Here is a 219,435-nt window from a genome sequence, read left to right as displayed (position 1 = left end):
CTACTAACTTTCTTCTTTCTCGGTTGAGTTTGATATATTTTCAGACTAAACTCCATATGTGTGCTTATTATTCCTTTGCGTCAGATAATAGTGTTATCTGGCATTCACTCCACTCCACCCCTGCCTTGCTCCACATTTATATAGTCTTCTTTCTTGCCCACCTCAAATATGGGAAATAGTGACTTCTATTCCCTTCTTCCTTCTTTTTACAGTTTTATCTTCCTCCTTCTATCCTTCCCTCAGCTTCCTCTCTTCAAGACCTCAGAACAAAGCCAATTCTCTCCTGTCTCCTGTTTTATTTAACATTTTCAGCTATTTCATTTCTTTTAAACATTAATATATGAAAAATTAGATATTCATGATGGAAAAATCATTTTTTTCTTTTGAGTCTCTGCTTGCAATTGTAAAAGTTCTACTGACTTCTTCTAGGCTGGAGTTTTGGCCATTCCTAGGTTTACACTAAATTTTTACAGTGGTCAGTACCCTCTACACAGTTTAAGTTCCTGAGTTGGGAGTTTATGCCCGGGTCAGGCTCTGCCTCCTGTTGCATTTTGGGAGTGGTGGTCAGTTCTTCTTTGTGTGACCTGGAAATCACCTCGATTTCTGTACTGACCTTAACTTCTCTGGGTTACTTCTCCCTGAATCTTTGGAGTTCAGAGCATTTAGGATCCAACTTGGAGCACAGAGCATTTAGGATCCACCTGGAGCACCTAGGTGTCTAGGTTGTTCTGGTTTAAGTGATTCTGCCCCAAACCAGTCACTGGCATCCCACTGGGGCTTTCACAATCCAGTTTCCAACCTCTATGAAGCTTTTTGGGGAGAGCCCTCCACTCTCTCGCCTTTGGACACAAAGTCCTGACTCATCCATTCCTGGACTTTTGGTGGCTTCTTTGTCTGTCTTTGCTGAGGGCTCCCTTCTTGTTGCCTTTCAGCTTCTGGTTGGCTTTTTGTGTTGTTCTGGGGTGAAAAAAAGTCACTAGAGTTTCTCACTGGATTTCTTTTGATCATTATTCAGTCTGGGGCAAATTTCAGATTTTTGCTTGGAAAAAAAGTGGGAAACCTGGGAAGCCCAAGTCTGTTTAGTCAGCCATCACAGTCAGAAGTCCTTAGCTGATCATTAACCTGAGGAACAAGCAGCACTGTGTGAGACAGGCAGAGAGGTAAGAATAGGCATCACCTCCCCTAATCCTTCTCCAAGAGAGACAGACTTTCATTACTACCAGGAGAGGAAGCCAGAGACTTGGCCATTCTGCTTTCCTCAGTAGACTAGAGGAAATAATTACTTTAAGATTCAAGTTAAACTCCTGATCACTATTAATGGAGAAAAGGCACTCACTTTATTTTTCTTGCCTTTTTTGGAAACATGACTAATAGAGAAATATGTTTTGCATGATTTCATATGTATACTTGGTATCATATTTTTGCTTTCTCAATGGCTGAGGGGGGGCGCAAAAGAAAAATGAGAATTTGGAACTCAAAATTTAAAAAAAAATGTTAAAAATAAATAATATTTTAAATTTGAAAAAAGAGGACAGTGTCAGATATACCCAGTGGGTTGTTGCTTGTTTTGTTTTGTTTTGGTTTTTTTTTTACTTAACTGTTTTTCAGTGATAGAATGAAGATTCAATTTGGGGAAAATTTTGGAAATGAATGTGATATGGAAACAAAAAAGCATTAATAAAAACTTGTCTTTGTAAAAAGATGAGAAATTAGAAAACACCAAGACATAATGAACAACTTTGAAAACTGTAAGTAATATAATCAATACAATGCCCATTCATGATTCTAATGGACAAATGATGGAATGTACTATCCATTATAGAGAGGTAATGGATTTAGTTACAGAATGAGACACATACATTTTTGTAAACAGCTATTGAGGGAAATTATTTTGCTTAATAAGGCATATTTGTTATACAAAATTTGTTTTTCTTTTCTTTTTTTCGAAGTGGAATGAGGAGTAGAAGAAACAGAAAAAAGATCTGTTGTTTTCAGAGGAGGAGGGGATGTTATGGGTGGGAAACGTTACATGGACTTTCAAATGTGATTATTGTTTTGTTTGGTTTAGTTGTTTCAATTTGTTCAAAAAGACTTCTTGTGAAGTAAAAGTAATCAGTAAGTGTAAAGTAAAAGCAAGTATACTTAGAAAACCCTAGACATTCTACTAAAAAGCTATTAGAAATAATCCACAAAAGGGACTTGTATGTGGAAGAATGTTTGTGGCAGCCCTCTTTGTAGTGGCCAGAAACTGGAAACTGAGTGGATGCCCATCAATTGGAGAATGGATGAATAAATGGTGGTATATGAATGTGATGGAATATTATTGTTCTGTAAGAAATGACCAACAGGACGATTTCAGAGGACTGGAGAGACTTACATGATGTGATGCTGAGTGAAATGAGCAGAACTAGGAGATCATTATATGCTTCAACAACAATACTGTATGATGATCAATTCTGATGGACATGGCCCTCTTCAACAATGAGATGAACCAAATCCATTCCAATAGAGCAGCAATGAACTGAACCAGCTACACCCAGTGAAAGAACTCTGGGAGATGACTATGAACCTCTACATAGAATTCCCAATCCCTCTGTTTTTGTCCACCTGCATTTTGGATTTCCTTCACAGGCTAATGGTACACTATTTCAAAGTCTGATTCTTTTTGTACAGCAAACAACTGTTGGGTCATGTATACATATATTGTATTTAACTTATACTTTAACATATTCAATATGTATTAGTCAATCTGCCATCTGGGGGAAGGGGTGGGGGGAAGGAGGGGAAAAGTTGGAACAAAAGGTTTTGCAATTATCAATGCTGCAAACTTACCTATGCATAAAATTTTTGTAAAAAAAATTAATAAATTATTTTTTTAAAAAAGAAAAAAAATAATCCACAACTTTAGCAAAGTTAAAGGACACAAAATAAATCCACATAAATCATCAGCATTTTTATATATTGCTAACAAAATCCAACAGCAAGAGATACAAAGAGAAATTCCACTTAAAATAACTGTCAATAGTATAAAATATTTGGGAAAAATAAAAAGTCAGGAACTATATGAGCAAAACTACAAAACACTTTCCACACAAATAAAGTCAGATCTAAACAACTGGAAAAAAATTAAGTGCTCTTGGATAGGCCGAGCGAATATAATAAAGATGACAATACTCCCCAAACTAATCTATTTATTTAGTGCTATACCAATCAGACTCCCAAGAAACTATTTTACTGACCTAGGAAAAATAACAACAAAATTCATCTGGAAGAACAAAAGGTCGAGAATTTCAAGGGAATTAATGAAAAAAAAAATTAAGTGAAGGTGGCCTAGCTGTACCTGATCTAGAACTATATTATAAAGCAACAGTCACCAAAACCATTTGGTATTGGCTAAGAAATAGACTAGTTGATCAGGGGAATAGGTTAGGTTCACAGGGCAAGATAGTGAATAAAAATAGCAATCTAGTGTTTGATAAATCCTAAGACCCCAGCTTTGGGGATAAGAATTCATTATTTGACAAAAATTGCTGGGAAAATTGGAAACTAGGATGGCAGAAACTAGGTATTGACCCACACAACACCATATACCAAGATAAGCTCAAAATGGGTTCATGATCTAGGCATAAAGAATAAGATTATAAATAAATTAGAGGAACATAGGATAGTTTACCTCTCAGATTTGTGGAGGAGGAAGGAATTTGTGACCAAAGAAGAACTAGAGATCATTATTGATCACAAAATAGAGGATTTTGATTATGTTAAGTTAAAAAGCTTTTGTACAAACAAAACTAATGTGGACAAGATTACAAGGGAAACAATAAAGGGAATTTTTTTTAATTAATAATTTTTATTTTCCAGATATATGCCTGGATAATTTTACAACATTGACAATTGCCAAACCTTTTGTTCTAATTTTTCCCCTCCTCCCCCCCAGATGGCAGGTTGACCACTACATGTCAAATATACTAGAATATAAATTAAATACAATATATGTATACATGACCCAACAGTTGTTTGCTGTACAAAAAGAGTCGGACTTTGAAATAGTGTACAATTAGCTTGTGAAGGAAATCCAAAATGCAGGTGGACAAAATTAGAGGGATTGGGAATTCTATGTAGTGGTTCATAGTCATCTCCCAGAGTTCTTTCCCTGAATGTAGCTGGTTCAATTCATTACTGCTCTATTGGAACTGATTTGGTTGTTGGAGAAGGCCATGTCCATCAGAATTGATCATCGTATAGTATTGTTGTAGAAGCATATAATGACCTCCTGGTCCTGCTCATTTCACTCAGCATCAGTTCATATGAGTCTCTCCAGGCCTTTCTAAAATCATCCTGTTGGTCATTTCTTACAGAACAATAATATTCCATAATATTCATATACGACAGTTTATTCAGGCAATCTCCAATCGATGGGCATCCATATAGCTTCCAGTTTCTGGCCACCAGAAAGAGGGCTGCCACAAACATTCTTGCACATACAGGTCTGTTTCCCTTCTTTAAGATCTCTTTGGGATATAAGCCCAGTAGTAACACTGCTGGATCAAAGGGTATGCACAGTTTGATAACTTTTTGAGCGTAGTTCCAAATTGCTCAACCGAAAATATTTTTACAGCTAAAGGTTCTGATAAAGGCCTCATCTCCAAAATATACAGAGAACTGACTCAAATTTATAAGAAATCAAGCCATTCTCCAATTGATAAATGGTCAAAGGATATGAACAGACAATTTTCAGATGATGAAATTGAAACTATTTCTGCTCATATGAAAGAGTGTTCAAAATCATTATTGATCAGAGAAATGCAAATTTAGACAACTCTGAGATATCACTATACACCTCTTAAATTGTCTAAGATGACAGGAAAAGATAATGACGAATGTTGGAGGGGACATGGGAAAACTGGGACACTGATGCATTGTTGGTGGTATTATGAATACATCCAGCCCTTCTGGAGAATGCTTTGGAACTATGCTCAAAAAGTTATCAAACTGTGCATACCCTTTGATCCAGCAGTGTTACTCCAGAGATTTTAAAGAAGGGAAAGGGACCCGTATGTGCAAGAATGTTTGTGGCAGCCCTCTTTCTGGTGGCCAGAAACTGGAAGCTACGTGGATGTCCATCAACTGGAGAATATCTGGGTAAATTGTGGTATATGAATGTTATGGAATATTATTGTTCTATAAGAAATGACCAGCAGGATGATTTTAGAAAAGCCTGGAGAGACTTATATGAACTGATGCTGAGTGAAATGAGCAGAACCAGGAGATCATTTCAACACTTCAACAACAATACTACATGATGATTAATTCTGATGGACATGGATCTCTTCAACAATGAGAGAATTCAAATCACTTCCAAATGATCTGTAATGAACAGAACCAGCTACACCCAGAGAAAGAACACTGGAAATGAGTATGGATCACAACATAACATTTTCACTCTTTCTGTTGTTTGCTTGCATTTTTGTTTTTCCTTCTCAGGTTATTTTTACCTTCTTTATAAATCAGATCTTTCTTGTGCAACAAGATAATTGTATAAATATATTGTATTTAACATATACTAAAGTATGAGGACAGGATTAGAAAGGAAACAATAAACTTGGAGAACATATTTAACATGTATGGGACTACCTACCATTTAGGGGAGGGGGTGGGGGGAAGGAGGGGAAAAGTTGAAACAGAAGTTTTTGCAAAGATCAATGTTGAAAAATTACCCATGCATTTGTTTTATATATAAAAAGCTATAATAAAAAAGTTAAAACAAAACAATCAATTTTTTTAATTAATAAGAGGAAAAAAGCAAGGTATCCAAGCTTTTTATCCAAGGCTTGATGTCTTTCCCACTAATGAACAAGTTCCACAATGAACACATATAGCAAAAAGAAACTTATTTATGCAGATCAATATCAAAACAGGAATCAGAGAAAGCATATATATATATATATATATATATATATATATATATATATGTGTGTGTGTGTGTGTGTGTGTGTGTGTGTGTATATACATATATATTAAGATATACCATACAATACAGATTGAATGAGTTCTCACTTTGAGAGTAACCTCAAATGAGAGAGACAGAGTCTATAATTTCACCCAAAGAGAAAAATTCCCTGAAATCTTTAATGTGGCAAGCTAAGATTAAGGATATGATCAACATTCTTTTTTGCATTTCTTTATTTTTTACATAAAGCTTTTTATTTTCAAAATATATGCATGGATCATTTTCAGCATTAACTCTTACAAAATCTTGTGTTCTCAATTTTTTCCCTCCCTTCTCCCCATTTCCTCCCCTAGATGCCAAATAATTCAATATATGTTAAACCTTTGCAATTCTTCCCTACATATTTCCACAAATATCATGCTGCACAAGAAAAATAGACAATCAACATTCTAAATGTCAGCTTCTTTCCAGAGTCTTTCTTCCTTCATGTGCTTGAAGAGAGATTGGAATAGTTCATCTTCTCTCTAAAAGATGAAAGTCAGAAGAACCTGCCTTTTTTTTTCTCTCCCTCCCCCAACTCTACTCTACCCCCTCACATAAATGCAGGACATTAAATAATCTATTTCCATCAAAGAGGAGAGAGTCCCCTAACCAATGGGTTTTGGGTGTTGGCCACCAGGGAGGCACACTGATGAGCCACCACATCTAACTATAGGGTTATGAGTGTAATCCCATAGGCTTAATAAAACATCTAGATAGGAAACTATCTCTGAGGACCCAATCTGTAACTACAAGTTTGGGAAGTATTCTGGTGAGACTGTTAAACAAGATAATTTTGGGGGGGATCTTGAGAGTCTGTTTTTAAAAAATTATTTAATATTTTCCCCAGTTAGATTTAAAACAGGTTTTTATATTTACCTTTAAAATTTTGAGTAACAGATTCTCTCTCTTATTCCCACCTCCAGCCCCCATTAAGAAACCACCTTTGATGTTATGCAAAACATTTCCATAAAGGTCATGTTGTGAAAGAAAACATACAGCTCCCATCCTAAAAAACCAAAAAACCCTCAAATTGACTCAAATTTATAAGAATTCAAGTCATTTTCCAATGGATAAATGGTCAGAGGATATGAACAATTTTGAGATGATGAAATTGAAACTCATATGAAAGAGTGTTCCAAATCACTATTGATCAGAGAAATGCAAATTAAGACAACTCTGAGATACCACTACACACCTGTCAGATTGGCTAAGATGACAGGAAAAGATAACGATGAATGTTGGAGGGGATGTGGGAAAACTAGGACACTGATGCATTGTTGGGGGAGTTGTGAAAGAATCCAACCATTCTGGAGAGCAATTTTGAACTATGCCCAAAAAGTTATCAAACTGTGCATCCCTTTGATCCAGCAGTTCTACTACTGGGCTTATATCCCAAGGAAATACTAAAGAAGGGAAAGGGACCTGTATGTGCCAAAATGTTTGTGGCAGCCCTTTTCGTAGTAGCTAGAAACTAGAAAATGAATGGATGCCCATCCATTGGAGAATGGTTGGGTAAATTATGGTATATGAAGGTTATGGAATCTTATTGTTGTCTAAGACACAGCCAGCAGCATGATTTCAGAGAGGCCTGGAGAGACTTCTATGAACTGGTGCTAAGTGAAATGAGCAGAACTAGGAGATCATTATACACAGCAACAAGATTATGCAATGATCAACTCTGATATATATACTCTATTCTAATTACATTATCATAGGCGTGAATCTTGTGGAGCTATATTAAGTACTAAGTACATGTACTGAATTAGAGAACTATTAATCACCGTGCTAAACTAGATAACCATTGTCTTTATCAATTCCACTGAGTAATTCCACCTTGTAAGAATCCTAGTTTTAAGTACAGAGTTCAGTCCCATAACATCTCCTGCTTTCTTTTGTTTTAGAACATAGGTGGTCACACCCTCCCTGACTTCTCAGAAAAGGGGGTAAGAACACTAAAAAATGAGGTGATCATGCCCTCCCTGACATCTCAGGAAGGGAGATGAAAACGCCAAAGTTAAATGGGGAATCAAACCAGATTAGTGGGATTCTGAAGGGTCATACTCAAAACAGGTATACATAAATCCATCAACATGGCAGGTATAACATAACAAACAACATATATCATCAACATGAAGAATTATACATGTCCATAAGTCCTAGAAATAGTCCAAAACCGATCTATTGTCCATTACTTCATGTGTCAGGGAATCCAATGATTCCTACAGATTTTTGAAGTCCTGTATCAGTCTTATCAACAATTTTTCATCTCAGGGAATCCCATGATTCCTGCAGATTTTGAAGTCCTGTATCACTCTTAATCACATCTCAGGGAATCCAATCATTCCTGATGGATTTACAGTCCTACAACAGTCTCATTATCAGCCATGCTCTTTTAGTATGAGATGTTTCTTAGGTTTTCTCCCTTGTTTCAAGATTTCTCTCTTTTTCTTTCTCTCTCAAGGTGCTAGTAGGTGCCCATCTGATTTCTTCTGAAAAACAGTTAAGTAAAAAAACAACAACAACAACAAAAAACCCTGGGGGCTGGCCTCCTGCACTTCCCCCTCTGAGACCAAGGCTGGTCTGAAAGGCTCTCCAGGAAGCTGTATAGCCCCAGGCAAGGAGAAAATAAAGAATTTGGATTTTAACACCTATTGAAAAGAAGGCTGCTTCAAGACCTCCAGAAAACCAACAAGAACTTTTCCTTTTTAAAATGTAAATCTCTTTTGATGTTCATACCTAGTAGTGGCACTGTTAGGTTAAACAATATTCATGAATTTATAGCCCTTTGGACATAGACCATATTTTTCGATTATCAATTGGGACATGACTTATTTTTTTATAAATTTGACTCATTTCCCTCTATGTTTAAGAAATAAGGCCTTATCAGAGAAATTTGCTTCAAAATTCTTTTTTACAATTACTATTGCTAAATGTATTTCCCTCCATTTATTCTATTCTCTCTCCTTTCACCCTGTTCATCCTCAAAAATGTTTTTCTACTGACCACTCCCTATCCCAATATGTCCTCTCTTTCCTATATTCCATCTCTCTCCTATTTTCCTTCAAGATAAGATAGATTTCTATACCCAGAGTGAGTGTGTGTTATTTCCTTTGAACCAATTCTGATGAGAGTTAAGTTCACTCACTCTTCCTTTCCTCCCTCTCTTCCCCTTCACTGTAAAAGTTTTTTCTTGCCTCTTTTTTTTGTGGCAGATAATTTACACTATTCAACTTCACTGTTTCATTTTTTCCCAGTACATTCCTGTCTCACTCCTTAATTTCATTATTTTTTCAATATTACCCTTCATATTCAACTCATACCTATGCCTTCTGTCCATATATATTCCTTCAAGCTGCCATAATAATGAGAAAGTTCTAAAGATCATCCTCCCATGTAGGAATGTAAACAGAAAAACCTTATTAAGTCCTTTATGACATCATTTTCCTGATTACTTCCTTATGCTTCTCTTGAGGAATGTATTTAAAAATCAAATATCATCATGAATGCTTGAAAATGCTCTACTTCATTGAATATCCACTTTTCCATGATTTCAGAGAGGCTCGGAGAGACATACATGAACTGATGCTAAGCGAAGTAAGTAGAACCAAGAGAACATTGTACATGGCAACGAGATTATATGATGATCAATTTTGAAGGACATGACTCTTTTCAACAGTGAGATGATTCAGGCCAGTTCTAACGATCTTATGATGAAGACAGCCAACTACACCCAGAGAGAGGACTGTGGGAACTGAATGTGTATCACAACCTAGTATTTTCACCTTTTTGTTGTTGTTTGCTTGCCTTTTGTTTACTTTGTCATTTTTTCCCGTTTTGATCTGATTTTTCTTGTGCATCATGATAAAAGCAGAAATATGTACAGAAGAATTGCACATGTTTAACATATATTAGATTACTTGTCATTTAGGGGAAAGGATGGGGGAAGGGAGGGGGAAAATTGGAGCACAAAGTTTTGTAAAAGGTGAGTGTTGAAAATTATCTAAGCATATGTTTTGAAAATAAAAAGCTTTAATAAAAAATGTCCACTTTTTCCCCTGAAGAATTCTACTCTGTTTTGCTGGGTAGGTGATTCTTGGTTGTCATTCAAGCTCCATTGCTTTCTGGAATATATTCCAAGTGCGAGGAGGAACACTGGGAACTGAATGTAAACTATTAGCACTACTGTCTTTCTACCCAGTTTACTTATACCTTCGGAATCCAATTCTTAACATGCAACAAGAAAATTGGATTTACACACATATATTGTACCTAGGTTATACTGTAACACATTTAATATGTATGGGATTGCCTGTCATCTAGGGGAGGGAGTAGAGGGAGGGAGGGAGGGGAAAATTTGGAAAAATGAATACAAGGGATAATGTTATAAAAAAAAATTACTCATGCATGTGTACTGTCAAAAAATTTGTAATTATGAAATTAATAAAAAAAGAACTAAGGACAAAAGAAAATTACTAACTCTATTTCCTGTCATCTTATTTTGCCCAAGTTATACTTTTCTCTTTCCTTTCCCTCTTTCCCTCCTCACCAGTGTTTTACTTCAAACCACCACCTCCTTCAATTTGCCATCCCCTTTCACAACCCACTTTTTCTTTTCATTTCTTCCTTCCTTCCTTCCTTCCTTCCTTCCTTCCTTCCTTCCTTCCTTCCTTCCTTCCTTCCTTCCTTCCTTCCTTCCTTTCTTTCTTTCTTTCTTTCTTTCTTTCTTTCTTTCTTTCTTTCTTTCTTTCTTTCTTTCTTTCTTTCTTTCTTTCTTTCTTTCTTTCTTTCTTTCTTTCTTTCTGTCGCATTTGGGGTTAAGTGGCTTGCCCAGGGTCACACAGTTACGAAGTATTAAATGTCTGAGACCAGATTTGAACTCAGGTCCTCCTGACTTCAGGGCTGGTGCTCTATCCACTGCTCTACCTAACTGCCCCTAGCCCACCTTTTCTTATCTCTTTTCCCTTCTATTTCTGTTCTCCCTTCTATTACCTCCCCTTTTCCTTTTCCCTTTCTCTTCCTACTTCCCTATATGATGAGACAAGATTCTTTATTAAACTAAACATGTCTGATATTCTCTCTTTGCGCCAAATCCGATGAGACTGAGGTTTATACAATGCTCATCCCCTTCCCTTCTTTCCCTCAACTGTAATAGGTTATTTTTTGCCTCTTCTTGTGATGTAATTTACCCCATTTTACCTCTCCTCTTCTTCCAGTTCAATCCCTTTCCCACTCTCAGTTTCTTTTTTATATCATCATAGTAATGTCAAATCACCTTCTTAACAAAGATAGTTCTCAAGCGTTAAACATGTCATCTTCCCATATGGGGATGCAAACATTTTAATCTTTAAAAAACATAGGTTTTTTTTCTTTCCCTTTTACCTTTTTATGCTTGAGTTCTGTATTTGAAGATCAAATTTTCTGTTCAGCTCTGGTCTTTTCATCAAAAATAGATGAAAATCTCCTACTTCATTGAATATTCATCTTTTTCCCTGAAAGATAATGCTTAATTTTGCTGGCTAGTTGATTCTTGGCTGCAATCCAAGCTCCTTTGAACTCTCAAATATCATATTCTGGGCCCTTCCATCCTTTAATGTGGAAGCTGCTAGATCCTGGGTAATCCTGATTGTGGCTCCTCAATATTTGAATTGTTTCTTTCTATATGTTTGTAGAATTTTCTCCTTGATCTAATAATTATGTAATTTAGCTACAATATTCCTTGGAATTACATTTTAGGCTCTCTTTCAGGAGATGATCAGTGGATTCCTTCAATGGCTATTTTACCCTTTGGTTCTTAGGACTGCAGGGAAGGTTTTTTGATGACTTCTTGAAAGATGTTCTCTAGGCTTTTTTTTCATAATGGCTTTCAGATACTCCAATAATTCATTGATTGTTTCTCTATTGAATCTATTTTCCAGGTCAGTTGTTTTTCTAATGAAGTGTTTTACATTTACATTTTCTTCCCTTTTTTTCTTTTTCTTTTTTTCTTTCTTTCTTTCTTTCTTTCTTTCTTTCTTTCTTTCTTTCTTTCTTTCTTTCTTTCTTTCTTTCTTTCTTTCTCTTTCTTTCTTTCTTTCTTTCTTTCTTTCTTTCTTTCTTTCTTTCTTTCTTTCTTTCTTTCTTTCTTTCTTTCTTTCTTTCTTTCTTTCTTTCTTTTTGGTTTTGTTTGACTGAATCTTGAAGTCTAATTGAGTTATTCACTTCCATTTGTTCAATTCTAATTTTTAGTGAATTATTTTCTTCAGTTAGATTTTTTTTATCTTCTTTTGCATTTGGCCAATTCAACTTTTGAATAAGTTATTTTGTTCATTGGATTTTTTCCTATTTCACAAATTCTGCTTTTCAAGAAGTTATTTTCTTTTTCCATTTTGCCAAAACTATTCTTTAAGGAGTGATTTTCTTGAGACAATTTCTGTTTCCTTTTCTAGAGTTCTCATTTCCTTTCCTCATTTTCCTTCTAATTCTCTTGTAAGACACTTTTTGAATTCTTCCAAGAGAGCTTTGTGATATGGAGAACAATTTATATCACCCTTTGAGACTTCATCTGGAGATGTTTTGCCTTTATTATTATCAGAGTTTGAATTCTGTTCCCTGTCTCTATAAAAGCTATCTATGGTCAGAACTCTTTTTGCTTTTTTGCTCATTTTTAAAAATTGATGTCTGCTCCTAGGGCATGGGGTAGAATGTCCCAAGCTTCCTTTACAGGCAACAATGGCTTCATGCTGCCCTGGGGTCAGTGCTGCTGGCTTCCTTCACATGCTGGGTGGGTGTAGCCAAGTATTATTATGAGGTTCAGGGGCTCACTATCTGCCTTCTTTAATTGGTTGAAGGTCTCACAACTAGTCTCCTGATCCATTGGCTTCTGAACAAAGACAGAGTAGCAAATGCTGGTGTATTTTGGCTATGAGCCTCCCACTAGATTCCCCCAGCATAGGGAAGGTTCTCCACCCTAGGTCTTCCTGCACTGTGTTAGGTCATCTCTCACATCTCTGCCTAGTTGAGACAGACCTTTCCTGAAGATCTTACAAAATATCTTCTGCTGAAAATTTTTTATACTCCAAATATTTGTGAGTTCTGTCATTCTGAAATCTGTTCAGAGGCTTTATCTGGTTTTGATCTGAGGAAAGCCAGGAAGTGCTCAAAGAACCTGTCTATTTGTTGCCATCTTGACTTTCCCCCTCCCCCAATCAGCTTTTTGTATTTCCTTTTGCACCAGTCTCAATTCTTTTCCTCATTTTTCTTCTATCTCTGTTACTTCATTTTCAAAATCCCTTTTGAGCTCTTCCATGACCTGAGACCAATTCTTTTTTTTTTTTTTTTCTGGAGGCTTTGGACATAGGAACTTTGATTTAGGTATTATCTTCTGAGTGTGTGTTTTGATCTTCCTTGTTATTATAACTTTCTATGATCAGAATCTTTTTCTGGGCTAAGGAACTTGGTATGCAGCCAAGAATAACTTACCCAGCAAAAATGAGCATCATTTTCCAGGGAAAAAGATGGACATTTAATGAAATAAATGAATTCCATCTATTCTTGATGAAAAAACCAGACCTACATAAAATGTTTGATCTTCAAATACAGAACTCAAGAGATTTCTAAAAAGGTAAAAAGAAATCTTGAGAACTATACTTCTGTTATAAAAATATGGAAAGAACATATGTATACTTTGTCCTGGAAATTAGAGGTGGAAAGGAAATTATATCATAAAAAAGTGTAAAGTAATGGTACTACATCTCATGAAGAGGCAAAGGTAACCTATTATATCTGAGAGAAAGAAAGGAGGGAGATGAACATAGTGTGTATCAATAGACATAGTCGATTTATGGTGAAACTTCTTCCACTTCATTGAAAAGTGAGAGGGAAGGAGTAATCTAAGGGGAAGGGAATACAGAAATTGTGAGGAAAAGGGGTAAAATAAGGGAAGTAACTTTAAGGTGGGGGAGGGATACTAAAAAGGGAGGGCTGTGAAAAACAAGTGGTGTTCACAAGTTTAATACTGGGTAGAGGGGTAAGAGGGAAGGAAAGGAGAAAAGCATAAGCAGGGGTTAACAGGATGGCAAGCAATATAGAATTAGTCATTCTAACCATAAATGTGAATGGGGTAAACTCCCTCATAAAGAGGAAGCAGTTAGCAGATTGGATCAAAAGTCAGAATCCTACTCTATGTTGTTTACAGGAAACACACCTGAAACAGGGTGATACATTCAAACTAAAAGTAAAAGGGTGGAGCAGAATCTACTATGCTTCAGGCAAAGCCAAAAAAGCAGGGGTAGCCATCCTCATCTCAGATCAAGCAAAAACAAAAAGTGATCTAATTAAAAGAGATAAGGAAGGGCATTATATCCTGCTAAAGGGTAGCATCAATAATGAAGCAGTATCAATATTAAACATATATGCACCAAGTGGTGCAGCATCTAAATTCTTAAAAGAGAAATTAAGAGAGCTGCAAGAAGAAATAGACAGCAAAACTATAATAGTGGGAGATCTCAACCTTGCACTCTCAGAATTAGATAAATCAAACCACAAAATAAATAAGAAAGAAGTCAAAGAGGTAAATAGAATACTAGAAAAGTTTGATATGATAGATCTTTGGCGAAAGCTAAATGGAGACAGAAAGGAGTATACTTTCTTCTCAACAGTTCATGGAACCTATACAAAAATTGACCATATACTAGGACATAAAAGCCTCAAAATCAAATGCAGTAAGGCAGAAATAGTAAATGCACCCTTTTCAGACCACAATGAAATTAAAATTACATTTAATAAAAAGCCAGGTGAAAATAGACCAAAAATAATTGGAAACTAAATAATCTTATACTAAAGAATGATTGGGTAAAACAGCAAATCATAGCCATAATTAATAACTTCACCCAAGAAAATGACAATAATGAGACATCATACCAAAATGTGTGGGATACAGCCAAAGTAGTAATGAGGGGAAGTTTTATATCTCTACAAGCCTACTTGCATAAAATAGAGAAAGAGAGGGTCAATGAATTGGGCTTACAACTAAAATTGCTAGAAAAGGAACAAATTAAAAACCCGCAGACAAACACAAAACTTGAAATTCAAAAAATAAAAGGTGAGATTAATAAAATTGAAAGTAAAAAACTATTGAATTAATTAATAAAACTAAGAGTTGGTTCTATGAAAAAAAACAACAAAATAGACAAACCCTTAGTAAACCTGATTAAAAAAAGGAAAGAGAAAAAGCAAATTGTTAGTCTCGAAAATGAAAAGGGAGAACTCACCACTAATGAAGAGGAAATTAGAACAATAGTTAGGAATTACTTGCTCAACTTTATGCCAATAAATTCGATAACTTAAATGAAATGGAAGAATACCTTCAAAAATATAGCTTGCCCAGATTAACAGAGGAAGAAGTAAGTAGTCTAAATAGTCCCATCTCAGAAAAAAAAATAGAACAAGCTATTAACCAACTTCCTAAGAAAAAGTCCCCAGGACCAGATGGATTTACATGTGAATTCTACCAAACATTTAAAGAACAACTAACTCCAATGCTATATAAACTATTTGAAAAAATAGGGATTGAAGGAGTCCTACCAAATTCCTTTTATGACACAGACATGGTACTGATACCTAAACCAGGTAGATCGAAAACTGAGAAAGAAAACTATAGACCAATCTCCTTAATGAATATTGATGCTAAAATCTTAAATAAGATAATAGCAAAAAGACTTCAGAAAATCATCCCCAGGATAATATGCTATGACCAAGTGGGATTTATACCAGTAATGCAGGGCTGGTTTAATATTAGAAAAACTATTAGTATAATTGACCATATTAATAATCAAATTAATAAAAACCATATGATCATATCAATAGATGCAGAAAAAGCATTTGATAAAATCCAACATCCATTCCTACTAAAAACACTTGAGAGTATAGGAATAAATGGACTATTCCTTAAAATAATAACGAGCACCTTTCCCTGTAAGATCAGGAGTGAAACAAGGTTGCCCACTATCACCATTACTATTCAATATAGTACTAGAAACACTAGCGTCAGCAATAAGAGCCGAGAAAGAGATTCAAGGAATTAGAGTAGGAAATGAGGAAATCAAACTATCACTCTTTGCAGATGACATGATGGTATATTTAGAGAACCCCGAAGACTCTGCTAAAAAGCTATTAGAAATAATTCATAATTTTGGCAAAGTTGCAGGATACAAAATAAATCCACATAAATCCTCAGCATTTTTATACATTACCAACACAATCCAACAGCAAGAGATACAAAGAGAAATTCCATTCCAAACAAATGTTGAGAGTATAAAGTATTTGGGAATCCATCTACCAAAGAATAGTCAGGAATTATATGAGAAAAATTACAAAACACTTGCCACAAAAATAAAGTCACATTTAAATAATTGGAAAGACATTCAGTGCTCTTGGATAGGCCGAGCGAATATAATAAAGATGACAATACTCCCCAAACTAATTTATTTATTTAGTGCTATACCAATCAGACTCCCAAGAAACTATTTTAATGACCTAGAAAAAATAACAACAAAATTCATATGGAAGAATAAAAGGTCGAGAATTGCAAGGGAACTAATGGAAAAAAAAACTCAGAGGAAGGTGGTCTAAATGTACCTGATCTAAAGCTATATTATATAACAGCAGTCACCAAAACCATTTGGTACTGGCTAAGAAATAGAACGGTAGATCAGTGGAACAGATTAGACACAAAGGACAAAAAAGGGTACATCTATAGCAATCTAATCTTTGACAAACCCAAAGATACCAACATTAGGGATAAAAATTCATTATTTGGTAGAAACTGTTGGGAAAACTGGAAATTAGTATGGCAGAAATTAGATATGGATCCACATTTAACACCATATACCAAGATAAGATCAAAATGGGTCCATGACTTAGGCATAAAGAATGAGATAATAAATAGATTAGAGGAAGAGAGAATAGTCTATCTCTCAGACCTGTGGAGGAGGAAGGAATTTATGACCAGAGGAGAACTAGAGATCATTATTGATCACAAAATAGAAGATTTTGATTACATCAAACTAAAAAGTTTCTGTACAAACAATACTAATGCAAACAAGATTAGAAGGGAAGTAACAAATTGGGAAAATATTTTTAAAGTTAAAGGTTCTGACAAAGGTCTCATTTCCAAAATATATAGAGAACTGACCCTGATTTATAAGAAATCAAACCATTCTCCAATTGATAAATGGTCAAAGGATATGAACAGACAATTCTCAGATGATGAAATTGAAACTATATCCACTTATATGAAAGAGTGTTCCAAATCACTACTGATCAGAGAAATGCAAATTAAGACAACTCTGAGATACCACTACACACCTGTCAGATTGGCTAAGATGACAGGAACAAATAATGATGAATGTTAGAGGGGATGCGGGAAAACTGGGACACTGATACATTGTTGGTGGAGTTGTGAAAGAATCCAGCCATTCTGAATAGCAATTTGGAACTATGCCCCAAAAGTTATCAAACTGTGCATACCCTTTGACCCAGCATTGCTGCTATTGGGCTTATATCCCAAAGAAATACTAAAGAGCGGAAAGGGACCTGTATGTGCCAAGATGTTTGTGGCAGCTCTTTTTGTTGTAGCTAGAAACTGGAAGATGAATGGATGTCCATCCATTGGAGAATGGTTGTAAATTATGGTATATGAAGGTTATGGAATATTATTGCTCTGTAAGAAATGACCAGCAGGACGAATACCGAGAGGCTTGGAGAGACTTACATCAACTGATGCTGAGTGAAATGAATAGAACCAGAAGATCGCTGTCAGGATAAATTAAAGTCCTTGATCTTTAGGCACAGACAAACTGCCAAGAGGCTCCTGGATTCTAGAGTCCAAAGTCACCAACTCCTCATCCTGCTGCAAACTGATTCTGGCCTCTGTCCCTCTGGCCTCTAATCCTTGCCTATGATTATCTTAACACCAAATATTCAGTAAGTATCAACTGTGAGAAGGGCCATTTATCCAAACATATACTAATAGAGTCATTGTCTCACACCAAATAGGTAGTTAGCCTTAAGTACTCAGTGTTGTATTGTATTGTATTGTAGTTGTATTGTATGTGTGTATTTATTGTATTGTATTGTATTGTATTGTATTGTAGTTGTATTGTATGTGTGTATTGTATTGTATTGTATTGTAGTTGTATTGTATGTGTGATTCAAACACACCTTTTTCATAGTTTCAGCCCTTTATGCCCAGGGTCACACAGCTAGTAAGTGTTAAGTGGCTGAGGCTAGATTTGAATTCAGGGCCTCCTGAATTCAGGATTAGTACTCTATCCACTGCGTCACCTAGCTACCCCCTGGAGAATATTCTACTCTGTCAAAAGTGTTCTGACACTCTAAAATTTGTATACAGTCATTATTTAAAGGAATTTGGAGAAGTTTGGGGGAGGGTTTGGGTGAGTTTCTGCCTTTACTCCACCATCTTGGCTCTGCCTTCCCAATATCGAAATTTGAGATTCTAAAGTTAGAAGTAGTACCTTCTGGGAAAGGGAGGCAGTCTGTAAAAAGACATAGAGCAAGAGTGCTGTGCTTTGGTAGAAGGCCTGTTTGGCATGGATGAACAGGAGAAATGTATAATACATCTGGAAAGGTAGATTGAAATCAGAATATTCTTTGTCTTCATGAGGAAGGTTGCAAAACAGAAAAAGGCTATAAATCTAGAGTTGAAAGAGACCGCAGAAATTATCTAGTATAATTTTATTATTTCACAAATGAGGAAACTGAAGTCCAGAGAAAGGAAGTGACTAGCCCAAGGTCCTATATAGGATCCCAGATCTAGAGCTGGAAGGACATTCAGAGGCCATTAAGCCCATTTTTTTCCCATTTTACAGAGTGAGAAACTGAGGCCCAGGTAGAGAAATTGACTTGACAAAATCACACAGGTAGTACACATCAAAGCCAGAATTTGAATTCAGATACTCTGACAAGATAACTGCTGAGGTCTCTAGAGACCACAAGAACAATTGAACACTAGTTTCCTGGCTCCCCTTTCAATATGCCATTTAATAGCTAGAATTTCCTCCCTTTATTAGAAAGGGACCAAACTCCAAAGTTAAATTTTAAAATAGCTTCTATTAAAAGAGGGAAATAATTCTGCTTTTTTATCCAAATATGTTTGATTTTAAATGCAACATTACTCATGAGATCATAGATAAAGGAGGGACCTTGGAGACCATGAAGTTCATTAGACAGGAAAAATGAAAACAAGTGACTTGTTCAGTCACACAACTTGCTAAATAGTAGAGCCAAGATTTCAATCTAGATCTTAATCAAGCATCTTTTTACACCATCTAAATTGCTTCTCAAAGGGTTCGGGAATCATAAGTTGCCTTACCTCTGAATTTTAGGAAAACCAATGAACAGATCACTTTTCTCTTAAAATGTCAACGATTTTAAATATATCTCTCCCTCACTGGAACATAATATCAGATTCAGAGCAGCTAAGGGGTGCAATGGTCTGGAGTCAGGAGGACTTGAGTTCAAATCCAGCCTTAGACACTTACTAGATGTGTGACCCTGGGCAAGTCATCTAAGTTCCTTATCTACAAAATGGGATGACACCACAGAAGGAAATGTAAACCGCTCTAGTATCTTTGTAAGGAAAACTCTAAATGGGGTCATGAAGAGTTGGACATGAATGAGAACAACTGAAGAATAACAACAGAGCTGGAAAGGGACCTCAGAGGTCCTTTCTGAAGATAACTCCCTTCATTTTGCAGAAAGGGAAACTGAGAAGTGAAATGATTTGCCCAAAATCACAGGATTTGGAGGCCAAAATTATTCTTCCATGTTGAATTTTTGCAATTTTTTTTGGGGGGGCTAGTGCCCTAAAGAGATATGTGTATATATGTGTATACACACACACACACACACACACACACACACACACACACACACACTCACGCACACACATATATATATATCACATATATACCATATGGTATCCACTTATACATAAAGAAGAATGCTCATCTGCAAAATAAAATCAAACTGGAGAAGCATCGAGTTTCTAGGTTAGTCCAGATTTGTTTTAGTTGCATTAATCACATTTCTCCCCCTTTGAAACCTTTTACACATCTCTGATGGTTGAGCAGTTTTTGTTTTTTTTCAGTTATCACAGATATAGGCAGATCCAAAAAAATGAATTTTTAAAACTTGGGAATCTTATACCTTTAGACTCTCTTCTTCCCCAGTGACATTTCATACTTTAATTATAAAGATGGGTTATTTTCAATATTTCTTATTCTGGTTAAAATAGACTTGGATCTTGGTCTGAATTCTGGTTCTGCCACTTACCAATAACAGCTAACATATATATCGTGCTTGAAGAAACCTACCTCAAATCTCTCCCCACTCCAATCTTTCCTCCAGTTGACTACTCCAGTTACCCCTTTTACATTGCTGGGATTATAGACACAGCACCCATGATTTGGAAAATCCACATAAAAAGCATTTTACAAATATTATTTCATCTCATTCTCACAACTCTGTGAGGGAGGTGCTATTAATGTCCTCCATTTTACAGATGAGAAAACTGAGGCAGACAGAGGTTAAAAGATGTGTCTAGAGTCACAGACCTAGTAAGTGTCTGAAGCTGGGGATTTGAACACAGGTTTCTAATTCAGTTTCAGTGCTCTATCTGCTGCAACACCACTTAGCTACATTTAGGACCTTAATGATCTTTTTTTTTTTTTTGATAGTTTTTATTTCCCAGATATATGCATGGGTAATTTTACAACATTGACAATTGTCAAACCCCTTGTTCCAATTTTTTCCCCTTCCTCCCCCCCCCAAGGTGGCAGGTTGACCAATACATGTTGGTATACAATATGCTAGAGTATAAATTAAATACAATATATGTATACATGACCTAACAGTTGTTTTGCTGTACAAAAAGAATCGGACTTTGAAATAATGATCTTAGAGAAGTCATTGGCATTTGTCTGCCTCAATTTCCTCTTCTATCAAGGGAGGGAGTATGACTTCTCAGTCCCTTTAGGCCCTTAGATATAGGCTTGTATATAATGCTGCTGCTCCCAAGGAGAAAAGAAAGTTTTGGCAATTGGAGGAATGCCTCGGTCTCTGAAAAATGGTACCTTCCTAATTTGATTCAACAATTATTTATTAAACACTGACTTCATACTAGGTGCTGAGATTCTTTTTTTTTTCTTTTTTTAAAATTAATTTTATAATTATAAATTTTTGGACAGTATATATGCATGAGTAATTTTTTTATAACATTATCTCTTATATTCATTTTTCCAAATTTTCCCCTCCCTCCCTCTACTCCCTCCCCTTGATGACAGGCAATCCCATACACTTTACATGTGTTACAGTATAACCTAGATACAATATATGTGTGTAAATACCTTTTTCTTGTTGCACAGTAATTATTAGCTTCCAAAGGTATAAGTAACCTGGGTAGATAGGCAGTAGTGCTAACAATTTACATTCACTTCCCAGTGTTCCTTCTCTGGGTGTGGCTACCTCTGTCCATCATTGATCAACTGGAAGTGAGTTGGATCTTCTTTATGTTGAAGATTTCCACTTCCATCAGAATACATCCTCATACAGTATTGTTGTTGTAGTGTATAGTGATCTTCTGGTTCTGCTCATTTCACTCAGCAACAGTTGATTTAGGTCTCTCCAGGCCTCTCTATATTCCTCCTGCTGGTCATTTCTTACAGAACAATAATATTCCATAACCTTCATATACCATAATTTACCCAACCATTCTCCAACTGATGGACATCCATTCATCTTCCAGTTTCTAGGTGCTGAAATTCTAAAGGCAAAAATGAAACAGACCCTGCCTTCAAAGGAGTTTATATTCAATGGGGGGCGGGCGGAATCTAAATGAAAAGTAGACACAAGTTTAATATCAATATAGTTTATTAACAATAACATTGGTGAATTTCAAAAGGTACAATGAACAGTAGGGTAGAGAGTGACAGGGATATAAGAAGAAAGGAAATGACATGGGGCGGTGAGAGCGTGTCTGAGGAAAGGAGTTTGGGCCTGGCCAACCAATGTTACAATGATAGTGTAACTGCAGTCCCCAAGCCCATTGGCATAGGACTCTTTTCTCATTGATAGCGATCCATCCCCTGTTGGGTGAGCTTGAGGGGTGAGGTGGAGTTGGGAAAGATCTTCACTTCTCTTTAAGTTCTGCAGTCACTTCTGGTGCTTTTGGTTTGTACCCCCATGAGAGAAGATGGACAGGACCTACCACACTTCAGGATGCTGAAGGAAAAGACTTCAGGAAGACAGGAGAGGAGCTGGCAATCTCTATCATGTCCCTATCCCTCTCTTGTTACACTAAAGACTTGGGGGAGTTTCTCATTTGGTGAGATTCGAGACTCTCTTGGTTGAACTGAGTTACTTTCCTCTCCATAGGAGAGCTCTTTCACCCTTTTTTTAAAAAATAGGTTTTCATTTACAAGATGTATGGGTAATTTTCCAGCATTGACAATTGCAAAACCTTTTGTTCCACTTTTTCCCCTCCCCCCTCCCTTAGATGTCAGGTTGACCAATACATGTTAAATATGCTAGAGTATAAATTAAATACAATAAATGTCTACATGTCCAAACAGTTATTTTGCTGCACAAAAAGAATTGGACTTGAAACAGTGAACAGTTAGCCTGTGAAGGAAATCCAAAATGCAGGCGGACAAAAATAGAGGGATTGGGAATTCTATGTAGTGTTTCATAGTCATCTCCCAGAGTTCTTTGTCTGAGTATAGCTGGTTCAGTTCATTACTGCTCTATTGGAACTGATTTGGTAAAGAGTTTCTTTATAAGCTATTTCAACCATATGGAAGAAAAAATTTGCTTTCATTTGGAGTCTGTTGTGACAGCTAAGAGGGAACAATAGAAACCTTGTCCCAAATTGGAGACCTCATTTTCATTTTCTTGTGTTTTTGTAACCTTTTCTCGTCATATGATGCATTTATGAAAAACTTGCTTGAAAGATAAAAGGTTCTCATAAATACACACAGACTTACAGCAATGATAGCAAAAAGGAAAAAAAAAGGGGAAGCAAAATAGGTATCCATCCACTGAGGAATGACCGAACCAATTGAGGTATATAGATACAGGAGTTAAGATAGGGACTGGATATAGGATTTCACTGGTACAGGGAATTCCCAAATGAGGAAACTCCTTCAACAATGCAAATCAGCATCTTTTCTGGACCTCCTTGCCCCGGACATTAAGAGCCTATGGTCCTTGCCCAGGATCATGTAGCTAATATGTCAGACGTAAAACCAGGTCTTCCTGACTCCAAAGCCAAGTTGTTATTTATGATGCTGTGCTGCACTGTGAATAACAAAATATTATGATAATGCAAGAAATGATGACTCTGAGGACTTCAAAGAAACTTGGGAAGACTTGTATCAACTGAACCAAGATAGCAACAATCACAAAGACCATTCCAGCTGAAAGGCTGGAATTCTTATGTAATAATAAGTTTTATTTAAAAAAAAATTTTGTAAAGCATTTGGGGTTAAGTGACTTGCCTAGGGTCACACAGCCAGTAAGTGTTAAGTGTCTGAGGCTGGATTTGAACTCAGGTTCTCCTGATTTCAGGCCCAGTGCTCTATCCACTGCAGTGCCATCTAGTTGCCCTAAGAATAAATATATACAAGTGAAATAGTTTGCTAGTGGAGCTGCCTGCCTCAAGTTTCTCCTCAATCCAATCCTTCCTCCAGTTGACTATTCCAGTTATTCCTTTTACATTTTGGGGGTTATAGACACAGTACCCATGATCTGGGAAATCCACATAAGAAATTCTGGCTCGGGGCAGCTAGGCGGTGCAGTGGATAGAGCACCAGCCTTGAATTCAGGAGGACCCGAGTTCAAATCTGGTCTCAGACACTTAACACTTCCTAGCTGTGTGACCCTGGGCAAGTCACTTAACTTAACACTTAACTTTTCCCTCAAGGGGGGAAAAAAAATTCTGGCTCTCCTTTCATATCAGAGAAAAAGTCTGATTATAAGACAAAATATGTTGTATTATACAATGCTATGCATATATTTTGCACATTTCTGAGTTTCTAAAGTTTTTTCTATGTAATCTGCTGGCTTTTTTGTATGTCATCTGTGACTTGTGCAAAACTCTCCTCAAAATTCCCATTTAATTAATTCTGCCAACCCATGTATATATATTGTTTCTTTCTTTCTTTTCTTTTTTTTTTTTAATAGTTTTTATTTACCAGATATATGCATGGGTAATTTTACAACATTGGCAATTGCCAAACCTTTTATTCTAATTTCCTCCCCCCTTTCCCCCCTCCAGATGGCAGGCTGACCAATACATGTTCAATATGTTAAAGTATAAATTAAATACAATATACGTATGCATGTCCAAACAGTTGTTTTGCTGTACAAAAAGAATCAGACTTTGAAATAGTGTACAATTAGCCTGTGAAGAAAATCCAAAATGCAGGTGGACAAAATTAGAGGGATTGGGAATTGCATAGTCATCTCCTAGAGTTCTTTTGCTGCAACCCATGTATATTAAAGCCACAATGGGAAGTCACAATCTGGAAAAGAAAACTATAAAGTGCAAGTCAAATCATGCAACCCCTCTCCTCCATAAACTTCAGTGGCTTCCTATTACCCCCAGAATCAAATACAAAATCCTCTGCTTGGCATTCAAAGCCTGTAGAAGGCCGGAACTCTGGAGAAGTATATTTGAAACAAGGTGTTAAGTCAGTGGAATTGATGAGATGATGGTTCTCTAGTTCACATATACTTAGTTCTTTTTTTTTTTTAAATAGTATTTATTTACCAGATATATTCATGGGTAATTTTACAGCATCGACAATTGCCAAACCTTTCGTACTAATTTTCCCCCCTCCTTCCCCTCCCCCCCATGGCAGGTTGACCAATACATGTTCAATATGTTAGATATACTTGGTTCTTAGCACGGTGATGTAAAGGTTCTCTAGTTCACACATCCTCAGTATACTGTAATGATGTAACTGTAATGGAGTATTTAAACTGGGGCCAAAGTCAGACTCAGGGGGAGACTGGTTGAGACTGGCAGAGTGGCAGGCAATCTGGAGGAGACTGGGTCAGACTATGAAAGAAAGCTAGCCCGAACATTACAAAAGCCCCTTCTAATTGAACCCGCTCTTACCTTTCCAGCCTCCTCTATCCTTATTCCTCCCCACGTGCTCTTCAATCCAGTGACACTGGCCTTCTGGCTGTTCTATGAACAAAACATTCCATCTTTCAGGTTTGGCCATTTTCTTTCTTTCTTTTTTTTATATTTATTTTTTTTATAATATTATCCCTTGTATTCATTTTTCCAAATTTTCCCCTCCCTCCCTCTACTCCCTCCCCCCGATGACAGGCAATCCCATACATTTTACATGTGTTACAATAAAACCTAGATACAATATATGTGTGTAAATCCCATTTTCTTGTTGCACATTAAGTATTGGATTCCAAAGGTGTAAGTAACCTGGGTAGATAGACAGTAGTGCTAACAACTTACATTCACTTCCCAGTGTTCCTTCTCTGGTGTACTTGTTTCTGTCCATCATTGATCAGCTGGAAGTGAGTTGGATCTTCTTTGCGTTGAAGATTTCCACTTCCATCAGCATACATCTTCATACAGTATTGAAGTGTACAGCGATCTTCTGGTTCTGCTCATTTCACTCAGCATCAGTTGATGTAAGTCCCTCCAAGCCTCTCTGTATTCCTCCTGCTGGTCATTTCTTACAGAACAATAATAGGTTTGGCCATTTCTCTGGCCATATCTCTTGTTTGGAATACCTTCCCATCTCCTATCTGCCTATTGGCTTCCCTGGATTCCTTTAGTCCTAAGGAAAATTTTGTCTTCTATAAGAAGACTTTCCTGACTCCTTGTAAACGCCAGTGTCTTCTCTTTTTAAAATGATTTCCTATTTATCTTGTATATAGTTTGTTTGGATGTATCCCTTTGCTTCTTTCATTCCCATTAGGTTGTAAGTTTCCGGAGGGTAAGGGTAGGGACAATCTTCTGCTCCTTTTTGTATTCCCAGCACTTAGCACAGCGCCTGGCACATGGCAAGTACTTAATGAATGTTTATTGACTGGCCACCTTAATAAGATCAGAGTAATAGATTTGCCAATTTAGCATAACTAATTCCATTTTGTTTTAAGCCTCTATTTTGGGATTAAGTTGTTATGGGTAAGTTGTTTTTCAGTAATGATAATTACTCGTATGGCATATTATAAACAATATTGTAATCCCTCGGATAGCACAGACCACTAATAGAAAAATAGCTTCATCAATAGCTTATGAAATAAGTACCAATCAAATCATGTGATAAAAATGATGAATGCCCATGGCTAAAAACTACAAGAAATCAACCAAAGGTCCCAGCCTGCTCCTGGGCTGAGACTAGGACAGACTTCGAAATTGTGTCTTAAGACTCTTCCCCTCTTCACTTGAGTGCTAAATTGGACAGAGACATGACAGAGAACCATAGAGACAGTATTTGCTTGAGCAGATGAAGAACCTTGTCATGAGCATCAGTAGGAAAGATACTTCTCCTGGGACCTCAAAGACTCAGATTGATGGTTTGTTCTTAGAGGGGGCCAATGTTGATGTTGTTTGCATATTATTATTCAGTTATTTCTGACTCTTCATGATCCCATTTTAGGTTTTCTCAGCAAAGATACTATGTGGTTTACTATTTCCTTCTCTATTTTACAGATGAAGAAAATAAAGCAAACAGGGTTAAGTGACTTGTCCAAGGTCATATAACTAGTAAAAGGCTGAGCCCTGGATTTGAACTCAGGTCTTCCTGACTCCAGGCATAGCACTTTATCCACTGCAGCAGCATTTTATCCACTGCAGCGCTATCTAGCTGCTTGCAAGCACTGAGAAGCACAACTCTAATTGGCATTTTCATGGCACCAGTTAGCATAAAATTGATAAATTGCTGCTGGTAAATTGGTAAACAAAATTGGTAAATTGGCTATAACTTTGCACTGTGCATTACATTTTGACTGCAGCAAAGACCAGAGGACTAGGGATGAAACGGACTTTCCTCTTTTTCTGATAGATTATGGTTGTCAAATATAATTAATATGTTGGTTTGTCATGACCTCTTCCCCTAGTAGACATCCTGAAGAAGATCAGGGCCATTTCAACTCTGTAGGCCCAGGCTCAGTTGCCAACTAGATCCTTTTCAGTGGAGGACCACCAACCTCCTCCTTTCCCAATGCTTTACCACCTAATGCCTCCCCCAAGCCTGACCTCCCTTTGTCAGCCTTTCAAGTGAAGGAACAGCCCTCAGGTGTGGCCCAGTTCTTTCTTCAATACCCTTGGAGTCTTTGAGCTTCTCTCTGCACCTGCCATTCACAATTACCATTATGGCTTTTCTTATTTCTCTTCCTGTGCCTCTAATAATTAATCAGTTGTTAGGAGAAAAATATCCCTTACCTGTAGAGGGCCGAACTCTGGACAAGTATACTTGAAACAAGGTGTTAACTCAATGAATTAATGAGATAATGGTTTTCTAGTTCACATATGTCTAGTATGATATAATGATATAATCACTCTAGATTGGCTTATACTCAGTATACTGTAATGATGTAATTGTAGTAGGGTATATAAGGGCTGAGAGAACTGGGGACAAAGTCAGACTCAGACTGAGACTGGCAGACTGCTGGAGGAGACTGGCACTGGGTCAGACTATGCCACAGACTGTGACAATAAAGACTCCAGACTCCATCCTTGACCTTGATCCTGCCTTCATCACTTCTCCACCTAAGAACAAAGCCTGTCCAGAGATCCTCCAGAAAGCTAGTCTGGACATTACACTTACTCCTTCGTCATGTTCTCTTACCTCCATGTCCTAAAATCCTACCTCTACTTTCCACTGTGCCCTCTAGAATTCCTGTTCCATAGTGAACAAGACTCCCCTTCATCCTAAACCTCTTTCTTTTGCCACTTTTTCAAAAACCTACTTAGCCCTTACTTAGATCCAGCTCCCCTCTGAAGATACTATATCCTTAGCTATCTTCTCTGGCATCGGCTGTACCTTTTCTCATATTTCCCCCTACCATACACAACACTGATTTTGGAGAGAGAGAATCCCAATGAATACTCCTTGCTCCCACATTGTCGATTCCAGAATCTCCCCTTGTCTCTTTCACTCAGTACTTCTCCTTCTTTTGCAATCCAGTCAATCCAAACTTTCCATCCAATCACTACAGTAGCTGTAGTATTCCATCCCCACCTTTTTCAAGGAAGTCAGTATTGGCTCACCATCTTTCTCTCCTCCTCAATTCCTGTCCTTGTACTTGGGCACTTTAATATCCATATAGATGATCCCTCAAACTCCATACTCCTCAATTCCTCAACCTTCTTAAATCTTATGATCTTCATTCTATCTCTGCCACATATAGGAATGGTCACGCATTACATCTTGTAGTTGTCCATAGGTCTCTTTTTATTGCATTTTTTGCAAATTTAATTTGCATTTATATTAATTTATTTGTATTTTAAATTAAAAAGTATATTAAAATAAGCTCTCTTTTCTACTACACCCATCCCCCAACTGAGCAAATAAAAAACAAGGAAATTCATAAAACAAATCTCTCACTACACAGCTGTGTAATCCGGAAAACAAATTCCCACCTCAACAGTGTCCAAAAATGTAACTCTCCATTTTCATTTTAAATTTGTCACCTCTTTGAGAAGAAGTGGGTGGTATATTTCACCTTTATCCTTATGGACTCATGGTTCATCCTTATAATGATCAAAGTTCTTAAGTCTTTCAGGTTGTTTTTCTCTATAAGTTGTATAGAAAGTATAAATTCTTTTTCTACCACTGCTATATTTGTACCCCAAAGAGATCAAAGGAAAAGGGAAAGGAACTTGTACAAAAATATTTATGGCAGCTCTTTTTTGTGGGGATAAAGAACTAGAGCTTGAGAGAATGCCCATCAATTGGGAAATGGCTAAACAAGTCAAGTATAGGGTTGTGATAGAATACTATTATGCTACAAGAAATGATGAAGAAGATGGTTTCAAAAAATGTGGGAAGACTTATGTGAACTGTTGCAAAGTGAAGTGAAGAGAACCGGGAGAACATTGTATGAGGTAATCGCAATATTGTAATGATGATAACTGGGAAAGATTTACCTACTCTGATCAACACAATGATCCAATACAATCCCAAAGGACTCATGATGTAAAATGTTATCCACTTCCAGGGAGAGAACTGATGAACTCGAGGATATATTGAAGGATATTGTTTTTCACTTTTTCTTGTCATTTTTTGCAACATGATTAGTCAATATAAAAATGTTTTGCATGACTTCATACGGATACTGGGGATCATATTGCTTGCCTTCTCAAACAATGGGGAGAAAGGAAGGAGACAACACATATTTTGGGTCACTGTGACTGACCTGATCGTGGGTTACAGCAACCTCAGCATGTTCAGGGTCTCATGTTTGTCAGGGGAACTGCACATAATACTTCCCTGTACTCAAATCAGCACAAACTTCAGAATGGGGCCCTAGATCTCTGGGCCCCCAAAATCTCCCCCTTCTTTTTTTTGTCTCATACATAGTATTTTTTTAATTATAGCTTTTTATTTGCAAGATATATGCATGGGTAATTTTTCAGCATTGACCCTTGCAAAACTTTCTGTTCCAACTTTTCCCCTCCTCCCCCCCAACCCCCTCCCCCAGATGGCAGATTGGCCAATACATGTTAAATATGTCAAAGCATATGTTAAATACAATTTATGTATACATATCCATGCAGTTATTTTGTGGCACAAGAAGAATTGGACTTTGAAATAAGGTAAAATTAACCTGAGAAGGAAATCAAAAATGCAGGGGAACAAAAATAGAGGGATTGGGAATTCTAAGTAATGGTTCATACTCATCTTCCAGAGTTCTTTCCCTGGGTATAGCTGGTTCAGTTCATTACTGCTCTCTTGGAACTGTTTTGGTTCATCTCATTGTTAAAGATGGCCACTTCCATCAGAATTGATCATCATATAGTATTGTTGTTGAAGTATATAATGATCTCTTGGTCCTGCTCATTTCACGCAGCATCAGTTCGTGTAAGTCTCTCCAGGCCTGTCTGAAATCCTCCTGCTGGTCATTTTTTACAGAACAATAATATTCCATAACATTCATATATCACAGTTTACCCAACCATTATCCAATTGATGGGTATCCCTTCAATTTCCAGTTTCTAGCAACTACAAAAAGGGCTGCCACAAACATTTTGGCACACACAGGTCCCTTTCCCTTCTTTAATATCTCTTTGGGATATCAGTAGTAACACTGCTGCATCAAAGGGTATGCACAGTTTGATAACTTTTGAGCATAGTTCCAAATCGTTCTCCAGAATGGCTGCATGTATTCATAATACCACCAACAATGTACCAGGGTCCCAGTTTTCCCACTTCCCCTCCAATATTCAGCATTATTTTTTCTTCTTATCCTAGCCAATCTGTGAGGTGTGTAGTGGTATCCTCAGAGTTGTCTTAATTTGCATTTCTCTGATTACTAATGACTTGGAGCATCTTTTCATATGGGTAGAAATAGTTTCCATTTCTTCATCTGAAAATTATCTGTTCATATCCTTTGACCATTTATGAATTGGAGATTGGCTTGATTTCTTATAAATTAGAGTCAATTCTCTATGTATTTTGGAAATGAAGCCTTTATCAGAACCTTTGATGGTAATGATGTTTTCTCAGTTTATTGTTTCCCTTCTAATCTTGTTTGTATTAGTTTTGTTTCTACAAAAGCTTTTCAATTTGATATAATCAAAATTTTCTATTTTGTGATCAATAATGATCTCTAGTTCTTCTTTGGTCACAAATTCCTTCCTCCTCCACATGTCTAAGAGGTAAACTAGCCTATGTTCTTCTAATTTATTTATAATCTCATTCTATATGCCTAGGTCATGAACCCATTTTGACCTTATCTTGGTGTACAGTGTTAAGTGTGGGTCCATGACTGGTTTCTGCCACACTAATTTTCAATTTTCCCACCAATTTTTGTCAAACAGTGAATTCTTATCCCAAAAGCTGGAGTCTTTTGGTTTGTCAAACACTAGATTGCTATAGTCCTTGATTATTTTGTCCTGTGAACCTAACCTATTCTACTGACCAACTAGTCTATTTCTTAGACAATACCAAATGGTTTTGGTAATTGCTGCTTTATAGTATAGTTTTAGATCTGGTACAGTTAGGCCACCTTCATTTGATTTTTTTTTATTAGTTCCCTTGAAAGTCTTGACCTTTTGTTTTTCCAAATGAATTTTGTTATTTTTTTCTAGGTCATTAAAATAGTTTTTTGGGAGTCTGATTGGTATAGCACTAAATAAATAGATTAGTTTAGGGAGTATTGTCATCTTTATTATATTTGCTCGACCTATCCAAGAGCACTTAATATTTTCCAGTTGTTTAGATCTGACTTTATTTGTGTGGAAAGTGTTTTGTAGTTTTGCTCATATACTTCTTAACTTTCCCTTTGCAGATAGATTCCCAAATATTTTATACTATCACTAGTTACTTTAAATGGAATTTCTCTTTGTAACTCTAACTGTTGGATTTTCTGAGTGATATATAAGAATGCTGATCATTCCAGCAGGAGGAATACAGAGAGGCTTGGAGAGACTTCCATCAACTGATGCTGAGTGAAATGAGCAGAACCAGAAGATCACTGTACACTTCAACAACAATACTGTATGAGGATGTATTCTGATGGAAGTGGAAATCTTCAACATAAAGAAGATCCAACTCACTTCCAGTTGATCAATGATGGACAGAAATAACTACACCCAGAGAAGGAACACTGGGAAGTGAATGTAAATTGTTAGCACTACTGTCTATCTACCCAGGTTACTTATACCTTCAGAATCTAATACTTAACGTGCAACAAGAAAATGGGATTTGCACACATGTATTGTATCTAGGTTATACTGTAACACATGTGAAATGTATGGGATTGCCTGTCATCGGGGGGAGGGAGTGGAGGGAAGGAGGGGATAATTTGGAAAAATGAATAAAAAGAAAAAGAATGCTGATCATTTATATGGGTTTATTTTGTATCCTGCAACTTTGCTAAAGGTGGGGATTATTTCCAATAGCTTTTTAGTAGAATCTCTGGCGTTTTCTAAGTATACCATCATATCATGACAGTTGGATTTCCCCATTACCTACTCTAATTCCTTTAATCTCTTTCTCAACACCAATTTATCCCCATTACATATGATGTTTATTGATGGTTTTAAATAGATGCTACTGACTATTTTAAGGAACAGTCCATTTATTCCTCTACTCTCAAGTGTTTTTAATAGGAATGGATGTTGGATTTCATCAAGTGCTTTTTATGCATCTATTGAGATGATCATATGGTTTTTGTTCTACCTCCAGCCTACACCGGCCTCTTCCCGCCAGATCTGACAAACCTTTTCTGGTGATCTTCCAGATTATCTTTGGCTGGTAATTTGTTGTACTTCCAATATTTATGGATTTTACCAGTCAAGCACTATTTCTGAGGCTGAATTTGGTAATTAGTAGTGAGGGTAGAAGGGGAGCTTAGAATGACACATGTGTCCTCTCCTCCATCGTGGCTTTGCCCCCTACACCATCTCCCCTTTCTTGTTTGGTGTGCAATGCTTACAGATTTGGGGGGAACAGGTGATGAGGGGATGAGATATACATAGCATGGAGCAGGTATATGAAAGCTTTTATGAGGGCAGGTGCTAAGCATAGCACCAAAAGCAGTACAGCAAAATATACAATTATATATATAAGCATAATTGTTGTTTTTCTTCCCAGATTATTTTTATCTTTCTAAATCTGATTTTTCTTGTGCAACAAGAGAACTGTATAAATATGTACACATATATTGTATTTAAGATATACTTTAACATGGTTGACATGTATGAGACTGCCTGCCATCTAGGGGAGGGAATAGAGGGAAGGAAGGGAAAAGTTGGAACAGAAGTGATTGCAAGGGTCAGTGTTGAAAAATTACCCATGCATATGTTCTGTCAATAAAAAGCTATTTTATATATACATATATATATATATGTGTGTATATATATATATATATATATATATATATATATATGCATATGCTGAATCTGATGCCTAAGGGGATTGTCATGAAAATACTTAAAAATGTTCTGGATTGTCTTATTATTGCTCCTGAAACATGTCTGATTGTCCTGATGACAACGTCCCATAGGTGGAATAGGTCCCCAAGATAGATATAGCACGGGACACGGAGATTCATCAACAAAGTGGATTAGCATGTGATCTGGGCATGGCACAATATTTGGGCTTAATATCTGAACAACTTCCTCAATGGAAGAAGGTCTCAACTTAAACCAATGTCTGAGGGTGCTATTAACCAAAAGCACACAGTACCCCAAATCATGTGATGCTTTGGTGACACAAAAAAGAATCCCAGCAGACAGGGGCAGCTAGGTGGCACAGTGGATAGAGCACCAGCCCTGAATTCAGGAGGACCGGAGTTCAAATCTGGTCTCAGACACTTAACACTTCCTAGCTGTGTGACCCTGGGCAAGTCACTTAACCCCAGCCTCAGGAAAAAAAAAAAAAAAAAGAATCTTAGCAGACAACCCAGAAAAATTAAAATTCTGTACTGATGCTTTTCCAATTTGCCTGGGTGGTGTCACAAGAAAGTCATTTTTTAGCCATGCAGACATATTGCCCTGTGTGTATAGGGATGGGAGGGCTACACCCCAGTCCACAAGGTCAGGCCAGGGAGGATTATGGAGTAATGCTCAGTGCTGGCCACTCCCTATGGCAGAAGTAGGGTTAGGCTCATCAGCAGTCTCAGGAGTGTTGTCAGGCTTCCTTTCAACTTGGGGTTGCCTCATCCCACCAACCACGCCTTCTCCTTCTCTTTCCTGTTATCGGACACTTTCCGGGTGCGTTTGGTTGGCACCTGCTGGTCTCTGGTTTCTGTAGAGATACAAAGGAAACCTGGACTCCACATTAGTATTCTGAATGGACCTGACCAAACCCTTCAGGATTCTTATATATGACCCAGCATGATCTGTTAGGGTCACCTATGTTCTTGCCTTGCAGCATGTGTAGGATGTATTGAACTGACACAAAGTGTCTCATGGCAGGGGACACAAGTCATCCACAGGGGAGAGCTGAAGAAAATTGCATGTGTATAGGGCCCTGTCCAGATACCCTTGAGTTAATCTGCCCCCTCCCCTCTCTTGTTTTGCAAGGATCTCCTTCAAAGTGCAGTTAACAGGGTTCCACAATGGTTTGCCCAATGGGATATCAGTAATATGCACAATCCCAATCTCTTTCATCCAGCCCTGTAATGTTTGGGAAATATAAACCCAACCATTATCAGTTTTAATTTCTAAAAGGGTCTCAGCTATAGAAAAACAATGATATAAGTGATTTTTGACATGGCGGACTTGTTCGCCATCTTGTACAGTGGCCATTAAGATCTTTGAGTAAGTGTCAATACATACATAAATATGGCTGCCATTAACGTGCATAACATCCATTTGCTGTATTTCATCGGGTGAGGATCCTCAGGGATTCACTCCAGAACTGGGGGAAGGTGTGAAGGAAGTACAATGCAAGCATTATTTGACTATTTGTCTAGCTTGTTCTTGAGTAGCCATACAGGCAGCATAAGGAGTGAACTGAGAGATGTAATGAGGAGTGAGCTGCCTTAGCTTGTTCTTCCAGAGAACAAAGGTTCCAGAGAGGCTGTTAGAAGGGGAGACAGCGGCCTGAGCTAACCTGTTACTGTCAAATGGGGGCCAAGTCCATCTGTAAGAGAGCAGACATACAAAAAGTAAACTGGTTCTGCCCATGCAGAGAGGGTTTGTTGAGCACGTAAGAGTAACATGCCTATAGTGGACTTTTAATCTAGAATGCTAGCATTCTCCAGCTTGTGCATAGCTTGGACAGCATAGGCGCTATCAGAGATGACATGAATAGCCTGGGGATATAATAAGAGAGCATGAACTATAGAATAGAGCTCTTTTTTATGTACTGTCATAGTGGGTGTCTAAGATGGTGACTTCTTGGATATCTTCGACAAAGAGAAGAGCTAATTCAGTTCCAATTGATCAATGATGGACAGAATCAGCTACACCCAGAGAAGGAACACTGGGAATTGAGTGTAAACTGTTTATATTTTTTGTTTTTCTTCCCAGGTTATTTTTCCTTCCAAATCCAATTCTTCGGGTGCAAGAAATTCGGTTCTACACACATATATTGTGTCTAGGATATACTATAACACATTTAATTGTATGGGACTGCCTGCCATCTAGGGGAGGGGGTGGAGGGAAGTAGGGAAAATTCGAAACAGAAGGGAGTACAAGGGATAATGTTGTAAAAAATTACCCATATATATGTCAAAAAATTTTATAATTATAAAATTAATAATAATAATAATAAAGTCAATGTACACACACACACACGCACACACGCACACACACACACACACACACACTCACACAAAGATGGTGACTTCTTTAGACTCACCATGGACTACGGCTGCTCTATGTTTCTTAGTTGCATCTGTAAATGTTAGGCCCTCAGAATGGTTGCAGTTGTACTATCTTTTGTGGGGTTATAGCCCAATTTTCCCCACACAATTTTAGTTAATAACAGAAGGACGCCTTGCGCCACCTGTACCCATTGAGTTACAGTGGCCCATGTGAAGTCTTGTTGAGCTCACTCATTTTCTTCTTCTTTTGTTAAATCCACACAAGCAATGAGCAAGCAGCCAAACACCATGGCTGTTCTCTTTGCTGCCTCAAGGAATATTCTGCCTGCTTTCTGCAAATATGGGATGATGATTTGAGACGTTCTGGTCCCATATATCCATTCAAGGACTCTAAATCCTTGATGTATGGCAACAAACGGTGTTTCATTTTTTTTTTTTATCAAAGTAAGGGCATTCTGATCTACCCTGTATGTTGACAGGCTGGTACATAAGGACAATATATCTTGGCATCCCTTTTTAGCCTCAGGTATCCATATCTAAGGGGAGGTCAAGGAAGAATTCCCCTTCAGTAATTCATAGAGTGGTTTCATTAAAATAGTAGGCATAGGGGTAAGTGCTCTGATCCATTGGATAGAACCTACCAATTTCTGAAAATCATTTAATCATTTAACTTTATCCCATTGAATTGTCAGTGGTTGTTGGGTTACTTTAATATCAGTCAGCGTAAGCCCTAGGTGCAATATGCAACCCTAATTGCTGTAATTCGGTTATAACAGCTTTGCTTATTTCTCCTCAAAGTGACTTAAGAAGAATGAGCTACTAAAATGTCATCCATATAATGGCAGATATAGGCTTCTGGCCATTTACTTCGTGGGCCTTGTAATGCCTGTGAGAAATATCATTGACATAATGTGGGACTGTTGGCCATGCCTTGTGGGAGGACTGTCCACTGATATCCTAACATGGGGGCTTTATTATTGACCTGGGGCACTGAAAAAGCAAATTTCTCCCTATCTTGTTCATGCAACAAGAAACAATCTTGAATATCTACTATCCATATTGCATATCCTTGAGGAATAGCATTAGGTGATAGGAAGCCAGGTTGTAAGGCACCCATAGACACCCTTCTTAGATCTGTCAGCATTCTCCATATTCCTGATTTTTTTTTTTTTTAATAACAAACACAGGGGAGTTCCAAGGGGAAAAGGTCGGCTCCATGTGACCACAGGCTAACTGTTCACAGACTAGATCATGTAAAGCAATGAGCTTCTCGGGGGTCAGGGACCACTGTTCCCTCCAGACAAGTGTATTGGTTTTCTGGGTCAGAGGAGGGCATGTGCTCCTCAGCTTTTCAGTGGCCCCCACTAAAAACACTCATTTGTAAGCCCCAAATTGAAATGTTTCATTATATCTCTGCCCCATAAGTTTACTGTAAGGCCAGGTACCCCCAGGGGTTTCAGTCGGCCAATTCTATCATCCAACTTCCATTCTACCAATTTTATTGATTGCCCGGCACTTTGTGTCCCACCTATGCCATATATATGGGTTGACTCTGGTTCTAGGGGCCAGTCAGGGGGCCAACAGGAAGCAGTGATCACTGTTCCATCAAACCCGGTGTCTAATAAGTCTCAGAAAGGTTGTCCATTCAATAAGACTGTAGCAAGGGCTTTCCTGGTTCAATTACTTGACTCAGTGCCACACCAGGTTGGTCTGGGATTGAGGATAGAGGGACAGCTACTGCAATAGAGTAGTTGTTATTTATATAAGCAAATTCATCATGGCGGTTGGTAAATATGATGGAGGACGACCCTGCCAGGAGAATGCAAGGATGGACTATGCCAGGAACATAATCAACTTGACACAGAATCAAGGCAGAGGAAGGAAGAGGGTTAATGAGGACTTCTACTCTAGCATGAGGAGGCCCCTGATATTTGCCCAGATTGTGTATGGGTTCTGTAGGGTTTTTCGATTCCATAATTACTTGTATTCTCCTTCCAGGGTCTGGGCTGGATAAACCTGAGGCTTTTGTCCTATTTTGTGTATATACAGGGGCCACAAGGAACCCTTCATCCTGTTTCCCTGTTTCCTATTGGTTCTGCACTGTTTGGCATAAGGTCCGTTCTTACCACATTTGAAACAAGTGACGGCAGGTCGTGTTTGCTTACAATCCCTTTTTTATATGTCCTGGCTGGCCACACTCATAACATCTCTCATCCTCATTTTTATTAGCATGAATTGCTCCCACAAGCAGCTCAGCTTAATAAACATCAGACCCTACCTTTTCACATCTGTTTAACATATCCTCTAGCCCCGCATTTGCAGGAAGGCCAATCATAGCCATCTTACAATCATGATCGGCATTTTCCCCCAGCATCATCTTGAGTACCCTTTCTGCGCCTTCTACTGGTCCCATACATCTGGCCACAGCTTCTTGCATGCGGGCAACAAAATCTGGGAAAGGCTCTTTTGGATTTTGCTTTACCTGTGCCATAATTTTCCTATCACCCTGCTCTCCTATCACTTTAGTCCATGGGGGCCAGTTCACTGTCCCTCACAGTGTTGGAGGGCCGGACTATAGTAAAAACAAAACCTCACGCTCTGTCTCCGCCCCTCAGCCCATTTGCCATAACCTGGCTGGCTGCATAAATGTCCTCAGTGGGCCCCATCTGGCCCGCAGGCCGTAGTTTGAGAACCCCTGGTCCATGCCCTTCTGGCACAATCGGCTAGCAGTCCATATTCTGCAGGCAAATACTGCAGTTGGGCATCAGTGGTTTCATATTGCCCTGCCCCTGTCAGTGCCATATATATTCATGGAGCTCTGTTCCCATGTCTCATTGCTTCCTGTTTAGCTTGCTCTGCAAATTCAGCTCACCATACAACAGCTTGTCCAGGAGTCAAGCAGGCATGAGCGATAGTCTTCCAATCATTAGGGCAGAGAATAAACATCAGGGACAATTGCTCAATTTGAGTTAGCACAAAAAGAGCAGTAGGGCCATATTGAGCTACAGCAGCCTTTAGGTCTTTAATATGTTTCCATGGTATAGGGATATGCTCTCTCCGTACCCCACCAGGTATTTGTGGATCCGCAGTTTCTATGACTTGGCAAATTCCCCAAATTTCTACATCTTCCCCATTCTCATGGGGTTGTTCTATAGCTTTCTCTGATCCTGATTTTTCCTTAACATTAGCAGATTCCACTTTTGCTGTTATATTAGTGAGTTGTGGGCTAGGAAGAGCTTTCTTTTATCCCATTTGGCAAAGTATTGGGTCTTTCTTCTAATTCTCTCAAGTTTGGGTATAAGTGTTTATACGAGGGTGCCCTGGGCGGTAGGGGAGGTCAGAGTTCCTCATTTTCTTCTGAGGCTATTTCATGGAAGCTCGTTTTACTTTTAGTTTGGCTTTCCGTGGTAAAGCTGTGCTGTGGGCGGCTAGCCTCTTCAAATGCACTCTTACAAGACTGAACATTATAAAGTCCTTATACTCCAACAACCCGGGGGTGTCTTTCTCATAACTAGTCATTTGGTCCCCTATAATTTTCCATTTTGTCTTTCCAGCTGTGTCAGTGAGCCATGGGGAGATGGTCTGAATTTTTAGAATGAACACCTGTAGATCCCTCAATGGCAATGTAACTCCCTGTTTTTTAATAGCCTTACATAATTGTCTAGCCCACATCTCATTTTCCTCTGCCTTGATCACAGGTATTGAATTTCCCATCTTCCCTCCTGACAATGTCAGTGAGGAACTCTCCTTGTCTTCTTGTACTCCCTGCAGATTTCCTGGTCCCTTCCTGCCCAATACACCTCAAGCCCCATGTTGGGCGCCACTTGTGAGGTGCTACACCTGGAGGCAGCCAGGTCTTACCTTCCCACGGTCTTCAGTGCACATCTGGACATGACCAGCATGTTCCCCAAACAGAGTCACAAGCCAGAAGAGATGAAATAAAGATGCTTTTTATTATGGTGCATTTGGTCATAGCACATCCCTACCTCCCTCCCCTCTTCTCCAGCTCCCTCTTTTAATGCCCGAGTCCTGCACACCAAACCTGAGGAAGTACTTTATGTTGGTGTGAGTCAAACAGGAAAGTCCCAGAGTTCACTCCCTGATAACAGAGTCAATTCTTAGAACATACATATTTTGGGTCACTGTGATTGTTTGACCCGATCATGGGTTACAGCAACCTTAGCATGTTCCGGGTCTCATGTTTGTCAGGGGAACTGCATGTATTACTTCCCTGTTCTCAAGTCAGCACAAACTTCAGAATGGGGCCCCAGACCTCTGGGCCCTAACAGGTGACAAACTTGTTTTCATCTTAAATCTTTTCTTTTCCCACTCCTTTTGTCTTCTAATGAGATCTGGCTACCTCCTAATGACACAGCCTCCTTGGTCTGTCTTCATTTTAAGAATTTTCATTCATTCTGGTGACACTGGAATGTTCTTTACTCCCCATTGTCACAAACTCAACCTCTATCTCTATCACACAGTAACCTCTCCTCCTTTGAGGTTCACTCAATCCACAGCAACCACCCAATCAAAATTCTGGTAATTTTTGTTTACAGTCCTCCAGAACACTGCTCTTCTTTTCTTAAAGTGTTTGGTGTTTGGCTCACAGTTTCTTATCCCCAACTTTTGTCCTTCTATTAGGGGATTTTAACATACATATTGCTTCTTTCTCAAATGCCCTAATCTCCCAACTCCTCAACTTACATCCCATGATTGACTCTTCCTACCTCACTTCAGCTATACAGAGATGATATACTCTTGATCTTGCCATCACCCACAAGTGTTCCATTTCCATATTCATTAATTCTGAAATTCCCTTATATGATCATAATTTATTGGCTTTCCATCTCCCCCTCTTCCTCACAATCCCAAACCCTGCTCTTTGTCCCTATCATGACTTCCAGTATCTCCATGCCTCAGTCCTTTCCCAGGCCATCACCCCTGCACTGACTCCACTCTCCTCCTTTCTCCATCTTGACCCCTTGGCGAACCAATTTGACTCTACACTATCCTCTTGAATCCCTTGCCCCCTTATTGTATTGCTGATCTTATCCTCCCAAGTCTCAGATTTGGATCACTCCTATTATCTGCTGCCTTTGCTCCTACAAATATACTGAACGAAGCTAGAGAAAATCAGGAAGCTTACAAAATACTCCAAGCTTCTTCCTGAAATGAAGGTCTATAGTTTTTATACCAATATTTTTTTCAGTGTTATTGTGTAACTATGAGGCATTAAATACTAGTCTCCAAATAATTGAAAGTGAAAATTTCCCGAGGGAAATGGAGAGGTTCATGATGGGTATGAGTAAGCTGTAACACATTATAAACAAGGAATTACGAAGAAGATATCATTGAAGAAATGTGAATGAGAAAGGAAATGGGTCTGTCATGTGGGAAGTTCAAGGGATCTGTGTACTCCATTGTTACCCTCAAAATGTCAAGAGAAAATGAGAAAGGCTCTCAACATGTTGGGTGGACTCCCCGTGACAAACTTGTGGGAGGATATGGACAGAGGTATCCAGGATAGGCAGGCAGGCACGGGTTGGGATCTGCATTGCTAGGGGGAAATGCCCACATTGATGAGGAGATAGCTAGATGGCTCAGCAGATGGAGCCCTTAACTTGGAATCAGGAAACCCCAAATTCCAATCCTGCCTAAGACACTGTTTGACCTTGGGCAGGTAATTTCATTTCTATGGATCTGTTTCCTCATCTGTAAAGTGAAAGGGTTGGATCAGGTAGCTTCTAAGATCCTCTCCAGTTCTAAATCTACGAGATGGGCGTCATTGGAATAAAGGGACAGATTGTGATCAGTACCGTGCTTGAGTAACCCCGTGAGATCATGGGCTCATTCAAATATTGAAGTATTAATAATCACCATGTGATAATACCTGCCTATTTTAAGCAATTAGGTGAAAATGCAGCTTTATAGGAAAAAGCCAAATGTGGTGTTATTAATAGGTTTCCCTAGTCAATTTAAACCTATTTGACCGTTTTAAAAGATGATTTACATATGAAAAAATTCACTGATTTCATTTGTACTTGTGAATCGTCCAAAGAGTTTCTGGCCATATAATCACGAAGCTCACAGAAACAGTTGTGAAAAAAATCACTATCACTTCAGAATTCTCAGTAACAATCTGGAGGGTTTATCCCCACTTGTCCTAATTTTTTGTGTGTTTTACTCTAAAAAAGAGCACTTCATGTGGGGGGTAATGCCAGATGGAAATGGGTTCCCACCCTTACCCCACCTCCGATCCCTGATTCTTTGTTCTCCCCACCACTCTTAAGTGTTGGCAGTTCATGTTTCTGATTTTGGGGTGGGATGATTTCCTGAGATGTACAAGCTTTTCTTGGGGAATGTGGTTCCTTAAAGTGTAAATCCCCTAACAAAATCCATTAGGAGATTCTCCTTCTTTTTGGGGAGGGGAAGGCAATTGGGGTTAAATGATTCGTCCAGTGTCACTCAAGTAGTGTTACATGTCCGTGACTGGATTTGAACTCAGGTCCTCCTGCCTCCAGGGTTCTATCCACTGCAGTGCCAGCTAGATGCCCCCATTAGAGATTCTTGTCTCTTACCACAAACACATACCTAGGACCCTCTAGGATGCTAGGGTTGGAGTCAGATAATCTGGTTTTGAATTCCTGTTCTACCATGTATATCTGTGTCACCTTGCATAAGTCATTTCCCATCCTGGGCCTCTGTTTCCGCCATTGTTGGACTAAATGGCCTCTGAGGTCTCTTTCAAATTTAGATCTCTGATTCCATTTTAATTATCTCCAGGGATTTCAATAGAAATTAAAATCTCATATCTTGTGATGTATAGAGAGATCTGACATCTTCCAACCCCACATGATTAATATAATGTGAATTTTACGACAGGATTACGTGTTCCAATGAAAGCACAAACACTTAATATGCTATGACTTTTATTATCTTATTTACATTAGTATCCAAGAAAGTGAATACAAATCATGAATGTATTTACAGTACTTCAATCACAATATCAAGTTAGAATGTGATGATTTCATTAATATCAAACACATTGAACAAAATACGTTAGTCGGTGAAATTCTGCAAGCGTCAGTACTGGGGTTAAAAAACAAGCGGAACATTCTAAAGTAAAAGTTAAGCCACAGAGAATAAAAATAAAGTGCATTTTAAAGTCTCACTAGTTAGCTTTGGTGGATGAAGCAAACTTTATATTAAGGCACCTGGCATCCTCTCCATTCTCCCTCAAACTCCAAGAAAATGTATCTAACAAGCTTATAGCTACACTAAAGAATTTTGGTTTCAATCTTGCAACTCCGTGAAGTCAAATTGAATGTCACCACCTCCAAGAATCACTCTCTCCACAAGCCATCTTGTAGACTCGTTCTTGCGGACTAAAATTATTCTGCCAGCTGGACTGTCTTACTCTCCCACATTCATATTTAACATTTTGTGCCAATTTATGTAGTGTGCTTTTAAGAGATCTCCTAAGTCAGGTTTGGGATGGGGACACAGTATGTGAATTGAATGCTTGTAAAATTGGATTAGATTTTTTTCTGAAGAGACTTTTAGTCAGATTTTTGACTAGTAAATAATATGCCAGATTCTTCCAGATTCGATCACTGAGTTCATCTCTATCTGATAACAGATAACTTTTGAATTTCTGTTTATCCTGCTTTCGAGAACCAGGAATCACTAAATGGGGATCGAACTTGAATTTGAAAGTTAATCAATTTCCGTGGCTATGAATTTAATGTGGCCAAAGCAGGCATTTCATTAAGTAGTTATTTATCTAATGCTTGTAATGATTTTAAGATCAGATCAATAGGATCATTTGGAGAAACATTGATGTCTTTATAGTCTCCGATGGATTGTTTTTAAAATTTAAGGGGCTACCGTGAGCTATGTATGTAATTTTAGCTGCTCCATAGTGAAACGCCAACTTTCCCCCTAAGAAAATTGTCACTGATGCAAAAACAATCCTTTACAAAGCTCTCCTGAACACCGAAAAATCTCCATCACAAACTGTTGAGAGGAATCTTACCTATGAAGTGTTAACATGAGCTGGTGGAAAATGAGATAGCTTAATAGGTTAAATATTATGAGCCATTTAAGCGTGATCTATTAAATAATCTTAACATTTCCAGTATCCCTGCTGTTATGTTAAACCAGGTCATTCATAGCAAAATGTACTCTGGTTGGCAATTCTATCTTTAACCAAAGGTTCCAATTTTCCACTGATATACATTTCAGAACTTAATTTGATGAATGGAAGCCTCACGAACAGAAGGCTCATCTGCTTCAAATGCGGGGTTGTCAAGCTGGGGAAGGACATCCACTGCCACAGAACTTGCGTCGTGGTTGACTAGACGCAGATGATCATCTTTGAAAAGAAATAGAAAGTTTAGGACTGTGTCATAGTTAGATGCAGCCAAGAAATACCCCACAGGTTAAGTAGTTCCTTTTCCCAAATTCAACTCAAATGTTGAGCAAAGCATTGCGCATAGAACCAAAAAAAGGAAGCAGGCCATGCCCTCAAAGACCTTACATGGTACCTGGAGGCCATGTCCTCAAAGTCCTTACGTGGTATCCAGACCTAACGTAGGTACCTGAAGATCCAGCCAATACTCACAGAGGCAAGTAAATAGTCTTCTGAGGAAAGTTTCTTAACAACTAGGGGTGGGCTAAAGGGTTGTAAAGGGATCTGGGAAGACCCAGTGGAGGAAGTGGCACCTGAGGTGAGCCTTGAAGGATGCTAAAAGGTATATCTGAGAAGAGAATGGATTCAGGCCTAAGATAAAACTTGCGTGAAGGCACCAAGATATGAGTGGCATAAATATCTGAGAAACAGCTGGGAGTTTCAGGACATTTAAAGTAACCTAACTTCTTCCTACCCTTTCTTTCCCTCCATGGATGGATCTCATGATCTAGCCTCATCAGCCTACTTGCTGCTCCTCACACATGAAATTCCATCCCCCACCTCTGGGCATTTGCATGTCAGAAATGCTCTCCCTCCTCATCTCTGACTCCTAACTTCCTTGACTTCCTTTAAAATCCAGCCCATCTCACCTTCTACAGGAGGCCATTACTGGTTCTCCCCACTGCTAGAGCTCAGAGAATACCGTCCATTTCCACAGTATGTACGTCATTATTTGTATTCTGTCTCCCCCGTGAGAATGTAAGATCCTTGAGGGCAGACACCATATTTTTGCCTTTTTTTTCGTATCCCAAGTGCTTAGCACAGAGCCTGGCCCATAGTAAGTGCTTAATCAATACTTGTTGATTTAATTGACTGGAGACTGTACCAAATTAAATCAAGAATAATAAGAAATAAGATTGGAAAAATTAGGTGGGGATCAGATTTGAGGATGGCTTTAGATGCCAGGCCCAGTTTGAATTTTATGCTAGAGACTGGCTCTGGGCAATCCGATGCCATACTCTAGCAAGGCGTTCCCCCCCTTTTCCTTCTTTCCTGATCTAAGCTCAAATAGAACAAGCACTTTTAAGAAGCTTTACATGAATAATCTACCTCATTCTGATCATTCCCTTACTCACCGAATCCCAATCTTAAGAGGTGGCAGTTTAAGGGTGAGCTCAAAGGCTTTGCTGGCCTGGCTGGCAGTAACTACATTTGAAGGGCTAGGAGGGTGATAAGGCAGGTGGAAGAGACCACGATCTTGCCCCATGGGCTTAGTTTTGTCTCTTGGGACCTTTTTCCCTCCGACTCATCTACATATTCAAATGGATCTTGTGATCCCTTCATGATCACAAGCCACCCATGCCTGCCCATCCTGAGAGACTCGGTCCAGGTACTCCCAAAAGTTCGCCACAAGGGGTCCACCCAACGCTGGAGGCCTTCCTCGCTTTCTCCTCACATCATGAGGGTACCATGAAACATCTACATGGAAGACAATAAATAGATGATAACAAATAAATGCTTGTTGATTGATGGGGAAGGGGAGCTTGGAGTTAGAAAGCTGGGCAGCCAGGAACCCCAGAGCTTGTTTGTTAATTATTAGGTTAATACCCTTTATGTGGATAAAGAACAGGGATAGAGCCTAGCCTTCGGAGATGAAAATGAAGAAAAACACAACATGCTAAACACCAGCTACAACAAAGCCTTAGCAAGGGTAAAGTTCATCTGAAGATATACTTGAGTCTGAGGGCAATAGCTCCTTAGTTAGAACTATCTCATTCTTTGTTCTAAAGAGCTGGGTACCAGGATCTGAGATCTGGAAAGGAAAAAGAGGTAAGAAAGGTATTTTTTCCCCTTAGGACTTCTGCTGATCTAAGACCCAACTGGCTACTTTACTAAAAGAGGTATATATATATATACACACATATACACATATATATATATATTTTATACATGTAATACATATTTATATTTATATTTTATACATGTTATATATATTTATATTTTATACACATAATATATATATATATTTATATTTTATACGTGTCATATATATATATATATATATATATATATATATATATATATATATATATATATATATATATATATATATTTATTTATATATATATATGTGTGTGTGTAAGTATGTGTGTGTATACATATTTCCCCTGGCTTTCAATTAAGAGAGCACAGCAAAGAGAAGCCTATCGTAAAAAACTTGAACTGAAGCTCGAAGCAAAAAAGCAGCACAGCCACATGCTGGCAGAATCCAGGCAGAAGAAGATTTATTAGAGGCTACATATCCAGCAGAGATCAATAAGAAGCAGGACCAAGGGAAGCCCCTGGATTTTAATCCCCAGCCCTGAAGCATGAGAGATCTGCATTACCCTTCTGCCAGTGCTGAGCCCCTCCACGCATATGCCGCCCTTCTCCCTGAGGTTGTATGTATATTGTGGGAGGTATGTCACTGCTATATTTCTTACTATGCCATTTCATGATGTGTCTTTGCGTTGAACTACTTGTGTTCTCTAGAAGACTATTCGAAGTAAATAAGTGGGTGGGAGCTCATGGAGTTGAAGAACCTTGACCCTGGGAGAGCTAGAACCTGTACTGAGAGGAAGATGATGCCCTAGGTGCTATATAAGGAAATTCAGAGATCATTTAGTCTGACCTGTACTTTAAAAAAAAGAGTTCTGGTTATAAAAGTACCAAAAAAGAACACCAAATTTGAAGCCCTGAATTCAAATTTTGACTTATTTATTGACTATTCACTTATTATTACTTATTTCTCTTTACTTCATTTACTTATTAAGACAAGTGTCTTCCTCTCCCTGGGCCTCTTCTATAAAATAGGATTTTGAACTAGTTGACTTCTGGAGTCCTTCCAGCTCTAGATTTAGGATTCTGTGGAACTTAGGCCTTCCCCATTCCACTTTTGGATGGCTCTAAATGATTAGCAAATTTTTCTTCCTAGATTAGTTTAGCCTAGATTTGCCTCTACAACTCACCCAAATACTTGAAGTCAGCCATTGTTCCTCTTATCCTCTCCCTCCCCATCATAGGTCTCCTCTTTTCCATGTTAAATCGTCCTAGTTCCTCCACCTGATGCATATGGCATCAAACTTGAGGCCCTTTCCCATCCTGGTTGCCCCACTCAAGACGCTCTCCATATTCTCCATGCCCTTCTCAAAATGGCATGGCTTAGGACTGAACCTACTGTTCGAGATGTGGTCTGATCAGGCCACACAGCAGGGAGACTACTAATTACCTCCCCTCATCCTGAATCGTATCCCTCTTCTGGTGGTCCATGATTACACTAAACCTCCAGATCTTTCTCGGAGGAATGGCTGTATAGCCATGCCTTCTTTGACGTCAGATCAATCAACAAACATTTATTAAGATCTACTGTGTGTTAGACACTGTGCTAAGCGCTGGAGATACACATTAAAAAATGAAACAATCCCTGCCCCCTTTGGAGCTTTCATACTAGAAGGGGAAACAACACACACACACATATGTAAATATAGACACAATGAATATATGCAAAATAAATTCAAGGGACTTAGGGGAAGGTGAGTCACAGCAGTTGGAAGGGATCAGGAAAAGCTTCAGGTAGAGGGTGGGTATGAACTGGGTCACGAAGGCCTAGAAGATTTTATAAGACAACAGTGAGGAGACTGTGTGGTTGTGTATCACAAGCGTGGATAATGGTCATTGCAAAGCATGGAGATGGGAGACAGAATGTCTGGAGTGAGGAACAGAAAGAAGGCTAATTTGGCTAGTTCATGGGAAGTGGGCAGGGAAGAGGAGCAATATAGCAAGGTTGGAAAAGAGTCTGGGGCCAGCTCGCAGAGGGCTTTTTAAAAACAAAATGACAAAGTATTTTAGATTCGTGGCAACAGAGTGTCGTGGGAATTTACAGAGTAAGGATATGACGTGGTCAGATTTATGCTTAAAAATATCATTCTGCTGTCCGTATATTATGCTCATACAATTGTTTTGTTTTTTAAATCCAAGATTAAGAAATTTCATCTCATTCAATTTCCTGTCATGATCATTTTGGATTCTGACTTTGATCTAGCCTTTCATCTAAGTCCTTAATAAAAATATAAAGAACTCAGGCTTGAGCCCAGATCTCGGGATACTCTACTCAAGAGCTCATCGCCAAGTCGATATCAAGTCAGTGACAACTGCTCTTTGGGTGGAGCCAAATGCCCACCTGTATCCCGTGGAAGTATATACTAGCCAGGTCTTTGTTGTGTTATAAAATATTTGTTAAAAAATAGGATGGCAGTGCCCTGGATCCTTGGACTCACCTCAGAGACCCGATTAGTCTTTCTGGAATAGAAGACTTTCCCTGAAATAAATCTTATTAGTCTTGTGGCTCAACTAAGAGTGAAAATGGCTCCTGCTTTATTCCAACTAAGAGAGTCATCGCTTTCTATACCTTTGACCAGATTGAGAGAGTAGTTAAAATAATTGGTCGGGGAGATAAAAACCTCTCCAAACTAAATACTCTTGTTATGGTATGATTTTATGTTTTCTTTCATGATTGTAAAATATAAGTGGCCACGGCTTGGGTCAGAGAGCACTCCAATTAGCAAGAGGAAATCTTCCAAAAAGGGATCACCCTCTAAGAAGACAGACACGTGACAAATTGTCTCTGAGAAGCTTTGGCTAAAATATAGAGTACAGAATTTTTCTTCTCCGCTCTCTCCTTTGTGTTCATGAGATCATAATGAGACACTTTGCTAAAATCTAGGTAAATGAAGTTGATAGCAGGGGTTCCTAACTTGGGGTTCATGAACTTGTAGATTTTTTTCAATTAGAATTTGATGACTGTTATTTCAGTGTAATTGGTTTTCTTGGCAAATCTTTGTATTTTATTCTAGGCATTTTAAAACTTGATTCTAAAAAGGAGTGCATAGGCTTGGTAAAGGGGCCTGGGACCCCCAAAAGTTAAGAAACCCTCGGTCCATAGCATTCCACTGACTTTCCAGTCTTATAGTAACCCTGTTAAAAAAGGAAATATGGTTAGTCTTGCAAGACCTGTTCTGGATAAAGTCATTTTGACTCTCCATGATCACAATTTTCTTTTTCTAGACATTCAAAAACCATTTCTTAAGTATGTTCTAGAACTTTGCCAGGAACCAAAGTCAATCTCCCTGGGCTCTTACCTTTATTCTGAAGACTGAGGCATTTGTTTTCCAGTCCTATAGTACCTCTTTGGTTCTCCATGCTCTTTCAAAGATCACTGAACCCAGGACCTCAGACAACAGATCATATCAACCAGTTCTTTCAGTATTTTGGGCAGTGCTAGATTCAGAGCCAAGGTCCTGGGTTCAAACCCCACTTGGGCCACCCTTGTGGCCTTGATCATGTCACTACACATCTCTTGACTGCAGTTTCCTCATCTCTAAATTGAGGATCTAGATGACCTTCCAAGTCCAAATCAATAACCTGATGTAGTCTGACTGGACCTTGTGACTTGAACTCATCCATGGCAACTGGGTACTCTCTCAATAACTGGGTCTTAACCCAGGATGCGCCATCTTGTTCTGTCAAGTCTAGTCTGAGTATTCTTGGTCAAAAACATAGAAGTAAGGCCAGGTTTGGGCGGTTTTGCTTTCTTTCTGCCATCATCTCTCTCCCTTAGCAGAGGTCCTAACAGAGAGGTAATTCTCTTCTTTTTTTCCTGAGAGTTTTAAAGTCTCGACATCTTAAGCATTTCCTGCAGTTGAGATCACTTTGAGCTCAACTAATTTTGACACAGTTCTTACAGGTACCAGGCCTTGACCTTTTCCTTTCATCTTTTGTATCCGCCCTTGTTTCCATATACAGCCTTTTCAAACTCAAAATTTGGCCAAGGAGTCCCCAGTGCATTTAGACAATTTCCTGAAAACTAACTCCCTATTTTCAGAATCATATTCTTGTGAGCGGCTCATCACTCCACTCTAGCCACAGGTTTCTATCTAGCTCTCCTGGAAATCTAGTGTCCCCCAAAACAGGGCATGTCACACTGTGCCTTGCTTCCCTCTTCCATATTGCCGCAGTAGCAATGTGTATGATCTTTTGGTTTGGGTTTTTGTTCTTCTCTTATTTTGCAAATGCTTTTCTGCCTAGACCGTAACTTTGCAAAGTCAAAGGCTGTACCATTTTTTTCTGTATTCTCTCAAGAGGCCAACTACTATGGCTCACAGCAGGGGCAACTACTTGTTGAATGACCATCCATGAGACCAATAGCATATGGAAAGCAAATTCCACAAACTGGATGACCACAACAGGAGTAGATTAGATGCCAGGCCCCCAAACTGGAGATTCAGAAGGCCAACAACTGTTTATACCAAATCTACACCAAGCAGATGTTCCTCCCCACTCCTTTGCTCTCTGCATCTCCTTCATGTAAATCTGATCTTCTCTATAAGACAGTCAAAATGAAATAACAATGATGAAAGAAGTGGAGGCAAAACAATTCATTACCATCCGCTGGAAAAAAAAAATCTCAATTAGAGTTTCAGTGAGAGACAAGATGGCATAGTAGACAGAGAGAGAATCTCAGAGTCCAGAAACATGGGTTCAAGTGACTCTGGACAAGTTCACTCAGTATCCTGGAAAATCTCCAAGACTGTAAATTGCTCACAGGGCGCCAACCTGCATTGGTAAAAGGAGTTACCTCATCATATGTTTGTATGCCAATGAAATCACAGGTCCAGTCCCAGACATTTCCATCCCCTCTCTTAGTTTCAATGAAAACATATTTTAAAAATATATATTGACTGATTAAATAGCATTTTGAGCTTATAAAATATCAATCAATGGAATCGCCCAGCCTTGACCAATTTTGTTTCTCTGTGTCCTCTTTTTTATGTCAGCCACGCTCCCAAGTTGGGAAATCAAACAATCCTTGGGGGTGCGCAATTTCCTTTGGTGGGAAACACCACTTCTTTTATCAGAATTCTCCAGAGCAATCATCAAAACTTTTCTCGTGCTGGGACAGAGTTAGATGGAGTAGAAATGCACTCTCTCCCAGGATAGTATTTCCAAACAAAATATCAATAGATTCCAAGCCAATTTCTCTATGGCCCTTCGAAGAAGCTACCGATACTTATAGGAGGGCCAAAGATTTATATTAGTGGGAAAGCTCATGGTCTTATAACGCTTGTTGTTTTGTTTTTTAAATCCAAGATTAAGAAATGTCATCTTATTCAATTTCCAGTAGCTATTTTGTCTCAGAATTCCAAGAGACGACCAGGTTAATTTGAATAATTCGAGGCTTTTGGTAAAGACCTACACAATCCATTATTATGGCCTACTGAAGGTTCTGACAGCAGAGTCCTACCTCCAGAAGGTCCTCTTGAGCTGGTCAGGCTTTTAGTAGAGGCCCAATGAAGGGCCAGTTTGTTTGATAACATGCCTGCCCATTAGGGCGTAAGTTCTTGAAAGTAGGAATGATTATATTCATTGTCCTTGCATCTCCAACACCTAGTAAAGTGCCTGGAACATAGTAGGTACTTAATAAATGCTTGTTGACTGATTGGAGACGTGGACTGGATCTGATTTCATCTTTGTACTCTCAGCGTCAAACACAGTGCCTGGAAAATGGAAGGCACTTAATAAATGTTTCCCGATTGATTAACTGAGAGCATGGACAGCGTCTGATTTCATCTTTGTATCTCCAGCATCAAACACAGTGCCTGGCACCTAACAGCTGCTTAATAAATGCCTGTAAGTTAATGTTAAAGTTTCTCTGTACAAGTTTCTCTTGCACACAGTTAATGACTTGTAAACCAACATTTAAACACATCAAAAGGCAGGTCTTCTCATATAGAGCAACCTCATAATAAATAATTCCTTTGGCATTTCAATGCAAGAGAAACAACATTTTACTTAAGAGTCAAAAGACCAGGGTTCGAGACTGCCACCGAGGAGCTGTCGGACCAAGAGCAAGTCACTTAGCTTCCCTGGGCCGCTGTTGTCTCATTTTGAAAAAGGAGATAATAATCCTTGTTTCCACAGATTTTTTTTTTTTTTTGGAAGGTCCAAATTAGGGAGAGAGTACTGTGAAAGCCTAATTTATCACCATGGAAATAAACCCAAGATATTGCAGTGATGGCGGAAATACTGATCTTTCAATTGTCTTCAATTAATTTCATATAGTTCTAGATTGGGGGTGTCTGTGTGTGTCTGTGTGTGAATGTGGGAAAGTGTGTATGTGTGCAAGTTGTGTACATGTGTGTAGAGATGGCTGGAAGTGGGTGGTTTACATTAGGCCACTCTCTAATAAAAAAAAAATTATGGCATGCGCCCATAAAGCAGGGGTTAGTGGGCAGCATATGCAGTAAAGAGTGAGTTGCTTTGGGGGAAGGGGGTTCTCTGATGCTTGAGAAGGAACCCGAATTAATACTTGCTCTGGGACTGAGCACGCTCCTCCATGGGTGGCTCATCTGCACCTTGGACCGAAGCATACCCAGAAGAGGCTGTCTCGCTGTGGCTATCCTCTTCATGAGGGGAATAAGATTCTGGTGATCCATTGATGTTAGGGTTAGATCCAGCGGTTTGGAACGACACAGTTCCCGCTTCTACATCAGCCTTCAGAGAGCATGCAAACATTAGAGAAAAAAAAAAACTTAGACTTCATGTAGTTGGGTACAAATGATCATCATTATCTTTTCTTTATTCTTTGAATGACAGACTTCTAAACACACTATAATCAACCAGAAAATTGAATCCACAGAGGGGAAGAAAGAAGACATAAAATTGGATTGGATGGTAAATTAGCCAAGCTGGTTTGTGAGAGAGTAATGGTTAGAACCTTGCTTCAGATCTTTCTGCAAGCTGGGGGCCCACCTACTTGGCTGCCCCCACTCTCTCAGGTCGCCAAGAAAATGCTACACATTTTCACTAAAGCACATGTTCCCTGAGGGAGGGAGGAGAAAAAGTGAGCAGGGATTTTTTTTTTCTTTATGCTTTCAAGATTTTTACCGTTTGCTCGAAGATAAACAGCCTAAATCGAATATTCAAAACAGGCAAAGAATACAGACAGTATTTTCTTTGCAGTCCAAGTACATTTGTGGCAAATGTCTTCACTTCCTTGGCATGCAAAATAGAAGATTCACTTACCTCAACCCCCAAAGCTTTAAGGATATCACATTTGCACATGGGGCAAGTTCGGTGTTCCAAGAGCCAAGGGTCAATACAGGTCTTGTGGAAAAGATGGCTACACGATAAAAAGAAACAGCTCATCATTGAATTGCCATTTGCCCAAACTCAGAAGCACCTGGCCTCTATCTGTCACTAAATATCCAAACTAACTTGCATTAGAATTTTCTTTGTTGTGTAGTCCCCTACCCCGCCATTTTCTCCTTTTATATAAAATCTCTAATGCAAGAATGTGATCTGTCATTGCATTATTATCTACAGAGAAGTACATGTGGGGGCAACTAGGTGGCTCAGAGGATAGAGCAGCAGCCCTGAAGTCAGGAGGACCTGAGTTCAAATGTGGCCTCAGACACTTAACACTTCCTAGCTGTGTGACCCTGGGCAAGTCACTTAACCCCAGCCTCAGGAAAAAAAAAAGAAAAAGAAAAAAAAAAAGAGAAGTACATGTAAACTGGGGAAATTTCCTCTAAATTCTGCATTAAAAATCTCTTCACTATAGTTTTACAAGGAGTTGTTCACCCCCAATTAAGCCAAAAGGGTAACCCTGAGCTACTTTGTTCAAGGTAACTGGGCCCAACATTCCCTAGTTGTAAAGTAGAGCATCATCACACCTCTTAGATAATAAAACCTTTAAGGGCCTATGCTTTTGGCAACTGTTTATTTTAGCTTGCTTTTCTAATCCTATTCAGAAAAGTAAGCTAAAATAAAGTGTCCTCAAAGCTATCAAGAAGTACAAATCTTTCCTTGATAATGCCAAGTCAGTTCAGAGTATATTATATGAATAATAGAAGTGGCTAGATGGCACCATAGAGTGCTGGATCTGTAGTCATGAAGACTGTAACCCAGATCCTGCCTCTGGCTGTGTGAGCTTAGCCAACTCACTTTACCTGTCTGCCTCAGTTTCTTCATCTGTGAAACAGGGACAATAGTAGCACCTACCTCACAGGGTTATTGTGAGGATCAAATAAGTGAATAGTTGTAAAGTGCTTTGCAAACCTAAGAGTGCTATATATTATCATACTGACGTTTGTACTTAGAATTTTTTTTCTGCTTATTAGCATATTTTCCAAGGTAGAAAAGTTAGGCTAACTTGGGGTCTGTGAACTTTAATTAATATATATTCCAAAAGATTCATGATGGAAAATGCCATCCATAGCCAGAGGAAAAACGATAGAGTCTGAATGCAGATTGAAGCAGATTCACTTTCTTTTTGTTTTGTGTGTGTGTGCGTGTGTATGATTTCCCCCTTTTGTTCTTTTTCTTCTTTCACAACATGACCAATATAATAATGTTTAACGTAATTGTGCATGTATGGCCTATAGCAGATTGCTTGCCATCTAGGAGAAGGGGGAGGGAGAAAAATCTGGAATTCAAAGTCTTATAAAAATGAATGTTGCAAACTGTCCTTAAAAATAGAATATAATTTATAATACAGATAGAGAGTAGTATTTCAATATGTTTAGTCTCCTTTTTCATCTGCTGTATCTTATGCATTTAAAATCATCATTTTGATAAGGGATCCTTAGGTTTCCCCGTGGCTGCCAAAGGGATACAAGACACACAAAAAAGGTTAATAACTCCTAGGTTAAAGAAATTTTTTTTTCCTCTCTGAGGCTGGGGTTAAGTGACTTGCCCAGGGTCACATAGCTAGGAAGTGTTAAGTGTCTGAGACCAGATTTGAACTCGGGTTCTCCTGAATTCAAGGCTGATGCTCTATCCATTGCGCCACCTAGCTGCCCCCAGAAATATTTTTTTAATGACAGAATTATAAATGGAGGAGAGGGGCAACTAACCAGAGACTCTGATTTTGTTAAACATGGCACTCTTAGGTGAATGAAACTATATAAAAGTGATGACAAACATGAAGAAAATTTAACATATTTACATTTAAAGAATAATAGAGACTTTAACATATGTAACATGGATTGGTCAACCTGCCATCTGGGTGGGGGGGGAAGGAGGGGGAAAATTAGAACCAAAGGTTTGGCAATTGTCAATGCTATAAAATTACCCATGCATATGTCTGGTAAATAAAAACTATTAAATAAAAAAGAATTAAAAAAAAGAATAATAGAAAAACACAATGTTTTGAATATTTATATTTCCTGAAAGCCTTGATAAAAGTTTTTCCCCCAATTCCAATTATTCTTTTTCTTTAAAAATCCCCTTGTGTTTCATTAAAAAAAAAAAAACACATTATTTTATTGATGACTTTTTTTTTTTGGTATCACAGACACCTTACCTTCCCCCATATTGAACCCTCTCTTGTAATAAAGCCAAACAAGTAAGCCCTAACACACTTGACTCCATTCTGACCCTGCCTCTCTGCCACAAGGAGGCAAACTTCCATCTGATTCTCTGCTAAGCTTTTATTGACCTTTTAATTACTCAGAGTCCAACTTCCCCTTAGGGATCTTTTCCTGTCCATTACTGTAGTCATCATGTATATGGTAATAATTCTGCTTACTTCCCTACACATTGGCTTATCCAACTAATCCCACAAATCAGAATTTCTCATATTTGCCATTTCTTACTGCATAAAAATATTCTGGTCCATTTGTATATCATAGAATTGCTTGGTTTTCTCCCAGTAATTCTCCAACTGAAGGGCATTCCCTTGGTAGTTTTTGTTAACTAGAATGCTGCTCTGGGGGTGCATTTTATATAAGTACCCTTTCTTCTTCTTCCTCCCCTCATCCACCCTTTGAGTATATGTAGAGTCCAAGAATCATTATCCAGGATACAAAAGAAAATCAGACTTACTTGCATGTTAATATGCGCACGATATCATTGGGTCTAAATATTTCAATGCACACAGCACAGCTGTCTCCATCAGGTCCAGTTTCCTAGAGCGAATGTAGAGATATTCATTATCTTTAAAAATGTTTTTTTTCCTTTGAAAAATCATCACTATATTTCCTACATCTACTCATCCCCCAAATGACACACTGACCAGGTATGTCTTTGGAGTCTCTCACCTCTCCAGCCAGAAAGAACACTGTTCATCATCAGTCCTCCAGGGTCAGTATTGGGTTAGTGATCACACTGATCTGAATTCTGAAGTCCCAGTTGTTTTTCTCTCCATTATTATGGTCAGTGTGCTTATTGTTCTCAGAGTTTTGCTTACTTTCCTTTGCCTTAATTCAAACAAAGCTTCCCAAAGTTTCTTTGAATTTTGTCATTTCTTACAACACAAATACCAGAGTTTGTTAATTCATTCCTCAAATAATGAATACCCACTTTTTTTGACTGCTACAAAAAAAGGTTAGCATGACTCTGTGTGTGTGTGTGTGTGTGTGTGTGTGTGTGTGTGTGTGTGTGTGTGCATGTATAATATGCCTTTCACTCTGTTTTTTGGAGGTAATCAAGGTTAAGCTCAGAGTCACATAGTGTTTGAAGCTGGATTTGAACTTAGGTCCTCCTGATTCCAGGATTGGTGTGCTATCCACTGCAGCACCACCCAAGTGTCCCCTTCCCTCTGTTTTTGACCTCCTTCGAGTGTAGGATCCAATAGTGTATGAACAATCTAGTTACTTCTTTATCACAGCTCCCAACAGTTTTCTATTGTTTTTCTTATTAGTGATCTGTAGCATTTTTTTTTAATATGCTAGCTGGTAGTTTGCATTTCTTCTGTTAAACTGTTTATCTCTTTTGATGACCAATAGGGAATATATTATCTATTTATAAATTATATTATATTAAATATATTTATACATTTATTATATTTATAAATTATATTATATATTTATCTACTTATATATTTGCATCAATATTTTATGATAGTGGATTTTTATCAGAAGTTTGATGCAAAGGTGTTTTCCCCAAGAAGTAATGATTTTGTTTTTGCTACAGCTTTTTGGGGTATGTAATAAAAATTGTCTAATTTTCTTTTTATGATCAACTACATATCTTTTGCTTTGTTAATAATTTTTCCCTAATCATAGTTTTAAAAGATATCTTTTAATATTGTTTATGACATGAACTTGGATACTGAGATCACATGTCTATTTAGAGCATTCTGGGGATATTATATGAGATGCTGACTGGACCAAATTTTCGGATAAACTGCTTTACAGATTTCCTGAGAGTTCTTTCCCAAGTAAACTACTTGTATTCTTGGGTTTACTGGACATTGGATTACTTTGGTAGTTTCTGGGTCTTATTTGTCTATTAACCTGCATTTGTACTTTTTAATCAAGGTCAGACATACCAAACCCTCTTCATTCCTACTTTTACTCCTTTTTCTTGCTTAAAAATTTGGACCTTTTGTTTCTTCAAATGAATTTTTATTATTTTCTTTATTCTAGGACTTTGATTTTTAAAAATCCAAATTATATGATAAAATAAGAATATAACCTGTATAACAGATTTCCTCTGGGAAAGGGAAACACAATAGAAAAAAATATTCCCAAGGGACTGTCTAATTTACAAGTCCTTTTTTCTTTTTCTTTTTTCACTTTTAATTTCAGGGGCAGCTAGGTGGCACAGTGGATAGAGCACCAGCCTTGAATTCAGGAGGACCCGAGTTCAAATCTGGTCTCAGAGACACTTAACACTTCCTAGCTGTGTGACCCTGGGCAAGTCACTTAACCCCAGCCTCAGGGGGAAAAAAAAAAAAGAAATAGAAGCCACTTTTAATTTCAACTTTAAATTCCTTCCCTCCTTCCACTATTTTCCCTCCTATTGAGAAGGCAGGAAGTATGATATCCATTTTTATATCTCTATATCTATATCTATCTAGTCGATTTTCAAAAGGCATGACCATTTGGTCAAAGAGATAACAACGAAAGCAAAATTTGGCACTGATTTTAAAACTTCCCTTGATCTTTTAGTATGAATTGTACTCCATAAAATATCTTTTTATAGATATTCTACCTAAATTTCTAATGGGGAACTTTTTTGTTAATCAGTCCTAGCTTAAGATTTGCTAGTTTTCCCCCTGAGAAGTTGCCATCCAAGTTCTACCACTTAGACATCAGGAAATGAGGATATATTTTTGTTTTGGAGTTCACTGTTGTGATTTCATGGATGTAGGGAACTCCTGGTATGGTAACTCCTTCTACCAATAAAAACCAATGACTAAAAGAAGAGCTAGAAACACTGAGAAGTTAAGTGATTTCCCCATGATTATACAATTAGTACCCATACAAGGGATAGAACTTAAACCTAGGATTTCCTAACTTCTGCATTGGCTCTATCCATTACTCTAGGTGGTTTCCCAGGAAACATGAAGGACATAAAAGTCAAAACATAAAACATAAAAGTCAAAGTCAAAGATGCTTTGGTAGAAAATGTAACTTGTTTCAGTGCTTTAAACAACAGTGGCAATTCAGAGTATTCCAAGTACCTTGTCTCCATGTTTCAGAGCTCGCAGCTGAAGTTTCCCAATAGCTCTTTTAGCATCCGCTTTTAGTTGTCTCTGTTACAAAACATATTATATAAAAATGAGGAAAACAGACTATTTTTTAAAAGAAATTAGATGTAAGATGAATGATAATACTAGTGAAGACTCATTAAAGAAAGGTAATTTATTTCTTAGGTAAAAGATCTCAGTTAGCCAAAGAAAGGTTTCATTTATATCCATTACCTTTGGGAAGTGATATTGTTGAATCCAGTAAATTTCCAAGCTAAATTAAAAAACTAAAATTTACAGTTCCTTTTCTTTTCTTTTTTGGGGGGGAAGGGAATTTCTTCATTGTGGAAAGACTCCCTCCACTGACACAAATGAAAGCAAGTCTAGCCTAAGATAGGGCTTCTTAAACTCTTTCCACTCATGACACATTTTTACCCCAGAAATTTTTACATAAGTATATAGGTATATAAAATACATGAGAATATAGGTATATAAATAGGTATTTAAATCAAACATTTACTGATAATAAATCATAATTTTGAAACCCCCACATTAAGAAGCGTCTCGAGGCACTCAGAGACTAAGTAACTAAGTCACTATGTGTCACAGGCAAGACTCAAAATCAGGTCTTTCTGGCTCCTAAGGCCATTGTGCATCTTATTTAAAAAAATAAATAAATAATAAACAAATAATAGAATAAATAAAATAATAAATAATAAATAAATACATCTTATTTAAATGGATTTTTTTTTACTTTTTCTATGGAAATCTTTTAGAAATATGCTTCCCTGTTTTAAAATATGGCAGCTATTAAAAATATTTTTTTAGTTCAGCTACCATATTTTAAAAGAAGGAAGCATATTTGTTTTGAAATTTGAAAGTTAAAAATTGTTTTTACATGTAACTGGGAAAAAATAAAATATTAAATTTAAAAAAAGAAAAAATAAATAGTAGCAGTTGCTGGAGGGTCTCTAAACTCTACTCAATGGTGGCTTTTCTGACTCTCCCTGGTCATGTGGGGAGCCAGCACTTTCCCTTATATTTGGCATCATTCCAACCTAACAAAGGTTTTGAAGACTTTCAGTATGCTAGGATAGTAGTTGTTCAAATTTACCACCTGAAATGTGGAAGTTAACAAATAAAATGCATTTCAGTACCCTCGAGCTAAAGTTATTTAGCGAATGATCAACTTTTAATACATCTCACTAGGCAGGTTTCATTTTACTAAAACATTTTTTCTGTAAAGTAGTCTATATCACATGTGATTTGACTGTCTTTTGACACAAAAACAAAGTTCAAACTCAGATGTTACTCCCTGTAGTGTCTTCATATATGATTAACTGTCCATGCAATCCACTGAGCTGTAACAGAGTTAAGTTTAAACAAAGCTACAAAGAAGAGACTTCAATAACTCACTGACTTGAAATATACCCATTTCCAAGTGAGATAAATGCAAATATGAAGTGTTCCACTTTGCTTTGTGTTGAGGGAGATGCAAAGGAGACATAAGATATGGTTTGTGTATTTAAAGAGAATTAGTCTTAGGGAGAAAAGATATCAAGAGAGAGCTATACCAGATATTAAATGTTAAGTACATCACCAAGTTACATAATCAAATTCTGTGGGATATCTGATGGAAGGAGAAGCCTAACTTTCTAAGCTTCTTATGCCTTCAGGCTCACTAACTGCCAGCCAAACTGATCTACTTGCTACTCCTCCTCATGTGTGATATTCACCTCCCATTTTCATACTTTTGTACGGCTGTCCTCCGTGCCTGGAATTTACTTGGTTTCTTTCATCCCTTAGAAACCCTGGTTTCCTTTGATGCTTGGCTCAAGGGTTCTGGAGGAGAAAACGAGGCCGACTGACTTTTCCCATCTTTGCCTCACTGAAATCCAATTCACATGTACATCAAGACATCAACCCGTAATGTCATTGATCTTCTTTGAGAATGATGGATTAAAAACAACAAGTAGCACTTCCTACTATCTTCCGATTTTAAGACTATATTTATCTTCCATGCTTTTGGAGCTCTTTCCTTAGAAAATCACTTTGTATATATTTCATATTTATCTGCATACCTGTTGTTTTCTACTTATTTGAAGTCAGGGACTTGTTTTTGACTTTGCATCTCAATGAGTAGCATAGATCCTGGCACAGAATAAATCCTCAATAAATATTTGGGGAATGAGTAAGAAAATGAAAAAAAAAAAAAAAGGCCATCACCAATTAGGAAGAGGGAACTAGGGTTCAAATCCATTTTCCCTTTGTTCCTAAAAGCTAAGGGGACCCGACTGATTGTGGCAAAAAGGATATTAGGCTCAGGGCAGTCGGAAGACCTAATTTCTGTGGCAAATTTACCCATTAACTCGTGACCTTGAGCAAGTTGCTAGGTCTCATTTCCCTTGCTTGGACAACTGTGGATGATCTCTAAGGTTCCTTTTTGCTCTATAATTATATGACTCAGTGATTTCTTCCGTCAATAACTTCATCTAGAGCCAACGTAATAGATTTCTCCTAGTCTCATGAGCTTCGTGGATATAGTTTATGTGGCGGCAAATATCAATCTTCTGTTTAGGTACATGAATTTTTCCCAATTACCCAAACATCTGCCTTAGTGAGTTTTAAATTGTTTTATTTAGATGCCAGGAACTCAATGATGAACTGAGTCATACAAGGTAGCATGGGACCACAGCCTAACAAATATAATTTCCCACACTGTAAATTCCTTGCATGTTTTCGTTAGGTTTTCATTAAAAATTTAGATCAAACATTGGCAAGTGTAAACAGGACTAAAATTGACACAATCCGCATCTATCCCCTTTTGGGCTTCAATTCTCCTATGATATGCCCAACAGATGTAGGGCGGCATCAAAATTACCAAGCTTAAATGACCTTCAGGTAACTATCTTCCTTCCTGCTGTTTTTCTTCCTCAAATGCTACCAAACAGAAGGGGAAAACCACAGGCTTGTGATACAAGCATTTGAAGCTGGGCATGGGAGTTATGTTATTTATGGGGGTAGGGTATCCCCGACTGGCACAAACAACAAGAATAAAAGAAAAAAAAGAAAAAAGTTCACTTTCATGTACAATTATGCTACATTTCACTAGCTTTCACGTACAGCAGTGGTGGGAAACATCCAGCCCATGGGCCATATAAAGCCCGTGAAATCATTTACTAAGGCAACCACAGGCAATGATGAGGTGAAAGCTAAGTACAACAACCTCACACTGATTTAAGTTAAGTCGATAATTTTGTATAAACCGTCAATGATGCTACTAATATCCAAATGGCCCTTGGCAGAAAAAAGGTTCCCTACATCTGATATACCAAGTGGTCCAAAATCCTTAAGATTTGACAGGTTATTAAACTTATCAAGCTTAAGGCTGCACTAAGACTTTGGGGACATGTTATATGCAAATATATAACTCAATTTTTGCATCTAATTAAGCAATGTAGAAGAAGTATAGCAGAATAGAAAGAGTCCTGGGCCTGGCAGAAAGAGCTGCTTAAATCTGATATTTAACACTGAGTAATCATGGGCAAGTCATCTAACTTTAACTTATAACAGCCAGCATTTCTACGACATACACTGTCTTGTTTGATCCTTACAACTCTCCTGGAGGTATTTATTATGATGATGATGATGATGATGATTGCTAAGGCAATTGGAGTTAAGTGACTTGCCCGGAGTCACTTAAAGTGTTAAATGTCTGAGGCCAGATTTGAACTCAGGTCCTCCTGACTTTAAGCTGGTGCTCTATCCCCTGCACCAACTAGCTGCCCTGGTATATATTATTATCCCCATTATTCCCGTATGAGTAAGATGAGGCTAAGAGCAGGGATGTAAATTTGCCTAAGGATACATGACATGTGTGTGTGTGTGTGTGTGTGTGTGTGTGTGTGTGTGTGTGTGTGAAGTAGGCTTTGAACTCCTAACTCCAATCTATGGATTCTATCTGCTTCACCACAAAAGGGTATAATCATAGTAGGACCTATTTCATAATGTGGTGAAGAGCAAATGAGAAAATGAATATCAAGGTGTTCTTTAAACTTTTAAAAAACACTATTCCCATACATGTTGGCTAATTATTTTAAAGAGAAACTTATGTTACTCTTGTGGAAATGATAGAACTTTAGATATAGGCTAGGTGAATTTAAGATCATTTAATTAGTCGGACCTAAAGAATAGTCATTAATGACTTGGTGTCCAACTGGAAAGAGGTCTTTAGTAAAGCGATCCAAGGATCTGTACTTAGTCTTGTGCTAGTCAATATTTCTACCAATGACTGAGATGAAGGTATTAATGGATTAGCAAGCATTTTTTTTTAAAAGAACCTTCTAGATGCTAAGCTCAAACAATCCAAAGCTAGAAGGGAGAGCTGATATGTCAGAGGACAGAAAGAATCAAAAATTCTCCAAAGGCTAGAGCAGGGGTCATTAAATGATGGCCAAAAGCCCAAAGCCCAACCTCTTGCCTATTTTTGTACAGCCCGGAAGCTAGGAATGATTTTGAAATTTCTAGATTCAATAAAATCTTAGTTTCAAATATTTTAGAAATTATTTTCAGCTTGCCAGCCCCCTGGGGTAGTGTTGGATCAAAGTGAATAAGATGAACTTCAGTAAGGATTCAATAGGAAGTTTTATATCTCAATTCAAAAAAATTGACTTCCTAAATTAGAAGTATAAAATGTGGAGACATGGCTAGCTATGTTGATACCTGTTGAAAAGGTAAACGCAATGAATTGAGACAGTGATACAGTGCCTGACATAAAGCAATAAAGGTTAATAAGTACACGTTGGCTCACTGATCACTGTGGTGTCTCCATCATTTCACTAATTGGCAGAGATCACAATCCATCAAAACTTCCTCATCCCAGACAAGTCTTGTTGGATCTTCCCAGAATCCTCCCCACAGGGGGTCCACTTGACAAGCTGAGGTCTTTTGTCCAAATTTCAACCTGGGATAGATACCAATCGAGCACTGCCAGCTAGCCATTGGTTAACCCTTGCTCTCACATGACTGGCCCTCCTGTTCTTTCAGTTGTACCTTGTTCTCTTGATATCTTATCACTTCTTCTACACAGCTGCTAGTAAAATGCCAGTAATCATGTCTGCTATGTCTATTACCTTTTGGGTAACCAGAAATATTTCCTTCTTTGGAGACTTGTGGTAAAATGAAATAGGACTTTGAAATGGAAGAGGAACTCCCTACAGCTGATAAGGTGCTTGAGATGTTGTTTGTGAATGACACTGTGCTGATTACATCAAGCCTTAGAATATTTCAGAGTCTTATGAAGGTCTATAATAGCTTGTAAAAGTTGAGCCTAACTATCCACACAGGAAAAACCAAGTGGATAAAAAATGTCTGTAGTTCAGCCTAGGTCCAGAATGGAAAAAGGAGGGAAAAAAAATTGGTTATATTTTTATTTGTGCTTTTACCAACCCTAACCTTTTCCCTGAAACAAAGGCTATCTTCCTAATACTGATATTCTTCTACTAGAGGCAATTTTGTACAGTGAATGAGTTGGGGATTGAGTCAAGAAGACTTGGGTTCAAGCCTTATCTCTGACACTACCTGTTTAACCTTAGGCAAGTCATTGGACCCATACTTAGCTCAAGTAACTCTCTAGGATTGAATAGAAAAAAAATCACTGTTTTGTTATTCCCATGCTGGAAGGTTTCCATGCTAAGGAAATTATAGATCCTTCACAAGAAAATCCTGGAGTATTCATCCAGTGAAAACTGTGGAGAGTTGTCTTCAAGCATTTAGTAGACAGTTGCAAGGAAAAGGGTTTAGCTGTTCTGCTTGGCCATGGAGGGCAGAACTAAGAGTGGAAGTAGCAGGGACAGTATACTTGGGCTGACTCAGGGAAAGCTTCCAAACAATTCAATTTGGAGCCAGTAGCACTGAAGCACTGAAGCAGAATGGTGATTCTCTGGTAACTCAAGGTATCTTAAGACGCTAAAGAGATCAAACAGTAGTTCAAGATCAAAGTATGTGTGTGAAGAGAGAGAGAGAGTGAGAGAGAAAGAGAGAGAGAGAGAGAGAGAGAGGCGCAGAGAGAGAGATTGAGAGAGACAGAGAGAGAGAAGATAGAGAGAGAGACAGAGAGAGACACAGAGAGAGACAGAGAGAGTGAGAGAGAGAAGAGAGAGAGAAGAGAGAGAGCGAGAGAGAGAGAGAGAGAGAGAGAGAGAGAAATCAAACCAAGGTCAGAGCTTTCCTAACAATTAGGATGGGCTGGTTTTGGAAGTATTAAGTTCCTTCTCTCTGGAAGTCTTCAAGCAAAGCTTGGATAAAAGCTCATCAGGTATATGGTAGAAAGGATCCTTGTCATGCTGGGGGTTCACTTAGGGCTTCTGACTTCCTTTGCAGCTGAGGTTTGGTGAAAGAGTATACCTTAGGGCAGAGATGAATGGGAGCAAGCCACCTCAAAGATCAATTACCAGAGCTGATCCCATTCCTTCTTTTTTTTTCACTGTTCCATTCATTGTAAAGAGGGAAGGGAAGCAAAGAAAGGAACTTTTGGATCATTTCTTTGACTTCAGACCAGGTATCAAGAAAATCTTATCAGTATCATTTTTAATTCTTCATAAAGCAAGTTGTCCTTACCATATGAAAGGAGATCTGAAAATTCAGTCCTGCTTAGTAACAAATACCTACTATAATTTGTTCCAATTCCTGTCAAAACACTCCCTTCTGCTACACAAGTTAAAGGTAATTTTTTATACAACTAGTCATTAATAGTAAAAATGCTTTCTCTACCAAAAATGTAGAAATAAAACTCATGGACTCCTGAACCTTGGTCTCTTTTAACTCAATAAAATTATCTGGGAAATATCATAGAATTTTAGAGTTGGAGGGGACCTCAGAAATAAGGCTGAATTTCCTGATTTTCTAAATCAGGAAACTGAGGCACTGAGGAAAATCACCAAAGAGATTTTATTTTCACAGAAGTTCCACAGTGATAGAGCTGGGACACTGCCAGCCCAAGGCTGAATGGGTTAGAGGTCAGATTGTTTAGAAGCAGAATTGTCTGATTGTCCCACTGTGCCCTAAACTTCTAGAAATCACACACTGAAGGCTCGTTGGACCTGGGCCCTGTGCAAGGCAGGGTGAACTTCTGTCAACTTGGCTGCCCAACTAAGAAGCCGGAACTTGGTGGAATTGAATGTGCAAAGGTAAAAATGTAAACGAGGAAAACATGCCTGACAACATGCAAAGGGGAGGAGACAGAGATTAAACTGCCTGTTTACTCATTATGTACATTTCCCAACCAGTTGGGAGTTTTACCTTTACAGGGCACCTGATTTCGGTTTAAGGGAAATGTGCCACCTTTTCCCTTTAGTCCAAGCTTGGGGGAAAACAACAGAGAAGGAAGTATTTTTTTTTAAATTTTCATTTCTTTTCATTAAAAAACAAACATCATTCCATATTTTTATGGGGGAGATAGCAGGAAATCAGTCCTCACTGGAGAAAAATGAGGATCAAGTAATGGAAGTACTATCGGAGGGGGAATGTTGAAGGTTGTCACTAATTAGTCTGAGTACCTTCAATACTTCTTCAAACTTCTGGTTACTAGGCTTTGAAAGTGGCTGTTTATACAAGTTACATTCTATTTACTCACTGGCCTCACCTATTTGTTTGGGTAAATTTTCCTGGGGCTGTGGGTACTAAAAGATTAAAGTAGGTTAAGTGACTGCATTACTGGAAAGTTATGAAACTGTATTTCTTTTCAAACATTCTTCAGTCTCTGAGAAAACATTTTTACAGTCAAAGGTTCTGATAAAGGCCTCATTTCTAAAATACATAGAGAATTGACTCTAATTTATAAAAAACCAAGCCATTCTCCAATTGATAAACAGTCAAAGGATATGAACAGACAATTTTCAGATGAAGAAATTGAAATTATTTGTAGCCACATGAAAAGGTGCTTCAAATCACTATTGGTCAGAGAAATGCAAATTAAGACAACTCTGAGATACCACTACACACCTGTCAGATTGGCTAAGAGGACAGGAAAAGATCATGACAAATGTTGGAGGGGATGTGGGAAAACTGGGACACTGATACATTGTTGGTGGAGTTGTGAACGGATCCAACCATTCTGGAGAAGATTTGGAACTATGCACAAAAAGTTATCAAACTGTGATCCCTTTGATCCAGCAGTGTTTCTACTGGGCTTATATCCCAAAGAGATCTTAAAGTATATGCAAGAATGTTTATGGCATCCCTCTTTGTAGTAGCTAGAAACTGGAAAATGAATGGATGCCCATCCATTGGAGAATGGTTGGGGAAATTGTGGTATATGAATGCTATGGAATATTATTGTTCTGTAAGAAATGACCAACAGGAAGAATACAGAGAGGCTTGGAGAGACTGACATCAACTGATGCTGAGTGAAATGAGCAGGACCAGGAGATCATTATACACTTGAACAACAACACTATATGATGATCAATTCTGATGGACGTGGCCCTCTTCAACAATGAGATGAACCAAATCAGTTCCATTTGTTCATTGATGAAGAGAACCACCTACACCCAGAGAGAGAACCCTGGGAACAGAGTGTGGAACCCAACATAGTATTCTCACTCTCTCTGTTATTATTTGTTTGCATTTTTTCTTTCTCAGTTTTTCTTTTCCTTCCTTCATAATCCGATTTTTCTTGTTCAACAAGATAACTATATAAATATGGATACATATATTGGATCTAACATGTATTTCAACATATTTAACATGTATTAGACTACTCGCCAGCTAGGGGAAGGGGTGGGGAGAAGGAGGGGAAATTTTGGAACAGAAGACTTTGCAAGGGTCAATGTTCAAAAAATTACCCAAGCATATGCTTTGTAAATAAAAAGTTTTAATAATAAAAAAAAAAAACCAAACATTCTTCAGTTTCTAAAAAAAAAAAAAACAAAACCTATAGGCCAGGACCTGATTGCATTTACAATGAGTTCAGAGCAAGAGCCCTGAATGAGAAGGCACAGTAAGAAAAGTATCAACAAAATATTTCCCCTATAAACCTGGGGCAAATTATTATACAAATACAGCACCAGTGGGAAGAGAAGACACATGGAGAGAATACATATAGAAAGGCACCCAGACTGGGAATACATCTAGCCAAAGGCCACGTATGGAGGGGCAACTTGTGATGCTGACAGTGCTGCGCCATGATATCACTGCATAACTTCTGTTGGATGGGTCTCAGGTCTCCACCAGATGGTACTTGGCAGAACAGGTCTCTTTGGGACACTACTTGCTACCCACTGCTAAAGCCTCCCCAGAGGAGGAGTTTTCCTCTGTGGTTGCTTTAGAGTCTTGATTATGAGGTCCCTCCCTGCCAAGCAGGAGATTCTAACTTCAGGTGCCAAGCTCTTTAAAAGAAAATATCAGCTACTCCCAGAAAGCTAATAACGCCCTCAGACTTAAGTCTTTGCCTCGTTTTCCTGGTCCAAGGTCTTGGGTCTCTCTGTTAGAACTTCCATTCAAGCTTATGATAAGCATTCCATACACATTTCAATTTTTATCTCTCAGTGAAACTATAAGCCAGGTGGTGGTTTTGCCCCAGAGATACCAGTTTCAGAATTTCTGGTTCTCCAGTTTTTAAACTCTAAACTCTCTTCTCTCTTCCTTTGTGATGAATAGATAGAATAAAAACATAATGGCAAAGGAAGACAAGGACATTGTCTTCTACCTGCTAAATCAAGTGTTCTTTCTCCTTTTCAACACAAATATAACCAGCCAGAAGCATCAGGGAGCTTTCAGTCAGGACTTCTCATAAAGATTTGGTAAAGTAAAGGTGTATAATCTAGATATTCATAGATTTAGGTGAACAGGTTTCATTTTTCATTTTAATCAAGAGCTCTTTTTTGTGTATTGGTCTTGACCATTTATAAAGCAAATCCTTTTCACCTAAGCCCTAGCTCTAATCTCCTCTGGTTAAAGTGGCCACTTGGACCTTGATTCAACGGCATCCCACAGATTCTGTTGCCACTAACATCCCCATTTTCCCTTCTTAGAAGAAAGTCATTTTCTTTCTTTCTTTTTTTTTTTTTTGGAAGTAATTTTCCATTGCTATTTCTCTAGTCCATTGGTTCTTCAACTTTTTTGCTTTGTTTTTTTGTTCAGTGTTATTCTTTATATGAAGAATGGAGGAACACTATGGGAGAGTCAGAAAGCTTAAGCAGGAACATATGATTGCCCATTTAAGTTCTGTATAATTGTAGACCTCTGAGGACTGCTGCTCTGGTCTAGCTAGCTTATCCAATCTGTCTAGCTTGATTTCTTATTTCCAATATTCAGGGCAAGCCATATTGCCTGTGAGCCAACACTGACCCTCACAAATTTGATCAAATCTGTCTAGCCTGATTTCTTTTCTTGTTTCCAATATTCAGGGCCTGTGAGCTAACACTGACCTTCACAAATTTGAACAGTGCTAAAGAGATAGCCTTTTTTAAACACAGTCCAAATTATAATGCTAATAAACTTAATTTAAAAAGAGAACACCTACATGTAAATCTTTGCATCTACACTTTTAATAATAATATTTAGCCTACATTGTGGCCAATGGAAAGGAGTTGGGATGAAAAAAACCTGTGGGGTATAAGCCTCCCCCCAAAGCCAAACAAACAAACCAAACAACTTAAGACAAGAAGAATGAATGGAAGTGGCTGTGGCGAGTATATAGGGCTCTGAAAAAGGTAGAGACTTGAATCAATAGTCTACTTTTATCTTGGCAGGGTGGGCATTATCTCTTATTTCAGATGAGGCAACAAGCACAAAGAAGAGTGACTCATTAAGGTCATTCTTATGGTTCCAAGACCCAGGTGCCCAAATTCTCTTAGTATACAGTAGACACTTAAGAAATGCCCCAGAAAATTAGACATTATCATTATGGTTTAAATGTCATGTCACAAACACACAACATCAGGTTAGATAAAGGAAGCTTTTTAAAGCTTGTAGCTTTTAAACTTCTTCATTACAGCTGTCACCTAGTTTCACAGAGCTCTAATCTAATTTCTTCAGTAAAAAACATAATTTGGAAAACCTTCCTTATTAGATTTCTTGTCAAGAAGAGAAAGAAAGGTCTTTTATCTCTCTCAGTCTCTCCCTAATTCTTTTTTTTCTCTCCTCTCCATCATTTATTCATTCATTCTCTCTTTTTCATAGACAGATAGATATAGAAGCATTCTTTGTGGTAGCAAAAAAGTAGAAGCAAAGTTGTGCTCCTCAACTGGGAAATGGCTGAACCAATTGTGAAATTTCAATGTAATCGAATATTACTATGCTGGGAAGAAATGAATGAGTGTGTGTGTGTGTGTGTGTGTGTGTGTGTGTGTGTGTGTGTGTGTTTTGGACAGATTATAAATGGATCCTGAGCTGGCTCTAGAATTGAAGAGGAGGAGAGGTGAGGGCTCAGTTGTCTTTGGGAAATTTCAATATTCTTTAAACAAGTCCAAATGATGGGATTTAATAAAGGAATTAGAGAGCTTCAGAGCAGGATGGGATTTTAATAGGCATTTAATCAAAAGGTATATCTGAAAAAGAATGCCCACTCCAACACTAGTGCCAAAGGGTTATCAGGCTAGAACCCTGCCTCTCCACTCCCTACTCCCCCATCCACATTTTTAGAGAGCTCAAATTTCAATCCTCAATTTACTTCTTTGCAACTTTTACCCATTGTTTATAGTTCTTCCCTTTGGGATCTAAGTAAAACAAAACAAATCCCTCTAATTGCAGGCAGCTCAGATGCTCTCCAAGCCTTCTCCTCTTCAGCCTAACTCCCTGGTTCCTTTAACCCATCCTCATGTGATATAGACTGGAGTTCTTCTGGATGCTCTAACCAATTAAGAAGTTTCCTTCTTTAAAACAAAGATCATGTAAGATCTTGGGTCACAGTGCAACAATGAACCTCGGAGATCTAATCCAAAGGTTCTTAAACTGAGGTCCACACATTCCAAGGGGGCAGAATTCAGGATGTGAACTATGAACTTTGATGGGGAGGAGTGCATCGTTATTTTCTAACAGAAAGACAGAATTTCTTTCAATTATGAATGTAGGCAATAAGACATGATTCTAAAAAGAGACCCATCACCTTTGCTGGTCCACACAACAGATTCCACCACACAAAAAAGACTGATGTAATCCAATCGCCTTGTTTTTCAGATGAAGAAACTGAGTCCCAGCAAGGAGGAAGCGACAAGGTCCCAGAGACATTGGCTAACAGAGTTAGGATTTAATTCCAAGTTTTAACTTCAAATTCAGAGTTCATTCCTCTATGCCACAAGTTCCTGCTAATCACTTTGTTTTTTGTTCTGTAAACCCTTTTAAAAAACCCCCAAAAATATAATGCAAACCCCTGGAGAAATTTAATACACTACACATAATATTCTGCAATTATTTACTACTTAAGGAGCCATTTAAGAAGTTTTAGTGTGAACCTTTTGGACCACTATTGTGAACCCCTACAGGTTCCTGAGTTACTAAATGGGAACCACTGCCGTAAGTGGTCCTTCAAGAGCTTTGGAATAATAAGGGAAGAAAATGGTTTCAAATATTAGCCAAACACCTGATGTTACCTTCAGGGGGTTAAACAAGGACTGCTGGCTTTCATGATTTGACTAGGGAAAATAAAGTTTACCTGACTCCACTTACAAAATTTTATGTGCCTCCAACCTAGCATTTTCACTCTTTTTGTTGTTTTCTTGCATTTCGTTTCCTTTCTCCTTTTTGATCTGATTTTTCTTGTTGCACAATAATTGTATGAATATGTATACATATATGGGATTTAGCATATTTTTTAAACATGTTTAACAAATATTAGATTATTTGCCATCTAGGGGAGGGGGATGGAGAGAAGTGGGGGGGGGAAATTTGGAACACAAGGTTTTGCAAGGGTCAATGTTGAAAAATTAGCAATGCATATGTTTTGAAAATAAAATCTTTAATTAAAAAGTAAAAGCAATTCACAGTTGTTCATTAAAAAAAAAAAGATTTTATGCTCTTGCTTTCAAAGACTTGTCTTTGTTACAATAAAATTGGTAGTATTGGGGAACTGGTTCTGTCCCAAACAGGGACTGATCTGGCCTAGAAAGTGGTCTGAGAAAGGGATTCTCAACTTTTTTGTGTGTGTCATGGACACTTCTTCTTCTCTGGTAGTCTGGAAAAGCCTGGGGGCCCCTTCTCCAAATCATGCTTTTAAATTCATAAAATAATATACAGAGACTTACAAAGAAAACCAATTATTTTGAAATACAGTTCTCAAAGTATTTTTAAAAACCAAGTTCATGAGCTCTCAGATTAAGGTTAGATCTCAGGAGTCAGAAGCACAATACATTGAAGAGGAAAGGACTCCTCTATCTGCTCGCCATTATCACAACCAATTACCTATTGCTGGTTTTTAAAAATGTGTTGAAATTCAAAGCTCCAATGGTATGTGTGTGCCCAAGAGTTCACATTCATCCATAAAGGAGTATATTGTGTCTGTTCTAACTCTTGTGCTAACAGGGAACAAGAGAGTAAATACTCAGGATCCCTCTTCTCAGCTTAAACACACATCATTTAGAGGTGCTAACAGCCACCATTTAATAAAATCATTAAATTGAGAAGTCCCAGATATGCACGATCTTACATCTTTGTTAGTGGCTAATGAGCACCAGCCAGGTGGTGGATGCTCAGCCATAATGAAGACTCTTTCTTAGCTATTTCTGTCTTGCCATTGGGCTTTTTTTTTCTATTACTTCTGGACTCAATATACGCCCAGCGGCCCCTCCTCATGCACACCCATTGACGTTCTTGGTAAAGTTGTCCCAAGACGGACTATCAAGCCCCAAATCCAAGACTTACCTCTTTACAGTATCAGTTTCCTCATTCACAGAACAAGGTCATGACTATTCCTGCTGATATTGTAATGAAAATGAAAAAAAGTAACAATAAAACCCAGCAACTTAGGGGTGTTCCAATACCACACAAGCCTTAGAAAAGTCACTCAATTTCTTAATTAGCTAGCTCTTGTTTTTTGCATAATTCAATAGACCTGGTATACTGATATGGGGCCTCAATCCATCAATAAGCATTTCTTCAGGGGCTCCTGTGTGCCAAACCCTGAGCTAAGTCCTGGGGATACAGAGACAAAAAAATAGTGTCGGCCCCTCGAGGAACTTCCCTTTCTGAGGAAGGAGAGAATGTGTCCATATATGTACAAAATATAAAGATGAGGTCATTTTGATGGGGATGGCAAACCAGGAGAGGGAAATTAGGCAAGGCTTTATTTGGGAGAGAGGGAGTGATTGATCTGTGCTTTGAAGGGAAATAGGGGTTCTAAGAGACAGAAGTAAGGAGAGAGTACATTCCAAACATGGAGAAGAACCTATATAAAGGGAAGGAGGTGGGAAATGGACCGTGCAAGGAACAGCAAGGCAGCCAGTTTGGCTGATCCAGAGAGACCATGAAGGGGAGTGATACATAATAAATCTGGAAAGGTAAGTTGGAATTAGATTGTGAAGGGCTTTACATTCTAACCAGAGAAATAAATTAGTATCTGATCCTAGAGCTAGTAGGGAGCCAGTGGAGGTTATTGAACAAGGGAATAACATGGTCAAACCTGCACTTCAGAAAATTATTGTGGCAGCTGTGTGGAAGATGAATTGGAGTGAAGGGACACAAAGCAGGAAACCAATTACCATACAGGTAGAATGACTATCTGGGTTGAGGGAGAAAAAAAGGAGGGAGGGACAGGAAATGGCTTCCATTTTGTCAGCAAAGTATGAGTCAAGGTCCTCTGGCTGAGTGGGTGGAGAAAGGGTTGCTGTGGCAGATGTGAGAGAAAAGAAGGTTTGAAACAGATTTTATGAGAAATCTGCTTCCGAATTAATTAATTACGAAGGAGAAAGGACTGTTTTGCTGCAGTGAGGCCCCAATTAATATCTGAGTGGACCCAGTTGCCAAGTCTACATGAATTCTATTACCACAGCACTTTAAAGGAAATAGAGGCAGATGGTGGGAGAAATCCAGGAGTTGTGGTTTGGCAAATTTTGTAGACCTAGAAGGAAAGGGCTTGAGGAAGAGCAACTACTGGCATACTGAACGAGTTAAATATAAGGTCAAAATGGGACTATTTTTCCTACCAGTGTTGTTTATGGCTGTTTATGGATGCACATTTGGAGTATCTCCTGTCTTTGATCTCCTTGGGGTTTATGTCCTACAGTGTTGGGCCTGCTGGCTCACAGTTTATTGATTTTCCTCACCCGATTCCAAGATGTCATCCTCCACTATTGCCCCAATTCAAAACTTTGGTGTATCTCATTAGCATGCTTGCCTTCCCACAGTCTTTCCAGCACTATTTCTGTCTGTTATCCTCTCGGCCAAAAATGATTCTATCGTCCTGAAATGATAACTGTACAGCATGAGATTTTACAAAATATAATTGAAAAGGTGTGCCCCCAATGATTTATATTTGTCTTTGAAATGCAGTCACACAATCAGTGGGAGTCCTTGCTCTAACAGTCACAGAGCCACCCACAATTTAGTATAGCTTGTGAGCTGAGAGAGTGGCAAGGAGAATAAATATGAAATGAGAAAGACAATGTTTTAAATAATCTGCAAATCAATAATCTACCCACATATACCCCCCCAAGCACTTTTTTAAAAAAATCAGACCTGTGATTTCATTAGTACAGGCAGGCAACAGCCAATGAGAGAAAATTCTCTCAAACACAGCAGGTGCTCCATAACTTATCCCCTTAGGAGAGTTACCTGGGGCCCAGAACTGTTAGGTGACTTGTCCATAGTCACACAGTAATTATTACTCTTATTATCTCAATTTTATGGATGAGTAAAGTGAGCCTCTTGGAGCTTAAGTAACTTACTAATCACCATCCAGTTAAATAAGGGTCTGAGGCTAGACTTTAATAAGCATGGGTCTGTCTGCTTCTCAGCACAGTGAATAGAAAGGCAGGCTCTCTATCCATTATGCTCTGCTGGAAAGGGTGCTAACTATTCTCTCTAAATGAGGTCTTACAGAATTTGGTCAAGGATTAATTTCTTGACAATTTACAGAAAGAAGATTTCAGGAGAAGAGGATGGCAATCGATGTACTGAGAGGTACAGAGGTTAGCAGATAGAGCTCTGACCTTAGAGACGAGGGATGTGGGTTCATATTCTATCTTGACCCTTTTGTAGCTATGTGATATCACACGGTTATTTATAACTTGGAAAAACCAGGCTTCCTCACCTTTAAAGTGGGAATTGTGGATTATGGTGTAAGTATTTTACACCACCATATATCTATATCTATAGCTAGCTAGCTATATCACAGGGCCATCTTGCAAAATTTAGAATGCCATGGGAAAGCATGGTGTTAGCATTATCCAAGCTGGAGATCACTTGATGCGCCACGGAAGTATATAACAAAGCCCACAAGTACACTGAAATGTGCAACATTCAAACTACTGGTAAACAGCCCAATGGAATCATAAAAAAGGCTCAGCAAAGAACCATTACGAACCTGTTTCCGGTTTTGAGCCCTGGCATTCCTCAGTCTTCGAGCAGAATAGAAGATAAAGTAGCCCACCGTTGCAGCCGTCACGATGAAGAAGGACACAGAGACAAAGAAGATCGAATAATGATTCATCCAGGGGCCGTGTTTTTTCCCTACTTCAATGACCATGGTTACTTGGATGCCTCGTTGAATAGACTGCAAAATTTTGGTGCCTTTCAGATTGCCGATCATGATTGACACAATGTCTCCTGCACCTGTTAAAAAATGGGACAGTTTAGTTTAATAAAATGTTCACATGAAAATCTAGGTGGAAGAGACTCCCGTCAAGAATAAAACAAAGCCATATTGAACATGTATGGGTCAGCCTGCCATCCGGGGGGAGGGAAGGAGGGGAAAAATGAGAACAAAAGGTTTGGCAATTGTCAACATTGTAAAATTACCCATGCATATATTTGGTAAATAAAAACTATTAAAATATATATTAAAAAAAAGAATAAAACAAAGCTTCCCGACAAAGTTAAGATTACAGAAAAGGAAGTTAATACAGCATGTCTCAAAAGTCAGCTCCGATGGCTTAACCCCGGCCTAAGGCTTTGGCTACTAAGGACTTTTTTGCTATTACATGGGCTTCAAGCCATTAAAGCTGAAGCCTGCACTAAGACTTTTTGGGACACCCTGTATTCATACAGTGTATAAACAACCATATTCTAGCAAGCTAGAGTAAGCCGGTCAGTCGTCTTAGGGCACAAGGAAGCAATATAGGTTATCGGAGTGAAGAGCACAGGCTGTGCTACCCTATATACTCACATCTGGACTACAAACATCATTAAATTGAGCATTTATCAAAACTACATAGAACTGAAGAGCATTGGAGGGAGTATGAACTGAGAACCAAGATGTAAGAGAGACACTCAAATAACCTATTTGGAGTTGGATTCCATTAAGGCTCTTTTGCTGTATAGGTTTATATAAAGCTTGATTGAGGACAAATGAAAATTGCATACTACCTTGATGGTACAAACCAGTCTATTATGGGATAGAAGCAATTTCACATTTTACTAGTGACCCATTCAAACACCTAGACAATAGCAGAAACAGAACATAAGGTTCTTTGATGCTGTACATAAGCATATATTTAGTGTGTGTGTAAATATGTATAAAATATATATGTATATACATGTATAAAATGTATATGTCTATATGTATAAAAGCATCTGCATATATGCAGATATAGATAAACATGGATTAAATCACATGGAAGTCTAAATTATTTAAAGCTAAATGTAGCTTATAGTAATATGAACTTACAATATAAATAAATTGAGTTTTACATAATCAAATTATTCACAGGAAGAAAAAAATCCTCCTAAACCCAAAGGGAATAAATCTACATTTATTTTCAAGATTTTAATACCTCTCTAAATATTCTTCAAAGGTAGTAGTCTTTTAAAGAATCCTTATTCTCCAGTATGGTCAAAGGCTACAAATAGGCTATATTCAAAGTAAGAAATCTAACAACCATATGAAAAATTGCTCGCAATCACTAAGAATCTTAAAAAAAAAAATGCAAATGAATGTAACTCAGAAATTCCACCTTATTCACATCCTTTAGATGGCAAAGATGACGAATAAAATTACGAAAACAGGCACACTAATGCACCATTGATGGAGCTGTGAATTGTTCCAAGTCATCGTAGAAAGCAATTTCGAACTATATCTAAGAAATCAGTAAGCTGTGCATGTTCCCTTTGTTTGAGCTACACCACCCCCAAGTCTATAACCCAAAGAGATCAAAGAAAGAGGAAATGGACCCATATGTGCAAAAGGATTTTATAGTAGTTCTTTTCACAGTAGCCGAAGCTGTAACTAAAACAGTGCTTCCCACCTATTGGGGAATGACTAAACCATTTATGTTACATTTTAACATGTATAACATATACTGGATTGCTTGCCATCCAGGGGGTGGGGGAAGGAGGAGAAAATTCGGAACACAAGGCTACGCAAGGGTCAGTGTTGTCAAATTATCCATGCATGTGTTTTAAAAATAAAAAGCTTTAAAAAAATTTTAAAAACACCAATTTATGTTATACGAACATAATGGAACATTATTGTTCGGTTAGAAATGACAAAATGGACAATTTCGGAGGCAACCAGCAAGGAAGGTCTCTGTGACTGATGCATGATGACGCGAGTGGAATTAGGAGAACAATTTATACAATGGTAACACTAGAAAGAAAAAACAACTTTAAAGGTCTTAAGAACTCTGATTTGGTGATTAAATCAGTAGGCCAGAAAACTGACAATGAAACATGTTGCCTACCTCTTGCTAGAGAAGGAGTGGATTTAAAATATAAAAGAAGACATCCGTTTTGGGCCACGATCAATCCATTATTCAAAAAAACATTTATTAAGCACCTACCATTTGCTAGGCACCGTGCTGAGCACTGGGAATTTCTTTTGCTGGACTGGGCATATGCGTAATGAGGCTGATTTTTCACTTTTTTATTATTCAATTGGGGAGGCAGTAGGGAGAAATAATAAATACATCTAAAAATAAAACCAACAAAAGTCTAGCAAACTGCCAAAATGGAATAGGTCAGTCCATTAGTGAAAATAGCCAGAAGTAGATGGGGAAAAAAGTTAGAAGAAAAGCTCATATTGAACACAGCTTTAAAAAACCAAACTAGGCAGATGATAGCTATTGCTAGGACAAATCCGTCTCCTTGCTCCTTGCCTCGTTCTAGGCTTAAGCCCCCAGAAGACTAAACCTCTCTGCTTACTCTAACATTTCTAATTCAACAAAGGATATTGACCAAGCACCATCAGAAACCCCAAGGATTCTATAGGACACTGAATATAGTTTATCCTATAGGCAATCTAAGAGTTCCTTAGCCTGGCACTTAACTTAAGGCCCTTCACAATCAGTGTCTCCTTCCCCTACCTCCCCCTGCCCCTGACGCCCAAACCTGGCTTATCCAACTTTATTTTACTTTAAATTTCCTTCATTATTGTTTCAGATAAATTGGACCCATCATTTTTCTCCAGGAGTGACCTGAATATCTTGATGCAAACCTCCCCCTCTTATTCTCGTTCTTTGGTCTATGTTTCCTTAGCTACTGATACGGGGCCTACAATAGAGTATATATTTTTTGTACTTATATTGTATTCCAGGTTCCATATTAATAGCTAAGGATAGATACATAGGCCAAAGCGTGAGAAGTACAGAAAAAAATGCTTGCTGGTGGGGAATATTTTTGCTTTTTTGTCATTGTCTGGGGCAGCTAGGTGATGCTACAGGGGATAGAGCCCTGGGCTGGGAATCAGGAAGACTCATCTTCCTCAGTTCAAATCTGGCCTCACACATTTTCTAGCTGAGTGACCCTGGATAAGTCACTTTCCTCTGCTTCAGTTTCCTCATCTGTAAAATAAGCAGGAGAAGGAAATGCCAAACTACTCTTTGCCAAGAAAAACCTCAAATGGGGTCACAAAGAATCAGACATAACTGAAGCAACTCAACAACAACAAACCATTGTTTATGTAGTGCTCTTGGCACTGCTTACATAGTAATTCATGAAGTCATTTGCTTCCATTTGCTCAATTCCAATTTTTAAGGAATTCTTTTCCTCAGTGAGCTTTTGTCTCTCCTTTCCCAATCATCTAATTTTGTTTTTTAAAGCATTCTTCTCATTAGCTCTTTGTATTTCCTTTTGCACCCCTCTCCATTCTTTTCCTAATTTTTCCTCTACCTCTGTTACTTGATTTTCAAAATCCCTTTTGACCTCTTCCACGACCTGAACCCAATTCTTATTTTTCTTGGAGGTTTTGGATGTAGGAGATTTGACTTTGTTATCATCTTCTGAGTATATGTTTTGATCTTCCTTGTTACCATAGTAACTTTTAATGGTCAGAAACTTTTTCTGTTGTCTGCTCATTTTCCTAGCCTATTTCTTGACTTTTAACTCTGTTAAAGTAGGGTTCTCTTTCCAGAGTGAGGGTGCACTGTCCTAAGCTTCAGGGATTTTGTGCAGCTGTTTTCACAGATGCTTCTAGGAACCTAACCACAAGCCCTCTTTTTAGCTCTCGAGCTGGTAGGAGTGTCCCAGTCCCACTGTAGCTGTAATACCTAGTGTGTTAAAGCAGCAGAATCCCGCTTTGTTTAAAGTCATTATTTAAAGGGATTTGGAGCAGTTTGGGGGAGAGTTTGGGTAAATTCCTGTCTTTACTACACCATCTTGACTGCCATCTTAGCTCTATCTCCCTTTACACAGTAATTCAAAGAAGTATTCCCAAATTTTTCTTAATTCTTCCTATTTGTCAGTACATAGCAGGGTAGTATCAGAGGAGTAACATCTATCCTATGCAGACTAAGTCTCTTTCCCCCTAAAAAGCAATATAAACCATTCTCAGGACTGTCCTCCCTATTGCTTATGTCATTTCTTGCCTACTGTTATTTAGAGCTCTTCTTTGACTTGCTCTTGGCTACCTTTCTGGGCTTATTTCATACTACTATTCCTTAGGAATATGCCAGACAAATTTGACTACCAACCATTGTCCTAACTCAGATATTTTCCCTTCTGTGCACAAGCCAACCCCTATACTTGGAATATATTCCTTCCTCAGCTCAATATCCTTGTCTTCTTTTAAGATTAAACTTGACTGCTGTCTGTCCAAGAAGCCTTCCCTGACACCTCAGGCAATTAATGGTTTTTTTCCCCGTCTCAATTTTTTTTTTTTGATTCTTGTGCATGTCTTACATGTGGATTTGTGCCTATTTTCCCCTAGCAGAATGTAAGGAGCTTGAAGGTATGGGCTGTTTCTTTTTTGTCTTGGCATCACCAGTGTCTGGCCCATAATAAACATTTAATAAGTGTCTGTTGATTGAGAATTGATAGTATCAATTTTGATATCTAATAGATCTGTGTTTTCATTGTACTAAGTTATAATAGAACCAAATGAATCCTTGAATCTCCTGAAGGGTGTTTGTTATAATCTGATTTTTTCCCTATCATCACTACACCTAAAACAATGTTGTCAGGAGACAGATTAAATGAACAAGAATAGGCAAAATACAGCTCGAGGGCTTCATTGGAAAGATGTCCCCTATTTGCAACATAAATGTCCTCACCTCTAATTTCAAAGCAACAAGAATTATGCCAAACTGAGTCATTAAAATAATAGCCAGAAGATAAGAAGCATCTCTGCACAATGTGAGGCCTTCTGAAATAACAGCAGATCTGCCTGAAGGGCACATTCATTCTAACCTTCCTCACTCTAGAGGACCGGAGCCCAGCAAGAACAACCTTACATTTCAAGCTTCCATTTGCTCTCTTGTTCCCTCACGGCACTTAAATGCCCCCCCCCCCATCTCTATATTCCAACAGATGGAAAATCCAGAAGTGCCCAGATCTTAATGGAAAGGGGGCAAGACCATTGAGGGGTGCAAATACTGGTGAGGAGAAAACTCAAAAGTGCTGAGGAGCCAGAGGGGAAGAGGCTTCTGTGACCAAATTAAAGGAAAACATATTGTTAATGTTGTTGTTCATTCTTTATAGTGAGAGGACCAATGATATCACTGTGTTAGGGTCAAGATCCAGTGTGTTCGACTGCGGTTGATCAGTCCAATACAAATTTGGAAGGCTCTACTACAGGTTGGGCACAAGCTGTCCATTTGAACATGTGAATATCAATTAGAGCAAATGGAGAAATTTTGAATTCTCTGGATAAGTTCTCTTACCTTGGCAGTATACTTTTCAGGGATGTACTCGTAGATGATGAGGTTGATGTACACATTTGCCTGTAAGGAAGGTTGATAACCCCAAAAGGCAATCAAAAAAAGTCAAGCCTATTCTCCCAAGCAGATAAGCCAAGTGGGAGAGTTGGGAAAATAAGCAACCAAGCCAGAAAGGTCACAATACAATGAATAATGATATGCTATTATAGAAGATCACCAATGATCACCAATAAAAAAGAAAACAAGAAAACCAATTAAACAAGATTCTTAGACATAATGGAACAGCAATAATTACCTGATGTTGTAAGGTTCAAAAGAGTCTGAGAGGGAACATTAATATAGCATCATAAGGTTTTCAAAGCACTTTGCTAATATTATCGCACTTGGTCCTCACTAGAACTCAGTAAGGTAGGTGCTATTAATAATTATCCTCATTTTACAGATAAGGAAACTTATCTAAGTCTGAGAGAGGTTAAATGATTTGCCCAGGATTATGTAGTTAATAAGTATTTGAGACTGGATCTGAATTTAGATCTTTCTTACGTCAAAATCCAATGTTCTATATACTACATCATTTAATTGCCTCCTGTAAAATTATGAAAAAATAGGAAATTAGAGTGAAAATAAGGACACAAAGAAGAAATCACTAAGACAAATGAGAGTAAATAATGTAGAAAATACAAGAGTATCTTTTTTGAAAATGTAAAGTCTCTGAAGAAGAAAGTGATAAATTTAGAACTTAAAATACAGATGTGATAGAAGATCTGACAAAAAAACAAAAGCAAAGAATGGCAACAATGGAAAAACACAAGACTTGATCTATACAAACCAAAGTAACTGATTAGAATCTAAGAATTATTGGTTTTTCTCTCCACCTGGAAAAGAACTAAAAAGTAAAAAGCCTGAATATCAAACTACAGGAAATAATAAAAGAAAATTTCCCAGAAGTACTGAAAACAGAGGGCAAAGAAGTGAGAATTCCCAGGTAAACAGCCTTAATGCTTTATACCAATCCTTATGTGGCATGGATTCAAGGCCTGTTTTCATTTTCTGGGTACTCCTGAGCTTAACAGCATCCTTCCTAAAGCACTCAGAATGGCCCAGAGAATGCTTTAGGCGAGGCCTGAATGGGCAAACACTTTTTCTTGTTGTTCAGATGTATTTATATCTTTGTGACCCCATTGGGGTTGTCCTGACAGAGATACTAAAATAGCTTGTCATTTCCTTCTCCAGCTCATTTTACAGATGAGGAAACTGAGGCACACAACAATTATGTGATTTGCCCAGGGTCATACAGCTAATAAATGTGTGAGGTCACATTTGGACTCAGGTTTTCCCAACTCCAGAACCAGTACTCTATCTACTGTAGTGTCACCTAGTTGCCCTCAAAGGACACTAGTAACCTCCTTATTCCTGGAAATTATGTCCCTCATGACATAGCCCAAGATCACACATTTGCTTTTTAGATTGTAGTAAAAATCCCAGATTTTTGTTTAGATAAATCATCTCTCTACCATCTTTTACTTGTCAAGTTGATTTTTTTGAACCTAAATATATGACTTTACATCTACCTCTAGTGAATTTCATCTTAGTCATTCTAAAGGTCTAACCCAATGGTACGGAACCTTTCTTATCTTTGGCAATCTGGATTCATAATTGAAAGAGAAGCTAAATTTCAGGCAGAGGTTAGTGAAAAACAAAGATGCAATTTTTCTCCATTCGAGTTCACCAATTCCCTTAATTAATTAGAATTAATTGTGTTATCTGCAAATGTGATGAGAATGCCAATCTTCAACTTTTATCCAAGTCCTTGATAAGAATGATCAAATTCATAGGACCAAGGAGAGATCTTTGGAACAGAGCATTGGAGACTTCCTCCTGGCAAGATGTCATGGAACCATTAATGACCACTCTTTTGGGTCTGGCCATTCAGCTGCTCCTGAATCCAGTTAGTTCTAGTACTGTCTAGTCCATATCTCTCCATCATCTTTTCCACAAGAACAGTGGGAGATATTGATCAAATGCTTGGGAAAAAAATTAGGTAAATTATATTGTCAGCATTCCCATCATTTATTAGTTTGGTAATTCTGTTGGAGAACAGGGAAGGGAATAAAAAAAGGATAATGATGGAACTCATCATACCAAAATTGGGAGAAGGCAGGGAAATCAGTTTTCAGAGGCAAATTATCTGTCTGAAAACATGTATTAACAAAATAGAGAAAAAGATTAATGAAATGAGTATATAACTTTAAAAAACAGAAAAGCAGCAAGTTATCAAATTGAAAATAAGTACAAAAGAAGAAACCTTGAAAATTAGAAGAAAAAACAATAGAAAACAAAAGATTACAGACATTCTAAATTAAACCCCAGGTTTTTTTTTAATGGACAAAACTTTATCTAACTTGATTTTTAAAAGGGAGGGAAAAAATCAAGGAACCAAAATTTTTTTAAAAATGAATAAAGTAAATGTCAATTCACAACAGAGGAAATTATCAGAAACTACTATACTCATATATATGTCAACAAATCTGAGAACACTGAGGGAAATGATTACTCAGAAAAATGTAAAATATCCAAGAACTCTTAAATAATTCATTCTCAGAAAGACAAATTGAACAAATAATAAATAAACTACCCAAGGGTGAAAACACTCCAGTCCAGGCAGATTTACAGGTAAATTCTATCAACTGTTTTAAAAGTAATATAGCAACTTATGCAACAAAAATTATTCTTAATAACTGAGAAAGGAGTCATGCCAACAAACTCATTTTTGGAGACTAATATGGAACTAATGGCCAAACCAGAGAAATAGAATCATAAATCAATCTCATTAATGAATACAGATGAAAATATTTAAAATGAAATCCTACTTTAAGAGACTACAAGAATACAAGTAAAAATTACTGACTGTGGCCAAGATGGATTTATCTCATGGATAAAAACATAATTCACCATTAGAGAAACAATCAGCATCATCATATAAACAACAAAAACAAAATAGTTATATTCTAAGACTAAGAAAAAGCCCGATATAAAATGCAGCACTGATTTCCACAGCAATTCTAAAAAGCCTGGACTTGAGAGAGCTCTTGAATATAATAAATAACAAATACATAAATATTCTATATAAAACCGAAACCTATCATTATTTGCAATGGAAAAATACTAGATTAAAAAAAGAGCACCAATGAAACATAACAACATACAGAAGGGAACAGAATGAAATTCAGAGAGGGCATGATAGAGTCACAGTTTCAGATGCAATCCTTTTTCTGTTCTTTTTATATAGAAATGTTCATGTCTGCTGATGACTGTTAAGTTCATAAAATTACGTTAGAATTCAAAAAGAAAAAATATGTCACTTTCTCAAGAACAAGGATAATATCAGCTGACATTCATATAGTTCTTTATCTGGTTTATTTCATTTGGTCTTTATACCACCTTTTAGTACCCTCATTTTATAGAAACTATGACTCAGAAGGGTTAAATGATTTGCCCAGAGTCACACAACTAGTGTCTAAAACAGGATTCAAATATAGATCTCTCTAATTTCAAACCCAATGTTCTATTCAATTTGTGCCTAAAATATAGAAGTAAAGCAATGATGCCTCATTTTACCCACTATTATTTGACATTATATTTTACCCACCATTATTTGACATTATATGACATAAATTACACCAATAGCCATTAAGACAAGAGAAAAAAAAAAGAAACATAAGCATCATAAATATTTGTATTGGCCAATGAAACCATGGTTTGCTTAGTAAATCCCCCAAAGCCAGCAATGAAATTGAGAGTATGGACAGCTTCAGGCAAATAGCAAGAAACAAACCAAAAAAATCCATAGAAATCATCAACATGTCTCCATAATATTAACAACAACAACCAGGAGAAAATGGGAGGAGATATCTGATTCAAAATACTTACAAATCACCAACTATCTGGAAGCTAATCTATCAAGACAAACTCAAGAATTAAATCGATGCAGTTATAAAATACTCTTTCACAGTAACAAAGGAATACAAGTAATTGAGCCATGACAATAAAATAAAAATGATACTTAGACTAGTTTACCAATTTAGTGTTATACCACGCTCTTATTGAGACATAGAAAATATAAAAATTAAATAATACAAAATAAAATATACAATAAAGAACAAAATGTAATTGAAAAAAAAAAACAAAACAAACAAAAAAAAAACATGGCTTCTCAAGGGAAATAGTGGGGGGAAAGGTAGGAATGAAAGGGGAATAATGCCTCCATACCTCAAACTATGTTATAATAAAACAGAAATCTTGGAAACAATATGATACTGGTTAAAAGATCAGTGGAACAGACTAGATAAGCAAGACCTCAATGGACTACTAAAGAAAAGGTTCCTGTCTGATAATAACTGGTAGGACACAAATTAGGTTGAAAGCAGTATTTTATGCCCTAAGACATAATAAGTTCCAACTGAAAAATAAGTCCAACTATAAAATCATATTACTAAAAATAATTAGAAAATGGAAGGAAGTATCTTTTGCAGTTGGGAGAGAGGGAGAATCCTTAACTAAACATGGGATAGAGGGGATGAAAAAGGGAAACTATCTACTATATGATTTTTATTCTTTTTCAACTAGTACCATATAGTTTAGAAGATTTCTGTTTTATGCTATAGTTTGATGTCAGGAGATAATATTCCCCCTTCATTCTTTTTTTAAAATTTTATTTAATATTTTTCCCAGTTAAATTCAAAACAATTTTTTAAAACATTTTAAGATTTTTGAGTTCTAGGTTCTTTCCCTTATCCTCACACACAATTAAGAAAGCACATGTAATTTTCCATAAAAATCAAGCTCTGAAAGAAAACAGCTCTCCCCCTTCATGTTTACTTTTTTAAAAAGTACAAGAGTATGTCAAATGGGAAAATATTTGACTCATATGTATGTATGTATGTAAAAGACCAAGAACCATTTCCCAGGAGATAGATAAGTAGTGAAAAGGGAGTCAGAAAGACCTAAGTTCAAATTTGGACCCACTTAGTAGCTGTCTTACTTTGAAAAAGTCACTCAGTCGCTCTCGGCCTCAGTTTTCTCATCTGTAAAATGGTGATGACAGCACCTACCACCTTCCAGGGTTGTTGGGAGGATAAAATGAGACAATATAATTTGTAAAGAGTTTTACAAATCTCAAACCACTTTATAAATGCTAACTATTATTATTACAGTTTCCAACTGAACAACAAAGTTATCTGTAACCATGTGAATGATAATTCCAAATCACTAATAAAAGCTACATACAGACATACACAGATACAAATTACACCAACTCTGATGTTTGACCTCATGTCTAAATTGGCAAAGAAGATAACAGGATGATAGTAAGTTGAAGGGCTATGGGAAGACAAGCATACTAATACTGCTGATGGTACGGTAAATCATTTCACCCATTTTGGAAATGAGTTTATATTCTTACCCTCTAACCCAGCAATCCCACTGCCAATCATATCCCTCAAGAAGGCCAAAGCCAGAAGGAAGGGTCTCCATCTATGCCAAAGAATCACCGTGGAACTATGGTTGCAAAAATCTGGAAATGTAGTGGGTTCTGGGTGACTGGACAAATTGGGCTATGTAAATGTACTGGAATATTATTGGGCTGTAAGAAACAATGAATGAATGAGGAGTAAGGACGGACAAGGAGAACAGCCTACACTACACAGTAATAAAATAAAGTAAACAAAATAATGCTAATGATAAATTCTCTGTCTTGGGGAATAGAGGATAAAATGCATTTCTTGCTTTTCAGGGAAGGAAGTGGGGAAGAAGGGTCTACAATGTTACATGCACTGTCAGGTATGACTTTGGTGTCAGTTTTGCTAAACTGGCTTTTCTTTGTTTATTAATAGCATTTATTAAGAGCCTATAATGTGTCGGACACTATGATAGGAAATAGGAGTACAAAGACCAAAAAAAAAAAAAAAAATCAAAGAAAGCTTGCCTTCAAGGAGGTTATAGGAGGGAAGATAGATAAATAAATACCAAGTAGATTGGTGGGATAGCCTACATCCAAGAGAAAGAATTGATGGAGTCTGAATGTAGATCAAAGCATAATATTTTTCATTTCCTTTTTTTCATGTTTTCCCTCTTTGTTTTGTTTCTTCTTTCACAACATGACTAATATGAAAACAAATTTTATATGATTGTACATATATAACCTCTATCAAATTGCTTATCATCTTAGGGAGGGAGGGAGAAAATTTGGAATTCTAAATTTTATTTAAAAAGAATTGTTTTGCCACGACTCAGTCTGTATCCCAAGGAAATCACAAAGAAGGGAAAAGGACCCGCATGTGCAAAACTATTTGTAGCAGCTCTTTTTGTAGCAAAAAAACTGGAAAATGGGTAGATGCCCATCAAGTGGGGAACAGCTGAATAAGTTGTGGTATATGAAAGTAATAGAATATTATTGTTCTATAAAAAAACAATGAACAGGCTGATTTTAGAAAGACCTGGAAAGATTTACATGAACTGATACTGAGTAAAATAGAACCAGGAATACATTGTGCACAATAACAGCAAGAATGTGTGATGATCAACTCTGAAAGACTCGGTTCTTCTCAGTGGTTCAGTGATGCAAAGCAATCCCAGTAGACTTTGGCCAGAAAATGCCCTCTGCATCCAGAAAAAGATCTAAGGAGACTGAATGTAAATCAACACATACTATGTTCACTTCTTTTTTCTGGATTTTTAAAATGTCTTCCATGATTTTTCCCCTTTGCTCTCATTTTTCTCTCCCAACATGATTCATAAAGCAATGTGTATAAAAATGAACGTACATGTAGAATCAGAAAAAACATAAAACATTAATACATTTTTTAAAAGAATTGTTAAAATGTGTCTTTATATGTGACTGGAAAAATTATTTAAAAGTTTTTAAAAAGATAGAAAATAATTGGTGAGGGGAAGGTCCTTGCAGCTGACAAAAGGCCTCATGAGAGGCAGTAGTTGCCCCAAGCTTTGAAGGAAGCTAGTTCTTATGCAGAGCCAAGAGAAAGCTTTCCAATGAAAGGAAGGGGATAAGCATTTACTAAGCACCTAACACATGCCAAGTACTGTGTTTTATAAATATCTCATTTTTGTCCTCACAACAACCCTATGAGGTAGGTAAGTGCTATATTATCTCCATTTTACAATTGAGGAAACTGAGGCACAGAAGTTCAGTACATCACCCAGGGTCACTTCAGCTAAAAGATCAAATGTTTTAGGATGGGTGTAATCCAAATGTCCAACTTTGCAACAATTTCCTTTTTGCCCCCCCCCAAAAAAAAGCAAATCCAAAGCTTAAGTGACACAAAGTGGAAGGGAAAGAGTGGGTAGAAATCACTGCAGCATGCCCCCAAGAGGGACTATGCTATATGAAACAGGTAGGGGAAAAGCCAGCCTTCAAGTGATTTATTTCTACTTGGAAAGGAAGGTAGGCCTCCAGGAGATACAGGGCAAAACTGCTTGGTACATTCGAGAAAGTGAAATGAGCCAGGACTGTCTCCAGTACATTGAGGCAATGCTCTGGGTACGGAGCAGAAAGGGTGTTTTATCTGGGGCCCATGGAATCATTTTCCAAAAAAACTTGGTTTTTTTGTTTTGTTTTGTTTTGTTTTTTTAAATAACAATATATCAGTATAATGGACTTCCTCTGCAATCCTATGTATTTGAATCGATGGAGTTAACAACATCACATTGAGGTGTCCTTTAGTTTCATACAACCTCAGCCAACAGGATCCGGGACAGCCACAAAAAGCTATAAACTGGTGCTTTTCACATCTATATAAACAAATGGATAAGAGTTGGCCAGGTGAAGCAGATATGGAGGCATTGTGATCTGCTCGGCTGGCTATGTCTCGCAAACGATGACACTTCAATAGATTAGATGGGGAAGGTGGGCTTGAGCAGGAGGGGTGGAGAGGTTTCCGTTGTGGCTTCAGAGGTCCAGGCTCCCCAAAAGGCTTGCCTGGCACAGGAGGCTGGCTTGTCAGAAAGGTTAAAAGCTCAAGAAGAGAAGTGTGAGGGAGGGAAAAGGCTTGGCTAAGGGCTCTGAGGACGAGGTTCCTGCTCTGGAAGAGAAAGGTAGGGGGGTAGAGGTAGAAATTATATGATTCTCTTTTGTTTCCAACATGGTGGTGGTGAGGGCGCAGCCACCACCCTAACTTTAGCCATCACTTAGGAGATTTCTCCAAACCTCCGAACTGGTCCCTCAGCCTCCAATCTCCTTTCCATCACCTGAAAAGCTGCTAAAGCATTGTTGTTGTTTGTCCTTCATTTTTGAAGAGAACCAATGACATCACGGGTGACATCTTGTCTTGAGGGGAGGTGGATTTAAGTGAAACAGAACTGCACAGGCCTCAAACCTCTTGGTGAATGAGGGGTATGACAATTGGATGAGGGCTTGGTTTCCAGAGTTTTGGAACTTAGAGAAATGAAATGGAAGCCTAAGAAATGAAATCTAAAGAGGGAAGCCATAAATGAAAACAAGAAACACTAAGAGAAGTAACCAGGGATGGGAACTCAGACTCATATGGGAGAATGTGGCTCTCTAGATAGGCCATAACCTTAACCCAGCCAATGGGGAGGGAATCAGGAGAGGGATTGAACTGTGTCCAAATAAGGCAAACGTAACTAGGGGTGGAGACTTGTGTGAGGGAATTAGGCACTTGGGACAGACTTGTAATCTCAGTAGTCCCTAGCCACTTCAGGACGTAGAGGAGGGACTTGCATTTGGGGATAGGAATACCAGGCTGTGCTTTTGGGCTCTTGCAAGAATGTAAACAAAATCTTTTCCTGGCTTCAGCAGCGGCTCTGTAAAGTTCTTGGTAAGAAGCTTGATTTTTTTAGGAGGGATATCTACCCAAGCTGTGTAGACTTTCCCTGGAGGAATGGGTAGAGGAGTCTGGTCAGACATGGAAGATGTCAAGGTCAAGGTCATCCACTGTGGCCATCACCGTGGCCTTTACTTCTGTCCTGTCACTGGACTTGGGTGATTCAGGGAGAGAGAGTGAGGCTGATATCTTTGCACAAAGTAATATTCCTAAAGCATAGACTGACCGGATCATCCCCTGCTCCAGAAGCCTTAATTCCCAGTTTAGTACTCTTCGGTACTCTTCAATCCAGTCTAGGTGTTCTACTGGGGCTACTCTCCCTTCCACCTCAATACCTTTGCCCAAGTGATCTACCAGACCTAGAAGGTCCTCCATTTTCACCTTGGCCTTTATAGAAGCTTTAGCTTCCTTCAAGGCCAAACTCCAGTATCACTTCAGGAGAGGCAGACTGCAGCCCCTCCATAACTCATCCAGGCCCCGGGTAATTCTGTCCCCCACAAAGTACATGTGGGTCTTGGAGCGGTCTTGACAGACAAGAAAACTTTCCAGAGCTCTGCTACCTGGGCCTCAACCGACTCTCTCCCCATCCCCCCTGGGTCACTTCAGTAACAGAAACTTCCAGAAAGAAAAAAAACTACTTCAAGCCAATTGCATTTAATCTCAGTTATGCTAATGTTTAACCACACCTTTGATAGCCTACATAACAAAACGCTTTATTATTCAATTGTAAGGTAGTATGTAAATCATCCAGTCATTCAAAGTACAAGGGCACGATTATAGCTCCCTGGCATTCAAATGCAAGATCAAGGAAGTCAGTTTCTTCAATGACCTCTTTAACCACGTCATAACGTCAGCACCAGGAAAGAGGGCCAATAAAGCTAGCCAGAGGCCAGGGAGCCAACACAGCAGAAATGGGCTTGTTTTTGAACTCGGGAGAACCCGGGTTCAAGTCCTGGCTCCATTTATCACTTGTGTGATCTTGGGCAAGGTGTTTTTCCCCCTCAGGGCCCCAACTTCCTTATCTGTAAAACGAGAGTAAAATTGGACTAGATCTAATTTCCCATTTGGACTTAGTTCCTTTACTTTGGTGTTTGGGAGAGTCTGCAAATGCACCTGACTTGATGTTTTGGCCTTTCAGAAACTCAGCTAACACTGTGATACAATCCAACAGCCTGTTAAAATCATATTGTCAGCTAGCTGAAGTTTTACTTATATCTCACCCGAACAAGATTTCTAGGTGGGAATTTCACAATCTGTATTACTCAGACATTTCTTCCATTAGAAAACCTGTGACAGGTTCAAATGGATTTCTAGAGTTTGCTATCCCAGGGTATGGTTCTTCTCAAAGGTCACAGTTGTTTAAGAATTGAGTGGGGAAAAGAAAGCCAGGGAGAACAAATTCTCCCAGACTTTTTTATATGAAAAAAAAAAAAGCACTTAGATTTTGTGCAAAAGAAGAGGTTATTTCTTTCAAAGTCCCAGTTTATGACCTAGTATTAAAAAAAAAAAAAAAATTGGTCCCTTTTATTAACTGCAACTTATTTCTGAGGGAGGGAGGGTCTGAAAGGAATCTTTTGGGGAAGGATGATTCAGGGGTCTGAAACCATCCTGACTTCTGGGAGGGACACACCCCGCCTGTCCTTAAGGGAAATTCCCAAGATAAATAATCTCATTCAATTTTGAATTGAATTGAATTGAAAATCAGTCTCTCAGATACAGAGATTGGCCCCAGGCTCAGGATCAAAGATCAAAGAAACCCTAGCCTCAGAAGGCTAATAAAAGATGACTATGAACCCTGAAACTTTGCTAAATGCCTTTCTGGACTTGGCCCACTGAGGAAGATATTTTCTTCTCAATGTAGATTCATCTTTGCTAAATCCCTAATCAGAAATTTGTCCACTAAGAAAGCTGTCTTCTTGATGAGATTAGGTTCCTGGTGGTCAGAGAGTTAAATGATGAGGTTAGTGGCAGGTTTGGGGTTCAGGGAACCAAATGAAGAGGTTTGGCTCCCCTCAATCCCCTTAGGATTCCGCACATGGCAGGGAGTTGGGGGAACTCCGTTCTGGCAACACAGAGGTCCTTCATAAAGGAATTTACAAACCCGAAAAGCTAGACTGGTAAAAAGAAGTTTATTATTAGCATTGGGAAGTCAGCCTTTGCTATGCATGAAGAGAAAGACTGAACTCCTTAGCGGCAAGATCCCGGCAGAAAAGTAAAGTTTCTCGTAGAGAAATCCGCACACAGGTATAAAGTCTTAGATGAGAGAGTTAAGAGAGGGTAACGCTGAAAGAAAATATCATTTCAGCGAGCAGAGGTTGCTGCTCTGCCAGAGATGGCATATTGGGTCCTCTGCAAGGACTGAGCTTAAAATTGCCATTTTTATAAGGAAATCTGAGACAGAAGTTTCAACTGAATGAAATTCCCTCAATCCAGTCACTGCCCTCAGGCCTAGATGAGACCACTTAGTGATTTTGAGCCAACAATAGGGGTCAATAGAAATCTAGCTGTTCAGCTAAATGAGATCGCTTCAACTAATCCCACCAACATAAACCACTTTCTCTTGGTTCCCTGGGGCAGGTCTCACAAAGGCAGGGTTCAAGGAGAATTTCTCCTTGAAGGAGTTTTCAGAGAGTTTCAGGGTACCCCCTTCAGTTTCAGCTCCCCTCGTCATTCTTAGTGTACTGTTTTCTTAGCATAAATTAACCCATTTTGGCCACAAACCTCGTGCCTATATTTACTTGGGTTTGCAAATTCTTTTGCAAAACCTGCCACCGGCCAAAGGGGATCCCATTGCTGTTAGGGGATCTCTTAATTCTCACACCTCATCGTAACCATGGAAAAATGAATTACATGGAAAAGGAAGAAAATTTTTATCATTATGCCTCACGGTAAGAAATAATCGTACTAATTAAATATACTAAATACATTGTCATATAATACTAAATATCTTATCATATATGTACTCTATATACATATATTTAAAACTTAATATACTAATATTCTCTTCCCCAATCATTATCACTTCCAAACTTCCTATTTCTAGTCATCATCTCAGCTTCTTACTCTTCTTCATCTCCTCTATCCAGTCAGAATTTTTTGCCATTTCTACCTTCACAACATCTCTCTAATCAAACCCCTTCTCTTCCATTACCATTTTAGTTCAAACATTCATCCCTTCTTGCCTGGATTCTTACAAAGGCCTCCTAATTGGCCAGCCTTTCTCAAATCTCTGCTCATTCCAATTCATCCTCCCCAGAACTGGTCAATATGACTTTCCCGAAGTGTGGATCTGACCATGAGATTCCCTGTCCAAAGTACCTTGTACCTACCTACTTTGCACATATTTGCATTTATTCACTTTATATCTATGCTGTATATTTATGTGTCCTGTTATCTCTCTCAGTAGAATGTGAGTTCCCCATGAATAAGGGAACTTTTTTCATTCATTGTCACTGTATCCCCACAGACTAATGAGCACATAGTAGGGTCTTCCCATCTTGGATGGCTCATGCCCCCCACAGGCCATCCTCCCAACATACAGGGAGTCTTCCTCTAAATCTCTGGACCTGGAACACACAGGCTGCTCGCTGATTATCCCTCACTTCCGATGGATGTTCAGTCTATCTAATGGCCATATACTTCTCTAATAAAAATCCTTCTTTGTCTACTGTTGGGCATTCCTCTGTAGGTAATATGTTGCAATCACTTGTGTGTGCCCATGTGTCTTTGCAGTGACCTATGACTTTAATTCTTCAGAAATTGTGCTATTACATGATTCACTGACAGCAAATAGCACAATTGGAAGAAAATAGGTGTTAAAAATATGGACTTGTGATTCAGAGATTAGCCCTTGGAGTTGAACTCAAAGTCATTTCCATCCATTTGGTTTTTCCTGCATGGAGAGTCAAGTCAACCTTCTTTGAGTAATTATAGGCTCTTAGGGGGCTCAAAAAGAAACTTTCCAGGGCTTGCTGACATCTACAAAGAGAATCATCTGGAGGATCTTATCAAAAAATCTCGCTTCCATTTAGACTGCACTAGTCATCCTTGACAAAAATGGCAAACCCCTTTGGCAAACATACAGCTTTTTGCTGTACGTCTCAAGTGGCATTCGTAATCAGAGGGTCATTGAACCACCTTACTCGGGTGTTACATCTTTCAAGGAAGCCCAATGGGACAAGTGCCCAGGAGATACTTTGTTGGAGAATGGCCCTTGAGTAGGGATTTTATTTTACTAAATCAAATTCTTTTTACATAGTCAAATAATAAAGCATAATGAGGCCTCATCTTCACATCTTTCAGGAACTGCAATTGTAAAGTTGTAGCCTGCCATTGAGAATATCACTCAAATGGGCTCGTTTGTTTATTCCATTCTTATATATTTATCAAGAATAGCCCTTGAAGTAGACTTGTGGGTTATTCTCAAAGACTTTGCAGAGATGGGAAAAACAGGCCAGGAGTTCACTGATTGCTTGCCTTTGGGGTGTGTGTGGGTGTGTGTGTGTGGGTGTGTGGGTGTGTAATAATAAGGCAACTAGGGAGTACAGTGGATAATATCAGGACTTGGAGTTAAAAAGATGAATTCAAATCCAGTCTCAGCTACTTACTTGCCATTGTGACCCTTGACAAGTAACTTAATCTCTGTTTGCCTTAGGATAAGCACAGCACTTACCTTATGGGGTTGATGTGAGGACCAAGACAATATATATGTACAATGCTTTGCGAACCTTACATGATAACATGATATAACTAGAGAAATGCAACCTAAAGTCACTTAAGCATCTTTGCCTGTCTCAATTTCCTCAATTGTCAAAAGGGGATAATAACAGCACCTCCATGGGTGGTTGTAAAGATCAGATGAGATCATACTTGGAAAGTACTTGGCATAGTACCTGGCACATAGTAGGCGCTTGATAAATTCTTGTTCTCTTCTCTCCCCTTGCCTCCAAAGTCTACTGCAAGAAATGCTAAACCCAGTAGAACACTATTGGACAGCAGCTATATTTGCCTCTGAATAAGCTTGAAAGGCCTCCAATCCCTAGTGACTCCTGTCTGATGGTCACATATTCATGGCTTGGGTTTGACTTAAGTTTCTTTTTTTCAAGCCCTGATGGCAAAGAATTTTTTCTTAGCTGAGAACTTTCTCTTCTGAGACTGGGCAGAGATGTGGAGCTTCACCACATCCCCATCTTCCCCTTTTCAAGATACCAATTAGCTGAAGTCCCTGCCGTGTGCCAGGCACTATCCTAGGAACTAGGAAAGACTGTAAAATGCTTGGTACACAGTAAGTGCTTAATAAATTCTTGTTGACTGACTGAGAATAAAGAATGAAATAATCTCTATTCCCAAGGAGCTCACATTCTAATGCTTCTACCTAGTCCCTGAGAGATAGAAAACCCTCTCCCACATCAATGAATGTGGAGTGATTCAGTATTTCAGGCAGTGCTTCCAATTGGTGGCCCTGAATTGCAGGCTACATATTAAAAGGACCTGAATTGTCCCCAGGAAATGAGAATCTGGGGTCCTGAGTGATGCATGGTTATTCAGGCCAACGGTTGTCTGTCAACTGCTCCTGTGTCTCCAAGCTGCAATAAACCTTGCTTTACTTCTGTGTCTCTGTATAGTCATTTCTTGTATCCTGAACACTGATCCTTTAGACCAACACAAATACCTTCTTTCACCTAAGTAGCCCTGGGTCAATAACATTAGCTTTCTTTTGACAACACACAACAAACAGCTCAAGACAAATCTGTTTCCCAGCTTTTAGCTTAGCTGGGGAAAAGAAGATCAAAGAAGAGAGAGAAGCCCTATTCGGTGAATGAAATGATATTTGATGACCAAGAGATGACACAGCTACTCAATTCCTATTTTGTTTTAATTTTCTTTAGCAAGGAGGATGGCCATTGCACAGGAAAATGACAGAACGAACAACAGCAATAACAAAATGGCTGACAGGGATTGTGTACTTGAGATGAGAGAATGTAAGAAAGTGCCCATGATGAATTCAAGCTACCTGGCTCACACGAACAACATCCTTGGTTATCAAAGGAACTGACTGAGGGGATGGATGGTAGAGCTATTGTCAGAGATGGACCATGGGAAATGGGAGAAGTACCACAGAACCAGTGAAGGGCAAATGTCCCAAATTTTTAAAAAAGAGGAAAAGAACAGAGGGCAATTCTAACTCCATGCATTTGATAGCTAGTCCTAGCAGCATTTTAAATCAGACCATTAAATAAATGGCTAGTGCACATGTAGCAAAAGAAACAGGAATCCTAAGAGAATCAGCATGGCTTCATCAAAAACTAGTCATGACAGACTAACATCGTTTCCCTTTCTGATAGCGTCACTGAACAGACTGATCAGGGGAATGCTATAGATATTACTTCGATATTAGAAAAGGATTTGATAAAGTAATCCAAACGATTCTTGTTGAAAAGATGGAAAGGTCTGAACTAAAAGATACTACAAGTTAATGGCTGGACCCCCAAAATATTCATTAATGGTCAGCTTGCCAGAAGATCTCCAGTGGTGTGACCTGGGGATTTATACTTGGCCCTGTGATGGTTGAAATGATCAGTCACTTGGGTAGAAACACAGATGACATGTTCATCAAATATGAAGATGACACAAAGATGGGAGAGACATGTAATGCACTAGGGCAAAGCTTCTTCAACTGTGGGTCGCAACCCCACATGGGGTCACGTAACTGAATGCGGGGGTCATGAAATTATGATTTATTGTCAGTAAATGTACCTATGTTATATCCCTACATTCCCAAATTCTTGGGCAAAAAGGCGTTGTAAGTGGAAAAAGTTGAGGAAGCCCCGGCCTACAGGATAGGGTCTGGAACCAAAACAGTCCTGACAGGCTAGAGATGAGAAGATTAGACTAGATTTAATAAGAAAAAATTCAATAGAGATAAATGTATGTACTTATACTTACTTAGTATATTATATTAATGTATATTATGTTATATTTTAACATAATTACTTAGTATATTATACTAGTAATATTATTAGATTATATATTATTATATTAATATATTATATTATATATACTAATACGTGATTAGACAGCAGTGGTTTGTCTGATGTGGCCATCCAAATCTGGGCTACGTTAAGACAGGTAATGGCTTCGAGGGTAAGTCTTCCTCTGGAGTATCGGCACTACAGTTTAAGGAGGAGATTGGAAACCTTGAGTATCTAGAGAAGGAAAATTAAGATGGTGAAGGACTTCAAGTACACAGCACATGAGGGTTAACTGAAGAGAAATGGGAATGTTTAGTTGAGAAGACTCATGATAGCGATGTTTAAGTATTGGAACATTAGAGGGATCAGACTTGTTCTGGACCAGAAGCCATGGTGCAGAGAGGCAAACTGAAACTTCCTAAAAAGTACAGCTCTCCCAAAAGGGGATGGCTTTTCTCAGGAGGAGGTAAACTCCTCCTCAACAGAAGAGCAAAGGCTACTTGGTAATGAGGATTTTTTTTTTGGGGGGGGGGAAGGATATGAATTAAACTTGATGTCCACTGAGGTCTCTAACATCTCTGAAATTCTGCCTTTGAAGTGTTTTTCATCACATCTTCCAAGCTAAAATGTATGAGAATCTGTCAGTACTTTCTTTTAAAAAATAGAGGTTCCTGGGAAATGATTAGATTTTGAAAATTTTGCTTTAAAGCCCATGTCTTAGAAACATATGGATTCTGGAAAGTCAAGTATACACATAAAAAATAGGCCTACTTAGCAGGATTCAATGTTCATATTTCACAGATGTAACAAATCGAGATTATATATAAATAAATAACTGCTTTATAGATATACAATTTTATTCAGAAGTCGAGGACAAATATTTTTCCAGCCTTGGAATACAATTAGGAAATAGTCACAATAGGACAGTATAGATGGTGGCACTGAGCTAAGGGCTAGGCTAAATCCTAGTTTTAAACACACATATTGAAGGCAAGCACAAAGAGAGCATCATCCTAAAGTGGAACTAGCCCTTGGCCAGTAGTATTCCCATAAGCCATCAGCTCTTCTTTTCTCTAATATCATTACCACTTGGCTATGTTCCTAACCTAGAAATTTTGTCCAGTAACAGGAGGGAGCTGGCCTAGGACACAAGGACTTGAGTGCCGTGCCTTAAACCTTGCCAAACTCCGGGAACCAGTGTCAGTTTTTAAAAATTAGCCAAGAGTCTACTATTAAGTCAGTACTTATAGTTGGGGCCTGTGAGTTGGCAGGTTGAGGGAATCCCCCACTCCCCATCCCAATGAGGAAAACTTCTCTATCCCTGCAGAGGTCCAACTGGTCTGCACTTTACTGGTCCTGTGGAGAGATGCCTGGGCCACCGCCTCAGTGGTTGGGACTTGCCCTGAGGTCTGTCTGCTTCCGAGAGCTGCTCTCCATAAGCTATTCCACATTCCCTTTCCACAGGGCACATAGCCTGAGCTACAAGGACAATTTCAGCAGAAGCTGAAATCTCATTTCTATACGCATTCTCTCTTTAGTTTACCCTCTCTAGGAAGGTAAACAAAGTACAGGAGTCAGTGGCTACAGCATCATGCCGAGGATAATGAACAGCGCCACTGCTAACCTTGCCAGCAGCCCAATGATGAAAAAGCTTCCAAAGATCAAATTTGTTATAGACACAGATGTGGTTTGGTATCAGCAGTATTTACATACATTGTTTTACAATTCATAAATAAACATGGGTAGCCTAGTGTTCTGATCCTTTTAAAGCCGATTCTTTGAAAAAGATTAACGAAATTGATAAACTGTCAGCCAATCTGATTAAAAAAGATGAGAGGCACACAGTGTGAAATTTAGGTGATGGGAAGATAAAAAGATATCCATAAAAATGTCCTTTTTTTAAACAGACCATTGAACAGACTTTGAAGAAAAAGTTTCGGGTGAGTGATGACACTAGACCGCAAGGGGAGGAAATGAAGGCAAAGATTCTAAGAGATAGCTTTTTTTGAAGGGCTGTTCTCTTTTCCCTACAAGAAATGGACAGGAGCTTGAGGGAATGGTAGAGACAGGGGAAAGCCTACTAGCTTTCAGGAGAGACTAAGGATTAAGGAGGAAGGGATGATCTGGGAGACAATCTGCTGGACAGGTTAGAGGATGATTCAAAACTACCAAGAGGGGACTGGCCTTGGTGGGAAGAGTACTAACTACCTGTTCCACAGTCTAAAGTCAAGGAGATAACAGGAGATGGATGTCAAGGGGCTGTGCAATGTAGAGAAGAGAGAGATCACACCAAATGGTCTTGGTTTTCTCAATAAAGCATGAGCAGAGGTGTTCTACTGAAAGACAAAAGGAAGGAGTATTTGGGGAGCCTTAGAAGAGAAGGCTTAGAAAGGCTCCGACAGGGAATAAATACTACGGAGAGTTCATTAGGAAGAAGAAAAAAGGATTGTCATCCAGTGGTGAGCCTCTTCAGTTGGTTTTCCTTTGTAATCCTCATTTTATTTTATGCATTTAAAATGTGTTTCTGAAAAAGGGCTCCATAGGCTTTCCCAGACTGCCCAGTGTGTCTATCTAGGACAGAAAATAAAGGTTACGAGCCCCTGGTTTTAGAGGAGTAGGGCTTAGGGGAAGAGATGGGAGGTTGGGGTCAGACCGAAGAATCTCCCAGTTCTTGATTGTTGTTGACCAGGATGTGTTTGCCCCTATGGCTGTGATGGTGCGGGGGCAGAGAGCCAAGATTGAGGACGCTTATGTCAGAGGAAATCTCACTGTATATATTGAAGTATCCTGTTAGAGAGGCAAGCCGTGGGGTCAGAGAAGGCTGTTGGTCAAATTTTTGTATTTCTATAACAGGCTTTTTTAAAAAAAAATAAAAGTCAGTAAATATCACAAAAGGGATAAGCCTGAAATACTGCAATTTGGAGCTGTGTCAAGGTCCTATCCAGGCAACTGCAGTGGATAGAGTACTGGGCCTAGAATCAAGAAGACTCATCTTCCTGAGTTCAAATGTGGCCTCAGACATTTCCTAGCTGTGTGACCTTGGCAAGTGCCTTAACTCTGCCTCAGTTTCCTCATCTGTAAGAGGATCTGGAGAAGGAAATGGCAAACCAAGAAAACCCCAGAGTCATGAAGACTCAAGACATGACTGAAATGAGGGGCAGCTAGGTGGCGCAGTGGATAGAGCACCAGCCTTGAATTCAGGAGGACCCGAGTTTAAATCTGCTCTCAGACACTTAATACTTCCTAGCTGTGTGACCCTGTGCAAGTCATTTAACCCCAGCCTCAAAAAAAAAAAAAATAAAAAAAAAAAAAAAAAAAAAAAGACATGACTAAAAAAAAAGACATTTGAAATTTTTTTTTTAAAAATACACACGTGTGTGTGTGTGTGTGTGTGTGTGTGTGTGTGAATAACTAAAAATTTCTCATCCTAGTTGAACACCATGTCCCCATTAGAAAAGGGCAGGGATTTTCTTTTATACCTACATGTAAATGAAGGATGTGAGATTTCCCTGGGGGTGGAGTATTGGAAGAAGAGGAAAAAATAATGAGGGCACCAGGTGAAGAAGAGAGTTGCTCCCTTCCTCCATCTATCTATCCTCGGCAATGAGCAAAGTGAATTTTCCCTAAGTGAAGACCTGACCGTGCCTCAATAAATCCCTGAGTCCCTTCTGCCTCAAGAAGTGGGGCTCCTTCCTTGGGAGGGCCAAGCTGTAAGATTGTTTTAAAAATAGTTTGGCTACTAATTTCCTTTGTTATTTATGTGTTTTATTTTATGCATTTCAAAACCTGATTCTGAGCAGGATTCCATGGATTTCACCGGCCTCTCCAAGGGGAAGGTTAAGAGATCCTGGTCTCCATGCAGCCTTTCTAAATCCTCCCAAGTCCTGCGGCCCTCCATCTCAAAGCTGCCCTGTATTTATTCTGGATATAATTGTATTATGGGAGGCAGCAGGCTGTAGTGGGAGAGCTGGGCTAGAGGCTAGAAGAGCGGGGTTCAAGTTCTGCCCCTGCCACAGACCGGCTGGGTGACCTCAGACAAAATCCTTTAATCTCTCCCTGCTGGGGACAACAAGATCCCAAGTGCAAATTGCAGAGAAGCTATCATCCTTCATCGCTACCAGTGAAATCACAGCTGCAGGGCATAGCCTTCCCTCCCTTACTAGACTGTGTGCTCCCTGAGGCTCGGACTGGGCCATTTGGGGGGTTGCCTTTGGATCCCTAGCAGCCAGGACAGATTGAGCACCTACTATGTGTTTTAATATAAGCTTGTTGACTGGCTGCTCCTACGAAATGGCTGAACTTAGGGGACACTCCAGAGGAGAGGTGCCAGTCCCAAGGCCTAGGCTTCTGCTTTCCCAAGGCTGGCAAGGCACAATGCTGAAGGCTGACACAGCAGCTGCTTTGCCAGCCAAGAGAGCTGCACAGGAACCAAGGACAAAAGCAGGCAGAAGGAGGTCAGAGGGAGCGCCCAGGCCCCGCTCCCTTTAGCTGACACATACCCAGCTGAAGCCTCTTCTCTCACCTCTCCGGCCCTGGATTGTTTCCTCCATTGCCAGCTTCTTAAACTGTTGTTCATGACCCCACAGGCGGTCTCCCAACGGAAGTGGGAGTCACAAAGTTAGGGTTTCTTTTCAGCAAATGTTTGATCTGCATCCTATTGCATCTACCTACGGACCCAAGGGCATGGAAACATTTCTCTGATAAAAAAAAAGGGTCACGAATAGAAAAAGTTACCTTTTAAGAAGCTCTGCTCTAGGGTGTTTGGTGGTAAATCCTCATTTAAATTACCTGAGGGGAGTGTGCCATTCTGTAAGTGAAAGTGGAGAGGTGAGATCCTGAGCTCATCTTCCTGGAAGGGAACTGGCCACGTGGGACCCTCCCCCCCCCAAAAAAAAAAAAACTAGGGAAAGTGGCAGTTGTTTGTCCTTTGTTCTCAGCTCTTTGAGAACAAAGGACAAACAACTACCACTTTTTTTTTTTAAACTTTGAGGTGCAGGTGAATTGGATTTAAGTGAAGTAGGCAAAGTGTGTAAAGCCACCAGCCTCACTTTCTCCTCCGAGCCAGGATCAGGATGACTAGAGGTGGTCCTGGCTATGGAGAAAAGGAGACCAGTGGCCTTTTTAAGCTTAGGTCTTCAACAAGTCTCATTCTGATGAAGGCAAAGCCCAATCAGTAATTGAGGCTAGGTAAGAAATGAGGCAGAACTATTGTCTTTCTACCCAGGTGACTTTTACCTTCAGAATCCAATACTTAACGTGCAACAAGAAATTTGGTTTTACACACATACATTGTATCTAGGTTATACTGTAACATATGTAAAATTTATGGGATTGCCTGTCATCTAGCGGAGGGAGGGGAAAATTTGGAAAAATGAATACAAGGGATAATGTTGTAAAAAAAAAAATTACTCATGCATATGTACTGTCAAAAATTATAATTATAAAATTAATTAAAAAAAGAAAGAAAGAAATGAGGCAGAGAATGGCTTCTTTTTATCTATTCAAAAAAAAAATCCATCTGGAAGGGGAAGCCCCTCAGGATTTTCAGAAACAATTGCTGTTTACATTCACCCTTCAGTCCAATCAGGGCCCAAACAATGACCAAGTGGGTCGATTTTTTCCTATTGTTGATCAATCAATGAGAGCCAGAGTGGACTTCTTTCTACAAGAAAAACATAAATAGTGCCACTAGGCTTAGTCACAGCATTAGAGAGATTAAGGGAAGTAACATAACCCCGTTACAGCTCTAGCAGGTGGAGAGCAGGGGTGGAGACCTGACAATCCTAAACTATCCCAAAGGGCCCATTGGTTGTTCAGGATGATTTAGTTCACTGCCCCCAAAAAGGAGGGGAATATTTTTCTGCTGTAATTGGATAAGATAGAAGGGGAAAAAGGAAGGGGCTTAAAAGAGAAAGTGTGTGTGTGTGTGTGTGTGTGTGTGGTGGAATGAACTACTCACATTTGTTCAGTATTTTTAAGGTCCTTTTGCAAAGTACTTTTTCTTACAACGACTCTGAGAAATAGGTGGCGTAAGTATGGGAAGGGCAGAGGGGAAGGAGTTCCAGGCAAACTGCCCCCGGCATGTAGGCTGGCAACTAATGGTTTCTCCTCAGTTTTTGAAGAGCACCAGCACCAGGAGGTGATGTCATGACATGCCAGTAAGCTGGACTGAAGTGAGGGAGGGCTGCCTCACTTTCCCTCCAGAGCCATCTGGGGCCAGTGGCCAGATATAGATCAGAAGGACTGGAGTTGGGGTTAAATGGCATGGGAGACCTTGGCCTTTTAGGCCCAACAGAGTACCTTTGACCACTGACCTTTGCAGTGTCAACTCTACCCGGCTCGCCTCCTCTGAGGCCTTTAAAGGTCTCTGGCCGTGATTTCTTGAATCTATAGTTTAATCACTGGTAGCACACTCAAGAACAGCCACGTGTAATCTTAAATGCCTTTATTATACCTACTCACATAATGCCCTGACTTGATGGTTCCCTAGTGAACACCTGCTCAGAAGACCCACGTGTTCACAACAACAGGTCTGGGGCAACACCCATTCAGTGTTAGTAACCCAGTGTTAGGAAAGCCTGGGGCACTGGACTTTTAGGCAACTTGTCCATGGCTGGTAGGATTATAACTAGGTGCTAAGTCGGTTGTCTGGTACTTAACAGTTGTCTAGTTCAGATGGCCATCAGGTCAGAGTGGGCCAGATGCTGGATTTAAACTCTGGTCTTTCTGAGTCAGTGTTCATTTGTGCATGATCATACAAACTTAAAGGATTGGAAGTACCATTTGATTGAAGATACAAACTTAAAGGATTGGAAGTACCATTTGATTGAAGATGGAAATTGAGTATACATCCTAGAATAACACAACAAGGTAGACATCTGAGGCTAGCTTCAAATCTGGGTCTTGCCTATATATGTAGGGTGTCCCAAAATTCTCAGGGCCATTTTAGGCTTTGAAAACAAGCCTTTCCAGTTTAAAACAATCCCAAGATTTTTGACAGACCCTTGTCTAAGTTTAGGTTATTTTCCTTTAGGATGCAAGTTCCTGTCACGCAAAGAAAATGACTAAAACATCCCAGAGATTGCACTGCTGGGCATCTACCCCAAGATGGTCAAAACCAGAAAGCTACTAGATACAAACAAATATTCATAGCTACTTGGGCAGTAGCAAAGAAGGAGAAACAATATTTACCATCAGTCAGGAAATGATGCATTGTAGCATATAAATTTAATGGTATGTTATTGCCCAATTTGAAATTATGAAGATGATGGTTGCAGGGAAGGATGGAAAGACATATGAACTGATAAAAAGTGAAGCGAATAGTTAGGAAAAGAGTATAGTTATTGACCACCACAGTGCAAATTGAAATGGACACTAACAAAACAATGTCCTCTGAATCCTTCTGCATCATAATAACCAAGGCGAGACCTAAAAAATATGAGAAGACAACTCTCTATGCAGAAGTAGGGGAACAGAAGTAAGAGATGCTGAAGATAATGTCAGATTTTTTGGATATGTTGTTGAGTTTCATGGAAATTTTGCCTTTTTGTCCCCTTTATTGCAAGAGGTAGGAGGGCATAGGGAGAGGATTACATGGAGAAGGCCAGTTGATATAAAGACAAAGGTTCTCAATAAAATTTTATTTTAAGAAAGAATTTAAGTGCCACCCACATCTTAGCAGAGAGATGATAAGATTTAAAATCCAGCATGAGACACTCTTGGACTTGGCCACTCTGGGAATTTGGTTGGCTGGACCACTCATATTTAGTTTGGGGATTATAAATTGTTCCACGAGGGGAAGTAGTAATGATGAGATTGGCATAGACCCACCAAACACTGGAGATGAGGAGAAGCACTGGCACCAAATGTTGGGGTTCGGCACCAAATAATGGGGTTCAGTAGCAAATCACATATGGAGAACTCACTAGGGCCTTTCCCCTTGCCAAAAGATATATTTATTTATGAGAAGAGGTTAAAGGTAAAATAGGCACCGGGAGGGGTAAATATGAAATAGATTTGGGAGAGCATACATTTAGCAAGGAAAGAGGTTTTAACAATTAACAATGGAAAAGGCAAGTTCTTGGGTGGGGGAGAGACTCACAATTAACCAAGAGAAAGGGAACACTTCATGGGGTGGGAGTATGGCCTTAACTGGCAGGCTAAATCCATAGAGGAGTTTAGCACCCTAAAAGACTTGGCTAGCTACAATAAGGAGAAAGGTACCATGAGGCTTGAAGCTGGGGCTCAGGCTGTCCTAATTCCTGCCATGTTTTCCCTCATCTCTCTGTCCTCTTAGAATCTCTACCTTTTTTCCAAGATAAATTTAAGTGCCACCTCCTACAAGAAGTCTTCCCTGAAGCCCCACTTGTTAGTAATTCTCCCCTTAAAAGTTATATTTATTCATCTCTGAATATGATATTCTCTGCCCCCCAAAGAAAATAATGAAAGCTCCACCTATCTATAGTTTTAAGGTTTACAGAGCACTTCACAAAACGTCGAAGCTTCGAAGGCTGTCATTGCCCTCATTTTACAGATGAGGAAATTGAGGCTCACTGTCACACAGCGAATAAGAGCCTGAGGCTGCTTAGTAACTTCAACATGTCAGTTTTATAGGGATAAGGACCAGGGCTTTTGGATTCCTAGAATTTTAGCACCATAACTTCTCCCTCCTGACTTTCCCCATTCCAGTTTCGATACACTGCCATTTGGCATAAGAAATTAAATGGGAATTTGGGGGTTGAAGTTTTGTGGAAGCTGCAGATGGCCACAGAGCCTAGGACCAGATCCTTACCCCCAATTTTACAATAAGATACTGTAGACACCCCATAAGAGAAAAAGAAAAAAATCAGGCTTCTCTAGTACAAAGGGAAGGCCAACAAATTTTCAGTGGGTTTTCTAGCTGGATAGGGGTGTGCCCCTAAACCCTGCAGTGTGGAAGGGCTAACTCTTACTATGTGTTTGTTGAATGGAACTGACTTAAAAGCCAAACAGTCAAAAGAATCTTTACTCTATTAGGTGGTTGTTTCTACTCTCAGAAAGACCAAAGCAATGCTTTCAGTGCTGCCCCACCCCTCATTTAGTGCTCCTTTCTTCAGAGTTCATCAATAGTAGCCAAAGATTCTGTTTTTCTCAGACTAAGACTTGTTCAGACATTGTCTGAAAACATAAATCACTGCAGAACTTCCTCTGGCAACAGATCAGTTATACTCCAACGCTGCTTTCCGTTGAAAACCCATCAAACTGAACAGAGTTAACTCCAAATTATTCATTGGTACCTGATCTTAGCCCTCACACATTAAAAGTAAATCTTATCAAGGTAGACTATCAGACCCGGTGATCTCAAGCAAGAATTGGTCCCCCACAGCTTCACATGGATCACCCAAACTGTTTTCTCATAAAGAGAGGCTGAAAGGGAGAGAGGAGTGGAACAGGATCTCCAAAGGGAGCGAAAGTAACTGGTATTAACAGCTAAGTGACATGATTCTGGGTGGCTCTGTCAAAAAAATCACATATGCCCTCTGCCTGGTAACAAGAACAATCCCCTAACCATGTATCAGGGATCACCATAGCAACAAGCTCCAGGGCTGTGGAGGAAAGAGCTTCTGTGAGGGGTGGAGGTTGAGGGGAAGGGGTGGCAGATCATCCCCTAAAGATGCAAAACTCACCACTCTAGCATCAAAAAAAACCAAACAAACAAACAAAAAAAAAAACACAACCCCCCCCCAAAAAAACACAAAAAACTCTCTTCAGTCTTTACAGGCTGAGCTAAGTTCCTCCCCAAAACAAGTTCTAAATGGATCTTGGCTAAATTCACAGGGACTCAAAACATTTTGGGTGGGGGCACAGAAGTCAAGACAGAACTTTACACTGCTTTAAAAACATAAAACAAACAAAGAAAAACAGCACAGTTCTTTTTCTGGAACAAGTCTCAGCTAACAAAGTTCCATGGTGGAAAGAAAGTTGGATCTAGAATGAGATCCTACCTCTAATCCTTAAATATTTGTGTGACTTTTGACTAAGCTATCTAACTTCTCCCAGCTTTCATTTCCTTCCGGTGAAGGCACTGTTTGGCTTTGTAAAATGTGTCCTTCAGGCTCTAGATCCAGGATCCTAGAGGTAAGACTTTAGGCAAATCACTTAATGTCTCTCTGGGCCTTAGTTTCCTCCCTTGTACAAAGGAGAGGGCTGACTATAAAAATAAAGGCCTATTAAAAATGACTGTAAAAATGAGAGCCTCTCAGGTCCCTCCCAGCTTTGGAACTATGAGTCTATGCGTGACCTGGCTCAAGTTAACTTCTCCTTAAAAGCCTCAGTTTCTTCCTCTGTAAAATGAGAGAGTGGGGCCCAATGACTTCAAGAGCACTACAGCTAATTTTCTGGCTACTCAGATCCTTTTGACCACTATAAACCTTAGATTGGTCAAAGGTGGGATAACACTTTCTACCCTTCTCCTTAAGCACATGCTTTTTTTTCCACATTTTTAAAATTATTATTAATTTAATAATTATTATTTTTTGACAGTACATATGCATGGGTAATTTTTTTATAACATTATCCCTTGTATTCATTTTCCCAAATTTTCCCCTCCCTTCCTCTACCCCCTCCCCTAGATGACAGGCAATCCCATACATGTTAAATGTATTACAGTATATCCTAGATACCCTATATGCAGCACTGATTAAGATTGTTGTTTGTCCTTCATTCTCACTGAGGACTGATGACATCAGGAAGGTGATGTCTTGACTTGCAAGTGAACTGGGTTTAAGTGAATCAGGGCTGTGCAAAGTCATCAGCCTCACTCCATCCTCCAGGATGTCCAGGCTGACTGTCAATGGCCTCCAATTCGGTGAGACCTTTTTAAGATCAGGCAACACCCATTCAGTGAAAGACTAATGTGACTTCCCCAAAGCAGTGCTGATTGTGGCATTCCTATTAGAAGGATTTTGCTCAGTTCTACCTCACTTAAGTTCAATTTACCCTCAAGGCAAGATTTCACCTTCCAAAGTCAGTTAGTTGTCCACTTGGAGGAGGAACATCAAGAAGCCAAGAGGGTTATTCTAAGCATTTAGGAGGATACCAGATGAGGACTGGAGAACAACACAAAACAAAACAAAACTTTTTTTTTTTTTTTAAAGTATTCATCACACCCATCCACCAGCAAATCGAACTTTGTAGTTCTCCAGGGGGGATTCCTTAGGTGCAAGCCATCAAGATGATGTGTTCCAATTAGTTAAAGTATGGGTCCAAATGTGAGCTGTGGTGGTGGGGCACAAGGTGGACGACTCCAGAAGAACAGCACAAAAGGTCACCAATGACTTTGCCACTAGTCGTGGCTCTTAAATCATAGTGACATTAATTATTAAATGAATCCACATTTCAGTTCCAGTTCCCTCTCCCTACCCTGTGATTTAGACTGTCATTTTAATTCTGCAGTGGTCTTATGCCAGGTAAGAGATTATAAATGCAAACCTGGCAGTTTACTGTGAAGCACCATAAAGTACTTTGCAAATTGGATTATGCAAATGCTCACCAAAGCCAACATTGGTGAATGAAATGCAAATTAAATTTTCCCTGGGTCAGAAAGAAGTTTCCCCAAATGGTCAATGTAGAAATGAGATTTCAAATCTCAAATAATCAGAATCAGAGAATTTGAGAGCTGGACAGGGTTCTTATCATTTAGCATATGTTGTCCAAACTTTTTTTTGATAGTTAAAAAAAAAAAAGACAACAACCTTTTAATACAGATCCCAATAAATGACTATTCATTTGTAATTTATATACTTGTACCTCTGAACCATTATGTACATTATAAAACACACAAAAAGAAATTGAAAAAGATGGGATCAAGATGAAATATTTTGAAAATAATATTTTATTAATGGGGACCAAAACTCATTTTGCTCTCACTAAAAATATTGTAATGGTATTTTTAGTGAGAGAAATGTGAAATAGGGTTCATTATTTTTTCAAAGCTTGGTCTGATGCTGTGATACAGCCATGCAAAAGTTGGGTTCTGAGTCCCTTTTACTAAGATCCTTGACCTTGGCTTTAATGGATTGAATAGTCATAAAAATCCACAGATACCTAGATCCAAGTGGAAGAAGGGAACCCTTGCCTATGCTCACTAAATCATAACACTCATTTTTCTATCCTGATGATACAAAGGTTTTTGCTGAAACTCTGTTTAAAAATGTCTAGCTTTTCTTGCAAGGGTTGTTAGATGGCTTAGTGGATAGAGTGGTGGGTCTGGAATAGAGAAGACCTGAATTCAAATCCAGCCTCACACACTCACTGGGCAAGTCACTTAAGCCTTTTGCCTCAGTTTTCCCCTTTGTAAAATGAGCCAGAGAAGAAAACCACATCTTTGCCAAGAAAATCCAGAAAAGGGGTTTCAGAATCAGACATAACTGGAAAGGATCAAACGGTATTCTTGCAAGCTAATTGGAAGGTGTTGCATTTTTTCTATTAGTACCAAATGGGTTCAAAACTGACCTCAACTCTTTGTTTTCAAGATTAAAAATAACAACAGAAAAAAAAATTAAAAAAAAAATAACTGGTTGGAAAAATCTGTTTCTACGTTGTTGTTGTTGTTTTTGTTTTTTTTAATAATATGATTTGTATATCATAGGAAGACAGGTCAAAAGTGTCAAAGACTGCAGAGAAAAGTCAATGAGGATGAGAATTTAAAAAAAGGCATCAGTATTATCAAGTAAGAGACTATTAGTCACTTTCCAAAGAGCAGTTTCAGTTGAATGAGAAGTCAAGGATATGAGGAAGGAGAGAACCTGAATGGCTAGAAGGATGGTGTTACCTTAATAGAAATAGGAGAAAAAGTTTGGAAAAGAGGTGGCTTTGGGGAGAGAGAGAAGCTAGCCTAATGGGATGCTTAGCTCAATCCATAAGCTTATTCTTTCTTATGCTACTCATTTTTCCCACTAGCACTTTTCCCAATTTTCCCAGAGCATAACTAGGCAACTGAGGCAGCTAGAAATGATCTGCAGGGTAGGAGGGATACTGTGAGATTGTCTGCTTTAGCTACTAGGGCTCAGTCCCCAGTTGGGTTTTAACAGCCCAATATGGGGCTGGGGCTGAGGCCAGAGAGAGAGGCACTGTTGAGCTACATTGGTAGAAAGGGTTTTGGTTGTTTTGTTGGAAAGGAAGACAAAGCTTCTCAAAAGTAATAAACCCATTTTTTTCCACTCCCTAGTGGTTGATCATATCACCTAGAGGATATAAACACTTCCTTCCTCCACTGTGGAGACCATAGACCTCGTAACAATCCCTTCATTTTGGAGATAAGCGAAGCAGACCAAGAACACTGAAGTGATTTATCCAAAGCCACATGGCTAGCGTGGCCAGGCTGGTACTAGAATTGAGACTCCTGATCCCCTTGCCCAAATCTTTCATTTTAATGCAATGCCTCTTATGTTTCATCCTATATGGCTAGACAGTCTGGGAGCAAATCATCGTTATCATAATTATCAACAAGAATAGAAAGGGTCTATGGCCAACATTTCTTCCCCTAAAGCAGCTCAAGGCTGGACATGCTTGTCACTGGGCTTTAGCTAATCATTTAAACCCATTTCCTCCCTCCCAAAGTGTCATTTGTCATTGGGAATAATAATGACAGCTTTATTCCTCCAGGGCGTCTTGCTGTGGAAGCAAAGGTCAGATCTCTTCCCAATATGAAAGCCACCCAATAAAAGTTGCAGGCTATTTACAAAAGTTAGAGATACATTTGATGTAACATATTAATAGGTTGAGATTATTACAGCTACAGTATCCAGAGCATCTTGGCATAGGGAATTGAGATCTGGTGTTTCCTGGATTTGGGAGTGATCCTAGGCTAGTGACTGTGGCCTCTTGTTGCTTCCAAGTAACACTAAGTGGTAGAACAGATGCAGATCTGTGTAGCAGAGAATTCTTTGTTTATTTGCTTCTTTTTCAAGCAAAGGGGGTTAAGTGACTTGCCCAAGGTCACACAGCTAGTAAGTATTAAATGTCTGAGATTGGATTTGAACTTCAGAGCCTGTGCTCTAACCACTGTGTCATCTAGCTGCCCCATAGAGGAGAATTTTCAAAAGCAATGAAATCTCCAGGTTCAGTACCATCCTGGGAAGTGAAAACTTACCTCAGGTCTGTGTGGAGAAAGTGACCCTGAGTTCAAGTTTGGAGCTCAAATTCTGCTAGTTCTCAGCAACTTTGAAAAGGTGTCAGGTATTTGCCAGGAAACAGCCTACCTGTCTATTGTGTAGAGGGGTTCATGAGCAGGCTGGTTTACAGAAGGATTTTTTTCAGCACAGCAAATCCTTAAGACTGTCTACTAAATCAGAGAGGCTTATGATGTATCAGGGGAAGTCAAAACTTAAACCCCTGGAATAATTCAAAAGTCACTAAAAATGCCAAGAACCACGGAAATAACTGTCTTACTTGATCCAGGGTGAAATAAGCAGAACTTGGAGAACAGGATATATAACGACCACAGCAATTGTTGGGGATAGAGGATGGGGAAGGAACCTGAGATTTCATGGATATGGGGAACTCCCTCTTCCAATGCAAGTCAGCAAGTTCTATTCTTAGAGAATTTGCCTGGATCATAGAGAGGTTGACTAGTCCAAGTTCGCATAGCTTGTATGTGCCAGAAGTGGGACTTGAGCTCAGGGCTTCCTGGGAAACTGAACAGATGACAAAAGGGAGGCTGAATTTAGAGTAATTAAAAAAACCCATAATGGTTGCCAGAATAGATACTGAAATATAGCTCTCTCCCCTGGAGGAGAGAGAGAGGAAGAGATTATGAGGACAAAATGTGCTATGAATTCTCAGACTGGGTCATTAAAGCTATATATTTGCTTAAATGATTTTCTTTGTCCCAAAGAAAGTTCAGTGGGGTAGAAGGGTAGGAATCCAGAAACTGTAAACAAAAGACATCTAATACAGTTTTAAAATTATTGCTTTACAACTCTCTTGATGTCTTTAGTTTTTACTTTACTCTCATTTCAAATCCTTCTTCTCCAGTCTCATTTCTATCCTTCTATCAATTGGGTCATCCTTTGTTCATTTTCATCTGTTCTTTTATAGTTTTTTTTTCCCCTCTAAATGTTCACGTCTGTGATTCAGGTGGAATTCAAGTGGTGAGAAATGAAGGTCTAAATACTTTTCCTGCCAGATTTCAAACCAATGTTCCCGAGTACATCTGTTAAACTATAAATTCTTTCTTGACTTTTTATTTTCTACAGGATTATTTAACACAAAAGCTTTGGTTTACACTTGGTTTGTTGTCTCACTCTGTTCCACTGATTGAATTCTCTATTGAAAAATAGACAGAATTTTGAGGATAACCACTTTATAACATCTATAAGTCTAGCAGGGCAAGGCCCCATTCGTGATCTTTTCTTATCAGTGTGTCCAGGACATTTTTCCTTATTTCTTATTCCATGTAAATTTCATTATGATTTTGTCAAGTTTGGGGGTTTTGTTTTATTTTAATCATCATAAAGATGAAAGAGACAGAGTCTAGAATGAAAATAGAAAGAAAAAAGGGGGGGAAATGAAACCTCACTACCTGACAAATTAAAAAAAAAACCTCAACTACTTTTTCTAAAATCTGAGCTATGGTTGTCCCCTATATATAAACTACTGCTTCTTCAATAACAGTAACCACTCATTTTGCAGCCCAAATCAGATTCTAAGCAAGAAAATATCTGATACAAAGGCCACTCTGAGTAAGGTACTAAGCAAAAGAACTAAGTAGAATGTTCAGGTTTGCAGGGAGGCTAACTTTGAATAACTGAGCAGCTAGGGAATCTGGGTAGGAAAAGCAGAGAGGAGGAAAAATCTTTCGCAGGTCAGAAGTGGTAGGCTATCTTTTTAATCTGATTAAAAAGCAATGCCTAATTCAGCTGGTGAAAAGCACCAACAATGAAGACTCAATTATGAAAGGGCAATTTGGAGGAGTCAGCAACAACTTGTCTCCATCATGTGCCTCAAACAGAAAAAAGTTGTGGATGGAATGGCTTGGAGTCAGGAAACTTAGGGTTCAAATCCTACAACCCCAGCTCCAATAGGAGCCTCAGTTTCCTCATCTGTAATATAGGGGATAATAATCCCTGCAGCATCTTCCTGGCTGGGTTTTGATGAGCACTAAATTATGTAAAGTGCTTTGTAAAACCTCAATGCAAATGTCGGAGATTATTAAAACAAGACACCCAGATAGATCTATAGCAGAATTTCCAAACATACTCCTGGTCAGCTCTGCACCTGTGGGCAGTGGGGAGGAGAGCAATTCACTCAGGATGGCTTTCCTGACAATCTCAAGCACCGAATAGGGAGGCAGAGGAAAAGAAAGAGAGAGGAGGGGAGAGGCAGAGAAGAAGGGGAAAAAAAGAAGAAGGAGAAGGCAGGAAAGGAGTTAGATAGACGAGAGGGAGAGAGGAGGAAGGAGAAAGGAGAGGGAAAGAAGTAGGAGAGTGGGAGGGGGAGAGAAGACGGAGAAGGAAGAAGAGAAGGAAGAAAAGTGGTGGGAAAAAAGGGAAAAAGAGAGGAGTGGGGGGAGAGGAGGAGGGAGACAGAAGAGTATGAAGGGGGAAGAGAGGAGGGGGGAGACAGGGGGAAAGAGATGAGGGGGAGGCAGAGGGGGGAGAGAGGAGGGGGGAAAAGACAGAGGGGGGATAGAGAGGAGGGGGAAACAGAGGGGGAAGAGAGGAGGGGGGAGAGGCAGATGGGGGAAAAGACAGAGGGGGGATAGAGAGGAGGGGGAAACAGAGGGGGAAAGAGGGGAGGGTGGAGAGACAGAGGGAGGATAGAGAGGAGGGGGAGAGTCAGAGGGGGGAAAGAGAAGTGGGGAGACAGGAGGGGAAGAAAGAGGGCAGAGGAGGGGAGAGTGGAAGGGGGAATAGAAAGGGAATTGAGAGGAGGAGGGAGAGATAGAGGGGGATAGAGAGGAGGGGTAGAGAGGAGAGGAGTAGAGGGGGAAAGAGGGGGGAAATAGAAGAGGAAGAGAGGAAGAGGAGAAAGAGGGGGGATTGAAAGGAGGGGGAGAGATAGAAGGGGAGAAAGAGGAAAGGGAAGAAAAAGAGGAGGGAAAAGAGAGGAGGGGGAGACGGGGGGGGGAGGAAGAGGAAGAAGAGAGGAGGAAAAAGAAAAGAGGGAGACAGAGGGTGAAAGAGAGGATGGGGAGACTGAGGGAGGAGACAAGGCAGAAGAGAGGGGGATGGGGAGATGAGGGGAAAGAGAGGAGGGAGAGACAAAGAGGGGAAAGAAAGAAGATCTAAAGGACAGAGAGGAGGGAGAGAAAAGGGGAGAGAGAAGAGAGGGAGAGAACGGAGGGAGAAATGAGGAAGGAGAGAGAAAGAGGAACAGAGAAGAGGAAGGAGAAAGAAAAAGGGAGAGAGCAGAGGACAACGGGGAGGGAGAAGAGGGGAGGAGAGAGAAGAGGAAATAGAAGGGGGAGGAGAGAACAGAGTGAGGGAAAAGAGGAAAAGGAGAGAAGAGAGAGGGGGAGAAAGAGGGGGGAAGAAGAGAGGGAGAGGATGGGGGAAGGAGAAGAGGGAGAGAGGGGAGAAAGAGGGAGAGCGGGGCAGAAGAAAAGGGGAAGGGAGCGAGGGGAGAGAGGCAAGGGGGAGGGGAGGCAGAGCCCAAGGAGAGGGGGTCCTCCGGGCGCCCCTGCACTCACCGGGGTGGGACATGGGGAAGACGTCGTTGCGAGTGCCCGCGAAGTTGTAGATGACGGCCCCGGCGGCCCCCCTGTCAAAGGCCAGGTTGATCTTGTCGGCGAACGTGCAGCCACCGCCCCGCTGGATGAGCGCCAGCCACGGCACGCCGGCGGCGGGCACGGTGAAGTTGGTGTGCGGGCTGCAGGCGTTGAGCGCCCCGGGCCCGTCGGGGGGCAACACGAGGCCGGCGGCGGGCTCGAGCGGCGAGTCCTGCCCGTACACGCCCTCCTCGCTCAGCTCCCAGCCCGTGCTATTGAGCCCGGGGGCCCGCGCCCGCCACGACACGTTCAGGTAGGCGGTCCACACCGCGGCCGCCTCGGCGCCCCGGGAGGCCGGCGGCGGCGGCCCGAGCGCCAGGGCGATGGCCAGCGCCCACAGGGCCCCCGGGGGGCCGAGGCGGCGGCCGTGGCGGGGCTGGGCGGCCGACCCGGGCCGGGCGCGGGCGCGGGCGCGGAGCGGCCGCAGCATGGCGCGCGCGCTGGCTCGGCTGCCCGTCTGGCTGCCCGCTGCGAGGCTGCCCGCTGCTGCAGAGCCGCCCGGCTGCCCGCCGGCGTGCGTGCCCCTGCGCCACAGAGCGTGCGTGCGTCGCGCCCTCCTCGGCCCGCGACCCCGGCCCAGGTGAGCCCGAGCCGGCGGAAGGGAGAGGGCGGGAGACGGGGCGGGATCGCGGCCGCCCGAGCCTCGGCCCCCCGCACCCCGAGGGGCTCTCGCTGCCGCAGCGCTGTCCCCGTGGCCGCCGCCGCAGCCGCCGCCGCCACCTCCGCCGCCACCGCCACCGCCGCGGAGCGGGCTCTGGGACCTGGACGCCTGACTCCGCCCCCGGGGCGAGGCGGGGGGGAGGGGGGGCCGTGGGCCCGCCCCGCGCGCCCCGCCCCCCGGCCCGGGCCCGCCCCCCGGGGCCACCCGGGCACCCGACCCGGCCCGCCCGGGGAGAAGTGACCCTCGACCACAGCCCGGGAGGCAGGGCCTGTCGGCGGGGCGGATGACCCGGGAGGTTAAGGGCCGGGAGCCCGACCCACCCGCCCGCGGCGGGAGCCAACTCCCGTTGGGCTTCCGGTCCTTTCCCTTCCATTCTAGGCGCTTGCCACTTTTCATTTGTCTCCGTCTCCTAGGCACTCGAGAGGAGAGGCAGTGCGGCGGCATGGCTAGGGAGCTGGCCCCGAGAACCTGCGTTCGAGTCTTGCTGGTGACGGGCTCTGGCTGCGGGCCCCTCAGCCCGTCGCTCGGCCCGCTCCCGGCGTTCCACACAGCTCTCCAAGCAGCTGCTGCTTGCCCTGAGGCAAAGTTTCTCCCGGCTGGAGCCCTAACTCCCAGCCCGATCCAAGCAGTTTGTTCACCACCCCGTCCCACTTGGACAGGCGGAAGCCCGAAGAAGAAAGGGCCTGTCTCTTATGCCCCTAGGGCTAAAACTGGAAGGGACAGCCGTTCCCAAAGGAGGAGAGAGATTTTGACAGAGGGGGAAACTGAGGTCCGAGGAGGAGAGGTGCAAGGAGACACACGCGGAGGCGAGGGCGCCATGCCACGGTCCTCTGCTTCCTAAGGATCCAATGGAAAGAAAAGCTCTGGAGTCTCCAAAAGGAGTCCGGGTACCTGTGCGTGTGTGTCCTTGGCCAAAGCACAATCTTCCTGGATTTCTTTCCTCATCTGTAAAAATGAGAAAGTTGAACTAGACGGTACCTCGTGTCCCTTCCGGGACTAAGTCTCTGATCCTGTGACTCCCCCCTCCCCCCCCCCCGCCCTATTTTACTCAACCTCTTCCAACAGACTTCTTAAAACCAAAGAACTTTCACTAGCCTACGATCCATCCCCTCAAGCTACCGTTCTATAGCTCCCAAATCCTCCTTTTCTCAGCCAAATGCCTCGGGAAAAATCTGTGTGTTAAATGGTAATCTCCCTGGGACTACCCAGCCGTCTCTCCCCAGGGTTCCCCACGCGGGATCCGAATCTTCCCAGATCCTTCCCGACCTGCTCCAAGAAGCTGGGTCCCCATTTCTCCAGGAGAGCCCTTCCTCTGTCCCCTCTGACTTGTTCCTTCTTTCTCAATGTCCTCCCACGCTCCTGCCTTCAGTGGCACTGCACATATCAAGCCCTTGTACTTTTTCTCTCACTACATTCTTTTTTGGTGCTTTCCTCATTGACCATTATATTATCATAGTTATCATTATTCCTCAAGGCCCATTATCAGTTCTATGCGGACAGCTCTGAGACACCTATAGTTCTAGAGATGCGGCAGTCCCAGTTAATTTCCTGAACTCCAACTGCCTCTGGATGGATAGCCCCTAGACACTCAAGCAGCACTGACCAAATACATATTCCATTCATTGTGCTGAGCCCTGGAAATACAAAGAAAGGCAAAAGCCGGTCATTTTTCTCCAAGAGCTCATGTGCTAATGAGGGAGACAACCTGCAAACACCTATGTCCCCAAAAGATTCTAGGCGTGCTAACCTCCGAGGGGAGGCACTCAAATCAAGGAGGGCTGGGGAAAGCTTCTTGCAGAATAGCGGGCACTTGAAAGAAACCAGGAAAATCAGTCAAGAGGATGAGGAGGAGAGTATTCCAGGCGTGGGGGACAATCTGAGAAAAGGCCTAGAGCAGAAAGATGAGAAGACCTGCTCAAGGAATAGCCAGGAGGCCAGTGTCACTCGGTCACAGAGTACTTGGAAAAGAGTAAACTGTTTAAAAAGAAAAAAGACTGGAAAGAAAAAGTAAGCAAGGGTCAGATTATGAAAAATTTAAAAAGTCAAACAAGATTTTATATTTGAAGGGAATAGGGAGTCACCAGAATTCTGTGCGGGAAGAGGGGGGGAAAGGGTGTCATGGTTTTAGGAAGATCCCTCTGGTGACTGAATGGAGGATGTGTGGAGGACTGAAGTGGGGAGAGACTTGAGGCAGGTGATGAGGGTGGCTGGCAGTATCAGCGGACAGCCAGGGATAGATACCATCCAAGATGGCAACTGATTAGGAGCCAGGGAGGAGTCATGGATGACCCCTAAGTTGTGAACCATCGGGATTGGGAGGATAGCGGTAACCTGGACCACGGGCAAGTTAGGAAGAAGGGAGGGTTTGGAGGAAAGAGTTTCCTTTTGGACGTGGGGATACACTACTGAGCATCCAGTTCGAGATGTCCAATAAGCAATTAAAGATGCAGGATTGAAGATCAGGAGAGAGACATGTCTCAAATACAATATGTCTAAAAGGGAAGTCCTGTTCTTTTCCCTCAAAGGACTCCTTTTCCTAATTTCCGTTCAGGCCACCACCATCCTCACGGGCACCAAAGCTCCCCACCAGAATCAGTCTGGATTCTTCTCTCTCCATCATCCCCCTATTCAGTAAGTGGCCACATTTTGTCCTCTGACAATTCTTACTTCCACCCCTTTCCCTTCACTCACATAACCATTAACCTAGTTGAGGCCCTCCTCACCTCTCCCCTGGACTATTGCAATAGCTCTAATTGGTGTCCGGGCCTCAAACCTCCCCCCACTCCAATCCTCCACACAAATGTCAAAGTGATATTTCTAAAGCACACTCTGCTAGGAAACTCCACTGGCTTCCTCTTGTCTTTAGAATAAAATGCAAATGTCTCTATCTAACTCTAACTTACTTTTCCAGGCTTATAGCACATTATTCCTTGTTTCAGTGTAAGTGGCCTGGATTTCCTTTCTCTGTTCTGTGGAACAGCCCATACTTCAAATATAATCCTCCTTAGAATAGCCTCAGAGAAACTCGACCTTCCTTAAGGGTCAAATCAACTGCAACCTCCTAAAGGAAGGCTATCCTGACCCCCTCCTCCCAGTTGCTAGAGCTCCTCTCATTTGCATATATTTTATATTGAATTTTCTGTGTACTTATTCCATCTCCCGGTGGTACCACAGCACCTAGCACAGCACTGTGTAAATAGACACAAAACATTTGTATTGACAAAGCCAATGCATGGATTTGTTTTGCTTGACTATGCATATCTATTACAAGTTTTTTGTTTATTTGCTTGGGTTTGTTGTTTATTTTGTTTTATTTTTCTAATGGACTAGAGGATTTGGCAAGTAAAGGATGATCAGCAATGCCTAAAAAGAAAAAAGAGGGGAAAAGAGGGTTATTGTAGCATTTGAAAGAGATACATAGAAGACCGAAAGATACAAGAGACGGGAAGGAGATTCAGAAGGAGATACAGACAAGAAAGATAGCTTTGAAAGTAACATGTTGAATTTATTACATAATAGATTCAGGGGTTTTTACGACAAACCTTTTTCTTTTGCTTTTATGGAAATGCTCATGTTTCTCAGTTCATAATAAAAGAAAATAAAAATGCAAATGAAACACGAAAAGATGCACTGAGGTGACTTCTGGTTCTAAAGTTATTATAAAACAAAAACTCCATCCAATACAATAAATTTGATGATTTTTTAAAAATCCAGCCCTGAAGATGAATGGATGTCCATCAATTGGAGAATGGTTGGGTAAACTATGGTATATGAATGTTATGGAATATTACTGTTCTATAAGAAATGACCAACAGGAGAAATACAGAGAGGCTTGGAGAGACTTACATCAACTGATGCTGAGTGAAACGAGCAGAACCAGAAGATCATTATACACTTCAACAATGATACTGTACGAGGATGTATGCTGATGGAAGTGGATTTCTTCAACATAGAGAAGAGCTAATCCAATTCCAATTGATTAATGATGGACAGAACCAGCTACATCCAGAAAAGGACTGGGAAATGAATGTAAACTGTTATTTTTACCTTCTGAATCCAATTCTTCCTGTGCAACAAAAAATTCGGTTCTACACACATATATTGTATCTAAATTATACTGTAATATATTTAACATATATAAGACTGCTTGCCATCTGGGGGAGGGGGTTGGGGGAGGAAGGGAAAAAAATCTGAATAGAAGTAAGTGCAAGGGATAATGTTGTAAAAAAAATTACCCATGCATATGTACTGTCAAAAAATGTTATAATTATAAAATAAAATAAAAAAATTTAAAATTAAAAAAAAAAAGGAATAAAAAGATTTCACACACAAAAAAAAAATAAAAATAAAAAAAAAAAATAAAAATCCAGCCCTACTGTCATTCTATGTGCTAGTCTTAAATATTGCTCAAAGGTAGACTTCCAAGTTCTCAGTACTCTCCTCAGGAAAAAAAAAAAAAAAAAAAAAAAACTATCAACAATCAGTCAACAAACTGCTCAGGAACCTCCTCTTCTCCATCTAGAAGGCTGACTCAAACTTGACATTGTCCAGAAAATCTTCTCCCTCTTCTATCCTAGAAGCTGGATCCTAGAATGCTGCTGGATCCTAGAATGCAGCAGGAACTCAACCGTGGGTCAGGAAATCCCACCTCCAAAAAGCTAGGTATGTCATTGTCTCCTTTCCAGGAGTTGAAAGCATGGGCAAATCCATCCCCACTTTCTGAGGTTTCAGATGTTCATAATCTTCTCAACATTGTTGGAATCTACAAACTCCAAACTCACGTCCTAGTAAATTCAAACTGAGCAGATGGCCCTGATGGTCTCCTCCCGGATCCACAAATTAGAGGATTTAGTTCCAGGCACTCAAAGACAAAAGTGTAAATTAACCCCTCTACCCAGTAGCCTCTGGAACTTTTCACCTAAGGGGAAACCTCAAGGCTATCCCCAGACAAAAACTGGGAAGGGAGGGGTTTGTCTTTGTTCTTCCACAACTACTAGCATCCAGGATTTTCTTTAGAAGCCCAGGTTGCACTCGGTGGCTCACTAATTCCATCCTCCCCCATACCTGGGTTTGTTGTCTGGGCAAAACTTTCACCCATTTCTATCAACAATGTAAATGAACCAGCCCGGTTTCCTGCAGTCTTCCCTAGGGCTAATCTGTTAAATTTATCAGTGCTAAAGTGTTAAAGGATTGTTTTCCCTTCTTCCAGATTTTAGGTGCCTTTTAATGGTACATGTGAAAGCTTGACCATAAGCAAAGAGAGGCGGTCATAGAAAAGAGAGCTGAATTTGGAAGCAAGTCCTGTGGGTATGAATCTCAGGTTTAGTATTCTACCTTTACAACCTAGGGAAAAGCCCTGCCCTTTTCTGAGCCTCAGTTTTCCCCTCAGTAAATTGAGGAGGTTGGACTGGATAGTCTCTAAGGCTCTAGAGCTAGGAGCCTTATGTGTGACTTCAGGTAAGGCATTAACCTTCTGGGGCCTCAGTTTCCCTTCTGGTAAAATAAAGGGAGGTTCATGACTTTTGAGGTCCCTTTCAGTTCTAGATCCATTGCCATGATATTCACACTTTGATTTAACTAAAGGCATTGCCTCAGGATGGCAATTTTTCTGGAAAAACTCTGGAACTCTGCTATTTCCCTTGCACATCCTATACGGAATCACCCTGTTGTAAACATTGCAGAAAAGAATATGACCAATGTCTTGGCTCCTCTGGAATTTAAGAGTGCATTTCTTAATGGAGAGACTGCTGTTTCAGCACAAAGATCACTTGGAGAACTCTCAGAAACTGAAATGCCTCCATCTCAGAATTAATGTGTCAAAGCCTTGAGAAAAGTTGGCTAGGTGCTTCAGGAAGAACGCTAGTATTAAACCCCACTGCTTCTTCTGGACATATTATATATATATATATATATATATATATATATATATATATATATATATATATATATATATATATATATATATATATATATATATATATATATATATATATATATATATATATATATAAAACATTTATTATATATAATAAAAACACCATAAGAATTTTTCCTTATCATGTAAGCATAAGTGTGTCTGTGTGTGTGTGTGTGTGTGTGTGTGTGTGTGTGTGTGTGTGTGTGAAATAACCAAAGACAATCTTTTAGGAGGGAATTTTCTCCAAAATGTACCCTTGGTACACAGGTTTATAAGCAGAAAAAGGCACTTTCAGAAGCAACAAAGATTTAAGGACACAATTCACTCCCACTCCCTAACTCTCCCTTCCTGCTAAATATTTTCATTAGTAATCCAGAATTGAAAGCTGTCCTGAGCAGGAAGGGGAGAGAGAGACAGAGAAAGGGACAAATAAGGACACACAGAGAGAGACAGGAGACAGAGAAACAGAGACAGAGAGACAAAGAACAGGAGAGAAAGACAGAGACAGACAAATAAGGACAGACAGAAAAACAAAGACAGGCGAGAGAGACAGAAAGAGAGAGGGAGAGAGACAAAGAGACACAGAGAGAGAGCAGGAAAATCACATCCTGGGGGTGTCTAGGAGCCGTACAGGTCACCATTAACAAGGTGGATCCAGTCCCAGACCACACCCAGTGTCTGCAGTGTACAGTGTAGCAATCTGTCTACTACATTAGGAGCAATGGTCTTTATTTCCAACTTTCCTTGTGTATTCAAGGCAAAAAAAAAAAAAAAAAAAGCAAAGAGATAACATTTGGCAACATTATATCATGGACAGAGGATTTTGAACCAGGAAGACCAAGCAGTCAAATCCCTACCATGGTTCACTTACTAACAATGTGATTCTGGACCAGTCACTTAACATCTGTTTCTCATCAATCAAATGATCTCAAGGATTCTTTCAAGACCCAAATATTCGATCCTTTGATTCTTACTAGGGCAAGGCAATATGGACTTCTTTGAATGTAAGCTCTTTAAGGACAGGGGCTATTTTGTGTCAAACTGTAGGCGCTAAATAAATGCTTGGTGATTGACATGTTCTTTCTTCACAGAATGTGGTCACAAGGAGTGTATCATTTTTATAATTGTGGCCCCAGAATCTCAAACCATGCCTGGTACACAGTAAGCACCTACTAAATGTTGGTGGATTGGCATGGGATCTACAGAACTAGATCCTAAACTGCTAGTCCCCTAGCATAAGGGCAGTTGAGGCCATCTAGGTAAATGGAATATCCATAGAATAAGCATTGCTTGATGAGCTGAAATAGAGACCCAAGTCAAACCAATCCAACATAAATCTTAAGGTGACAAGACAGTAGATTTAAGCACTGAACTTTGACTTGGGAGTACTCGAATTTCAATCCTGCCTCAGTCCCTTAACTGTGTGACCCTGGGCTACAGGCTTAACCTCTGTTTGCTTCAGCTCCCTCATCTATAAAACAGGGAGAATAGCACCTGCCTCTCAGGATTTTGGTGAGGATCAAACGAGATAACATGTAGAGAACTTTGAACAACTTAAAGCACTCTACCCTCTCTCATAAGGTCAAGTTGAAGTCTACTCTCAAAGAGTGTGGTAGCTGCAAAACCAATCTAAACCTACCTTCCATGCTTATTCCATCTCTGTCTTTGTATCCCCAGCATGTGCTTTATATATATAATGGATCAATTAAATTGATTCGAAAAGTTTGAAGAAGTTTCTGGTTAGCATAATAAATCTCCAAAAGGAGATGAAGAAAATGTCAGTAACTATCTTCTTATTTCTAAAAAGATCTTTGAAAAAATTGCCCACATGTCTTAGCCTACACCATGGCTGGCAAATGAATGTTTAATGGACTGAACGAGGTTGGCCAAGAGAGAGGCAGTGTGGTTAGACTTAGATTGGGGACGGGTTCGAATCTTGTCTGATTCCAGCAGTGTCACTCCTGACAAGTGACAAGCTCTCCGAGCCTCAGGCAATTTTTTTAAGACTTTGAAATTAGGTTATAGATGGCTTCTGCTTAAGTGGATACATTCCCAAAGCATCAAACTCATAGATGCTTGACTTATTGATGTAGGGACTCAAACCAGAGGGGAATCTTCCCTTAGTGATAGGGGAATAGAATTGCTCTAAGACGTCTTTTACCTCCCAAAGTTTGGGGCTTTTCTGCCTCCTGATTAACACAGAATTTTCTAGGCATACAGAAAATATTCATAGAACAGCCTAGTTGCTATTCCCTGACATATTCCTGGGTAGCTCTTGGAATCACATGGTTACAGGCAGAGGCCTCAGAATTTCATTCAGTCAAGTGATTTCTCATTTTTTTCCCATTCCTGCAATCTGTAGATTTCCGAATCTTTGCGGCACATATTTATATGTGTGTATAAGTGGGGTCTTAGGGTTGGGTAGGGAGGAACAAAGCCAAGCCATGCCAGTTGATGAAAATCATAGTGGGAAAGAGGTGTGTTGGAAGAGAAAATTAGGGACTGTTAGAACTAGGCTATACTGGCTATTTACTGGGCCTCAAATTATAGTCTAAACATTGATTGTTACCCGTTACAGAGCTATTTTCCTACATAACAGAGTAAAAGGAGGAATGTGGCCTTATGAAGAGGGACTATTAAATGGAGAAGGATCCAGGCAATGTGTATAGGAGTGGACTTGGTAGGGACAGAGCCAGAGCTAGGTTCTGCTGGGCCCTGTCACTGGGGAGTTTGGATTGTGACACACCAGTTGGGACTCAGACACATAGACTCCTACTCTCATCTGATCTCCCAGCTTTGTTTTCAAGTTTTTAGGAGAAAGAAGAATCCAAGAGAGGCAAACCTGTGACCCAAGAAGGGTACGGTTGTTCTCCAAATGTCGGTGGATTATGCTTTACAAATGCTGACATTTGTAACTGGCAGATTAAATTAGAGAATTATATTTTAGAGAAGTGATGGACTCAAGGTGCCGATTGAAAAAAATATATTTTTGGATATAGCCAATGCAAAACTGTGTTTTGTTTGAACACACACACACACACACACACACACACACACACACACACACATATATATGAAAAAAAAACCTGATAAATATATATATATATATATATATATATATATATATATATATATATATATATATATATATATATATATATAAAATTATCAGGTTTTTTTTCAATGAGGAACTTGGGGAAGAAAAATACATTTTTAATCATTGAAAAAATTAAATTAGATTAAAAGGATATTGTCAAAGAAGTCAGATCAACACCACATTCTTAGTTTTAGTGTGTTATTCACCGGACTAAAAACACAGGAGTGTCCCCACTGCAATCTTCATTCTTATTCTTAGCTTTTAACTTGATTGGTTCCCCAACTCTGGGAAGGCTTTGCGGTAGGATAGGAAACGTTCTGCTGTCAGAGGTCCTGGGTTGAATCCTGCCTCTGACACTTACCACCTGTGTGGCCTTGAGTCACTTCACATCCCTATGCCTCAGTTTCCTCCCTCTATAAAATAAAGTGGTTGGCTTAAATGGCTTCTGTGATTCCTTCCAGTTCTACATCTAGGAGCCTATGAGACGAGTGGCTGTGTCTTGTAGGGATAACATTAATAATCATCTGGGATTTGAAACCATCTCAAACTATGTTAGAAATGATAATACTAATTGTCTAGCCTTTGAATCATCTAAATTTATAATAGTCCTAGGTTGGACAAAAAGCAGACACTTAGCCTAAAATAAAAATTTTAAGAGCTGTTTAGTAAGGTTTTCACAGACATTTTTGTATGTGGGGGAACTCTGATTGCATTTGCTTTGAGCAAATGAAAAAGGAACAGTAGAATGGGACAGCCCTGGTAGGGATAGATAGGATTATTTTAGAAAATGAGAGCTTAACCAATGCACATTTTCCAGGCAATTTTTTAAAACATCCTTCCAAAGTGGGATTCATTTGCAATAGGGACATGTTTTCATAATTTCAGGTGAAGCGTGCAAATATGGCAACAACAGGAGATTTGAAAGGTAAATGTATTTCAAGTCTGGGCATCTTTGGGGACCAGGACTTGCCCGCAGGAGCTGAAGTCAGCATTCCTGTAGGCACAGCCAGTCTTTCTGTTCTCAGGAGCAAAGTCAAAGATGCCCAGCTGCCAGTTCTATGCAGTAGAATCAGCTGTAGATGTTCAGGGTACAACATTGACCAACAAGTCGAAATAACTCGTACCCACCAATAACTGGCCAGGTGTTAGCATACAGGTGAGACAACTCAAATTAGTGGGCTTGTTACTCATGATTCATACTGCAATGAAGCGCAGAATTAGATCAGTCATGACCTTCACTAAGAAGGTAGAGCTTTATATTGTTCCCGTTCAGAGATTCATTAACTGGTTGGAACAAGCCAACACTTGGCAGAGAGGAGGCTCTTTGGAAATCACTGCCTCATCTATATTGTGGTCAGCACTTCAAGGACTTGCAATTTGTCTGACACAGATAGCACCATCCATAACTCATTGTCTTAGAGAGTTGCCTGAGACTCTGAGGGAGGGACTTAAGTGACTTGCAGGAGCAAGTCAAATAACTAGTAATCAGGCAGTAACATTTGAATACAGGTCTTCCTAACTCCAAATCCAACATTTAATCTCCTAAATTATACTGTTTCTCTTTTTAGGGACCATTCGAATAATTAATAGAAAGGACAGTAAAACTTTCTTTTCTTGTGAGGAAAAGACTTTTATTATTATTCTGAAACTGACAAGTGTCCACAAATATGAACATGTCATAAATGGAAAAAAAAAAGAGAAATTACCTACAGATTGTATATTAAAAGCATATAATAAATTAAACACGTTCGTTTCAGAGCTGTCTTGCTTGTTTGTGTTTCCCTCTGAACTTAAAAAAAATGCTTCAATGATTCTCTTTTCTTTCTTTTTTTTGGGGGGGAAGGAGAAAGATAGTTACCTGTCCCTCTTCCCTTAATCATTCTCCTCCCATTTAACAAAAAAGCGCATCACTACCACCCTCTTTTGTAACAGACAATTTATCCACTGGCATTATCTAAAAATAAATATCTCATTTTGCACCTTTTTTTTTGTAGAATAGTAAATGAGTCCCCATTCCAGTGCTTGGAGTGTTTGGTTTTATTGAACATAAAATCACCATGTATGTTTGCTTCTCTAATTATGTTTTAGGGATCAACTTTTCTATTTGTTAACCAATATTCCATAGTTTCTTTTGAGGATTACTGCTGTATAGTATTAGTTTCAAATCTGGTTTTGCTAAGCTCCCTTTCCATTTTTTTTTCATTATTCCCTTTGAAATTATTGATATTCTGTTCTTCCAGATATATTTTGTTATTTTTTTCTGGATTTAAAAAATAATTCTTTGGTAGTTTGATATGGCACTGAAGTTAATTGAGGTAAAATTGTTCTTTTTTTTTTTTATTATTATATTGGCACAGCCCAGCCATGACCAATTAATATCTCTCTAATTATTTAGAATTTGTATTTTTGTAAAGAGCATTTTATAGTCATTTATATAGTTCCTCTGTGTCTTTATAGGTAGATTCTCATATATTTTATATATTTTGTAGTTATTCTGAATGGAAGCTCTCTCTTTTTTCTTCCTATTGTGTTTTGTCGGTATATGCAAAAATGTTAATGATTTATATGGATTTATTTAAATCATAGAGTAGGTAGTTGGAACAGCAGAGAGAGTGCCAGGTTTAGAGTCAGGGAAACCTCAGTTCAAATCTGGCCTCAGACCCTTACTATCTGTGTGACCCTGGGCAAATCACTTTACTTTGTTTGCCTCAGTTTCCTCTTCTGTCAAATGACAAACCATTCTTGTATCCTTGCCCAAAAAGATCCCAAAAGGAGTCAAGAAGACGAAACAACATTTTATAACCTGCAGCTTTGCTGAATTTATTGTTTCAATTAATTTTGAGTTGACTGTTTAGTTTTAGAGATCATCATATTATCGAACAAAACCCAATAATTTTGTTTCCTCTTTGCCTATGCTTATTCCCTCAATTTCTCCTTCTGGCCTTACTGCTATAGCTAGAGTTTAAGGCAAGAAAATTTCAATTATATATGCTGAAGGAAAGCAGTGCCACGAATTAATTCAGAACTCATTTAAATTTGGCATTGAAATGCATTACATTTGAGGGGCTGGTGGCATATTTACTCTTCAGATAAATCGTCAAGGCTTTTGAGCCATCTAAAGTTATGTTAGTTCAATAATCCATTTGGTCTAAAATGAATTTCTGTGACCTCCTTGCGAAATTTTCATGGACATTTTTGTAGGTGGAGAGAACTTAGATTGCATATGGCTTTGGGGAATCAAGAAAGAAGTAGGTGGGATGGGCCCAGAAACCTAATTAATCTAATATTTCTTCCCCAAAGTATTCCTCTAGCTCTTCATATAACATAGAGATGTTAGATTCTCAATGGCTGTGATAGCAGAGTTCAAGCTTTGGCTTGCTCCCCCAAGCTCAAAAGGCTTAGGAGGACAATCCATCAGTTCAACAAAGTATGGAGGGCCTCTTCACCAGAAGGTAGGCTTCTAGGCCACACATTTTTCCAGCCATCACAATTATGAATGAATGCACACAAAAAAAATTGTTCATTGCTTACTATGTACAAATCTTGGTATATGAAAACAAAATCAAAGACAGTTTGGGGCATCAAGGAAGTTAGATTATAATGGGGGGGGGCAAGAAATACAACATGGTAGGCAGAGCTGGGGATGAACACAGTCTACTAAGGCAGAGAGAAACTGAAATCTGTGGAAGGAGATATAGTCCATGGTGGAAGAATACATATCAATGAAATCAGGACTCTTTAAAAGTATTGAATATTAATATAAATTTCTGTTTTCCAAAGAGACTCCAGGTAGGCAATTAGAGGAATCAACCGGGAGAATACTAGATGACAGAATGAGCAATTTCCAGAGGAAGCCCACTGGACTTAGCATCTGGCTTGGAATCCTGGCTGTACTACTAACTAGCTGTGTGTGACTTTGGGCAAGTTAAGTCATCTCTCTCTCTCTCTCTTTCTTCATTTATCTGTCTATCTATCTATCTATCTATCTATCTATCTATCTATCTATCTATCTATCTATCTGTTTGTTTATTTACTTATTTATTTATTTATTTGTTTGTTTATTTGTTTGTTTGTTTGTTTGTTTATTTATTTTCTTTTTCTGAGGCTAGGGTTAAGTGACTTGTCCAGGGTCACACAGCTAGGAAGTGTTAAGTGTCTGAGACCAAATTTGAACTCGGGTCCTCCTGAATTCAGGGCTGGTGCTCTATCCACCTAGCTGCCCCAAGTCATCTCTTTAAAACCTTAGTAAAGGAAGGGGTAAGATTAACAGGGTGTCTGCTCTTTGACATAGGGATATTTGGTTCAAATAAGAGCCAACTAATGTATGAGGCATTAGCTGTTTTCAGGTACAGTACATGTTGTTTTGCGGGAGATACTGACCAGTATTTTGTTATTCAGATAAACTAGGGAGGTTATGTGGGAAAATGTTCAGAAAGGGGAAAGGCTCCAAGGTCCTTCTATAGGATGATCAGTTGAATGAACTGGAGACATTTAGTCTGGAGATAAGATTATCGAAGACCATATCTGAATCAAAGAATACTTAAAGAATAAGAGGTTAGGTAGATGAAAGCACTTCAAGTATTGAGGGATTGCTATCTTCAAGTATTGGAGGGATTCTCAAGTACCCTAGAATCGACTTGACATTCTGTTCCTGCACTGCTAATCCTCCACCCAGAGCAGCCACCATCACCTGCCTCCTCTGCCCCCTCTTCTACAGCTGCTGAGCATCATGGAGAAGGCCAGGAAACCACTCACTACACATTCATGTTGTATAACCTCAGCTGGGCCCTTGCTACCCTTCTCTCCAACACTTTCTGATTCTCCAGCTCATTCCCCACTGTGACCATCCCAAACCCTTCCCTCTCTCCTCAAGCTCTCACCAACTCCATTCAGTGACAGCTGATCCCTGGGGATCATGGGATCATCCCATGTCCCTGGGGAGTGGGTAATGCTATCTCTGAATGAATGATCCCTCAATTCCCCTTCTCCACTCCTCAGAATTCCAAGAATTATCACCCCTTCTCTCAAGTCTCAGAAGAAGTATCCCCATTCCTTTGCTAAGCTAAGCCCTAGACCTATAGTCTTCATTTCTTTTTTTTTTTTTTTTTGGTCTCCTCCAGGAGACCCCCGAGGCCCCTCCAGGGCCTTGATCTCCTTATCTTTGTATACTTATCTACTTCACAGCACCATAGAAACAAGGAACTCTGCAAAAGAATCCCTGGGACTTCGTGTTTTCCTTCTTGGAATTTATTCAGCTCTTCAAGGTGCCCGTTTTTTAATTAATCAATTAGACTGATTTTTTAACTGTTATTTTATTCAGACATACTGGGCCAACCTTGGCTAAAATAGTGTTTTGTTAAGTGGAATGTTTGCCATCTGATTTCAGAAGGCATTGGAGACAGGCCTCTCGATGCCAGCATAGCAACATGTCATTTAACTATTTCAGAGATAAATAAGAAGGTATTTGGGTCAAAATAAGCCCTGAGCCCTGGGCTGGACCTTTCATTTACAGAAGCTGAACATGTCCTGTTATTCTGTTCTTATGTGATGAAATAAGGCCTAAGAATAAATACAGAAATGATCACAATGTTTTCAGCAAAAATCAAGATTAGATCTCCAAGATCTGCCATTCTTATCATTTAACTGATTTAATTGGGGGAACAAACTGATAATGCTGAATCCCTGTTGTGCCAAAAGTAGCTTAAGATTGTGTTAACTGTTTAGGAATGGCCTTGTGTTAAGGTTATTGTCAGATAATATCAGTGTCTATGTCCTTACCACCAAGTGAGTGATTCTCAAGAGGATCTTGACATGGGTCTATGTCAAGCAAATGAAGCTTAGTTTCAATGGGTACTACATAGTTGGATTCCCTGGAAGGGTAATTAGAGGCAGTATCTTTTTTTTAATGAGACAGGAGTTGTATTTTCAGATGAGCATGCTGATCCCAACTTTCTCTGATGGCTCGGTTGACCAAATGGCCAAATGTTTAGCAGGCAGCCTCTCTCCAACCGCCTTCCATTGAGTATGGTACGTACAACTGAGCTTGCCCACGTACAGTAACAGCCATCACATCCCCCTTCCTTTAGACAGGCAAAAGATGGACTTGTTCAGACTGGGTAGCCCACCATTTTCTTTGCAAATTTTCTCCTCAACCACCTAGCCTAAGTATTTTATCCTCCTCATGTTGAGAAGTTTTTTTTTCCTGATTACATCCATTAAAATCTCTCCTGGATTCCCAAACTCATTTCCACAAGTAACTAGTTAAATGACCTAATCTTATTCCAAGCTGTATATGCCATTTGGATTGAGCAACTGCTCACTGGGACAAAATTAGAGTTGAAAATGTGCTTGCTGGTGAGTATGTCAGGTTTTCACATTTTTCTGATCATTCTAAATATTAGGGGCATGTGAGTGACAAGAAGGAAAATTGTCTAAGGTCCAGAAATAGCATCTTTGAGTATAGGTGAAAGGATTAGATATTATCCATATTTTCATGATAAGATAATGAACTGAAAAAAAGGTCAGCCCAGAATATATATATGGAATCAGGATCTGGAGCTGGAAGGGCCTTGGAAGTATTGGGTGCAATTGATAGGTTTATTCAATATAGATTATAAAATATTTGTGAGGCTATATGATGTAATGGGAACTCAAGAGTTTTGCTGGTGATACTGCAGTGGATAGAGCACTAGGCCTGGAGTCAAGAAGCCCCGAGTTCAAATGTGGCCTCAGATACTCACCAGCTGTGTGATCCTGGCCAAGTCATTTGACCTCTGTTTGCTTTAGTTCACTAGAGAAGGAAACGAGCAAATCACTCCAGTATCTTTGTCAAGCAGTAGGGTTCACAGGATCAAGAGAAATCAGAAACAAATGAACAACAACAATGATGTAATAGATTTGGAATCAGGAAGAGCCATGTTCAAATCCTGCCTCTGAGATATGTTAGTTGTGTGACCCTGGGTAATGCAGCTAAAGTCTCAGTGACCCAGGCAACTGCCTCTTTAATAAGGAGGATGCAAACCAGGGGAGGATTGGGAGGAATTTTCCCATGGGTCTGCTAAAAAAGTAATGTTCCATTTGGGTAGTGGCCTTTATGATTTTTTAACTGAAGAAATCTCAAAGCTCTTCCTGGCTAGGGGGCCCTACAGGTACGGAACACTGCATATAATGTTGGACTCGCTTGATAGGTTGGTAGCTAGCCATGCTGACCTGTTTTTCCTTTTTCTTCTTTGTTACAACGGATGGACGCTTCTCTGGGCATGGGAATGAAGAAGGGATCTATGAGGAAATGAAGATGAAGTAAAAGCCAAAAAAAAATCAATAACATTTTAAAAATTCTAGATTTGCCCTTCAATTTATTTGAGCTGTAATTTTCCCACCAAAATGTAGTTGAGGTGGCAAGGATTAGGGTTTTTTAATATGGTAATCTCCAGATCTCTGGGCCTCAGTCTCCTCATCTGTAAAATGGAGAAACTGGACTTCTACAAGCCTTTCCAGCTCTAAATAACAGAGTCTATGATCTCACTGAAGGGAAAGGGAGACATTTTCCTAAGAAGTCATGTCAAGAAAGATTCCGAATAAGTGTCAATGAGAAACGAATACATTTTTATATTCAGACTGTCCTTAAAGTCTTAGGGCAGGTTTTAGCTTACTAAACTTACTAAACCTGCCCTAAGACTTTAGGGACACTCTGTATTAAAATACAATTACAGGGGTACTGCCCAGCTTAATGGAAGCCTAATATTGGTAGATTTATAAGGCATTAGGCCTGAAGGAGATTAGTTTTATGGGTATTTAAAGTTTTAACTACTAATATTTTAAGCTTTCATAGAATGAGGTTTAATGGATTACAAAAGTACTTGAGGAAAACATGCCCAATTTAACCAGTAATTTCAACTATTTCTCCAAATGAATGATATTCTTCTGGTTAATCCAATATACAAGTCCTTCTGGATGCTAGACCCTGGAGGACAGAGATAATGGGATCCAGTCCCTGTCCTTTCTGAGAGGACTTGAGATAGACTCTTATACACAGGCCTGCGATACAAAACAGAATGTGGCCCAAGCCCAGGTGAGCTCAGCCAGAGCCCCCAGGTGTGCTCCCGGACAGATAAAGGATGGAAATTCACAGAAAACCGAAGGATCTTCTCAGGGCTGCTCCTTACATCACAAACTTGAGTTGTATTCTGAGCCTATTGGGAAAAAACCTCCCCACCTGGGAGAAACCACAGTCTTCATTCAGGAAAGCAGCAAAAGAGCACTGAATTCAACAGGAACTGAGTTTATCCCCTCCCTTATAAGAAAAGGTTTTCCTAAGCAAATTAATGATGGAAATTAGCCTGAAAGAGGGGTACCATCTCTAAATAGGAGAGCAAACTATCATTAAGCTGCTTAGAAGGGTTTATTTACATCTGGGCAATTGGTATACTAAATTATTAGAAGGGTTTATTTATATCTGGGCAATTGGGTATACTAAATTACAAATCATTTCTATCTTTTTCTTTAAGTAGATTGCCTAAAGAAATCCTGCTTAAGCCATCTCCTAGACTTAAGGCCATCTCCTGGAAAAAATACTCTTCCTCCTCTACTCCACTTCTTCACCTCTCCGGCTTTCTTTAAATCCCAAGTAAAATGCCTTCTTTTACTGGAAGAATCCTTCTTAATTCTAGCGCTTTCCCTTTGTTAATTATTTCCTATTTCTATTGCATGTTTTGCACATGTCTTCCCCACCCATTAGATTGTGAGCTCCTAGAAGGCAGGGATTAGGTTTTTCCTCTTTTTGTATCCCCAGTGCTTAGCATAGTCCCTCTCACAATGGTAGATACTTACTCAATATTTATTGATTGACTGACAATCCATCCACTCTCATATTCCCTTCCTCGAACCCTCACCTATACCTATTGAAAATCGTTCAAATACCAGTACAAATGATACTTTCTACATGAAATTTTGCCTGATTTCCCAAACAACCACCTGGCCCTTTGCTGAGGGGGGATCCTCCAGCCAAGGTAATTTCTTCCTCTGGAGATTTTTCAGTCACAGGATGCTAGATCTCAAGCTAGAAGGGAAATCATCTAATTTAACATAAAAGGAAACTGAGGCTGAGGGAGGGGAAGGGACTTGCCTAAGGTCACACAAAGGATCAGCTATCTAGAGCTGGAAGGCCAACTTCATTTTATAGACGAGGAGATGAAATCCAAAAGAACAAGTCAAAGTGGTAAAAATGGGAATTGAACTCAAGTCCCCTTATTTCAAATTCCATGCACTGACCCACAATCCCTTGCAGTGCTGCTCATACTATTGATCTGCATTGTAGATATCACATACCCTTTTCTAGATAGTAAAAACGCAGCCCTGTCATGGTCTAAGTGATCATGAGCTTTGAATGGGATTTGTATCCACTGTCATCCTGCCCTGATATCCAGGGATCCATAATCTAGGGAAACCAACAGTGAAGCCAGAAATCTGAACTTAAGGCTGGTTCTTATCAAGTCCAGCCACCTCGGTATGTGGATGACAAAAATTACTGGCTTGAATCCAATGATGGGATTCAAAGGGCAGCTACCTGAGCTTTTACATAGGAAGACCCAAAAGAAGCCTGCCCCCCCGGGGTTTAATCTTGGTTCTCCTCTTCTCACCCATTGGACTCATTGGAACCTCTCTGGGGTCTTAATTTCTTTATCTGCAAAGTGATGTCATTAGTCCAGCCCCAAAGTTCTTTTTTTTTTTTTCCCCCCTGAGGCTGGGGTTAAGTGACTTGCCCAGGGTCACACAGCTAGGAAGTGTTAAGTGTCTGAGACCAGATTTGAACTCAGGTCCTCCTGAATTCAAGGCTGGTGCTCTACCCACTGAGCCACCTAGCTGCCCCCACCCCAAAGTTCTTAACCTTTTGTGTGTGTGTGTGTGTGTGTGATATGAATGGACTCCTCTGGTGATCTGGTGAAACCCATGTCCCCTGCTCAGAATAATGTTTTTAAACAATCTAAGGAAATGAGAAATTTCACTAAGAGGTCAGTTAAAATAAAAATATAATGTTTTCCCAGCCAACTTAACACATCCCTTGAATTCTTTTCACAAACCCCTTTGAGGTAGGCTAAGTCTATAAACATTTATTAAGCTCTGATTGTATATGTGCTAGAGGCAGCTAAGTGGTGCTGCAGTAAATAGAGTGCCAGGCCTGAAGTCAAGAAGACTCATCCTCCTGAGTCCAATACCAGCTGTATGATGCTGGACAAGTCACTTCACCCTGTTTGCCTCAGTTTCCTCATCTCTGAAATGGGCTAGAGGAAGAAATGGCAAACCACTCGAGTAGCTCTGCCAAGAAAACTCATAGAGAATCAGACACAACTGAAGTGATTGAATAAAGCAACAAAATCTATGTTCCACATCACTAGGTGGCACTGCAGTGCATGAGTGCCAGGCCTGGAGTCTGTAAGCTTTATCATCCTAAGTTCAAATCTCACTTCAGACACTCACTAGCTGTGTGACTCTGGGCAAGTCACTTCATCCTGTTTGCCTCAGTGTCTTCATCTGTAAAATGAGCTGAAAAAGGAAGTGGCAAACCACTCCAGCATCTCTGCTAAGAAAACCCCAAAGGGGGTCACAAGAGAGTTGGAAATGACTGAATATATGTGCTAAGCAATGAGCTTGGATACAAAGAAAGATGAAGACAGTCCCTGCACAATTTAAAGGGGGAGGCAATATGCAAACAATTATGCACAAGCAAGTTCCATACAGAATAAATTGGAAATAATCACCAGAGGGAAGACATTGGAATTGAGGGATTGGCCAAGGCTTGCTGTAGAATGTAAGAGTTTAGCTGGGATTTGAAGGAATCAGAACTGCATGTGGAGAGAGTTTCAGACATGGGGGAAAGCCAGGAAAATCTCTGAACTGTTGGTTACTTCCACTCTACTTAAGAACCTCTGCTGTAGATGGGCCTTTGCTCTGGGAGCTGAGGAAGCCACAGGTTTAGTCTGCTTCTAGCTTTAAAATTCTATGGTTTTTTGCTCTGTGATCTAATAATCCAGTCTAGGGAGCTATAGTAGTTGATAAAGTTGGAGGTACTGCCCTTCCCAGTGGGGATTTGCACACCATTAGGAGACTTTTTAAGATTCAAAACTTTGGAGACCCAAAGGAATGACTCTGATGGATGAGTTTCAGGTGCCATGCTAGAGGAGAGAGCTTTGGGGCAGGCCTGTCCTTCCTGAAAGCTCATGGATCCCCCTATGCCTTACTCATAAGAACCCCGCCTGCCATCTTTCCTTTTTTAAGTGCGTTGGGTCATTTTATTTTGAAATGAAATACAATTATTTTTTTCTATCTAAACACTTTCTATCATATGTCCCCTTCTCCCCAGCCATAGGGCCACTACCTTAGTTCAGTCCTCCATCACCTTTCATCTGGATTATTGCAATAGCTTCCTAAGTAGCTTCCCTGCCTCCAGTCTTTCCCCACTCAATCTATTCTCCACCCAGCTTCCAAAGATGGTTTCCTAAAGCCCAGGTTCAATGGTGTCACTTCCCTGTTCAAGAAGCTCCTTCTAGCTTATACAATAAAACTTTAACTCCTCTGTTTGGCATTTAAAGCCCTTTATAAACAAGCTCAAACAAACCCATCAGGCTCATTGTACATTGCTGCCTTTCATAAATCCCACTTTTCAGACAAATTAGCTTATTTCTTATTCCTTCTATGTGCTGTTCCATCTCCCATTTCCATCTCTTTGCACAGGCTGTTCTCCTCCCCATCCTGTCCCTGGAATGCCCTAACCTCTATGGTACAGGACACCTAGCTTTCTTCAAAGCTCAGTTCAAGGGCCACCTCCTACATAATCAGCTTCTTCATATTCCCTCCAGTTGCTAGTGCTCTCTTGCCCCTACTCTGAAATTCCTTTGTGTCTACTCGGTATCAATATTGCATTTCTCTTTCTGTGTATCTGCTGTTTCCCCATAAAATATTAGCTTCTTGGGGCAGAGATTTGCCTTTGTATCTCTATCCCCAGGAACAGTGCCTGGCACATAGCAGACATTTAATAAATATTAGCTGAATCAGTGGAATTAACTCAAAAATGGTTCCCAGAAATACCCATGGGCTGTTACAGAACCAGGATTGGGAAGCAATATGACCGATTAGTTAAGTTAGCAAAGGAAAGTGTAAAAAGGAGATTCTCCTTCAGTGGTCTTCAAATATCCCATTAGGGAAGTTGAGGTGAATTAATCAGAATTGGCCAATACCATTGATTGAGCACTGACTGTATACAGAATGCTATACCAGGTCAAATACAGGTGAAACAGATGAAAAGAATTAGGAACAAAATATAGAATAATAACAACTATATTTAGACAGCCCCTTAATTTTATTTTGTGATTTGACTCTGTAACAAATGACCCTGGAAGAGAGTGTAATAATGATTCTCTCTCTTTTTTATAGGGAAACTGAGGCTCTGAGATGATGCCTATCATTCTACGAATAGGATGTCTCCTGACCCCAAGCTCAGCCTTCTACTGTGATGCTCTCACAGCATAGTAATGATGAGGCAAATTTCAGTGGGCTGTAAGTTAGATTTTCCCCCACAATTTGAGCCATACTCTGAGCTCACTAGCCATGTGAGTTTTCTGTCACTGAAGGTTGATGAGAAGGGACTGGATGGTCACCCATCAGCTTTGCTATAAAAAGAGATTCATGCCCCAATTACTGGCTCATAGCACCTCAGAATTAGAAGGGACCTAGTTGGATTTAGTCCAACCTACAGGTATATAGGGTATACCCCCCCAAAAAAAATTCCCAATTACAACATACTCGACATACTCTTGTAAGAGGGAAATCACATTTAGAGAGCTGTCCATGGTACAGTTCAGGATCTAAGACCTTCCCAGGAAGCCCACTGTACTCTAGGACAGTTGCAACTATAAGGAAATTTTTTTCCTGACATCAAGTCTTAATTTAGCGATTTGTGTCTTGCCCCCCATGGCTTCTTAAGGGCCAAGCAGAATAAGTCTGACCCCTCCCTTTCATATATTTCAAATACTTGAAGACCACTGTTTTGTCTTCCCTAAACCTTTCCTTTTCCCCATGTCAGGACCTCAAGTTCATATTGCTTATTGGACTCAGTACCCTTTGAGATCCCTTCCAACTCTAACATTCTTTAGTCATGGCGGGGGGTATGGGAGCCAAGCATAAAAAGACTGGTCCTGAAACCCACCCTCCAAATACAGGGCAAAATAATGGGGCAAACTGGGCATGTGAGTGGTGGAAAGATGTAGAGGAAAGAAATGGTTCCCAATCCAAATGAATTGGGGTAGGCTTTCTAGAAGAGGGGGATTTGGGAAGGCAACAAGGGACAGGAACTGGTGAAGGGGTAAAGATGGAGACCACTGGAGATGGACCTACGCCACACATGAAGGCCCCAAGATAAGATAAAGGACAAGAGACGTGGGAGGAAAATCATTCTGGAGCTTTCAAAAGCACAGGGTTTTTTTTTCCTCTCTCCCTCTCTCTCCTTTTTCATCCCAAGGTAATAAAAAGCACAATTGTCAGCCACAGCTTGTCCTCAGGGGAGACCTGGCTGAACTGCTGGTGACTCAGCCTACAGGATGTACAAACAAGACTGAGCACAACTCCAGGGCCTTTGAGCCCCTGGGGTTTTCTCTCCACCCCTCTCTCTCCCAGGCTCATGGCGTTTGCATCATGCCTGAGCCTTCAAAGTTCTCTTTAGGCTTGCCTGGTTGCCGGGCAGCAACAGGCAAGGATAGATTCCTTGCGAAAAAAACAAAATTCAAAGGAACAAATTTAATACAGTCCTAATAATCAGAAGTGTCTAGCAGTGCCTTCTACTTCATCACTGTTATTTCTCAAATGCAAGTTGAATGACCTTTTGTTCAGGTCACTCAAGTTGGGATTCAAGTTCTGAGTAAAACTTGTATAACATGACAGGGTAGCCTAGTAGAAAGACCACTAGCTCTGGAATCAGAGGGTTTATGTCCACATCTCCTCTCTGATTTAAAATATCTTGGCAAAAATGACTGGGGAAAACCATTCCTTGGGTCTCAGTTTCCCTCTCTGCAAATTAAAGGGGTGGGCCTAGCTGATTTTGGGGGGTCTTGCCAGCTTTAGACCTAGGAAGTTAAGATCTCATGACTTCTTAGTTTCCTTCCCAATTGGGAAATGTTACAATTCTTTGACCTTCTCTAATCTCACCTATGGCTTTTTCCTTTTTCCTACCAGTTGTGTGAATTTTAATTCCAAAGCCTTCTTTGTAAAATGTGTCACTTTACATCCCTTTTTTTTCCCTGCCTGATTGTTTGCAAAGAGGATTTGCTTCTGGTATTAAACAGAACCTAATTTCTTCAGCAGCAACCAATGTGGTCTGTGATTGCAGCCAGCTTATGCTGTCTACATAAAGTTACCTTTCAACTGTGGCTAGGTTCTACTCTGGGCCAAAAGAAGGGAATAAAAAGAGGGAAGATGTTAGCTGGCCAAGTGCTTCTATTCCCTGAACTCATTCATTAGACAGGCATTTATGAAAGTATGGGTAGGTAAAGAGGAAGATCAAAGGATGACTAAGATGGGGTCTTTAAGCTCAACAAGCTTAGATTGGTGATCTCTACAGAAGTAACTACAAAGCTTATTTTTTTCCCATCAAATTGGTATTTTCTTATTATGTTTGTACACAGCCATTGAACTTTCTCCATTTTAAATTATATGAGATTCATTCAGCTCATTGCTATAGATGCTTGATATTTATATGAACTGACCTTACTATCTCACATTGGTCCATTTCTCTCTCTTCAACTGCAATCTCAGGTCATCACTTTCACCCAGATGATTCCAATGACCTCCTAGACCTGGTCTACCTAGGCCTTCCAGCTCTTCTTCACATGGCTACCAAAGTGATTCTTCTAAAGTACACATCTGATTTTATTACTGTCCTGTCCAATAAACTCCAGGGGTCACTAATCATTTCTCCAATCATGCATGAAGCCCTCTTTTTCTCATTTAAGCTCTTTACAAGCTGGCTTTGACCTATCTTTTCACATTCTCTTTCACATACAGTGTTGTTCAGCCAAAGTCGGCTTCTTAAGGTTCTTCACACATGATTCCCATCTCCTACACAGTTACTATCCAATCATTTTTCAGTCCTAACTGACTCTTCTTGACTCCATTTGGGATTTTCTTGGCAAAGATATTAGAGTGGTTTACCATGTCCTTCTCCAGTTCATTTTACAGATGAGGAAATTGAGGCAAATAGAGTTAAGTGACTTGCTCAAAGTCACACAGTTCAGGGTCAGTGCTCTATCCACCACAGTGCCCCTTAGCTGCCCCTTATTCCCTTCAATGCTCCTCCTTCTCAAATTTCCTTTGTATTGATTATCTTTGTAATTATTCAACATATATGTACACACACACACACACACACACATTTATGTCTTATTAGAATACGAGCACTTCACAGGGGATTGTTTCATTCAATGTATCTGAATCCCTAAGTTCCTTCAAAGCAATACAACCTCCTCCATAAAACCTTCCTCGTTCAACAAGTGCTAGTCTCTCTCCCCATTAACTGGCTTTTTTTTTTGTTTCATTACATTGGATAACTAGGTAAAGCATTTATTAAGCAATTATTGTGTACCATATACTTTTTAAAAAATTTTTAAAATTAATTTTATAATTATAACATTTTTGACAGTACATACGCATAGGTAATTTTTTACAACATTATCCCTTGCACTCCCTTCTGTTCCGAGTTTTTCCCCTCCTTCCCTCCACCCCCTCCCCTAGAGGCAGCCATTCCCATACATATTAAATATGCATCAACTGGCTTTTGCTATACGTCTATATCTATGTTTTGTTTCCTCCAGAGAATCTAAGTTCATTTGAGTCTGGTACTCTTTCACTTCAGTCTTTATATCTCCTGTCACTTAGTAATGACCTGCCTGTCACTTAGTAGGTACTAAACAATGTCTGTTGATTGAGCTAAATTAAATGGCTGCAGTTTAACACGGATAAATGTTTAGAAACCCCGACAAACCACACAAATACAATAAAGGCAAATAAATACAATTAGCAAGAAGAGATAACCTAATGAAATCAAGTCTCTCATGTTTTTAAGTTGCTGCTTTGAAAGATATTGATTTGAAAAGAAGAGAACAGAGAGGGAATGTTAGGGGACAAAAAGGACCCCAGGGGCTAAAGATTTAAGGGAAATGTAAAGAATCAGGAGAAGGAAAAAGGGCAAACTATCTGAATGAACACTCTATGGACTAAATCCTGTGATTCCCTATAAATGAATCAATATCTTTTATAAGATCAATATGATCCTAGTGGGAAGCTATGAATGCAAACAGGAGAGAGGAGGTAAGAGACAGGAGAGCTGGAGAGTCATTCCTGAGCAGTTCATAGGTGAAGAGAAAAGTGATAAGAAGGCCTCTAATCTCTCAATAAGACCCCAGTCTTATAGTCTCTCTTCAAGAGAATAGAATCCAAGCAGTGGAGGGAAGATACTGGGATGGGGGAAGTATCTTATTCAGCAAGGGGAGAAAAGAGGCCATTAAGAATATTCCCATGGTAGGAAAGAAGGGGAGGTGTAAGGCTGTGCTGAGAGACAGGAAATGGATGATGGCTTTGAAGCAGGAGAGTTTATATATTAGGAGAACACCTCAAGAAAGGATTGTGTCTCCCAGGACTATATTCTTCTCTGGGAAAAAGAGCTTATAAATCTCCACGGGTAACCAGAACCCAGAGTGGTAAGGGGAATAGAGAACCAGAGATAGGGAGTGGTGAGTGATCAGGTAAGGGCAAGAATAAGAGGGCCTCATGACTCAGGACTAGATTAATTTCCATTAAATGATACTGCTCCTTTCATGAACAGAGTGAGGCACAGAAGAAATAAAAGGAGGATGGCATAAGTCTACAGTTGCAATAAGAAATAGGATGGAGGAGGGGGTTCAAATTGGATACCCCAGAAATCCTTATAAGGTACTCACACAGAGAAAAAAAGAAGTAATAAATATGGAACATCAAGAAGAGAGGAATGCTTGGAACAGACTAGCAGGGAAGAGAAATTAGAAGGGAAATGAAAAGGAGAACTTATTGGAAAAGGGCATCGCAAGAGAATATGATTTAGAAATTAAGATATCGGGGGGCAGTGGATAGAGCACCAGTCCTGAATTCAGGAGGACCCCGAGTTCAAATCTGGTCTCACACACTTAACACTTCCTAGCTGTGTGACCCTGGGCAAGTCACTGAACCCCAGCCTCAGGGGGAAAAAAAAAAGAAAAGAAAAGAAAAAAGAAATTAAGACATTGGAGAGGATTGATTTTGAATCACCAACTATTTGGTCAAAGAAGAGAAAATGACCAATAAGCTAAAAGAAAAAAAAAAGAGAGAAATAAACAGATTTAATAAAGTCATGATGTGTAATAGAGCATGGAAGGCACAAATGGGTGCTTGCAGATGAGGACATGCATTGTTTGATATTAAGGAAGTTAGGGACAGAGGGCTGGTTTCAAAAAGGGAGGAGATAAATATCTCCAAAAGAAACACGTGCTGGAAAACACAAGGGTAACAATCACAAATTTAAAAGTGAGGGGATTAAATCATTCAATAAAACGAGAGTGGCAAAAGTGAATAAGAAAATAAAACCTAAGTTTGCTGTGTAAGAGGAAAACTGAGAAAAAAAATAAGACCCACAAAAAATGAAAAAGAGGCCGAGAACAAAATTTACTATGTATCAAGTGATGGCAAAAACAAACCAAAAAAAAGCACCCCAAAACCTTGAGTTTGCAACTGTGCTAGCAGAAAAGACAAAAATGAAAATTTATAATGTCGAGAGGGCTCATACAAGGGAAGCTACAGTTTGCTTAAAAACAGCTCAATACTAAACTCATATGTAGCAAGTAGCAGAGCATCTAAATTTATAAAGGAAAAGTTAACTGAATGGCAAAAACAAAGAAACAAACAAGCCCTAAATAAAATACCCAGATAGCTACATGATAAATGAAGAATAACATTGAATTCTCAGAGCTTAAGGAAATAGAAACAAGAAGAATAATAACAAAGTGAACAAACTTGGAGAAATTAGATCATAAACACTTATGGTATCTCCTGAGTGGGAACATTAAAGAATATACATGTTTCTTAGTATCAAATGGTATCTTTACCCAGAATTCACCTTGTGCTGTGACACAGAGAAATTACAAATGAATGTTAAAAAAGAAGAAATATTAAACACATCATTTACAGACCATCACACAATACAATTAGTACTGAATACAGGAATCACAAACAAGAGAAAGAAAAGAAAAAAAAAACCTGAAAGGAGACTTAATAATGAAATCCCGAATAACAAATAAATCAAATAACAACCCTTAGAAGCAATTAATACATATGCAAAAGAGAACAATGAGAAGACAAAATACAAGATTTTTGAGACGAAGCTACAGCAGTCCTCAGAGGAAAAAAAAAAAAGTTAATGAACTGAATATGAATTTTAAAAAACCAAATAAACAATCAAATAAACAAACCCCATAATTTGCACAAAAAAAGAAAATCTTGAAGAGGAGAAATGCATAAAAAGGAAAAGAAAAAGAACTGCAGAAATGACCAAACTGAAAGCTGGTTCTTTGAAGAGACTAACAGGTTGACAAATCTATCTAGATTAAAAAGAAAATGGAGGAAAAGTAAAAATTTTGAAATGAATCACATAAAATCACTTTTGGAGTATATTTCCAATTTATTTTGCAGAATTTAGAGCTCCAGCAGCAGTGTGTTAGTGTAACCGTGTAGCTGCAATCCCTTCAACATTTACAGTTTGTTATGATATTAACAACTACCCGAATGAATGAACTATTTTCTAGACCAAGAGGAGACAGAAAGGGTGAAGAAATAAAGGCTACAGGTCTAGGGCTTAGCTTAACAAAGGAGTAGGAATACTTCTGAGACTTGAGAGAAGGGGTTCTTGGAATTCTGGGGAGTGGAGAAGGGGAATTGAGGGATCATTCATTCAGAGATAGCATTACCCACTCCCCAGGGACATGGGATGATCCCATGATCCCCAGGGATCAGCTGTCACTGAATGGAGTTGGTGAGAGCTTGAGGAGAGAGGGAAGGGTTTGGGATGGTCACAGTAGGGAATGAGCTGGAGAATCAGAAAGTGTTGGAGAGAAGGGTTTTGAAACAGTAGCAAGGGCCCAGCTGAGGTTATACAACATGAATGTGTAGTGAGTGGTTTCCTGACCTTCTCCATGATGCTCGGCAGCTGTAGAAGAGGGGGCAGAGGAGGCAGGTGGTGCTGGCTGCTCTGGGTGGAGGATTAGCAGTGCAGGAACAGGAGAATGTCAAGGAGATTCTAGGGCAGTGGTTCATGAATCACCAAAGAGACAGAGCCTAAGGTAGATCAACACTGAGCATGGGGGCAAGGGAAAGCAGAACACTGTGGATCACAAGGGAGGCTCTGAGACCGGAGGGCAACGAGTAGGTTTAGTGAGGTGAAGAGGAATTGGAGAAGGAAAGGCGAGGAGGAGTATTGTCAGAGGAGTATTTTTGAGTTGAGGGTGCAAGGGATGGTATAATTTTGAAAGCTGGTGAGGTCTTGGGAGCGACTATGCTGCTGTGTAGCTGAAGTGAGATGGAGAAGGAAGGAAGAGAACAAGCATTTATTAAGCACCTATTATGTTCCAGGCACTACTGCTTTCTTATAATTGGATATATATATATATATATACATACATATATATATTATATTATATATATAATATACATTATTATATATATAATTATATATATAATTATAATATAATACTGCTCTTATAATTGGAGAAAGAGGTAAAAGAATGTGTTGCGAGCTGTCGTCTCTAGAAGCTGCCGGATCGCTCTCTGGGAAGAGATCTGCTGTGTCTACTCAAATCTTAAGACAGATTCTTCTTCCTGTAGTGAACCGTTGTCTCAGGCAGTTGCTGTTAAACTCTTGTCCTTAGAAGTGACTTCCCTTCCTGCAGAGAGCCCCGTCAGGCCTGATGTAATGCAGAGAGTCTTCTTCTTTCTCTGAGAGTCCTCTCTTTTATTCTCCCAGAGAATGGGCGTGGGATAATGCAAGGGCTTCTGGGAAGAACCACCCCAGCCAATGAGCCTTGCCCCCTCTATCAAGTCAACCTGAGTTCTCACCTTGTAATTGTCCAGAAAACCTGAATTCTCACCTTGTCACTGTCCAGACAACCTCAGTTCTCACTTAGTAATCCTAACAAGAATGGAATGAGGTTGTTGGAGGCTGTTTATACAATGATGTTTCCCAGGAATAGGGTAGAGAGGAAGACCATGTTTTATTCCTTGGTCTTCTCTTTGCTTAACTATGTTTCTTTATTATAAGGTAGAGTTCAGTTGGGGAGAGGATCTTTAGGAAATCACATTTCTATTTTTTAATTTTTTATTAAAGCTTTTAATTTGTAAAACATATGCCTATGAAAAACAATTTTTCAACATTGACCCTTGCAAAATCTTGTGTTCCAAATTCTCCCCTTCTTCCCCCCACCCCTCCCCTAGATGGCATGTAATCGAATGCATGTTAAATATGTTAAAATATATGTTAAATCCAATATATGTTTAGACAGTTACCTCACTGCACAAGAAAAATCTGATCAAGAAGGAAAAAATACTGAGAAAGAAAACAAAATGCAAGCAAACAACAGAGAGAGTGAGAATGCCATGTTGTTGGTCCACACTCAGTTTCCACAGTCCTTTCTCTGGGTGTAGATGGCTCTTTTCATCACAAGATTATTGGAACTGGTCTGAATCATCTCGTTGTTGGAAAGAGCCACGTCCATCCGAATTGATCATCATATAGTCTTGTTGCCATGTACAATGATCTCCTGGTTCTGCTCATTTCACTCAGCATCAGTTCATGTAAGTCTCCCCAGGGCTCACTAAAAATCATCTTACTGATCGTTTTTTACAAAACAATAATATTCCATAACATTCATAGACCACAACTTATTCAGCCATCCTCCAATTGAGGGACATCCACTCAGTTTCCAGTTCCTTGCCACTACAAAGAGGGCTGCCACAAATATTTTGGCACATACGGGTCCCTTTCCCTTCTTTAAGATCTCTTTGGGATATAAGCCAGTAGTAGCACTGCTGGATCAAAGGGTATGCACAGTTTGATAAGTTTTTGAGCATAGTTCCAAATCATTCTCCAGAATGGCTGCATGTATTCACAATTCCACCAACAATGTATCAATGTCCCTGTTTTTCCACATTTTCCACATCCCCTCCAATATTGATCATTATCTGTGAAATGACATTTAAAAATATTGATAGCAATGATATAACAAAATAGCAATTATTTATTAATTTTATTAAAAAAAAAAAAAAAAGACTTTTGGGAGAATCATCCACTATCTCTCCAAGCAGCCTATTTCATTTTTGGATCATTCTAATTAGATAACTTGAATCACCTATGCAAATCACTCTCAGATCTGTGTGTCAAGTTCTCCTGACCTTCCATTCCTTCATTTCCAATTGGACATCCTGAACTGGGTCCAAAAGGAACCCATTATCTTCCTCACTTAAACCCTTTCCCTTTTCCTACCTTCCCTGTTATTGTTGAGGGCATTCCTATCCTCCTAGTCACTCAGGCTCACAACCTAAGTGTTGTCCCCACCTCCTAAATTCTCTCATCTTCCAGATCCAATCTGTTGTCACATCTTGTCAATTTTACCTTCACAACACTTCTCTCTGTGCCTCATCCATCGGTGCAAAGCCTCAGCTCACAATTGAACTATTTCAATAACCTTCCAGTTGGTCTTCCTACCTCAATTCTCTCCCCACACAAATCCATGTTCTACTCATTTGCTAAAATAATCTTCCCAAACTACAAGTCTGATCATGTCAGCATCCCTAGTCTATAAACACCAGTGGCTGTCTGTTACCTCCAGAATCAAATAGAAAAATCTTCTGTTTGGCTTTTAAAACCCTTCCTGCCCTTCCAGTCTTCTTACAATTTACTTCTCTCCAAGGGCCCTGTGGTCCAGTACATTTGCTTCCTAGCTGTTTCTCAAACATGACTCCATTTCTTTTCTTTTCTTTTCTTTTTTTAAATTTTCTGAGGCTGGGGTTAAGTGACTTGCCCAGGGTCACACAGCTAGGAAGTGTTAAGTGTCTGAGACCAGATTTGAACTCCGGTCCTCCTGAATTCAGGGCTGATGCTCTATCCACTGCACCACCTGGCTGCCCCCATGACTCCATTTCTTGACTCCAGGCATTTTCACTGTCTCTACCTCTCTGCCTGGAATTCTCTCTTTCCTCTTCTCTGCATCCTATAATCCTCAACTTCCTTCAAGTCTCAAAGTTTCACCTTCTACAAAAAGACTTTCTCTGTCCTTAATCTTAGTGCCTTCCTTCTGAATTTATTTCCAGTTTATTCTGTGTCTATCTTGCTTTTTACACGTGTTTGTAAAATGTATCCCTCATCAAACTGTGAATTTCTTTTCTTAAGTCTCTCTTTGTATCCCTGGTGCTCAGTACATAGAGAAGCTTAAAACCTGTTTATTAATTGTTAACTTGACTATCCTGACCTCAAGTCTAGATTTGCCTCTCTGCAACTCCTAGTCATTGTCTTTATACTCTTTGGAGACAACTAAGATAAAGCAAATACTTGAAGTCAGCTACCATGACCTCTCTAAGTCTTCTCTTTTCTAAGTTAAATAATGACCCCAAGTACATCACTACCCTCCTGTGGACACTCTTGAGCTCATCAGTGCTCTTCCTCAATCATGTTACCTAGGATGTATTAACAATACTCATGATCTGCGTTGCCCAGGGCATTGTGGGAGTATCACTTCTTTATTCCTGGTTGCTGTGCTCTGGCTCTCTTCATGTAGCCTAACTTAGCTTTTTTTTGCTGCTATGTCACGCTACTGGCTCAAACAGCTTGCAGTCAGTCTGTTAAAACCCCCCAATGTTTTTCAGACGCACTGATGTCTAACCAGACTTCTTCCATACTCTACTTGAGGCACTGACTTTTTGAAGATGAGTAGAGGACTTTTTTTATTTATCCCTTTTAAGTTCCATCTTATTAGATTCAGTCCCATGACTGTCCAAACTTTTTGCATGCTGTCATCTGGTTTGTTAGTAATAGTCGTGTGGATGCTTTTTTGTTGACTAAAGTGAGAGCCTAATTTATGCGCTATGGACCAGACATCAACAGAGATTTTCTTTTCTAATTCCAGTCATGTTGGCAGCTGACGTGGTCAAGTGGATGGAGTGCTGGATTGTAAATCAGGAAAACCTGAGCCCTAATCCTACCCCAGACACTTACTAGCTGTGTCTGAGAAAATGAGCTGGAGCAACTCATTTTCCCTCTTAGCCTCAGTTTCTTCATCTGTAAAATGTAAACAAATAATACCCACAGTGTGGGAATCAAATAAGATATGCAATGTAATTCAAGATTTATAGTATGTAATAAAGATATGTAAACTCTAAAGATATATGATGGGGGCAGCTAGGTGGCACAGTGGATAGAGAACCAGCCTTGAATTCAGGAGGACCCGAGTTCAAATCTGGTCTCAGACACTTAACACTTCCTAGCTGTGTGACCCTGGGCAAGTCACTTAACCCCAGCCTCAGGGGGAAAAAAAAGATATATGATGAAATTAATGTAATTACAGACAATATATGTAAAGCTCCCCACAATCCAAGATCTAGGGCTAGAAGGGACTACAGAGACTCTCCAATCCAACCTCACTTTATGAAGTAGGATACTGAGGTCAAGAAAGGAGGAAACATCCTGCCTAAAGTAGTACAGACAGTAAGTAGAGGTACTATTTGAACCCAAGTCTATAACTCCAAATACATTGCTTTGAAAGGTATAATCATCAGACTATCTCTTTCATTACAGCAGACCCAATGGCATGATTTTAAATTCTAGGCTCCTATATAAAACAGGAAAAAACCTCTCTTTGTTTATGAGGCAGGTTTGGTATATAATGGAGAAATTGCTACTTACCTTAGACACTTCTTAGTTATGCGACCCTGATATATCTCTTAACTTTTCTGAGCCTCAGTTTCCTTTTTTGTGGAATGAGATAGGACGGGACTTAGAATTTCATTTTATCAATACAGCTTATCTCCCTCCCCCCCCACCTAAAAAAAGGAAAAGGAGTAAATCTGGGTTAAGTGATTTGTCCAAGGTCATACAGCCAGTAAGTGTCTGAGGCTGGATTTGAACTTAGGTCTGGTGCTCTATCCACTGGGCCACCTAGCTGCCTCTTTTTTTTTCCTTCTGGATTTTTCCCCCTTTTCCTTAACTGAACATTTTAGTGAGTTGCCTGGGGACATTGAGATGGAAGTGACTTGCCCATGGTCATATACTTATTTTTCAGAAGTAGAACTTGAACCCAGGTCTTCCTTTCTCCCTATGATGACATTCTGCCTTCTTTTCCTCATCTGTAAAGTGGAGATGATAACAGGACTGACCTCACAGCATTGTTGTGATCAAATGAGATAATATAAACCACTTTGCAAGCCTTCAAGTGCTATTTACATTTTATTTTGATGTTAAATTTCAGATGGGTAAGATGTCCCTCAGAGAATGTGCATAAATGGAAGAACCTCTCCAATAGTACTTATGAGAATAATCTGCCTTTCATAGAAACTGAATCACCGGATATACTATAAGATGTTTAATATGTATGGGAATGCCCGCCATCCAGGGGAGGGGGTGGAAGAAAGGAGGGGAAAAACTCAGAACAGAAGGGAGTACAAGGGATAATGTTGTAAAAAAAAATTACCTATGCATATGCACTGCCAAAGAAAATGTTATAATTATAAAAATTAATAAGAAATTTAAAAATAAAAAAAAAAGAAAAAAGAAAAGCAAAAAAAAAAAAAAAAAAAGAAAGAAAGAAAAGAAAAGAAACTGAATTACCAAATCTCAGCCTTGGAGTTTAAACTAGATTGATTCCACAGCAGACTCACAATTGTGGTACCTCTTTTCTGGCTAGGGAAGGGAAGGCAGCTTTGGGGAATTTATGCCAGTCTTGGAGTCCAAAGATCTTGGGGTTCAAGTCTCAGCTCTGCCACCACTAACTTTGTGATCTTGATCTAATTCTCCCTCTCTGGGCCTCAGTTTTCTGATTTAAAAAATAAAGACAATGATATGTATACTCCTTACCTCCTGGGGTTGTTCTGGGGGAAGATTTTTGAAAACTATAAAATTTTACAGAGACAGGACAGACTTTTCTTGGGCTGCCAACTTCTTCTTGAAAAAGTCTAGTGATGGACTGAATTGTGGCCTGCTTTAGGCCATCTGATGTATATATATATATATATATATATATATATATACATATATATATATATATATATATATATATATATATATATATATATATATATATATAAATTTCCTAACTCCATGTGTACTTTCTAAGCCTGTATTACTTTTTAAAAAATTATTACAACATATAATATGCAATAATAAATGCACATATCAGATTGTTTACCTTCTCAAGGAGGGAGGAGGTAAGGATAAAATCTGGAACTCAGAACTTAAAAAAAAAACCCTTAATGTGAAAAATTTTATATGTAGTTGGGAGAGGAAATAAAATATTATTTTAAATAAAAATACTATAATAAAATAATCACATCTTTTAATAAGCATCACAGCAAACCTGACTGTCATGCAGGTATAATGTCCAAGTTTGGTCCAGAAGAAATGATGAGAAATGATACCTTCCTCTCCCCTTTACAGAGATTTAAAAGACTATGGATGTGGAACATTGCATATATTATCAGATTTCAGTTGATATATTGGTCAATTTTGCTGAACTACTCTTCTTTCTCTTTCTTTTTTGTTAGAGGGAATGACTTGATGGGGAAGGGAAGGGGGCTATATTAGGAAATAAATGTGTTATAAAAGTAAAAAATGCCAATAATGTTTTTTTTTTTTTTAAGGCTGGGGTTAAGTGACTTGCCCAGGGTCACACAGCTAGGAAGTGTTAAGTGTCTGAGACCAGATTTGAACTCAGGTCCTCCTGAGTTCAAGGCTGGTGCTCTATCCACTGCGCCACCTAGCTGCCCTCATCAATAATGTTTTAAAAGTGAAAAGAAAAACAAAAAGAAAGTCTCTTTTTTAAATTGATTATGCACTTAATAAATATCATCAAATATCACCATTTCCCTATATAAAGAGCAGAAGCTTGTATATGAAATTGCAAATCTTCATTCGATCGAGTTTTTATATGCTGTAAAGTATATATTAAGTCAACAAAGTAGTATCCACACTGTCTGGCTTGTACTGTGTCTCCTGAATTTCCTTGGCTCCCATCTGTGCCTTTTAAAAATATGAGAATCGTTTCATTCTTTTCTTCTTTCTATGTTGACATCACTATTACTTTTTTCCCTACATCCTCAATAACTTCTACTTCCCTCTCGTAAATGAAAGCTCTCTATTGTAACAATTAAGTCAAATTTACACAGTGGCCATGTCTAAAAGTAAGTTGGGTCAGGCAGGGCTGTTAATGGGTATTGGTCAGCTGCCTATCCTTTGGGCCTGCAAGTTAAATTTGTTGAAGGCAGACCTTGGGCGCTAGGTGGCGCTGTAGTGGATTAGAGAGCTAGGCCTAGAGTCAGAAAGAACTGGGTTCAAAGGTGGTTTCAAATACTTAGTAGCTGTGGGACCCTAAGCAAGTCACTTAACCTCAGGATTTGCCTCAGTTTCCTCATCTGTAAAATGAGCTGAAGAAGGAAAGCCAGATCACTCTAGTATCTCTGCCAAGAAAACTCCAAATGAGTCAAACATGACTGGAAAATATCTGAAAAACAAACCTGCCAGGGTTGTTGTAAGGATCAAATGAGGTAGTAATTGTAAAGTGGTTAGTACTACTATGTGCATGGCACACAGTGGGCACTTTTAATAAATGCCTGTGTCCTTCCTTCTGAGAAATGATAGTGCTTTGCAGAGTGAAATTAGAGTCTAGTCTCAATTAGGTAACAGATGGCAGGTAAGGAACCAGGAAGACTTAGGTTTGAGTGTTAACTTCTGATATTCCAGGCAAGTCACTTCTCCATTCTCTAGACAAGTAACAGAGAAGGTGCTGACCTTCACTGGTAGAGAGAATTTCCTCACCTGGGAGTTCCATAAACCAGTGAAATCACAGCTTCTACATCTATGCAGATTCTCTGCTCTTTAATCCTTAAACAGTTTCCTCTACCACTCAATCCAGGGAATTGGGCAAATGCCCTGGTTGGGCTTTGTAGGAAGCCTGAACTAATCCAGCATTAACCAAGCTTTGAGACAGGGGCTAGGGCCAAAAGAATATAGGAGTTGTTTTCACAAGTCCATGCTTAAGTGGAATTGAGGTCCATAGGTATACATTAATGAGTCTCTCCACTTTCAGTCCTATTCCTCCTTCCTCAGCTTCCAATGAGTCTTCAAGACTTCCCTAGATGTTTATTTTTAGCTTGATTGACCATACATCAAAATGTCTGGAAGGACCGAGGTGTTGTGGTAATTTCCTGACAACCACGATGGACAATGGGATAGCTATGTTTTTGGAGCCTCCATTTTTTCCAAAAGAATGAAAATGTTGTGTTGCCTCCAGATCTCCCTTCCAGGCTCAGCTCATGAAGAGCTTTGGGGCACCCAAAGGAACACTAATCTAGGAGGACTTTTCTATTCGTTCTCCTTTTACCTGTCCTGGCTAGCACCTTCTGTGAGAAGATTTGGCCTCAGAGGGCTCTTGGCCAAGGTTAATACAGCTCTTCACAAACTAAACCAGGCCCAGATGCTGTTGGGCCCAGTGTTCCTTCCCATAGTACACATAGAAACTGAATTCTTCCAGTTTTCTGTTTAGATCTCAATTTCCAGCCTTGTAAAGATTTGTGTTTGCATCCTCTGAACTCTCTCTGGTCTCTTTACACATTTATCTGAACATGCAGAAGCCAGAATTTGATAAGCTGGGAAGTGAGGCAGGAGAAGAGGGAGGCCTGTTCCACAGCTATGCTTCTAAAGCTGCCACAGACCTACTGATGCAGTCCCAAACTAAGCAACGTGACCCCTGACAAACTACTCTCAGTTGAAGTAGAGGAGATGCTGATGTGAATTGGTAGAAGAAAATTTGCCTGTCTGCCAAGGAAAACACAAGTCTAATTATTAGGCTCGGCCCCTGGTATATAACACGATATAATTTCCAATTCCAATAAAATCACGCGTCCAGTTCCTATCTCTATCTCTATATACAAACACCTCGCCACCCCCATTTCCCTCTGCGAATGACAGATCCCCTTGTTCATGCTGATGGTTATGCTTGGAATTTTCTTTTTACACATTTATATTTGCTAAAATCCTACTGATCTTGGAACTCAAAATCTCATAAAAATGAATGTTGAGACCTATATTTTGCATGGAATTAGAAAAAAATAAGTATTTACAAAAAAGCAAATCAAATCAAATCTTCTTGATCCTTCAAATCTCACAGCAAGGTATCCTTTCTTTTCTTTTTTTTTCCCCCCCTGAGGCTGGGGTTAAGTGACTTGGCCAGGATCACACAGCTAGGAAGTGTTAAGTGTCTGAGAGCAGATTTGAACTCGGGTCCTCCTGAATTCAGGGCTGGTGCTCTATCCACTGCACCACCTAGCTGCCCCAAGGTATCCTTTCTTTATGAAACCTTCCTCTTCCTTTCCTCCTCCTCCCCTCCAGAAGCGAGCTTTCCCTCCCCTGAGCTCTCCATACATCCCTTTCATAGCTCTGAAATTTGTGGCTACCTTTATTTGTATCCTCATTACCTGTGCCTGTATGACACCTTCCTAGGACACTGGGAGCAACCTGTAGACCCAGTTAATTGCCAATAGTATCCCAAGTGGCTCAAGGAGTACCTCACTGGACCCTACAGTTTCCTTTCAACAGCACTTTCAACAATTTTCATCTTGATTCAAGGCTACTTTGCCAAGTATCTCCTATGTTCTATGCTGCATGTGTTACTAGAGATACCTGAAAGACTAATAAATGCATCCATTTCCAATTCACTTGGTTAAGCAAATTGTTTTCACCTGAACTCCCCTTCACCGTCAATGTCAGAGATCCTCCCAAAGAAATCTTTCAATTAATCATGACAACTTTGCTTCTAGTCCATTATTTGAACAACTAATATCCCTGACTCTCCAGAAGAAATGACACAAGTCTCCACACATGATTTAGTGAAGAAAATAAATGAAGAGACCTATGAGTTAGCTTGCTCTTAAAAGCACAGTGAGAAGTGCATTTCAGTGTCATATATAAGTGATTTTTTAATTTTATTTTTATTATAGCTTTTTATATAGAAAGCATATGCATGGGCAATTTTTCAACACTGGCCCTTGCAAAACCTTCTGTTCCACCTTTTCCCCTCCTTCCCTCCTTTCCCCTTGCCTAGATGGCAGGTAGACCAATACATGTTAAATATGTTAAAGTAGATGTTCAATATAATATATGTATACATATTTATACAGTTATCTAAACAGGTTATTTTTAAGCTGTTTTTTAAAACCAATTTCAACTACCAAGTGAGGGAACTGAACTAGGTGGTCTCGGAAGACCCTTCCAGCTCTGAATGGATGAATCTGTCTATTCTTGGACAAAGCACTTTAATCCCCCCAGGCTTTCCTCGATTTCCTCATCTGTAAAAGGAGGGAGGATGGCCAATGAGGTCCCCTCCAGGTCTAGAACCTAGTAATTTGATTTCCAAATTTGACAATGGTTTGGCCTAGAAAATCTGGATTGGGGAGTCTTTTTCCTCATGGGCTATCCTTCAAACAAAGGAGGAAAACAAAATTTAATGCATTCATCGCCCTAATCATACGGCATTTAATAACAGTCCCTATAATAAGTCTGAAAGGAATTGTGTCTATTTTTCCAATATTTAGTACTCAGTTTCTTCCTAATGACCCTCCTAGAAATAGGTATTTTAGACCACAGTACTAGGCCTGTTTGAATCCTGCTTTAGATCCTCAGTAGCTTTGAAATCCTAGGCAAGTCACAATCATCCTCTTAAGCCTCATCTGCAAAATGGGGATAATCATCACAGCTGTCTTCCAGGGTTGTTGTGAAGATTCAATGAGATAACATCTGTAAAGTGCTTTGCAAATCTCAAAGTGTTTAAAATATGTTACCTATTGCTATTATTTCCAAGCTTACTATTCCTGCCCTTCTATTTGATCTGATATACAAGGGAAATAGTGAGACTGGGGGAATAAGGAGGAGGTCAAGAGAGAATGAAATGTTATGTCCTTATAAGAATTCAAAAATCTCATTTATGTTATTCTAACATTCAGCATTTCTTCCTTTTTAAGAAAAGTGTAATTGGATTTTACCACGTATATTTGGCATCAAAATCCCATACTATCAAACTACTTTTAGCTTGGGATACAAAATAGCAATGGTCTACAGGAAGATGATAACATTTGCAGAATCACTCTGCCCTGACTTGCTATTTTGTTTGCTTCTGAAAGTAAGTTAATTTCACTAATTCCCAGCATCTTCACTGAGGGAAATTTCAGGGAAAGAAGGAAAAGAAGGTGCAATCGCTGCTTGTAGTGTTGGATATTTCCTTCCTTCTGACTCTATCGACCTAGAAATCTGGAACCTGTAGGATGTTCAGTTGAGAGAAATCAATGGCAAAGAAGAAAATCATACTGTTGTCTGCCATCGTTTTTTTTTTGGTATGGTGCAAAATGGCAGTCTTGTGTCTGTGTCGAATTTGTGATCAGGTTTTCTTGTCAATTGGAGATAAATCTGTGAGATTCATCATTTTTTTCTGAGCTGTTCTGAACCACATAAGATTCTTGTCAACTCCCCCCTCCCATCCCCAGTTGACCATTCCTTGAGTCTAGATCTACTGTATCCTTTTTTTCCCCTGAGGCTGGGGTTAAATGACTTGCCCAGGGTCACACAGCTAGGAAGTGTTAAGTGTCTGAGGCCAAATTTGAACTCGGGTCCTCCTGAATTCAAGGCTGGTGCTCTATCCACTGAGCCACCTAGCTGCCCCTCTACTGTATCCTTTAAGAAATCTTTGAAATTAGGTGCTAGTCCTTACTGTAGATTCAGAGGCAACTTTGAGAACAGGACTTTTAGCTTTATTTGTTTTTTGAAGCTCATAAAATGAAGTGGAGAGCTCAAATTTCAGCTCAATACAACCAGAATTTTTAAAGCCCCTCCTTAGGTGGTGAGGAAACAAAGTCAAAAATGAAAGAACCCCTGCCTTCAACGAGTTTATTTTCTACTATTTACATACATAATGAGGTCAGTAACCTTAGAGTCTCCAAATTAAATATGAAGCACATAGGCATCTCGGAGCAAGAAAAAAGGAACTCAGTGAGCTTTCTTCCTTACCCAGAACTCCTTACCTTCCTTATTAGCCCTTCAGAAACAGAACCTCATTTGAAAAAAATCATGAAAGTCAAATAATATTTATAAAATAGATCATATCTCTAGATCTGGGAAGGTCCTGAAAGTCCATCTAATCCAACTTCCACTTTTTACAGATGATGAAACTGAGGCTCAGGGAGGTTAGCATCTTACCATCCTTGATCTACAGCTAGAAGGAACCTGAGAGGTCACTTAGTCTAACGCCCTCTTTTTACAGATGAGAAAACTGAGGCCCACAGAGGAATAGTGAGTTACCTGAGGTCACATAAAAGAGTAGTAGTAATAAGAATAGTTCTGCTTTATCTAACACTTTACATTTGTTATTTCATTTGGTCATCAAGATAACCCTGGGATCAGAGGAGCATAGATTTCTAAGTAGAAGAGACCTTAGAGGTCATTGTGTCTAGCCCTCTCATTTTACAGATAAGGACATGGAAGCCCACTAGGTTGAAGCTACTTGCCGCCTCCCCCTCCCCTCCAGTCACACAAATAGGAAGTGGCAGAGATGAGTTTTGAGCCCATTTCCTATTCAGTAATTTTTCCATCATACCCTGCTGCCTCCCTGTGCTTTTTGTTTGAAATAAAACCAGGATTTCTGAATTCAAAATGACTCTTGGCACTCTCCGAGATGCATTACAAGAAGGGAAGAATGGGGATTTGAATGTGGAAAAGAGGTACTCGAGAGGGTTATTGTGTGTGAGCTCTGTTGGTACCCCTCAGACTACATTCAGAGGGTCCAGACTACTGGAAGAGTTGGTTTGGCTTGAACACATCTTGCCTTTAGCGCCTTGCCACCAATTGGGAAATCTGGCAGGTTACTCACATTTGTACTAATTAGTCTCCTTGGAAAGCCAGTTTGAGGATTTCAAACAAAACAAACAAACCCAAAGCTTTCAAAATAACATATTCATTCCCTACCAGCTTCTACCTGGCTTGAAATTGTCCCAATGTCCTCACTTTCCCCCTCTCCCCTTTCTTACCTCCCTTTCCCCCTCCCCACCTCTGTTTCTCTCTTCAGAAGGGTGTGCAAAAACTAGAACACACAATTCAGGGCGGTTGGGTCTGAAACTCCATTTCACTGTGAAAGTTGACAGGGACCCCAAAAATCATCCAAACTCTACTTGGACTCAGGTCCCCCTTTACAATACTTCTAACCAGGAGGCTCAGTTTGGATACCTACAGTGAAGGAGAACTTAAATGTCTCAGGAACTGGACCACTCCATCAAAGTAATCTTTTAAGTTCCTACCATGTGCCAAATACTGTATTAAGTGTTGGGGAAACAAGGCCCAAAGTGAAACAGTCTCTAGTACTGTTCACAAGTTTAGTACATTTCTGTAATGGAATATTATTGTTCTCTAAGAAATGATGAAAGGCAGCTAGGTGGCACAGTGGATAGAGCTCTAGCCCTGAAGTCAGGAGGACCTGAGTTCAAATTTAATTTCAGACACTTAACATTGCTTAGCTGTGTGACCGTGGGCAAGTCACTTAACCCCAATTGCCTCAGGGAGAAAAAGAAAGAAAGAAAGAAAGAAAGAAAGAAAGAAAGAAAGAAAGAAAGAAAGAAAGAAAGAAAGAAAGAAAGAAAGAAAGAAAGAAAGAAAGAAAGAAAGAAAGAAAGAAAGAAAGAAAGAAAGAAAGAAAGAGAAAGAGAGAGAAATAAAAAAAGAAAGAGAGAAAGAAAGAAAGAGAGAGAGAGAAAGAAAGAAAGAAAAAAAAGAAACAAACAAACAAACTAGGGGAATACTGTACACAGTAACAATAAGATAATGTGATGATCAACTATGATGTACTTTGCTCTTCTCAACAATGTGGTGATTCAAGGCAATTCCAATAGACTTGGGATGGAAAATGGCATTCACATCCAGAGAGAGAAGTATGGATACTGAATGTGGATTGAAGCATGGTATTTTCACCTTTTTTGGTCTGTTTTTTTTTCTTTCTTGTGGTTTTTCTGTTTTGATCTGTTTTTTCCTTGCACAACATGACAAATATGGAAATATATTTAAAAGGATCACATATATTTAATCTATATCAAATTGCTTGCGGTCTTAGGGATGAGGGAGGTAAGAAAGGGAGGGAGAAAAATTTCAAACACAAAGTCTTACAAAAATGAATGTTGAAACCTATTTAACATGTATTTGGAAAAATAAAATACTATTGAGAAAAAAAAGGTTAGTATGTGCTAACCTTCCACTATGTTGGGAAATTCTAGATGTGGAACTCATCTCCCTCTCCACAGTTTCCAAATGTGGCTCCTCATTCTGCCTCCTACCATTAAGAAAAAATAAGTCTAATCCCTTTACCACAGACAACTCTTTAAATTCTTGAAAGCAGTTGATCTAATGCCCCTAAATCTTTTGTCCAGCTTGAGTACCCCCAATTCCCTCTAGCATTTCTCATATGACATGGTTTCTATAAATTCTATTTACTTGTATCCCAGTCTAGCCACTTGCTACCTGAATAACCTTGGATAAAGGATTTTTCCTCCCTAGATTTTAGTTTCCTTATTTTGGACTAGCTGACCTCTGGAGGAGGTCCCATCCAGCTTTAGATCTATGGTCCTATGGCTTTAACCATTACCTTTGCTTTTAGCGCATATTTTTTTAAAATATTATTTTATTTTCCCCAGTTACACGTAAAACTTTTTTTACATTTGTTTTTAAAACTTCAGTTCCACATAGGATAGTTTACCTCTCAGACCTGTGGAAGAGGAATGGATTTATGTCCAAAGAAGAACTAGAGATCATTATTGATCACAAAATAGAAAACTTTGATTATATTAAATTGAAAAGTTTTTGTATAAACAAAACTAATACAGATAAGATTAGAAGGGAAACCATAAACTGGGAAACATTTTTATAGTCAAAGGTTCTGATAAAGGCCTCATCTCCAAAATATATAGAGAATTGACTCTAATTTATAAGAAATCAAGCCATTCTCAATTGATAAATGGTCAAAGGATATGAACAGACAATTCTCAGATGAAGAAATTGAAACTATTTCCAGTCATATGAAAAGATGCTCCAAGTCATTATTAATCAGAGAAATGTAAATAAAGACAACTCTGAGATACCACTACACATCTGTCAGATTGGCTAGAATGACAGGGAAAGCTAATGGCAAATGTTGGAGGGGATGTGGGAAAGCTGGGATACTGATACATTGTTGGTGGAATTGTGAATACATCCAGCCATTCTGGAGAGCAATTTGGAACTATGCTCAAAAAGTTATCAAACTGTGCATACCCTTTGATCCAGCAGTGCTACTACTGGGCTTATATCCCAAAGAGATCTTAAAGAAGGGCAAGGGACCCATATGTGCAAGAATGTTTGACTGTAGTGGCCAGAAACTGGAAACTGAGTAGATGCCCATCAATTGCAGAATGGCTGAATAAATTGTGGTATATGAATATTATGGAATATTATTGTTCTGTAAGAAATGACCAACAGGATGATTTCAGAAAGGCCGGGAGTCACTTACATGAACTGATGCTGAGTGAAATGAGCAGGACCAGAAGATCATTATATACTTCAACAACGATACTGTATGATGATCAATTCTGATGGATGTGGCCATTTTCAACAATGAGATGAACCAAATCAGTTCCAATAGAGCAGTAATGAATGCTACATAGAATTCCCAATTCTATTTTGTCTACATTGTTTAATTGTCTGCCTGCATTTTGGATTTCCTTCACAGGCTAATTGTACACCGTTTCAAAGTCTGATTCTTTTTGTACAGCAAAACAACTGTTTGGACATGTATACATATATTGTATTAAATTTATACTTTAACATATTTAACATGTATTGGTCAACCTGCCATGGGGGGGGGGAGGAGGGGAAAAATTAAAACAAAAGGTTTGGCAATTGTCAATGTTGTAAAATTACCCGTGCATATATCTGGTAAATAAAAACTATAAAAACAAAACAACAAAAACTTCAGTTCCAGTTTCTCTTTCTTCCTTCCTAACCCCATATCCCATGAGGAAGGCCAAACATTTCCATAAAAGTCATGTTTAAGCACATATTTCTTTCTTTCTTTTTTTTTTTTTGAGTTAAAGGTAAATATTTTAATCATTTCTCCAAATGAAGGTAAAGGTAAGAAGGATATTTAACATGAAAACTGACCAAATAGCAGAAAGTTAAATGCCTTCTAATAGTGATAATTTTGTTTTTGTAGTTTCTTGATTCTCCAGAAGGTTATTATAAGCACATATTTCTAAGGGAAAATTCTACCCATTTCATTTCAAATGTGAGAGGGTCCCTTGATTCAAATCATCAAGCATTTTTGAGGCCTTTTCCCAGTCTCTCCTTTCTAATCTAACCTCCACAGGACTGCCAAATTGTTTTCCTAAAAACACAGGTCTGATGACCACATTACTCCTTTGCTCAAACATCTTCAGTCCTTCTTTATTGCTTTAGGCTAAAACATCAACTTTTCTGTTTGATGTTTAAAGCCTCTTACAACCTATAGATTCCAACCTATCTTCCTAGACTTATTTCCTAATGATTCATCACTCCAGCCAGTCTGACCTTCTTGAGACTTCCTATATGTGGCATATCATGCCCTGGCTTCTGCTCTTTGGCTGTATCCATTCAATAGAAGTCCCTTCATATGTTTGGACCAGAGCTGTACTTTTATTGGTATATATTGGTATAAAATCGGTATTCATACCAATTCAAATCAGCACCTAGAGTCGGGGAGAGTTACCTTCCACTTAGAGATTGACTTTGTCTTAAGTCACATCATATATGTGTCAGGAGTGGGATTTAAACCCATGCTATCCTACCCAAGGTAGGCACTTACTAGGTGCTTGCTGAACTAAACTGAATTGCTGTATGCTTTGGGGATACAAAGATGGTTTTTTTAATTGTTTTTGTTGTTTTTACATTTTAAAAATTAATTTTATAATTATAACTTTTTATTGACAGTACATATGCATGGGTAATTTTTTACAACATTATCCCTTGCACTCCCTTCTATTCTGAATTTTCCCCTCCTTCCCTCCACTCCTTCCCCTAGATGGCAGGCAGTCCCATCCATGTTAAATGTGCTATAGTATAAGTCGTGTATAGAACTGTCTTTGCCCTGGAGAACTCACACTCAAGAAGGTGAGAATCAATAGACACACAAATGACCATTATCATAATTAGAACATAAGCTGACAGAAGAATTACAAAATGCTATGTTAAGTCAAGGAAGGTAAATTTATTTTCATGTGTGTAGATTCACAGAGAAATTGGGATGAGTCTTAAAAGGGTAGCCAGGTAATTTTCCCCCAATATATTTTAATTGGCATCTTTTGTTTGTATATAAAGTAGGTTTTTCCCTAGCAGCTAGGTGGCACTAGACCTGGAGTCAGAAATACCAGAATTCAAATTCAGCCTCAGGTATGTGACTTGGGCAAGTCACTTCATCTCTGTTAAGTGCCTCAGTTTCTTCAACTGTAAAACAGGGATAATAATAGTATCTATTTCACTATTGAGAGGATCAAATGAGATAATATTTGTAAAGTGCTTATTGTAAAGCACAATGCCTGGCACACAGTAGGCAGCATATTTTTGGGGGGAAGGAGCAGACAAGTCACCTAGCTAACCCTTTCTCCTTTTCTCTTTTTCCTCCAAGACAGCCATCTCTTATAATAAAGAATTTTTTTAATAAGAGAAAGAAATTTCAGCAAAAATGATCAATAGATGGAAAAATCTAACATTATATGTAATTTTCCATCTTTGGGGCCTCCCCACCCCCATCCCACCCCATGGCACCCCACCCCATACATACCTTTGCAAAGGAGTGAGAAATGTCCACACATCTTTTCTTCTTTGGGTCCCAGCTTGTTGTTCTTGTTGTTTTTTTAATCATCTTGAAACATTTATTTTCAATTATTTTGAGATTGTTCTATTCATTTACCTTATTCTAGACACTAGATTATATTGTCTAATGTCTCTGTTTACCATAATCTATATCCGTTAATGCTTCTCTGTATTCATTATATTTGGTATTTCACATAACACAGTAATATTCCATTACTTTCATGAACCATGATTTATTTAACCATTCCCCGATCTATAGGCATCTCCTTTGTTTCCGTTATTTGCTGCCACAAAAATAAACTACTCTGGATATTTCAATGTCTACGGAACCTTTATTTCTGTCTATATCTTCTTTAGAAGATATAGATTCCAGCAATGGAATCTCTGGGTCAAAGGATATTGATATTTTAGCCACTTTATTTGCCTAATTCCCAATTGCTTTCCAGAAGGGTTGTGCTATTTCACGGCTTCCCTAACAATGTATTATTGTGTCTGTCTTTCCCACAGCTCCTCCTACATGGACAAGTCCAGTCTTTTGTCATCTTTGCCAATTTGTCGGATCTGAGGTAAAACCTCAGAGATTTTCATTGTTCTTATAATTAATGATCTGGAGCATTCTTTAATATAAATGTTAACAGTTTACAATTCTTTCAAAAACTGTTTGCTTATATCCTTTGACCACTTGTAACAACAGCAACAACAACAACAATAGTAAAACTTTTATGTAGCACCTACTATGTGCCAGGAACCGTGCTAAGGGTTTTCCAATTATTATTTCACTTGATCGTCATAACAACCCCATTATGATCACCATTTTACAGATGGGAAAATTGGGACAAATTGGCTAAGTGACTTATCCAGGGTCACATAGTTAATGTCAGCTGTCTGAGGTTGGATTGTAATTCAGATATTCCTGACTCCGGGCCCATTGCTCTATCTACCGAGCTACTTAGCTGCCTCTATTAACTTGTCTACCAGGAAATGAATCATGGTCATATAGTTCTGTTGGTTTACTATATATCTTAGATACCGAATGGTGAATAGGAGGAGTTTAATGGACAGAGGTGGAGAAAAGCAGGAGTCTGTAGATCAGTGAGGAATCCAGTTTGCATGGAGTATAGAATATAAGAATAACAATAACAAGAGAAGGCTGGAAAGGTAGATTGGAACTACATTATGTAGAACCTTGAATGTCAAGTTGAAAGGCTGGACTTTATTGTTTATTCATGGGGAACCATTGAAAGGTAAGTGCCCCCATTTGACTGATTAATAAACTGAGGCTGAGAAGGGTTATGTCACATAGCTGGTATATGTCTGAGGCAGGATTTGAATTTACTTCTTCCAGATTCTAAGTCCAGCAGCAAACAGTAGGAAATGGGACTCAGCATTGATGTTACTGCTAGAAATACATATCTGGGAATCATTTATATATATGGGAATATGGAAGCCAAGGGATAATCTCACCATGAGAAATATAAGAGAAAAGGACTGAGGATGGATCCTTGGGAGATGCCCTCATTCACGGAACAGAAAAGGGGAGAAAAAAAAACAGAGAAATATATGGAAAATGAACAAAGTAGGGATTTCGTGTTGCAAAAAATCAAAGGAGGAAACCGGACAAGGAATAGCAAGATGAGATGAGGAAAGGCAGGAATTTGGGGAACAGTGAGCAGGGAGTAGAAGAGGTGCTGGGCAGGCAGCTTAGAATCAAGAAAGAGGGATGGCTCTATAGTGTCAAATACTGCCGAGATCAAAAAGGAGAAATGGCCATTAGTTTGGGGAAATAATCATCATGTCTTTAAAAAATAGTTTTAGTTGGGTAGTAGAGAGAGAAGCTTTGAGTGTCGACAGCTGAAGATGGATGGGGAGGAGGATGGGGATGGATGGAGAAATCCCAAGTGGGGCCATTTGAGAAATCCCTAGCTTAAGGCATTGGTAGGAGGATCAGGGAAAGATGGAGACAAGGCCAAAATCAGAGGTCATCTGCTTCTCCCTCAATTTGTCCAATGACTCCCTGAGTTAATGAGAGCTAGGGAGATGTGAGTTCAAGCTTCTAACATAAACTAAGCAAGTCACTTAATTTCTCAGTGCCCCCAGCAACACTGAGAACAGGTGCTTGCATGCCTTGGTTAAGGGGATTTGTTTCCTGTACCAGACTGACAAAGACAAGGAGGCCATTTGCTAGGAGCTCTCCCTTCTCCCTCTCTTCATCTCAAAACTCGTTGACATCATCTCTCACTATCTCTTCTCTCCTTTTCCCCAGGCCTTCCTCTTAGCCAAGGTTAACCCCTTGAATTCATCTTCCCCAGCAGATCAGTCCCTGAACCATCCTCACTTCAATTTCTCCCTATCCACTGGCTCCTTCCCTGTTACCTCCAGACATACCCAAGTCTCCCTCATCTTGAAAATACTGATCCCAAATCCTGAGTTCCCTTTAAGAATTTACCCTTTAAGGAAATCACATCTCCGTTTGCTGCCTCCATTTTCTCTTTCCCTCATTCCTCACCCTTTTGCAATCTGACTTCCAACGTCTCCACACAACTGAAACTGTCATCTCTAAACCTTCATGATCTGATGCAATGAGATAATACGAGTAAAGCCTTGAGCACATAACAGACGATGCTTATTCCTTTTCTCTTCTCCCTCAATCTCCATCCTTCTTGATATCTAGGCTGTATTTTATGTTGTTGACCACCCTTCTCCTTTTGTATTCTTTTTCTTCTCTAGGTTTCTGAAGCATCTCTCTCTCTCCTGGTTTCCCCCCAAATGTCTAGCCTCCCCTTTTTGGTCTCTTTTTCGGATTTGTCGCCAATATCACACCCACTAATTGGGGGTTTTAGCCCCCAGCTCTGTCCTGGGTCCTCTTCTCTTCTCTCCCTGTATACACACAGTCTCTCTCGGTGGGTGGCTTCCTCAGTTCCCATGGATCCAATTATCATCTCTGCACTGACAATTCCTGTATTCATATATCTATCCAGAGGCAGTTCCCTGAACTCCCTTCTTGCTTCACCCACCATCCCTTGGACATTTCAAACTGGACATCCTAGGGACATCTCTAATTCGTCATTCCAAATTGGAACCAATGTCCCCTCCCCCCATGTACATTCTCTCCCCCATTGAAAAGCCCCTCTGTCAAAACCAGTCTCCCAGGCTCCTCATCAGCCTTCTCCTGGACTCCCCGCTCTCCTTTGTTCCCCAGATCTAATTCAATTCTGAACTTTGCCATTGCTATGTCCAAAACATCTTTCAAATATGAGCCCTTCTCTGCAGTCACAGACACCACCTTAGCCCAGATCATCATTACATCTAGCTTAGACTCCTGCAATAGACTCTTAGTTAGTCTTGTCATATTTTCACTCCAATCAATTTTCCTTTCAGCTGCTAAAGAAATTTTCCATCAGTGCAGGTCTGATCCCCCCTCCCCACCTCCCAGTATATTCCAGCCGCTTCCCATTGCCTCCAAGACAAATACCAACTTAAATGTGCTATTTAAATGCTTTAACAATATAGCTCCAACCAATGTTCCCAGCCTCATTATATGTTCTTCTTCTTCCAGAACTCTCTGAGCCAAACTGGCCTTTTCTCTGCCCCCCCTCCCTTTTCTTAAACACGGAATGCTCCATCTTGTCTTCATGCATTTGCACTAGCTGTCCCCAATAACAGAATGCATTGCCTCCATCTCCCAGAATCACTTCATTTAAGAAACAACTCAAGGACCATATTTTGGTAGGAAATCTCTTCCTGATTCCTCCCAATTGCTCATACCTGCTTTCCCTAACTCCTCTGGATTCCTTCTGCTAGATAGAGCCTTTTCTACAAAGGCAGTATAGAGTATTGGAAAGCCAGCTCGCCCCCCCCCCAAACCACAAAGATCTGAGGCAGACTGGCTGTGTGGTCCTGGATAAATCATTTCACCTTTTAGTACTCTAGAGCAGCTCTCCAAGAATCGTGAAATAGGTGCCAGAACTGTATCAGGGCAGAGAATTTCCTCCTTCAGCAGCTCTCTCCATCCCAATGAAATCACAGAACTTGTCCCTATAGCATCCCCCTTAATAGAAGGGAAATTCATTGTAAGCACTGTCTTTCCCCCCCGCATCCCGAGCATTTCCCCAGCACGGCGTCTGGCACATAGTCCGTGTTTAATAAACGCTTGCAGATGGGAGGCCAACGACCCCACCTCGGAATTAACCCCCCCACCTTTTTTTTTTTTTTTTTGTTTTTGGTTTTTTTGTTTGTTTGTTTGTTTGTTTGTTTGTTTGTTTTTGTATGCATTTTTTTGACCCAGCTCGAACAGAGACTGGCTGAGCGATGCTGGGCAAAATCCCTTTCCCTGTCGGCGGCCCACGGTAAGTCTTTCTTCGACTGGGGATCGCCGGGCGAGTACCGAACTGCTTCGGCAGAGCGGGTTTCTTCAGCGCTCATTCCCCACCACAGCAAGCGAGGAAAACCCAAATCTAGCCGGTCCAAGAGCAAACCCAAGCCAAATTACATAATGAATGCCACCCCACAACGCTCGCCAGAGCCACTTTCTATCCTCACGTCCCGACGATGGACAACGAGACTCGGGAGAGCGGAAGCCGCCGGGCGTCGCGAAAAGCGGGGTTCGAGCCCCGAAGCCGCCGTGGGAGCCTGGCCACCTCTGAAGACAACCAGTTGCGCTGCGGATTTGCACTAGTACAAGGAGTTTTCTACACCCGGGGGGAGGGGGGGGGAGAGAAAATTCAGCTCTGATCTGGGAAAACCTTAAGAGTGGTTACCCATTGGGACTTGGCGACAGCCTTTTCACCTACACGCTTCCGACAAGTTCCTCCCCGCCGCCTTCCCCAAAAGAACAAACCTCGGCGCTGAGTCTTAAGTCATTTTTGCCAACATTGTCACTTCAATAAGCTATTTTTAGCCGGGTCAACAGATCAATTCACGCCCCGACGCGGTTAGCTCTGGACAGGAGCAGCTTAAAGGGAGTGAAAAATACAAGGAGACCCCGAACTTAAAGAAGCTGCGGGCTTCTCGGGAATAGCGTTCCTTTCATTCCTGTTTACAGGGAAAGGCACAGTTGATGTTTAAAAAAAAAAAAAAAATTATGTAACACTATCAGCAAACCAAAGCGGTCCTGGGGGGGGGGAATTAAAAAAGGAAAATGCAACAATCCCCCCCCCTCGCGGGCCGCCCGTTCCATCCCCGTATCCCCGCTCTTTCAAAATAATCATGGGAAAAGAGCACCCCCCCCCCCCAGCCCAGTCTCTCAAGTTGAAGGTGAACTCCTCCCGGTGGCCCCCACCCTCCCGCCTCCCGCCAGCTCCCTCGGGTGGGTCGGGAGGCGGCCGCGACCGGGCGGACGTCGGCGCCGCGTTGGGGAGCCGCCGCGGGGGCGCGGCTCCCGACTCACCGAAATTGGCCATCTGGAGGGTCTCGTTGCCGGACTCCGGGACGTTGTAGATGACCGCGGCCTCCGCCCCCCTTCGGTTGGCCGTCTGGATCTTCTCGGAGAACGTGCAGTTGCCCCGCTCGATGAGAGCGATCCAGGGCGTCTCGCTGTAGGTGAATTCCGTGTGGGGGTCGCAGGCCTGGTAGTTGAAGCTCTTGGGGATGCCCACCGTGCCGCCGGCGTTGGCCACGGGAGACGCCAAGCCGTAGATCCCGCACTCGCACACCTCGGTGGTGGAGTGGTTGCTGCTCTGGTTGTAGTAGGTGACGGTGACATAGGCGTTGGTGGAGTACGACTCCGGGGTCTGGAAGAGGACGGTGAGCAGGAGGAGGACCATCAGCGCGCACTTCTTCTGCGGCTTCATGGCTGGGCGCAGCCGAGGCTGCCCTCTCCCACCACCCCCGGGGAAGAAGAGCGGAGCCCGGCGAGCGGGGCCACAGAGTCCGCCCGCGAGAGGCCCGCGACGAGGGCGCCCGCCGGGCTCGAGTCGCGGCGGCGGGATCCGCTCGCGCCCCCGCTCAAGTACAAGTTTGAAATTTCAGTGGCCCGCAGGTAAGTGATCTCCTCCGCAGCCCCGGCAGCTCTGAAGGCGGCAGCTCCATTTCACAGTATTTGAGACGCCCCTTCCCCACGCCCCCAGCGCAAGCCCCGCCCCCGGAGGGGGGAGGGGGGGACTTGCGCACGCCCCGCCTCTACTCTCCCTCTTCCCCCTCCCCCGGCTCCCCTCCCCGGGCCGGGCGCGCGCCGCCGGCGGCACCCTCTCCCGGGCTTCGCGCCGCGGCCGAGCGCCGGGGGACGCTGCCTCCCCGCGCGGACCGGGCCGCTCGGAAGGAGGAACCGGACTCCGGGCCAGCTCACGTGACGCCCGGCCTGAAAGGCACCTCTCTCCTGGCCTCTCAACCACCAAACTGGTTTTCCAAGCCGCGCCGGGATGTCGTGAACCAGCTCCGACTCCCGGAGAGGTTAAGGTTTCTCCCTCCTCTCCTCCCGGCGCGCGCTCTCCTTTATTTCCTCTTCTCTCTCTCTTCTTTCTCTTTTCTCTTCTTTCTCTTTCCTCTTTTCTCTCTTCTCTCTTTCTCTCCTCCTTCCCTCCCTCTCCTCTTTTTTCTCTTTTCTTCTCTCTCTCTTCTTTCTCTCCTCCCTCCCCTCCTTCTCCTCTTTTTTCTCTTCTCGTCTCTCTCCTCCCCTCCTCCTCTTTTTCTCTTTTCTTCTCTCTCTTCTCTTTTTTCTTTTCTCTTCTCTCTCTCTTCTTTCCCCTCCTTTCCCTCTCTTCTCTCTCTTTTCTTCTCCTTCCTTCTCTCTTTCTCTCTTTTCTTTCTCTCCTCCTTCCCTCCCTCTCCTCTTTTTTCTCTTTTCTTCTCTCTTCTTTCTCTCCTCCTTCCCTCCCTCTCCTCTTTTTTCTCTTTTCTTCTCTCTCTCTTCTTTCTCTCCTCCTTCCCTCCCTCTCCTCTTTTTTCTCTTTTCTTCTCTCTCTCTTCTTTCTCTCCTCCCTCCCTCCCTCTCCTCTTTTTTCTCTTCTCTTTTCTCTCCTCCCCTCCTCCTCTTTTTCTCTTTTCTTTTCTCTCTCTTCTTTTTTTCTCTTCTCTCTCTCTCTGCCTCTCTCTCTGTCTCTGTCTCTCTCTCTCTCTTCCTTTTTTTTCCTCCTCTCTCTTCCTCCCTTCCTCCTTTCCTCCCTCTTCCTCTCTCTCCCTCCCCCCTCCCCTCTCTCTCTCTCTCTCTCTCTCTCTCTCTCTCTCTCTCTCTCTCTCTCTCTCTCTCTCTCTCTCTTTCTCTTTTTTGGTCAGTGGAAGTGATTATTGGAAAAAATTCAGAAACCCACCTGCTACACTCTCCCACCCCCACTTTTCAGTTGAAAATATAGCAATTAGATCATACAATCCCAAACCTAGAAATGGAAGAGACCTCAGAGACGAACTACTTCAAGTTTACAGAGGAGGAAACTGAGGCCCAGGGAGTGATTTCCCTAGAGTCACACAGTAAGAATCAGAAGTTGAATTTGAACCCAGGTCTTATTCACATCCAGTGCTCTTTTGAAAGTACTGCCTCTCCAATCAGAGAACAAGCATTATTAAATGCCTACTATGTTCTAAGTTCTATTTTAGACACTGAGGTACAAAGACAGACCCCTCCCCCACAGATGATCGAAGAGCAGTTCTCCAGTGGCAAGAGATCCTTCCTAATCAGGACCTTGCACATAGTAGGCACTCAGTTGTCACACTGATAACTCTGAGCAACTACATTCCATACATTTTTATAGTCCCACACCCATGATATTCTAAACAAGTCGACTGCTTACTCAAGGTTTAATTTTTAACATCCAGCATTTTTTACTTTTGACATTACTAAAGCCTCTTTCATTTTAAGCTCAGCTTTTATCAGGAGTCAGTGCTGGGGGGTCTCTGGTACCAATGGGAAGCTGAGTGCAAAAGAGTCCAAGGTACAGTACAATCAAGACAAACAGAGATAACGGGGAACCTGAGGTGACCAAAGGTCAACCCAGAGTAGACAAGCAGACAGTGAGAAGAAGAAGAGAAGCCGGAAGACACTGGGACCCCAGGCCAATCTCAAAGCCAATCAAAGTCCAAGAAAAATGGTCCAGGTCAAGGAGTTTGTAGGAATCTAAGGGAGTAGGATCAGGGGTGTGTGAAAGCTCGAGCCGGAACTATCGAGATTGTATCTCTGAAGAGGCTTCATGCCTCTCCTAAGGGATCCTAGGGGGCTCGAGTCAGTTTTAGGAGAGCCCTCTCTACAGCTTGGAGCAGGGTCTTGATGACATTGAGTTGGGGGGAGGAAAGGGAAGGGTAACATCTCCTAATGATAAAATCTAGAGACGTATATACTATACACACTAATCAGAAAAAAAAGAACTCAATAAAAGATAACAGAGAGATAAAAGAATCCACTGAAGCCAGGCTTTGGAGTGAAGTCCACCAGGTATCTCTCTTGATCTCCAAGGCTCTGTGCTGGATCCGCTTTCCTTTTCCCCTAAAGTCTTTCTCTTGGTGATCTTTCCAGCTTCTCAAGGGCTAATCTTTTCAGATCTATATCTCCAGGCCTAGTCTCTTCCTTGAGCTCCAGTCTTATAACCAACTGTATATTGGGCATTTCAAGCAGGATGTCCCATAGTCCCCTCCAACTCAGCGGGGTCTAGTACAGAACTCATTTCCCCCCTCCAAATTCTTCCCTCTTCTGAACTTCCTATTTCTGTTCAGTCCAACACCATCTTCCCAGGCTTCCAATTTCCCAAACATGGAGTGATCTTTGATTCTACTCTCCCAGAGTCCTCACATTCAGTCAGCTGCCAAATCTTTCATTTCTATCTCCACAATATTTCTCACAACTGTCTTTTTCTCTATTCACACAATCACCACCTCCAGTTCTAGCCATCACCACCTCTCATGTGGACTGTGACCACCTGAGTCAGTTTCTCTGCTTCATTTTTTTCTCCACCATAATTCAATTTCTAGCCGTCAAAGTGATTTTTCCTAAAGTACAGATTCGACCCGATTACTCCCATTCTTAATTGACTCCAGTGGCTCCCTCTTACTTCAAGGATCGAATGCAAACTTTGGCGTTTAATGCCTTTACAAGCTGGCCCCAGCCTAGCTTGGGAGCCTTATACATTATTCTACAAAGCAACTAAACCTCACATTCCCTCTTCAGTCTTTTTGCCTTTGTAGTGGCTGTCGCCCATGCTTAGAATACATCTTCTCCTTCCCTCCACTCCATAGAATCCTTGATTTTGTTCAAAGCTTAGAAAACCCCCAAAATATCAATGCATTTTTGGGGGGTAAAAAGTGAGAGTAAAATCTGGCCTCAGATACTTGACACATTAGTTATGTGAATTAATCCCAATTTCTTTGCCAAAAAAAATGACAGTAGATCTCAAGGTGTTACCTCCTTTATCAGCCACTTGCAGCTCAACTTCATGATGAAACCTTGGAATTTACCATCCCAGCCCTGAAGCTACACTGAGCGGCAACAAAGGATTGTGGATTGGTTACTGTGGGACAGCTACTTTAAAAGAAGTGACAAGTTCAAAGTAGAGCTCTTTATTGAACAAAGCCTATGACCTATAAACATTTTAAAGTAACTAGAAACAAATTTACAAAGACACCACTTCCATTAATATTAGTGTTAATTGTTCACTGGACTTCCTGATTTTAAAAGAGGATGGAATCTCCATATTGGTGGATCTTGCCTCAGAAATTTTCTCTGATATACTGTCTGAACTCTTAAACATCTACACTTCTGTCTCTTGGAACAGAGACCTAAGGGACCAAAGAGGCAATCTAATAACTAAGCAATCTATTCTGTGTCCCAATGGCAATCTCCTTTGTAACATGTTTTGTTGTTCTTTTTTGTTTGTTTTTTTGGCAAGGCAATCAAGGTTAAGTGGCTTGCCCGGAGTCACATTGCTAGTTAAGTGTCTAGAGTTTGGGGCTGAATTTAAACTCAGGTCTTCCTGACTCCAGGGCCAGTGCTTTACCTACTGCGCCCCCTAGCTCCCCTCCCTTTTCTTTTCTTTTCTTTTCTTTTCTTTTCTTTTCTTTTCTTTTCTTTTCTTTTCTTTTCTTTTCTTTTCTTTTCTTTTCTTTCTTTCTTTCTTTCTTTCTTTCTTTCTTTCTTTCTTTCTTTCTTTCTTTCTTTCTTTCTTTCTTTCTTTCTTTCTTTCTTTCTTTCTTTCTTTCTTTCTTTCTTTCTTTCTTTTTCTTTCTCCCTCTCTCTCTCCCTCTCTCTCTCTCTCTCTCTTTCTTTCTCTCTATTTCTTTCTTTTTCTTTCTTTCTTTCTTTCTTTCTTTCTTTCTTTCTTTCTTTCTTTCTTTCTTTTCTTTCTCTCTCTTTCTTTCTTTCTTTCTTTCTTTCTTTCTTTCTTTCTTTCTTTCTTTCTTTCTTTCTTTCTTTCTTTCTTTCTTTCTTTCTTTCTTTCTTTCTTTCTTTCTTTCTTTCTTTCTTTCTTTCTTTCTTTCTTTCTTTCTTTCTTTCTTTCTTTCTTTCTTTCTTTCTTTCTTTTTTAACCTCCTTTATAATATAGCCAATGAATAGTCATCCAGTCTTTTCTTAAAGCTCTCCAGAGAGAGGGAGAATCCACCAGTGATCAAGGCAGCCCATTCCACTCTGGATGGCTCTCATTAGTAGAAAGTTTTCCTTGATCTCAAATTCAACTTTCATAGGCTGCTCCTAGTTTTGCCCTCTGGGGCCAAGTGGAACAAATCTCATTCTTATTCCATGTGACAAACCATCAGCTATTTGAAGATAGCTGTCATATACTCCCAAGTCTTATCTTTTCCAAGCAAAATGTGGAGTTCTTTTAATTGATGGCACATGGCTTCATCTCAAAGCCCTTACCCATCTGGGGTATCCAGGGTTGAGTGCCATATTCTGGCTGTCGTCTGATCAGGGCAGAGTGCAGAGGGTTTATGACCTCTTTAGTCACTGACATCATGACTAACTCAATGCAGCCTAAGATTGCATTTGATTTTCAGCTGCCATGTCACAATATTGATTCATATTCACAGAGGATTCACAGGATTTCAGCACTGAAGGAACTTTAATGGCCACTTTAGGGGCAGTAGATAGAGTACAAATCCAGGCTCAGATGCTTACGCAGCTGTAAGCAACTCTACCTCTGGCTGCCTCAATTCTTCAACTAAAAAATGAGGATCATAATAACCCCTCCCTCCTGGGGTTGTTGTGAAGATCAAATGAGATAATGCTTGTAAACTGCTTAGCACTATATCTGGCATATTGTAGGTACTTAATAAATGCTTGCTCTTTCCTCTTACCTTTCTTATTTGGTGATTTCTACCCATTTTCTGGATTCTGGCCTGTGGGTTGAAAAATTATAAATTCGATGCCTACTCCACACTATTAATAGCTCTTCAATATTTGAAAATAGCTAATTCCTACCCAAGTCTTTTCTTCCTCAGGCTAGGTACCCACAATTCCTTCAGTCAGTTTTCACAGGATATGGCCTCTGATCTTTTCACCATATTCTTTGCCTTCCTCTGGATGTTCTCCATTTCACTATTGTCCTTCCTCGGAACAGAAAACTGGAGTCCAGTTGTGGTGCCTCTCTGCCTAAGATGGTATTCGTTTCATGGTGGCCACATCATGCTGCTGACTCATATTAAGCCTGCAATCTATTAAACCCTCCCCTCCCCCAGATCATTTTCAGTTCAAGAAAGTAAGAGATAAGTTATCAAGGGAAGGAAAAGGAAATTGGATGTGGTTGTCAAACTGTTAAGAGATGCCAAAGAGGTTGTCAAGATGTTAAAACAAGCAGGTTGAAAGGCAAAGACTGAGGAGCTTGTTTCTCATAAGTATGGAAAGCAGGGAGGATTTTTGCAGTGACTTCCATTTAGCATGCAATGTTTGTATCTCGGTCACAGGCAAATGGCTGTTATCTATGCTCAAAGTGCAGGCTGGTCTCCCTCCTAGGAGATAAGGTGAAGAGGCTCCAGGAGCACCTCTTCACACTTCAGGTAATCAGGGACAATGCAATGTTCCTAAAAAAACAAACACTTGGAGAGGGGTTCCAAGGTGTAAAAAAAGGAAAGCGAGCTAACAACCTTGCCATCTAATCAGAAGGGCTTTAACCTAAAAAAGAAGGAAGGGGAGAAACTGTGTACATATTATCTACCACGTTAGATTCCCTAGAGAGTAACTAGAATCAGAAGACTAGGAGTTAAGATCACCAGACATTAACCAGAGACAAAAACCAAGAAAGGACCTGAGAGTAAAATCTATGGTAGTGAAGCAGTGGACGTAGCACTAGGCCTGGAGTCAGGAAGCTGAGTTCAAATGGAGCTTCAGACACTTACTAGTTGTGTGACCCTGGGCAAGTCACTTTACCCTGTTTTCTTCAGTTTCCTCATTTGTCAAATGAACTGAGGAAGAAAATAGCAAACCACTCTAATATTTTTCCCAAGAGAAGTCCAAATGGGTCTGACAGAGAATCAGACATGACTGAAAGCAACTGAACAACAAAAACATGGCAAATGTAATATATAAAGTATTAATAGGCAATGAGCATGCTGAGCTTGAGGTTTTAACATAAGAATACCTTATCAATCAATACAGGCAGAAACTGAACTGATATATGTATATATATGTGTGTGTGTATATATATATATATGTATATATACATATATATATTTTTTTTTTCCATCAGAGTATACTAGAGACTACCTGGACAGAAGAGAGAAATAGAAGAGGTGGTTGGGAAATATAAGCCTGGTAGGAAGGTGGGCTATAGCAATGAATGAGGGATTTCATTTACCTAGCTATCCACTGAAGTTTTGTTTTCCAAAAAACAAACAAACAAAAAAAACCTACCAATTTCTTGTCTTGCCTTTTTCACCTTCTGCTGTTTCTGATCCACAGGGGAGCCTCAAGTTCACCCTGGGGCTCTTATGCATTGAGTTCTGATTGTACTCTCTAATTCCCAGAGATTCAGCAAACTCTCTGTCTCTATCTCTCTCTGTCTCTCTCTGTCTGTCTCTCTCTGTCTCTTTCTGTCTCTCTGTCTCTCTCTCTGACTCTTTGTCTCTGTCTCTCTGTCTCTCTCTGTCTCTCTCTGTCTCTCTTTGTCTCTCTCTGTCTCTTTCTGTCTCTCTCTGTCTCTCTCTGTCTCTCTCTCTCTCTGTCTCTCTGTCTCTCTCTCTGTCTCTGTCTCTCTTTCTCTCTGTCTCTCTGTCTCTCTCTCTCTGTCTCTCTCTGTCTCTCTCTCTCTGTCTGTCTGTCTCTGTCTCTCTCTGTCTCTGTCTCTCTCTCTGTCTCTCTCTGTCTCTCTGTCTCTCTCTCTCTGTGTCTCTGTCTCTGTCTCTCTCAGTCCTATTTCTTTATGGGGTCATTATCCCTAGTTTATAGCTATGTGAACTCGAAGGTCTCCCCTCCCCAAACAGCATTAGCTCCATGGCTCAGCCCACAAACTAACCCCAGTTCATTTGAACATTCTGTCAATGAGCTTTAGTCACATGACCTTGGGATTATGGCCTTGGTTCCCTATGGAGGCAGATACACCTGCTGAAAGCTGAGTGAAGTGTTTTTCCTCCTAGCATGGAATCAATAAGGAAATAAACAATACTTAATGACTAGAACACAATGAATAATAAAATGTCGCAAGCTTTCTACTCTCCGAAACTTCTTAATTCCCTTAGATGTGATTTCTAGATCCCTCAGGATTGGTTGTCAAGCACAGCTTCAGAAGTTCTGGGGTCAAGGTCTCAGTGCCCTGTTGATACACATATCCTCAGACAATCTCCTCATTCCCATTCCCTTTCCTTTTCAGCTTTGACTTCTCCCATTCGATTGTCAGTTCCTTGAGGTCAGAGACCTCATTTCATCTTTCTCTCTTTCTATCTGCAGTGTTTAGCACAGTGCCAATCACATAATAAGCATTTAATATAGGTTTCTTGATTATTTAGTTATTGACAGAGCTGGAACGTGGGATCCAGTAGGAAGAGAAGTGGCTAGTGGCAGCCCTTTTTGTAGTGGCAGGAAACTAGAAACGGAGTGGATGCCCCTCAGTTGGGGACTGAATAAGTTCTGGTCTATGAATGTGATGGAATATGATTGTTCTATAAGAAATGATGAGCAGGTTGATTTTAGAAAAGCCTGGAAAGTTTTACCTGAACTGATGCTGAGTGAAGTGAGCAGAACCAGGAGAACACTGTACCCAGTAACAACAAGATTATGCGATGATCAACTGTGATGGGGCTTGGCTCTTTTCAAAAATGAAGTGATTCAAGGCAATTTCAATAGGCTTGTGATGGAAAGTACCATCTGCATCCAGAAAGGGAATGATGGAGACTGAATGTGGTTCAAAGAACAGTATATTTTTACTTTTTGTTGTTGTTTGATTGATTTTTTTTCTTTCTCATTTTTTCCTCGTTTGAGCTGATTTTTCTTGTTCAGCATGACAAATCTGGAAATATGTTTGGAAGAATTGCACATGTTTAAATGATATCAGATTGCTTTAATGTCTTGGGGCAGGGGAGAGGAAGGAAAATTTGGAATATAAGGTTTGGCAAAGGTGAATGTTGAAGACGATCTTTGCATATAGATGAAAAATGAAACACTGAAAAAAGAAAGAAAAACATGTGGATTAGAGGATGGTAGAATTAGATCTATCCCTTGCTAGACTAGATTCTAGTCCCTTTAAGCTCTCCAGCAGGAAGAGTGCCCTGTGTGAAGGTTTTTGGGCACCATCTGGCCAGAAATGTCCAACTCAAGATCTCAGACCATTTCTGCATATATTTCAAAGTCTGGTCCCAACCAGATCAAAATGTAATTGGGAAATTAAAAAAAAAGAATTAAAATACAATATAACATAAATGATGTGAATTTGTGGTTTTCTAAGTCAATATGTGGCCATCAGAGATGGATTATCTTTGAGTTTGACACCACTGCTGTAGTGGGTAGAAAGTTTACCTTAAAGTTCATCAGCCCTGGCTTCAAATCCTATCTCTGACATATGCTCTCTTTGTGCTAGGCATTTAATCTCTCAGGGACCTAGCCAACTCTCTCTTTTTTATTTTTTTGGAGGCAATCGAGGTTAAGTAACTTGTTTAGGGTCACAAGCTAGTAAGTTTCTGAGGCCATATTTAAGCTCAGACTCTCCTGACTTCAGGATCGATGTTCTAACCATTGCACTGCCACCTAGCTGCCCCTGACTTAGCCAACTCTCTAAGAACCTAACTTTCTCCCCTCCACACACTCTGTGGTCCAATTCCACTGGTCCAGGTCCTGTTGTTCCTCACTCATTCTACTCCATCTCCCTTTTGTCTTCTCCCTGCCTTCCATGTTCTCTTTCCTCACTTTATACCCTTCCTTTCCTGACTTCCTTCAAGAGTCAGCCTCTGTAGAATGATTGATGGATGGACTTGCATTGGTTGCGTAATTTCCTTATGTGCAATCCTCTTTTCTAGGCTAATGAAACCAGAGACACAGACTGAAAGAAAAATCTGACTTACATATTTTTGAAAAGAAAGAAAGAGGCTCATGTTAGAGATGTGGCCACTATCTGGAACAATATGCCAGGGCACAGGTAAAATGATAGAATCCCTAAAGTGGGAAGAACCTCAGGGGTCATATAAAATCTCTCTTGCTTTTGATGAGGAAACTGGGGCCTAGAGAGGGGAAGGGGATGCAAAATACACTGGGGGGGCAGAATGGAGGGCATTCACTCAATTAAGAAATGCTCAGATTATCCATTTTAGAAGAAATCTAGAGGCAGGGGGGGCAGGCAGTTGGGCTGGGGGGGGGGGCAATGCACATTTCTTTATGACCTGAAGGCAGTTCAGTTTCCATGGAAAGTCAGTCCTTTGAGTGAAGGCTGCCAGCAAGAGAGCTTTAGGCGGTGACTTCAGAAAAACAAACCATTTCATATGAGCCACTGAAGAAGAGGGATCAGATACAAACTAATGAGAATTGAGTCACTTCCTGAACAATTCAGTATTTATAAAAGGCCTAGTGTGTGCCAAGCCCCGGGCTAGAAAATGGATGGCAAGCATCATAGAATAGTTAAATGTTCATTGTAATTAATTTTTGCACCAGGGAACAAAACCAAAAGCAGTCTTCCTCAAGGAACTTACAGGCTATTGGGGGAATCTATTATATTGTTAAAGAGCCACTAATTGGAGAAGGGACAAAGTTTAATGATATGTGAAAACCTGATTTGGGGGCAGTGATTTTCCAGAGATGACTCCGAACCCCAGGCATTAGTGACAAATACAGTACTGGCACCTTGATGGAGAAATTACCTGTCTGGTACAATGGTAAGTACTCAGAACATAAAGCCACTCAATGCCTCGGGGGCCTACAGGAATTTTTGATCTCAATTGCTATGAAAAAAAAATACTTCTAGCTAACAGCATTTCTTTAAACTGATGCCCTCATTATGACTTTTCAAATATTTGGTTTTAAAATGTCATCTCAAAGTGCTACAATTTCATCATTTAGCAATTTGCTTTTTTAATGTGCTTGTTTTTAAGCAGTGTTCACTGGTTTAGAAATCGTGTTCACATGGAAGCGTCGATGTTAGCAGGGGTTATGAGAAGCCGGGCACGCTAACACACTGTTGTTGGAGCCATAAATTGGTTCAACCAGCCTGGAAAGCAATATGGAATTATGCCAGGAAAGTGATTAAAATGTTTATATGCCCCAAGGAAGTCAAAGATAGAAAGAAGGAACTCAATACGCCAAAATATTTATGGCAATAATTGTCAGGGTAGCGAAGATGTGGAAGCAGAGTCGATGCCTGTTGATTGCAGAATGGCTAAACAGATGGTGGTCCATGAACGTAATGGAATAGTGCTGTGCTGCAAGAAATGATGACTATGAGGAACATGAGGAGGCATAGGAAGACTTACATGAACTCATATAAAGTGAAGAATCTAGAACTAGGAAGACAATTCAGAATGTCTGCATCTGACTTGCAGCAGAAACCTTGTCTATGTTCCCTCTACCAATTAGCCTGTGTAGACAATGTCTTGCTGTTCTATTTGTATCTTTAGTGATTAGTATTTGGTACATAGTAAGTACTTAATAGATGTTCTATTTGTATCTTCAGTGATTAGTATTTGGTACATAGTAAGTACTTAATAAATGTTCTATTTGTATCTTCAGTGATTAGTATTTGGTACATAGTAAGTACTTAATAAATGTTCTATTTGTATCTTCAGTGATTAGTATTTGGTACATAGTAAGTGCTTAATAAATGTTCTATTTGTATCTTCAGTGATTAGTATTTGGTACATACTAAGTACTTAATAGATGTCCTATTTGTATCTTCAGTGATTAGTATTTGGTACATAGTAAGTGCTTAATAAATGTTCTATTTGTATCTTCAGTGATTAGTATTTGGTACATACTAAGTACTTAATAGATGTCCTATTTGTATCTTCAGTGATTAGTATTTGGTACATAGTAAGTACTTAATAGATGTTCTATTTGTATCTTCAGTGATTAGTATTTGGTACATAGTAAGTACTTAATAGATGTTCTATTTGTATCTTCAGTGATTAGTATTTGGTACATAGTAAGTGCTTAATAGATGTTCTATTTGTATCTTCAGTGATTAGTATTTGGTACATAGTAAGTGCTTAATAGATGTTCTATTTGTATCTTCAGTGATTAGTATTTGGTACATAGTAAGTAGTTAATAAATGTTCTATTTGTATCTTCAGTGATTGGTATTTGGTACATAGTAAGTACTTAATAAATGTCCTATTTGTATCTTCAGTGATTAGTATTTGGTACATAGTAAGTACTTAATAGATGTCCTATTTGTATCTTCAGTGATTGGTATTTGGTACATAGTAAGTACTTAATAGATGTTCTATTTGTATCTTCAGTGATTAGTATTTGGTACATACTAAGTACTTAATAAATGTTCTATTTGTATCTTCAGTGATTAGTATTTGGTACATAGTAAGTGCTTAATAAATGTTCTATTTGTATCTTCAGTGATTAGTATTTGGTACATACTAAGTACTTAATAAATGTTCTATTTGTATCTTCAGTGATTAGTATTTGGTACATAGTAAGTAGTTAATAAATGTTCTATTTGTATCTTCAGTGATTAGTATTTGGTACATAGTAAGTAGTTAATAAATGTTCTATTTGTATCTTCAGTGATTGGTATTTGGTACATAGTAAGTACTTAATAAATGTCCTATTTGTATCTTCAGTGATTGGTATTTGGTACATACTAAGTACTTAATAGATGTCCTATTTGTATCTTCAGTGATTGGTATTTGGTACATAGTAAGTACTTAATAGATGTTCTATTTGTATCTTCAGTGATTAGTATTTGGTACATACTAAGTACTTAATAGATGTTCTATTTGTATCTTCAGTGATTAGTATTTGGTACATAGTAAGTGCTTAATAAATGTTCTATTTGTATCTTCAGTGATTAGTATTTGGTACATAGTAAGTACTTAATAAATGTTCTATTTATATCTTCAGTGATTAGTATTTGGTACATAGTAAGTACTTAATAAATGTTCTATTTGTATCTTCAGTGATTAGTATTTGGTACATAGTAAGTACTTAATAAATGTTCTATTTGTATCTTCAGTGATTGGTATTTGGTACATAGTAAGTACTTAATAAATGTCCTATTTGTATCTTCAGTGATTAGTATTTGGTACATACTAAGTACTTAATAGATGTCCTATTTGTATCTTCAGTGATTAGTATTTGGTACATAGTAAGTACTTAATAGATGTTCTATTTGTATCTTCAGTGATTAGTATTTGGTACATACTAAGTACTTAATAAATGTTCTATTTGTATCTTCAGTGATTAGTATTTGGTACATAGTAAGTGCTTAATAAATGTTCTATTTGTATCTTCAGTGATTAGTATTTGGTACATACTAAGTGCTTAATAGATGTCCTATTTGTATCTTCAGTGATTAGTATTTGGTACATAGTAAGTAGTTAATAAATGTTCTATTTGTATCTTCAGTGATTGGTATTTGGTACATAGTAAGTACTTAATAAATGTCCTATTTGTATCTTCAGTGATTAGTATTTGGTACATAGTAAGTACTTAATAGATGTCCTATTTGTATCTTCAGTGATTGGTATTTGGTACATAGTAAGTACTTAATAGATGTTCTATTTGTATCTTCAGTGATTAGTATTTGGTACATACTAAGTACTTAATAAATGTTCTATTTGTATCTTCAGTGATTAGTATTTGGTACATAGTAAGTGCTTAATAAATGTTCTATTTGTATCTTCAGTGATTAGTATTTGGTACATACTAAGTACTTAATAAATGTTCTATTTGTATCTTCAGTGATTAGTATTTGGTACATAGTAAGTAGTTAATAAATGTTCTATTTGTATCTTCAGTGATTAGTATTTGGTACATAGTAAGTAGTTAATAAATGTTCTATTTGTATCTTCAGTGATTGGTATTTGGTACATAGTAAGTACTTAATAAATGTCCTATTTGTATCTTCAGTGATTGGTATTTGGTACATACTAAGTACTTAATAGATGTCCTATTTGTATCTTCAGTGATTGGTATTTGGTACATAGTAAGTACTTAATAGATGTTCTATTTGTATCTTCAGTGATTAGTATTTGGTACATACTAAGTACTTAATAAATGTTCTATTTGTATCTTCAGTGATTAGTATTTGGTACATAGTAAGTACTTAATAAATGTTCTATTTGTATCTTCAGTGATTAGTATTTGGTACATAGTAAGTAGTTAATAAATGTTCTATTTGTATCTTCAGTGATTAGCACAGTATTTGGTGTGTAGGAAATACTTAATAAATGTTCTATTTTGTATCTTCAGTGATTAGCACAGTATTTGGTACATAGTAAGTAGTTAATATTTTAAAATGTTCTATTTGTATCTTCAGTGGTTAGCATAGTATTTGGCACGTGCTTAAATGGTTTTTTTTTATTCATTCATGGACTGAGCTCTTGGATTTCATTGCTGTGCTGGTTAGTTTTGCCGGTCCCTCCTTCCTCTTTCTATTTAATTCTTTGCTATAAAGGATGACTCTGGGCACGGGGAGGGGAACGGTGAATTGGCAAAGGCAAGTGATCAACAAAGAAGATTAAAAAAATTTTTTTTTTTTGTTCAAAAAGATATACTCCATCTTTACTCAAATGGCAGAGATCTAGGATATTGATGAGACATACTCAACTCAAATCAGATGTAGTTGACTAATAAACTTTTATTAACTATTTACTCTAGAGCTAGGCACTGAAATTCAAAAACAAGCAAAAAAGAAAAGCATTTCCTTCCTTTAAGGTGCTTATGGGAAGACAACAGGTAAAGAACCTGAAAAGAAGCTGTCAGAGAAAGGCAAAAGGCATGATGGAAGAGTCCCAATTACAGTCTGGTTAGAAATGGAGAGATGAGTTGTCCAATCAGACAGAAGGACAGAGCGTACTTCCAATGTGAATTCCAGGACTGAAATGACCTTCTGGGAAGGATACAGGGGTTTCTGGGACATAACAGAGAAGCCCAGAGTACAACTGAATCCAGAAAGAAGTAAAACAAAAACATCCTAGATGATAAGTACTGGACAATAATCGAATATTCCTCAGCATGAATCTGTGTATCCTTTTCTTCCATTATCATCACAACTGTCACCCTCCCCTGCCTAAAAACAGTCAGGCCATCAAACCCTTTCTGTTATGGTCATTTCTAAACACCTAGCTCCCCTTTGGACTCTCTCTCAGCAGCTGGCTCGTATGCAGCTTCCTTTGTCTATCTGGGTAGCACGTGGCCATGCCCCTGATGGAGTGGCTTGGACCAAGTGGGATCTTGTCAAGCCTGGAAAGTCATCGGGAACTCTTATTAGGGCCTTTACTAACTTTCTAATGCTTGTCCCTCAAGCAAGTCTGATCATTGGGATGAAGCTGTAACCATTCCTAAGGCCTGCTCCAAACTTGCTGGTGTACTTAATGGGATAACTGTACCTGTCCTTGCTCAGAGGCAGTGGTGGGATGTATGCCAAAGTGCGAGATGCATAATGGCCTATTTTGGGTGCACTAAAGACTGGGGAGATTTGGGATGGGGAGCAAGTTCCATATAGATGCTAAATGCTCTTTATTATTGTTTTCTTAATGATACTTTTGAAGGAGACAATGTATCCTTTAGATAGATCAAGTCATAGCAATATGTATCTGATGAGACATGGGTGAATTAAAACTGTGGCCATTCATTAAAGATCAAACGGAAAGAATGACATATATACCAACATGTATGCCGTTTCCTTTTCCTTTGAGTGCAAATGATTTAATTTTTTAAAAGTTATTGTTTTTATGCCTTTCTTCCCCTCCTCAGTCATTTCCCAATGTCCTTCTAACTGCCAAATCGTCCCACATAGCAAAGAAAAACATTTGAGCCAAAACAATTGACAAAATATATCTGTCCGTGTGTGCAATTTTCTTTACCCATGCTCCCCTTTCCTGTCTAACAAGAGGAGGGAAAAAATGCAATAAATTTTCAGCCAAACAACTTGATAAGTCAACATATTTGAAAGCCTTTTGATCTGATGCTAATATCAACTAAGAAAAAAAAATCAGAGAAATTATTTAGGGGAATGGCCTTGGTGTCAGGAAGAACCTTGGATTAGTCCTTGGTCAAATTGGGATCTGCAACTCATCTGTGCTTCGAGTCTTAGGGAGTTTAAATGTCTCGCCTATAGCTACACAGCTAGTGTCTTTCAGAGGCAGGACTTGGCCAAGGTTCTTCCTGGCACCCAAGGGCATTCCCCTAAACATTGCCCCAGATTTATTAGCATCACATCAGAAAATGGACCAGCTGTGTGGCTGTAGGCAAGTTGTTTAACCTCCCTAAGAACCTGTCACAATTGTGCTGCAGGTACCGATCATTGGAAGAGCTTTCAATACTGGGACTTAAGATGATCAAAAAAATTGTCATCAAAGCCTCAGTTCATCTTGATTGCTGGCCCTCTTGATATGTGTATATATATATATATATATATGTATATCTATCTATAGTTTTATCTATCTATCTATATATATAGGTATATCTATATCTATATATTTATATGTCTATATTGGTGAGGCAATTGGGGCTAAGTGACTTGCTCAGGGTCACACAACTAGGAAGTGTTTAGTGTCTGAAACCAGATTTGAACTCAGGTCCTCCTGACTCTAGGACTGATACTCTATCCAGTGCAGTGCCACCTAGCTGCCCACTCTCTCCCCCACCTTGACATTTGCCATTGATACCCATTAACCTCTCCAGGACTCACAATCAAATGGGATTATTCATATTCCAAAATTCTTTCTTTCAAAAAGACTCACTGTGGATTTCATCTCACCAGTGAACTTTCTTCCCTCTTTCCCTTCATTCTTCTCTCCTACCTACCTTCTTTTCTTTCTGTGCATTTAAAATAAGATTTACTACTTACTAGTTCAACATGCACTTTTTTTTCTCCCTTTCAGGAAAACCTCTGTGCCATAGAGTGGGACATGTTTTTTCTCCCCGGTACTAGAAATTCAAGTTATCCCAAGTACCCAAATTGCTGATTTTTTCACAAATGTTCAACGTTTTTCGGTATCACATTGTCCTTTTTGAAACATCTATCTTTGGATAAGTTAACAATGTTTGCATGAAGCTCTAGAAAATAAAATGGCAACTGTACTAGGAGAGAACACTGGGTTCCAATCCTAGTTTTGCCCTTAATGGGAGCTAAGACCTTGAACGAGCCCCTTCCCTTCTCTGAGAGTCCTTGGTTCTCTGTAAACTTGATCTTGGAGGCTCTTGTCAGCACTGATATTTTGTAGCATGATCCTTGTCCCAGAGAGAACTTTCTTCCTTTTCCCCATAATCTTATCCTAGTTTAATTGATTTGAATGAGAGGCTTTCCGTATAATCATAAACATTTCTGTGACAATTGTTACTTTTGTAGTTGGTTCATTTTCCAAGGCCCTAAACTTGTTTGGCATTGGATTTTTTTTTCTTTTTAAATAGATAGACTCATAAACCTAGAGTTGGACGGTACCTTAGAAGCCATCTGCCTAAACTCTTTCATTTATAGATAAAGAAACGGAGGCTCAGAGAAGGTTAAATTGCTTGCCCAAGGTCACACAGGCAGAACTGAGATTTAAATTCAGGTCTTATGATTTCATGTTCAGTGTTCAAAATTTAGTATTCTTTCCATTGTGCCCCAGGCCTTTTCTTATGCTTTGGCAGTAGAATTTTAACTTCATGAGATCCTGGTATTCCCAGTACCTAGAACTTAGCACAGTGCCTAGAACATAGTAGATAGTCAACAAATGCTTATTGATTTATTAATTATTCCTAGAAGTCTGAATTAGGAGAAAAGCATAAAAGATACTTAGAGAAAGATTTCATTGGCTATAAAAAAGACTTTTTAACAGCAAAAGCTGTCTCAAACTAGAGTGGACTCCTTTGGGAAGCAGGTTTCTCCCTCTCACTGGAGGGCTTCAAGCAGAGGCTGGATGACCACTTGTCAAATGCGTTATAGTGGACATTCTTTCATATGTGTGTTGGAATAGCTAATCTCTTTTTTTTTTTTTTTTTTGGGAGGCTGGGATTAAGTGACTTGCCCAGGGTCACACAGCTAGGAAGTGTTAAGTGTCTGAGACCAGATTTGAACTCCGGTCCTCCTGAATTCAAGGCTGGTGCTCTATCCACTGCACCACCTAGCGGCCCCCTGGAATAGCTAATCTCAAAGCTCTCTCCCACCTTGGAGGATTTCCACTGGTCCCTATTCAATTCCTTCTTATCTTCCAATAAACATCTTTTAGAGTGCAGAGGACAGGGATTTGTTTGTTTGTTTTTGTGGAGCACTATGCAAGTAAATTTAAAAGACTCCAAGGCAATTCAATTTTTCAATGACCAGCAAATAAATGTTCCTTGGCTCCTTCCCTTTAGGGTCATTCTTGTGCATTCCCTTTGCTATGTCACCCCTGCTCAAGAGAAGTACACCTAGAATTGCCCCCAATGTAAAGTCCTATGAAAAACGCAAGCAAAAACTGGAAGGAGGGAGATATATAGTCTTTTCCTCTGTTAGGAACATTTTTAAAAATTTCCTTTAGACCAAATACATGAGCATGTTTGGAAACAAAAGCTGTAGCTGTGATCAAAATGAACCAGCCTCCTTGGGATATCACAAATCAACGGGGCCTGCTGATGTAATTCATTAAATGCTTAATGTGGATTTTGACATGAATGAAAAAGCATTTATTATAGTTCCAAACCCTGTTTTCCTTCTCTTCTCTAGGGATGCCTGTTTTTCAGTTCCCAGACAGTAAAGCAAGTAGTTTGGCTTTGCTGAATGGTGTCAGCCAGTTTCTGCATATGGCTGCCATCTTGGTAAAGCTAAAATGCAATACATGGTAGGTACTCCATCTCTGGAAAAGCTCACTATGGTGGCGAAACCGTCTGCCAAAAGCTACTCTGCTATATCATAGCATAGTCATTCATACCTTCTGTCAGGAGAATTCTAACAGAAGCTGAATCTTACATCAATAACCAACCTGTTTGCTTTTTATTTTTTTTTAAAAACAGACCTGTTTTTTGCCTTGAGGAAATCCCCTCTACCAGTGCAGACTGGTATCTGTGTTCCAATTTATAGTCTTAAATAAGAGTTTCCAGGGGAGTCAGCTTGCTCAGGGTTGCAGAGAAAGTATATATTAAAGGCAGGTCTTTGTGATTCCAAAGTGAGTCCTCTAGCCACTATGGCACACTGTTCCTAAGTGTACACTTCCAAGTGATTAATCCTAGAATTTCAGAGTTCAAAGGGAGTTCCAAGGTCACTCAGTCCAACCCTCTACCTAAAAATCCCCTGTATAACATTCTTGCCAAATGTTTTTCCAACCTCTGCTCAAAGACTTCTAGTAAAAGAGAAACTAAGACGACCCGTTCCATTTTTGAACATCTCTTCTTATTAAGAAGCTTTCCCTTTTACTGGCATACTCACAGCAACCAACAAGTATTTATTAAGCTCTTTCTGAGTACTAGGTGAAATGTACTTCTTTGTAATGTCTAACCATTGCTCCTAGTCTTTCTGTCTTCTGGGGTCAAGCAGAACAACAATATAATACCAATGGAAGTGATATTTCAGCCAGAAGATAGCATTGATAAGCATCTAAGATGCCATCATTAAGATGAAATGTGGGTTCCTTCCATTCCAAAACTTGAAGTCAGGAATTCAAGTCAACAGTTTAGTTTACAGAAATTAGTAACAGCATACAATACTTTTCCTTTAGTCACAGCTCACAAAACCCAGTGATTTAGGAATAATGTACACTCAAAAGATGTATCATCTTAAAAATTCCCCCAACAAAATCCCAAGATCATAAGATGAGGGAGTAAAAGCTAGGAGGCACCTCAGAGGCCATTGAATTCGACCTCTTTCGATTTGTAAATGAGGAAACTGAGGCTCAGAGAAGAAAAGGTTCTTGCCCAGGGTCACATATAGGATCATAGCTCAAGAGCTGGAAGGGACCATTGAGTTCACTTCCCTCATTTTACAGAGGAGGAAAGTGAGGCCCAGGGAGAGGAAGTGATTTATCAAAATCACTCATATAGTAAGGGGCAGAGCCTATATTTGAATCCAGAGACCTGTGATTCCAAAGCCATTGTGTTGCTTCCAGAAGGCAACAAGTAGGGCTTTTGACAAAACAGTTTTAAATATCTTTTTTTTTTTAAGGAAAATGTATGTTTTACTGATTTACTAAAAGTTATAAATTATGATTGGACACAATACATGGCTTTTTTTTACTTATTAAAGAACCATTTAAAAAAAATCTTTTGATCAATGTGAGGAAAATTATCTCCAATCCATGTACTATCATTTTTCCAGTCATTTCATTCGCGTCTGACTCTGTGTCCCCATTCGTTTGTTTGTTTTTGGTGGAGTGGTTTGCCATTTCCTTCTCCAGTTCATTTTACAGATGAGGAAAATGAGGCAAACGGGGTCAAGTGAGTTAGGCAGGGTCACAAAGCTAGTAAGTGTCTGAGACATTTGAACTCAGGCCTTCCTGACTCCAGGCTCAGCATTCTAGATCCACTGTAGCGCCACCTAGCTGCTCATCACTGTCATGGGAAGCAGCAATTCTCCATCAGCAAGCATCTGCTAAATGTTAGGGACTAAATGTGTTGAGCACTGGGGAATACAAGGACAAAACAAAATGGCCCAAACTGAAAACAGTTTCTGTCCTCAGGGAATTTCCATTCTCTTAGGGAGACAGTTATCTGCCCTTCCTCCCCAAATAATTTCAAGTATTGTTAGGGAGATTGTTTTACAAGTGTACACAGGAAGACCTTAAAACTCTGTATGCTGAGCAGTAGGCAAACAGTCCATTGATCCAAAGAAAAATTCTCATTACTGGGATTAGGAATCCTCTTGACGGTCTCCAAGGGATTGATTGCACAGCCCTTGAAAGAGTGAATGTCGTTATAGCTATGCATTTAAAAGTAGGCAGTAATAGGATAGTATGCTAATAGACAGCCGGGCCATTGTGACTTGAGATAATTACAGAGCAAAAAAGCAAACTGGATCTGTATCTGCCTGAGTGAAAAGAACTGGCTGGAAACATTTGTTTCTTCTGGTGGGCACAAAGGTCTAAACCGCACCAAAACAGTCAAGTCCCATCTAGGCCTACATGAAAAGGAAGGTCCTCAGTGCTTGGGTCCAGAACCGAAACCATTTGCTCGTTGCACTTATTTGACCCAAACCGTTCTTTTGTCAGCCAGGGAGGAAACTTAACAATTAAACCATAAGATGCATAATAAGTCTGGAAAGTCAGCACTGTTTACAATATTAATGAATATTTGGTTGGAAGGCAGGCAGGGAATGAGATCCTTTTTGAAAAAAAAATCCCGATATCACAAATGTACCTCTGACGACTTTTGTTTCCATGTTCCCATTCATTTCCTGCAGATACCCAGAGCTGCCATTCATACAGAGTAATAATGTATCTCTATGGAAATCATCAGTGTGTGATGTTTGGGGATCACTAGGACATAACCGAGCTAGGAATGCGACAGCCGGCCTTATCTCGGGGGTGAGGATGGTCCCGGAAAAAGTCAGTTTAGTGAATTCCAGTACTGGGCTAATTTGGCCAGAGTTGCCAGTTAGATACCCATATGGGTTAATTAGCAGCACATTAAGAAAATTTCTGTTCGAAAGACACAGACCAAAAATAATAATAAAAAAAAAGCCTTTATGACTGGCCAGCCAGCTTAAAAAACAGACTACTAATCACAGTCGGCTTCTCTACTCTTTGATTTCTTTCTGTGCGTGACTCTTTGGGATACTGAAATAATGAGGCAGACATTGTAGTTTTTGCTGTCTAATGCTCAGGTTTACACAGTAAATGAAAGTTAGGATACTCCCTTGGAACTCGTCCTGGTGGCCTCTTAGCAATTGGCCCAGGGGCAGATTCTCAGGTCTCCCGCGGTCTCAGGGACACATAGAAGGCCTAACCCGCACTAGAACAGCTTGGAGGAGGTGGGTTCTTATCAAATCTGGGAAGACCTTCTGGGCTTATTTCAGGGCTCTTTGATAGGTTTATATTACTTGTCCCCAAGTGAAATCTGGTGGAGACAGCCAGCATAATCATTACTTGGAAGACAAATTTAATGTCAAGAGAAGGGAGTTCAAGGAAAACAGGATCTCCTAATAGATGTCTGTTCCCGTAAGTTCATATCAGCTTTCTTAACATTTCTAGCACACCGCTCAGTTCTATCCAAGTTAAGCTCTCCTATCCCTTTTCTTTCTTCTCATCTTTGCCGATGCCGTTTCCCCTTTCCCTGCCTGGCCCAAATCCTATCCATTCTTCAAGACCCACTAAAGCTCCACTTTTTTCAACGGGCCTTCCCTGCCCACCACAATTTTTCCTTCTTATCAACTCTCCTGATACATTGTCTCTATGACTCATTTAAAAATAATAACACTTTAATTTTATTTTCAGGGCCAAATTCTCTCCCTCTCACTGCTCTTCTCCTTTATTGAGAAACCGGAAGAAATAACCCGTTACAAATTTGCATAGTTAAGCAAAACAAATGACCATGTGGGTCATATCCAAATATGTAGCATATCTATCTACTCTATCTATATACATGCATATCTACAAGTAGACATGCATATATATATATATATATATATATATATATATATATATATATATATACACACACACACATATACATGCACAAATACACACACACACACACACAACACACACACACACAATGTCTCAAAATTGAGACTGCCTCCAGCAGTGTCCTTTCTCCAAGCAATCTTTAACATAGTTACCAAGTTCTACCTTTCCCTGATTTATGAACACTCCCCTAACTTTCCAATTCTTTGCTACCAGAAAAAAAGAGCAGCTATAAATATTTTCATACAAGTGAGTTCTCTTCCTTTCGTTGAGCTTTTTGGGATATAGACCTAGTAGTATTATCATGGGATCAAAAAGTATACACAGTTTCATCATTTTGGATGCACAGTTCTAAACAGCTTTCCAGAATGGCTGAACCAGTTCATAGTTCCAATAGTGCATTACCTGCTTTCTCATAGCCCGTGCAACATTTGTTATTTTCCTTTTTTGGTCAACTTTGCCAGGGTGTGAGGTGAAAGCTAAAGCAACCTTTGAGTTGCTTTAATTTGAATTTCTCTAATAATTAGTGCTTTAAAGCATTTTTCATATGGCTATTGATAGTTTGGATTTTTTCTTCAGGAAACTTCCTAGTTACATACTTTGGCCATTTATCATTTGAGTAATGGTTCTTATTCTAGTATATTTGAATCTGTTCCCCTCTATATTTTAGAAATGAGGCCTTTTTTAGAGAAATTTGCTGCAAAGATTTTCCCCCCAATTTCTTGTTTCTCTCCTAATCTTAGCTGAATTGGTCTTGCTTGTCCTCATGCTTTTTAATTTTATGTGATCAAAGTTGTCCATTTTACCTCCTACGAATCTTTATCTCTTGTTTGGTCTTGGACTTTTCTCCATCTATAAATCTGATAGGTATTTTTTCCATGCTCCTCTGATTTACTTATGATGTCACTATTTTTATACATTGACTCCCCAATTAGAGTGAGAGCTAGTTCCTTATGAGCAGAGCTGTCTTAAGTTTATTCTTTGTACCGCTCCCCTCTCACATACTTACCGCAGTCCTTGGCACATTGTATGCTATTAGTAAATGCTTTTTAAATTAATTTGTTTGTTTTTATGTTACTGGAAGAAACAGTATGTACATAGATAAATGAATAAAAATATATAAAAAGTAATTTAGGGGAAGAGAAAAAGAATCAGGGAAGAAAATGAAATGCCACCTGATTTGAGTCTTGAAGGAAGCAAGGCTTTCCAAGGGGTGGAGGTGAGGTAAGAGGATTCTAGGCTTTACAGAATGTGTGAGGCAGAGTAATATGAAATCAGTCTATCAAAAATGAGTAGGAGGGGAGTTGGAAAAGCTCTTATTTGTCAAACAAGGAATTTGCATTTTATCCTAAAGGTGATAAGGAGCCTGTGGAGCTTCTGGAGCAGGAAGGTAACAGGACCAGAACCAATTTTTACAAAGATCCTCCAACAGCTATATGTAGGAAGGATTAGAGAGGGGAGAGACTGAGTACAGGGTAACCAATTATGAGAATATTGCAATATTACAGGACAGAAGGGATTAGGGACCAAACTAGAGTGATGGTTGTGGTACTAGAAAAAAAGGAATGCATGCTTGACATATTGAGGTGGACAATAAATTTAAGACTTGGCGGCTAATTAGATGGGCGAGGGAGATGGAGAAGGAAGAGTTAAGTATGATCCGAGTCTGTGAAGTTGGGTGACTTTAAACATGAAGAAAATAGGAAAGTCAGGAAGGAGGTTGAGGGGGAGGGGAATATAATTAGCTATGTTTGCACCATGTTGAATGTGAGATTCTCATGGAACAGATGCCGACGTGCAGATCCTGAGATGCCTGTATCCAGGAATAGGTGTCCAGCTAACAACCTGTGATGCAGAACCGGTGCTCCCAAAACAGATGAAGGCTGAATAGGCAGATTTGAGAATCATCTGTAATTGAGTTGATCATTGAACCTGTGAAAGCCGATGAGATCACGACAAGAGAAAGTATAAGGAAATGAGAGAAAGAGAGCCTGGGACAGAGATTTGGGAGGACACCCATAGTCAGAGAATAGGACATGGATGATGAGAAAAAAGGCTGAGAGGGAACGGGCAGATAGGTAAGAGGAGAATGGGGTGGAGGAATGAGAGAGAGAGAGGCAGAGAAAGAAAGAGACAGAAAAAGACAGAGAGACAGAGTGGACAAAGAGAGAGACAGACACACAGAGACAGACAGAGACAGAGAGGAGATAGAGAGAGACATAGAGAGACAGCAAGACAGAAAAAGACGGAGACTCAGAGATGGAGTGGGGAGGGAGACAGAAAGACAGAGACAGACAAACATTCAAACAGAGAGACAGAGACAGAAAGGGATGATGATAAAATGTGCAGGAAAAAGGATAGTTAACAGTGTCATATTCTGCAGAGATCAAGAAGGGTCAGTGTGTAGAAAAGTCTATGGGATTGAACATTTAAGGAATCACTGCTAACCTTGGAGAAAGATATTTTGGTAGAAAGAAACCAGACTAAAAAGAAGGGAGAGAAGTAGAAGCAGCTAACTAATATACACACTTTTCTTCTAGGAATTTAGGAAAGGAAGGAGAGAGGAACATAGGCTCAAGCTAACTTTGTTGTGGATTTTTTTAATGATGGGGGAGATTTGGATGTGTGTGTTTGTAAGTAATCCAGTTGGAGTTAGTGGGTAAAGTGAGACTGAAGGTTAGAGTTAGTGGGTAAAGTGAGACTGAAGGTTAAAAAGAGGGTCTAAGGTGGGAGGGAGTGCTTTAGATGGATGTGAAGGGAGCAAATACTGTCCAGAGCACAGTTGGACATCAATGAGGGAGAAGTAAAAGGACTGCTGCTAACACAGAGTACCTAGTTGAGATAAAATGGTGTAAGTCCTCACTGGACCCAGACAGCTCAGTTATGTGAATTCTTTGATCAGGATTTAATAGTGTGTGAATATGGGCAAAGAAAGTAGATGGCAGATGGGAGCAGGAAGGCATTCTTGGTTGGGGGTTGGGTAGGAGAAGGAAAGTAACAATCACAGAGAAAGGGAATCAGGGCTCTGAGGTTGGCGGATGGCATAAAGTTGAATCGATAAGATAACAGTGTAGAGTTTTTAAAGGAAGAAAAGTGTGGCCAGAGCAGAGGTGATGACTTTGGGCAGTAGGGAGACAGGGAGAAACTAGACATTGTGGTGAGGTTGAAGAATAGCTTTAGGGTGGATGGAGCACAGGGAGAGAGGAAAGGCTGAGAGTTTATGGTAAGAGAGAAAAATTTCAGAATTCTGGACTGGGAAGGTGAATCACTTGTGGATGATGATGAGATCAAGGGATGAGCATCCCTGGAGGTGGCTGGGAAGGAGTGAAGGTATAGGCCATGAAGGTAAAGGCCATGATGGTCTTTGCTCAGTCCTCATTCTTCTGGACCTCTCTGCAGATTTTGACCCTGCTAATCACCATCTCCTCCTGGATCTCCTCTCCTTTTTGGTTTTTTTACTCCTCTGCTTCTTCTCCTACCTGCTTGTCCTTTTCTTCTCAGTCTTCTTTACCTGGTTCATCATCCATATACCATCCCCTAACTATGGGTGTATGTCTTGGACCCTTTTCTCTCTCTACAATCTCTCAGTGACTTCATCAACTTTAATTGATGACAGTTCAAATTTGTCTCCTGAGTACTTGTCTTGCATCAACATTTCTAAAAGTATACCTCTCTCTCTTCTCCCGACATTCCCCTTTTCTGAATTTTCCTATTTCTGTCAAGGTGACCACCATCCGTCCAGTCATCCAGGCTGGAAATCTTGGCGTAATCTCTTGTTTCCTAACTATGTCCCATCTACTAGGTATGATTTGTTACCAGACCTTGTCATTTCTTTCTCTACAACCTTTCTTGCATCCATCTTCTTTTCACGTATACAGCTAGTGCTCTATTTCGGGCCTGTTGCTTGGACTATTGCCAATCGCCTCCAAGTTGGTCTCCTCGCCTCAAGTCTCTTCTCATTCCAATGTATCCTCCACATCTTAAAGTGTAGATAGTGAATGGGGGAGTGGGGGAACCAGTAGCTACCTACTACTTCTAAGTTCCAATAGAAATTCTTCTGTTTGGCTTTTAAAGCCCTTCACAGTTCACTTCCACCCATCTTTCCAGCCTCATTTGTCATTGTGCCTGGTCCACAGGGATATTCTGGAAAATGTTTAACAAGTGGCTTTCTATTGTGTCTAGGATATAGGATGTGTTGGGAATGTTTAACCACTGGCTTTCCAAAACAAACATACCGAGAACAGTCTTTTAAGTTTAATCTGCATTATTGACATTTTATCCATCACTTTTGTAAGTCTAGACAATCAACAAAGCAAAAACTCAAACCCTGATTTGTAGATTTGCTCATTTCTAAGGTATAAACACACATACAGAAAATTAAATCAGCTACAAAGAACTAGTGGGGACTGAATCTAGTTCACCTCCTCCCCTCATACACAACACTCTACTTTTTTTGGGATTTCTTTTCTTTTCTTTTTTTTAATTATTATTAATTTAATAATTATATTTTTTGACAGTATATATGCATGAGTAATTTTTATAACATTATTCCTTGTATTCACTTTTCCAAATTTCCCCCTCCCTCCCTCTACTCCCTCCCCTAGATGACAGGCAATCCCAGTCTCCATATCTTTGTACTAGCTATCCTCCATGCCTGGGATGTACTCTCTCTTCACTCCTGCCTCTTAGAATCTGTGGTTTTCTTTTAAATTTCATTTAATTCTTTTCAACAAACAAATTTTTATTTTTTTCCCTCCCTCTCAGATTTTTTCCTTTGAGGAAAAAAAGAAAACCAAATGCTCCCTTTTACACGGAGCCTTTCCTGTTCTTCCAACTTCTAGTGCCTTGAGCCTCTGCCCCACATAACTTGCATTTATTTGGAAAAATAAATACAAAGGTGGTATAGTATAATGGATAGAGATTCAGTCTCAGAACCAGAAAGACCTGGCCTCCAGTGCCTGGCACAAGGTTTTGAATGTTTGATTAATAAATGTCTGTTGATTGAATTATAGGCGTTGATGAAGCAAATGAACCAGGAGAGTTCCAAGTGCGAAGGATAGGGACAGGAATTGGGATGGAGGGGACGACCCTAAGGCAGGTACGGACCTCCTTGAAAAAAGAGGGAGAGTAATTGACTTGGGGCCATAGGTATCTGGCTATATTGCTATAAGGAACCCCAAAGGAGGAGAGGTTGCTGGGTAACTGTGGCCAGGGAGGAACAAAATATATGCTTGTCCTTCCTTTTTGCCTAGGATTTGAGGAAGTTACAAAAGGGTTTGTGAGAGAGAGAGAGAGAAGCACTCAAGTTTCCATGACTGCAAGAAGATGGACAGAATTCAGTTTTTTATCTGGATTCCTGCTTTTGCTTGTTTTGCTCATCCTCAGTTCAAGACAGGTTTTATATCAGAGAAAGTGCAATGCAGGATGGTTCTGAACCCTCTGGAGGTTCCTGGACGCAGGGCACCGGAATGTGCAGTGACGTGGTGGGAGGATGGATGGTCCAAGGGGAGACTGATTCCTCTACTACTTGGCTAAGGAAGGGAGACTCTAAGGACCTTCTTTTTAGAGGTCAATTATACATTTGGCTTGTATTTTGTACCTGAGGGAATCCACACCCAGAGAAGATTGTTTGGAATAGAACAGGGATCTCAGAGGGCAGGATGGATCTCCATAGAAATGTGGGAGGGGGCAGGGCTGAGTTTTATTGGCATCAAGGAGCTGAAGTTTTAGTAATAGGGGAAAGAGCTTTCACTTAGGTAGCATATGACTGAATTTCTGTGTCTAGGAGAGAAAGAAGAGGAGGAGGAGGAAGAGGAGATGGTAGAGGAAGAAGAGGAGAAGGAGGAAGAATTCTTCTCTCGAATGAATGATTGAGCCAAGGGGTTAAACTGTGGCAGCTATAAAGGAACTGGACTCCTCACAGTTTTGTGGGCTGTGCGACACTGGAGGAATGGGCAGACTGAGAGGAAATTTCAGTGAGGGGTTTGCTGGAAGCCCAGAAGATTTTCTAGTCCTCTTTCCCTGTTCCAGCTTATAGCACTAGCCTCCTCCCTCACCCTGTTAATATGCAATGGATGCTAGTCCAGACTGGTCTTCAGCAGGGAGGGAGGGAAGCGTACTTCACAGGTACAGAATTGGTCCTAACTTGAGGCTACTGCATGTTTGGGCAGGTGGGGGAGCCTGTGCTGCTCTTCATGGTCACATTAATTTGGGGAAAATATTTTAATCTAGAAAGTCTTACAATTCCCCCTCCTTTTGAAAACAAAAACTGTCTTTTACCCCTCTTCTATCAAGCCATCCCTAAGACAATAACAGCAAGTATCTAGCTATCTTTACAAGTAGTAACTCACAAGCTGAGATTTTATTATCTCTATTATTATTTCCATTTTATAGATGAGGAAACTGAGGCAGACAGCAGTTTAGTGATTTGCTCAGGGTCACCGAGCTGGCAAATGCCTGGAATCAAATTTGAACTCAGGTTTTCCTGACTCCAGGTCCAGAACACTGTCCACTGTGCCACCTAGTGGGCATTAAAAAAAAAAGAATTAAAAAAAAAATAGCACCTTAACAAAACCAATCAACACATTCCCTTGTATCCAGGGTTCTGGGAAGTCAGCCGGAATGGAGAAAGGCAATTGTTAAATTTTCAGTATGAGCCTTTGTATCTTGGAAAGTGGCAAGTGTTACAAGTCAGGGCTTGATTATTGTTTTAGTGATTGTCTAGACTTCAGAAAGTGATGGAGGAAAAGTTAATGGAGATTAAATTGAAAAGTGTGCAGTCCTTACATATTTTTGAGGGGGGAGAGCTGGTTGTTAAACATGTATCAGCATACCACTGACTGTATTGGACAATATATGCAATGTTAAATACTCATAATAATTCCCCATCTCTTCAAAGGATGGGTGGAGGTACATTTTTCATCACTTTTCCAAGGACAAGGAGAGACAAAGGACCGAATCCTTTTCTTATGGCCACATTACTTCAATTCGAGAAGGCCTCAAGACCTCAGCCTCAATCGTGGTCTCTCACTGGCCCCCATGAGCAAAAGAGCCATCCAAAGAGGCACAGAGACCAGTGCGAACTCAGGCTTTTTTGAAGTGGACTCCAGTTTCATTTACACAGCCAATGGAAAAATCATGTGTTTGATCATGTGACTACCACACTGGGGCCAGTTATAGAACTCCCTGGACTCCAGTCTCTCCAAGGCATGATCGTCACGGAGGCAGACTTTGCAGTTTCCTCACATAAAGAAGTCATATCAGCTGAGCAAGTCAAGAGGATTCATCCATGTTCCGGATCCAGGTTTACAGCAGGATGAAGATAACTCACTTTTTGGGCCTTAAGCTGTTAATGTGATCACGACTTTTGTACACTGCATGGGATACTAGTGGCCACTTTGAATACTGCTCGATACCATCTTGGTTCTTCAGGTTCTGTGTCCTACAAACTGGACTTCTGAAAGTGACAGAATAATTGTATAAAAAACTTCTTTTTTTTCCTGACTCTGCACCTTTCATTCAGCAGGCTCCTCTTTTTTTTTAGGCATTTCTTTGTCTCTCTTCAACCCTGATGATCTTCTCTTTTTCATTTTCCTTTTCCCTCTGTATTTCTTTTATAAAAGGCCACATGTATTAGTAATAATAATAACAACTTCTATCATGTGGAATTTTCAATGTTATTTAAAAGCAGATGAGAACATTTTCCATTCCCCCCTTCCTTATACATACAACAACAATATCTAAAAACCTTAAATCGTGGTGGCCTTTGGTAATTAAAACTTTTTCATCTGTAGAATCTGTTGTTGTCATTTCAGACAGAGAGGAGAGGAGATCCACGAGGAGATGGTGATTAGCAGGGTCAAAATCTACAGAGAGGTTCAGAAGCCTTTACTTTCATGGCCTATACTTTCAACTCCTTCCCAACCACTCTCATCATCATCCACAAGTATTTCACCTTCCCAGTTCAGAATTCTCTGAAATTCCCAGCCTTCCCTCTCTCCCTGTGCTCCATCCATCCTAAAGCTGTTCTTTATCTCACATTTTCTAGTCCCTCTACCTTCCCTACTATCCAAGGTCATCCATCACCTCTGCTCTGGCCACACTTTTCTTCCTTTGAAAACCTTAAAGCATCATGTCCATGTTGGATAATTATTACTAGAGCAGCTAATAACAATTTACTCTAATTACATAAATTAACAGTAACCAATGCTAATCCCTCTAATTAGAGGAAACTCCTGATCCTCTGGACTAGAGCACCTCCCATGGAGCTGGGCTCTACTCTGGTCTTTTGCATTTGTTGAAATTGGCTGCCATTGTCTGGATCCACTAGAACTGGCTTACAATCAAGTATTCTATCTTTTGTATGAGCATTTACATTGCTCAAATGCCACATCGAAAAGCTTGATGGATTTGTTTTGTTGATAGTCTAGACTTAAGAAAGAGATAAAATGTTAATAATGCATATGAAACTGAAAAGCATATTGTATATACATGTTTTGCTCATGGAGAGCTGGTTGTTAAACATTTGCTAGCATAGCTCTTGATAAATCAATGGGAGAATTCCAAAAGGGAATGAGAGAGCCGTTTCTCCTCTGTTGCTCTCAGTGAGTGGATGACTTCTTTTGACTCTGGGATCAATCATCCTTGATGCCTATTTCTTTCTGCAGAGTTCTTATTATATCAGGAATGATCTGTCCTAACTAAACGATGCTACTTTTCCTTCAAAACACAGTCTTTGCCTATCCTTTGTACAAATCTTGTATTTTGCTCTAGAGGAGAGGGAGATTCTGAATAAAACCATGATGGTTAGGGGATTCCTTCCCTGAACTCCCAGTTTACACATTTTGGTCGACAATTCCACACTGTTGGTTCTTTCAAGTCTTTCGTTATATCAGATTCTTCATCTGCTAACACTACAACAGCACACTAATATCATCTCAAAACCAGTATGGGGTAGCATAGATTTTTTTTCTTAAAGTGGGACTTTATTAAAATAACCATAAAGTATGGTGTAGACATTATGTCATGTTATATTACGCAGAAGAATGTGTTGGAAACAGCTCAAATGGGCTGGAGAGAGCTGATTGTTAAATTTTAAATGTAAGCATTACCCTTCAGAAATCAGCAAATGGTACAAATCAGGGCTTATTGTTTTGTTGATTATTTAGACTTTAAAAAGTGATGGAGAAAATTTTAATAATGCAGAATATACTTAAAAGTGTATTATTTTTTTTCCCAGAAATACAGTTGTTCAACATTTACTAGCACACCCCTGGTTTCATGTTATACTGTATTATATGGGAAGGGCCATACATAAGTGATACTTGCTATAGGACAGAACATATCTGACTTTACCTGAGTTCTAATCTTGACTCTGAGACTTATTAGCTGTGACACTGGACAAGTCTCTGAATATCAGCTATCTATAGGTATGAAAGTATGGAAAGAACTCCCCCACAGATGAAATAACAGGCTTTAAAAATATATTGTGAGATATAATAGACATGTGTATGTGTAATTCATAATAAATAAAAGAATGAAAATTAATAAAAAAAGAAAATATATTGTGGATTTTTTGAGGGGGTAATTACAATATTTATAAAAATTACACAATTAAAAGCTTTTGAGGTGATTAAAATGTCAGCATCTTTTAGTACAATTTAAAAAATAATATCTTTTTATTTTCAAAATATATGCAAAGATAGTTTTCAACATTCACCTTTGCAAAACTTTGTGCTCCAAATTTTTCTCCATCCCTTCCTCCATGCTCTCCCTAGACAGAAAATAATCAAACATAGGTTAAACATGTGCAATTCTTCTATATATGTATTTCCATATTTATCATGCTGCACAAGAAAAAGCAGATCAAAAAGGGAAAAAATGAGAAAGAAAAGAAAAAGCAAGCAAACAACAACAAAAGGGTGAATCTATGTTGTTGGATGTTGTGATCCACACTCAGTCCTCACAATTATCTCTCTGGTTGCAGAAGGCTCTCTCCATCACAGGTTTATTGGGATTGGCCTAAATCATCTCATTGCTGAAAAGAGTCACATCCATCAGAATTGATCATTATGTAATCTTGTTGTTGCCATATACAATGATCTCTTGGTTTTGCTCATTTCACTTTGCATCAGTTCATGTAAATCTCTCCAGGCTTTTCTGAAATCATCCTCCTGATCACTTCTTATACAACAATAATATTCCATGACATTCATATACCATAATTTATTCATCCATTCCCCAACTGATGGGTATTCCCTCAATTTCCAATTCCTTGACACTACAAAAAGGGCTGCTACAAACAATTTTGCACATGTGAGTCCTTTTTTATGATTTCTTTGGGATACAGACCCAGTAGAGACACCGCTGGATCCAAGGATATGCATAGTTTGATAGCCCTTTGGGCATAGTTCCAAATTGTTCTCCAGAATAGTTGGATCAGTTCACAACTCCACCAACAATGTATTAGTGTCCCAGTTGTCCCACATCCCCTCCAATATTTATCATTATCTTTTCCTGTAGGATAAAATATTTTAAAATGTATTGATGCCTTTTGTATTAACACATCTGCTGTGATCCTGTTTTAAGACTATTATTTGCAGATAAGGTGGGAAATCTGGGAAAACTCACCAGGCGTTCCCCCTACCAATGAAATCATTGGTCTGGAGGGCAGGAACCCTCCAAGCAGCCCAACAGCTGAGAGAGGCATTCTGGCGTAGGAGACAGAGTGTGAGACCTTGGGAGAAAACTTGGATTCCAATTTCTTCTTTAATATGTATTAACTATTTATAAGTTAATATTTATTAACTTATTAACTATTAAATATGCCCAAAGACAAGAGCTGCACATTTCTGAGCCTCGGCTAAAACTCCTAAGGTGCAGGATGGTAGTGACTTGCATTGACGGAGAGTGTTCCTCCATGACCAAAATCACAGATCCTGGAAGTATCTAGAGGACCACTTCTTATTCTCATTTGTTTGGATCCCATTATCTACTATATAATCTAGATTTTGCTATTGGTTTCACACTTAAATTAAAATGATAATGATTTTGAAAAATGCTTGATTAAAAAAATGAAAATTGACCAAGAAATTTGGCTCTGGAAAAGAGTTGAGGAAATGGATGTGTCTCTCTTCTTTGCTGACCCGTGGGACTATGGTGAAATGTCAGACTTAGTTGACTAAGTTAACTTAGTTGGTTAGCTTTACTGATTTTCTTTTTTATTCTTTGTACAAGGAAGGCATCAATGGGGAGGGGAGGAGGATAAAAACATCTGGAAATGAAGGGGATATAGAAATCCAAGCTGCCAATAATATTTGTGTTTTTTAAATTATCTGAGTTCTCTAAAACTGGGTGGTATTCTTCACATGGCATAGCAAGATCACTAAATTCTGGCTTAGGTTTAAATCTTGGCTCAGCTGTTTAGGCAAGTATGACCGTCAGCCAGTCAATCCCTTTCTCTGGATTTCAGTTTCCCTACTTATAAAATAAGGGTTTGGGGTCGGTTACTAGAAAATTTCAAAGATCCTTTACAGAACTGACATTGTATAACTATGTTTGTTCTAGGGTAAAACAAATTTGAAATAACCATTTCAACATGCTCTTTCAAGGCAGCTATGTTTTCCAAGTGACAGGTATTGCTGCAAGGGAATGACCCAAATGAAATAGAAAAGGCCACATACCACCAGAATGTTGGGCCCATCAAATCTGTGCCTTTCTTATTCTGCAGGCACTTGCTGAGTTCTGAGAAAGCTAGGAAGGAAAAATTGAGAATTGTGAACCCACCAGATTTGATAGATGTAAAGATCCGAAGTGAACACATATCTCTTTCTCTTCATTTAAGTTTTAGTTTAACTTGTCATTTTAGGAAAACCTGTATTTTTTTTTTTTGTTGTTAGCAATTTAGACTGATTTACTAGGTGATTTTTTTTTCAGGAACTCATGGATCTGGGTGTGAAAAGAGCCCATCTCTACTTTCCTATTCTCTGTGATTCTTGTGCATGCCCTCCTACATCCCTCCCCAATAGGCTGGAGACCTAGGTCTTTGCACATTTCATGGCTACAACTATAGCATTGGGGCTACCCACTGGCCAGTGGCCAGTCCACCTCTACCACCTTTTCAGATTGTGCATTTCCTCTTAACTACAGAGGAAACACATCAAGTTTATTTGAAACTAAGGGATGATGCTGACTGACTTCCTGGAGAAGACACTCAATTCTTCCTGCTCTTTCCTCCCTTCTGGAAGGAGCAGAGTTGAATAAACCCATGACGTATCTATCTCATTTCACCAGTTCATATCCTGCCCCTATTACTTTCTCATATCAGAGGCTAGAGATTAAATTAACCAAAACCCATTACATTGGCTGGCTTACTTTTAGCCTAGGATCTACTTATCTAGTTCTAATTTCTTTGTTGACCTTTAGTCTCAAATTTCCAACTACCTTTGAGACGCCTTGACCTGGAAGTCCATCTTTTTTTAATTAATTTTATAATTATAACTTTTTTTTGACAGTACATATGCATGGGTAATTTTTTTACAACATTATCCCTTGCACTCAATTCTGTTCCGAATTTTCCCCTCCTTCCTTCCCTCTACCCTCTCCTCTAGATGGCAGGCAGTCCCATACATGTTAAATATATTATAGTATATCCTAGATACAATATATGTGCAGAACTGAACAGTTCTCTTGTTGCACAGGGAGAATTGGATGCAAAAGGTAAAAATAACCTGGGAAGAAAAACAAAAATGCAAACAGTTTACACTCATTTCCCAGTGTTCCTTCTCTGGGTGTAGCTGATTCTGTCCATCATTGATCAATTGGAACTGAATTAGATCTTCTTTTTGTTGAAGATATCCACCCTGGAAGTCCATCTTAAAGTCAAAATGCCCAAAGTAGAACTTGTTTACCTTTCCCCCTAACTCTTGCTCCCCTCCTCATTTCCTTATTACTGTGGAGGGAAACATCATCCTCTCAGTCCCTCAGGTTCATGACTTAGGAATGCTTCTGGACTCATTCTTTCTCACCTCCAGATCCAAGCTGTTGCCAAGGACTGTCTACTTCATTTTTGCAGCATTTCCTGAATGTGTCCTCTCTGCTCTCTTCTGATATGGTCACCCTGTATTGCAGGTCCTCATCCCCTCCATTTGCACTACTTCCATAGCCTGTGTACAGGTAGGTCTACCTGTCTCAAGTCTTTTCCCACTCCAGGCCATGTTCCAGCCACCAAAGTGATTTTCCTAAAATGCCTGTCTGACCATGTTACTAACATACTCATTAAATTTCAGTATCAAAACCAAAATCCTCTATTTGGCATTCAGAGCCCTTCATAATCTCCCCTTCCCCTACCTTAACAGTTTTCTTACATATTATTACTAGTTAGGTCCTCCTTAATCAAGGCTCATTGGCCTCTTGCTATTCCTCTCACATAACTCCTATTTGAACTTGGGTCCTCCTGACACCAGGGCTGAGCTCTATCCACTGTGCCATCCGGCTGCCCCACCCATCTTTTATAGGAATCTTTTCCAATCTCTCTTTTAGTACCTTTTCTCTGTTGATTATTTCCTATGTCTCTTGTGCTTTTTCTCTGTTATTTCCTATTTCTCTCATATAGTTTATTGGGTGGTGGTTTTCTTTTTTGTATGTTGGCTCCACCATCAGATTGTGATCTTGTGTAATGATGTTCTTTTCTTTTTAATTAAATTTTATTTTTTAATCAGCAAAAATCAATTTTCTTTCCCTCCCACCTCCACACTTCCCCCAACTGAGAAGGAAAGAAAAACAAAATTCTTTCTACAAACACAAATGAGGCTTTTTTGGACATGGCTGATGTGTAAATTGAGTCTTTTCAGTAAAGGGGTGCTAGAGCCAGGTCCTGACCATTGGGAAGGGATTGTTAATTTCAGTAGGAGCATTTGTTCCTCAGAAATTAAGGAAGACTGCAAATCAGGACTGGATTTTTTGCTTTGTTGATTGTTTTGCCTTAAGAAAGTAATGGAATACTCATATGAAAGAGTGTTCCGAATCACCACTGATCAGAGAAATGCAAATTAAGACAGCTCTGAGATACCACTACACACCTGTCAGATTGGCTAAGATGACAGGAACAAATGATGATGAGTGTTGGAGGGGATGTGGGAAAACTGGGACACTAATGCATTGTTGGTGGAGTTGTGAAAGAATCTGGCCATTCTAGAGAGCAATTTGGAACTATGCCCAAAAAGTTATCAAACGGTGCATACCCTTTGACCCAGCATTGCTGTTATTGGGATTATATCCCAAAGAAATACTAAAGAGCGGAAAGGGACCTGTATGTGCCAAAATGTTTGTGGCAGCTCTTTTTGTTGTAGCTAGAAACTGGAAGTTGAATGGATGTCCATCCATTGGAGAATGGTTGGGTAAATTACGGTATATGAAGGTTATGGAATATTATTGCTCTGTAAGAACTGACCAGCAGGAGGAATACAGAGAGGCCTGGAGAGACTTACGTCAACTGATGCTGAGTGAAATGAACAGAACCAGAAGATCGCTATACACTTCAACAACAATACTGTATGAGGATGTATGCTGATGGAAGTGGAAATCTTCAACATAAAGAAGATCCAACTCACTTCCAATTGATCAATGATGGACAGAAACAACTCCACCCAGAGAAGGAACACTGGGAAGTGAATGTAAATTGTTAGCACTACTGTCTATCTGCCCAGGTTACTTATACCTTCGGAAGCTAATACTTAATGTGCAACAAGAAAAAGGTATTTACACACATATATTGTATCTAGGTTATATTGTAACACATGTAAAATGTATGGGATTACCTGCCATGGGGGGGAGGGAGTGGAGGGAGGGAGGGGATAATTTGGAAAAATGAATAAAAAAAAAAGAAAGTAATGGAATAAATATAAATTATGAAGGCAAGTAGATATTGCAGTGGATAACTTTCCTCCAACTGCTGGCCACCCTTTCAATGTCCAGTTCTTTGTAGCCATAAAAAGAACTATAAATACATCCTTAGTATTTGTTTTGCTTAGGACTAATCCCTCCCTTAATTCTATCTTCACTTTAATTACCTCTTCTTCATTCTCCCTTTCTCCTCCTATTGCTTTGTTGAGTGAAGTGTATTTCTGTACCCAACACATTCCCGGCCACTTAGAGTCCTAGAGAGCTGCCTGGAACACAGAGAGGTTAAGGGCTTTGTCCAGGGTCACACAGTCAGTATGTCAGAAGCAGGCCATGAAACCAAGTCTTCCTGACTCCTGAGCTGGCTCTCTCTCCACTACACAACACCACCTGTCACTAACCAGTAGCAAGCCATCTACCTTGAGCATTCATCTGCAGCCAAGTGTGGTGAATAAGCAGGCTGGAGAATACTGGTTTGGGGCAAAACACAAGATGTAGCTTTTTAAAGGCGAGACGCTGGTTTTCTCTGGTTCTTTTGAACAACAGCCCTCATTTGGCTGAGCAATTGTGGCATATTGTTTAAAAAGCAATCTCACGGCTTTATAGGCAGCCTTGTAGTCAACAATGTCTTCTGACTTCCTCCTCAGCCTGTTGAGATGCAGAGGTAGGAGCATTATTTCTGAAAGCAGGTAACTATTTATTCCCCACTACTCACACTGAGAACAGGACCAAATACATCGCTAGAAAATACACATGGAAAACTATTTCCACAATTGATCATGTTAATGAGCAAACTTCCTCCTCCGTGGGCCAGAAAAGGCATAGGACACTAGTGGGAGGTGGCAGGGACAAGGGCAATACATGTTTACCAAGCAGAGGAAGTAGAGGAAGGAGAAGGAAAAGAAGAAGAAGAAGAGGAAGAGAAAGGAAGGAGGAACAAGAAGGAAGAGAGAACAACAACTTCTCAAGTTCAACTGCTCAAAAACATTGGCTTGGCTTAGAATTGCAAAGAACTCTAGAGATTATAACTGTACTTCAGCCAATTGATAAAGGTGCTTGGGTTGAGACTCCTGGTGTTTCTATTCATTTAAAATGATGTCTTCTATTTGTAGAGTACTTTTGTATAATAATAATAATAATAATTATTATTATTATTATTAAAAAAATAACAATAATAATAATAATAGCTAACATTTGTGAAGTACATCAAGGTTTGCAAAATGCTTAACCATATTAGCTCACTTGTTCCCCAACATGGCTCCAGGAGGTAGGTGCTGTTATTATCCCATTTAATGACAGGTGAAAGCTGGTATGTGGCTTGCCCAGAGTTACACAGATAGCAAGAGTTCCCAAAGTCAAGACCAAACTCGTGTCCTCCTGGTGTCCTGGGGACAGCTAGCTTCCCAGATCCCTGTACAATCTCATTTGCTACTACAACTCTTTGGAGGCCAGAAGACTCTGTCCAGTTATCCCAGGCTTTTTTAGAACTGAAGAAATGAATATCCAGTGATTCACTCAGAGCTTCATCTCTAGGGCCAATAGGATTGGGTCTTGAATCCAGGCCCTCTGACTTCTGCCCTGTGTTCTGGACTATGGTACAATTCTGGATTTCCCTGCAAGCTGTTCTGGATATGAATCCTAGAGCAGCCCTGGTTCTGGACACCCACTTTCCAATGATCTAAAATGCTGCAGGGGAAGTTAGCCCAAGAGAGTTAGGAAGCCCTCAAGAATAAAATACTTCAGACCTCATCAAACTATTCCCATGAGGACTAAAAGAGGAGAGAGATGGCTCAAGAGACTGGTGGAAGAACATTGCCAACCTCCATTTTAGTGATGTATAAACAAATGCTAAGGATTTCTGTGGATTTTTTTTGTATCCTGCAACTTTGCTAAAGGTGTGAATTGTTTCTGGTAGTTTTTAGTTGATTCTCTAGGGTTCTCTAAGTATACCATCATATCATCTGCAAAGAGTGATCAGTTGGTTTCCTCATGACCTACTCTAATTCCTTTAATCTCCTTTTCTTCTATTATTACCAAAGGTGACATGTCTAATACAATATTGAATAGTAAGGGTGATAGTGGGCAGCCTTGTTTCACCCCTGATCTTATTGGGAATGGTTCTAATTTGTCCCCATTACATATGATGCTTGCTGATGGTTTTAAATAAATGCTATTGATCATTTTAAGGAAAAGTCCATTTATTCTTATAATCTCTAGGATGTTGGATTTTATGGGTGTTGGATTTTGTCAAATGCTTTTCCTGCATCTATTGAATAGATAACCATATGATTTTTGTTAGTTTGGTTACTGATATAGTTGATTATGCTGATAGTTTTCCTAATACTGAACCAGCCCTGCATTCCTGCTATAAATCCTACTTGCTGAGCTCCATTTTAGAGAAATGGCCTGTGAACCTCGAGAAAGGAAGCAGGGATCAACGAGGTAAGCTTGGCTTTATCCCAGTCATCCAGTAGCCAGTTTGCCCAGTGAGCAGAGCTGGGGACCTGGACTCAGGAAGACCTCCCTCATGTGCTTACTGGTTCTGTGACCCTAGGCAAGCCAGTTACCCCATCTCCACTTCCTCCTTGGTAAAAAACAAAAACAAAAACAAAAACAACAACAAAAAAACAACAAAAAACCCCCCATAAACATTAGTACCTGTCTCCCAGACTTGTTTCAAGGCTCAAACTAGATAATATATGGCAAGTGCCTTGCTGGTCTTAAAGCACTATTTAAACACTAGCTGTGGTTGTCAGGAATAATCATTTCTCTGGATGTTTGTAAAGCCTTGACAGAGTCCCTCACAGTGTCCTTGTGTCAGAGATGGGGCGATAGGGGCCGGATGAAGGCTTGCTTTGGTGGATTTAGAACTGTTTGAAAGACTGGTCACTGAGAGTCATTCCTGGCTCAAAGCCGGCTCTATTGGAGCCCCTCTGGGATCTGGGCTCTTCATCTAAGCCAGGGATTAAAAGTGCTAACCCTAGAGTTGGCCCGCTTTTCCAATTTGCGGTGCCACAGAGCTGAGAGGGACTGCTGGGTGACCCTCAGCATCCAAAAGGCAAAAAAATGGACCATCGATCAGTGCAAAAGCATTTAGTGAGCATTTACCCTCTGCCAGGAAAGGTGGGAAGCTTTAAGAATACAAAGAAAGGCAAAGGAGATGGAATGTAATGGAAATTCAGAGGAAGTCCTATATTGGATTCAAGAACAGCACAAGTAGAGGAAGCTTAGAGTGGGGGGCAAACCAGGAACTGACCGGGTGTTCTTGTTATCCACATAGATAGCTCCTGTGGTCTCGGCCTGTGTCTGGAGTACAGAGATCATGGGAGGTGATAATCCCTCCTTCCTCTGTCTCAAGTCTGGAATATTTGATCTGATTTGGGGAGACTCATATTAGAAAAGACATTGGCAATAGACGTTTATAAAGCACCTACTAGGTGCCAGGCACTGTGCCAAGCACTGGGTACAGAAATACAGAGAAAAAGGCAGACAGCCCCTGCCCTCAAGAAGTCCCAATCTAATGGGAAACAAAGGGACTCCGAAAAGGGGTGGGGGTAGAAGGAGAAAGGACTCTCCTGGGGCATGATGGAGAGGTCTGGAGACATCCCAAAGCAGAGCAGTGGTGGGAAAGGAGGAGCCACCCTCCTGGGCCCCTCTTCCCATGGAGTTTTGCAGCTCCTGCTTCTGCCCTCCAGTGGGGGGATTCCCAGAGGAAGGTGACCAGGTTGGGAAGGGAACCATGTTGGACTAGCAAGGGCTGAAAGGATTGGGACATGAAGCCTAGAGAAGAGAAGGCTTGGGGGAACGTGCTGGCCGCCATAGAGAAGAGAGATTGGACTTCTGCTGAGTTCTCGTGGGCACCATAAGGAACATGGGTAGAATCGTACAGTCTTGCTCCATGCAAGAAAGAACACAGTTAGAGCTTTTAAAAACTGGAATGGGTCACACAGGCAGGGCCGAGATTCGAGTTTTCCCAGCGGAGGACCGTTGCTGACCATTAACTGGGCATGCTCCCAAAGGAGTGCTTAGCTGAGAAGGAGGGAAAAAAGGGAGAAGGAGAAGGAGAGGGAGCTCATGTGGGACTAAACGGCCTGGAACTTCAGGGAAAGGCCTAGGACCTAGGGCTACATTGAAGCCACAATAATAATAGCTTACTATTACTATAATATATTTTACAATATATTATATATAATATAATATATTACAATAATAATAGCTTACATTACTATAATATGGTGCTTACTACATGCCAGGAAATTTATTATCTCATTTGATCCTCACAACAGTCCTGGGAGGTATTATCCCCATTTTTGAGGTGAAGAAACCAAGGCAGTTAGAAGTTAAATAACCTGTCTACAGCCACCCAATTGGCAAAAGTTTGAGGTAGGATTCAAACTCAGGTCTTCTTGACTCCAGACTTCCACTTAACTAGTATCCACTGGCTATTAAACAACCAGCTCTACAGTGGGAAAAATAAACCTCTGACATACTTTTCAGTTTAATCCATATCCTCAGTATTTTATCCATCACTTTCTTAAGTCCAGACAATTAACAAAACAATAAATCAAGCCTTTATCTGTGGTGTTTGTTGATTTCTAACATGATAATACTCACATCACACCCTGCACATATCCCAAGGACGTCAAATGGCAAAAAGAGAGGTATATATGCACCAAAATAATTATAGCATCCCTCTTTGTAGGAGCAAAGAACTAGAAAGAAAGTGGTATCCCACTGATTGAAGAATGGCTAAACAAATGGTAGTAAAGGAATGGAATAGGATTTCTCTGACATGAAAAATAATATGATGAATATCCCCTTGTTTTCCCCTCCCCTTTCCCCATCTTGAGATGGTGATTCAAGATTCTTATAATAATTTTCTCTTAGCTTTTGTTAAGCTTGTATTTCTCTCCATTTGGTTGGTTCTTTGTGTTTAAAAAGAACATCCTATTTCTCACTCAGCCAAGAGTTGGCAATTTGTATTTTTTTCCTTTCTTCCTCACCCCCAAAACAAAAAAAGTCCCCTCCCTCGTTCCCCTTCTTTACTTCATTCATAAACAAAGACAAATAGAATTAAAATTATTTTCCTTTAAAAATATGGGGGAGAATATAGGAAGCACTGGAAGAATTATAAGCACTGGTGCAGAATGAACCAAGAAAACAATATATACAAGGACTACAACAATGGAAGCTAACAGTTGTGACATAAACCAGGCTTGGCCCCAAAGGAAAGGTGTGAAAAGGTTCCTCCACTTACTTTTTTGCAGAGGTGAGAAATAACAGGTGTTACACAATTCATATAAAGTCAGATGTTTAAGTGTTGTTTATTTTTGTTAGATTTTTTTCCCACTTAATTTGTTCTTTATTATGAGACATGCTTTTTCTGCGAAGAGGTAGGGGTATACTGGGAAATGCGGTGGATATTAAAAAAAAAAGATACAAATTTGTTTTTTAAAAAGAAGGCTGGGAAGTAGAAGGAGATCAGATTGTAAAGAATTGTAAATGCCAAACAAAGGAGTTTATGACTTGATCCTAGAGGTAATAGGGAGTCACTGATGTTTCTTGAGCAGGGGAGCAGCAAGGTCAGACCAAAGCTTGGATAGCACTAGGATTTTGCTTGAAATCTCAGGTTTTCCAGGAACTGTAGCAACTAGGTGGTTCAGCAGATAGTTTAGGGAGCAAACATTTGAGAAAATTAAGTAACTTTTGAGAAGGCAGTTTCAGTGGAATGATGAGACTAGAGGCTAAATTCCAGATACTTTGGAACTCAATGAGAAAAGGAAGTAGAGACACCAATACAGATGCCTTTTCCAGAAAGTTTAGCCATGAGGAGGAGGAGAGAACTAGGGTAATAGCTAGCTTAAATAATTGGATCAAGTGAAGGATTTTAAGATGGGGAAGACATGGAATGTGTTTATAGACAGCAGAGAAAGTTCCAGTAGACAGGCAGCTATTGAAATTAATAAACCTTAGCAATGATAGGGGGTAAAACCTGTTGGAGAAAATGGGATAGGAGCAAGGACGTACACAAAAAAGTTTATTTTCTCAAGGAGAAGGACCATCTCTTCACATGAGATTGCAGTAAAGGAGAAGATAGTGAAGAAGAAGACAGCTAAGTGATCTAGGATGAGGATTTGAGGAAGGGGAGCTCATAGTGAATGGCCTCAATTTTTTGTGTGGTATGGTCTTCAGCTAAAAAGCTGTGGAGCGGTGCCATGTGAGGCTTGAAGAAAGACCAAAAATTTTGGAATAGCTGCTCTGAAAAGTAGAATAATAAATCAGTTAGGAAAGGGGAGAGTGATTCCCTCGATTCATCATTTCTTGATGGCCTAGTGGAGATCAGGTAACAGAATTTTGCCATGAATATAATTCACTCAGTTTCATGATTTTCTCTATCTCCTTTCAGCAGCATGCAAATAGAAGAAAAAGAGGTGGATGATGGGAGTAATTCTGGACTGGATTTTGGCAAGATATGAGTGGCAATTATACAAGAGGCACAGGATTGGAGAGTAGAGAATAGTGTAGAGTTGAGCTGATTCACCATAGGGTCAAGTTAGGGAAAGAGAAGGGTGGAGATGGCGGTCTGGGGAAGAATTGGGAAGTGGTGATGGGGAGCAAAGAACCTTCAATTGGGGAATAGCTGAACAAGTTGTAGTATATGGTTGCAATGAAATACAGCTGTGTTATAAGAAATGATGAATTCAGTGATCTTACCAAAACATGGAAAGACTTGTACAAAATAATGAAGAATGAAACAAACAAACCAAGAGAACACTATATAGTAACTGAAATTTTTTTATAGTAAGGAAAATTATTATCTATTCAGCCAACAAAATAAATTATAGAAAATAAAACTTGTCGTTTTAAGCATATGTGTTTTTTGCACACACACACACAAAAGAAGGCATTTATAATGAAAGAGCAAATGTTAGGTTGAAGGAGAAATCTTTGATTATGGATATTTCTGCTAATAATATGACTTCTAATGTTTATAAAGAATTGACATAAATCTATCACAGAAAGACCAGTTGCTCAGTTGATATTTGGACTAAGGATGTAGTTCTTTAATGAATGAATACACACACACACATGTATGTGTATATAGTAACAGAAATTTTGTTTTAAGAATGAGTTTGACAATCAGCAGGATGATTTCAGAAAGGCCTGGAGAGACTTACATGAACTAATGTGAAGTGACTATGTTATGGAAATGTTTTTTTTATTTCATAAGTCAAAATAAAATAAATTTAAAAATAAATAAAATCTAAAAATCTAAATAAATAAAATTTTAAATAAATTTACAAATATAAAAATAAAAATAAATAAAATGTAAAATGAGGAGGTTGAGCCAGATGGCCTTTGGGATTGAGAGGCTTAAAGAAATGACTGGGTAGAAAGGGATCTGAGGCCCCAGATATACACTATGCATTCGAGAAGCTTGGCAATGCCTGAAAGAACAGGCAGGTTTTTTGGGAAAGGAATACCACAAGTGGAGAGGAATAGAGAACATGGTACAGGGGCAGGAGGAGAGGAGCCATATTGAAATCGGAGTCCTACTACTGAGTACAGTGAAGACTATAGCTGTAGTCACCACCCCCTTATTATTTTGTATATATCAAGCTTGATTTGTTTTTATTAGTCTTGGGGACTTATTCAAGCATTTACTTTCATGCTTGCTTTAATACAATTAAAGTCTTTTGACATTTATTTCACAAATATCCTTGAAAGCTAAGAAACATTGTTAAGTGATCAGTCATTTGGGGAGTGATTCTTTCCTTCAATTTTCGCTCTTGTGAATGGACAATATTAATACTCTACCCAGGCATCATATTCATTGTAGAGTGAAACCAGTTTCCATTGCTTTGAAGTCTTATCCTACATCTACAGGATGAAGAGTGTAACAGGTCATTTTAATGGTGATCATTTAGTCTAAATTCCTATTTTTGTGGCTCAGTCACGTTTAGTCGCCACCCCATTTGGGGTTTTCTTGGCCAAGGTACTAGAGTAATTTGCCATTTCCTTCTTTAGCTCCTTTTCTAGATGAGGAAACTGAGGCAGACAAGGTGAAGAGACTTGCTCAGGGTCACACAGCAGTAAGTGGCTGAGGCTGGATTTGAACTCAGGTTTTCCTGACTTCAGGCAGCGCCACCTAGCTGGCCCAAAGTCCTATTGACAAGGGAGCAATTAAATGCTTCCTTCATTTCATAAATCCATCATTAACTCCTTTAATCAGTAGTGAGATGTCACACAGTTTAAAATCAAACAAAAGCAGGCCTCAGAATGGGCTGGAGTGTCATGCTAAGAGTTAAATGTAAAATGACTGACAAAAATGGTCATGGGTCAATTTGTCCCTTCATCCCCCATAATAACTAGCTGTAGGTTGCAATACCCCTTATCGTCACTAGATGTCCCTGAAAACCCATGCTGTGTACCTCAATAGCACTTAACCTGTGGACAAGCATTAATTAAACCAAGCCCTGTCCTAGGGGCTGGGGGGAAAGCCCTTGCTTTTGGTGAGCACATCACCTATTGGTAGAGATAACATGCACATCAATAAGTACCCCAGATAAGCAAAATGCCAGGTAACGGCTGCAGGAAGGTCTGAGATCTGAGATCAAGAAGGGTCTCAGGTAGGAAGGTGACATTTGAGCTGAATTTTAAAGGAAAATGAGTGATTTTAAGATGCAGAGGTGAGGATGGAATCCATTTAGGAGGGTCTGACTATGTAAAAGCGTGCGGATTCAAAAGGCCAATTTGTGTAAAGAACAGCAAGAAGGCAAATTTAGCTAGACTATAGAAGATGTAAAAGGAAATAATGTATAATAACTTAGGAAGGTTGGTTGTTGCCAGGTCCTAAAAGGCTTTCAGTGTCAAACAAAAGAGTCTGCATTGTTTCCCAGACACCTTATGAAGCCAGTGGCGTTTAGTGACATGTTCGGACTTGGACTTCAGTAATATTCCTTTGGCAGATTAGTGGAGGACAGATTGGAGAGGAGAGAGATTTGAGCTGGGAAATCAATTTAGAGGCTATCAAAAAAAAGATAAAGTGAAGACATGAGGTTATGGGAATAGAGAAAAAATACAAGAAAGATTGTGAAGATAGGAATGACAAGATGTGGCTGAAGGAGAGAGGATCATGGGATAGAGATGATAGAGCATTTATTAAATCACTAGTGATAAAGGAAATGCAAATTGAAACAAGTCTCATTAGATGGCTAAAGATGACAAAAGATGAAAATGTTAAATGTTGGAGGCTCTGTGGAAAGACAGGCACACTAATGCACTTTTAATAAAACTATACAATCGTGTAAATATTCTAGAAAACAATAATGAAAGTGGAAAGTCATTAAGCTGTATAAGTCCTCCAACCTGGCAATGTCACACAACTGGCCATGTCTTAATAAGGAAAAGGATCCATATATGCAAAAATATTTATAGTAGTACTTTTTTTGATAATAAAAAGAACATTGGAAGAATGTGGAGATCAATATAAGGATCAATCAGGGACTGGCTAAACAAGTTCTGGTTTGTAAATGAAGTAGAATGTTATTATGATGAATTTGGAGAAACTTGTATGAAATGATGTAAAGCAAAGCGAGCAGAACCATGAAAACAGTAAATATGAAGATCAGTCCTGAATTCAGGTGACTGATGGTGAAATGAGCCTCTCTTCTCTCAGAATAGAGTTGACCATATATTGTCAGACATAGTCAGGATACTGGTTTGTTTTGCTCAAGTTTCCTTCTTTGTTTGGGGATGGGAGGAGGACGCTGTTGGGGAGTAGAGTCATGGGGAAGTGATAATATAAAATAGAGGAAAATATCAATAAGAAAACAAACAGATTAAGGGGGTTTGGGCTTGGAGTTAGGAAGTTGAGGAAAATAGGATGCAGTCTCCATTTTTCTAAATAAAGTAGGAGGCAAGGAAATCTGCTGAAGAGAAGAAAATGGAAGGGGTTTTAAGGGCTTGAGAAAAATGATTTGAAATTGCTCTTGTAGAGAGAGGGAATAGAGTCAATCCAAGATGATTAAAAAAAGATCACCTCAGGAAAGTGAGATGGGAAAGTGTATGGTAGAATTGGTCCAGATTTAAATACTGGCAGCATTTGAACATTTATAGAATAAGGGGGCAAGAGAATCAAGAGTGGAAGTCACTCTGGAATTGAACTGATCAATTATAGGGTCAATTCTGAAGGGGAAAAGTGAGATCAGAGTAAGCGTGCAGGCAAAAAAAAGGGAGAAGTGAAGAGACAAAAAATTGTGGTGAAAATGAAAAACAGGCTTGAGAGGAGTGAGGGAGAAAAGAAATAGAATCTATTTAGAAGAGGGAACTCTCTAAATCTATATACAAATATAAAAATATATAATAAATATAAATATATATAATTATGTTATATATATATAAATATAATAATATTATATAAAAATATATATAAAATATAAATATAAAAATCTATATATAAATCTAAATATATAATAAATAGAATCTATTTAGAAGAGGGAACTACTTTAAAGTAGATACTTTAGAGGCATTAATTCTACAAAGGACTAAATAAGCATAAGGGCAATGTATCAAAGAATAAACTCTCAGAACAGACAGAAAGGGAAGATAAATAATGAAGAGAACAAGAGAAAGAAAAACATTTTATTTTATTTTTAAGAAAAACATTTTAGAATAAGGTGTAGAAAATAAAAATTTCAAAACTAATGAGAAAAGAATTGAAGGGGAGGTTTTACTGAGAGGGGAAAAATTAAATAATTAGATATAGGGATGAAATAAAATGGAACTAGTAAGCTAAGCAAAACTCCTTCAAAAACAGGAGGCAAGGTTTGGGGATGAGAAGAGAGCTGGTAGGAATAAGGATGCCTTAAAGTTGATTAAGTTAAAAAAAACTGAAATGATGATGTACTGCATTTGTAAAGGAAGAGGCAAATAATTCTAATTTGGAAAAAAATACATAGATAAATGGAGGAAAATATAAACCCAATTCTCATAACTTTAAGTGAGAATGGATTAATCAATCCAATAAAATAAAAAACAATAACAAATTGGATAAGAAAACAAAATCTTACCATCGATTGCTTACACAACCAAAGACCTACATAGAATATATATATGTATATATATATATATAGATAGATAGATAGATAAATAGATAGATATGTAAGAAAATTTACTATGCATCAAATGAATCCAAAAAAGCAAGAGTTGTAATCATGCTATCAAAGTAAAAACAAACATTCATAATAAAAAAGAGATATATAAGAAAACAACATTATACTGAAAGGCACTATAGAAAAGAAACCAATATAAGTATTAAATTCATAATTCAGAAAGGAAAAAAATAACTGAACTACAAAAAGAAGCATACAATAATACAATAGTTGCAAGTTTAGTAAGGTACAAAAGTAGTAAGATACAAAAAGTATCAATATCCTTCAACTAAAAGATTTATGGACTACTAAAGAAACACACACACACACACATATATGCATGTATGTATTTTTTTTCTATAAACTTTTCTTTAATGAATTATGAAGGAAGGGGGAAGGAAGACATGTAATAAAGGGAAAATCAGTTAATGAGCATTTATTACGGGCCTACAACAACAGCAAAAAAGAAGAAAACAAAAAAATCATAAGATGATCTGTACTCTCAGGAAGGTCACAGTCTAATGAGGGAGATGAAATGAAAACAATTATGTACAAACAAAATATATGCAGGACAAACTGGAGATAATTTTTTTTTATTTTTTATTTTTTAATTATGAATTTTTTGACAGTACATATGCATGAGTAATTTTTTTAAATAACATTATCCCTTGTATTAATTTTTCCAAATTATCCCCTCCCTCCTTCTACTCCCTCCCCCGGATGACAGGCAATCCCATACATTTTACATGTGGTACAATATAACCTAGATACAATATATGTGTGTAAATCCCATTTTCTTGTTGCACATTAATTATTAGCTTCCGAAGGTATAAGTAACCTGGGTAGATAGACAGTAGTGCTAACAATTTACATTCACTTCCCAGTGTTCCTTCTCTGGGTGTGGTTATTTCTGTCCATCATTGATCAACTGGAAGTGAGTTGGATCTTCTTTATGTTGAAGATTTCCACTTCCATCAGAATACATCCTCATACAGCATTGAAGTGTACAGCGATCTTCTGGTTCTACTCGTTTCACTCAGCATCAGTTCATGTAATTTTTGCCAAGCGTCTCTGTATTCCTCCTGCTGGTCATATCTTACAGAACAATAATATTCCATAACATTCATATACCATAAGTTATTCAGCCATTCTCCAATTGATGGACATCCATTCATCTTCCAGTTTCTAGCCACTACGAAAAGAGCTGCCACAAACATTTTGGCACATACAGGTCCCTTTCCCCTCCTCAGTATTTCTTTGGGATATAAGCCCAATAACAGCAATGCTGGATCAAAGGGTAGGCACAGTTTGATAACTTCTGGGGCATAAACTGGAGATAATTAAAAGAAGGAAGGCACTCACATTTAGGGGGTTTGGAAAAGACTTCAGATTCAGTCAAAATTACAGGTGGGCCATAAAGCTCTATCCTGAGCTTTCTTTGATTTTTTTTTCTCTATTGCAGCTAGGTGGGAAAGTGGATAGAACTTTGGGTCTTTGGTCAGAAAGACCTAAGTTCAGAAAATCAGGCCTCTCAGGGTTGTTTGGAGGATCAAGTGAGATTTTATTTTTAAAGTGCTTACATAATGCCTGACACATAGGAAGTGTTTATTAAATGCTTATTCCTTTCACTATTCTTTTACTTAATCAATCAGATCTAATAGGCTTAATTATTATGTCTATGAAGATGATTCCTGTATCTCTTTATCCAATATTAGTTTCTCTCCTCAGCAGTCTTCCATATTATGTACTGACTCTGCCTATTTTAAAATGAATGTCTCATAGGGATCTCCAATTCGACATAGCCAAAATAATAGTATGTATGTATTTAATTGACCATGTATTGGGGTAGAGAAATAGTAAACTCTTCCTTTAGAGACCATAACCAAAAAAAAAAAATCAATCCAGGAAACACAAACAAAAGGTATGAACTCAAATGAAGACTTAACAATGAAATCCCAAATAACAAATGAATCAAAGGACAAATAATAGAAACTATGAATAAGTATATGAAAGAAAATGATAATTTTGAAACAACATACAAATATTTCTAGGATGCAGCTATAGAATTTCTGGGGATGGAAGAGCACGGAGAAATCATATTCTTACAAACACACACTGAAAAATAAAAAAAAGACGATTAACAAATTGAATATGCATTTGACTATTAGAAAGCCAACAAATGAACAAACTTAAAATAAGCACAAAAGTGATATTACAAAATTAGAGGAAAAATAAACTGGAAACAAAAGCCACTACAGAAATAAAAAATAAAGCTAAAAGCTGGTTCTTTGAAAAAAAAAACCTAATAAAATTGACAAAACTTTATATAAATGATTACAAAGAGGGCAGAAAAATTTTTTTAAAAAGCAAACAAGGTGAAATCACACCAAGATCAAAAGATATAAAGAGAATTATCAGAAGTTACCATGTGTATATGTTAATAAATCTGAAAATACAAAAGAGAAGAATAACTCTAGAACCAGAAAATACCCAAAGTAATAGAAGACCATATAGAGATTTTAAATAATCTAATCTCAGAAAAAGAATTACATCTAGCTGTAAGGACAAAATAAAGCTTCTTTATCCTGATGTATTTATAGGAAAAATCTATCAAACTTTTAAAGAACAACCAACCTTATGCAAATTATGATGAAAAATTGAGAAGAAAGAACCAAATGTATTCTTTGTTGTGAATTCTTATTGAATGGGACTATGAGGATTTTGGGGGAACATAATTCTCTTGGTATAAAATGATCCACATCATATACAAAGCTATTTATAGCAACTCTTTTTGTAATGGCAAACAATTGGAAATTGAAGAGATGCCCATTAAATGGGGAATAGCTGACCAAACTGTGATATATGATTGTAATGGGATACTATTGAGCTATAAGAAATGATGAGTAGGCAGATTTTAGAAAACCTGGAAAAACTTACATGAGTTGATGCTGAGTGAAGTGAGCAGAGTCAGAACATTGTACACAATGCCAGAAATATTGTACAATGACCAGCTGTGAATAACTTAGCTCTCCTTAGCAAGACAATGATCTGAGACAATTCCACAAGATTCATGGTGAAAAATGCTAACTCCATCCAAAGATAGAACTAATGGAAGCAGACTTTTTCACTTTTTTGGTGTTTTTTTCCCTTTTTTTTCTGTTTCTTCTTTCACAACCTGACTAATGTGGAAATGTGTTTTAGATGATTGTTCATGTATAACCCCTGTCAGATTATCTGCTTGCCATCTTGAGGAGGTGAGAAGGGAGGAAGGGAGGAAAAAAATTTAAAACTCAAAAATCTTATAAAAATGATGAAAATTATGTTTACATGTAATTGGGAAAATACTATTTACATAAAAAAATAAAATGGTCCCAGGCCTCCTAGCTTACCCTTTGTATGTAGCATAGGAAATTTGTTTAAATCCATGTAAGTCCAAATTGGTGCATACAGGAGGCAATGCAATCAATCAATCAATCAACCAGCATTTATTAAGTACCTATTAATGTTCCAGGCACTAGGCTAGGAGCTGAGGATACGAAAAGTTTACATTTGCTCCAAGAGGCAATAGGGAGCCACTGGAGTTTATTAAACAGGGAAGTAAGATGTGCTTTCGGGAAATAACCTTGGCAGCTGTGTAGAGGATAGATTGAAGAAGATAGAACACTTGAGAGAGGGTGATCAATTGAGAGGCTATTGAAAAACTCCAGGTGAGAAGTGTTGAGAGCCTGAATTAGGATGAGAGTTGTGTGTGAGAGAGAAAAGGATAGTTATGAGAGAGATTCTGGGGGGGAGAGAGGGAGGCGGAATTCATAAGACTTGGCAACTGGTGAGGGAATGAGGGATCAGGAATGGCGCCTGTGCTAAGTGTTGGGATCACAAAAAAGGTACAAGACAGTTCCAGATTTCGAGAGCTCATATTCTAATGGGAAAACAACATGTAAACAACCCTGTTCAAAAAGGATATAGACAGGATAAAGCGGAAATAACTAAAAGAGATAAGACACTGGGATTAAGGAAGATCAGGAATCTTATAGAAGGTAAGATTTCCTGTGGGACTTGAAGGAAGCTAAGGAAATCAGAAAATGGTAATGAAGAAGCAGAAAGTCCCAGGTATGTGAGGCAGTCAATGAAAATAACTGGAGTCTGGAGATAGT

General features: G+C 39.4%; 1 protein-coding gene across 5 annotated transcripts; it reads right to left on the bottom strand.

The window, feature by feature from the left end:
- Positions 1-42,435: 42,435 nt before the first annotated feature.
- RNF128 (ring finger protein 128) lies at positions 42,436-167,210 on the bottom strand. Of its 5 annotated transcripts, none has more exons than XM_074277960.1 (7): positions 166,540-167,210; positions 74,963-75,210; positions 58,441-58,512; positions 55,857-55,939; positions 53,055-53,151; positions 52,343-52,523; positions 42,436-43,898 (listed from the first exon to the last, which is right to left on the bottom strand). In XM_074277960.1, the coding sequence occupies exons 1-7, from the start codon at positions 166,940-166,942 to the stop codon at positions 43,765-43,767; spliced, it is 1,218 nt and encodes a 405-aa protein (XP_074134061.1). In that variant the 5' UTR covers positions 166,943-167,210; the 3' UTR covers positions 42,436-43,764. The 5 variants fall into 5 exon arrangements, with proteins under 5 accessions (XP_074134061.1, XP_074134064.1, XP_074134066.1 ...); XM_074277963.1 differs by having other exon boundaries at positions 52,339-52,523; positions 166,540-167,209; XM_074277965.1 differs by lacking the exon at positions 166,540-167,210 and adding an exon at positions 114,188-114,994.
- Between the last annotated feature and the right edge of the window lie 52,225 nt (positions 167,211-219,435).

Source organism: Sminthopsis crassicaudata, chromosome X (assembly GCF_048593235.1).
Source record: "Sminthopsis crassicaudata isolate SCR6 chromosome X, ASM4859323v1, whole genome shotgun sequence".
In the NCBI taxonomy this organism is placed as follows: Eukaryota; Metazoa; Chordata; class Mammalia; order Dasyuromorphia; family Dasyuridae; genus Sminthopsis; species Sminthopsis crassicaudata.
The sequence above is the reverse complement of the archived record's forward strand: the minus strand, read 5'-3'. Positions and strand labels throughout refer to the sequence as shown.

What these genes read in the sequence shown, in the direction of transcription:
- RNF128 (XM_074277965.1), bottom strand. Translation starts at nt 114,695, where the DNA reads ATGCTGCGGCCGCTCCGCGCCCGCGCCCGCGCCCGGCCCGGGTCGGCC. An exon ending in GTGCGCATATTAACATGCAA is followed by an intron (nt 53,152 to 55,856) that starts GTAAGTCTGATT and finishes TTTATCGTGTAG; the next exon opens with CCATCTTTTCCACAAGACCT. An exon ending in TTAAAGCTTTGGGGGTTGAG is followed by an intron (nt 52,524 to 53,054) that starts GTAAGTGAATCT and finishes TGCTCTCTGAAG; the next exon opens with GCTGATGTAGAAGCGGGAAC.